The sequence below is a fragment of the Thamnophis elegans genome, chromosome 3 (genome assembly GCF_009769535.1).
Source record: "Thamnophis elegans isolate rThaEle1 chromosome 3, rThaEle1.pri, whole genome shotgun sequence".
Taxonomy (NCBI): Eukaryota; Metazoa; Chordata; class Lepidosauria; order Squamata; family Colubridae; genus Thamnophis; species Thamnophis elegans.
Genome location: NC_045543.1, coordinates 129,846,891 through 130,100,806, shown reverse-complemented (window position 1 = coordinate 130,100,806; position 253,916 = coordinate 129,846,891). Strand labels below are relative to the sequence as shown.

The 253,916-nt window shown below is 41.9% G+C and overlaps 6 protein-coding genes across 8 annotated transcripts; 3 read left to right on the top strand and 3 right to left on the bottom strand.

The window, feature by feature from the left end:
* The first annotated feature begins 8,213 nt into the window (after nt 1-8,213).
* TTC23L (tetratricopeptide repeat domain 23 like) lies at nt 8,214-39,944 on the top strand. Its single transcript, XM_032213896.1, is given in 12 exon segments — nt 8,214-8,324; nt 18,506-18,629; nt 21,437-21,599; nt 24,614-24,705; nt 24,708-24,738; nt 29,385-29,541; nt 29,591-29,611; nt 31,036-31,144; nt 33,326-33,453; nt 35,605-35,754; nt 36,706-36,785; nt 39,863-39,944. Coding segments are annotated over 12 exon segments (1,248 nt in total).
* A 2,304-nt stretch (nt 39,945-42,248) lies between these two features.
* On the bottom strand, nt 42,249-49,333 carry RAD1 (RAD1 checkpoint DNA exonuclease). The gene is given in 7 exon segments (XM_032213459.1): nt 42,249-42,764; nt 43,920-44,018; nt 45,596-45,854; nt 46,493-46,601; nt 47,131-47,242; nt 47,244-47,390; nt 49,251-49,333. Coding segments are annotated over 6 exon segments (843 nt in total). The 5' UTR covers nt 47,324-47,390; nt 49,251-49,333; the 3' UTR covers nt 42,249-42,580.
* Nucleotides 49,334-49,350: 17 nt separating this feature from the next.
* On the top strand, nt 49,351-59,933 carry BRIX1 (biogenesis of ribosomes BRX1). The gene is given in 12 exon segments (XM_032213460.1): nt 49,351-49,550; nt 53,535-53,594; nt 53,597-53,656; nt 54,105-54,148; nt 54,399-54,469; nt 54,855-54,904; nt 55,112-55,185; nt 55,280-55,330; nt 55,912-56,013; nt 57,442-57,570; nt 59,469-59,475; nt 59,478-59,933. Coding segments are annotated over 12 exon segments (1,068 nt in total). The 5' UTR covers nt 49,351-49,393; the 3' UTR covers nt 59,741-59,933.
* A 3,254-nt stretch (nt 59,934-63,187) lies between these two features.
* DNAJC21 (DnaJ heat shock protein family (Hsp40) member C21) lies at nt 63,188-89,031 on the top strand. Its single transcript, XM_032213458.1, is given in 13 exon segments — nt 63,188-63,410; nt 68,523-68,616; nt 69,978-70,101; nt 71,580-71,702; nt 74,620-74,626; nt 74,629-74,923; nt 77,315-77,472; nt 79,362-79,449; nt 80,494-80,649; nt 81,733-81,772; nt 84,532-84,713; nt 85,440-85,518; nt 88,561-89,031. Coding segments are annotated over 13 exon segments (1,608 nt in total). The 5' UTR covers nt 63,188-63,313; the 3' UTR covers nt 88,726-89,031.
* A 3,270-nt stretch (nt 89,032-92,301) lies between these two features.
* On the bottom strand, nt 92,302-133,960 carry AGXT2 (alanine--glyoxylate aminotransferase 2). The gene is made up of 14 exons (XM_032213445.1): nt 133,819-133,960; nt 129,752-129,837; nt 128,122-128,306; nt 124,674-124,797; nt 122,490-122,584; nt 117,288-117,381; nt 114,400-114,493; nt 112,513-112,613; nt 108,526-108,618; nt 105,802-105,934; nt 102,436-102,524; nt 99,715-99,864; nt 95,869-95,967; nt 92,302-92,490 (listed from the first exon to the last, which is right to left on the bottom strand). The coding sequence occupies exons 1-14, from the start codon at nt 133,907-133,909 to the stop codon at nt 92,380-92,382; spliced, it is 1,545 nt and encodes a 514-aa protein (XP_032069336.1). The 5' UTR covers nt 133,910-133,960; the 3' UTR covers nt 92,302-92,379.
* A 14,329-nt stretch (nt 133,961-148,289) lies between these two features.
* On the bottom strand, nt 148,290-248,362 carry PRLR (prolactin receptor). 3 transcript variants are annotated; one of them, XM_032214760.1, is made up of 17 exons: nt 248,226-248,362; nt 248,091-248,141; nt 206,628-206,712; nt 186,953-186,990; nt 182,744-182,893; nt 178,753-178,863; nt 171,143-171,275; nt 168,539-168,708; nt 167,627-167,784; nt 162,671-162,812; nt 161,590-161,719; nt 161,084-161,253; nt 156,607-156,773; nt 155,264-155,405; nt 153,791-153,890; nt 151,928-151,997; nt 148,290-149,444 (listed from the first exon to the last, which is right to left on the bottom strand). In XM_032214760.1, the coding sequence occupies exons 5-17, from the start codon at nt 182,820-182,822 to the stop codon at nt 148,425-148,427; spliced, it is 2,592 nt and encodes an 863-aa protein (XP_032070651.1). In that variant the 5' UTR covers nt 182,823-182,893; nt 186,953-186,990; nt 206,628-206,712; nt 248,091-248,141; nt 248,226-248,362; the 3' UTR covers nt 148,290-148,424. The 3 variants fall into 3 exon arrangements, with proteins under 3 accessions (XP_032070651.1, XP_032070650.1, XP_032070652.1); XM_032214759.1 differs by lacking the exon at nt 186,953-186,990; XM_032214761.1 differs by lacking the exon at nt 186,953-186,990 and having other exon boundaries at nt 248,091-248,362.
* Nucleotides 248,363-253,916: the final 5,554 nt, after the last annotated feature.

Here is a 253,916-nt window from a genome sequence, read left to right as displayed (position 1 = left end):
TCCAAGGAACAAACTGAGATATTAGGAGGATTTGCAAAGGCCCTGATCAATCCACAACTATGTTTCTGCTGCCAATACAACTGATAGGCCCCATAAGATTGTAGATTGTAGATTACTTTATTTGTATGCCGCCCTTTTCCCTGAGGGGACTCAGGGCGGCTCACAATTCAAGGGGAGGGAAGGACAAACAAATTACAACATGAAGACAATACAGCGTTAAAAAACGCAACAGTCATACTATTCGAGTGGGGTTGAAGTCTTTAGCCCCAGGCCTGTCGGGACAGCCAGGTTTTAAGGGTACGCGGAAGGTCTGGAGGTTGGTGAGGGTACGAATCTCCACGGGGAGTTCGTTCCAAAGGGTCGGAGCAGCCACCGAGAAGGCTCTCCTCCGAGTAGTTGCCAGTCGACATTGACCGGCTGATGGGATTCGGAGGAGGCCTAATCTATGGGATCTTATTGGCCTAGTGGAGGTAATTAGCAGTAGGCGGTCTCTCAAGTACCCAGATCCAATACCATGAAGGGCTTGAAGAGAATATAGTGTAGCTCAGGGTCGAACTGTAGAATCCTTGGTTGTTTTCTTGCACACATTTCATTAGGAGCCCTGGTGGCGCAGTGGTTAGAATGCAGTATTGCAGGCTAACTCTTTCCACAGAGCGAGAAGTTCAATCCTGACCACCTCAAGGTTGATTCAGCCTTCCATCCTAGGTTGAGGTTGGTAAAATGAGGACCCAGATGTTTGAGGGCAATATACTGACTCTCTAAACTGTTTAGAGAGGGCTGTAAAGCACTATGAAGTGGTATGTAAGTCTAAGTGCTATTGCCCAATTAAGTAATGTCAGCATTTGAGTGGGTTGCTACTTGTGTATACGCAAGAGACGCTTAAGGAGTGAAGCAGGAAAAAATACCCTAATTAAGGAACTATCAAAGAGGGGATAAAACCACACCTCCACTAACACTGGCAAGGCAAGAGACTATAAATAGGGCTTAGTTTGATTAGATAAAGATCAAATATTCTTTCAGTCAGTTTGGCTCCTGGTTATTTCATAGACACATCCATATATTTTTCTTGTCTGTGATGTAGAAGATCTCAGCTACTGATGCTCTCAGAATTTTATTATTATTATTTTTAATTAATTTTCCAGTCTAGCCCATGGAACTGGGATTCCTGTTCCATCCAACTGCAAACTAGATTCAATCCTGCTTGGCTTTCTGAGGTCTTGAACCTGGTATGGTTCCAAGTTCTTGGCATTGCCATCCTCATTCTACAATCCATCTGTGCTTATAATTACTTAAAATGGATCCCGGGGTTAAATTGGAATAAATTGCAGCTTTAGCTCAAAATATGATAAAATCAAAATATAAAACAATTGATCAAGCATCGCGATTTCCTATTACCTTGCAAATGGACTTAGGCTTTTATTCATAGTTTCCTAGACAAAGTACATGGATTTTTTCATCTGCAGTTGGAAACCTGGAAACTAATATTCATTCAGCAGATCATTCCAGTTTGGAAGGATCTAATTTTTCACATTAGCCGTACTAGTTTGGGGAACTTATAATTCGACTTTTCATTCTTCAGAAAGACCTGTCGTATGGATGAGATGGAGAGGGTGGGGATTGGGGTCATATACTGCTTTGGTACAAAAGCCAACTATTGAATGTAAAGAACCAATGAGCAGATGACAAAGAATGGTTTTTCTTAAACAGCGCCCTCCGAATCAGTGTTTCTCAACCTTGCTGGCTGGGGAATTCTTGAAGTGGAAGTGCGCACATCTTCAAATTGCCAATGTTGAGAAACATTGCTCCAGATGTTCTGGTTCTGCTCTTCCCAGAATCCACTGTATACATGAAGAATGCTGGAATGGGATAGCTGGAATCCCAGCAATAATCTACCCTGAGTTGTCCTCAACATTTAAGTCACTCAGATCAGAGGTAGCATTCAGCCAGTTGTGGAAATCGTGGCTCTATGCCATCCTATTTAGGCACGTTTTCAAGCCGTGCACAGGCTTGCAAGCCGTGGGTCCGATTAAAGTGCATGCGCGGAGGACTGAGGACGTGCGTGGACGGGATGCACTCACATTTGTGAATCAGTATGGAAAGTAAGTGAATACCACCCGACTCAGATGTTCACCCTCCAATTTTTACCTAATCCATGTGGGAATATTACATACACATGGGACTTGGAGATGGGCTATGCATACTTAACTAGTGCTAGGAGGGGAATAAAGATGCAACATTCTACCCTGGTCATAGGTGTTATTTGGTTGGAGCTCTGCTTGTGGCTGAAAAGGAGGAACTGCAGGAAGAATGTTCCTGTCACCAGGGCAGTAAGAACAACGCTTGTGACCATGGCTACTGGACTGCTTGGGGTGTGGCCTTTGCTTGATCAAAAGTGATCCACTCAGGTTTCTGAAGCATGGAAGGCTGGTGTCTTTTCCTAAGATTTAAACCTGGGGTTAATTATATGCCCAACAACAGGGTTGATTCCTGAAAGGAAGACACTGGTTCATGGACAAAATATAAAGGTAAGATGTGGTCCTAGGTAAACCACATATTGTATTATAAAACCCAAATCTAGTATTGCTTCAATCCTTCAAATGTAGTAATACAGGTAGTCCTCGATTTACAACAATTGAGCCCCAAATTTCTGTGGCTAAGTGAGACCATTGTTAAGTGAGTTTGGGCCCATTTTACAACTTTTCTTGCCACCATTCTTGAGTGAATCATTGTATAATTAAGTTAGTAATTATCCCTTACTGGGATTCGAACCTGTGCTGTGCCAATAAGGGTATGGCTAGCTGATGAGAGCTAAATAGCTTGAAATAGATCTATACTAGTCTCCCTTTATTTATTTATCAACACAAATGTAACAAAGGCAACAGTAAAAAATATTGGGTTTCTGTCGTGATGGACTCTTGTGACGAGCCGATAGACAGATAATGGAAGCAGTTAGCTTCCTCCCATAATTGGGGCATACCAGGGGTTGTGACACTAAATAAATAAATATATATATATATATATATATATATATATATATATATATATATATATATATATATATATATATATATATATATATATATATATATATGTTATATTTGTGCTGATAAATAAATAAATAAATAAATAAAGGGGATATATATTAACACTATCTGACTGCAAACTAAGAAAGGTGTGATGCTTTTTGTTTGCTTGTGTGTTTGTTTTTTGAGGCTAGCAATCTCTTGCCTATTCTGGGACATTTGTATGTGACTCTCTTTGATAAGATCATGTCCATACATGCAATAAATACTACTTGTTGAAATTCCTTTTAGAACTTCTGGGCACTGTAGCTGAACATGCATGTTAAATTCCCATTACTGGAGAAGCTACTCTTTGCTATGCAATAATCATTATTATTTGCATGATTTATGTGAGGAATCTAGATGGATGGCCTCCACCCAGCTACTTTTGAAACTGTTCCAGCTCATTTGCGCCAAGCTTGTGGTGTGTTTATACCTGCATGCAAAAGAACTTAAATCAACCCAGTGCTGTTCTGGATATATTTTTAATTGCTTCTATATTGCAGCCCTCCTTCCGTTTTTCTTTTGCTATGTACTAACACTGGTTTAAAGCTTGCAGGTACTAAACTCACCACCTGTTGAATATATAATGCAGAATCAAAACATTTTGCTCTCTGTCAAATACCAATTGCATCTCATTGCATTGGAAAGTTGGAGCTGTATATTTTGGACTTGAGCAATTGAATTGAACTACAGTATTGGATTTTCATGATGGGATGCAGTGGCTAAGATGCTGAGCTTGTCGATCAGAAAGGTCAGCAGTTCGGCGGTTCGAATCCCTAGCACCGCGTAACGGAGTGAGCTCCCGTTACTTGTCCCAGCTTCTGCCAACCTAGCAGTTCGAAAACATGTAAAAATGCATGTAGAAAAATAGGAACCACCTTTGGTGGGAAAGCAACAGTGTTCTGTGCGCCTTCAGCATTTAGTCATGCCGGCTATATGACCACGGAGACATCTTTGGACCGCACTGGCTCTTTGGCTTTAAAACAGAGATGAGCACCACCCCATAGAGTCAGGAATGACTAGCACATGTGCAAGGGGAACCTTTACCTTATTGGATCATTGCTTACTTTGTAATAGGTTTAATAGTTCTCAGGTGCAAACCTTTCTCAATTCCTTCCTTCCTTCCTTCCTTCCTTCCTTCCATTAAACACAAGCTGTGTGACACCGAAATTATCTTTACTCTAACTCTTCACTCAGAAAACGTAAGCCTTCTCTTAAGCAACATCCACAATTCAGATTTCTCATCATTAAGGAGGCGGCCCTGGCAGAATAGATAACTCAAGCTAGCAAGCCAAGTCACATGTTAAAGGAAAAGCAAAATGCTGCCAAAATCAGTGGTGAATTAGCTTTGATTAGAATTATCTTCTCTTAAAGAATGGAAGGAAAACAACTTCCATAGAAAAATGCTACCAACTTCTAGATGATCGCTGTAATACAAAAATAATATTTATTTAGTTCTTATAACAGGTAATTAAAAAGTATTTAGCTCTTCCGTGAAACATGAGACATTCTGGCACCGGGATGGCAAACCTATGGCATGCGTGACACAGGTGGCACGCGGAGCCATTTGTCAGGGCACGCGAGGTGTTGTCAGCTGGCCAGTGCGCATGCGCGTGCTGGCCAGCTGAGTTCAGCCTTTTTTAAAGCCATTTTTCGCCCTCCCCAGGCTCCAGAGGTTTCTCCGCCTCCCCTCGGAGGCCCTCCAGAGGCTTCAGGAGTTTCCCTGAAGCCTCCAGAGTGCAAAAAACTGGCCCTATGGGGCAAACTGGAAGTTCGGGAACGGACTTCCGGTTTGCTCGTAGGGCCTGTTTAAGCCCTCTGGAGGCTTCAGGGACCTTCGGGAGGCTTCCCTGAAGCCTCCGGAGGGCTTAAACCAACCCTACGAGCAAACCAGAAGTGACTTCCGGTTTGCTCATAGCGGGTTTTTTTTGCCCTCCTGAAGGTCCCTGAAGCCTCTGGAGGGCCACCGGGGGGCGGGGGGCTGTTTTCGCCCTCCCCAGGCTCTTATAAAGCCTCTGGAGCCTGGGGAGAGCAAAAAAAGCATGCAAAAAATGGGGGAGCACCTCTCATGCGTGCATGCGCATGGGGGGTCATGCGTTGCATTATGGGTGCGGCACACCCCTGCACGACCCCCCCCCCCGTGCTCTCCCCCTTATGGCACGTGAGCCAAAAAAGGTCTGCCATCACTGTTCTAGCAGCTTTTCCCTATGCATTTAAGTAGAATTAATAGTAGGTACATACTCTTGCTAGCATTTAGGGAGATACAGTTGTGTCCATCACTTCATGTCTCAACTGTCTAGGCTATTTGTTCCACCTGTTTGTCCCCCAATTCTTTCAGCTAAAACAGGTCCAGAAATAGTATACCGCAAGCAGAGCAATTGATCTTACTTAGACCTCAGAGGCATTTATTGAACATAAGCTAAGATACAGCCTTGTGTTTTCTTTAGATTGGAATGTATAATGAAGCTGTCAAAGTGGTAGGCAGCTTCTTAGAATCAATCATCAACAGAAAAACAAGCAGTCAAGAAATACACTACAGACATACACTTGGTAGAGTATCCATGAAAGCCATGGAAAGGATATTAAGAACTTGTGATGTGTCCAGATCTACAAAGATCAGAATAATGCAAACAGTGACACTCTACTAATACCACACTTAGAATACTGCATCCAGTTTTGGTCATCACTCTATGTTGAGACTCTAAAAAGACTGCATAGAGGAGCAACCAAGATGATTAGGGGACGGGAGGCTAAAATATACGATGAATGGTTGCAAGAACTGGGCATCACTAATCTAGTGAAGAGAAGGACCAGGAGTGATGTGATAGCAATGTCCCAATATTTAAGGAGCTGTCACAGAGAGAAGGAGGACAATCTATTTTCCAAAGCACCAGACAAGGCCAGACAAGGAATAGTGGATAGAAACTGATCAAGGAGAGATTCAACCTAGAAATAAGAAGAAATTTTCTGGCAGTGAGAACAATCAACCAATAGAACAGAAGTTACCTTCGGAAGTTGTGGGAGCCTCATCCCTGGAGGCTTTCAGGAAGAGATTGAACTGCCATTTGTCAGAACTGTTATAGGGTCTCCTGCTTGAGCAGGGGGTTGGACAAGATGACTTACAAATTCCCTTCCAACTCTGTTATTCTATTCTATCCTAAGTTGTTAGGAAGAATACTAACACTTGTCAGTGTTGATGTTGGAGAAGATTACTGAGAATACCACGGACAGCCAAGCAAAGCAACTGATGAATCATCGAACAAATCACTCCAGATTTCTCACTTGCCCAGATGGCTGGGTTCAAATTAACATACTTTAGATAACTTATCACACGTTGGATACTTATAAAGGCCCAGTTCTCTGAAAACTCTAATGCTGGGAGAGAGGACCAACAGCAAGATAGATAGTCAGTTACAATAATGATGAGTTGGGAGAGCATTAAAATTAGGTCAAGGACAGATCATAGGGAATATCTTTGTGGTTGCCAAGAGTTCGATGACACATAAGTGCATTCTTTGGAAGTATGCCCATTTGGTGGGAGAAGGGGAGGATAATCTGATATCACAGTGGATCCTGGAAAATTTGAGGATGCAGTAGGGGACCTATGCAGTGGTGGGATTCAAATAATTGAACAACCGGTTCTCTGCCCTAATGACCAGCTGGGTAGGCGGGGCTCGGTGGTCATGTGACTGTGTGGGCATGGCCAACTCAACATCACTCACGTCGATGGGCGCTTCGCCTTAGCTGTTTCAATTTAATCAGGGTTATCCGGAGAGGCAGTTTCTGTAAGCAGGGCAATAAAGATTAGGCTAGAAACACCAGAATAGTTTCCTTCCTGCTTTCCTTACAGGTAGCCCTGTAAAGTGGGAAAAAACAAAAGGAGGTTTCTTCCAACAACCAGTTCTCCGAACTGCTTAGAAAGTTAACAACTGGTTCTCCCGAATAGGTGCGAACTGGCTGAATCCCACCACTGGACCTATGTCTCTAGTTTGCCTTTTGGCAAGTGATGTGAAATAACTGCTCTGTCTCGGTGTACCTACAATCTCAAAATAGGTTGGGAACAACTCTCGTGTTTTCAGCTTCATAAATTGACTTTAAAGTCCCTGTTATCCAGCTGTTCTTTATTGGCAAATTATAAACATTGTCAGGGTTCCCAGTAACACCCACAACGAAAGAAGACTTTGAGGCTTGAGTTTCTTCAAAATTCCGTTTTATTAGAGATGTCATATTGGCACATCTGGGAAAACCTGAATGTGACATCTTCCAGGTTTTCCACACTCAAGTGAAAGTTCAAGTCCCTGCCCAGCATCCACATGTCCATCACATGGTCCAATCAGATACCATCCAAAACTGGAGATGCCTCCCAATCACCTCATCGTAGCTGCAGGGCAAGGTGGCCTTGACTCTCTGAGAAAAGAATGTTATTTTGATTATATATCACCCATACTCCATATAATCCCTCCTCCTATTTTCCCACAGCAGAAAATGTGGCAGGCCTGAAGTCAAATGTAAAACATGGCTTCCAGGCCTGACAAACATAATACTAGCATGAGGCACTTTTAATAAACACATACAGAAAAGAAAAGAAAACACTCAGCTATCAACAATTCATCCCCATCGATCTAATATTAGCCAAGGATTTTTTAAAATAATACTGATCTGCTTAAGCATCCAGTTTTATCAAAAGCTTTTTGGAGAAGCAAGGACATAACTGAAAGGCTAATGCTACCCCACCTTATTCCCCCAACTGGTTCCCTTTCATCCCAAATTGGCTCCAGGCAGAGCATCAATAATTGTCTACCACTGTTTTCCTATCATCAGGCTTTGGAGATAGGCCAGGTAAAGGGATATTGGAAGGGCACAGAAATGCCATTTTATTGTTGCAGAGTGTATTTTCAGAATCTTGGAATCCTGTCCAAATTTCTGTCCTGTTTTTATACCAAAGAAAATCAAGGTGGGGCTATTTTATGTTTCTCGTGCTTCTTTCTATCTCAAGACTTTGCAATTGCTTTTCTGAGTTCCTCCTTGATGCCTGCTCTCTTCCTTCCCCCATGAACAGCCCTCCCAGACCTTCCCCAGGGTCAGTTCCAAGGGCTTCATATTTACTGAAGGCTCAAAGGAAACATTGGATCTGGGCAAATGGATATAATGGATACCAATGGGGAAGACCAAGAAATGTGGGCCCAGCTGATGGCCCCTCCAGCAGCTCAGCTGATAGAAGCACAGAGAAGAGCAGAAAGGTTTGCTGAAGAAAAACAGGTATGTTGATGCATTTGCTTCCATAACTGTGTGCAGAGGAAAAGTAATGAATTGATATAAATGTAATAGTGGTACAAGAGAAACACCTTAAGGTATTACTTTCAATGTTTGCGCAGACTCTGCCAAGAAATGCAGATGTTGTCTATAATAGCAATAGCAATAGCAGTTAGACTTATATACCGCTTCATAGGGCTTTCAGCCCTTTCTAAGCGGTTTACAGAGTCAACATATTGCCCCCACAGTCTGGGTCCTCATTTCACCCACCTCGGAAGGATGGAAGGCTGAGTCAACCCTGAGCCGGTGAGATTTGAACAGCCGAACTGCAGAACTGCAGTCAGCTGAAGTAGCCTGCAGTGCTGCATTTAACCACTGCGCCACCTCGGCTCCTTAATAAATTCTTTAAAATATAGAACCTGGCCTTAAACCTCACTAGGACTTCTCCCTACTGAGTTCACCTGAGTTCAAATATCTTCTCGTTCAGAAGTGTTGCCAAGGTAATCCAAAAACTCAAGGTGGACGAACACCTTAATTATGGCTAACAGACAGTGGCTAAGATGCTGAGCTTGTCGATTAGAAGGTCGGCAGTTCAGCAGTTTGAATCCCTAGTGCCACATAACGGAGAGAGCTCCCCTTACTTGTCCCAGCTTCTGCCAACCTAGCAGTTCGAAAGCATATAAAAAATGCAAGTAGAAAAATAGGGACCACTTTGGTGGGAAGGAAACAGCACTCTGTGCACCTTTGGCGTTTGGTCATTCCGGTCACATGACCATGGAGATGTCTTCGGACAGCCCTGGCTCCTCGGCTTAGAAATAGAGATGAGCACCGCCCCTAGAGCCAGAAATGAGTGGCACACATGTACGGGGGAACCTTTACCTTTACCTTATACACACCTTACTTTTAAGTATAAGTATAATCTTTATTGTCATTGTACTTAAATGCAACGAAATTGGTTTTAACCTCACTGGTGCAAAATTATAACAGAAACGAAAAAAGAAAGAAAAAGGAAAAAAAACTAGTGTGTGCATGGAGTGATTGTGGTTGTATTTAAAAGTCTCACAGCCCAAGGATAGAAACTACCTTTAAACCTGTTTGTTTGGCTAGCTATGCTTTTTTTTTTTTTTTTTTAAACAGAACTTTTTTATTTTTCTTTAAAAAAAAACACAAATATGTCATCATTTGTCAATCATTAAGACATTGAAGTACAATTTTTTTTTGTTGTGTGTACCCCTCCCTCCCTCCACCCCCCCACCCCCCTCCTCCTTCCCCCCCCCCGACTTCCCAGAACCCGTACACGGTATGGATTTTTAACTAACACAGTCCAAAATCTATTGAGAAAAAAGAAATAAAGAAATTAATGACATTCTAGATTGACCTTAGCTTCTTCTTACTGAACTGACTTTTAACAGTTTAAATCATTTCTGATCTTAAGCATAGGCTAACTGGAATTTCTTAGTCCCGTATTTATTTTGTATATAGTCAATCCATTTTTTCCAGTCTCGTTTATATATCTCATTTGAATGATCTTTGAGATATGCCGATATTTTAGCCATTTCGGCTAAGTTTGTTACTTTCAATGTCCATTCTTGGATTGTAGGCAAGTCTTCCTTCTTCCAATATTGCGCCACCAACAGTCTTGCTGCAGTTATCAGGTGCAGAATCAAATTGGTCTCTACCACTGTAAAGTCAGTACACTTCCTGGGAGGAGCCTGCTGGTGGTGGCAGCAAAAAATCAGCTGCCTCCGAATTCCTGGCTACGTACCTGTTTAGAGGATCTTCCATCTGACGTCTTATCAGGTTTTCTTATCCTTCAGGCAAGAAGGAAAGAAGAAACTGTTTTGCTGGCAAATGCTCTTCGATTTTTGCAGCTTTGTGCTTGCAAGGAAAGGGGGGCTAGCCCAAGGCAGAACGGCTGTCCGTGCTGGGAACTTCAAACTGCCTTGTGCAGGACAAAGTAGGTCTCCCCCACTCTGCTCAAAGTTTTGTTTGATTTAATCTTATCACGAGCTGAATCCGTTTACTGCGTGGACAATAATTGTTTATCAACATTTTAGCGTCTTTTCTTTTTCTCCTCCGAAAAATTATTTACTTAGAGGCTTTTAAAATGGCGCCGAGCAGGCTGGTTTCTCCGGTAATAACGAACACTTTTTGCTAATCCTCACAAGAATTCAAAACAAAAGAGATTGCTTATCATATGTTTTGGTTTCACAATAGAAGAATTTTACTCCTTCATTAACCTTGCTTATCTGGAACTTAAATGGTGATGAATCTGCTGAACGGTCTCGTTACAATGTTTACTCACTGAAAGTTTTGCCAAGCCTTAAACTTCAAAATAAAAGCCTCTTTACTTAAAGCTGCATATTCAGGCAATAGAGTTTTATTAACTGCAGGCAGATAAATTTTGAAATGGCCTCAAAACCAAATATTAACTTGAAGTCGTCACCCTCTACTTCCAGGGGCACATCCTCAGTGCCTGGCACAAAGCTGCAGCCTCCGCTTCCTACGCCCCCTGCTGGGGATGTGTTAACGAAAGAATTTTTCCTGAGTAATCTAAGCGAGGCTCTTAATGCACAGACAATTAAAATGGAAGATAAATTTAGAGATAATAGAGAGGAGAGAAAAGAGGAAATAAAAGAAATGAAAGAAGAAATTAAAAGTGAAATAAAAGGACTTAAACAGGAGCTGTATGAGAAATTTGAGGCTAAGGTTGATAAAATTAGAGACGACATGCTGAGTCTTGTAACTGTATTAACAGAACATATTTCTGGAGTGGAAGATACTCTAGAGGTTCTTAATGATGCCAATGCTAACTTGACATTGAAAACAGAGGTGGTGGAACAAAAAGTGGAAAATGCTGAAAAAGAAATTATTATGATACAGTACCGACAAATGGAGTTCGCATTAAGAGTAAGGGGGCTGCGTGAGGAGAAACAGGAGAACCTGAAACAGATCCTATCGGAAGCTTTTGACCACCTGATGGGAAGACCAGGGACCAACCAAGACTGGCAAATTGACAAAGCTTACCGCGTTAACTCCTGGCTGGCAAAGCAGAAGCAGCTTCCTCGAGACATCGTTATATATTTTACTACAAGAGAGCTTAGAAATATGGTACTGCAAGCGTCTTATAACACTAAGCTTCAAATTGGCGGTCAAGACCTGGCTGTTTTGAAAGAGATACCACCTCAAATGTTAAGAGCCAGGAGAGACTACGCTTTTTTGGTCGAAGAACTCAGAAATCGTCAGATACAGTATAGATGGGATGCACCATTTGGCATCATATTTACATTTGATAAGCAAAGGTACCGCCTCAACTCTGTATGGAAAGCCCGAGATTTTTATTATAATATATTGAAGGCCGGACACCCTGCACCATCTGGACCTAGAGAAAGACCACAAGAAGGACAGAATAGACAGCAAACTACACAACCACCAGACAAGATGGAGCATCTCTCTTCTCTAGAAGTGCAAGGTGCTATGGAACCAAGACCTAGCCGCATGACTACTAGACGTATGGAGAAACAAGCTAAAAAGCAACAGCATCAACAATCATCGGCCATCGATCAAGGAACTACAATAACAAATCTGGAAGCAGTGGGAGGAGCTAGACCTAAGGTTAAACAGGCCGTGCAGGAAGCTCTAAAAATGCTTCAACCAACCAAAGATGACAACTAAGATTTTAACATGGAATGTCAACGGACTGAACTCTCCACAGAAGAGGAAGAAAATATTTCATTATCTCAAACAGTTTAAGAACGATGTAATTTGTTTGCAAGAAACTCATATCAAGTCAACTGATCAAAAATATTTGATCAACTCAAAACTTGGTCAACATTTTGCAGCTTCTGCTATGGAAAAGAAGAATGGTATAGTTGTATACTTAAGAAAAGATATGAAAGCTGAATTAATAGAAGCAGATCCCTTCGGAAGATATATTGCTTTAGACTTAATCTTAGAAGGGAAAAAGACATTACTTTTGGGAATTTATGCTCCAAATCAACAGCAAGATAGATTCTATAGAAATCTTCATGCTAAATTAGTACAGTGGGACTATAGTTCCTGTATACTATTGGGTGACTGGAATGGAGTGATAGACACTAAGAGAGATAAGAAGATTTCCCGCCTAAATACCAAGATGCGAGCAAAGTTACCCAAATCTTTCTTTGACATTATGGATGATTTTGAATTGAGAGATATTTGGCGAGAAAGAAATGCAGAGGAATATGACTTCACTTTCTTCTCGGACAGGCATCAATCCCTCTCAAGGATTGATTTATTCTAACCACTAATGATTTGCTTTCTAGGGTCAAGAAAACAAAGATTGCAGCTAGGGTCCTTTCGGACCATAACCCAGTTTGGATGGAGTTGGGAAGGGTAGTGCAGGCAAGAAGGTCTTGGAGATTGAATGAAAACTTATTTAGATATGAAAAGTATATTAATGATTGTAAAAAATTACTATCTGAATATTTTGTTTTGAATATGAATAAGGGTACATCTATGGAATTTGTATGGGACGCAAGCAAAGCGTATATGAGAGGAGTTTTGATGAATATAAATAAAACACATAGAAATAAGCAAGGGTTAAAACGAACAGAACTGGAAGAGGAAATTAAGAGAAAAGAGCTGGAGTTAACAATGAACCCAGACGATACAAAGGTTAAGGAAGCTATTAACATATTAAAATCTCAATTTGACATGTTGATCTCTGACCAGGTAGCTACTAATTTATTATATGCAAAACACAATACTTTTTGTAATGCAAACAAACCTGGCAGATGGTTAGCTTATCAGATTAGGAAAAAAAGGAAAACTCGAAATATATCTAAACTGATTTATAGAGGGAAGGAGGTGTTTCAACAGGAAGAGATTCAAAAGGCTTTCTGGGAATTTTTTACAGAACTGTATAAAGGGGATAAAATTAATGGTTTAGACATAGACAAATATTTAGACAAAGAGAAAATACCTTCAGTTAGAGAAGAACACAGGCAAAAATTGAATCAACCAATAACCTCGGGGGAAATCCTGCAGGTAATTAAGCAATTAAAGTCAGGGAAAGCACCAGGTACAGATGGCTTGACAGCGGTTTACTATAAAAACTTACAGTTAGAAATGGTAGAACCTCTTAGAGAATTATTTAATATGATTCAAACGGAAGGTAAAGTCCCTCCATCTTGGAAGACAGCGTTTATATCTTTGATACCCAAAGAAGATCAAGATACTACTCAACCCAAAAATTATAGACCTATTTCATTACTGAATGTAGATTATAAAATTTTTACTAAAATATTAGCAAATAGGTTAATGTTGGTCATTCAACAATTGATACATACGGACCAAACAGGTTTTATACAAGGGAGACAGATGAAAAGTAATGTTAGATTAATTATTAATGCATTAGAATATTTGGGAAAGAACAACCAGATCCCTGTGCGTTTATATTTTTGGATGCTGAGAAGGCCTTTGATCGAGTTAACTGGCAATTTCTGCTGAAGATACTGCAAAAAATGCAGATAGGAGATAATTTTTTACAGTCAATTAAAGCAATATACCAACAGCAAACAGCACAAATCATAGTCAATGGAAGTTTAACAGACTCTTTTCAAATTGGAAAAGGTACAAGACAGGGCTGTCCTTTGTCCCCATTATTGTTTATTATAACTTTGGAAGTATTGTTGAATAAAATACGGGGCTTGGATGGTTTAAAAGGGATCAAGATTAGGCAGCAAGAATATAGAGTCCGCGCTTTTGCGGATGATTTGGTCATAATATTGGAACAACCGCAGGAATCCAGTATGGTTTTAATGAATATGATTAATCAATATGGTCAAGTGTCGGGCTTTAAAATAAACTTAGGAAAAACCAAAATATTAGCTATAAATATGAATATTAAACAAAAGGAAGAATTAGGAGTGATGCTAGGATGTGAGGTAGTTAAAAAAGTCAAATATCTTGGAGTTAACATTTTAACTTCAAATGGGAAATTATATAAGCATAATTATGAACCACTTTGGCATAGCATACAGACAGAGATGAAAAAATGGGAGAAATTGCACTTATCTTTGCTGGGTAGGATAGCGGCAGTGAAAATGAACATTTTACCAAAATTTTTATTTCTTTTCCAAATGTTACCTATACTTAAAAAAGATGCGAACCTTTTAGAATGGCAGAAGGGTATCAACAAATTTGTGTGGGCAGGAAAGAAGCCGAGGGTAAAGATGAAAATAATGCAAGATGTACGTGAGAGAGGAGGATTGAAACTACCTAATTTAAAACTATATTATGATGCAGTGGCATTATCTGTAATTAGTGATTGGACTCATTTAACCAATGATAGAATATTGAATATTGAGGGACACGATCTGGTATTTGGTTGGCATGCTTACCTGTTATTCAACAAAAAATTGGATAAGAATTTTAAAAGTCATATTTTAAGAAATGCTTTATTGCGGGTTTGGAAGAAATACCAATATAAATTAAATGACAAGATACCCATGTGGGCAATTCCTAGACACGCAATTGAAAATATGAATACAGCACAAAAACAGGACAGAATTACTTACAGACAGCTTCTTACCTCGGAAAGGGGGGTATTACAATTAAAATCTTTAGAGGTATTAAAAGAGGAGAAGGTAGTTCAAACATGGTTCCAGTATGGGCAATTACAGGCTAGGTGGAAAATAGACCAAAAAATTGGTTTTATCCAAGTTGAGGATAATCTGTTTAAACAAATAAGAGATCAAAGCTTAATGCATATAAAGAGGATATATAATGTATTAATACAGATGGATTCGGAAACAGAATTAGTTAAAGATTGTATGATAAAATGGGCTCAAAATATTGAGGAACCAATAATGTTGGATACATGGGAAAGAATCTGGGTAAGAAATGTGAAATTTACACAAGCTCAAAATCTGAGAGAAAATTTTTACAAGATGTTCTATAGATGGCATTTAGATCCTAAAAAGTTGGCTTCTATGTATCTGAATGCACAGCCTAAATGTTGGAGGTGTGGTTCTCTCGATGCTACATATTATCATATATGGTGGACCTGCCAAAAGGTTAAGGCATTTTGGATAAAAATATGGTGGGTCATGCAAAATGTTTTTAAAAGAAGGATAAAGTTTATTCCTCAGTTATTTTGGCTAGCTATGCTTTGATGTCTTCTGCCTGATGGTAGAAGTGCAAAGAGACACTGACCAGGGTGTGAATCATCTCTGAGTATCTTCCTTACTCTGCTAAAGCATCTGGTGATGTCATCCAGTGGTGTCAGAGGGCAACCAATGGTTTCTTGTGCCGAATTGATCACTCTCTGTAGTGCCTTCCTGTCCCCAACTGTTAAACCAGAATACCATACTGTAATACAATATGTGAGGACACTTTCTATGGTGGACTGATAGAAAGAGGTCATCAGCCTCTTGCTCCTGTAACAGAATATCAATTGGAAGGGATGTTGGAGGTCTTCTAGTCCAATCCCCTGCTCAAGCAGAAAACTCTACCATTTCAGGTGAAGGTTGTCCAATCTCTTTCTAAAAACCTCCAGTGTTGGAGCACCCACAGCTTCTGGAGGCAAGTTGTTCCACTGATTAATTGTTCTAAGTATCAGGAAATTTCTCCTTAATTCTGGGTTGCTTCTCTCTCCTTGATTAGTTTCTATTCATTGCTCCTTGTCCTGCCCTCAGGTGCTTTGGAGAATAGTTTGACTTCCTCTTCTTTGTGGCAGCCTCTTAAATATTGGAACACTGCTATCATGTCTCCCCTAGTTCTTCTTTTCACTAAACTTGACATACCCAATTCCTGCAAACGTACTTTGTATGTTTTAGTCTCCAACCTATATTTTTAAAGCTTCTAGTTTTGAAGATCCTACTTGGTCATTTTCCCACTACTCATTTAAAGGACAAGCAAACCACTTCCCTTGTATCAGCAAAAGGGATGGCCTTCATCAATTTCTTCATCCAAGTCATAAGCTCCAACCTGATTCAGTAGTTATTTATGGTGGTTCAGTGGCAAGGTACTGGTGGCTGTGCTAAGGTACTGCCCAGTTCCCAGCCCCTCTGAAGTTGACTGCCTTCCCTTTTGTTACTGTCACCAAGTTACACCTTGGGTATAATCACATCTCTGGCAACACCCAGATGGTGGCTATCTAATCTACAATAAAAGGTAACAGTAAAGGTTCCCCTCGCACATATGTGCTAGCCTTTCCTGACTCTAGGGGGCAGTGCTCATCTCCGTTTCAAAGCCGAAGAGCCAGCACTGTCCGAAGACGTCTCCGTGGTCATGTGGCTGGCATGACTAAACACCAAAGGCGCACGGAACGCTGTTACCTTCCCCCCAAAGGTGGTTCCTATTTTTTCTACTTGCATTTTTACATGGTTCTGAACTGCTTGGTTGGCAGAAGCTGGGACAAGTAATGGGAGCTCACTCCGTTATGCAGTGCTAGGTGTTAAGACTGTCCCCGTTGTGCAGCAGAAGTTAGTAACGAATAAGTCGCTGAATAGTCACTCACAGTCACCGATGGTAAAACAAAGAATAGCTTTACTTGCGTAACAAAAATAGGATGAATAGTCTCTGAAACAGACTATAAGCAGTCGTGAAGTATACACAGTCCATTTACAACACATTGAAGTTACAGTTTCTCAACTCACAATTCACCATGTAGACAGGTAACTAACATACAGACTAGCCACCATCCAATACACGGTCTTCTCTCCAAATACTAAGCTCATACAGTAACAGTCAGGAACACTCAGGAACAATCAGTATCAGTGGACTCCATAATATTCCTTCCTCCTTTTATGGCTGCTTAAAGCAATTAGCATCCAAATACATCTTTCTAGCATTTGAAGTAACAGATATATTTGTTGCAATCATGGCTTATGCTCATATATATACATTGCCAAGCCAAGACTAGGGTTACATCCCTAACACTAGGGATTTGAACCGCTGAACTGCCGACCTTTCTGATCGACAAGCTCAGCGTCTTAGTCACTGAGCCACCCTACAGTATTTGCTGTAAAAAGTCTGCAAGGCAACATACATTTCACAATTTTATTGCTGTAGTGGAATATTGTCAGATTCCGCAATAAAAAGCACTTTTAACATGCACTTCAGTGTAGTGAAAGGAGACTGGACCAAGAGAAACCCAGCTTCTTATCATCAAGAAGGAACATCTGTATTCTCAGGGCATTTGAGGATAGGAGTTGGGGGTCTAATTTTTCAACCTTGGCAACTCTAAGATAAGTGGACTTCAAGTCTCAGAATTCCCCACCCCGCTCAGAATTTGCCATACTGGCTAAGGAATTGTGGGAGTTGAAGTCCACAGGGTTGAAAAACGCTGGTCTGGACTATGTATTACAATGAAGAGTCCCTTCCAAATGGATTTTTCTATATTTAAATGAGAGTGGAAAGAAGGCACACCAAAGATTTATATGCCATCCAGCCCTTACAGGGTTGACCATGGTGTATGAGGAAGCAGTCAAAGAAGTCAAAATCTTAGCCATCACAGCTTGTTCTAAACCCTGATCCTTTTACAGGAACAGACTGAAACTGACTCAAGCAAGCTGCAATCTTGGTTTCAGTAAAAGTGAGAAAGGAATGCAATTGTCGTATCATTTATGCCTTGAATTGGAATGTGTGTGTTTCAGCTCAGAACTGAGTATATCAGGGGTCGGCTGCTATGGGTTCTCCTGGGTTTGGGAGAACCTGTAGCAAACATTATGACTAGTTTGGAGAACCTCCAAAACCCACCCCTCTCTGGCCCCACCCACCCCATCCTGCTCCTCCCACCCCATCCCTCCTCTCCCGGTAGTCTCTATGTGGTCCATTTTGGATGCGAGGTAAGTGCATGGAGGCTCGGAGATGGGGAAAAATGGGCCTCCCCGAAATTCCGGAAAGCTGAAAACGGGTCCATTTCCGGTCTCCGGAGGGCCTCCAGAGCCCGGGGGAAACAATTTTCGCCCTCCTAGAGGCTTGAGGAAAGCCTGAAGAGCCTGGGGAAGGCATAAATTGTCCCCCCCACCGCCATAGTGCAGGAGGCTGACTAGGCGATGCCCATCATGGCCATGTGCACCCACCAACCTGTCAGAGAACACGTTGCTGAAATTTTTGAAGCCCATACCTGGATTATATGTGTGTCCAGCAGGTAGCTACAGTTGAAATAAGAAATTAACCACATAAATGTTCTTCCCCAGGTACATAAAAGCTGCAAGGAGTTGGTGCAATGCACAGTCCTCACTAGAATTATCTATGGAAACCAACATTGGAGGCTAGCAGAAGCTCTTGCCAATCTCGCTCACGGCTACCTTACCTTACAAAGTAAGACATTTTTTGCCATGATCCCTCCAGAAAATAAAGGGAACTAAAATGCTATGGATGCTCTATTTCTAAGTCCAGGACCTAGCAATGTGGTTTACGTGCTTTCATTTTCTTTCATTTTGTTGGGAATGACTGGAGTTGTAGTCTAACTTTTTAGAAGAGTTCCAAGATGAAGGGGACTGACCCCCCAAACCCATGAAGCTAAGGCAATTTCTCTTACTCACAGGAAGAGAGATGTGGTAGTTGTTACTGGCAATGGTAGCCCCTTTCCAGTGGTGGGATTCACTGACATCCTTGGTCTCCACCAATACTGGGTCAAGAGCCTCACAAAAAAGCTTATCCCCTTTAAATGGGGCCAAGGCGAGACTCCATTTCTACCGCATGTCCACCTGCCAATGGTGAAGCCAAGCCAGGTGCCTGGAAGTTTTTCTTCAGCCCAGTTGCCTCTTGAAAAAAGCACCTTTGGGACAACAATGACCTGGATGACTGAGAATCTCCATAGACATTTAAAATGACTTAATGGTACATAATCAACCAATCAATCAGGGAAATTAATTAATATCGAATGCCCATTAGCTATGAGACTTTAGTAGGCATGAGAATTAAGTATATTTGCTGAGGATCAATATTATAAACTAAATAACACACAAAAACAAATGCACATTACCACTCAGACAAATAGCAGATTTTCCTCTTACCAATAGCCAATGGCAGAAGACCTGCAGATTTACCCAGAATCTGAGTCGAATAAGAGTAGAGTAGAGTAGAGTAGAGTAGAATAGAATAGAATAGAATAGAATAGAATAGAATAACAGAGTTGAAAGGGACCTTGGAGGTCTTCTAGTCCAACCCCCTGCCTAGGCAGGAAACCCTACACCACTTCAGACAAATGGTTATCCAACATCGTCTTAAAAACTTCCAGTGTTGAAACTTTCACAACTTCTGGAGGCAAGCTGTTCCACTGATTAATTGTTCTAACTGTCAGGAAATTTATCCTTAGTTCTAAGTTGCTTGTCTCCTTCATTAGTTTCCACCCATTGCTTCTTGTTCTACTCTCAGGTGCTTTGGAGAATAGCTTGACTCCCTCATCTTTGTGGCAACCCCTGAGATATTGGAACACTGCTATCATGTCTCCCCTAGACCTTCTTTCCATCAGACTAGACATACCCAGTTCCTGCAACCATTCTTCATAGGTCCCCTAATCATCTTTGCCTCCAGTCCCCTAATCATCTTTGTTGCTCTTCACTGCATTCTTTTAACATCATGACTCTCCTCTCACCACCCTATAAGGAACTGTGGCATTTTGCAAGGATAGCAGTGGAAGAAAATAATAATCCCAGATGTTAAGAAAAGAAGTTTTTTTTAAAAATTAGCAAGCATCAAGAAATATGAGTCACCCTCGAGTGCAATGGAGGAGGAGGAGAAGAAAAAAGGTGCAGGCAACTCCAAGAATAGACATTGAGAAGGAAAAATAACAGGGAAGGGAAAATACTAGTCAGCAACCCAGATCCTGTAATCGAAATAACTGCACCTGAACCTAGAGAGAAAATTACTAGATTATGATTGGGGTACATGTTTCCACATGCCTAGCAGTGATCATTCCACTGTTTTACTATTGGAGTTGGAAATAAATACCTAGCTGTGAATCCTGCCATCTAGTGACTATTTTATAATTTCATCAAAGAGAAGAGTAGAGTAGAGTAGAGTAGAGTAGAGTAGAGTAGAGTAGAGTAGAGTAGAGTAGAATAGAATAGAATAGAATAGAATAGAATAGAATAGAATAGAATAGAATAGAATAGAATAGAATAGAATTCTTTATTAGCCAAGTGTGATTGGACACACAAGGAATTTGCCTTTGGTGCATAGTGTTCATAAAAAGAAACAGACATCTTTAAGTGTTGTATCTTATGATTCTTTTTTTCCCAACTCAAATATACTTTTATTAAGAATTTTACGTTCAAAAGTTTTATTTCTTTAAAACAAACATTTCATCATTCCTCAATCAATAAGACATCGAAGTACAATTTTTGTATGTCAAAATAATTCTAGTTTACCACCGTTTAGCCTAATGCATACCCCTCCCTCCCTCCCTCCACCCCCCCAGCCCCCCTCCTCCCCCCCCCCGACTTCCCAGAACCCGTACACGGTATGGATTTTTAACAAACACAGTCTGAAGTCTATTGAGAAAAAAGAAATAAAGAAATTAATGACATTCTACATTGACCTTAGCTTCTTCTTACTGAACTAACTTTTAACAGTTTAAATCATTTCTGATCTTAAGCATAGGCTAACTGGAATTTCTTGGTCCTGTATTTATTTTGTATATAGTCAATCCATTTTTTTCCAGTCTCGTTTATATCTCTCATTTGAGTGATCTTATGATTCTTGATGAATGTCAAGAATACAAGCAACAAGGTTATAGTCATAAGTGGGGGATAAGAGGTACTAGGAAGGATGAGAAGAAGAATTGTAATAAATACAGTCTTAATAAAGTGTTGTGGGAATCAGTTGTTTAGCAGAGTGATGGCATTCAGGGAAAATCTGTCCTTGTGTCTAGTTGTTCTGGTGTGCAAGGCCCTATAGCGTCATTTTGAGAGTAGAAGATGAAATAATTTATTTCCAGGATGTGAGGGGTCTGTAGTTATTTTCACAGCCCTCTTTTTGACTATACACTGGCATATAGTACTAAAATCCATTAAAAAGGCATACAGTACTAAAACCCAAGCCAATTCATTCAACGTTTTGATAGGACAAACTACTCTATGCTTCTTTCTATATTTGTTCAGTAATTTAATTAATTATTCCAGGTCTTCCGTGTCAAGCTATGCACCATGCAAATTCAGCGAAATATATCCTCTTTTCCCTAAGGGGTGATACTCCTCCGGCATCCTCAGAGGAGAAAGGAACTATTTGGAGCACCCTTGTGACAATCTACTACACCTTGGGCATGGCAAATCTGATGCAGAAAGAATATCCTTGCGAGTGGCCAAGAGCAAAGGAGTTGGGTATGGGAAGCACAAACAAATTCTTTTGCACAGCTGTGTCCTTCACCAAACAGCTCAGGGTCTTTCCATCAGTGGGGTAAAGCAATGCTGGGATATACAGTTGATGGTTTAGCAATATAAAAATATAAACAATTAACCAAATAAATACCTACTAGGTGGAATGTAGTCTGGATTCCCAGGAAGAGGGCGGGGCTGCATTCTAGAGCAGGGCTGTCAAACTCATGGCCCGCAGGCCAGATGCTGTTGTCATCTGCCAACGGAACTGGCAGCAGATTCGGACAGTGAGGAGGTTGGGGAGGAACGTAGGCCAGTCCTGGAATCTGAGGAAGGCTCTGATGAGGGCTCTGTGTCAGAGGCAGGTGGGGGGCAGAGCTGTATGCCAGTTATCAGCTGCCTTCAGAGTCAGACATCAGTGAGGCAGACGAACAGCTGGAGCCTGTTCCCAGTGTGTGCATATGCAGAGCTGCCAGACGAAGGGAACAGCTAAAGAACAGGGGTCGACTTGGGAGTAAAGCCACAGGTGGACGATGAATGGCCCCTCCCAGAGGAAATAAAAGAGGAGTGAAAGGGGAGTGGAGTTTTCGGAGACAATTAGTTCACTTAATTGGTTCGTCCCTCTCCAAGTTTTGCAGATATCAGCCTGGCAGCTCTCCAAGTCAGATAAGGTCTGTGACTGCAAATCCTCCCTTGAAAGACTTTGCTGGATGTGAATGAGCAGAATTCACAGTAAATTAATAAAGGGTTTTTTGTCGGGACAAGGAGTTTGCTTCATGCTCTTGGGCAGCCTAGGTCAGAACAGATGCGTCACGCCCTGGCCACACCCACGCCTGGTTTAGCAAAGGGTGGGGGGGAAGTTGCGATATGTCACATGATGATGCAAATTTGACATCCCTGTTCTAGAGAATCAAGAAGAGGCAGCTTGGTTGAGAAGAAGAGGGTCAAGCCGCTTCTCCCTAGGTGTTCTCACAGTATATCTTTAGCAATGCAAGTAGTTTGCTTAGTTTGGCAAGATTTCTGTCTATATGTGAGAAACAATCAAGTAAACTGCTAAGAAGATACTCAGCACATCTTTCTTGCTTTTTGGAGCCTGATACATAAATTGATTCAGGGTAGGGAAGCAGGGAAGTATCAACCAGGCCTTTCAGTATGTAAAAAAAAAAACACCTTTGGTTGGAGTCTGCTCCGAGAACTTCCCTTTGCATAGGAAGCCACAGTAAGTCTCAGCAAAAGATAGAAGCTGTTATATAGATTTAGCAACACTGGAGGGCACCAAAGAGATGCAGAAAGCATTTAACTCTTTGCTGCCACCTCCTGGTTTCTTAGATTTTTTGCAAGCCAGATCTGAGAGGCTTAGCATTACGCACACCTATCCTATTCCACATGAGGAAAGGTCTCAAGTCCTTCTGCTGCCATTCCTCTCTAAGGGATTGTGTGTGGTAGCTTTGGACATCGGAACAGGCCAGCTCCCTAATTGCTTCTTTGTTCAATTTATATTGTTCCTCCCCCTTGCCAGGGGACTCTAAATGTAACATGAAGGGTTTGTGTTGCTTTCTCATTTAGTTGTGTTGGATTCTGTGTGCCCCCCCACCCCAGCCACCTGACAATTATTGGCCAGGGTTGTCTTTCAGCATTGTTCTTGGAGCATGCATGTGACTTATCTGCAAACTCATTCTCTGCTCTGCTGTATTTAAATTGTGTAGAGTTTAAGACTTGGGTAACTGTTGTGGCCCAGCAGGAGCCGTTGGAGCTGCCACTAGACTCCAACAGCGAGGAGCCCTATGAGTCAGCTTTGGAGGATGTGGAGGACCCTGGACAGGGTTCCGACTCCAAGCAGGGCGCAGAGAGGCTGGTTGGCCACCAGGAGGCGCATGAGCCTTGGACCAGTGGGGAGGAGACAAGGGAGTATGATCCGGACATCAGCAGTGGGGAAGAGTCAAGGGAGTTGTTCCTAGATGCCCGGCACCAGAGAGCTAATAGGCATAAGGAACAATTATGCATTACAGGAGGTAATTGCACTCAGCTGGTGGTCATTAGGCTCCTCTCCAGACTATAAAAGACTGCTTGTGCACACGCCCCTTTTGCAGAAGTCAACGCAGGAACTAATGTCGGAGAACATTATTGTGAGCTTGGCAGGCTGGATTGCTGCCACGGCTTATCTGTGCTGGATTGCTGCCCAAGCTTGTCTGTGCTGGTTTGCTGCCAAAGACCTGTCTGTCTGTTAATTAAATGCTGTAACTTATCTTTAGCTCAGAGTGTGTGTTGGTGTGGGACGAGGGAGGTCAGAACAGATAACCAAAGGACTAATAATCCAGAAGGGCCCTGAATCTATAAAATAATGGGACAATTCTTATGCATAATATCAGAGTTTATGGAGGAATGTTGCTAGCCTGCATCTTCCTTTATTTCAGTAGGATTTGTACCAAGTTTCCTTATGGAAATTCAGGTACCAAACATCTGTTGCAGTGTCAAGAATAAATTAATTGTCAGTCACAAAACCCATCACCTTCTTTAATCACCCCATAATCCCTTGTGGGGTGGAGTCTGGCAACCGAATGGAGCTGAGTCTTTACTGGCCAGATGCTCTTTCCTGTTGCCAATGTGGAGTTTTGTTCAGCAGATATATTCTCATTGGGCCCAGAGAGAGAAATATTTGCCTCTACCTAGGATCGAACTCACAGCCTCCCAATTGTGAGGCAAGAGCGCCACCTCTAGGCCACTGCACCGCTCGTTGGAGTCACAAAGCTGCATCATTCAAAAGTTTTATTCTTTACACTGCTTCAGGATATACTGATTTGTATTCCCGTTAACTAGAGAGCAGGAATTGTCAAACCACACAAAGGAAGAAAAATAGTTTCAGATCTGCCATATAACGGGAGTCCAAATCAACAGCGTAAGTTCCTCCTCTTCTGTTTTTTTTTTTTTACTTGCTCGCCTGATTTAAATGTACTTCCATTATTGATTTCTCCTTGACTTTTCTACTGCCAAAGAATGTTACTGCAACCTGCAGAAGGCTAAAAAATGCCTGGAAGAACTGCAAGGGTTAGATTGGAAAGGAGCTGGCAAACCTAAAGTATGCACCAAGACATCATTGTGGCACTTGGCAGGTAAGCAAAAAATTATAGTTTAGAGTGGTTTGATAAACAAGGACATCCGCCATAAGGAGATATTTTTTTTCCCAAATTGAGATTGGACCAACTCAAACAAACATGCTTTGGGGCAGGTATAAGGGGATCCCTGCAAGTGAAAGAGTCTGTGTATGTGGGACGGGGGGGAGTCGAAACAATGTCCCACGTAATTTTTGATTGCCCCCTGTACTCAGATTTGAGGGAACACCAGTTGGGTAGTATCTAAAGAGCGCTTTTGCAACATTGCTTGTTAGGTACTAATTTGCAGTTGGTGAAATGGATTGCCAAATTTACTGCAAAGTGGATGGAAATAAGGACAAAGTTGGTGTAGCAGATCGTGGGAGATGGTAGGAAAGACCACTTGATGGGTAGATGTAGGGGTGACCATTGTAATATAATTTCAAGCATATTTAATTTGTATCTTAATTATTGCATTCTATTCTGATTATATTTTAAATTGTGTTTTATTCCATTTGCATTTTAGACTGTGGTTTATTTCAATCTCATTTTAAGTTGTAGTTTTTGTCTCTGGAACTTAGTATTTTGATATGCCCAAGGGCTAATCAATAAAGATTGATTGATTGATTGAAGTAAGGACACAGATGCATTATATCAGTGATGGCTAACCTTTTGTCATTGTGTGCCGAAAGCCAACGCACACGCACCCATAATGCAAAACACGCCCTCCACCCCACAGCCTGCTCAACCCCCCCCGCATGTATCCCGCCCCCTGTGAATGCACACACGACCTCCCCCGCATGTGTCCTGCCCCTCACACATACCCCCACGTATGCACATGACTCTCATGCATGCACACACAACCCCCATGCACCCTCCCCCCATGCATGGGTGTGCAAACCGCCCGCGCTCCCCCATGCATGCGCACAAGTCTCCCACATGCACTCCACCCCCCCCCCAATGTATGCGTAGCAGACAGCTGAAAAACAGCTGGCCAGAGGGAGGTGCACACATGTGCGGTGGAGCTGAGCTGGGGTGACAGCTTGTGTGCCCACAGAGGGGGCTCTGCATGCCACCTGTGCCACATATGCCATAGGGTCAGCATTATATGAACAGATTAAGGACAGAGGTGACCTTAATATGGGCAACATATACAGGTGTGTCCTTGACTTACAACAATTTATTTAGTGACCATTCGATCCGTAGTTTCCAACTGCTTTTTTTTGCACCAATTACAGCAATATTCTAATATTGTAACGCTGCCAAAAATTTAGCTACCTCCTACTAAAAAACCTGCAGTGCAACCATCATCTGTTGAGGAAAATCACAAGAAATAGCTGTCAGACTTAGACTAGGTTAGACTAATTAAATGATTTGGGGAAGAAAAATTGTCCACAAAAAATGCTTTATCAGAAAGCTGGAGAAAAGTCTGAAAAATTGAATCCGCTCCAATTTCACTGATGGAAATCTCGCCAACAACCCAGCACCCAACTCAGATTGATACCTTTGGCTTATTAAGTTTACATATCTAGAATAAACATGGTTAAAACAGTCAAGCTTAGACATAGACAGCTCTGAGACGGCAATGCAATTTAATGACCTTTCTAGGCAAGGCCATTATATGGTCACTGTCCACAAGTCTCACGCAATCCATAGATAAGAGTAACCAATAATTAAGATTGGTGTTGTCAGCTAACACATTTCCTTTTCAAGACCTGACTGGTTCAGCCTGCCATTAGATGTACCATATTTTTCGGAGTATAAGACGCACCTTTTTTCCTCAAAAAAGAGGCTGAAAATCTGAGTGAGTCTTATACATCGAATACAGCTCTTTTTTTGCCTTCTGAAGCCCGCCCCTTCACCAAAACGGCCATGCATAGCCTTATGGAGGCTTTCAGACAGCTCCTGGGGGCTGGGGAGAGCAGAAATGAGCAAAAAAAATGGGCCGCCCCCCCCAGCCCCCAGCAGTATTCTATAAGCCTCCATAAGGCTATGCATGCAATTTTTTAAACAAAAACAGCCCGTTTTCATGAAAAATGGGAGGCTTGCAGAGTGCAAAAACTTTTTTTCCCCTTTCGGAAAGCTGTTTAGTTAGAGTGGTTGATGACAATTACATTGATCAAGTGCTGTGCCAGCAGAAACAAAGTTTTAGGTGCTTACAGGATGTCAGCTATTTCCTTCTCCAGCACATGGATAAATACATCTGGAAACATCTACCCACCTACCTACCTACTCTCACTCACTCCCTACATACCTACTGTATTCTCTCCCTCCCTCTATCTACCTATATACCTACCTACCTACTTTCTCCCCCCTCTCTACCTATCTACTGTATTTCTCTCCATTTTTCTTTCTCTATCCCTCTACCTACCTACCAACCTACCTACTCTCTCTCTCTCTCCCTACCTATCTACTGTATTTCTCTATCTCTCTCTATTTCTCTCTCTATCCTCTACCTACCTACCTATCTACACTCTCTCTCTCCTCCCTCCCTCCTTACCTACTGTATTTCTCCTCTCCCTCTCCCTCTCTCTCTCTCTCTCCCTTTATCTACCTAGCTACCTACCTAACTACTCCCTCTCTTTCCCTACCTACATACTGTATTTCTCTCTCCTTCTATCCATCTCTATCCCTCTATCTACCTACCTACTTTTTTTTTAAAAAAAATTGCCTCTACAAAACCTGGGTGCATCTTATACTCCGGTGCGTCTTATACTCCGAAAAATATGGTAGTCTTCACAAGGCTATAATAGAATCTGGCAATTGCGGCCATAAGTTGTGATGGTTGTATAGTGGGTCACCATGTGACTGGACCTCTGGACCATCTTTTTGTGGTGGTTGTAACCAAACGTGGCAGTCATTAAGTGAAGCCATTGTTTACTATGGGCTGGGTTCTGTTGGAAATGGGAGGAAACATCGGTTTTCCAGTAAAAATGGCTTAAATTGCAGTCACGTGACTATGGGGCGCTCAATTATCTGTAAATTCAGGCTGATGGCTGAGTATCCAAAACGCGGACATGTGGCTACATGGGAAGAACTGACACAGTAACTTCAAAACTGGGGGATTTGGGGGGAATCCTTCATAACTTCAATCAATGGTGGGATCCTACTGGTTTAATCACCGGTTCGGTGATCACGCACTTCGCGGTTTTGAGAAAGCTTGCCTTCCTCATTACTGCTGGGGAGGAAAACAGCTGAGGGCGTGACAATCCACTCTGCCATGCAACTCAGCTGAGAAGATATAGTCAGTATAGTGCAGTGGGCAGGCAGGCGGGGTCCACTTGATTGTGGGAGTGAACCAGTTTACTCCCAGCTGATCGCCGGAGCTACTGGTTCTCCCGAACAGGTAGAATCCCACCCCTGCTTCAAATGGTTGCTAAGGGACTGGTTCAGAAATCAAGGACTAGCTGCATTTCAGAGTACATGATTGACTCAGTCATCTGCCTTGACCAATATCTCAGCTTTATTTTGTGAGAGATTTGTTTAATATTTAAAAACCTAGAATGACCAAATCAAAGTTTAGAGCAATTTTTCTACATTCCTTTCCATCCCCAGTGCCCATGCAGGGTAAATCTGTATTTGCAGCAGAGGGGGTTCCTACCAGTACGACCAGTTCGGCACAGTAGGTAGCAACTCGGCTGGCCACGCCCCTGAACTGATTCTATTGACGCCACCATAGGCGCCGCCAGTGGTGGGTTGCAGGCGGTACATCCTAGTATGGGCGTACCCATGCCTGCCAGGAATAATGGGTACCATTCCGCTACAGTGCTCTGGAGGGCCCACCCACCCACCTGAACTCCTTACCTGTATTTGAGCTCTTCAGTGCTTCTGCACACCATCATGGAGCATATGGTGCCTGTGTGATGCTCCGCTGAGCAGCTGGAGCATCTCAGATGCATCGCGGAGGTTAAGGCGTGTGTGTACGTGTGTGCGCATGTGCTGCGTGCATGCATGTGGGGGACGCAACCGGTACGGAACCCACCACTGGGCGCTGCCATCTTCTTTTTTGCTTCTGCGCATGCACAGAAGCAATTTTTCACTACTGCGCACATGCGCAAAGCGGATCCCTGAGCAACTGGCAGTAAAAGAAGCCAGAACCCATCCCTGATTTTCAGGATAAAAGTTAAAAACCAAGTAACCAAATTATGGGATGCACAAAATACCCCTATTTTTTGCAGGTTAGCTAGCAAAGGGAATTAACCCTATTTTAATCTGAACTTCTAGGTTTGCACTACATAAGTTGACTTGCTTAAGGTAAAACTCAAACATACCTGGGTGTCGTTTAGGTTAATTAGGAATTAAGCTGATCAGGAATGACTCCTTTCTGAGTTTTGAAATTCTATGTCATTAAAAAGATTCCGTTGATTGTGATGTGCCAATCCAAACGAAGTATTGTTAGAAGCATCTCTGAATCTTTTAAAAACATGTTTTCCTAGATTTATGTCCCATATTTCCTCCAGAGGCTGAAGGCCCCATAACTAGCATTTTTTTCCTTGCATTCTTCTCCCACAACTGCTCTGTTCAGTAATTTGGTTTGAGACTGGAGCAAAGGCAGAGAACTTCTCTGAGTGAAATTAGACTTGAACCAGATTCTCTCCAGTGAATGCAACGATTTGGCAACTGTGCCACAATCCAGCTGCTGTTTTTATTTTTATTTTTGTCCCTAGGGCAAGTCTGCAGAAAAACGAATTAGATTTGGCATCCAAGTATTTTGAGAAGGCCGTTGATGATCTCGTTTCAGCCGAAGGAGATGCGGCTCCAGAACTGATACCTCTTTATCAAGAAATAGCCAAAATCAAACGAATGAAAAAAATGTATGAAAAAGTATTTCATATGCATTACAGGTAAAGGATTTTTTTTTACACAATTGAAGAATATTGGGAAACTTCCACTGGTGCAAAAAGATAGTTATTGTGTTCCTCTAGATCAGGGGTGTCAAACTCAAAGCCTGTGGGCTGGATTCGGCCTGTTGGGAGTTTAGAACTGGCCTGCAGGGCTGCCCTGGAAACAGTGAAGGACTGGCCCACAGTGCTTCTGCCAGTGAAAACGGAGCACGGGAAGGCGTCACAGCTGAAAATAGAGCTCAGTAGCTCGTTTTCTCTGGCAGAATGCTGAGGCCCCCACAGGTATCCCAACACGAGAGACATTGAGCTGGCCATGTCCGCCCTGGACATGCCCACCCCCCCCCCCCAAAGTCAAACACAACCCTGATATGGCCTTCACTGAAATCTAGTTCGCTCCCCCCCTCTAGCTCTGGATCACACATTACGGGTCTGGTCCCCTAGCTGTATTGGTTGCCATTTTTTTCCTGGATCAATTCAAGGTGCTGGTTTTGACCTTTAAAAGTCCTCTATGAAATGGGATTATATGTATGAAATAAGGTTGGCCAATAACAAAGGACATTCTTGCATTTGATTTTTTCCCCCCATTGCTACTGATATTAAACTCCAACCCCCACACCCCTGAATATGTCCTGAGATAAAATCCTTTCCCAAAGCTGTGTGTCAGGCGTGCCTCCATCAATAATCAAGAAAAAAACCTCCCAACTCCATTATTTATGGAATTAAAATACTTTTACTGGTTATGAAAAGATAGCAACGAAAGTAAAGCAAGATCTGAACCAGAAAGGCGCGAACAAGTACATATCAAGCAATAACCCAGCCCCCTCCCTCAATGACCCCACCCCAGTGTCCAATCTGGAACTCCCTGAGGTGTCATGTGGATTGTATCTCCAAAAGGCATCATCACGTTGGTATGTAGGACGGTTGACCGTGACCAGGTCCAAACACCAGCCACCAGCATACACAAAAGATGGTGAGAAGAAAACTCCCTTTTCCATATCACCTCCTGTACCATTTATTCCCATCCCAAATACCATGCCCCCACCCTCCCCGTTTCTATGGTAGCCGATAGCAAGTAAGCGAAGCAGAGGCTGAGACTGTAATTCTGTGGGAAGGCTCCACATTGGGGATTAGACCAGGACTCTAGCTTTAGGGTGACGAAAAAGGTTTTGAGAGCCGTGATGGCACATTGGTTAGAAGGCAGTATTGCAGGCAAACTCTGCAGTCCACTGCCAGGAGTTCAATTCTGACCAGCTCAAGGGTTGATTCAGCCTTCCATCTTTCAGAAGTTGGTAAAATGAGGACCCGGATTGTAGAGGGGAATAGGCTGTCTCTGTAAACCGCTTAGAGAGGGCTGTAAAACACTATGAAGCGGTGTAGAAGTCTAAGTGCTATTGCTATTTGAGGGAATGGACTGCCAGAAATCATGTGATAGTTCTTGGTTTGTGACCTGGAAACATCCATCTCTTTCCTTTAGGCTCATTCTGTGTCATTAGCTCTCTACCAGAAATCCAGCACTGAAGTTGGATCCGCAGCATTATTCCTGGGAAAGGCTTATGCTGCTACAGGAGAAGAGAATCACACTGGTAATTATGGAGTCAAACCATCAGATAAATATTGATTCATAGTCCCTGTCTTTTTAAAAATAACTCAAGGTGACAAATGTATGATGGCAGCAGCAAAGCAGGATTCCTCTGGTTCATGTTTTCAGTAAGTAGGAGGTTCTTTGATTAATGTTTCTAGTAGATTAAGAAGAAAACAAACTATGAATGAGAAATACAGCCCAATAAGAACTGCTTTGAAACTGCCAAGGACACTGACTTCTACTTTGGTGACTTCCAAACTGTTATAATAGGAAAACCACACTTCTTGAATATTTCGATGAGCATTAACAAGATCGTACTAAGAAACTGGAATGTTCTGTATTACATGCTAAAGCTACTGGGCAATATACATCAGTGGTGGGATTCAATTATTTTTTTACTACCTGTTCTGTGGGCGTGGCTTGGTGGGCGTGGCAAGGGAAAGATGCAAAATCCCCATTCCCCACCACCCCATTAACCTGCTTTCCAGCTCCATTCTCCTGCTCAGGCCAACAAAAGAAGATCAGCTGGGAGGCGGCAGGGGTGGGAACAGCCTATTTGCTGGTTCTCTGAACTACTAAAAATTTCTGCTGCCGGTTCTCCAGAACCTGTCAGAACTGGCTGAATACCCGCTCCGATATACATAACACCAGAAATGTGTCAGAATGACTATTACCAATGAAGCTGACTCACTCCAAATCCAAAACGTTTGAACTGTATATAAAGTACCGTATTCTGAAGTATAAGATGCACTGGAGTATAAGACACATCAAGGTTTTGAAGAGGCAGATTTAAAAAAAAGGTTTTGCACTCTGCAAGCCTCTGAAAAACAGCCCATTTTTTGTGAAAACAGGCCCGTATTTTTTTCCCCAAAAAAGAGAGCATGAATAGCCTTAGGAGGCTTGTAGAGTGCTTGTGGGGGCGTGGGGTGGGGCAAAAACGAGCAAAAAATGGCCCTTTTTCACAAAAATGGGTGAGATTTTTGTCAAAAAGGGGGCATGAATAGCCTTTAGAAGGCTTATGGAGTGCTCTTGGGAGCGAGAGGGGGGCATTTTTTGCTCAGTTTTGCACGCACACACCCCACTCCCAGGAGCACTCTATAAGCCTTCTAAAGGCTATTCATGCCCTTTTTTCTGCCCTCCTCTGCCCCCAGGAGCTCTCTGAACGCCTCCTAAAGGCTCTGCACGGCCATTTTGATGAAGGGGACGGTGATTCCATTTTGGTGAAGATCGGCCATTTTGGTGAAGATGCACCCAGTTTTTCAGCCTCTTTTTTGAGGGAAAAAGGTGTGTCTTATACTCCGAAAAATATGGTAATTCTCCGTCTTCTTAAGATGCTCTTCTTTTGTCTCAGTGGTCAGTGAGGCACCCTCTCCACTTATGTACATAAATACAAAAAAAAACCCCACCAATTTTGATCTGGCTGGGACTCTGTTTGGACAAGTCACACTGGGCTAATGGACCGGCCAAGGCTTACAGCTAACAAACACTTAATATTCCTTTCTCCTCCTGTCTCCTGGCTGTGTGGAAGATTGCTTGGACAATGACTGGCTGCTATGTGTTTAATTTTTTAAAAATTTGTGTATTTTATTGTAAACTATCTAGAGGCAGTGATGGCAAACCTTTTCGGCATCAAGTGCCGAAAAGGAAGCGTGCACACACTTGTCTGGCCCGCAACATGGAAGAGGAGCTGCCCAGGGGGCATGCCCGCGCAAGAAAATGAACTTCCGGTTTCTGGCGCATGCAGGCACAGTGGCCAGGTAGTCTTCCAGTACCTGCTGCGCATGCGCACGTGATGATCAGCTGGCCGGGCGCATGCTCATGATGGAAAATGGAAGACCAGCTCTGCCAGTTTCTGCCACTGCTGCACACACGAAGTGCAGCTGAGTGTCACACGCACACGTGCACCAGAAACCCGAAGAGGAACGGGTGACGTCGCATGTGTCAGGTGACATGGCTCTGCGTGCCACTTCGGGCACGTGTGCCATAGGTTCGCCATCACAGATCTAGAGTCATGTAAAAGTGAAACAGGCAGTACATAAATCAAAGGAACGAATTGATAAATTTGTACTTCTTTTGGCATAACAAAAGAAGTGACATTAACTAATCCATGCAACTTCCTTACACGGATTTGTTTTGCAAGATAGATTTCATACAAAATACACCGCACTTGTTTTTTTTCTAGAGGCTGCTGAAAGGTATTTCAACGAGAGCTTGGCAGCCTACAATGAAGCATTAGGAATGGACCATCCTCAGACAATCAGGGCCCTCAAAGTTTTCAGCAAGTGGCTTGGACTTGCTGGAAAAAGAAAGGTAATCAGACATCTGCTGGGATACAGCTGTGTAACTTCTGGCCATGCAAAGGCTGCACGGAAGGACAGCCAACAATAATAATCAGCTTGGAAGGATAAGATGGTTCCCCCCAATTAGTTACAATTGGGATGGTGAGGGGGGGGGCTTGTACCAAGGAGCAAGATCACAGCTGGATTAGGAAAGTTATTCCCCTAGAGGAAAATATTCTAGGAAATATTAAAAATTCAGAATATTATACCTCCCTGGATGAGAAATGCTCTTGGAAAGCAGCCATAAAGACTGGTGCCAACCTATCTATAAGACAAGAGACTGGGCCATCTTATCTACAAAAGACCTTCAGCTCCAGGGTGATAAGATTAGCCCTCACTCAAGATCCAAACCAGGACAAAGCCCTTAAATAGGAATTGCCCAAAGCCCTTCATTACATCACCCAGCAAGATTCAACCAAGCCTGGAACTCAAGACAACCTACAAAGTTATCCCTGGATGGCCCCATGGGAGTCTGAGAACCAATCAGAATACATTTCTTACACAGGAATAGGAAGCTCCAATGCAGGGACCAAGAAGAGAGAGTGTGTGTGTATGTATGTATGTATGTATATGTACGTACGTACGTACATACATCATACATACATACATACATACATCATACATACATACATACATATATATATATATATATATATATATATATATATATATATATTTCTCTCCCTCTCCCTCCCTCCCATGTGCTTGATTGCCCAGGATCTCAAACCATGCAGTCCTGTCCACCATTAAAACATCTTTCTAAAGTGACCAGACGTCCCACTTTTGGCGGGACAATCCTGCTTTTTAAAAATTTGTCCCGCGTCCTGCAGCATTTTTAAAAAGTCCCAATTTTTCGGTCGGCCGCACACATGGCAAGAAAACACTGCGTGGCAGTTTGCAACTGCCGCGCAGTGATTTCTACTGTCACAGGCTCCGGAAGCTGGGGAGGTCCTTTGCAGGCGGCTAGAACTGGCCACCCGCAAAGGATCTCCCCGGACTTGTTTTGATGAGCGCGGGGCAAGTGATGGTAGTTTGCACCGGCTGTGCCCACCCATGGCAGCGGCGCCTCCCCCTACACTTGGAGGAGCTGGGCATTGTGTTACCCCTGCCGCTGCTGCCTTCTCCGCCATGCTTTTGAGAAGCCATGGGGCCTTTTTTTCCTGCTCCCGCCCCCTCCTTCCTACTGGCTCCCGTGGCCTCATGGCTCCTCAAAAGCAAGGCGGCGGAGGAGGAGGAGGCGGCAGGGGTAATGTGGTGCCCAACTCAGGTGCTCCGAGTGGAGGGGGAGGTGGCACCGCCACGGGCGGGGTGCCAGCAAGAGCTTTGGCAGCTTCACCTCAGCCACAGCACCGGCAGCAAATATGGTGGTTCTGTTGGAGGCGGAGGCGGCAGGGGTAACGCGGTGCCCAGCTCAGGTGCTCCAAGTGGAGGGGGAGGTGGTGCTGCCCCTGCCACAGGCGGGGCACTAGCAGGAGCTTTGGCAGCTTCACCTCAGCTGTAGCGCCAGGCGGCAAATGTGGTGGTTCTGTTGGAGACGGAGGCGGCAGGGGTAACGCGGTGCCCAGCTCAGGTGCTCCGAGCAGAGGGAGAGGTGGCACCGCCGCTGCCACGGGCGGGGCGCCAGTGGGAGCTTTGGCGGCTTCACCTCAGCCACAGCACCGGGCGGCAGATGTGGTGGTTTTGTTGGAGGAGGAGGCAGCATATAGACTAAATTTTTAATCAAGGACCTCCCCCCTCTTCCCGGTCAATGGTGTCCCGCTTTACCAATGTTAAAATCTGGTCACCTTTTTCTAAACCATCTCCATGTTTCCAGTGTTTTTCTCCCCACTTGGAACTGCACCCAGATGGGCATTTCTTCCAACATAAGATAAGAAGCCATAACCTATGAAACTCTAATTTTAGTAAGATCCAAGTAACAGGGCTAGAGCTTTAAATTGCTGAATAATCAGTTGTTCACTAGAGAGAAAACTAGCTATATTTCAAAAGACATGTGTGGATGAATGGATGGATGAAAAGTTATATAGTAAACCCAAAAGGATGAGCATAAATAAGCGAAGTATTTGTGTTGGCAAGGACAGGAGTTATAAAAAATATTCTTTTTTTTTTTTATGATTTCTTTCAGCAAGCCTATGAATTACTCAAAGGGTCCTTTAAAACTCAACAAAATCCCTGCAATGATTTTAATAAGCAGGCCGTTGAACGATTATATCTCATGGGCTGCATTTGCCTAGCAGAGGAGAAAATAGGGGAGGCCTATCAACTGCTCAGTAAGGTAATTATTAAATTAAGTTATACTATCAGCTTGAATAAAAAAAGACCATCTTGGTGGTTTGCAGAATGTTTTGAATTTGAAATATCTCATAGTTGCAGGAATATCGTTTTGAATTCATGATGTTTAGGAATTTAATTGTTATTAGAGCTGGTCTCATGTCACAAAATTGTTCCTAATTGTTTGCATTTCAATGTATTATTGCAAGTGCCCCCAAGTTCAGTCTATCAACAAAAACTTCATCCTGGTTGCTTCATCAACTACAGTAGGGAGAAGCATCCAGTCACCTAGCTGTCCATTGCAGCTAGAAATCTTAAATACGGCCAAGAATGAATGTTTCTCTTGTAGCCAGCCCAGACGCTAAATCGGCCCCCTGCAAACTTTCGTCTCTTGAGGAGCGCTCACTGAAGTGGTACATGAAACTTCGGCTGGGCTCTTCGAGATGAGCTTGCGGGGGCTGATCTAGTGTCGCCCCCCCCTCCCGCTGCAACAGCACCAGAGCGTGGTGAGTCCAGGTAGATTTTCCTCCCCTACTGTTAGTTCCGTCCAGTTCCATCTCGCATGGCTCACACTGCTCTACTCAAGGTGAGGTTTATATTCAGCCGAAGGGTGGGGCCAGCAGGTGAGTGGGGTGATGTGGGCGGCACAGACTTGTGTTCCCGCACGGACCAGATTGTTTTTTGGGGGGGCATATCTGGCCCGGGGGCCGTAGTTTGAGGAAATCTGATTTAGTGCAATATAAAAAATGCAAAAATGCAAAGATTTCTCTGTGGACCACCAAAACTTTCTCACGGACCACCAGTGGTCTGCGGACCACCAGTTGGTGACCGCTGCTCTAAAGCACAGACTTGGTCTCAAGATTATTTTTATATTTCAAAGTGGCTTTAAAAGACATTGGTATACATAAAACAACCACAAGGAATTAATGGTCTCTTGTATTTTGAACCCATGCAGTGTGTGCAGATTCAGAGTGTTATTTATGGGTCCCACCACAAGAAAACCAAAAAGATACAAGAGCTAGATATGATGAATAGGTAAGTTTTAATATTTTTAAAGAAATAGGATTGGAAAAAGGATATAATAGATATCCAGACTTTGTAGCAGCAAGGTTGGGAAGGCTGTTTGACTGGGAAACAATTCATGCATCACTCTATCAAGCAAACATTTTAACATTACTATTCTAAGATAGGGGGATGCAGTGGCTAAGACGCTGAGCTTGTGAATCAAAAAGGTCAGCAGTTCAACAGTTCAAATCCCTAGCACTCCGTAACGGAGTGAGCTTCCATTACTCGTCCCAGCTTCTGCCAATCTAGCAGTTGGAAAGCATGTAAAATGCAAGTAGAAAAATAGGAACCACCTTTGGTGGGAAGGTAACAATGTTCCATGCGCCTTCACCATTTAGTCATGCAGGCCACATGACCACAGAGACATCTTCAGACAGTGCTGGCTCTTCGACTTTGAAACAGAGATGAGCACTGCCCCCTAGAGTTGGGAACGACTAGCACATATGTGCGAGGGGAACCTTCACCTTTTAGTCTAAGATGCTGCACAGAACTTTATATATATACATATATATATATATATATATATATATATATATATATACACACACACACACACACACACACACACACACATATACATATACATATATCATTACATATACATATACATATACATATACATATACATATAATTATATATATAATATATATTATAATATATATACTTAAAGTCACAACCCCTGGTATGCCCAAGTATGGAGGAAGGTTACACTTCCACTCTCTGTCATTAGGCTCGTCACAAGAGTCCATCCAGACAGAAACCCAATATTTTTTTACTGTTGCCTTTTTGTTACATTTGTTATATTTATGCTGATAAATAAATAAAGGGAGACTAGTATAGATCTATTTCAAGCTATTTAGCTCTCATCAGCTAGCCATACCCAAGTTTTTTTTGGGAATCGAACCTGTGCTCTATTGCCTCCCAGGCAGGGAGTTAACTCCCAAAAAAACTTGGGTATGGCTAGCTGATGAGAGCTAAATAAGCCCCAATTATGGGAGGAAGCTAACTGCTTCCATTATCTGTCAATCGGCTCATCACAAGAGTCCATCACGACAGAAACCCAATATTTTTACTGTTGCCTTTGTTACAGCCGAGGTGGTGCAGTGGTTAGGGTGCAGTACTGCAGGCCACTTCAGCTGACTGTTATCTGCAGTTCAGCAGTTCTAATCTCACCGGCTCAAGGTTGACTCAGCCTTCCATCCTTCCGAGGTGGGTGAAATGGGGACCCGGATTGTTGGGGGCGATATGCTGTCTCTGTAAACCGCTTAGAGAAGCTGAAAGCCCTATGAAGCGGTATATAAGTCTAACTGCTATTGCTATTGCTATATTTTGTGTTTTTTATTTGTGCTGATAAATAAATAAAGGGAGACTAGTATAGATCTATTTCAAGCTATTTAGCTCTCATCAGCTAGCCATACCCTTACTGGATTCGAACCTGGGCTGTATTGCATCTTAGGCAAACATCTTAGCTATTAAGCCACAGGTCTCCTCCTTATCAGCTGAAGCCAAGGAATACTAAATATATACCTTCTTCCCTGGCTTCAGCTGATAAGGAGGAGACCTGTGGCTTAATGGCTAGACGTTTGCCTAAGATGCAATACAGCCCAGGTTCAAATCCCAGTAAGGGTATGGCTAGCTGATGAGAGCTAAATAGCTTGAAATAGATCTATACTAGTCTCCCTTTATTTATTTATCAGCACAAATAAAACACACACACACATATATATATGATTATAGATATATATATATATAGTTATATTTATGCTGATAAATAATAAAGGGAGACTAGTATAGATCTATTTCAAGCTATTTAGCTCTCATCAGCTAGCCATACCCATGCTTGGAATCGAACCTGGTATGGCTAGCTGATGAGAGCTAAATAGCTTGAAATAGATCTATACTAGTCTCCCTTTATTTATTTATCAGCATAAATATAACAAATGTAACAAAAGGCAACAGTAAAAAAATATTGGGTTTCTGTCTGGATGGTCTCTTGTGACCAGCCGAAGACAGAGAGTGGAAGTGTGACCTTCCTCCCATATTTGGGCATACCAGGGGTTGTGACTTTAATATATATATATATATATATATATATATATATATATACACACACACACACACACACACACAATTTTTTATTTTTCAACAAAGACAAGACATGTAACATAAAAGTATCTTCCATTACATACAGTGTGTCGATTGGTCACAGAACTTTCAATTTACATTTGTTTGTGTGCATAAGATACACACACGTGCATTGCACTTGCACTACGTTAACTACCATATTTAAATGTCACCTCTTTGTGCCCAGGTGTGTTTTTTGTTAGAAAAGCAGGGTTTCTTCAGGGCACCACTTTTAACTTCTATTTATAATGTGGATTGATGGTCTAAAGAGTTAGTCAGCATTACCAAAATTATTAAGTACCGTAGTACAAACCTGTAGCATTTCCTGCTTTGGAACATGGACCCTAAGGCTCCTAAACAACAATCCAAGGAAAAGATAGTGACTGAGTTCATGCTATCTTATGTCACTTTTCCAAAAGCTTTGTTGAAAACAAATTGTAATCCAACCTAGGGATAGGGTGGGTTGTTGCCAGTTTTACTACTGGTTCGCAACCTACCATGCGCTGTTCAATGTAAATTGTTCATCACGTATGCGCAGTACATTTACAGCGAACTGCACACTTAAAAGGAAAATGGCGGCAGCCGAGCAGCGGTGTGGGAACCGGTTTCAGGGGCGTGGCAGGCCTGGGTCGCTGCCGGTTCTGCAACCCAGCCCTGACTTCCCTACTGGTTCAGCCAAGCCAGGCCAAACTGGCAGCAACCCACCTCTTCCTAAAGAGCATCAATCTTCAAAGAAAAACCAGTTGCCTCTTGAAAAAGCACCTTTGGGACAAATGTTGACTGAGACTCTCCATAGATATTGTTAGCTTAATTCTACTTTTTAAATAGCAAATGAAACAGAGCAGTATAATCTGATGAACTGTTTCATTTATTGATGTGTGCCCTTTAATTGTAACCTTTTCTTTCTATTTTTTTCCTGCAGGCTTCCAACTGAACAGAAATCGACCAAGTGTCTAAAGCAGGATAAAAAGGCAACATTAATTTTCTCCATTCCAGATCTTTAGGCAACACAGGACTGGAATAAGAGACCAGGAATATTCAAGAGGAATTGGCATTTAAATTCTTGATTAAATTTCTGCAACACACTTTTAATTTCAGTTCCTTTTTAGAAAGATACCCATAAACTAGCAGTAGTGTTTGATGCAGTGGTGGATTCCGGATTCCGTTCCAACCGGTACGGTTGGAACAGCGCCGGAGTCACCCACATGCATCCGCGCGCGGCACGCGCATGTCTTGTAGCATCAATGACGCTTCTGCAAGCCTCCGTGATGCTCCAGCTGCTCAGCGGAGCGTCACGCAGGCGCCGTATGCCCCATGCGCATAAGCGCCAAAAGCTTAAAGCACAGGCAAGGAGCATGGGCGGGCCATCCGAGCACCGTACCGGAACGGATACCCAGTGCTCCGAGCAAGATCTGGTACGCCGTACTGGGGCGTACTACTTGCAACCCCCACTGGTTTGATGCTACAACATAGCCCAACTAGCTGCAAAATATGGTTTACTTTTACAAAGAAGGTGCAGGGAGTGATAGACTCGATTTCAACTCTTCCTTCATGACTTGGTTTATCCATTGTACTACATCAGGGTGTCAAATTCGATTTCATTGAGGGACCCATCAGGGTTGTGTTTGACCTCGGAGGGTGGGGTGGCTGGAGTGGTGTGGCCAGTTCAACATTACTCATGGGAGCGTCTGTGGCAGCCCCGAACGGAAACGGGCTCCCAAGCTCCGTTTTTGGCTGCAATGGCCTCCTGCAATCCTCTGCCAGCGAAAACGGAGTCGGGAGTGCCGCCCATGGCCCTCCCGAACTCCATTTTTTCTTGGCAAAGGGACCAAGGGCCGGTCCTTCGCTGTTTCCAAGGCAGCCCCACGAGTCCAATCTAAGCCCGCGGGGCTTGACGGGCCTTTTGCTACACCATAATGCAGGTCATTTAGTTTGGATTTAGTTATTGCAGAAGCTCAGCCTTAGGATACAACCGAGCATTTAAAAAGCCAAGCATGATCAGCACACTCACAACTTTACTATGAAAGGATACACACATCTTGATTTGTGGCTTCCCTATAAAAATGTTTCTCAACCTTGCTAACTTGAAGATATGTGGGTTTCAACTCACCAAATGTTTTTACTACATGCCAAGGTAAGGTAGATTCCTCATTTCGTCATTTCTTTGGCCAAAGTAGGCACATCAGCCTCTCTCTGTCCACTGAAATTCAGTCAACTAAGCTTGAGCTTTCAAAGGTAGTACGGATTTCCAGGGTGGTGGTGAGCAGATGAAAGGATGATTAATAGTTAAGGGCCGACGTGATATTCAGTCAGTTCTGACTGGTTCTGGCGAACCGGTAGCAGAAATTTTGAATTCGGAGAACCGGCAAATACCACCTCTGGTTGGCCCCGCCCCCATCTATTCGCTGCCTCCCGAGTCCCAGCTGATCATAGTCCCAGCTGATCAGTTGCCATGCACAAGAGAACGGAGCTGGAGAGCAAGTTAGTGGGTGGGGTGGGGTGGAAATGGAAATTTTGCAGTATCTTTCCTCCAGGAGTGGGGAAGAAATGGGGATTTTACAGTATAGGTAGTAAAAAAAAATGAATCCCACCACTGGTTAAGGGTGTGTGTGTGTTTGTCTACAATGTTTATTCTTGTAATAATACTTACCTAACTGAATTTTAGAATCACCTCTTTAAATTAGTTAATAGGTTTCCATGTTACTTTTTCTGCAGGAAAACAAGCATTTTCTCCCCAATACCATTTCTAGTCATCCGTACATTTCAATTGAGCCACCGCGAGAAAAGACAGAATGAGGGCCAGATGATATAAATTGCCCCCTTCATTTTTCATCCAACCCCCACCTCAAATCATTTCTTCAATCAGATTGATGATCTATTTTTTTAAATAAAATGTTGAGCGCTTCTTCTGTCCTCTAAAATGGTGGTACTGATTCCTTGCTTGTTTGCCTAGATAGAGGGGCAGCCTGAAAACAGGGAGGAGTCACTCTAGTTCAAAATAGGAAGGATGGAAAGGAGATTGCCTGTTACCTTGAGCAAAATAATAATAATAATTAAAAACTACATTTGAAAATGTATTTTGCGGTATATGAAATGGGAAACATATCCATTCAGAATCCGTGATACTTTCGAGATTCAAATGCAAAGTAGGTGATACAACATAGTTTTGCCAAATCTGACACCAGAAATGAGATAGTGGCTCATTTTGACATGCAACCAGTTCAGCTGTTTCAAAGGCTCATTTCTAGCTTCTGTATTGCGTATGTAAGCCCCACTGTTACAGATGTCCCTTGTAATTTTGATTTTCAGATAACTGAAAAAAATTCTTTTGGCTTTATCCTGCCCTCCTTTTGGAGGCAAAGCATAACCCTTGCCTGGAAAAAATAAAAAAGTGTATTCTTATTCTAGAACCTGACCCTCCATATCACACACATTCCTCCAGGGGTATTTGCAGCAGCTTTTTCAAAGCATATTGTCTCCATCTGCATTTTTCACCCCACGCCCCCCTAATGTTAAGGACACGAGGTATGGCTCAGGAATGTTCTGATCTCTGGCCTTTCAATTGGATTCCTCTTGTTCTGTTTCGTTCCCGAACTAAACAGTTTTCTCAGGTATTAATTCAGTCCCATTTTCATGACAGCTACAGTTCTGCTTCTGTCACATCCTCATCGGGACAGCAGTAATATTCCACAAAGCAGATCTCTCCGTCTTCGTTCCTTATCATATATTGCAATGAAAGAAAACCTCGGTTATCTGTCCGAATGGATACCTTGCAAGACAGAGCTAACGCTTTAATTGATGGCTTGAGTAATGATATCTTGTATCGTAAAAAGGAAAGGTATAATGTCAATATTACATAGGTGTAAGTGGCTGCCGTGAGACGCGGTGGCTCAATGGCTAAGACGCTGAGCTTGTCAAACAGAAAGGTCGGCAGCTCGGCGGTTCGAATCCCTAGCACCACGTAACGCAGTCAGTTCCCGTTACTCATCTCAACTTCTGCCAACCTAGCAGTTTGAAAGCATGTAAAAATGCAAGTAGAAAATAGGAACCACCTTTGGTGGGAAGGTAACAGCATTCTGTGCGCCTTCGGTGTTTAGTCATGCTGGCCATATGACCACAGAGACTTCTTCGGACAGCGCTGGCTCTTCGGCTTTGAAACGGAGATGAGCACCACCCCGTAGAGTCAGGAACAGCTAGCACGTATGTGCGAGGGGAACATTTACCTTTAGCTAAGTGGCTGCCACTGTCTGAGTTAAAAAAAAACACCCAATCCTGCACGAACAGTATTACTAGGAGCAAAAAGTGAAACGTCATCCTTTCTCCCCACGCTTTGTTGTCAATCCAAGTGCAATTTACCCAGCATTTAAAATGAGCCCAATGTGATTAGCACATTTACACAACTTCACCCTGGAAGGACACACCTATCTGATTTTGTGGCTTCCCTGTAACACAGTGTTTCTCAATCTTGAAGCTGTGTGGACTTCAACTCCCAGAATTCCCCAGCCAGCATGTGGAATGTATTCACACTTCCACCGAAAACCATGCTCCCAACCAAAACTGGCTGAAAAAGCTACTATATATAAACAGGGAGCAAACCCCACATCACTCATACATTACCCTAGTTGGGTAATGAAATGTTCAGAGCGTACCCAAGGACTCCATAGATCAATCCTGAAGTACATATATTCCATTTCTCTTTTCAAAAATATACAAAAATCACAGTACTGGACATACTTGCTAGATTTCTCAATATCATTTTGATTTGGGACTTTAAAAAAAATGTTTTGACTGTGCAGGATGGCATGCATGGCATTCAATACCAAAAACCGTTGCCAATCTTGCTACAAAAATTCCAATTAAGCGATATTGATCACCTTTCTGGCCATGGATATGCAGTCTAGGATAAATAAATATTAACAGCTGTATGATACAAATGGTCACCGTAATACTTTGAAGGTAAATGCATTGGTGTAGCTCACCTGTTTGTTTGTGTTTCATTACAATGAAACGCTTCAATAAGGTCAGAATCTTTGGGGTAATCCAGGTGAGTGCTTCCAGCATTCCCAAAAGTAGATAATCTTAAGAAGAAAAGATATACCAGACTGAATAACAAAAATAGCAATATCGCATATGCAAACACAGCATATGACAAAATTGAGCCAACCTAATTCAGAATGTGTCTAGATTTACTGGAAAATTATGCCTGGCATCGAAGTCTGAAAGTATTTTTGTCTAACTGTTGCAAAGAGATATTTAAGAGAAAGGAAGATGAATGGGATTAGTAGGATTGAAGGAGCAAAATGAATTTAAATCTTGCAGAGTCATGTGACATGCGTTATGCCCATTAAAAAATTAGCAAAGCGTTTAAAAAACCCTATTTTTTCCCTCTTTTTAAATAGCAAGAAGAGTTTGCAAATATTCAAGGAATCTTGTTCCTGAACCATCCTGGCCTACAATTTCATCAACCTTAGTAATTTCTGTTTCCCACTACTTCTTCTGCCATTATAATTTCCCCGAAAATAAGCCCTCCCCTAAAATATTTAAATGCATGCGCAGCCAGTCTCTGCCATTTCCTGGGGGGGAAGGGGCGAAGGAGGGGTGAACATGCCTCACATGCACCTGCCATCCACGCAAAAGGGCCACGCGGAGGCCGCTCCCACAAAACCTAGCTACCACGCCCCTTCTCTTAGTGGCGGCTGCATAAACAGTGATGCTGGGGCTGGCAAGAGTGTGCCAGAAATGGAGACAGAACTTCTGGCCCTTTTTGGATCAGCTGATCCGCGGACTGCGGGCCAAGGTTAAGGGGCCTCCTGAATCTCAAAAATAAGACCACCCCGAAAATAAGACCAAGCGCTTATTTAAGGGGTCAAAAGAAAATAAGACCCTTATATGTTTCTAGTAATTTCTCTTTATCACTAAAAAAAGTGTGTTAAATTTCTGGTTCCTCTCAATTACATTCCAAAATGGAAAACAGGTTCCTCCCTCTGCTCACATCACGAACCTCAGCACTACATCCTCAGAAGGCCTCAAAAGCATAAACATCTGCTAGAACAGCTGCAAAAAGGTTGCTCATGGCTGATCTACCCTGACTTGGCAACTCTACAAAATCTCATGCTGCAGTTTTACTACTGGCTAATTAGTGGTCCTTTTCCGCTACAATATTCCACATACATAATTTGGGGGGGGGGGGAGCCCTGGAATTCAATAGGACTTACTTTTAGATAACGGAAGGACTGTTGTGCTAGAGCATAATCAAGACTGAATTTTAAATATGCAAAAGTATATTCAGCTTTCCTTTCCATAGGCTCATTTTATGCCATGTTTTGCACTTTGCTCACAGTTCACAGTTACCCGATTTTGATATGTGATTATCAGACTACGAAAGGGGTCGGCAACTTTAAACACTCAAAAAGCCACAAAGGTCCTAACCAGAAGTCCCCCGTTCAATTCTGGAGCCAACCGGAAGTCCAGTTCTCCCACCATAGAGTCTCCTCCTAGCGCGGCATCCTTTTTCCTTTACCTGTCCTAATCAAAAGCCCTAACAATTGTGGAGCCAACCAGTGACAGGGAGCCATAGCAGAGGGATGAAAAAGCCACATGCAGCTCCAGAGCCACGGGTTGCTGACCCCTGGACTAGGACAATTATTTCGACTACCTGAAATAAGGTTTGTCTGGAGACATTGTAATCTGCAGCATTTCACTGGTCATATCCAGTTCGGAAAATGCCTCTCTGAGTCCCTCCGACTGTAGAATAATTTTATTTACAACATTAGTACTGCAGAAGTCAAAATCGAGAATCTCTTCAGGTTCCTGAGTGTTGATTTTACATTCAGTCACCACCCCTCCTTCCTCCAGGTAGAGGGTTAGAGGGTAGCCATATCCCCGATAACACATCCGAAGGGCTGTTTGAGTTCCTGAAATAGGAAAAGCAACACACACCCTATTATAATATTGCAACTATTCCTATTCACTAGAGCAGAGCTGGCAGCAGATTCAGACAGTGAGGAGGTAGGGAAGGAACATGGGCCAGTCCTGGAGTCTGGAGAAGGGGCAGAGCTGTATGTCAGTTATCAGCTGCCTTCAGAGTCAGACATCAGTGAGGCAGACGAACAGCTGGAGCCTCTTCCCAGTGTGTGCATGCGTAGAGTTGCCTGAGGGAACAGCTAAAGAACAGGGGTCGACTTGGGAGTAAGACCAGACAATGGCCCCTCCCAGAGGAAATAAAAGAGGAGCAAAAGGGGAGTGGAGTTTGCAGGGGACAATTGGTTCACTTAATTGGTTCGTGCCTCTCCGAGACTCCTTGCCAAGTTTTGCAGATATCGGCCTGGCAGCTCTCCAAGCCAGATAAGGTCTGTGACTGTAAATCCTCCCTTGAAAGACTTTGTTGGATGTGAATGAGAAGAATTCACATTCAATTAATAAAAGAGGTTTTTGTTGGGACAAGGAGTTTGCTTCATGCTCTTGGGAAGCCTGGGTCAGAATACATCTTTAATTCAATTCACAACTCAGGATATCATAAGGAACAAGTTGTCAACATAAATTCACGCAATACCTGGCAAAGAATTTGTTCCAAAGATGGTCAAACAGTCCAAAAGCACAGACAGATTGATTCTGAACATCACAGATTCTTCCTGCACTACAAATTCTTGGAAAATTCCGGCCTGTAAATTAACAAATTCAGAAACTATAAGGCCAAGTAATATAATGCAATCCGGTGGTTTTTAGCAAGAGATAGTTCAAGAAGAAAGTGTTTTACAAAACAGCACATGGATCTGATAATTTGCAATAACAGACACAAGGGAAAGGCTGGGATGATTTTAAAAAAGTCTAGTAGAAACCCTACTCTACACAGCAGGGCTGGAACAACAATTTCTTTATTTTCAAAATACCTTCTCTTCCATAAATACAAAATCTATTTTAAATTACAATATTTATTATTAAATGTGTATCAAGAAATACTTCTGGGATAACATTACACCAGACTAGATGACTCAACTATCACAAAGGGGCTTAAAGAGTTCCCTCTGCTGGAAATAAATATGCTGATATTACAGCACAATTGTTTTCATTTATTAGAACACATCATTTCTTTTGGAAGTCTTATATTGGCTGTCACACACATTCGCCTGATTTTTTTAGTCGAACTAAAATTCCTCATAAGGCGGCAGAAAAGACATCCTATGGTCTAACCTGAATAAAGGCATTGGCTTGCAAAGACTTTGCATTTTCCACCGTGACTTTGAGTCCATTTGATGTAGCGAAGGAAGTAGCGTGGTCTTTGAAATGAATGGCTTTCAAAATAGGAGAGGTTTCTGACATTATCAAGAGTTGCTACCAGAACATTCTGCTCTTTGCCTGTTTCAGGCTGGGTTGAGAAGGGCATGGCTTCAAGGCACCCTTAAAGCCCTCCTTAGAAAGCCAAAAAATCTGGAAATTCTGAAAGAAAAAACCTGTAAAAATCCAAACACAGTTAGCTGAAACAGACATGACTCCATACAGCACAACAGGTTTTAACCAGCAATTATACTAAGATCCTTTATAAGCCGCAATTATACTGTATTCTAAGACAGACAACGGATAATTAGAACTGCAGAAAAAGCAATTGCTACCAACCTGCCTTCCATTGAGGATCTGTATACTGCACGAGTTAAAAAGAGGGCTGTGAAAATATCTAGACCCCTCATATCCTGGACATAAATTGTTTCAACTCCTACCCTCAAAATTACGCTAGGGCACTGCACACCAGAACAACGAGACACAAGGACAGCTTTTCACCTGAATGCCATCACTCTGCTAAACAACTAATTGCCACAACACTGTCAAATTATTTACTAAGACGGTATTACTATTGTTCTTCTCATCCTTCCTAGTACCCATTTCTTCCCACTTATGACTATAAATACATTGATTGTATCTTTACAATTAATATTGTTTTATTTGTTTCCTAGTATGATTTGACTGTTTATTAGTAATCTATGACTATTACTAAGTGTTGTATCTTATGATTCGTGATGGATGTTTAATTTTCTTTTATGTACACTGAGAGCATAGGCACCGAAGACAAATTCCTTGTGTGTCCAATCACACTTGGACAATAAAGAATTCAATTCAAATTCTATTCTTGACTGCCCCTTAATAAACTTTCACTTTGTCTGAAGTGGCGATGAGCCACTGTTGGAAGAGTTCAAATCTTCCTTTGCTAGGTTTGAATTTCCCGCTGGGAAGCGCGAAAAATAATTGAAACGGAACCGCTACATGGAAGTCAAGCATTTTATTTTTTCAGGAAGGAGGTACAAGCAGCAAGGACATCGTTCCTGGTCTAGCTGCTAAACTGAGATTGACTAGATATTTTTATACTCTTGTTACCTTTGAAGTCTGATTTTTTAATAGCTTTGTGCTAATGATTCTGCTTTTGTGTAATTCCTATACTAATGGTTTCATTCCTGTTTTGCTCTACCAGCAAGGAGGTGCTTGCTAATTTGTGTTTGTAATCTTAATTTTATTTGCCCCAAGTAGGTTTTCCAAAACTGATACTGTTTTTATAACCTGTCTTTAGCACCTTTCTGTTTTGCTTCCGCCTTGTCATCTCCTCTGGTATCTCCATTTCCTGTTTTTTCCTCCACTATATCGAAATTTTAATTACTCTGGTTTTTCTTCTTGGGCTATCTGTTTCTATGGGGATTTTTAATGATTTTCTATTCTAATGTTTCCTGTTTTCCTAAAAGCTCCTAGTGGTGCCTTTGTTTCTGAATTTAGGATTTTATCCCTTTTTTCTTTTAGTAGTAATACTTTCTGAGTAAATTCCTCCCGTTTCCTTCCTACATCACTTTGCAAAGGTATTGGGTGTTTCTCCTTCAAATTCAGGGGCAAGAAATTTTCCAGCTCCGACGAACTCGGGTGCCTTAGTTTTTATGGACAACACTTACGGGAGGCTAGAAACGTTGCCAGTCCAAAAACCTGGTGCAGTTATTTTGTTTTTTGCTCCTTAATCCTGCAGAATGCATGCACAATGACACACCGCCTTCTTTTCCTCCGTTTTAATTCGATTCCCAGATTGTACAATACAGTTCTTTCCTCCCCTTCACTCTACAACTCTTTTTATACAACCGATTAGGTTTTTAAAAACGATAGTTTTCATATAATGCATGGTGATATTGCTATTTACATGCAGCACCAGAAGCAATTCGGTTTTTTTAAAAAAAAAGAAATATTAATTGCGATGCTTTTAAAGTTAAAAAAAATAAAGGTAACACGGGTTAAGCCATTTGTGACACTGAGTTTATTAAGGTAATCAATAAAGCACACGGTACCTTCTACCAAGTTCTTTACGGCGCAAGAAACCAAGCCGAACTTTCCCAATTCCTAGCGCGCCCGCGAGAAAACTCTATCGTTCTTTCAGCCGCCCCTGGAGATCCTAGAGCGGTCGAAAGGGAGGCCCTCTGGGAGAAGGCAAATGGCGGCGACCAAGAGGCGGCGTGGAGCTGGCAAGGCCACCGCAGCCGGGCCGAAGAAAAAACGCGCGAAGGGAGCTTCGGAAGGGAAGGAGAGCGTGGAGGCCGAGAGAGATCCGTTCTCCGTGCCGGGCCAGGATGAATTCCACATCCCTCCCCGGTCTCGCAGGTGTGGACGCCACGAGGGGGGTTTCTATGGAGGGAGGGTATGGATGCCCCTGAGCCCTTCGCTCCCTGAGGTTAGCATAGATAGAATAGGAATAGGAATCAGAACACTGCAGAGGAGAGGAAAGTAGAATAGAATAGGAATGGAATTGGGAATGGGAATAGGAATCAGAATACTGTGGAGTAGAATGGTATGGTATGGGGTATGGTATGGTGAATAGAATAGAATAGGAATCAGAATACTAGAGAGGACAGGAGAGTAAAGTAGAATGGAATAGGAATAGAATGGGAATAAGAATCAGAATACTGAAGAATAGAATAAGGAATAGAATAGAAATCGGAATACTGGAGAAGAGGGAGAAAGTAAAGTAGAATGGAATGGGAAGGGAATAGGAATGGGAATAGGAATCAGAATACTACAGAATAGAATAAGGAATAGAATAGAATAGGAATCAGAATACTAGAGAGGGGAGGAGAGTAAAGTAGAATGGAGTAGGAATAGAATGGGAAGGGAATGGGAATAGGAATCCGAATACTGAAGAATAGAATAGAATAAGGAATAGAATAGAATAACAGAATACTGGTGAGGAGAGTAAAGTAGAATGGAATAGGAATGGAATGGGAAGGGAATAGGGATCAGAATACTATAGAATAGAATAAGGAATAGAATAGAATAGGAATCAGAATACTGGAGAAGAAGTAGTGTAAAGTAGAACAGAATAGGAATGGAATGGGTATAGGAATCAGAATACTACAGAATAGAATAAGGAATAGAATAGAATAGGAATCAGAATACTAGAGAGGATAGGAGAGTAAAGTAGAATGGAGTAGGAATAGAATGGGAAGGGAATGGGAATAGGAATCCGAATACTGAAAAATAGAATAGAATAAGGAATAGAATAGAATAGGAATCAGAATACTGGTGAGGAGAGTAAAGTAGAATGGAATAGGAATGGAATGGGAAGGGAATAGGGATCAGAATACTATAGAATAGAATAAGGAATAGAATAGAATAGGAATCAGAATACTGGAGAAGAGAGTAGTGTAAAGTAGAACAGAATAGGAATGGAATGGGTATAGGAATCAGAATACTGCGGAATGGAATAGAATAAGGAATAGAATGGAATAGGATCAGAATACAGGAGAGGAGAGTAAAATAGAATAGAATTACAGAGTTGGAAGGGACCTTGGGGGTCTTCTAATCCAACCCCCTGCTTAGGCAGGAAACCCTATGAATTTTGATCATGTGACCATGGGGATATTGCAATGGTTGTAAGTGTGAAAAACAGTCCTAAGTCATTTTTTTCCAGTGCCATTGTAACTTTGAATGGTTACTAAACGAATTGTTCTAAGTTAAGGACTATCTGTATTGGACCTTACCTGCTTTGTATTATTTCTTCATCATGAAGAATGAAAAGAGTCTGGTTTTCAAAAAAATTGTGCAGATTGATGCTAAAGGCAAGATAGAATAATAGAGTTGAAAGGGACCTTGAAGGTCTTTAGTCAACCCCTGCTTAGGCAGGAAACCCTACAGACAAATAGCTATCCCACATCATCTTAAAAATTTCCAGTGTTGGAGCATTCACAACTTTTGGAGGCAAGTTGTTCCACTGATTAATTGTTCTCACTGTCAGGAAATTTATCCTTAGTTCTAAGTTGCTTCCCTCCTTGATAAGTTTCCACCCATTGCTTCTTGTCCTACCCTCTCAGGTGCTTTGGAGAATAGCTTGACTCCCTCTTCTTGTGGCAGCCCTGAGATATTGGAAGACTGCTATCATGTCTCCCCTAGTCCTTCTTTTCATTAAACTAGACATACCCAGCTCCTGCAACCGTTCTTCATATGTTTTAGCCTCCAGTTCCCTAATCATCTTTGTTGTTGTTCTTTGCACTTTTTCTAGAGTCTCCACATCTTTTTTACATTATGGTGACCAAAACTGGATGCAGTATTCCAAGTGTGGCCTTACCAAGGCATTATAATGTGGTATTAACCCTCAAGTGATCTTGATTCTATCCCTCTATTTATGCAGCCTAGAACTGTGTTGGCTTTTTTGGCAGCTGCTGCACACTGCTGGCTCATATTTAAATGGTTGTCCACCAGGACTCCCAAGATCTTTCTCACGTTACTATTGAGCAAGTTACCACCTATACTGTACCTGTGCATTTTGTTTTTCTTGCCTAAATGTAGAACCTTACTTTTTTTACCATTGAATTACATCAGGTTGAAGCAGCCAAATCTTTCTCAGCCATCTAATGCCACTGTACCTCTGAGCATGTGCAAAATGTTTCTGGGAACGTGGGCTGGTATAACAGGGTGCCTGCCTTTCCCTCTTCCAAAATATTTTAATAGAACAGAACAGAACCTTGGAGGTCTTCTAGTCCAGCCCTCTGGTCAAGCAGGAGAACCTATACCATTTTAGATAATGGACTGTCTAAAAACTCTTCTTAAAAACCAGTGATGAAGCAGCCACAATTTTTAAAGGCAAAACTCTTTCCACTGGTTAATTGTCCTCACTGTTAGGAAGTTCTCAATTTTAGGTTGCTTCCCTCCTTGGTTCCAACCATTGTTTTTTGTCCTGCTTTCTGGTGCTTTGGAGAAATATTTGACCCCTTCTTCTGCAAATTTGATGAGTTCCCCTTCTAGTCCCTCATCTAAATCATTTATGAAGCTATTGAAGAGTGGTGGGCCTAAGATGGAGTCTTCTGGTACCCCACTACTTACTTCTCTCCATGTATAGGTAGTACCATTAAGGACTACTCATTGAGTAGTAGCTTCTCTTGGATCTGTAACTTCTCTTTTATCAGAGAAGCTACAGATCCATTTGGTGGTGGTATCTAACATTTGTTGTTGAATAATAATGAGTTGAGCTTTGAATGAATTTTATCAAGGCTGTAACTTTGCAAGTGAGCTGAGGGCGCCTTGTAGGTGAGCTGTAACTTTCCCTGTGAGAAACTGAAAAGTTCTTTGAGTTAATAATTCAATTGGCTGTACAGGTAGTCCTTGACTTGCAACAGTTCATTTAGTGACGGTTCAGAATGCCATTTACAATAGCACTAAAAAAAAACGACTGACGACTGTTTTTCACACCTACAACCATTGCACCATCACCAGGGCCACATGCTCAAAATTCAGATGCTTGGCAAGTGGTTCATATTTATGACGGTTGCAGTATCCTGGGATCGTGTGATCAGCTTTTGCCGACAAGCAAAGTCAGTGGGGAATCCAGATTCACTTAGCAACCAGATTACTGACTCAACAACTTTTAGTGCTTCACCTAACAACTGTGGCAAGGAAAGTCATAAAATGGGGCAAATGTTAACAAATGTTTCACTTAGCAACATAAATTTTGGGCTCAATTGTCATAACTCGAGGAATGCCTGCATAGCGAAAGACTTTTAATGCTGATATATTACCTTTTGGGATGGTGTTTTTGACCAAGGTAGTTCTTTCCATAGTTCTGCCTTGGGAGACTGTGTGGAGGGATTGGTGATCCTCCTTTAGTAGAAAGATTAAATTTTCATGTGATTGGAGGCTTCCTTAAGGCAGTGGTCTCCAACCTTGGCAACTTTAAGAACCTGAGGAACTCTGGGAGTTGAAGTCCACAAGTCTTAAAGTTGCCAAGGTTGGAGACCACTGCTTTAAGGGGTCTTGGACTTTGGCTTTGAAAAGTATTTCTAAGGTTAGAGCAGTGTTTCTCAACCTTAAGTTAAGTGGATTTCAACTCCCAGAATTCCCCAGTCAGCATGAACTCCACTTGCCTTAAAAGTTGCCAAGGATTAGGGCCTGATCCTACTTAATTATTGGGTTTTTTTTTTAATCATAAAATTGGGGACCTCTGTTTGAGATTTTGAAGCTTCTGCCAGATACTTTGTCATATTGCACAGTTTCTTCACATGAAACAATTTACTGTTAGTGTATTTAACCACTGCTTGGTTAAATATTTAATTTAGTTTCTTCTTAACTAGGTCATGCTAATGTTTCTGTTTTCCAGGGTAAATGGAACAACAAAGAGAGGGTCCTCATTTTTTCTTCCAGAGGAATAAATTTAGGACAAGGCATCTAATGAAGGATTTGCGTACATTAATGCCTCATTCTAAAGCAGGTAGTTCTGATTTTACTTGTATTACTTCTCTGTCTTTTTAATTAGGTGCTTATTATTTCAATTTATGAAAGCCTGCACAAATGTGTACACTAGGAATTATTAGTTTCTGAAAAGATATTGGAGTTACAATAAAACCGAGTGAATCAGTAGTTATACAATTATACATATGTTGCCTCATCTTAAAGCCAGTTAGCTTATGATTTTTTCCTGTCCTTAACAAAAGTAAGTAGCATATGGTATGCAACATATGAATACAAAACAGGTTCCACTTTTGCAGATAGAGGTATTAGGAAAAAAACACATGGAAAAACTTGAAAGCATCACCTATAAACTAAATGTGTCAAAGCTGTCATTCTGAATATTAATTTTTGAGAGAATCTTCAGTATCTGTAAAATTCTATATTATTGAAGTTTATAACTTAACAGATGCTTTCTATTTGTGTTATAGATACCAAAATGGACAGGAAAGACAAGCTATTTATCATTAATGAGGTAAGTTGTATAAATTTTCTTTTTCCAAGTTACTAATTGATTGTCCTGGTGTGTGGGAATTTAATTCTACCTTTTCCTGTGTTTAAACTTTCCACTGTGCCGTATTATAAATTACAGACTTGAGGATTATCTAAAACAACATAAGCAAGCTTCATCTGCACTCATAAAATCCTTTTTTATTCTGAATATTAGATAAACACAATGAAATACTCTTCTTTGCTCTGAATATTGTTTTTCTTACTTTATGTAGGTCTGTGAAATGAAGAATTGCAATAAGTGCATATTTTTTGAAGCCAAAAAGAAGCAAGATCTTTACATTTGGTGAGGAAAACATCTGCCTATATATTCCAATTACTGATATCTAGACACTGTGTGACCTATGCACTTTAACTGCCATGCTAATTTTGGAATTCTGGAAATTGAAGCCCACAGTTTGAAAAGTTGCCTTAGTTTCCCACCCCTGCCTAGAGGTTTGGATGTTCCTACTCCAAAAATAAGCCAAAACATCACTGTTGTAGTGGCAATTTGAAAACAATGGCAAAACTTCAAAAGCTTTTAGTATATATTTGGGGCACTTTCAGGCATCTCTTGTCAAATATTGTCTATTTCATACATTCAAAACATTATACCGTGGGCCAATTACTAAAAATGCAATTACCAAAGAAATGCTAATATTGTTTCTGACCATCTTCCATAACTGTTTTAGGCTTTCAAATGTCCCCCATGGACCATCAGCCAAGTTTTTAGTCCAGAACAGTAAGTACAGCCACCTACTGTGTGAAATATTTTTTAATACATCATTTTAACTGCTTCCAAACAATCCACAAAATGCTTGTGGTAATTGTGTTGGGCATTTGCAAAAATTAGTATACTGATCAGCTGCTATACTGTTCTGTTCTTTTAAGCAACTTCTTCCCCACATAGCAGACAGTACATTCTTAATTGTACTTAATATCATTACAGTTCACACATTGGCTGAGTTGAAGATGACTGGAAACTGTTTGAGAGGTTCTCGACCCGTTCTTTCTTTCGATCCAGTAAGAATAAACTTAGTTATGGGACTACTATCCTTCATGGTCTATAATTCTCATGCTTTTTCACAATTCCTAAACTTTATTGTTTCTTTCATAGGTTTTTGACCAGAAACCACATTATGCTTTGCTGAAAGAGCTATTTATTCAGGTCTGTATATATTTAATTATTCCTAAGAGGCAGCCTTCTATTTGTAATGATGTGTTGCACCAGATTTGGAATCCTTTGATTGGGATTTGATGTACATATTTGAGGAACAAGGTTTTATTAGACTTGTAGTAAGCATAGGTTGCACTCCTACTTCAGTAGGAACTGCACATTACATATTTAGTCTTTGTAAAACTTTGTCCATAAGGAAATACAACAGTAAGACCTGAAGAATTAAGCTGAGATTTGATTTTCCGTATTCTACCTCCACTTCTGTGAACATGTGCTGTCATTTTTTCAGTGTCTCCATTATGTAAAGAAGTTGATATGCTCTGTAGAAACCAAGAATAGCCTGGACAGATGTTATGTTGACTTTGCCTTTAACAAATATTCAGAAAGTAGACAGTCTTTGTATTATGAAAACAGAAAAATAATTATAGCCTGACTTTGGGTGATAAACAATTTGTGTGCTCGAACTATTTTAATAGCAACAAATCGACCAGACAAATGGAATGTGACCTTTGTGATACCCATCTGGGATTATGATTGTATTGATCATCAGCGCTCTCATTTCTCTTGACTAGATCTTTAGTACTCCACAGTATCATCCCAGGAGTCAGCCTTTTGTAGACCATGTTTTCGCCTTCTCCATCGCAGATGAGAGGATCTGGTTTCGAAATTATCAGGTTAGTTCCCGTTTTATTTATGAGCACGAGTCAGCAATAGTGACAGGAACTCTCTGAGGTTTTGATCTCTGAAAAAGAACAGGACAATTGAGTTCCAACCCAGAAGAGGTTAAATGGTTTTTTTTCCAAGTTATTTTTCTTTCACTAGATTAGCTTTGATATGTGTGTGTGTTTGTCAAGGCACCTGGTATGCCCAAATATGGGAGGGAGCATACTGCTTCCCTTTTTGCCTTTCACTCCACTCTAGGAGCTTCCAGGCCAAAACTATTTTGTATTGCATTTTTTGCTGATAAATAAATGGAGACTAGTATAGCTCTATTTCAAGCTATTTAGCTCTCATCAGCTAGCCATACCCTTACTGGGATTTGAACTTGGGCTATTTTACATGTTAGACAGTTAAATTAACCTCTAAGCATAAGCTCTCCTCCCTTCAGCTGAGTCAAGGGAATAATTAAATGTTTTTGTCAAGCACCTGGTAAAAGGGAATCAGTATGCTCCCATATTTGGGCACACCAGGTGCCTTGACAAAACATCTAAGCATTCCCCTGGCTCAGCTGATGAGAGCTTGTGTATGTAAAATAGCCCAAGTTCAAATCCCAGTAAGGGTATGGCTAGCTGGTGAGAATTTGGTAGTGATATAAGTAACAATGGTGCATAGAGTTACAGTAATAATTGTAAAAACCATCCTAGGCAAACTCTGGTTTGCCTGCTTCACATTTTTTGTTTTGCACAGTTCCAACAGGACTGAAAGAATTGTTTTCCTTCAGATTAATTAACTGATTTTTTTTTCAAGTTTGTCATTCTGTACAGAGACAAATTGTAAATTTAATTGAAGTTTTATGAAAGAATTAAATAAGAATTCCTTGATTTCTTGTTTAAAGACACAGTAATAAACCAGAATCTGGAATTTATTTATTTTACAAATTTGTATGCTGTCAAATCTCTTTAAGATATAATGGAAAATGCATTTACACAAACGTAATTGTTGATGTGGCAGTATTCAAAGGGAAACACAAAATTTGAACTTAAAGCTTGCTCAAGCTGATTTGTATAATGATAGGCGTATACAGTATAATGGTTACATAGCCACTGAATCATATTTCAATTTCATGCTGCAAGCAATGGGTTCCTCTTCCAGTGATAATTTTTCCACTGACCTCCTTGTAGTTTCCAGTTTTCTTTCTGGGTCAAGGATTATTAAATCTCAGGTGTTCAGGTTATAAAAGCCCTTAAGCTCCTACATAATAAAACCAGGAGTTTGGGGTACACTGATGTTGAAGGTCCTGGAAAAGTAGGTGATAGAAAAGGGCATTGAAGCATCTACCTGGTGATTCAAAGTTCTAATCAGAATAAAATGTTAACACATTGGATCAAATGGTGCTAAGTTTGATTCCAAATGCCAAAATATCCTGTTCGGTTCTGTTGCAGATCATAGAAGAAGATGGAGCTCTTGTTGAAATTGGGCCTCGTTTTGTCCTGAACCTAATCAAGATCTTCCAGGGCAGCTTTGGAGGACAAACCCTGTATCAAAACCCTCATTACCAATCTCCAAATATGGTAATACTATATTCTTGTTTTCATTACCGGTTAGATAACTTTGGTCTTTTTTCTTACGTACTCAAAGTGGTTTATGGTGAAGGAGACGGAGCACAACTCCCTTCTCCAGCATAAAATGCTGTACTATATAGATAGGGTTGAGGGAGAGTAATTGTCCAGTATCTTCCAGCAAGCTTCCTTGGCTGATGCAGGACTTGAACTGGATCTTCACACCTAGCCTCACACTTACTGCAACTTGTAGTTACCCTGGTAGTTGCGTCTGCACCATCTCAAACCATTAATAAAAATTTCAGTATTTTGTTATTTCCCCCAATATTCTACTATGCTGAGTTGTCTCTTAATGACTGCTTCCCTTGAACAATAGTTCATCTTAGGTAGTTTCTTTGGTCTTTATTTAAAAGGCAGTGATTCCTTTGCATGCTATATATCAAAATACTTTCCATATATCTGGAAGCTGCTCCATCAACTTCAGTAGTCTTGTAAACTGCTGGCTGTTGGCTCACAGTTACTTTGAGTCAGTCGCAAGATACTTGAAACAAGAATTCGATGTCTGTTGATTATTGATCTTGTCAGATTAGCTTGTTACATTTTTCTTTATAAACACTTGATATTCTGTGCATTACAGTAATCTGCACGTTTGTGCAAATGTGCTTTGCATGTACCAGAAAAGTGTACATTTGTACAAATCTATTTGCAAAATTATAAATGATGGCTCTTATGCTAAAATTACAAAATAAGTTTAGATTGACCCCACTAGTAACTAGGAACAGTGCACGTCTTCAGTATCTTATTGTGTGATGTAATTTCGTGTCTAGACCCGTGATGGCAAAGCTATGACAGTGTGCCACCGGTGGCGCATGGAGCCATATTTTGCTGGCATAGTAGCCTTGATATTCACCCTTCCAGAGGCCGGAGGAGGCCATTTTCGCCCTCTTCAGGCTTTAGGAAAGCCTCTGGAGAAGCTGAAAACTCCTCCCTGTGCGGGCGCATGTATTGGGGGTCGTGCGCACAGGGGGGTCATGTGCGCAGGGGGTTGGGCACGTGTGAATTTTGGCCACACCTTTAGAAAAAGGTTAGCAATCACTGGTTTAGACCTTTGGTGGACATTCATGTTCATTATTTGATATAGCAGAGACAGCATAATACTAAGTTGTATAATATTTTGTTTTTAGGTAATATTGCCCGAAAGTAGTGTAATACAATCCCTTTTAGATATTAGAACTGGAGATCCAAGTTCAAATTTATCATCAACTATGGAACCATTGGGTAGCTTTGGAGCAGTCAATACATCTCTCAGCTCATCCTTGTCTCACACGATCATTACTATGTAGAAAACAAACTTACATAAACTAAGTTCCTGGACAAAAAGATGAACTATCAATCAATGCAAGTTAATAAAATTTCTGGAAACTGAAACTGGCAAGAGGGAGAAACTGATGGCAGATATTCTTTTGCGCATTGGGGGCTCTGGTTCTACCCAGGAAGCATTCTGGTTCAGTTGCACAAAACTATCTGAAGGGTTGTAGAGCTTTTTCAGTTGCCATAAAACCTCAAACTAGCTAGACTAGGAGGAGTCTAGCTTGATATATGCAGCTTTCTAATTTTTTTTTTATAATTTTATTTTTTATTACCTAAACACATCACATAACAATAGAAAAAAAACAGAGGGAAAAAAGAGAGAGAAAAAAAGGAAAAACAAAACAAAACCCCATCATCACATACAATGTGTCATTTGATCACAGGTGCATCCCTACTACGTTTCCCCCCATGTACACATCTCTCTGTTGTATATTTAATAGACACAATAACCTAGGGTTTAAAAAAATATATGCAGCTTTCTAATATTTTTCAATACCCTACAGTATGCATACTAATTTGCTTTTTTATTATTATTACAGCATCGTCGGGAATAAGACTGGCCCTAGTTGCTAAATTTAGAGAAAAGCAAAACATGAAGCAGTTACAGAAATTGAAGAGTAAGGAAGACCAAGCACTCATTCCTAAAGATCCCACCGAGGAAGTATTTGAAACGCCAGCTGAAGAAAAGCCAGTGGAGATAGAACTGGTGAGGCCAGAACCAAAAATGAGGTTGAAAAAGAAAAAGAAGAAAGTACACCAACGGCAGAGGAAGTGGAAGAGAAAGATTGGCAGAATTGGAGTTCAGAATTAGAACTTTGGAAAAAAAGATGGAGATTAACTGGACTTTATAATATGGGAGTCTTAATCATTTGCTATGCTACTTTTCTAATCAAGTTCTCTACTGTAGCATCATGTTGTAATCACTTATTGGCTGGTGTTAAATATTTTTACAAAAAATTTTTTGGCTTTTCTTGCTTTTTTACTTAAAAAGGAAGTTGGTGATAGGTATAACACAGAGAGCCAGTGCCTCTAGCAATATGTCTTAGGCCTTACTTTGAAAAGAAAAATAGCCCACTGGAACAAACCCGTTTAACCCATCACCCCACTCACAATTTCCAATAGTTTAATGACTGAAATGCCTTCTCAGTTTGAAGATAATACTTTATGGAACTGGTATGTTTTCCTGCATTTTTGCTGTAGATGTTCTACAGTAATTCCTACCTGAAGATTCATAATAACTGTATTATAGAGGCTGTTTACTTATCAGTGAGGCATAACTTTTTGTTACTATGTTTCCCCGAAAATAAGACATCTTATTTTCTTTTGACCCCCCCCCCCCAAATAAGCGCTTGTCCATATTTTTGGGGAGGACTTATTTTGAGGTGCAGGAGGCAGCGAGCGTGATCACCTCATGGCTGCTGCTGTGTTACAATATTTTCAGGGAGGGCTTATTTAGCGCATGTGCTCAAAAGCCCGATTGGGCTTATTATCCGGGGAGGTCTTATTTTGGGGAAACGGTATTTAGCTGGAAGTAAAATTCCACATGTATGTATACGCTCGACTAAGATTCTTGTCTCTCATTTTTTCTTGTATCCAAAGCATTTACACAGTTTTGGACATACTGCACCCCAATTGCTTTATCATTAAAAAAAGGAAAAGGACAAAAATTATAGGCTAGGTTTATACGTTGGGGTTGCCTTGCTTTAGAAGTCATTATGAAAATGCAGAGGAGCACAGCAGTTCAAAGCAGTTCTTTTTTTCTGCATGGGTCTAAAAAATGCAAATGTTTGAATGAGAATTGAGAAAATACAAACTTGCTTTAAAGAAATAATGTGCTCCCTTGCTTTTCAAATACCCCTTTCAAATAATTGAGCTATACACAATCCTGTAAAACTTTACTGCTTTGGAACAAATAACTATCCTTAATCTATATGTATTGGTGCAAATTTATCCTGTAAGGTTAAAAACAATAACAGTAAGTATAACAGAGCTTGAAGAGAGTTTCTAGTTCAGGGATATCAAACTGGCGGCCTGCAGGCTGGATGAGTCATGCACAGGCCAAGCCCACTCCAGCTCCGCGAAAAATGTTGGAAACATCACGTGATAGCAACATGCTGCTGCATGTTTGACACCTATGTTCTAGTCCAACCCCTGCTGAGGCAGGAGACCCTATACTATTCTGTATAAATAACTGTCCAATCTCTTAAACTCAAGTGATAGAACACCCATAATTTCTGGAGGAAATCCGTTTCACTGATTAATTGTGAAAAGGGTAGGTGGGAGGGAACATGAATGTGCAACTTTTAATATTTGTTTACATTATTTGTTGGTTCAATAGCCACTACTAAGTAATTTAACTTCAAGGATGCCAATTCCTGGTTTTACAACAGTTTTCTCGGCATTAGCATTGCTGAATTTTTGAAATATTAAATTGGAGAGACTAGATTTTTCTTAAGTGTCAAAGCCAAAGAATAAATAGTTCAGTAATTTCCAGGCTGCTAATAGTAACATTGTAATTCCTGTTAAAGTTGATTTATCAATTAACTGAATATTACAAAATAACACTAATAATCCATGTATCCTATAACAGGAACAGGTGCATATAACATTCATATTTCTTGCCCTTGTTCCAAAATGCATTGTAAAGGTGACAAAACTGCCCTGTTTCAATTTCTAACAGTCAAATAGGTGAGTCAGAAAGACAATTAGTGATTCAGTTTCTGCAGGAGGGGTTCATCTCCAGAATCTAAGAACAGATTTTTTGGGCGGTGGGGGATCACCCTTAGCTTTTATGTTTATGTTTTTGCCACTTGCTGCCAGATACATACATATTTACAGCTAGGAAGATGGCCTTGCTTTCAGTGAAATTAATTCTATGTGTTGGTATCCAGTCGGTCCTCTGTCCGCACTACAGAAATACAGGTAGTCCTTGACTTACCGAGCCCAAAATTTATGTTGCTAAGGAATTTGTTTAAGTGAATTTTGCCCTTGACAAACTTTCTTGCCAAAGTTAGTGAATCATTGTACTTGTTAAGTTAGTAACCTGGTGGTCAAGTGAATCTGCCTTTCCCATTGATTTTGCTTGTCAGGAGGAGGTCACATGACCTGGGGACAGCACAACCCCAATGAATATAAACAGCTGCCAACCATTCAAATTTGATCACCTCATCACAGGGAACGCTACCACGATCGTAAGTGTGAAAACGGTCCCAAGTCCCCCTTTTTCCCCCACTGCCATTGCAATTTTGGTCACTAAAGGAACGGTTGCACATCTGCATGGCATTCCAATCTGAGAATTGCCATGCAGATGTCTACTGTCGACCTCCACCCCATTCCTTCCCCCCCCCCCGCCAAAAAAATTGTATTTTTTTATTTTCTTACATACCATTTTAAGTATACATTCACATAATTGTTATTTTTCTTCACATTTGTCATTCTTATACATTTCTTATTTCATTTAATAGGTTATAATACAGTTTGGGTTGCTTTATTCCCTTCCGCCTGTTGTAACATCACCTTATTTTCCCTTTCTTTCTCCCTGCCTCCCTTCTCTACTGCCTTCCTTCCTCCTCTCTCCCTCCTCCCTTCCTTCTTTCCTTATCTCTCCTACTCTTCCTCTTCCTCCCTCCCTCCTTCTCTTCCTCTGCCTTCCACCCTCCTTTCCTTACCTCTTTCTCTCCCCCCCTCTTCCTCGTTTTCTCCTCTCTCCTTTCTTTTTCGGTTGTTATAGTCTCTTTCGACTCGCCGCATTCCTAAGAGGTCTGTAGGGCGTGCGCAAGCGTACCAAAGTGCCTAGCGTCCCTATCCTAATGTTCCCTTTTATTCGTACCCTATTCATGTAGTCAAAATCATGTTTATTATACTTATATCTATTAGCTAATACATGCTTGACGAAATAAATAAATATAAATACGTAAGTACATAAGTAAGTAATTAAAAAAAAAACAGGCAGGACCGCCCTCGTTCTGATCAGAGACAGAGGCGGCTCCGAATCAACCAACTTCCAACGCCGCCCCTCCCGGCAAAGAGACTCTGGAACGTTCGGTCCCGCAACGTTCCACGACATCAAAACCAGCTCGGCGGCCTCGGAACGTTCGCGTCCCCGACGTTCCACGCCATTGAAACCTCCGCCGCTCTTCCTCCTGCTGCGTTCCATCCTCCTCCCCCCCCGCCCTCCATAAGTCCTTCCCGGCCCTTCCGTCAGTTCCGCCTCCCAGCCCGGCAGCCAAGGAGGAGCTGGATCTCCGCTCTGCTCCTTCCGGTCCTTCCCCCCCGCCCCCCTTTCCTCCGCCGGCTGTTCGTCACCGCGGTCCTCACGTGTAGGTGCCGGCCGGGGAGGAAGGTGGTGGGCCGCTGGGCTGAAAGAGTCCCCGGGACGCCGAGCATGAAGTGTCACTACGAAGTGCTGGGGGTGAAACGCGACGCGTCCGATGAAGACCTCAAGCGAGCCTATCGGAAGCTGGCCCTCCGCTGGCATCCAGGTATCCCTCCCCAGCCCCGAAAGCGTTTTTCCCACGCCCCCCGAGGCCTTCTCCCACCTGCCCTTTCTCCGAAAGGGTGAAATAAAAACCATGGGCACCAGCCGGATGTTGGGCAGGATGGGAACTGTAGTCCAGCAGGGTGATGTCCAGTGATCCAGATGTTGGAGTGAGGGCAGTTCAAGCCACCATCACTTTATTTGTTCACTTTATTGAATCACTTTATTGGGGTTTCTTCCCCAAACCCCAAAACTTTAACCTTAGGCTGTCTACTGTCGACCTCACCACATTCCTAAGAGGTCTGTAAGGGGGCGTGCATAAGAGCACCAGCGTGCCTAGCTTCCCTGTCCTAATATTCCCTTGTATTGGTATTCATTTCATGTATTCATAATCACACTTAAACTTGTCTCTTGTCTAATTCATGCTTGATGAGATAAATAAATAAATTTAAAAAAATCAGCCATGGAAACCCCTTGGCTGTTCACTCTCTTCCTTAGCCCAGCCTACCTTACAATGGGGCCAGCCAGGAGTGGGATTTGGGTGTTTGCCAAACCGCACCGAATCTTTGCTAGAGGATCGCTCGAACCTGGGCGAACCAGGAGCAGCCCACGCCTGTTTATAGTATGTATTGGTTGCTAGCTGTATATTCTGCCTGTTGCTAGTGCCGCTCTTTAACCACTCACTACCTCCCACTGCGCTAAGCTTTTGAAATGAAATGTAAGTATATTATTTGGATTTTTCTATTATATTGACCAATGTAACAGAATATTATATCGTATGTGTATGTATATACAATATATGTATGTATGCATGCATACACATACAAATACGCATCCATATATATATACACATATATATACATATACATACATACATACATACATACGCCACAGTGGCACAGTGGTGGGAGTGCAGTACTGCAGGCTAATTCTGCTGGCTGCCAGCTGACTGCAGTTTGGCAGTTTGAATCCCACAGGCTCAGCCTTCCATCCTTCCGAGGTGGGTAAAATGAGGAGCCAGATTGTTGGGGGCAATAGACTGACTCTGTAAACCACTTAGAGAGGACTGTAAAATACTGTGAAGTGGTGTATAAGTCTAATTGCTATTGCTATAGCCACACACACACACACACACACACACACTCTTTATGATTCTAGGTGTATTCTGCCTTTAGTTACTTCTCAATCTAGCTTGATTCCTGATGTTCCTGTGGAGCTAGCCATATGCCATGCAATGAAGTAGCTTCCTATTAATATTTCTGCTAAGGGGTGGGGGTTTTTTTGTTTTGTTTTGCTTTCCAATTTAGCCCATGAATGAATAAATAAATAATAAATCTGGGATTTATTACTACATTAGTCTACAGAAGATAGTGTTATTCATCTCGAAGCAAATACAAATTCTGTTGGATGTAAGCTAGTAAATCAACAGCCTGACTGATTGTTTGTACTGGTACTCTTATTAATTAAATCCCAGGAGGATGTCCACACATAGTTTGGTAATGAATTGTTTTCATGAGGCCATCTTAGGTCTGTCTGGCTTCAAGGCTTTGTTAAGATGCTTCTTAAATATAATTTCAATGTAAGACCTGCCTGACCATAGAAAATCCTTCATATGATTATTCAAAAATAACTCCTGCTGACTCAGATAAGCAATCTTAGAATTGCAGCCTAAAGATAATGAAAATAATAAGGTTTGCAACAGCAGTTCAACTGCAGACCTTCCTTGCAACTCTTTATTGAACAATAAAGTGATTGTGTCATGCCTTAATGCCACATTATCTTCTACTGTTTTCTGTGTACGGTGTGGTGCATCATAATGTTATTTTGTTGTTGTTAGTTGCGAAGTCGTGTCCGACCCATTGCAACCCCATGGACAACGTTCCTCCAGGCCTTCCTGTCCCCTACCATCTCCTGGAGTCCACTTAAGCTCACACCGACAGCTTTCAGTGACTCCATCCAGCTACCACATTCTCTGTCGTCCCCTTCTTCTTTTGCCCTCAATCTTTCCCAGCATTAGGCTCTTCTCCAGTGAGTCCTCCTTCTCATTAGATGGCCAAAGTATTTGAGTTTCATCTTCAGGATCTGGTCTTCTAAAGAGCAGTCAGGGTTGATCTCCTCTAGGACTGACCGGTTTGATCACCTTGCAGTCCAAGGGACTTGTGCGAGTCTTCTCCAGCACCATAGTTCAAAGGCCTCAATTCTTTGGCGTTCAGCCTTTCTTAAGGTCCAACCTTCACAGCCATACATTGCAACTGGGAACACCATAGCCATGACTATACACACTTTTGTTGTTAGGGTAATGTCTCTGCTTTTTAGTATGCTGTCTAGATTTGCCATAGCTTTCCTCCCCAGGAGCAAGCGTCTTTTAATTTCTTGGCTGCAGCCCTCATCCACGGTGATTCTGTAGCCCAGGAAAATAAATCTGTCGCTACCTCCATTCTTCCCCATCTATTTGCCAGGAATTGAGAGGGCCGGATGCCATGATTTTAGTTTTCTTAATGTTGAATTTCAAGCCAACATTTGCACTCTCCTCCTTCATCCGCATCAAGAGGCTCTTTAGATCCTCTTCACTTTCTGCCATTAGAGTGGCATCATCTGCATATCTGAGGTTGTTGATGCTTCTCCCAGCAATCCCAATTTTTGATTCATCTAGCCCGCCTGTTCTGACCCCCTCCTCCATCCAGTAACGAAAGCCGAGACAAGCTTAACTAGAATGTACTTTAATAGCAAGAAGCCAAAATCTTGATGGCTGAAAGCCAAGCAAACAAACAGATAAGGACCTTGGCAGCAAGTCAGACAACCTTGGCAGCAATCCAGCCTGCCAAGTTAGTTACGTTCTCTTTAGTCAATGCGTTAACTTCTGCAAGAGGGGTGTGTCACAAGCAGTCTTTTTATAGTCTGGAGAAGAGCCTAATGACCACCAGCTGAGTACAATTACCTCCTGTAATTGCGTAATTGTTCCTGACACCGAGTAGCTCTTCGATGGTGTGCATCCAGGAACAACTCACTGCTGACTTCTGGATCCCTCTCCCTTGACTCCTCCCCACTGGTCCAAGGCTCAGGCGCCACCTGGTGGCCAACCAGTCTCTCTGTGCCCTGCTCGGAGTCGGAACCCTGTCCAGGGTCCTCCACATCCTCCAGAGCCGACTCATAGGGCCCCTTGCTGTTGGAGTCTGGTGGCAGTTCCAAAGGCTCCTGCTGGGCCACAACACCGCCTCTCTCATAATGTGCTCTGGATATGTTAAATAGGCAATGTTATTTAGCATGCATTAATCCAGAATGCATTGATTTTTAAATCTTCAAATAGCAATCAGGCCTAGACAATTGTCTTACTACTTTGGATGCCCCCTTTTTGTGTAGAATTGAATACATTACAGCAAATGAATGGCAAACCAATTAGTAAATGCATTAGGCTCCAACTAAATTTCAAAAAGATTTGAACATTTTTATTCACTTCATTCATTCATTCATTCATTCATTCATTCATTCATTTACTTATTTATTTGAGTATGACTCTGATGGCTCATCTCTGAATAAAGATCATGGTAATCTCTATATATTAATGGCAAACTCATTCAATGCATGTATAGCCTTCTGTTTGCCAAAGATGAACAAGATCCAAAACTCTCTTGAAGGAAAAAAAAAAAAGTCCAGTGAAAACAGAGCTTGGCCAGTAAGCAGGGAATATTGACTGGTTTGTTTAGAAACACAAACCTTAGCAGGAGACGAAGTGGAATATCCTGAAAAGAGCATGGCTGTCTAAACTCTTGATCAACAGATGATACAGTTGTTGCCCGCCAGTGGCCATCAAAGCTGGCAGAAGATTCGGACAGTGAGGAGGTTGGGGTGGAACATGGGCCAGTCCTGGAGTCTGGGGAAGGCTCTGATGAGGGCTCTGTATTGGAGGCAGAGAGGGGGCCAGAGTTGTATGCCAGTTATCAGCTGCCTTCAGAGTCAGACATCAGTGGGGCAGATGAACAACTGGAGCCTGTTCCCAGTGGGCATATGTGCAGAGTTGCCAGACGAAGGGAACAGCTAAAGAACAGGGGTCGACTTGGGAGTAAGGCCACAGGTGAACAATGAATGGCCCCTCCCAGAGGAAATAAAAGAGGAGCAAAGGGGAGTGGAGTTTGCAGGAGACAATTAGTTCGCTTAATTGGTTTGTGACTCTCCCACATTCCTTGCCAGGTTTTGCAGATATCGCCCTGTCAGCTCTCCAAGCCAGATAAGGTCTGTGACTGTAAATCCTCCCTTGAAAGACTTTGCTGGATGGGAATGAGCAAAATTCACATGGGTTTTTGTCGGGACAAGGAGTTTGCTTCATGCTCTTGGGAAGCCTAGGTCAGAACAGATACTGGAACATGTTTCAGATATTACAGTTATTGCGTCATTCTGATTTTTCTGTTTGGAACTGGATTCTATTAACAGACTTTATTTCCAAATAAATTTGATAGGAGCCCTCAAATGTGTTGATGTTTGATGTTTATTTCATTTATATGCCGCCCTTTCCCCCCGAAGGGGGACTCAGGGCGGCTTACAACTCAAACCAGGGAAGGGGGGATACAGACAAATTAAGAACAACACAAAAACAATACATGATTAAAAACACACAACAGTCATACCATTCGAAACGGGGGCAACGGTTCTTTAGCCCCAGGCCTGTCGGAACAGCCAGGTTTTAAGGGCTTTGCGGAAGGCCTGGAGGGTGGTGAGGGTGCGAATCTCCATGGGGAGTTCGTTCCAGAGGGTCGGAGCAGCCACAGAGAAGGCTCTCCTCCGGGTAGTCGCCAGTCGACACTGGCCGGCGGATGGAATTCAGAGGAGGCCTAGTCTGTGGGATCTAATCGGTCTGGTGGAGGGTAATTGGCAGCAGGCGGTCTCTCAAGTACCCAGGTCCAATACCATGAAGGGCTTTATAAGTGACGAAGTGTTGCTCAACTGAAGTCTAATGGGATGTGCTAGAGCCACGTAGGTTGCAAATGTGAGCCAGGAATTGTGTTTTTCTTTTGGCTTCTTAAGCTCTGATAATCACCAATGGCTTTCCCAAGGCTCGTGATGTTGAGGTTGTTTCTGTTTTGGGATGAATTGATTAGATTCTGCTTCATTGACATTGCAGATAAAAATCTAGACAATGCAGAGGAAGCAGCAGAACAGTTCAAGCTGATCCAGGCTGCATATGATGTGCTGAGCGATGCACAGGAGAGAGCGTGGTAAGTTTTGCCCTTGGATAAAAGCTTGACAATTCTTACATTGATTGAAGGTGCTACCACTGGGTGGCAGCACAGAGTTAACCAGATCTTTTTGGCCATAAATTTTAGTTAAGCTTCATTATAAAATAAAAATACAGGAAAATTAAAAAAAAAAACTGAAAGAAAGAGAAAAGTGTGATGAGGAAAAAAAGTGGTGACTTTGACTCCCCCCCCCCCAGTGCATTAAATACATAAGGAAGGAGGGAAGGAAAGAGGGAAGGTATGTGAGAAGGAGGGGGGGATGGAGAGAGGAAGGGGAGGGGGAAGGAAAGGAGAAAAGGAGAAAAGAAGGGAGGGAAGGAAGGAGGGAAGGAGGCAAGGGGGAGGGAAGAGAGGAGAGTGGAAAAGAAGAAACGAGGGAAGGAAAGAGGGAGGGAGGGAAGAAGATACCTAACCTTTGATGTCTATAATGATTTTGATATTATGGGAATATCTCGAAACGTAGTCAAATGTAAAGCAAACAGTGGTGGATGTTGTATTGTCTTTACAAGTTATTGATTGTTGTATTTTTCTTTTACTAATAAAAATAAAAAAATACATAAAGACAATCTTTGCTTTATGTTTCACAATATTCAAGTTATTTATTGGTTGAAGGTGCTGCCACAAGGTGGCAGCACAGAGTTAACCAGATCTTTTTGGCTATAAATTTTAGTTAAGCTTCATTATAAAATAAAAATACAGGAAAATTTAAAAAAAAAAGTGGTGACTTCGACTTTTTTTTCAGTGCATTAAAATACATAAAGACAACCTTTGCTTTATGTTTCACAATATTTTAAGTTACTTATTGGTTGGAGGTGCTGCCACAGGAATTTTTTTAAACACTAAAAGAAAGAGAAAAGTGCAAAGAGAAAAAAAGTGGTGAACCTGACTGTTTTTCAGTGCATTAAAATACACAAAGATAACTTTTGCTTTACGTCTCACAATATTTCAAGCTATTTCTATAGTAATAAAATCATTCTCATCACCAAAATCTAAAATCAAAGTTTCACTTTTTCCCAGTTTCGAGCAAAACATCCAGAAGCAGTTTCCAAGTCGAAACAAAACTAGAGATGTTCTTCCCTTTAATTTAAAGAGTTTAGGCATAGTTGCACCTGAATCCATCAGACTCCAAGTTGGCTGGGGTATCCTGGGAGTTGAAGTCCTCACACCTTAATATAGCTAGGATGGGAAATCCTGTTACAGCAGGACCTGAGAACAGCCCACCTTTTAGCTGCGATTCAGGAAACTAATTTGGTTTTCCTGCTAAGAGATACCACGCCTTGTTTATTCTGCGATAGAAATCTTCAAGGCCTCCGAGTTGGTTTGTTCTTTTTGTTTTGTAGGTACGACAATCACAGGGAAGCTCTTTTGAAAGGAGGCGTTGATGGAGGCTACCAAGATGACAGTCTGGATTTGGTCCTGTATTTCACCGTTACGTGTTATTCTGGCTACGAGGATGATAAAAAGGTCAGGCTTAAGCACTCACCTGCGCGAGTAACATTTACCTTTGGGTGACCCCTGAGACCAGCATAGCATCTTGCTACTGGTGGTGACCCAACAGGTTCCAGGCTGAGATGCAGTCACCCCCGAGGCTAACAATGCTGCCACCTTCTAAGCTGCCCTCCTCAGCCATTGATGCTGACTGCTTACAGAGGGCTGTAAAGCACTATGAAGTGATATAGATGAAGTAGTATAAGTGCTATGGCTACTTCCCTCCAGGTGTTCCTTGTGAGGAGGGGTGGGGGGTGACCTTCTCCCAAGTAACCTTCTCTGGGCTTGCCTACGCTCTACTTTGCTTGGATCGAGTGGAGTAGACAGCTGTTCCTCATCAGAGGAGATTGGCCGCCCATCAGCACCACTGCCTGTCCGCAGCCAATCCTCCCCTGTGTCTGTGCAGGCAGGCAGCTCTCTGTCTGGTCGACCTCCTCCCCCAATGCCTGAGGGTCCCAGGACAGCATTGTCCTCAGTCCTTGGCATGCCTTCCCTGTCCAACAGTCCCAGTTCCTCCTCCTCCTCCTCCTCCTCCTCCTGCTGCTGCTGCTGCAAACCGGGGTCTGAGGGGGCTGTGACAAGAACAATTAATCAGTGCAATGACTTGACTCCAGAAGTTGTGGATACTCCAACCCTGGAGTTTTTTCAGAAGAAGTTGGACATCCATTTGTCTGAAATGGCATAGGGGTGTGACAGGTGGCACGCAGAGCCCTCTGCAGGCATGTGAGCTGTCACCCCAGCTTAGCTCTGCTGCACATGCGCGCACGCCTCCTGCTAGCCAACTGCTTTTGAAGTCTCTGCCCAAAATGTGTGGGGGACAAGGTGCATGTGGGAGACACACACGCATGCGTGGGGGGGGGGGCAGGGAGTTGCATGCACATGCACAAGGGGAAGCACGGGGCTACATCCCTCCCGTGGCCTGTTTTTTATCCCATAAGGCTACAGCTAGGCCTGCTAGGCCCAAAATGGGGCACGGGGTGTGTGAGGGGGGAGCGTACACATGCGCAGGGGTGCAGGGTGCACAGGGGGGGGTGTATCATATGCACATTGCATTGTGGGTATGGGCTATTGAGCGCATGTGCTTTCAGCATGCAACGACAAAAAGGTTAGCCATCGCTGGGATAGGGTTTCCTGCCTGAGCAAGGGGTTGGACTAGAAGACCTCCAAGGTCCCTTCCAACTCAGTGATTCCGCTGATTCAGCTAGAGAGAAGTCATTTATTTGTGGAAGGAGATCCAACAATTTTATGGGATTACAAATATGAGGAGATGAAACCTTTAAGTCTGCCAGCTCTGTTTTCAAACATAAATGCCTGCCAGGAGAGCTCACTGTCAACAGTTCAGGAAACGAAAGCAGTTATTCCAGACGACATTATACCGAGGTCTTCGACTGTCCTCTGCAATCGATTGTCCTCAGCCTCGTTTTCTCCCTGAACGACCGTATTGTTTGTTTCAGGGGTTCTATGCAGTCTATCGGCACGTCTTCGAAATGATTGCAAAGGAAGAAGAGGAATCCATAGTCAGTGAAGATTTTGAAGGATTTCCAAACTTTGGAGACTCTCAGAGCGACTACGATACGGTAACAACTCTGAAATTCATAGGTGGCCAGAGTTGCCTTGTTAGAGTCGGCTCAGGTGACACCGACTAATCTATAAGCTTTTGAGGTCACCAGAACTTTTCCTTAGTTAAAAGAAAAAGAAAGCAAAAGAAAGAAAAACCAGCATTTCAGCCTGAGACTGAAGTTGCAAAATTCCTTCCACTTGTATCTGTTCTTGTTGAGTGCTGCACTTCCAGATTCTACCTGTTACTCCACTAGTCCCCTGTTTCTGAACCTAAGGAGCATTGAGGCTGCTCTCACATACCGAATTTTTCGAAGTATAAGACGCACCAGAGTATAAGACGCACCAAGATTTTCAAGAGGAAAACAAGAAAAAAAAAATAGTTTTTGGCCTCCATGGGTCCGGTTTTTGTCCTCCCCGGCCCCCAAGAGCACTCTGCAGGCCTCACAAACCCTCTGCACACATTGTTTTTGCGAAAAACAGGCCAGTTTTTGGCAAAAATGGGACATGCGGGGTGGGATTTCGGAGGCCAAAAATGGCTGTATTCAGTGTATAAGACGCACCGACATTTCCACCCTCTTTGGGGGGAAGGGAGGGAAGAGTGTGTCTTATACTCTGAAAAGTACAGTAGTTCTTATTTGGAGTGGAACATAAAAATTCCTATGTAACAGAGATATCGTGCTTTTAACAGTGGTTTGTTCTCCCAACTTGTTTCAATTTAGTTTCTGAACATTTAGTTATGAGGCTAGGTAACATAATCAGGATTTTCTTGTCCTCGCGATCCTTAGATGAGGAAATCCTGATGATGATGTTACCTAGCCCGGTAACGAAACGTTCAGAAAGTAAATTGAAACAAGCTAGGAGAGCAAACCACTGCCAAATCTAAAACCTGAGCCGCAAGTATTTTCTATTATTTCAAATATTATGTGTCTTATGGCAGCTAGGTAAAGGATACAGTTTTGCAGAATATGGGGCCAATGAACTCCCATAAAAAAATTCTTGTCTTACCAGGATTTATAAAGAGGATTATTTATATATCTAAATCACATACGTTGTTCCTTTGTAAACAATGATCTGTAGCAAACTCGTATAAAGGAGAAAAAAAAACAGTATAGGTTATTGACCAGAGGTGGGTTCCTACTGGTTCGGACCGGTTTGGCTGAGTAGGTAGTATCGCGAACTGCCACTCCCCCGAACTGGTTCTATCGGCGGCAGCACCATCTTGATTTTCAGTTCTGCGCATGCGCAGAACAAACTTGATTGCATAAATGCATTTTTCCCCGTTTTCTAACGTGCGCATGCGCAGACCTTTTAGGTGCAAATGCGGACGCGCGCGGAGCAGGCAGCAACCCACCCCTGTTCTTGAGGGGTCTGGATTAATTCTTTACATAGATGGAAGACCTGCAGAATTCAGGATCAGGGACCACTTTCTAACATTGTTCAGCAGGAAAACCCCCATTTCTTGTTCAGTGCATAAATCCAAATCTGAAGAAATGCAAAGCTTCTCCAATAGCCCCTGTGTGAACATATCGGCAAAGGAATATAGATTATCCTCAAATTACAACCATTCGTTTAACAACAGTTTCAAGTTACAGGCTTTGAGGGGGAAAATGACTTCCCTCAAAGTTATGACCGTCATACCATCCTGTGCGGTCAATGATTGCAATTAGGGTGCTTGGCAGCTGGCTACACATCAGGGTAGATTTAGTTTAAAACATGATTTAAATCACTAGTAAAAAGGCTTGATTTAAATCAACTCGATTGAATCATAATTTTTCAAGAGCGACTGTCATCTCTGTCCAGCAGCGGCTCCTCCTCTGACCCGCGATTGACCTCACCGACAGTCCCAATATTGCAGGATATACAGCCTCTCATGCTACATAACTAAGCTCCATTTCATTATTATTGTACCTTAAATAGAAAACTATCATTAGATAGATTTTTACTCCAAAAGCATTTTATTAAAATAAATTTGATAAAATTAAAAAAAAATCCTATTTAAATAAAAAAATCAGATTTAAATTTTAAAAAACTATTTAAATAAAACCATTTTTTAATTTTTTTTTAAAAAAATCATTGATTTTTATTCACCCTGCTACACGTTAAAGCAGCTGCATCTTTTTCATGCTTAGGAGGAAGCCCTAAAAAGATGTACCGTATTTTTTGGACTATAAGACGCACCAAGATTTTGAAGAGGCAAATTTTTTTAAAAAGGTTTTGCACTCTGCAGACCTCCCAAAAATGGCCCATTTTTTGCAAAAACGGGTCTGTTTTTCATTTAAAAACAGGCATGCATGGCCTTTAGGAGGCTTGTAGAGTGCTCCTGGAGGCTCGGGGGGCAAAAAACGAGGGAAAAAATGGCCCATTTTTTGTCAAAAAAAGAGCATGCATAGCCTTTAGGAGGCTTATAGAGTGCTCCTGGGGGCCAAAACAAGCTAAACACAGCTCATATTTTGCTCATTTTTGCCCTCCCCAGCCCCCAGGAGCACTCTGGAAGCCTCCTAAAGGCTATGCATGGCCATTTTTGCAAAGAGGGTGGGGTTTGGGGAGGCCAAAAATGCTGTATTCAGTGTATAAGATGCACCCAGATTTTCACCCTCTTTTTTGAGGGAAAAAGGTGCGTCTTATACTCTGAAAAAATACGGTAGTTTTTTTTGTAAAGAGCAGAGAAATGTTGCTCTTGTGTGACACCCAGAACCATTTTCTGAATCCTTTTCAAAGTGTAGGCATCCTTAGTGAAAATGCAATAATAATAATAATAAGCCATCCTCCTCCTTATGCAGCGTGGCACTCCAGTTTGGCCATTGCATCTACTTTTCAAAAATGTAAGTCAATACAGAAAATAATATACATAACAAAATCACTGCCTTGTGATGGGCCTCCACTAATTGTTTGCCAGTGTAAACATCTCTGTTTTCTCCCTCTTGTCCCAATTAGGTGGTCCATTGTTTTATGCCTACTGGCAAAGTTTCTGTACCCAGAAGAATTTTGCATGGAAGGAAGAATATGACACTCGGCAGGCGTCCAACCGCTGGGAAAAACGGGCCATGGAAAAGGAGAACAAGAAAACCCGAGACAAAGCAAGGAAGGAGAGGAACGAACTGGTCCGTGAACTGGTGGCCTTTGTGCGGAAAAGAGACAAGCGAGTTCAGGCCCACCGGAAGCTCTTGGAAGAGCAGAACGCAGAGAAAGCGAAGAAGTCGGAAGAGCTCCGGAGGCAGCAGAAACTGAAACAGGCCAAGTATGATGATTTAGACCAGCGATTCTCAGCCTTGGTGGCTTTCTAGAATTTCCAAAATTCTCCAGGCAGCATGCTGCATGGACACCATCTTTAAATGGTGCAGATCCAAATGGCAACATAGTCATTAAAAACAGGAACTAACACAAGCCGGGAGCTTTCCAGAATTTATACTGTGTTTCCCCGAAATAAGACAGGGTCTTCTTTTCTTTTGATCCCCGAAATAAGCATTTGGCCTTATTTTTGGAGAGGTCTTATTATTTTTGAGGTGCAGGAGGAGGCAAGTGTGGTCACCTCATGGCTGCTGATGTGTTGCAATATTTTCAGGGAGGGCTTATTTTAGCACATGCACTCAAAGGCTTGATTGGGCTTATTATCCAGGGATGTCTTATTTTCAGGGAAACAGGGTAGGTAGTGACCATGCATCTTAGGAATTGTTGTCCAACTGATGCTTCTATCTGATACTAAGCTCAAACACCACCTGGTGAAATCCAGTCTAGTTCAATTCCCTATTGCTTAGGCCTAATAGACAGAATCTTGCCAGATTAAAAGCTACAACCTTCTAACCTAATAGATACATCCTGAAAGATTCTAGGGTGTGGCTACCCTGAAGCTCTTCTTCCCGCCCCCCATCCAATTTGGGTCTGCAATTTGGTTGTTTTGGGCTTCTCTGGAATGTGCTGCCCCTTCCCTGGGAAACCACAGGGTTTCCACCGAGATTACCCCCTACTCCTTCTCCAAGTGCACATTACATCACAACTTCTATGCAGGGCCGGATTTAGATGAAAAGAGGCCCTAGGCTATTCCACTTATGAGGCCCTTTCACCTCCCATTTTTAAGTTTGTAAATTACATGAGAGACAATAAAATACATCATTACTGTGATATATATCAATATATATCAATATATATAGCTGGCCTCCCGACGGAGGGCGGCTCTGCTCAGCGGAAAAGGCAGCGAGGCCAGCCGCCTCCCCTGCTGCGCTCAGCTGCCCGACTCGGCCCCCTCGCCCTCACCTGTCTGGCCGCTGCTGGGCTCCGCGTCGAAGGGGCGGCTACTGGGAGCGGCCGCGCCTCTCGCCCGACCGCCGGTGCCGGGAACGTGGGTGGGCTCCCCAACTGCCGCAGCGCTGGAACAATCTTAACCAATACATTTTTATGTTTGTTTATTAGTCATATGCGTTAAAATTTCTTCTTATTTTCGGTTCAGTGTTTTAGTGTTCACTGTTTTTAGAATAGTGTAATTTTAATTTGCTAACAATTTGAATGTAGGCCCCTCTTGATCTTGAGGCCCTAGGCTGAAGCCTAGCTAGCCTATAGGAAAATCCGGCCCTGCTTCTATGCATGAAGGTTCATAAATGTTCTTCCTACATTGGTGTAGAAAGAGAAGTTTATGTTCTAAATTTCCATCTGCCCTCACGGCTGTTGCAGTACAGCCTCCAAAACTCATCCTAACAAGATAATCTTATAAATGTGTGAACTATGTCCTTGTAAAGGCTGGGCAACCAGAGATAAATATGAGAAGAACTCTTGGTACTCTCTGAGCTTAGTTGTTTCCTTGAGAATGTTTCATAACCCAGTAATATCACCAGCACACTGATTCTTCTTCCTTATTGATAAGAACGCTGTGTTGTAGCCGCCAGGAGAGCTGGCAGCAGAGTCAGACAGTGAGGAGGTTGGGGAAGAACATGGGTCAGTCCTGGAGGTTGGGGAAAGCTCGAAAAAGGGCTCTGCCCTTTTATGAAACAAATGTGAATTCCTCATTCACAGTCAGCAAAGGCTTGATGAACAGTCTTTCAAAGGTGAATTTATGACCACAGACCTTATCTAGCTTGGAAAGCTGCCATGTAAATATTTTCCAAATGCAGTTGTTGTGCAAGGAAAGATTTGGCACAGAGTCTCTGAGATTCACGGACAGATCTTCACACTCCTGAAACGAATGAATGAATGAATGGTTTCCTGCCAAAGCCCACTCCCCTTTTGCTCCTCTTTTATTTCCTATGGGAGGGCCATTCACAGTCCACCTGTGGCTTTACTCCCAAGTCGACCCCGATTTCTGAGCTGTTCTTTTCTTCTGGCATCTCTGCATATGCACACACTGAGAACAGGCTCCAGCTGTTCCTCTGCCTCACTGCTGTCTAGCTCCGAAGGCAGCCGAGAATGTCAGACGGCCTTGACCCCATCTCTGCTTCTGACCCAGAGCCCTCGCCCGAGCCTTCCCCAGCCTCTAGGACTGGCCCATGTTCCTCCCCAACCTCCTCACTGTCCGAATCTGCTGCCAGCTCCACGGGCTGCATCCAGCCCCGGGCCTTGAGTTTGACACGCCTGGTTTAGAGTATTTACACAAAGCCAGCCTATCAAATCCTCACCTTTTGTCTCCTGCTTCCTTTCAAAGGCTGGCGGAGCAATACAAGGAGCAGAGCTGGATTACCATGTCTGACCTGGAGCGCGAACTGCAGCAGATGGAAGCTCAGTATGAAAAGGAGTTTGGAGATGGGTCTAGCGAAGAAGAAGAGGAAGAAAAAGAAGAGAGGAAAGAGAACCAAGAAGAGGGTGAGGGTCAACTGGCAGTTAGTTGCTCCTTAAGAGCAAGTGCAAATTGCTTTTCAGGGAATAGCTTGCTAAGTCGCCTAATTCCCTTTATTGATTTCCAGAATAAGGACTTAATAACTATTAAGGAAATGTTCACACAACTTGCTGAGGGTTGATTCTCACTGTTGCAATTTGGTAGCTATTCCTCCCTTTTGCCAAGAGTTTGATTTTCCCAATCAGTACAGGCAGTCCTTGACTTATGACCACAATGGAGCCCCAGATTTGTGTCGTTAAGTGAGACATTTGTTCAGTGAGTTTTGTCCCATTTTACAACCTTTCTTGCCACAATTGTTAAGTGAATCCCTGCAGTTGGTAAATTAGCAGCCCGGTTGTTAAGTAGATCTGGTTTCCCCATTGACTTTGCTTGACAAGATCACAGAAGGCGATCATAGGATCTTGGCACACAGCCGTGGTCATAAATACGATCCAGTTGCCCAGCATCTGAATTTTGATCACGTGATTATGTGGATCCTGCAAAAAAAGTGGCCATAAGTCACTTTTTTCAGTGCCATTGTAACTTTGAACAGATGGTCACTAACGGTTATAAGTGTATTCTGTGATCCCTGGACAAGATCAGTCCTGAGAGGTACAGTTCTCTCCATTGATTCCTGGAGATTTTACTATTGCAGTTGTTGAAGATCCCTTCAACTTTGCTGATTTCTTCCTCTCCTGCATAGATGTACTATTTTGGTTACTTTACTGTAACACGCTTTACATGGGGCTGCCCCTGAAAAGTGTTTGGAGACTATAACTGGTCCAGAATGCAGCCGCGTGAGCGATACTGGGTGTACCTAGATACACCCATGTTACACCCATCCTCCGCGAGCTGCACTGGCTCCCCATCGGTCTCCGAACGTGCTTCAAGGTGCTGGTTATCACCTTTAAAGCCCTACATGGCTTAGGACTCGGATATCTACGAAACCGTCTTCTGCCACATACCTCCCAGGGTCCGATAAGATCACACAGGTTGGGCCTTCTCCAGGTGCTGTCGACTAGACAATGTCGTCTGGCGGCTCCTCGGGGAAGGGCCTTCTCTGTAGCTGCCCCAGCCCTATGGAACGATCTACCCCCAGAGATCCGGACCCTCCCCACTCTCTCGGCCTTCCGAAAGTCTACTAAGACCTGGCTATTCCGGCAGGCCTGGGGCGGTTGACCTCATGAATGAGGTTCAGCCCCACTAAGATTGAGTGCATGATGTGTCTTTTTAACCTGCTTTTTCTCTCTATTTTAAATTTTTTGTATTCTTTTTAGAGTTGTTTTTATGTAAGCCGCTTGGAGTCCTTCGGGATTGGGCGGCATATAAATTCATTAAACTTTGAACTTTGAACTTTACTTAAGCACTTAAATTCATAGCTGGATATCAACAATAGAATAGGGGTTTCAAACTGGATTTCTTTGACGGCCGGATCAGCATTGTGGTTCTTCACAGACCAACGAGGGTGAGATGGGATGGATGCCTCCTGCAGAATCCTGTCAGCCAAAATGTGGGGCAAGGAGGCTCTACGTGGCCTGTTTTCAGCCTCCATTGCCTTCTGCAGCGCTCTGCCGGCTGAAAATGAGCCATGTGGGGGTCTCACAGGGCCTCCGTGTGGCCCATTTTTGGCTGGCAGAGTGCTAAAGGAGGCCAAAAGCAGGCCACGGGGAGTGGGAGAATGCACGCAGCCCCCCTGCTGCCTATTTTGGCCAGCAGAAGCACCGCGGGCCGGTCCTTTGATATTTCCAGGCTGGCCCCACAGGCCAGATTTAAGCACCCTGAGGGCTGGATCCTTGAGTTTGACACCCCTGCAATAGAAGAAGAGTTGGTCAGACCATCAAGCATCTCACACAGAAATATATGTATGTATTTTCAGACAAATTATGTGAAGAACAGGATGCTGCCAATCTTTTTGATGAGCTCTACTGTCCCGCTTGTGATAAATCCTTCAAGACAGAGAAAGCGTAAGTTTTTCTTTATGTGCAGACTAAAAAGGTGTCAGGCCTGCAGTTTTCTTTTGGATCTTTGGCATGTCACACTTCCTATTATTCTTTTACGCCTTTTTCTATTGTGGGAAAATGGGAGGGGGGATTGTACAGAGTTATTTACTGTGTAGCCAAAACAAAAATTATTTCTAGAAAGCCAAGGTCATTCTTTGCCTCTGCACCCGACAGGAACAGGAGGGGTGGAACTGCCAGCATGGCAGTGGGAGATTGGATCATGTGATGGACTTGTGGGTGTGGGGGCAAGATCTTGAACTTTCAACTAGGTGGGGAAAACTGGAAGCTTTCAGATTCGGGTTTTCCCAGATGTGCCAACATGGCTGTCTTAATAAATTGGAACTTTGAGCAATACTTTGTCTTGGATTCTGATTTACTTTTGGATGCTATTTGGAACCCTGTTGTGGCTCAGTAGGAGCCTTTGGAGCTGCTATCAGTGAGTGGTTTCAGGATGCTCACAGGAGAAGATAACAAGCAGCTATGGCTTGTTAAGGATCTCCTCCTGCGGATAAAGGACTGATGGTGCCACACCTTAGTTGCAGAAATCAATGTTCGTTCATTCGTTCGTTCCGTTCCTGTTCTAGTTCGTGTTCATGAATCAAAGAAGCACTTGGATAAGTGATTTGCTTTATATAAACCTGGTTTGCTGTAAGAGTTTGTTTTTGCATTTGCTGTTTAACTTTTTGCCAGAGAATTTATCTATGTTTATTTTGGGCTCGCAGCCAGCAAAAGCCGGGACTGATAAAGACATTCCTTTGCAAGCTGTGTGTGGCTGTCGTTTCTGAATGAGCAAGGTGGGGGGGTCAGAACAGAACCCTGACAAAAGGACCAGCACATACTTCATCTGACATCCTGCCCTAGTTCATTCAAAACTCTCCTTTGTTCCCATCACACTTCTCTTCCCAAGCAAACGTCTGCTCCATTTTCCTTTTAATAAAAGGCAGCCATTCTTTCTGAACTCAAGTCTTGTTCTTCGCAGTAACATCCCTTTGATCTCTCTCTCTTCAGGATGAAGAACCATGAGAAGTCCAAGAAGCACCGGGAGATAGTGGCTTTGCTCCGGCAGCAGTTAGAAGAAGAGGAAGAAGCGTTTTCTGTCTCCACGGTGGATGAGAACGGGTGGAACAGCGAAGAGGAACCAGAAGAACCAGTGCCCAGGCAAAAGTACTTATGGAAAGCACATAGAAATTCAGACTGCCAAAGAGCATACATTATTTCTGGTCTCTAAAGCTTCATGAGGGAGCTGGGGAGAGACCCTATTTCAGGATGTGCCATTCCATGCTCCCTACCCCAGCCCTTGAGAGACAACTGAGCAATCTTATTTGTTTTGTATTCATTTCTTTCTCAGCTTCTTTTCGTTTAATCTTCATAGTTTCTCTGAGTTCGCTGATCTTTCCTTTCTCTGCCTGGATACACGGTTTCCCCTTCCTCTGTAAGAATCCATCAGGAGAGATTCAGGCTACCTACAGCAGGAATGCTTAGAAATAATCCGTTAACTGCTACTTGATGTGCAAAGCCACCAGTTGGTCAGGAGTAATCAGGGGTGGGATTGAAAATTTTTAGCAACTGGGTCTCTGCCCGGTTGCTAGGGGGCGTGGCCTCCTTGGCCTCCTCACGGCAGGGAGGCATTTTCACCCTCCCCAGGCTCCGGAGGCTTTCCCCAAGTCTCCGGGAGGGCGAAAACGGCCTCTCCTCCGGGCTCCAGAGGCCTTCCGGAAACAGGCCCGTTTCCGGACTTCTGGAACTTCCGGTAGGCCTGTTTCTCGCCCTCCCAGAGCCTTCGTGCAGGCCCTGTACTTATCTGGCATGATGAATGGGCTGCATGCAGATTCCTGGGAGGGGCAGGTTGAGATGGGCGAGGCCAGCCTGTCCTTCAAAGAACTGGTTCGGTGAACCAGATGTAAAATTAGCATCTGGTTCACCCAAACCAATGTGATCTGGCTGAATCCCACCCCTGGAGAAACTCCATATTTTCCCTGGGTATATACAGAAGGGGTTTCAAATTGTACCCGAGATTTCTCTGGGGCCATGTTTCTTAACCTTAGCAGCTTTAAGATGAGTGGACTGCAAGTCCCAGAATTCCACAGCCAGCTTTGCAGGCTGTGGAATTCTGGGAGTTGAAGTCCACCCATCTTAAAGCTGCTAAGGTTAAGAAACACTGTTTTAGGGCTTTAGAAGGGATTCAACAAGCAAAGGAGGTTGAACTAGGTTATTTTGACATTGCGGTTTTGTTTCTGTCCCTAACAGGCTGTCAAAGAAACAGCGAAGGAAGCAAAGGACAGCAGGCGTAAGTTTTTTGTTCTTTTTAAAGCCGATTTCCCTTTGCATGTTTTCCTGTTCTGAGCTGCCAAATCAATGGTATTTTGGAATTATTTCTGCCTCCGTTTGAAAGTGGCATTGATTGCTGTCTGAATAAATTTGCTGAAATGGTGTTTTATGATGAGAACTAGCTAATTCTTCAAGGCTAGTTGCAGCTTTGCCTCCCTGCACATAAGCTCCATTTTTGTGGAAATGGGGAGGGCAACCTTCTCCTTTGTAAAGCACCTTCACTCTTGTTCACATCTTTTCAAAAGGCAGAAGGCTTGAATATTTGTAACTCAGGATTGAATTATGGAGTCCTTGGTGCTCTCTGAGCTTTCTTTCTTTCTTTCTTTCTTTCTTTTTCTTTCTTTTTCTTTCTTTTTCTTTCTTTCTTTCTCTTTTTCTTTCTCTTTTTCTTTCTTTCTCTTTTTCTTTCTTTCTTTCTTTCTTTTTCTTTCTTTTTCTTTCTTTTTCTTTTTCTTTCTCTTTTTCTCTTTCTTTTTCTTTCTTTCTTTCTTTCTTTCTTTCTTTCTTTCTGTCTTTCTCTTTCTTTCTCTTTTTCTTTCTCTTTTTCTTTCTTTCTCTCTTTCTTTCTCTTTTTCTTTCTCTATTTATCTTTCTTTCTCTTTCTTTCTTTTTTCTTTCTTTCTCTTTATGTTTCTTTTTCTCTTTCTCTCTTTCTTTCTCTCTCTTTCTCTTTTTCTCTCTCTCTTTTTCTCTCTTTCTCTGTGTCTTTCTCTTTCTCTCTCCCTCCCTCTTTCTCTCTCTTTCTCTCTCTCTCTCTCTCTCTCTCTCTCTCTCTTTCTTTCTTTCTTTCTGTCATTTCATTACCAAACTAGGTAACATCATCAGTACTCTGATATTAGCTAGTTTGGTCATAAACATTTGCAAGCAAACAGCCAACCTCAGCACCAAGGATCCCACAACTAGACCAATGTCTGTGAAGTATTATAAAGGCTTACAGGAGGAGGATGCTGGATCCCCAACTTCAGAAGCTGGGGAAGTTTTCAGGTGGAGCAGATGCGTCCTCAGAAAGTTTGAACACAAAAAAACTTGTGTCCCATCCTACCACATAGCCTCTTCATGATTTCTGTGCTGGAGCTGAAGGCTTCTGTTGGGGCCCACCAGCGGCCAGTGGAGCTGGCAGCAGATTCGGACAGTGAGGAGGTTGGGGAGGAACATGGGTCAGTCCAGGAGTCTGGGGAAGGCTCTGATGAGGGCTCTGTGTCGGAGGCAGAGATGGGGCCAGGGCCGTCTGACAGTTATCAGCTGCCTTCAGAGTCAGACATCAGTGAGGCAGACGAACAGCTGGAGCCTGTTCACAGAGTGCACATGCACAGAGTTGCCAGACAAAGGGAACAGCTAAAGAACAGGGGTCGTCTACAGATAAGGCCACAGGTGGACAATGAATGGCCCCTCCTAGAGGAAATAAAAGAGGAGGGAAAGGGGAGGGGAGTTTGCAGGAGACAATTAGTTCGCTTAATTGGTTCGTGACTCTCCAAGATTCCTTGCCAAGTTTTGCAGATATCAGCCTGGCAGCTCTCCAAGCCAGGTAAGGTCTGTGACTGTAAATAGAATAGAATAGAATATACTTTATTTGTATGCCTCCCTTGAAAGACTTTTCTGGATGTGAATGAGCAGAATTCACAGCAAATTAATAAAAGAGGTTTTTTGTCGGGACAAGGAGTTTGCTTCATGTTCTTGGGAAGCCTCGATCAGAACAGCTTCCTTGAATGGGAACAGATTTAACAGTACCCACGTTGAAAATACATAAAGGTGTTCCCCAAGTGGTCAGGTTTTTTCCCAGTTGATGACTATTTTGTAGCACCTGGAGGGCATCAGGCTGGAGAAGATTAGTTTGCATGTCGGTGATGTTCTAGCATGATTTCCTTCCTCTTGCAAACAGACTTTGCAGATCTCGTTGTGATCGTGAAGGACGTACGGGCATAGTCCTCTGCTTACATTTCCTTTAGTGGCCATTCAAAGTTACCACGCCATTGAAAAATGTGACTCACGACCATTTATCAAAGTTATAATCTTTGTAGCATCCCTGATCACATGGTCAAAATTCAGATGATTGGCAACGGGTTCATATTTATGATCGTTGCTGTGTCCCAAGGTCATGTGAGCTGCGGTGGCGCAATGGTTAGCAGTCAGTACTGCTGGCTACTTCTGCTGACTGCTGGCTGACTGCAGTTTGGCAGCTCGAATCTCACCAGGCTCAAGGTTGACTCAGCCTTCCGTCCTTCCAAGGTGGGTAAAATGAGGACCCAAATTATTGGGGGCAATAGCTGACTCTGTGAACTGCTTAGAGAGGGCTGCAAAGCACTGTAAAGTAGTATATAAGTCAGTGTTTCTCAACCTTGGCGACTTTAATGCTGGCTGGGGGATTCTGGGAGTTGAAGTCCACAGGACTTAAAGTCGCCAAGGTTGAGAAACACTGATATAAGTCTTAAGTGTTATTGCTATTGCTATGTGATCTCCTTTTGCTACCTTCCGACAAGCAAAGTCAATGGGAAAAGCCACATTCGCTTAACAACTGGGTTCCTAACTTATCAACTGCAATGATTCACTTAACAACAGTGGCAAGGAAGGTTGTAAAATGGAGCAAAACTCACCAAATAAAAACGTCTCACTTAACCACAGAAATGTTGGTCTCAACTGTGGTCTTAAGTTGAGGACTACCTGTATCTAGGCCATTATCTCCCATTCTTTCTCTGAAGGCTCTCGTATTCTTCCCGACAGACCCAGGAGGATCCTCCCAAGGACAGCAGCCCTGAGCCGCAAGTCGAAGAGCCACAGCCCGTGAGCAGCAGTGACCCAGAGAGGGTATCTCCAGAATCAGAAAATGCCAGCAAAAGCTACAATTCAGAGAATGCTGGAGAAAATTCAGCGCCTGCAGTAGATTCCAAAACTGAAGTGAAAAGGTAAACCTGATACCGAAGGGAGTTGTTGCTAGTGAAACATAAAGGTTTAAGGTTTATTAACATTTGTATGCCGCCCACTCCCTAGGGACTCTGGGCGGCTTACAGACAAAACAAGGGACATATATAAAAATTAAAATAAGAATACAATTATTTAAACATCATGCATACTGCTTAGAGTGGGGCTGGATACTCATCAACAGCCCCAGGCCTGCCGGAACAGCCAGGTCTTAGTAGCTTTACGGAAGGCCGGAAGAGTAGTGAGGGTCCAGATCTCTACGGGGAGATCGTTCCATAGGGCCGGGGCAGCAACAGAGAAGGCCCTCCCCCGGGGATTCACCAACCGACATTGACCGGCCGATGGCACCCGGAGGAGGCCCAATCTGTGCGATCTTATCGGTCTTTGGGAGGTAAATGGCAGGAGGCGGTTTCTCAGGTAGCCAGGTCCTAAACCATGTAGGGCTTTAAAAGTAACGACTAGCACCTTGAAGCGTGTCCGGAGACCAATGGGGAGCCAGTGCAGCTCGCGGAGGATAGGTGTAACGTGGGTGTATCTAGGTACACCCACTTTCGCTCACGCGGCTGCATTCTGGACCAACTGCAGTCTTCGAACACTCCCCATGTAGAGCGCGTTACAGTAATCCAGTAAAAGGTTCTGACTTGTGAAAATGTTTTATATAGACTGTATTTCAGTCTGCTCGGAGACTAAGAATATCTTTATTATTTTAGCAATCCTAAAGGTAAAGGAAAGAAAGCAAAAGAGGCAAAGAAAACATCTGCAAAGGCTTCTTCAGAGGACCAGGTAAAGGTATGTAGAAGAGATGAACTCGGACAAAACAGGTTACTATTTTTGGCCTCAAGTCCTAACTGTATCTAAAGGCAATTCCCCCACCCCCTTTTTTTGTGTATGTGTTTAATGAAAACGAGGAACAGGGTGGCTCAGTGCTAAGACGTTGAGTTTGTCGATCAGAAAGGTCGGCAGTTTGGTGGTTCGAATCCCCAGACAAGATTACTTGTCCCCCTTCTGCCAACCTAGCAGTCTGAAAGCACGTAAAAAAATGCAAGTAGAAAAATAGGAACTACCTGTGTTGGGAAGGTAACAGCGTTCCGTGCACCTTCGGCGTTTAGTCATGCCGGCCACATGACCACGGAGATGTCTTCGGACAGCACTAGCTCTTCAGCTTTGAAACAGAGATGAGCACTACAGCGTGACATATCGGGATTTTTCCCCCCTTCGCTAAACTGGACATGGGCATGGCCAAGTGTGTGACACATCTGGCCCGTGGGAGTTTGACAGTCCTGATTTAGACAGTTAGGACAATTTATGAGTGGAACAACTTGATTACTGAAGCTGTGAATGCTCCAATACTGGAAGTTTTAAAGAAGATGTTGGATAGCCATTTGTCTGAAATGGTATAGGGTTTCCTGCCTAAGCAGGGGGTTGGAATAGAAGACCTCCAAGGTCCCTTCCAACTCTGCCATTGTATTGTATTGTATTGTAGTCTTCTTTTGAAACCTGTTTTAATTTCCCGTTTAGTTTACAGCCCTGGATTTCTCTAGTACAGGTAGTCCTCGGCTTACAACAGTTTTTTTGGTGACCATTCGAAGCTACAATGGCATTGAAAAAAGTGACTTATGAGTGCTTTTCACACCTGTAACCATTGGCGCAGTCCCAGGGTTACAAAATCAAAATGCAGAAACTAGGCAACTGATTCTTATGGCCATTGCTATGTCCTGGGGTCATGTGATTATCTTTTGTGCCCTTCTGACAACCAAAGTCATTGGGGTGGAGGAGGGTTTCAGGTTCCTTTAACAACACTGTTACTAACTTAACAACTGCAGTTATTCACTTAACCTTGGTCGTAAAATGGGGCAAAATTCACTTAACAAATGTCTCCTTTAACGACATAAATTTTGGGCTCAATTGTGGTCATACGTTGAGAACTACCTGTATTCCTCTAGTGCAGGCATGCCAAACTCAAGGCCCACAGGCTGGATCTGGCCCATGGGCTGCTTAGATCTGGTCCGCGGAGCCGTCCTGGCAGCAGCAAAGGACTGGCCCACGGTGCCTCTGCCAGCAAAGACGGAACTCGGGAGAGCCACGTGCAGCTCTCTCGAGCTTCATTTTTGCTGACAAAGGGTTGCACGAGGCCATCGCAGCTGGAAACGGAGCTAGGGAGCCTGTTTTCACTGACAGAGCGCTCGGGCCACCACAGGCGCCCCCGACGCAAGTGATGTCAAGCTGGCCACGCCCACCCTGCCTCCCTGACGTCAAACACAACGCTGATGCAGCCCTCATTGAAATTGCATTTGACACCCCTGCTCTAGTCGGATACCAACCAGGACTCTCCGTATGTAGCTTTTGAAGGCAACCAAGATTGGCCAAGTTCTGCCATCTTCTTGTGCTTTTTTTCTTTGTTTCTTCTTAACATGTTCCCCAAACTCTAAATGTGACTGCTTCAAAACTAGAACTCTGCCTACTTCACTTGTCCTCTTTTTAAAAAAACAACTAAGCAGTGTTAGATATGCTTATAACTTGGGTGAAAGATAGCCAAATTCTACAGCTGTGGAAAGGGAAAGTCCAGAAGGATCTTGGAAAAAGACAAGAGCAAACCACTTGTATATTGCTACCCAGAAAATTACATGGACATGTCTAAATCACCAAGATTTAGCGCCTTCTTATATATGCCCCATTGTTCTGTCTTAGCCAACTTTCAGCCTGGGAACAAACTTGTTGATCATTCATTTAAGGTCTGTAGCTGTCTAGAAAGGATGACCAGCTTTAAATCTTAAGTTTAGCAACAACTATTAGCCGGTAGAGCAATGACCCTCCCAGTTTAGAGACAATATAATTAGAATTTTTTATTGGCCGAGTGTGATTAGACACACAAGGAATTTGTCTCTGGTGCATAATCCATCAGTGTAGTAATTGCAATAGCACTTAGACTTATATACCGCTTTACAGTGCTTTGCAGCCCTCTCTAAGCGGTTAACATAGTCAGCCTATTGCTCCCATCAATCTGGTTCCTCATTTTACCTTGGAAGGATGAAAAGCTGAGTCAAGCCTGAGCCGGGTGAGATTTGAACTGCCAAATTGCAGGCACCTGGCAGTCAGCAGAAGTAGCCTGCGCTACTGCACTCTAACCACTGCACCACCATGTACATACAACAATAGTGATAGATCATTATATAGTTGAGAACCGGATGGTGATACTCAATGGAGTGGCTGTTTTCTTTTTCTGCCTGCTTGCAAGCTTGTAGAAATATGTTTTGAGGCCAATGTAGGTCTAACCAGGCCTTAGTCTACTCCAATCAAGTGATCCTTTTACTACATTTTTGCTGTCATCAAAGAAATGCCATATTAATGGTAAATGGCTATGGAGATTCTCATTTATATAGATATAAAATAAATAAAATAAAATGGCTCTGTGTGTGTGTTCCAGCATAACTCTGGAACGCCTCGAGCAATTTCAACCATACTTGGTACACAGATGACTTACTCTCTGGAAAGAATTATTGTGGGGGGATAAGACACACCTAAAACCCTGGGGTGTGTGTGATCTGTTAAGATACAGCCTGTTGTGCTTTAAAATGGCTTCTACTGTATTGCCGTAAAATGGCTTTTACTGTGCAGCACAGTGGAGTTGTCATGGTAACAGCTTCACAGTACTCCACAAGGGGGCTCCCTCCGGCAAGGGAGAAAAATCCAACATTAGAAATTACGTTTGGTCCGGACATTTTCCCCCTATAAAAAGATACCCGGGCAATGCTGAGTTATCGGCTAGTATATTATAAATTAATGGTAATAACGTTCTTCCTGTGTTTGTTTCTTCTGCTTTTCTCTTTACAGCCTGAGGGCCCCCTGCAGTGTGTTACCTGCAGCTGTGAATTTCAGTCGCGGAACAAATTGTTTGAACACCTGAAAACCACGGGGCATGCCAAAGCGTTAGCCACCTCCACTGCCAACACAGCCACCAGCAGCAGAAGCAAGAAAGAAAAGCGGAGAAACAGATAGGGTTTTCTGGAAAGCCTCGAGAACTGTGGGGTTATTGTCACATCCAAAGGCACCTTGTTGGCCCAAAAAGAGGCAGTCTTTTCCCGTGTGACTTAACCGGGATGAAGACTGCTGGGCCCAGCCATAAACAGAGCAGAAACACATTTGAACCTGTGCAGCACTTGATAACAGTATCTGTTCGTCTCTGTATTTTGTTTCATAAATTGGGCTAAAAGCCTCCAGATTGTTCATAAAGAGAGCCTTCCCGCTCCTTAGATTTGTAAAAACCTACCTGTACAGGCAAAGGAAATAAATTATTTTACTGTACATTTCTGTTTGTTTTGAAAAATTGCACTATTCACTTCATCTTGCGATGTCCCCTTTACAATTAAATGCACCTTTTTGCTACCAGCCTGCCTATATTCATTTAGCCCAAACCTGGGTTGGCTGTCAGCCAGAAGATCACTAGTGCCGCCCCTCACTCCGTGAAAAAGGGCTTGCTAACAACCATGATAGGAACAAACATTTTCTAGGCAAAAGCGTAACTTTAAAGATATTCTGTTATTGTATGGTTTAAGTTCCAATATGTTTTTCCCTTTGCTATATATACACACACACAGTTTTTATTGCTCTGTGCATGTGCACAGAGCATGCATCAAGCGCAGCACACCCATGAGCAAACCAGCAGTAGTGACTGCCGGAACCCACCCCGGATAGGTAGGTAGGTAGGTAGGTAGGTTAGGTAGGTTAGGTAGGTAGGTAGGTAGGTAGGTAGGTAGGTAGATAGATAGATATAGATGATAGATAGATAGATAGATAGATATAGATGATAGATAGATAGATGATAGATAGATAGATAGATAGATAGATAGATAGATAGATAGATAGATAGATAGATAGATATGATAGACAGATGATAGATAAATAGATAGATATAGATGATAGATGGATGGATGGATGGATAGATAGATAGATAGATAGATAGATAGATAGATAGATAGATAGATAGATAGATAGATAGATAGATAGATAGATAGATTGATAGATGATACGTTCATTTTAAAGTTTAATAAATTTATATGCTGCCCAATCCCGAAGGACTCCGGGCAGCTTACATAAAACAATTCTAAAAATAATACTACAAAATTTAAAATAGAGAGAAAACAAATTAAAAAGACACATCATGCAATCAACCTTAGTGGGGCTGGACCTCGTTCATGAGGTCAACAGCCCCAGGCCTGCCGGAACAGCCAGGTCTTAGTAGACTTTCAGAAGGCCGAGAGAGTGGGGAGGGTCCGGATCTCGGGGGGTAGATTGTTCCATAGGGCCGGGGCAGCTACAGAGAAGGCCCTCCACCAAGGAGCCACCAGACGACATCTAGTCGACGGCACCCAGAGAAGGCCCATCCTGTGTGATCTTATCGGACGCTGGGAGGTATGTGGCAGAAGACGGTCTCGTAGATATCCGGGTCCTAAGCCATGTAGGGGTTTAAAGGTGATAACCAGCACCTTGAAGCCCGTTCGGAGACCGATGGGGAGCCAGTGCAGCTCGCGGAGGATGGGTGTAACATGGGTGTATCTTGGTACACCCAGTGTCGCTCGCGCGGCTGCATTCTGGACCAATTGTAGTCTCCGAACACTCTTCAGGGGCAGCCCCATGTAGAGTTCACATGTAAGTGCTAGTCGTTTGCGTTCCTCTTGTGGCATATATTCAACAACTCAAAAGTGCTTTTTTAAGAGGCAACTGGACTTTCTTTGAAGATGTTTCACTTGTCATCCAAGAAGACGCTTGGGGAATGGAAGGATGTGTACTCCTTGCAGAGAGCTGGCCATTTGCATTCTTTTGACAAGTCATCAAGGCCACCTGGAGGTTTATCTATCCTCAGGGTCACCTGAGTAGTGCAAATTACCCACCATCCAGTCAGAGCTGGAGAAATCTTGGATGAGAAGCGAATCGTTTTCAAAGAAAAACCAGAAAGTCCAGTTGCCTCTTGAAGAAACACCTTTGGGACAACCATGACCAGGATGACTGAGATAATCTCCATAGACATTCAACCACTGATTGAAAAGCACTGCTGTAAAATATATTTAGGAAACTGTTGCTCTCTTGTTCTTGCTGTATTCTGTTCTTCAGCGAAAGAGACGGGTAAATTATCTAGTTGGGGGAAGTTCAGGATCTCCATATGATTCTTCTGTTCAGAGCCATCTGAGTTAGCCTGGACAGCAAGATTTGCACGTATCAATTCAGCTTTAGTTTCCTCATCCCTGATCCAAGAGCTAAGAGTTGAAATTCCTTTATCTTACTATATGCTAAGACTAGTAAAGCACTAATCAGCATTAAACCTTCATTCTGTTCTCGCTGGTGGGGAAGTGTTTGTTGCCCCTCAGAAATTTGTGGTAGGATTTGCAGGGGTGGGCTTCAAAAATTTTAACAAGGTGTTCTCTTCCATGGTTGCTGGGTGGATGTGGCCGTGGTGGGCATGGCCTAGTCAGCCCCCTGAACCGCAGTTGGGGGGGGGTCGTTTTTGCCCTCCCATGGCTCTGGAGGTTTTCCTCTAGCCTCCAGGAGGGTGAAAAACGGCCTCCCCAGGTTTTGGAGGCCCTCTGGAGGCTGGAAACAGGCCCATTTCCAGCGTTCCCGAACTTCTGATAGGCCCATTTTTTGCCCTTCCCGAGCCTCCATGCACGCCTTGTGCTTACCTGCATCTATGGGCCACGTGGAGACTCCTTGGAGGGGCAGAGTGTGGTGGGCAGGGCCAGCCAGGAGTGGGATTTGGGGGTTCTTCAAACTGCACAGAATCGTAGCTAGAGGTTCTCCTGAACACCTGCGACCCCCCCAGCAGCCCATCCATGAGTGTCTGGAAAAAGATGCAGCTGCTTTAACAGGTCAAAATGAGATACTTCACACGTGTCCACGTGTCATGAACATCTCATGAAGAATTATTTGTTCATCTGATCCTTATAACTCAAAATTGTTGGCATTTAATTCATATTCTATATCAGTTTACTGCCTTTTTATGTATGTCAGGGCTCTTTAAAATTCCAGATGCGACTGCTGGATACAGTTGTTATATGCAAAAATTGGTCCAACATACCGCAGTGTTTCCATGTTCCACTTTTTGCTTTATGAAATTAAAGGTAAAGGTTCTCCTCGCACATATGTGCTAGTCGTTCTCGACTTTACCTTTATGAAATTGTGTTTTGTCAAAACAGGGAAGGATTTGGGTATGTGCTTTCCCACCTGGAATTCAAAGCGAAATGGCAACAGAATTAGCTAATGCCCTTATGGCAGAGGATTGGAAAGAATTTATATTCTGCTGCTCAGCTGTCTTTTCAAACCTGTTTCCAGCAATTTCCCCCTCAGGAGCACTCAATCTTAAAATCCCTTTGTATAGAGAGGAAGAAAAGAAGGCTCCTGTGTGCTCAGCCAAAACATCTGCTGGGCTTTTGCAAATCAACTATGGACATATCGTCCAGCTGCTGCACAAATTATAAACAGCCAAATGGAGTTGCGGGCTAAGAAGCCTTCTGCTTTCTGCATGTAACCTTATCCAAATCTCAAAAAAAAATGACAATTATGACTCAGTGATTCAGGTAATGAGTTCTGGTTCATGGATTTATTCACAGTGAGTCCAACGCATCTTGGGTCCGTGTGTGTGTGTGTGTGTAAGTTCTCTTATTTTCCAGCTGTTCTTTCCACATGTCTTATTAATGCTTCCTGGAAGACGGCTACTGCAAAATCTGCATCTTCCTTAGTAATGCACATCGGAGGTTTAATTCTAAATGTCTTGGGGAAGGAAAAAAAAAAGAGGGAAAATATTATACAGAGAAGAAACTTATTTAGTAGTAGAGATGTTTTGGCAGTAGATATAGTCACAAAGGAACATACTGTGCAGTTGCCGCTTAAGGGGCAGTGGATGAGGATGGACCAAGCTAAAACAATTCCAGCCTACTACAAGCTAAATGTATTGGTCCATCTGTATGGTGCTGCTCTACAATATACTGTATTTTTCTGAGTATGAGATGCACCGGAATATAACAAGCACCAAGATTTTGAAGAGGTAAATTTAAAAAAAAGTTTTTGCACTCTGCAGACCTTCCAAACCCTCTGCACGCCTCATTTTTTGTGAAAAACGGGGAATGCAGAAAGTTTGAGAGGACTGCAAAGTGCTCCTGGGGGCCGGGAGGGCCAAAAGCGAGCAAACACTGGTCCGTTTTTCCCTCATTTTTGTCCTCCCCAACCCCTAGAAGCCCTTTGCAGGCCCCCCCAAACCCTCTGCACATCCATTTTTGTGAAGGGGACGTGGTTTCAGGAGGCCAAAAATGCTGTATTCAGTGTATAATACAGTGTATCACCCTCTTTTTTGGGGGGAAAGGTGTATCTTATACCCTGAAAAATACTGTATTTTGCAAGCCATTTTAAAAAAGGGGGGTAGATATGGCCAGCCCCATCCCTTCTCATACGATCATTTTATAGTGCTGGGCAACCTGCCCACATTTACAGTGACATGTGGCTACAAGGCTGATTCACAATATTTTTTGCCAGAAATGGGCATTTTTGGTTTCTGGCAAAAAAACCAACAACATTGTGACAATGGACCACTTAATAACCAGCATGACTTAACGACAGTAATCTGGGTTCAATTCAGGGGTGGGTTTCAACCGGTTTGCGGCGGTCCCTGCGAACCAGTTAGTCGGCGAACCCGGAAGTAAGTAACTTCCAGGAACGGCGAAGGGCCCACCCACCCACCCGCGGTCCTTACCCGGTTTTGATGAGTTCTGCGCTTCCACGCATGCACAGGACGCATATAGTGCCTGCGCGATCCTCCAGGAGCAGCTGGAGCATCGCACAGATGCTAGTACGCATGCGTACACCGCGCGCATGCACGAGGACGCCGCCAGCCCCGTTCCAACCGAACCGGTTGGAACAGGGCGAGAAACCCACCCCTAGTTCAATTATGATCGTAAGTTGAGAACTCCCTATGTTTTCATGCACAGGCTAATATACCTGGAACAAAGCAGGCTTGGAAACAAACCTCAGATACAATTTCATGCACAGACAGTTGTATGTGTTCCTTTTTTGACAAAAATGCCTTATTGATGCACTGATATGATATTATTTAAGGGACGTGGTGGCTCAGTGGCTAAGACGCTGAGCTTGTTTATCACAAAGGTTGGCAATTCAGTGGTTCGAATCCCTGGCGCCGTGTAACAGAGTGAGCTCCCGTTACTTGTCCCAGCTTCTGCCACCCTAGCAGTTCGAAAGATGTCAAAATGCAAGTAGAAAAATAGGGACCACCTTTGGTGGGAAGGTAACAGCGTTCCATACACCCTTGGCGTTTAGCCATGCTGGCCACATGACCACGGAGACGTCTTCGGACAGCGCTGGCTCTTCAGCTTTGAAATGGAGATGAGCACCGCCCCCTAGAGTCAGGAACGACTAGCATGCATGCGCGAGGGGAACCTTTACCTTTGCCTTCATGCTATTATTTATATTAGGGCTGGCTAATCTTTTTCCCCCTCTGGGCCATTTTCTTATTATTTTGAGGTCTGGATGAGTAATTAAGGATGGTAAAAAGCAATTTCAACTTCACCCCGGCTCCAGTGACATCACCATTGCAATGACAGGATGATGTCACAGGAGCTGGGATGAGATTGAAATCATTTTTTACCATCCTAAACTACTTGGAGTCAACCTGGTAAAGTTCCGTATTTTGAAATACATACAGAGGAATACTTATAGATAGTCCTTAACTTACGGCCACAATTGAGCCCAAAATATCCATGGCTAAGCAAAATAGCTGTTAAGTGAGTTTTGCCCCATTTTACGAACTTTCTTGCCACTGTTGTTAAGTGAATCACTGCAATTGTTAATTGTTCAGTGAATCTGGATGTCAGATCTATGTATCTGCCATTCTTCAGAGGAAGTGGGGAGAGGTATTATAACTTGCTACATTTACGTGATATTTTCCTATGTATCTTCTGCTTTGCATTGCATTCTTCTATAACCTTTCAGCTGATTTATAACTGGTGCCTGGCGCTGGCTATTTCTCACCTTTCTCGGGGAATGTAATACATGTAATACAATACAGCATGTAATACAATAGCACAGTTGGAAGGGACCTTGGAGATCTTCTAGTCCAACCCCCTGCCTAGGCAGAAAACCCTACACCGTTTCAGATAAATGGCTATCCAACATCTTCTTAAAGACTTCCAGTGTTGGGGCATTCACAACTTCTGGAGGCAAGCTGTTCCACTGATTAATTGTTCTAACTGTCAGGAAATTTCTCCTCAGTTCTAAGTTGCTTCTCTCCTTGATTAGTTTCCACCCATTGCTTCTTGTTCTACACTCAGGTGCCCTGGAGAATAATTTGACTCCCTCTTCTTTGTGGCAACCCTTGAGATATTGGAACACTGCTATCATGTCTCCCCTAGTCCTTCTTTTCATTAAACTGGACATACCCAGTTCCTGCAACCGTTCCTCATATGTTTTAGCCTCCAGTCCCCTAGTAAATGTATGTAAAGTGGGGGTGGGCCATGTGGACAGCAGAGTCGGAAGATGGCCCTGAGAACGCTCCCTTCTCTCTTTCTCAGAGCAGCCAGTGCAATAACATCTTCACACCTGCGGATTGGCTGAATCCACTCCGGACTGTTGGGAGGGGTGTCTAATTCCTTTATTCTTAATTGTACGGCCTGAGGGACTTCAGAGCCTGCTTTGAACCTGCCCTGCTATCACCCCTTTTCAATAAAAGGTTCCTTTTGAAAGGCCAAGTTTCAAGAGTCTTTACTTTCTTGAATAATGGTGAGAGGACGGGCCTTTACACCGGCTTCCCCATTGACTTTGTTGTCAGAAGGTCACAAAAGATAATTGCGTGACCCCAGGACACTGTAACTGTGATAAATGCATGCCAATTGTCAAGAGTCCAAATTTTGATCACATGAGCATGAGGATGCTGTAATGCTCATAAGTGAAAAAAACAGCCATAAATCACTTTTTTCAGTGTCATTGTAACTTTGAAAGGTTACTAAATGAATGGTTGTAATTTGAGGCCTATATTTTTTTAATATGCAAATCATTCGTTTTCCTTCAGCATGGGTCAGCCTTCTGTCTACTGAAGAACTGGCTATGGCCACAGCTTAATATGATTCTCAACATTTACAATACCTGTAATTGCATCCCTCCTTTGCCAATCAGTATTCCCATGTCCTTGCAGTCTTCCCAAATCTGGTCCATCTCTTCAGGTGGAAGTGGCTGGCGGCTTTCCTACAAAGGAAGTTTAAACTTCAGTTTCGCACCTTTTTTTATTGTTTAAAAAAAAACAGGAGGACATGAAAGAATCAAACAATACATAGCCATTAATCACAAGAAAGTGGATTTTTATGTTGTGAGTTTTTGTGCATGCGCAGGCAATTCAAAAGGTACTTTGAGTTGCTAATGGCAAAGCATTAATAAATAAAATACAATATGTTGGCTATGTTAACATTCAATTTCACAGGTTTTAGAATTGCAGGTTGACATACTCAGCATCACAGTACATCTTCTATTTTATTGATTAAATTAATACTCTGCCATTAAGAACTCAAAATAGCTTTTGAACGTTGTGCGCATGCACAAAGACTCACAAAAATGAAGCAGGTGCAAAATGATTTACTTTTTCAGTAATTGCCACAGTGAGTTAGTGGTGTTTGCAGGAAGACTCTACACTTAGTCCTTGACACATGAATAATGGAAGTTGTCTGTTATGATCATATGTTGTAAAATAGGTTGGTGGATTTTACTACCTTTTTTTTTTGTAGTGGTCATAAAATGGCCACCAAGGTCATTAAGTGAACTAATGGAAGTAAGTGCCAGTTTTCATCAAAACTATTGTAAAACATTGTCATGTGACTGCAGGACATGGCAAAGGGCCATAAATTCAGCCATGTTACTGAGCGCCCAAAGTTAGGTCATGTACAGTAGTGCAGAGTCATGTAACTCCAACAATCAGAAGTTTGAACCTGGGTTGTAGGCCCCTTGTGCAGGTCAGTCATAACTTTGAATGGTGGCTAAGCAACTGGTCATAAGTTGAAGAATATCTGTAATTTCAATAATGCTGGAACAAAGGTAGCACTACAATCAAGAGAGCCACAGTGGCGCAGTGGTTAGAGTGCAGTACTGCAGGCTACTTCTGCAGATCACCGACTGCCAGCAGTTTGGCAGATCGAATCTCACCAGGCTCAAGATTGACTCAGCCTTCCATCCTTCCGAGGTGGGTAAAATGACTGTAAACTGCTTACTGCCCCGAGCAATGAGGTTCTGCCATGTTTAGGAATCTTTTTTATACCACGTTTATTATCAGGCATCCTGAATAACAAAACTTACAGTTCAGTGTTAAGATTCTTCTGACTTTCCATGATTTGTCCCATCACATAGTGTAAAAAGATGATGATTTTATCCCCATGCTGAGTGGAAATGTAGAATGCTACTATTCCGGTTCACAAAGGCAATTAAACTGCCCGGCTATAAACTCTGCATGTGGGCAAGATGCCCCGGTGGCCAATCAGGAACAGTGATTTCAAGGTGCTAGTCGTAACTTATAAAGCCCTTCATGGTATTGGATCTGGGTACTGAGTCCTCCAGGAGAAGGGCGGCATACAAATAATAAAATTCTATTCTATTCTATTCTATGTGATCACATGTCATGGAACTACATTTCCCATAAGGCAGTCTCTGCCTGCATTTCCCATGAGGTAGTTTCTTAAAGGAGACAGTTCTTAATTCCTACACTAGCTATATACTGCTGGGACAGCACAAGCATTATGAAGTGAAATATAGTAAGTCTAAGTGCTATTGCTATCAAGCTTCAATGTGTAGTTCTCTGCTCATCTTATTATTATTTTTTTGAACCGTGGTTTTAGAACAACTATTAATATTCAGTTCTGATGCACCTATAGATTTTACTGACTATATTCAGCAGTAGGCATTGGTATCATGGTTGTTTAGTCACTTTAGCATTATATGTAATTTTATATAATAGTATACCAGTTACATAGATGTGTAGCACTGCATTCCTCATGGATTTAATAACCCTAATTGTATTTATAATCTTAATAGTGCTAATATTATGTTTTGTGCTAGCACCTTACGATGGAGTTATTTTTATAGTATGTACATTAGACTTGCAAAACAGGATGGTTTTAATGTTAGTGTTGAATTTAAATTTTGTTGATCATTGAGTAAAATAAATGGTGAAACTGATCCTTGTCTACTCAGCCCTGGTGAAACCACACCTGGAGTGTGGTCTCACCAGGGCTGGTGTTAGAGTTCCAGAAGTCTATTAGAGTTCCAGAAGTCTATTAATTAACAGATTTAATAGATTAACAGAGTTGGAAGGGACCTTGTAGGTCTTCTAGTCCAACAACCATTTCCGATCAATGGCAGTCCAGTATCTTCTTGAAACCTCCAGTGTTGAAGCTCCCAACTTCTGAAGGCAAGCTGTTCCATTGGTTGATTGTTCTCACTGTCAGAAAATGTCTCCCTATTTTTAGGTTGAATCTCTCCTTGATCAGTTTCCATCCATTATTCTTCTGGTGCCTTGGAAAATAGCTTGACCCCCCTCCACTCTGTGGCAGTCCCTCAAATACTGGAACACTGCTATCATGTCTCCCCTGGTCCTTCTCTTCACTGGACTAGCCATGCCGAGTACTTGCAACTGTTCATTTTAGCCTCCAGTCCCCTAATCATCTTGCTCTTCTTTGCACTCTTTCTAGAGTCTCAATATCTTTTTATAGTATGGTGACCAAAACTGGATTCAGTATTCTAGGTGTGGTCTTACTAAGGCTTTATAGAGTGGTATTAGTACCTCACTTGATCTTGATTGTATCCCTCTATTAATGCAATTTAGGATTGTATTGGCGTAATTGTTAGAGACAGTTCACAGGAGGCCAATAAAAATTATATAAGCCCTTCAGAGCATTTCCTATGAGGATAGAGAGAAAGAAGTTGGACTCTTCAGTTTCAAGGTGTGTTTCTCAACCTTGGCAACTCTAAGATGTGTGGATGTCAACTCCCAGAATTCCCAGACAGTCATGCTGTTTGGGAAATCTGGAAATTGAAGTCCACACATCATCATCATCATCACCATCACCATCATCATCCAACAACAACACTTAGACTTATATACCGCTTCATAGTGCTTTATAACCCTCTCTAAGTGGTTTACAGAGTCAGCCTATTGCCCCCAACAATCTGGGTCCTCATTTTACCCACCTCAGAAGGATGGAAGGCTTGAGCTGGTGAGATTCGATCTGCCAAACTATAGCCAGCAGAAGTAGCCTGCAGTACAGGGGTGAAATTCAGCAGGTAGCGGAAATTTTGAGTAGTTTGGAGAACTGGAAAATACCACCTCTGGCTGGCCCCAGAGTGGGGTGGGAATGGAGATTTTGTAGTATCCTTCCCCTGCCACACCCACCAAGCCACACCATGCCCACCAAGCCACGCCTACAGAACCAGTAGTAAAAAAATATTGAATTTCACCACTGCTGCAGTACTGCCCTCTAACCATTGCGCCACCCTGGCTCATGTCAGCTTAAAGTTGTCAAGATTGGAAACACTGGTCTAGAGCAAAGAAACTGAAGGGCAACATGATATGATAGCCATGGTGAGGTACGTAAAGGGAAGCTACAGAAAAGATAGTCAGAAATTATTTGACCTGGCCCAGAAACTAGCTGTAGAAATAACAACTACATGTTTAAAATCCATTAGAATATAAAGGAAAATCTTCCCATCAATAGCATGTGTACAACAATGAATAGTGAACAACAGTGAATGTTCCAGTTAGAATCCAAAGGTTATAGGTTTTTTTCTCTCTGCATTATTTTTTTTAAACATTAACCATCTTTCATTAGTGGCAAATTAGGTTTCCTGCACATTGTAATGGGTTGGACTAGATGACCCTTGTTGTCTTTTCCAGTTCAATGCAAATACCTTACAGGAAGTATAGCCCCCCTCCCCACCGAGTGCAGTCCATACCTTATTCTTGACCATCTCTATCCCAATCATAAGTCCTTTGCCACGAACATCTCCAACACTTTCAAACTTATCCCTCAGCTTTGCAAACTCTAAGAGCAAGTGAGTTCCGACCTCTTGGCAATTTTTCTGCAAGCCATCTTCCGCTATTGCCTAGACGCCCAAAAACCATAGAAAGAAACCATCAAGCATTGCTGGCACATTTAGTTCTATAAGGGTCCTTAAGAACTAGACGGAAATAACTTTGATAAGATCATGACCAGTCAAAAAGGATTAGAATGTCAATCAACTTCATTACGTGTCAACACATGGAAAAATTCGGGAGTACATTCCATCTAATAGAATACAGCTAGTCCTTGACTTACAACAGTCCATTTAGTGGCCGTTCAAAGTTACAACGGCACTGGAAAAAGTGACTTATGGCCGTTTTTCACAGTTACAACCTTTGCAGCAATCCCATGATCCTATGATCAAAATTCAGACGCCTGGCAACTGGTCCATACTTACGACTGCTGCAGGGTCCCAAAGTCACGCGATCAGTTTTTGCAACCTTCTGACAAGCAAAGTCAAGCAAAGCCAGATTCACTTAACAACCAGGTTTCTAACTTATCAACTGCAGTGATTCACTTAACAACGGTGGCAAGAAATGTTTTAAAATGGGGGAAAACTCACTGAACAAATTCTCACTTAACAACAGAGATTTGGGGGACAATTGTGGTTGTAAGTCGAGGACCACCTGTATTGAGGGGCTTTGGGGGGAGAAAGGGGGATCCAACATTAAAATAGTGGGTGCAGCTGAGGCGAAGTCCTGCCCCAGTATATTTTCAATATATTTGCAATGCTTGTGATCCACGCTAAAAAAGGGGGTAGAGCTTCAACCCCCCCCCCAAAGTACTGGCCCCAATATTTTGCAAATGTCCATGGCAATATGGAGAATGTGTAACTGTCTTGCTGTGAAGTACTGTGGAAATTATACAAGCATATTTTTTCTCCTGTTCCACTGTGTTCAATTCTTGGAAACTGGACAAATCCCTGCAGTTTTCTTGGCAAGGTTTTTCAAAGTGGTTGGCCTTTGTCTCTTTCCCAGGCTGAGAGAAAGAGACTAACCCAAGGTCTCCCAGCTGGCTTCACGCCTGAAGTGGTACTAGAACTCACCATCTCCCAGTTTCTGGACTGATGCCTTAATCATTACATCAGACTGCCTCTCTACAAATGTGCAACGTCCCATTAATTTCACTGAGATTTGCAATAGATGAATAATCTGCATTAATCTATCTACATGGAATCCTTAGTTTTAGTGCTTATTACCTGAATTGTCATGCCCCAGCATATAACTTTTATATACTGTTGTTGCTCTCTGGTCCCATCTAGTGGCCGGAGAGACAAATATGCCCTAAAATATGATCTTTATATACTGTTGTTGCTCTCTAGCCCCATCTAGTGGTCGGAAAGACAAATACCAAGTATGTTGTTTGAAGCTGATTTAAACCATTTGCTCATCAGCTCGCACTCTCAAACCAAATGCATGCTGGGAAGCCAGACTCCATTTCCTTTAGCATTTGGAGAAGGCAGAAGCACAAAGAGGGAATCCATCTTAATCTGTGGCACATGGTCATCCAAGGACAAACCCACATCCCAGACACAGAGCATCGCTGGTGAGATTTAAATTGCTTGTATTTATTAATTGTTATGTTCAGCGGTAATGTAATGCTGTCTATTTTGTATTTGGGTCTCCTTATATGTATCCCTATTTTCCCCAGTTTCACCATATCCTGTTCTTTCAATAAAGCATCCAGATCTACGCACAAAGTCTGTTTTATTGGAGGATAGGTGGGTTTAGTTGCACACGTGTAGTGGGGACAGAACATAAAGGGAAACCTTTAGCCTGCCTTTGCTTTCCCTGCATTTAAATAGAGAAGGAAGTTATGTTTGAAAATAAAAAGGATTCCAGATTGTTCTGCTACCATGTTTCCCCGAAATTATGACATGTCCTGATAATAAGGCCATGCCACATTTTTCTGGTGGGCAAAAATATAAGCCCTCCCTCGCAAATAAGCCCCCTGGACAACCCCCCACCTCCAGCCAGGCAGAGCGCCACTCACCAACCTAGCGGTATCCCAAAGGTGCCAAGCTGCGGGAACCGAGGGGGGAGGCAAAGGTGATTGCGTTGCTTAGCGCCTTCGGGATACCGCTAGGGTGGTGAGTGGCTCTGTGCCCAGCTGAAGAGGGGGGTTGCCGGGCGGCTGCTCTCTTGCAAGCAGGCTTCCAAAGAGCCGGGCATAGCCTCATGGGCGAATGGCTGTGTTGTGCTGTCGCAGCAGCGCAGCACAGCAGCCATGAAGCGACCACGCTCACGAGCAGCCACCCGGCAAACCCCTTTTCCAGCCAGGCACAGCGCCATTCACTGACCTAGGGGTATCGCCAAGTTGCGTGAGCGCCTGTTCGCCGCCACCCGGCTCCTATGGCTTGGCGCCTTTGAAATGACAGCCCAAACCATAGTTTGTGTGTAAAAAGAAAATAAGACCCTGTCTTATTTTCAGGAAAACACAGTAGAAACGAATAAAGAATCTCTAGCCAAGGTGACTAAATGTGCCAGCATTAAGGCACAGCAAGACATCCTTTTGGGAACCAAAAGCCCTTTAATTTAAGGGTGGAGGGAGAAGCAATTTTGTCCAAGCTCATAAATAATAATATAACTAAAAACCAATGAAAACATTTTCTTACATCCAGGACTGCAGATCCAACTGCACAAGCCATGGGATTGCCTCCAAACGTGTTGAAATGGAGGCTCTCTGTCAAACTGTGTGCAATTTCTAAAACCAAAACATATCAGTATTAATAAATGAAGCTGTAAGGTCATTCATTAAAGAGATCAGCAGCTGGGAGAAACATAAAAAGAGAGACCTCCATTTACAATGAAGATAGTCCTTGACTTACAACCGTTCGTGACTTACAAGAGATTCTCAGACTTACAAACACGGCAGCTTTCTCACAATCATGTGATCAAAATTTGGGTGTTTGGCAACTGGCATGTATTTATAGGTATTGCAAATGTTGAGATGCATATTAATGATCAGGCCTGTTGTGGCCTGTCGGCCGCCAGCCCCTCCACCAGCTGAATCAGAAGAAGAGGCCTGGGAGCCAGGGTCAGGATCAAGGTAATTGAGAGTTTTGAGGGGGAAGAAGGAATGGAGTTGGCAGAGAGAGAGACAGAGGCAGAGGCAGAGCCTGGGCCGTCCGTCGGCCCTCAGATGGAGAGTCAACAGCCCCCAGGTATGGAGGTGGCTGATGAGGAAGAGGAGGAATAGCTGGGTCCAGTGCCTGATGCGTGGATGCACAGAAGGCAGAGGAGAGGAGAGCAGTGGAAATCCATGGGCCGATCCTTGGGACAGAAGAATTATCGCTGCTAGTGAAGCCCCACCCTAGCTTTGGGGATAAAAGGCAGAAGGCGGAGATGAATAGATGTGGCAGACTACTAGTCATCTCCCTGCCGGACAGACTTGTTAGCTTGCTGTGAAAAAAAAAAAAACTTTTGGCCAGGGCTGCTGGCACTTCTAATAAAAAAGTCATTGCTTCAACTACAGAGGTTTGTCGTGTTTGGGAAGCCGGGTCAGAACAAGACAATAGTGTGATGGTTGCAATGTCCCGAGGTCATGTAATTGGCTGCAATCTTCCCAGCTTGCTTCCAACAAGCAAAGTCAACAGCAATAGCAATAGCAATAGTTAGACTTATATTCCGCTTCATAAGGCTTTCAGCCCTCTCTAAGCGGTTTACAGAGTCAGCATATCGCCCCCAACAACAATCCGGGTCCTCATTTTACCCACCTCGGAAGGATGGAAGGCTGAGTCAACCTTCAGCCTAGTGGGATTTGAACAGACGAACTGCTGAACTGCAGTCAGCTGAAGTAGCCTGCAGTGCTGCATTTAACCACTGCGCTTTGCTTAAAGACTGTATGATTCATTTAACACCTGCAGTGATCTGCTTAACAGCTGTGGCAAGAAAGGTGCCAATTACCTCCACCAGACCGATAAGATCCCATAGACTAGGCCTCCTCCGAATTCCATCCACCGGCCAGTGTCGACTGGCGACTACCCGGAGGAGGGCCTTCTCTGTGGCTGCTCCGACCCTCTGGAACGAACTCCCCGTGGAGATTCGCACCTTCACCACCCTCCAGGCCTTCCGCAAAGCCATTAAAACCTGGCTGTTCCGACAGGCCTGGGGCTAAAGAATCGTTGCCCCTATCTCGAATGGTATGATTGTTGCGCTTTTTAAATTATGTATTGTTTTGTGTTGTTGTTAAACTGTCTGTATCCCCTTTCCCTTGTTCAAGTTGTGAGCCGCCCTGAGTCCCCCTCAGGTGAAAAGGGCGGCATACAAATGAAATAAATGAAATGAAATGAAAAATGAAATGAAAACTGGATACAATTCGGTTAATAGCTGTAAGTTGAAGACTAACTGTATTTGGAACCTCAATGTTATCATAGTGACTCAGAAGATCTTTTGGGACCCTGTGCTCTCAATATTCAGTGGATCAGACTGAAAGTAGGTTAAAATGATTTTTATCTAAAGGTTTCTTTGGTTTATGCAAACACCAGAGCAGGGGCTGATAGTCTAATGCAAGTCATTAATTCATTGATTCATTGATTCATTGATTCATTCATTCATTCATTCATTCAATTCACCTGAATTAATAGGCTGAATTATGCATTTGAACTGGATTTGTTTACACTGCAAAACCAGAAGCAAGCCAGATTGTATTAAAAAGTAATTCATTTATTGTATCCCATCAAGGTATCCCTAAAAAACTACAATATCACATTATTATTTGACAATCACTGCAATTCTACCAGTTCATTTTCATACCACTGACTTGATGGAGCTGCAAAAAATGAAGGCAACTCAAGAATTCCATGGTGATCACAATAACCTCCTTCAACCATGTCTGTGGAGATTCTCAGTCATTCAACTATATTTCGCCTAATCTTTGTATTTTAAACTTATGATTGTAAAATTTATGACTGGCTGCTTCCTAGAAATATGTAAGTTTAATAGAATAGGGGCTCTGGGGTTTAGTTTCTGTTGATTGAGAGTGGAATAAAAACCGATAGCATCTTTGAAACATTTATTTTAATTTGAAACAGGCAGGTGGAGCATAATGGGAGAAAACTGTGTGATTATATTGTGGGCCACCTGCTGTTGGCTGGAGATTGCATCTGTTATGATAAAGTCATAGGGTAACCCTTAAAGAATAACACAATTATTTCATAAGCATACCTGAATCACAGTTCGGTTTATCCTATTAACAGAACTTTGTAGTGCCAGCATTTTTATAAGCCCCAGTTAGACAAGGGCAGGAAAGGGGAAAGGAATAAGAGAGAGACAGAGAGAATAAGAATTTGAGTCAGTGACCAACTACAGAGTCCATTCAGAGTGTTTGCTTGTGATTTTTCTCTATATTAGATCAAATTCTACTCATCCAGCAAAATTTATTCTCTCGTGCATGTTCGGAAATAATGAAGGTAAAGCTAAGGTCAAGGATAACATGCAACCAAAATTCTTTTTCATAGCCCTCCATATTGGTGGGTTCCTACCGGTTTGGCCCGGTTCGCCCAAACCGGTAGTAATTTGGCGGCCTGGGTCGCTGGAATCGGCAGCGTCCCAGGCCTGCCACGCCTCCGAACCGGTTCTTCCAGTGGTGCCGTAAGCGCAGCCATCTTGTTTTTTTGCTTCTGCGCATAGTCAGAGCAATTTTTATTGCTCTGTGCATGCATGTGCATGCTGCGCCCACAAGTGAACCAGCAGTAGTGACTGCCAGAACCCACCCCGGCCCTCCAGACCTCTGGGAACATGTTTGTTGAAAACTGTGGAATGGCATCCTGCCATTTTGAAGCAGGGAACATAACCTTAAGGGACGTATGACATTGTTGGGGAACAAAACCTCAAAATTCCTCTCCAATCCAGAAAAACAAGAGAGAATGATCTGACCTTTCTTTCATGTTGATGTGATTGCACCTCACCTGAACCCCAAAACGCTGTGCATGAAAAGGTTGTTCACCCTGAAACCCACCAACTGTGAAAGCAGTTCTCACCCATTGTAGTCACAACTGCTGCCATGGGAAAGCCGTTACCAATTCCTTTGGCCATGGTAACTATGTCTGGAACGACATCATGTCCTTGAAATCCCCAGAAATGACTGCCCGTTCGACCAAATCCAGTCTGAACCTTCAGGGGGCAAAAAAAAAGGAGCTTTAAAAAGGTTTAAACTTTAGAGCATGGCTGGCTGGGGAATTCCGGGAGTTGAAGTCCACAGATCTTAAAGTGGCCAACGTTGGACATACTGCTATAGAGGTTCTCTATATAAGTAGCATCTATATTTTAAGGAAAATGTTTCCTGATAGGAAAGGTGTAAGGTCAGGGTGGAGAGAGGGGTTTCTAATGCCTTATTTCTAACTGTATTGCCTGAGGGAATTCAGAGTCTGCTTTATGTAAGGTCCTGCCCAGTGGTGGGTTTCAAAAATTGTTCGAACCTACTCTGTGGGTGTGGCCTCCTTTGTGGGAGTGGCATGCTGCCCATGTGACCGGATGGGAGTGGCTTGCCGCCCATGTGACCAGATATGAAGATGCCGACGACACTTGTCAGAACCACCTTAAATTATCTCACACACAGCACTGGCATGCATAAGAATATGATGTAAACTTGTTTTTTAAAAGGCATCTTTGGTTTGCGTTAAAACAACTTCAACACACGCAATGTTCTGATTGCACCACAAAAGCAGTAGTCATCCTTACCTTTCACAGAGGCACTGAGTTTTATAAATATGAGCATGATAGTGTAGAATAATCATATCCAAGGACCAGTGGTGGGTTTCAAAAAAATTTGGAACCTCTTCTGTAGGTGTGGCCTGCTTTATGGGTCCACTGGTGGAACTTCTTCTAACCGGTTTGGTAGATTTGACGAACTGGTTCTACCGAATAGGTGCGAACTGGTAGGAACCCACCTCTGGTCCTGCCTCTCCTTCCCGCTCAAGAAAGTAACTCTTGAAACGAAGTATTTCAAAAGGAACCTTTTATTGAGCAGTAGTGATAGCAGAACAAAAGCAAAGCAGACTCTGAATTCCCTCACGCAATACAGTTAGAAATAAGGCATTAGAAACCCCTCCCGCCAGTCCGATGTGGATTCAGCCAATCCACAGACGTGGAGATGTTGCTGTAACGGCCTTCCTGGAGACTTAGATAAGACAGTGTTCCCAGGGTCATCTTCCTCCGCTTTCAGAGTGAAACAATCCACATGGCCCTCCCCCCTAATACATTCCCCAAAAGGTGAGAAAAACTCAAGATGTTGCGGCACCAGGATAAAGTTTATAAAATAGCAGTTGTCAAAGTTAATAGGAAAGAAGTACATTTGGGGGGAGGGGGGGTTCCACCTCAATCCCCACTTGTATGGCAGTATCATTTTAGGGATCTGACACTATGTTTACTGTCAGGTTCGATAGAGATTCTCAATCATCACGGAGGTTACGGTTATCCCAAAGGTGTATTTTTTCCCCCCAAAGGCAACTGGACCATATTGGGGATTTTTACCTTTGAAAATGTCTCGCTTCTCATTGAAGAAGCTTTTTCTTCTGAAGAAGATTTTTGGATGAGAAACAAAACATTTTCAAAGAACCCCCCCCCCCCCCCCCCCAAGAAAATCCAGTTGCCTTCTGAAAAAAGCACTTTTGGGTTTACTGTCAGATATCCTACATGCATGCCAGTATTTCATCAGCTGTTCTTATGCAGAAGTGACTTCCAAACTGAAATTTGTGTGTGGTAACGTCCTTTGAGAAGACACCAGCCACTTCCCCGAAGTTGAGGATTCAGTTTAAATTTTGTTCTGTGTTTGTTTTCCATTCATTTCTAAAAGATACACCAACTGCCTTGCTTTAGGTAGTTTCGGTAGTTCCCTCAGGCCCGGAGGTGGTATTCAGCCAGTTCTGACAGGTTCTGGATAACCGGTAGCGGAAATTTTGAGTAGTTCGGGGAACCAGCAAATAGGCTGGCCCCGCCCCCGCTGCTTTCCAGCCTCCCAGCTGATCTTCCTTTGTTGCCCTGAACAGGAGAACGGAGCTGGAAAGCAGGTTAGTGGAATGGGGAGGGAATGGGGATTTTGCAGTATCCTTTCCCTGCAACGCCCACCAAGCCACACCATGCCCACCAAGCCATGCCCACAGAACTGGTAGTAAAAAAATTTGAATCCCACCACTGCTCAGGCCAACTTGTTTTGCAAAGTCTTCAAATACCATATTTTTCGAACTATAAGACGCACCGGTGTATAAGACACACCAAGATTTCAAAGAGGTAAGTAAGAAAAAAAATGTTTGTCCTCCCTGGCCCCCAGGAGCACTCTGCAGGCTTCAGCAGGGCTGGGGGAAGGCAATTGTGAAAAATGGGCGGAAATGGGCCATTTTTCACAAAAACGGGGGCGTTTTTGCCTTTCGCCAGCCCTGCTGAAGCCTGCAGAGTGTTTCTGGGGGCTGGGAGAAGGCAAACATGCCTCTGTTTTTTCAAAAAATGGATCATTTTTGTGATGCAGGGGCAGGGTTTTGGGAGGCCAAAAATAGCTGTATTAGGTGTATATGAAGCACCAACATTTCCACACTCTTTTAGGACGGAAAAAGGTACGCCTTATACTCCGGAAAATACGGTACTTTGTAGAGTCCCAATCCCAGTGACCCAGCCAATCCAAGCCTTCTGCCAATGGTATCTCACTTAGCTGTCCTTGTATAAATGCTGCACATAGAATTTGGAGACGGGGGTCCCATTCGGATACTCACCTCGTCTGCAATGCAGAGACCTCCCCTTTCACGCACCAACTGATAAGCCTCCTTTAGGAACCCTTTGGGAAACTGAACAGCTCCATTTACGCCCTGGAGAAAGCAGACAGACAGGATCAAAGGAAATGGTGATCTTCCGTTTCATGGAAGAAAATTTCCACACAGACTCTTAGGGCTGGAAGGGATTTCGGAGGTTTTCTGGTCCAACTCGCTGCTCAAGACAAGAGTCTCATGCCACCCCAGTCAAATGGTCATCCAGTCTATTTTTGAAAACCTCCAGCGACGGAGCACCCGTAACTCAGGGCATTGATTCCATTGATTAATTAGTCCGTCAGAAATGTTATCCTTACTTCTACGTTAGATCTCTTTTTGACAAGTTCCCATGCATTATTTCTTGTCCTGATCTCGGGTCTGCTACCTTAAACACTCAAAGAGCCATTTGGACCCATTTCCCACACAAAAGAAAACACCAAGAGCCACAAAACCTGGATGGGCGTGGCCAACTCAACATCACTCCCACCCTGTCACATGACACCCACCACCACCACGCCTACCCAGATTTTGTGGGCCCCGGTGTTTTGTGTGGGAAATGGGTCTCTCTCTCTCTCTCTCTCTCTCTCTCTCTCTCTCTCTCCCTCTCTCCCTCCCTCTCTCCCCTCCCCTCCCATTTCTGTTTTCCTCTCCCTCTCCCTTGCTTTTTTTCTTTCTTTCTTTCTTTTTCTTTCTTTCTTTCTCTCTTTCTTTCTCTCCCTCTTCTCTTCCTCATTTGTTTCCCTCTCTTTTCCCTCTCTCTCATTCTCTCCCTCCAGCTCTCTCTCATTTCTCTCTCATCTCCCTCTCCTCCTTCTCTTTCTCTCAATTGCACGACTGGGTTGGCAGGGAGCTGCAGGAGAGGGGTCAAAGAGCCGCATGCAGCTCCGGAGCAACGGGTTGCCGGCACCCACTCTAAACAATAAGTCAATCCACTCTCAACAGCCCCTCAAGTACTGGGAGACAGCTATCAAGGCCCATCTAATCCTTCTCTTCGGTAGGCTAGACATACCTAGCTCCCTCAAGTGGTTATCATACAATTTAGCCTCCTGGCCTGTTATCATCCTTTTGCTCTTCTCTGTACCACTTTCAAAGTTCTGATTGTCTTTTTTGTATCTTTTTTGTATCATGATAGATTGAATTGGATGCAATATTGCAATTTCTCTACTCTCCTGGATCATCTGATCACCATTTACACCTTGGATAAATGCTGCAGTCCTAGTGATGCACTTCGATGCACATGACCAGGAGATGGCACTGTTGAATTTATTTTCCTTTTATCCCATTACCTGTTTTATCTTTTCTTGGCTACGGGGAGATCCGATGAGCCCTACCTCTTTCACATGCTGGAATTAGAATACTTGGTGAAGTGACACCCATGGAAAATAGGTGGTGGCAGCGGTAGAAAAGGAGGCATGAAACCTCCAACTTTCACCGTATGACTCAGCCATACTACATATTATATTCATCATGTAAGATTACAGGATGGCACTATGGGCCTGAACAAAAAGAGTCCATTAGAAGCAGGATATCTCAACCCAGGAGAAACAGTTTATCTGAAGGGTCCAGGGATTCAGCCAGTTCAGATTGGTTCGGCAAGCCAGATGTAAAATTACCATCCAGTACTTGCAAGGACTGACTACCACCCCCGCCGCCGCCGCCGCCACTGCCCCAACCCTCTCAGGAGTCTCTACACAGTCCGTTTTGGATGCCAGGTAAATGCAGGGCCCGTGCAGAGGCTCTAGGAGGGCAAAAAGGAAAGCCTCTGCAGCCTGGAGGGAGAAACTCTCCACCCGCTGTGGTTCAGGAGGCCGAGTAGGTCACACCCACCATGGCCACACCTACCCAGCAACCAGGCAGAGAACCAATTGCTAAAATTTTTGAATCCCACCCCTGGAAGGGTCCTTGGTGCTCTCTGAGTTTGCTTGGTTTTTTGCAGATGTTTCATTACCCAGACTAAGTAACATCATCAGTGCTAGTCCTCCTGATGATGTTACCTAGTTTGGGTAATGAGATGTCTGCAAAAGAGGTGGTATTCAGCAGGTTCTGACCAGTTCTGGAGAACCGGTAGCGGAAAATTTGACTAGTTTGGAGAACTGGTAAATACCACCTCTGGCTGGCCCCGCCCCCATCTATTCGCTGCCTCCCGAGTCCCAGCTGATTGGGAGGAAATGAGGATTTTGCAGTATCCTTCCCCTGGAGTGGGGAGGGAATGGTGATTTTATAGTATCCTTCCCCTGCCACACCCACCAAGCCACACCCTACCAAGTCATGCCACGCCCACCAAACCATGCCCACAGAACAGGTAATAAAAAATTTTGAATCCCACCACTGGTCTGCAAGAAAATAAGCAAGCTGAGAGAGCACCCAAAGACCCCTCATTTCAACCTAGAGCTACAGATATTCTCCTTTATTGGTAGATTATCTGGATAGGAGAACAGGAATGTGGACCGTGAGTGTATAATTGCCCTCGATGAATGGTCTCACACAGGTAGGAGAAACAGAAGGCTAAGACATCTCTATGCAGAGATCACATGGGGAAAAGTGTGTGTCAGGTGTGAAATAGAACTGGATTTGTATTCTGTAGCATCTCTCCTGCTTACTGAGAGAAAATCCTAATTCTTTTTTGTAACTGCCATTCTGTCATGCTGCCCGGAAGGCCACACAAAGTGTCTTTGGGCAATGCTGGCTCCCTCGGCTAAGAAACAGAGAAGAGCACTGCCCCCTAGAGTGAGGCACAACTGGATAAATCAGGGATGTCAAACTCACATAATCATGGTAGCGTCACATGATGTCGGGGGACTTTTTCTCCCCTTTGCTAAACCGGGCGTGGGCGTGGCCAGCGCATGATGTACAGCCCACAGACCAAGAGTTTGACAGCAGTGGGATAGGGGAAACCTTTATCTTTATCTCTTTAGCTGCCGATCTACTACGGCCATAAAGATTTAGTTCCTAGCTCATCCAAGACTTTTACAACATAGTTTATACCAGTACGGGGGAGAATTAAAAGTCCTCAGTTTAAATCCTGAAAGGAAATCCCTTCTAATCTCCTGCAGATCAAAGGAAAGAGTCGTGATGTCTAAGAAATCAGGATCTGGAACCAACCACCGGAGAAGTTGCATGGGGATCTCAAATATCTGATGTCTCATTGCTTGCTGCAATTTTTGATTAAACCGGTTGACAATGCCACCGAAATTTTCTTTTTCTTTTGTCCTGCCTCCTCCTCATCTTTTTGTCTTAATTATGACAAAATCTCAGCTTTATATAACTATTCTCCTAGTAATAATTTATAATACACAAACCTTCAAGGTGATGCTTTTTTTCAAATTAAAACAAAGTACATTTTACAGTGTGATTCCATGCATATCTAACGTCATCAATGAGACTGACTCCCTGGTTAAATGTATACAGGATAGCAACTATAATCTCAAATGGATCTACAGAAGAAGCGAGGTCCTCGGATTGCAACATGTTTAAGATGACATTATGTTTTATAACATAAGGAAAGTGTTATTTTAAGAATCATACATAAAGGTAAAGGTTTCCACTCTCCAGTCCTGTCAGACTCTAGTGGAGCTCATCTCTGTTTCTTAGCCAAGGGAACCATGATTGTCCAAAGACATTTTCGTAGTCATTTGACTGGCATGGCTACATGCCAAGGTGCACATGACCCTGTTACATTCCCACTGAAATGGTACCCATTTATCTACTCGCATTTGCATGCATTCAAACTGCTAGATGGGCAGGAGCTGGGGCAAGCAATGGGAGCTCACCTTGTCGGGAAGCACTTGGGTCGCGAACCAGGGCTGTCAGCGTTCCAGATGACAAGCTCAACATCTATAACCACTGCGCCGTTGTGCCCATTAAGAATCAAGCATAGTATGAACTAATCTGTGTCGGAAAGAGCACTGAAAAGTTTTAGGTCTTTGCAGCCAATTAAAAAAAAAACCCACTTACTTGAATTGGCTCGGCAATAAATGCAGCGACTTTGTTTGGAACACAAGTTTGGAGTGTGTCCTTGAATTGCGCAATGTACTGGTCTTTAGCGTGGCAGGATCCTGTATTGGGGGAGCAACATGTTTATTATTTTAAGGCTGTTATTTATGAAAGAAACATCATGGCCCTGTTTATCATCTAAAATGCCAAAAGGCATTTCCCCAATTGGCTCACTGTAGCATGCAGTTAACTTTGCTACATCCTTTTTTGGTCAAATCAAATGATGTTGCCTTCACCACTGCATGGTGGCACAGAGGTTAGAATGCAGGGTTCCACCACAAATGTGCGAACGACAAAAGCATGCCTGACTAAACCGCGGTGACAAAACCGCACCGACAAAACCACGCTGACGGATGAGCGCTGAAGCGCACCGACAACAGCATGCCGACAGAAGCGCGCTGTAACCTAACCCTAAACCTAACCCTAACCCTAACCCTAACCCTAACCCTAACCCTAACCCTAACCCTAACCCTAAACCTAAACCTAACCCTAAACCTTACCTTAACTTAAATCGCGCTTCTGTCGGCACGCTGTTGTCGGTGCGCTTTAGACATCGCGGTTTTAGCGCCGCAGTTTTGTCGGCGCGCTTTTGACGTTCGCGCATTTGTCGGGTCACGAGAATGCAGTACTGCAGGCTACTTCTGCTGATTGCTGGCTGGCTGCAATTTGGCAGTTCAATCCTGACCGGCTCAAGGTTGACTCAGCCATCCATCCTTCCGAAGTTGGTAAAAATGAGGACCCAGATTGTTGGGGGCAATAGGCTGGCTCTGTAAACTACTTAGAGAGGGCTGTAAAGCACTGTAAAGTGGTATATAAGTCTATGTGCTATTGCTATCTAGATAGGGATTGAGAACAGAGGCAGGAGAAGCAGGAGAGGGACCGATCCAGTGGTGGGATTCAAATTTCTTTACTACCGGTTCTGTGGACATGGTTTGGTGGGTGTGGCATGGCTTGGTGGGTGTGGTTTGGTGGATGTGGCAGAGGAAGGTTACTGCAAAATCCCAATTTCCTCCCAATCAGCTGGGACTCAGGAGGCAGAGAATAGATGGAGGCAGGGCCAGTCAGAGGTGGTATTTACCACTTCTCCGAATTACTTAAAATTTCCGCTACCGATTCTCTAGAACTGGTCAGAACCTGCTGAATACCACCTCTGGACCGATCATGGGGAAAATAAATTTAATCCTAGTGAATTTCTGCTGAATAAGGATGGGTAGATAGCACCAACTCAACATTAGGGGGGGATTCTATGATGGAGAGCTAATGAAATACATCCTGACACTTATAGTTAGTCCTCAAGTCATGACTGTAAATGGGTCTGGAATTAGAGTTGTAAGTTGTGTTGGTTGTCAAGTGGTTCAGCATGCGACCGTACCCAATTTTACAACCTTTGTTGTGTTGGTTGTAATGAGGTCGCTGCTAAGTGAATATTGTGGTTAAGGAAATCCACTGTCTGCAGTGGGCATTTTTTGCCAGAAACTAAATTAAATGTTTTTTCAAGCAAAAAAAAAATATTTTAAATCATCATGAGATCCTTCAAAGACAATGGTGGGATTCAAAATTTTTTACTACTGGTTCTGTGGGCATAGCTTGTTGGGCGTGGCGTGGCTTGGTGGGCGTGGCAGGGGAAGGATACTGCAAAATCCCCATTCCCTCCTGATCAGCTGGGACTCGGGAGGCAGAGAATAGATGGGGCGGGGCCAGCCAGAGGTGGTATTTACCAGTTCTCTGAACTACTCAAAATTTCCGCTACCGGTTCTCCAGAACTGGTCAGAACCTGCTAAATACCACCTCTGTGCAAAGAGCCATAAATGTGGAACTGTGAAAATCAAGAGGATTTTTCTTTCTAACCTGAGGAACAGGAGCACTTTCGAATTGTTTGCACCGGAGAATCACGACAGTGGCTTCCTCCCCAGGGACCACCGAAAACATCAGGCAACATTGTCTAAAGAAACAACAGATCCAACGATGTTCATTACTCCACCACGGCATCCTTGAGTGTGCTAGATTCTTAAGAAGTAAATTCACAGAGAAAAGACAGAACTAAAATAGCAAAGAGGGATGAAGATGAACCCTTACACTGGAGATGTCACCATTTATCCCTTGTTTATAAACCAAGTTTTCTCCGCATGAAAATCAAAGAGGCCCATTTGGCCAACTTCAGCCCTTGTGGGTGCAGCCAAATGCAAAACATCCATAAATCTATCAGAAGACAAACAAAATAAGGGATTTTACTACCTATCATTTCATTTTTATGGATGCTACAGAGCTCAGCAGGATAGTTGGAAATATAATTATGCTTCCACTTGATTCTTACCTTTGCAATATGCTAGATTATTTTTCTTTTTTCATTTATGGAATCTAGAGTGCAAAATTAGAGTAGAGAGTTTGGTGGATGCTAATAACATTATATAGCTCCCAGGCACCACATTGGAGACACAACTGCCATGATAAGAATTTTCAAATACTTTTTAAAAGTCTCAAAAGATTTTTTTTTTAATTGAATTCGCCCACCTATAATCCTGCCTATATCCACTTTTTTCTCCTGGGACTACTCATATTTTGCTTCTGACGTACTTCCTGAAAAATAGCAACCAACCGTGATGCACAGAACCTTAAAATGTGGATAGTTTACACAGGACATCTAATCATGTTGATGGACCATGAAATGAAGCAGTTGACAATGGTAGCTATTGTGGTTCATCCTCATTAGGGTTGGAGCCTTTAGACCAGTGTTAGCAAACCTTTTTGGCACCAAGTGCTGAAACGGGAGCGCACACCACCGTGGTAGATTCTAGATCCCGTTGCAACCAGTATGGTTACAATGGGGCCCGGCATCCTCCACATGAACGTGCGCACCATGTGCGCACACACGCCCAGCACAAGCATTCATCTCACCATCCAGCGATGCCTCCGCGAGCCTCCCCCAATGCTCCAGTACGTGCTGTGTACGTGTGCGTGTGCGTAAGCGCCAAAGAGTTTAAAGACAGGTAAGGAGCATGGGCGGGCGGGTGGGTCCTCCAGAGCACCGTACCGGAATGGTATCTGGTACGCCGGGCAGGCTCTGGTATACTCGTACCAGGGCGTACAGCTTGCAACCCACCACTGGCACAATGGGAAGATGATCTTCCAGTTTCTGGTGCGTGCGTGCACACTGGCCACCTGGTCTTTGTGCGTACGTGCATGCCAAAAACCAGAAGACCAGGTGGCTAGTGTGCATGCATGCGCCGGAATCCGGAGCCCGACATGTGCATGTACATTGGGCAGCTGCTTTTCCGGTTTCTGGTGCTTCTGTGTGCGTGAATACCAGCTGGCCGGTGTGCCGGAACCTGGACGAGCAACGAGCGATGGCTCGCGTGCCCGGAGAGATTGCTCTGCGTGCCACTTGTGGCACGCGTGCCATAGGTTCGCCATCAGAGCTTTAGACAAAACAACTTGGGATCACAAGAGAAGACTGACTGACTGGATGAGCAAAAAGGAAGGTCAGCCTGTAGTATCTCAAGAAAGAATACAAGTAAGGAAACTGAGGTTGATGAAGACCCCAGTATTTCATCCAGGTCAGTGAGAGAATTCTATGAAAGCACTTTCTTATAGCCCTTCTTCAAAGGTGCAAATTTTGATGTGGCTCATGAATCAACAAAACGGTTCCACCACAAAACCGCGGTAGACAATTGCGCGCTCGACAAAAGCGTGTACGTGACGTCATCACAGCGCAACGAAAACATCGCGCTGTGAGCGGTAAATTTAAAATTAAAGCGAAAACCTTTCCCCTAACCCCCCCAAACCTAACCCTAACCCTAAACCTAACCCTAAACCTAACCCTTAACCTAACGCTAAACCTAACGGTAACCCTTAACCTAACGCTAAACCTAACCCTAACGCTTAACGTAACCCTAAACCTAACCCTAACCCTTAACCTAACCCTAACCCTAAACCTAACCCTTACCTTTATGTGAATCGGCTTGCTTTAATTTTATTTTAATTTTAATTTTATTTATTTTTTAATTTTTTTCGTCGCGCTGCTGATGACGTCAGGTACGCGCTTTCGTCGAGCGCGGTTTTGTCAACCGCGGTTTTGACGGGTCACGCAACAAAACATTTGGCACAATTCATTTCAAACAGAGGTATGTTGCTCAAAGTGGCAATAGGAATAGGCCACCAGGGGACAAGACGACGCTTGCGTTTAGCATCAATCTGCACAACTTCTTGAAAACTAGACTCTCTTTTCATTCTTAATGAGGAAGAAGTAATCCCAATGCAGATAAGATCCAATACAGATAGTCCTTAACTTAGAACAGTTAGTTTAGTGACCATTTAAAGTCACAACGGCAGTGAAAAAAAAGTGACTTATGACTGTTTTTCACACTTCCAACCATTGCAACATCCCCATGGTCACATGATCAAAATTCAACTGGCTCATATTCATGATGGGTGCAGTGACCCCCGGGTCACGAGATCACCTCTTGCAACCTTCCCATGAATGAAGTCAACGGGGAAGCCAAATCCACTTAGCGTCTGTGTTACTAACTTAACATCTGCACTGATTCAGCTGTGGCAAGAAAAATTGTAAAATAGGGCAAAACTCACTTAACGGTCTTGCTTAGCAACTGAAATCTTGGGCTTAGTGGTGGTCGTAAACTGAGAATTATCTGTACCAGCAATATCAACACCAGTCAGGAATATGTCCAACATGTTCCAAAAACACGTCCTCCCCCCAAAAAACAAAGTAAGATACTGACCGAGTGGCAGTTGGCTCCGTTGGCAACATTATGCTTGTACCTTCCAATGGCTGTGATGCCCATGACGTAGGTACTACCTCCATGGTAGCCGCCTCTGCAGAAAGGAAGCCATCATATTTTCAACCTTAGCGTGATTGTTTTGTCTGCTAATCTTTTTATATATTTAGAATCACAGAAATTGTGTTAACTGCAGAGTAAAGAAAAACGACACATTTCTGAAAGCCGAAGAACTCTTGTTCAGTGGAATATCCTTTTGTCAATGTCCTTTTGTGACGGGCAGTCAGGGGAGGCAGGGGAGGCACAGCCTCACCACTCCCATCATGAAAAGAAAAAAAAATGTAAAAAGCTGAAGTCAGGCTGAGCTAGTTGCTGCCTTCACTGTGGATGACTGCTTAACTGTTTAAAAAAGCCTCTTAAAAAGCGCCCTCTATTATGAGGCAGGAGAACAGTGTGGCTCATCTAGTCTGACTTTAGGCGTTTTATGAGTATTTTTATGAAGGGTTAAAAAGCCTAAAAATTCCTGATGTAAGTGAGGCATGCCGTTCTCCTGCCTCATAGTAGAGGGCGCTCGTTTGGGCGGGGCTTCTTCAGAGGACCCGAGGCAAGAGCAGAGTTGAAATCCTCTCTGAAACAGCTGGAAAAGGTACATGTGGGTCGCAGGGAGGGGGAGGAATTCAAACTTCATCCTCCTGGGTGCGCGGCTTTGGGCAAAGGCTGGAGGGAAGGACCCTGGCTCGCTTGTGCTCTCCCTCCCCAAGTGTAGTTTGATTGCAGGCAAAGCCACGTTGCCTTTTCAAACCTGTAATCAGTGAAGCTGGGCTGGATCCTTCCGGGGCTGGGGGAAAGTATGTGTGCTCCATCAGTATGGCTCTATGACCGGCTTCCTGCCTCCTCCTGTAGTCTCCTCGCTGGTGCTCTCCCTCCAATCCAACTTTGTATGTGTTTGTGTCTTTGTTTGAGAGTGAGTGAGAGAGGGAAGGGGGTAGGAGAGATAGTCCAATCCAACTTGTGTGTGTGTGTGTGTTTGAGAGAGGGGGGAGGAAGGGAGAGAGGGAGGAAGGAGGGGAAGGGAGAAGAAAAAGAAAGAAGGAAACTTATTTCGCAAAGGAGAAAAACAAATGCTGTCGCTTTAAATCGGAACTGAGCATGCCTGGCTGTGGAATTCTGGGAGTTGAAGTCCACAAGTCTAAAAAAATTTGAAACCCACCACTGTGTTAGTGCCTCACCAGCCATAAACTCACTGCACGTCACTGGTCTATGGAGATTCTCAATCATTCAGGTCATGGTTGTCCCAAAGGTGCTTTTTCAAGAGGCAATTAGTTGATCCTCCATGAAAGAATTGACAGATGCTGGGGATCTTATGGAAAGTGAGCAATGCAACAAATGGTGCTTGGAAAGGCAAGTCCCGTTGACATCTTCCAATGTCCCACCCAACATAACCAACGGGAGATGCTTTGCTGTGGCACCTGCACAGCCTCCTCCTACTGTTCATCCCCAAAGGAGCACCTAGACCAGGCAAGCTGTTTGAAGATCATTAAGAAGACAGAAGAACACGAGGCAGCACTATTTGTGTGACCCCCACCCAAGAAATCAATCAACAACATTCAGTTACTGTTCAGTGTCTCGTGTGTTTGCATTTGGATAGCAATGGTGCTTTTCTATTTCCTAGATCAGAAGATCACTCTCAATCAGCAAAGAGCTGGCAATGAGCAGTTAGATCAGTAGTGGGATTAAAAAAAAAATACTGCTGGTTCAGTGGGCGTGGCATGGTGGGGGTAGCAGGAGAAGGATACTGTAAAATCTGCATTCCCTCCCCAGTCTAGGGGAAGGTTATTGCAAAATCCCCATTTCCTCCCGGTCAGCTGGGACTCGGGAGGCAGAGAATAGATATGGCCAGGGCCAGTCAGAGGTGGTATTTACCGGTTCTCTGAACTACTCAAAATTTCCGCTACCGGTTCTCCAGAACTGGTCAGAACCTACTGAATACCACATCTGAGTTAGATGTGGAATATGAGCATCCTGCATCCAGATGGGCTGCCCCTGGAGATTCTGATCCATCATCCCTAGTGGTTGAAAAGTTCTAACCATCCTCTGAGTCATCCATCATCTGGTTGCTCTGGAAGTCCCAGGGAACAAGACACAGCTGTTTAGCTATAGACTTTTCAAAGAAAAACCAAGGAAGTCCAGTTGGCTCTTGAAAAAGCACCTTTGAAATGTTTTTTTGTCAAGTTGCACGTTCTTGGCGGCTCTTCTTTATTAAAACATTCGCACCCGTCTTCTTGAGACTGTATAACAATAGCAATAGCACTTAGACTTATATGCTGCTTTACAGTGCTTTACAGCCCTCTCTAAGTGGTTTATAGAGCAGCATTGCCCTCAACAATCTGGGTCCTCATCTTACCTACCTCAGAAGGATGGAAGGCTGAGTCAACCTTGAGCCTGGTGAGATTTGAACTGCCAAATTGCAGTCAGCCGGCAGTCAGCAGAAGTATCTTGCAGTACTGCACTCTAACCACTGCGCCACCATGGACCATGTATCCAATGCAGTGGTGGGTTTCAAATTTTTTTAGAACTTCTTCTGTAGGTGTGGCCTGCTTTGTGGGAGTGGCTTGCCGGCCATGTGACCGGGTGGGAGTGGCTTGGCGGTCATGTGACTGGGTGGGCATGGCCAACTTGTAAAATGTGGTGAAACTCACTTAACAACGTTCTTGTTTAGCAACCAAAATGTTTGCTCAGAAATTCTGGCATTGAAATGTGCAAGTCTTAAAGCTGTCAAGATACAAGACCCTTGCACCCCTAACCCTTTAGAAAAAAACCCCAGGGGTGTTCAAACTTGACAGCTTTAAGACTTGTGGACTTCAACTCCCAGAATTCCTCCTGTCACTCTTCATCTTAATGATGTGCAGATGGGCAGGGGGAGGGAGCTGGAACCAGTTCTAAACAGCACTGTAGATTTGTGGAACTTCTTCTATGGAAGAGGTTAGAACTGGCAGGAACCCATCCCTGATCCAATGGTTTCCTTATGCCAGTGGACAGGTGCAATCGGCATATCAAATATGTGTCTCCAAATCAATCAAATGTGCTTTAGGAAGGCTAGGGAATCTTCTAGAAGTGTATTAGAAGGGGCTTTCAAAAGCAATATAAAGAAGGGAGATTAGTATTTTGGGGTAAAAGTTTGCATTCCTAATAGCGGGTTTAGTTCATGAAAATTTTCCTAATTCATTTTGAGTATCCAGTTTGAGGACCAGTTGATTCAATGAAACTTCACAGGATTTGTTCTGTGCATTACAGCCACTTTCTCAGTTTAGACAGTACACCTATATAGTGGCTTTGATATCTTTGATGGAGGACCAGATCATAATCAATTCTTTTTCAACATGAGTGGTCTAGCGCAGGAATTGCCAATTCAGCATTCACAGCTGTCAAGGTACCCATCTACGTTGGCACCAGCTTTCCAAAGCTGATATAAAATGACAGTTGCTAATAGTGCACTAGATTTTCTCTGATTTTTCATGAGAATGTTGATAGGTTATAAGGGTTACTGGTGGTATTGCTAAAATTGTACCAGAGTTATTGATCTCATATATTTTGGAGCAGGTCAGGTACGGTTGCATGCCTTTATTTCAACATCGGTCTTAGGAAAATATGAATATTTGAACAGATAAGGCTATTTCATATATTTCCTTATTATTAGCTTTCATTATTAGACTACATATTTTGAATTATTGAGAGGCGTGGTGATTCCATGGCTTAAAGACACTGGAAAAGATCTGTACTCTGGCAGTTTGAGTTCTAGCACCATGTAACTAGATGAGCTCCCGCCGCTTGCCTCAGCTCCCACCAACATAGCAGTTCAAAAGCATGTTACATGCAAGTAGATAAATAGTTACCACTTCGGTGGGAAAAAGAAGGCATTTCATGCAGAAATATGAATCCAATTGGTGCTGGACCTGCCCAATGAAATGCCTGAATGCGAGATGACATCAGTGGAGGGGAAAAGCCCCAGATGACACTGAAGTCGGCTGTTGCCATTTTGAGTGTGGAACTAGTTTATCTCCTGTGGTGCACTTCTGGATAGGGCGGGCGGGTGAACCAAACAGACTATCATAGATAGATAGATAGATAGATAGATAGATAGATAGATAGATAGATAGATAGATAGATAGATAGATAGATAGATAGATATAGACAGAGATAGAGATAGAGATAGACAGATAGATATAGAGATAGATAGATAGATAGATAGATAGATAGATAGATAGATAGATAGATAGATAGATAGATAGATAAAGATAGATAGAGACAGAGACAGAGACAGAGACAGATATAGATAGATAGATAGATAGAGATAGAGATAGAGATAGAGATAGAGAGAGATAGATATAGATATAGATATAGATATAGATATAGATATAGATATAGATATAGATATAGATATAGATATAGATATAGATATAGATATAGATATAGATATAGATATAGATAGATAAGATAGATAGATAGATATAGACAGAGATAGAGATAGAGATAGAGATAGACAGATAGATAGATAGATAGATAGATAGATAGATAGATAGATAGATAGATAGATAGATAGATAGATAAACAGATAAAGATAGATAGAGACAGAGACAGAGACAGAGACAGATATAGATATAGACAGACAGACAGACAGACAGACATAGAGATAGATAGATAGATAGATAGATAGATAGATAGATAGAGATATAGACAGACAGAGAGACAGATATAGATAGATAGATAGATAGATAGATATAGATATAGATATAGATATAGATATAGATAGATAAGATAGATAGATAGATAGATAGATAGAGAGAGAGAGAGAGAGAGAGAGAGAGGGAGGGAGAAAGAGAGAGAGAGATATATATACATACACACTATATAAACACTGTAGCCTCCTGGCTAATGTACCATTGCCTTACACTAAATGAATAAATTATTAACCAATGATCTGTCTAGTATAAGAAAGGCCAGCTAGTAGGAAAATAATGCAGAATCAAATAACATTTAATATTAATTACATTAAAAAGGGATTTATAGCAGCTCAGGAGAAGGTTTTGATCAGAAGAAGGTTGTGGGATAAAAAGTCTTTGGCATGAATATCTACAAGCCATCAGCGAATTCCTAGAGAGAACACAGAAGCCCGTGAAGGGAACAAAGCACAATGCACACAATTACCTCAAACAAATGACGTCAGTGTTGCGGGTGAAAATTCTTGCTATTAACATTGCCAGGTCATTGGCTTCAGTGCCACTGTTAGTCAGATAAGCTACCTGTGACAAAGATTGTGACGGAAATACATTGTTAAAAAAGAGACCGAAGCTGCCACATACTGTATCTAAATCCATGCACAATTACCAACCCAACCCAATGAAGTATAAAGTTATTGTACAGGTAGCCCTCAACTTATGACTACAAATTGAGCCTAAAACATCTGCTGCTAAACAAGTTGTTAAGTGAGTTTGTCCCATTTCATGACTTTTCTTGCCACATTTGTTAAGCTTTGGTAATGGGGTTGCAAAGCGGCTGTCAGGCTGGGAAGCCATCTTTTACCTTTTGGACTTCAGGCCTGCCACATTTTCTGCTGTGGGAAAATGCGAGGGGGGATTATATGGAGTGTGGGTGATATGTAGCCATAACAACATTCTTTTCTCAGAGAGTCAAGGCCACCTTGCCCTGCAGCTGCGATGAGGTGACTGGGAGGCATCTCTAGTTTTGGACGGTGCCTGATTGGACCATGTGATGTTCATGTGGGTGCTGGGCAAGGAGTTGAACTTTCATTTGGGTGGGGAAAACGTGGAAACTTTTAGATTCGGGTTTTCCCAGATGTGCCAACATGACATCTTTAATAAAATGGAACTTTGAGGAAACTCAAGCCTCGGAGTCTTCTTTTGTTGGGGGTGTTACTTGGAACCCTGACAGCGAAACTGGCTTTCCATTAACTTTGCTTTGTAGAATGATCACATGAGCCCAGGACACGGCAAATGTCTTTGACCAAACGTCTGAATTTTGATCAGATGACCCTGGGAGTGCTGCAATGATTATAAGTGTGAAAAGCAGTCATAAGTCACTTTTTCAGCATTATTGTAATTTTAAATGATTACTAAATGAATGGTTGTACAGTAAGTCAAGGATGACCTGAATCTACCTTTCAAAATATGTTTTGCATTGCTGATCATCATGGTTCGTTCTCCGGGCTTCCTATTTAGCTTCCGAATGTTTCGTCACCAGGCTGGATGACATCCTCAGCGGGACTTTGGTTGAAGTGCCTTGTTTCGGTTCTTTTCTGCTTTTATTAATCTCATGGGGTCATGGGGTTGGTAGGGCATGTGACCAGCTGGTCATGCCATGTGATATGCCATGTGACTGGCTGGTCATTATGTGTATCCACACCCATAATGCAATGTGTGCACAACCCCTCCCACTCGCCCTGCCTCCTGCGCATGTGCATATGACCCCTCCACACTTCCCCATCCCCCTGTACATGCATGTGCGACCCCTAGCGGCCCATATTGGGGCTAGCAGGCAACCCTGAAGCCTCCTGGGAACAAAAACGAGGCACGGGGGGGCATCCCCTGTCTCCCTGGTGCATGCACTTGCAACCCCCTGCCCCCCATGCATGCGCGGCAGAGACCCAAAAATCAGCTGCCCAGTGGGAGGCGCGCCCGCACGCGAGGTGGAGCTCAGCTGAGGCAATGGTTCATGTGCCCGCACAGAGGGCTCTGTGTGCCCCCTGTGGCACATATGCCATAGGTTTACCATCACGGTGATAGTGGATCAATCAACAAATATGTCGACTTGGAGTTAGCCTAAGGAGCCGTATCACTCAAGAGACCAACCAACGTCTACCTCTTCCCTTGGTGACCTTTACACATCATGACCAGCTAGTCACACAACCCACATGAGATGAATAAAAGCAGAGAAGAATTGAAATAAGATGCTTCAACCAATGTCCCACTATGGATATCACATAGCCTGGTGACGAAAGGTTTGGAAGCTAGACAGCAAGCTTGGAAAACAATCCAACACCACCACCTACCACTCAAATATTTTCTATCATTTCTAATATATTTTGTATTTTCCACGGCTCCAATTCTCTGATTGTCACCATAACTCCAATTGGATTCTGTGTTCTTGGATGGGCTGCACCAAGGGAGGCTCATTCAATTTCATTGTACATTGTGCATTGTTGTGCATTGACAATAAAGGTTTGATTGATTGATTGATAACTCATAAACTAAGTTATCTGATTCTGATATTAGGGCCCAGTTTCTTTTCCCGCTACATAAATAAACATTCACAACATGCACCCACCCCAAGCCCTCTGAAGCAGTCCTGATGATGATGCCCAACCTGACATACCTTTAAGGAGCCGGGAAGCAGCGAAGTCAGCTTCTTGGCATATTCTTGGATTCCTGGATGCAAGTAGATGTTACTTGTATGTCCCAGGCGGCCGAGCTGTTTCTGAGCTGCCGCTGTTACCTTCCTGGATTCATTGGGGGAAAAAAATGGTACTTCAATCTAATTGGTGGCAATGTTGGTCCTTAATTAAGAAGATAAGGCTTGAAGAAGCATCTCTCCTGGCATGTCTCTTCTTGAAAATTAAGGTCTGGGGCAGGGGTTGGCAACCTTAAACACTCAAAGAGCCACAAAGATCCTAACCGGGAGTCCGTCATTCAATTCTGGAGCCAACCGGAAGTCCAGTTCCCCCACCATAGAGTCTCCTCCTAGCATGGCATCCTTTTTCTTTTTACCAACTGGAAGTCCAGTTCCCCCACCATAGAGTCTCCTCCTAGCATGGCATCCTTTTTCTTTTTACCAACTGGAAGTCCAGTTCCCCCAACATAGAGTCTCCTTCTAGCATGGCATCCTTTTTCCTTTTACCAACCGGAAGTTCGGTTTCCCCACCATAGAGTCTCCTCCTAGCACGGCATCCTTTTTCCTTTTACCAACCGGAAGTATAGTTCGCCCCCACCATAGAGTCTCCTCCTAGCACGGTGTCCCTTTTTCTTTTTATTGATCGGCGACAGGGAGCCATAGCAGAGGGATGAAAGAGCCACATGTGGCTCGAGCCATGGGTTGCTGACCCCTGTGTTGGGGAACAGTGGGATTGTCCCATAGCTGGGGGGGGGGGAACCATTGGGGACTTTGTTGCGGTGGTCTGTCTTTGAACCCGCTTTTCCCAGAAGTCATGTTTGGTTACTTCCTGCAGTTCCTGCTTCTTGATGACTGATCTTCCATTCTCACACCTGGGACCTAAGCAGAGATGGGTTCCTACTGGTTTGGACCGGTTTGGTTGAGTAGGTAGTAACTTGGCCGGACACACCCCTGAACTAGTCCTCTGCGCATGCACAAAAGCAAAATTTTACTACTTTGCATGAACGCATAGCATGCATTAAACATGCGCATGCGCAAAGTGTGTCCCTGAATGAACTGGCAGTAACAGAAGCAGGAACCGACCCCTGGACCTAATATCTGAAAACTGTTTCCTCTTGATACCTAAAGTGACTATCTGTCCGTCTTATTATAAACACTGTGTGGCTGAACTGAAGGTGTAATCTGAATTCATAAAAGGCCTTATATGAATCAGTGTATGGTTGTGTAGAAAGGAAGGTTGGTTTCTCAGGCTGACAGATGTGGAAAGTTTTAGGAAATGATGCTCGGGTAAATGAAATTAAATTAAAGTTCCTTTTCTTTTTCCTCCTGTTTTTAATTTATTTTGCTTACTTCTCCTGGATCTCTTTCTATGCCTTGCATAATGTTGTTTACCCAAAAGGAAATGTTGGATAAATAAAAATGCATGTATGTCTATTACAATTTTTCTTTGTTTTTATCCTGAAATGTCACCAGTCACAAGATGTTTTTTAACTAGTGCGCAGGCTGTATTTAAAAACAGCAGCAGCAACAACTAAAATGTTGTATAATTTACAGAAATGGAAATAATCTTAGGTCACTAGAAAATGAAATGTTATAGGACCACTTTCAGAAGTACAATATCTTTAGATAAATAAAACATCACTGTGGATATTTCTCTGCTCTTAAGTCCAATTAAATAAGGATTATGCCTGTTCAAAGCAGCTGTGACGTCAGAGAAGTCTATGGAGATTCTCAATCATCTAAATCTTGGTTGTCCCAAAGGTGTTTTTTCCAAAATGCAACTGGACTTTTTTTTTTCTTTGAAAACCTTTCAAAGAAAAACTAGAGAAGCTTCCTGGATGAGAAGTGAAAAGTTTCCAAGGGGGAAAAAAACTGTTGCCTTTTGGGGAAAAAATCACCTTTGGGATGATGTCAGAAAAGGTAAGTCAATAGCAACACAAGAAAAAGAATATTATTAATGTAATAACAGCGGCTAGAATTACGTATGCCCAAAATTGGAAAAACGGAAGCATACCTACAGAGGAAATGGTAATAAAGAAAATATTAGAATGCACCGAAATAGAGAGGTTAACGATGCAAATTAAAGACAAAGGAGAAACAGAGTATTATTTAATATGGAACCTATGGTACAATTGGTTAGAGATGCAAAGGTTAGAAAATTAATAATGAAAGACGATCAACAAGCCAGAAATAAATACAGGTATAAAGCTGTATAGAAGAATATGTATTGTAAGCAATATTACTATCAGACTGTACAAAAGTGTAAATCAAAATATATAGAATGATAAAGGTATAGAGAACTATGTTAGAACCATGGAAAAAATACATACAAGTATGTCATATAATGTCAAGTTTCTATATATTTTCTCTTTTTTATTCTTTTCTTCTTCTTCTAAGGAGTATATTGTATGAATAAGAGAAAAATGGTTGTAATTAGGATGTATAACATCATGTATTTTTTAAAAAGTGCTGATACAACCAGTTCCAAAGTTGAAATTGTGATGTAAAATGAAGAAAAACATACAGTATGTATGTATGTATGTATGTATGTATGTATGTATGTATGTATGCATGTATAGAATAGAATAGAATAGAATAGAATAGAATAGAATAGAATAGAATAGAATAGAATAGCAGAGTTGGAAGGGACCTTGGAAGTCTTCTAGTCAACCCCCTGCCGTAGACTGGAAACCCTACACCACTTCAGACAAATGATTATCCATCTTCTTAAAGACTTCCAGTGTTGGAGCATTCACAATTTCTGGAGGCAAGTTGTTCCACTGATTGCCGTATTTTTCAGAGTATAAGATGGACCGGAGTATAAGACACACCCTGATTTTCAGCCTCTTTTTTGAGGGAAAAAGGTGCATCTTATACTCTGAAAAATACAGTAATTGTTCCAACTGTCAGGAAATTTCTCCTCAGTTCTAAGTTGCTTCTCTCCTTGATTAGTTTCCACCCATTGCTTCTTGTTTTACCCTCAGGAGCTTTGGAGAATAGTTTGACTCTCTCTTCTTTGAGGCAACCCCTGAAATATTGGAACACTGCTATCATGTCTCCCCCAGTCCTTCATTCTATTAAACTAGACATACCCAGTTCCTACAACCGTTCTTCATATGTTTTAGCGTCCACTCCTCTAATCATCTTTGTTGCTCTTCTCTGCACTCTTTCTAGAGTCGCCACATCTTTTTTACATCGTGGCAACGATGTAAACTATATAAATATATATAAATATAAATATATACTGTATATATAAAAGAATGTTTCCTGGGTCTTTGCAACTGGCACATGCTGCTAATGGAATTCAGCCATGCCAATCCTTGCATATCAACTTAGGTCAGTGTTTCTCAACCGTGGCAACTTGAAGATGTCCGGACATCTTCAAGTTGCCAAGGTTGAGAAACACTGACTTAGGTGTTAAAATCTTACTTACGGATGACAGTGACCAACACTGACGGTAACGATTCCACCAAAGAGATCAAGGTATCTTCGTCCTTCAAAGTCAAACAGCCACTGCATGTGTCCTTGATGAATCAGGAGTGGCCTCTTATAACAAGTATACAGGGATGGGAATATGTTCTCTTGGCGAATCTTCAGCATTTGTTCATAAGGGTAGGACTACAGGTTGCAGAACATTAAAGAAAGTATGTGTGAATCACAGCACAACATCAGATCACATAAAGACCAAGCAGCTACATTCAAACAACGTATTAGGATTGCTTAGTTTTAATCTTAGAATTTCTTTTTTTTCTTTTGTATTTGGTGGCTATGCCTGAGGTTGTGAACCCAGCCCATTTTGTATCCAGAAGAAGAGAAACTATTCTTCCTTTCCATTCTGAATCCGTCAGACACAGAATAGCAGTTAGACTTATATACCGCTTCATGGGGCTTTCAGCCCTCTCTAAGCGGTTTACAGAGTCAGCATATTGCCCCCAACAACAATCCGGGTCCTCATTTTATCCACCTCAGAAGGATGGAAGGCTGAGTCAACCCTGAGCCGGTGAGATTTGAACAGCCGAACTGCAGAACTGCAGTCAGCTGAAGTAGCCTGCAGTGCTGCATTTAACCACTGCGCCACTTCTGCTCTCTCAGAAGGTTTTGAGTTTTAGACTTCTGTTTTAGGACAGACATGGATAAATTAAAACACGTGCAAAAGAAAGTAGTTGGCTAGGGAATTCTGGGAGTTCAGGTCCACACGTCTTAAAGTTGCCAAGGTTAAGAAACATTGGTCTATATACAGATACAGATTAACAGAGTTGGAAGGGACCTTGTAGGTCATCTAGTCCAACCCCCCTCCCCACCTACCCAAGCAGGAGATCCCACACTATTTCTGACAAATGGCAGTCCAGTCTCTTCTTGAAAGCTTCCAGTGATGAAGCTCCCACAACTTCTGAAGGGAACTCCTATTCCATTGGTTGACTGTTCTCACTGTCACAAAATTTCTCCTCATTTCCAGGTTGAATCTCTCCTTGTTCAGTTTCCATCCATTATTTCTTATCGGGTGCCTTGGAAAATAGCTTGACCCCTTCCTCTCTGGGGCAGCCCAATTCAAATATTGGAACACTGCCTGAGGAACATTAAGTGGCAGTGATTGTTTAGAATTTCCTACAGAAATACTCCCATCTCTTCTGCAAGATGACACAGATAAGACCAACGATGTAATAGTTATCACACATGCCCAACTCCTGACAGATACAGTCTTATCCATGTTTCTGTATGATAATAGCAGTAGCAACAGCAATAACACATAGACTTCTATACTGCCCCGTAGTGTTTTAGAACACACTGAGCTGTTTACAATGTCAGTATATTGCCCCCCCCCCCCAAATCTGGGTTCTCATTCTACTGACTTCAGAAGGATGGAAAGCTGAGGCAATCTTGAGCCGGTCAGACTCAAACTCCTGACTTTGGGCAGAGTTAGCCTGCAATACTGCATTCTAACCACTCTGCCACCAGGGCTCAATCACAGTGGACATTTCCTTGGTTTGATCCATTGCATTTTGCTTCCCATTAGCACCAATGATACCAATCATCCACAATAACCAAGACTACCATATGCTTACATCATACTTCTCAGGCACAAAGGCACATGGAGGCATTCTGGGTTGGAGGCAGGAAGAGTTTTTCAGTTCTTGATACTGATGCACCTCTAACAAAAGGAAATGCAGATTAATACACTTATCAAAGCCCGTCGCAATAGCCATCTATCTGGAATGCCATTTAATTTCACAGCTGATCATTTTCATCTTTTATGACAAAGACATTGCCCGTAATGGATGAAATGTCATCTCGGATTTTGTGAATGGAGCTGAAATTGCACTTCATGGACCAGGAAAGGAAATTGAACAGAATTCTTAAACAAATCAGAGCTTTGGATTTTGTGGAATATAGTCAGAGGAAGTCCTGGGGTTAAGTCCACCTCCATCCTCCAGGAACAATTTTCGTATCATTTCCTTAATGGGGTTTCATTGGGCATCCTCTGCTCCACCCCCACACCTTCCAAATGTATAGGATTACAGTTCCCATCTTCCCCACTGGCATGAATAAATAGTAGTGTGTCTATCACATCTGGAGAGAATATTGAGAGAGGCAAATTGTATCTATTGACACAAAGGTGCTCACATTCTCCTTCATTAATGTCAGCCAGAATTCTTGATTCCCCTAACTCTATTTTTTTTTTAATTTGGCTGCTCTAACAAAGTAAACAAAAAACATTCTGGGAAAAAGCAAAGATCAACCAACATCACTGTGTAAACTGTAAAGAAAGCTACACCAGCCTGTCCGTATAAAATTTATAGATCATAGGAAGTTATCTTGCTCCAAGGGATCTTGATTTCACTTACAAGTTAGCTTAAAACAGGTCCTGGAAGAGAGAGAAAGAAGAGCAACTGCACCAGTTGGCTTTCCACACCTCTTCCCCTCTTTTCCAGCAGCCTGCACCCATAATGCAATGCGCATGCGTGCATAAGCCCCTGCCCCCCATGCAGGCGTGTACATCTCCCACATGCGCCCCATCTCCATGCACGCGCAACAGAGACCGGAAAACCAGCTGGCCAGCGGGAGGCGTGCGCGCATGCGTGTTGGAGCTGATCTGGGATGATGGCTTGCATGCCTGCAGAGAGGGCTCGGCATGCCACATGTGGCACACGTGTCGTAGATTCACCATCAGGCTTTCAAGGCTGGTGTCTTTGGGACAGTTTTGGTTTCAGGGCTTAATGCCCCAGGTGTAGAGAACAGATTTCCTGATATTTTAATGAGAGACACCAGCCTTCACCAACATGCACCAATCAGAATCCAGCTTGGGTAAAGATCAATCAGAAGTCAGGTCACCTGCCTCTAAAGACTGCTTCATTGCCTGTGATCTGCATAGCACAGTGATAGCTAACATTTTTGTCATTGCGTGTCAAAAGCACGCCCCCTCCCTGCACATGCACACATACCACCGTGCCCCATTTTATGCCTAGCAGACCTCAATGCAGCCTCCTGGGACCAAAAACAGGCCATGGGGGGAGAATGCGCCAGCTCCCTGCCCCCTGCACGTCTCCTGCATGCGCCCCCAGCCCCCCCCACGCACGCATGGCAGAGACCCAAAAATCAGGTGGCCAGCGGAAGGAGCACGTGCACGGATGGTGGAGCTGAGCTGGGGCGATGGTTTGTGTGCCCACAGAGCAGGGATGGGTTCCTGCCAGTTCTAACCTCTTCTATAGAAGAGGTTCCACAAATCTACCATGCCGTTTAGAACCAGTTCCAGCTCCCTCCCCCCACCCGCCGCTCACTGATTGGCTGGCTCACCAATCGCCCCGCCTGCGTCTAAGAGTCCTACCTAAACCTTAAAGTCTTAAAGCTGTCAAGTTTGAACACCCCTGGGTTTTTTTTTCCTAAAAGGTTAGGGGTGCAAGGGTCTTGTAACTTGGCAGCTTTAAGACTTGCGTGCTTCAAATGCCAGAATTTCTGAGCCAACATTTTGGTTGCTAAGCAAGAGCGTTGTTAAGTGAGTTTCACCACATTTTACAAGTTGGCCACGCCACCCAGCCACATGACTGTCAAGCCACTCCCACTCAGTCATGTGGCTGGCAAGCTACTCCCACTTGGTCACATGGCCGGCAAGCCACTCCCACAAAGCAGGCGACATCTACAGAAGAGGTTCTAAAAATTTTTGAAACCCACCACTGCCACAGAGAGGGCTCAGCGTGCCACCTGTAGCACACATAGCAATAGCAATAGCAGTTAGACTTATATACCGCCTCATAGGGCTTTCAGCCCTCTCTAAGCGGTTTACAGAGTCAGCATATTGCCCCCAACAACAATCTGGGTCCTCATTTTACCCACCTCGGAAGGATAGAAGGCTGAGTCAACCCTGAGCCGCTGAGATTTGAACAGCCGAACTGCAGAACTGCAGTCAGCTGAAGTAGCCTGCAGTGCTGCATTTAACCACTGCGCCACCTTGGCTCTTGCCATAGGTTTGCCATCACGGGCATCGCAGATCCATTTTTTCCTGAAGATGTTAATTGTTGGCAAAAACATCAGGAAAACTGTTTGCTAGACCTTGGTCACTAAACCCTGAAGTCCAAGGCTGCCCAACAAATTCCAGTGCTCATTCAAGTAAAACAAATGAATGGTTTAGGGCTGTTCTTCCTTTTCCAACCGCAGGTCAATGAGTTCAGGAGGCTCGCTTGGCTGACCTGAGTTCCACCCGTTTGGGGCTTGAAGTCCAAGGTGTAGCCCAAGGGAGGAGCACTGCAGACACCCACTGGGGACACCAATGGGGAAACCCCTGGGAGGGGAAGTTCAGCAAGAGTTCAGCAAAACATGGACCCTCTGCCTTTGCTGGGTTCTTGCTTGGGCATCGTCCCAGCTGGAGAGACCAGCTCTGGCTCCAAGGAAGGATGCAGGTGTGGCCCATGTCCCCTCTGAAAATGCGGGATGGTGGCTTAAAAGCAGGGGATGGACTTCAACTCCCAGAATTCCTCAGCCAGCATGACGTCCACCCATCTTTAAGTTGCCAAGTTCATAAAACATTTGACCTAAACGCACCGGGTTGCTTTAGGTCAGTGGCTTTCGAGTGAATCCACGGTCCTTGTAAGGGAGGGGGAAGATCCAAGCCACATCCACCCGCCAATTCTCGAGTCTCACCCCGTTCTGATATTTAGAAGGAAAACCCTGCATTTCCCCCTTACAACATCTACTCATGCAAAAGATCGAAGTCCCTGTATTGGGGGCAAACACTGAATTGCATCTTAACGTTGCTGATTTCCGAGTGAAGATAGGAAGGTCGGACACACGACCCCCATCTACAGCAGTGAGCTGATTCCGACGTGCCAATTAGGAAAGGCGCAACGCGAACAGGAGTTAATTTTGCCCGTGCTGGATTCCCCAAGCACGAGCGCAAACTCACGCGCGCGTTCTCGCCTTCCCACGACACTCTTGACCCGGACAGAACGCAGGAGGAAGGAGTGGATGTCCCCACCCTTCTCATTTCCCCCCAGCCTCCGCCATATCTTTCACTCCCTTTATATACTGTACTATATAGGTACTTACGGTATTATGTTAGTAATAGGGTATATGTATACACTGTATTGTATTTACATACTGTATATACTTAATACTTGTGGTTAATAGGAAGGAAGGAATGAGAGAAAGAAAGAAAGAGGGGGGGGAAGAGAGAGAGAGGGAAAGAAACAGAGAAAAAAGGAAGGAAGGAAGGAAGGAAGGAAGGAAGGAAGAGAGAAAAAGAGAGCCAGAAAGGAAGAAAAAGGAAAGGATGGAAGGAAGAAAGAAAGGGAAAGAGAAAGAGAGGGTGATAGAGAAAGAAAAAGGAAAGGAAGGAAGGAAGGAAAGAAAGAATAAGAAAGAATGAAAAAGAAAGTTGTCTAACAGGGACTGCGGTTTGGAGGTGCGACCGCCTTTTCACAAAACACTTTTGTGGCTTCTCCTATTTGAACGAAAGGGGAGTGGATCCAGACAACACCCGCCCCTCTGGGGCTGTGGAACAGCATGCTGCTCTTAGCAAATGCACTCTGGACGTGCTCAGAGGCCCGGCGGTCACCATCCTCGGGGAAACGCTGACACCGCCGAGCGAAGGCGCAAAAGAGCATCTCCGGAGGGCTCCTTCCCGGCTGCCTCCACTTACCTCTCCCCGGGAGGGCCCGCGCTGTGCCGGCCCTCTTCCCGGCCAAGAAGCGGGGCAAACGGGCGAGGGGGAGCCGCGCTGAGCCAACCATCTTTTCGCCGCTTCAGCAGCCCAGGCGAGCGGCATGGACTTTAAGACCGGCGCGGCCCACCAATGGCAACGGGGCTGCCGTCGCCGCCTCTTGGACCAGCCGCTCCTGGTCTCTCCTGCAAGCCCCGAGTTTAACCGAGAGGGCAACCGGGGCCGAGGAGCAGGGGAAGGAATGCGGTGCCTCTCGGTGGGCGAAGCCCGGGCATCCGAAACGGTCTCTGTGCATGTGCAAAGTGCATGCAAGTCTTCCTATCTCCCTCGTCCTTCCCTAAGGACGCCTTCATGGCCTTCTCGTCGCTTTCTCCTCCTCAACTCTTTCTCTGTCTTTCTCACCCGCAGCCTCTTTATCTCTTTCTGCTGGGCTCTCCCAAAGGTGCTTTTTTCTGTTTTTTTCTTTTTCTTTCGCTTCTCATCCAAGTAGCTTCATCAGCTCTGACTGAATGGTGGTGAATTTGCACTACTCAGGTGACCCCGATGATACAGACAAACCTCCAGGTGGCCTTAATAACTTGCCAAAAGAATGCAATTGACAAGCTGCCAATCTCTGTACCTATATTTTAATTTTGTCCATGCGTACATGGACATTTGAGCACACATCACATAAATATTGGTAATGTTGCTATGTTTGTGAAACACTGTTAACTGTTTAACTGTTTATTTCATTTGTATGCTGCCCCTTTCCCCCCAGGGGCACTCAGGGCGGCTCACAGCTCAAAACAAGGGAAGGGGGGATAAAAACAATTTGACAAACAACACAAAACAATACGTAATTTAAAAGCGCAACAATCATACCATTCGAGATAGGGGCACGGTACTTTAGCCCCAGGCCTGTCGGAACAGCCAGGTTTTAAGGGCTTTGCGGAAGGCCTGGAGGGTGGTGAGGGTGCGAATCTCCACGGGGAGTTCGTTCCAGAGGGTCGGAGCAGCCACAGAGAAGGCTCCCCTCCGGGTAGTCGCCAGTCGACACTGGCCAGCGGATGGAATTCGGAGGCCTAGTCTGTGGGATCTAATGGGTCTTTGGGAGGTAATTGGCAGCAGGCGGTCTCTCAAGTACCCAGGTCCAATACCATGAAGGGCTTTATAAGTGACGACTAGCGCCTTGAAGCGTATCCGGAGACCAATAGGCAGCCAGTGCAGCTCGCGGAGGATAGGTGTTATGTGGGTGAACCGAGGTGTACCCACGATCGCTCGCGCGGCTGCATTCTGGAGAAGCTGAAGTCGCCAAATGCTCTTCAAGGGCTGCCCCATGTAGAGCACGTTGCAGTAGTCCAGTCTAGAGGTCACAAGGGCGCGAGTGACTGTAGTCAAATATTTCTCTCCTTCCTCTCCCTCTTTCTCTTAAATATATAAATTAAAATAGCTTTTCTAAAAGTGAATAGGCTCATGATTTGCATGTATTATGAACATACTGATGACTATAAATTTACCTTTTCTCAGCTAAGACGTGTATGTGATTCAGAACATTGAATGAATTATTAGGGGAATCAAAGGAATTATTAGGAATGAATTATCTGACTAAGGGGGCTTACTCAGACATTTTCAGATAAAAAAAAATCTCAAGAGATTTTTGTGAATTACAAGATACTTAAAGAAATGTAAATCTTTAATATTCGAGTGTATTACAAAAATAAGAAAGAAAAAGCTGTAAACTTTTTGGTCATATCTCAAATGCGTATCACTGGTGTGAATATAAATTCTATAATATAAAATAAATATATAAAATATATAAATATATAATATATATATAAAATATAAAATCTAGAATATAAATTCTCAGTGAGGAAGCTTCTGGCAACCATAAAAATGCAAAATGTGTTTTGCAATGATGGAAACATTATGTTTTCCAAGGCAATTAATATTTTTCACTGTACTTAAACGTTTGTTTGCTTGTTTGGAAGACAGTTTTACTTTTTTGGCATCAGCTACGAAAAGTAACAGGGACGCGGTGTTTCAGGTGCTAAGACGCTGAGCTTGTCGATCAGAAAGGTCAGCAGTTCAGCGGTTTGAATCCCTGGTACCATATAACGGAGTGAGCTCCCGTTACTTGTCCCAACTTCTTCCAACCTAGCAGTTCGAAAGCATGTAAAAATGCAAGTAGAAAAATAGGAACCACCTTTGGTGGGAAGGTAACAGCTTTCCGTGTGCCTTCGGTACTTAGTCATGCTGGCCACATGATCACGGAGATGTCTTCGGACAGCGGTGGCTCTTTGACTTTGAAACGGAGATAAGCACCGCCCCCTAGAGTCGGGAACGACTAGCACATATGTGCGAGGGGAACCTTTATCTTTACAAAAAGTATAGTGAAAAACTGCAAAGAAACGCCAAAACTAAACAACACCCTACACCCGTGACGGCGAACCTATGGCACGCGTGCCACAGGTAGCACACAACCCCCCCGTCTGGGGGCACACGAACTGTCGCCTCAGCTCCACCATGTATATGTGTGCGCCTCCCGCTGGCCAGCTGATTTTTGGGTCTCCACCGTGCGGGGGGATGGGGGCACATGCACGAGATACACAGGAGGTCTCACGTGTATGTGCAGGGGCGGAGAGGCGGCGCATTCCACCCCAGCCTGTTTTTGGTCCCAGGAGGCTGCAGGAAGGTCTGCTAGACCCAAAACGTGGTGCAGGGATGTCTGCGCATGCACAAGAGGGGCGGGGCGTGCTTTTCACACGGAACAACAAAAAGGTATCACTGCCCTACACCTTAGGCCTACATATATATATAATTACTTTTTCCAGGTTCAGAGAGACTGGTTTTTCAATAGCTGGAATGTGCTAAAATAGGTTAGGAGACAAAAGACTTCAGTGGATAACCAGTCATGATTTTTTTTCAGCTAAATAAATCCGTATACTCCTCAAAACATCTTCTGTAAAAGGGCAGTCTTCGAAACAGCTTTCAGATTATGATTTTTGCAGGCCTGCAATAACAGTTCATGTTTATTTTAGATTTTTGTCTTCCTAACCTTATTTGAAAAGGCTTGTCCAGAGATTTTCTTTGACAATGTACTTGGCCTATCTACTGCATCTGTCTGTCTGTCTTCCTATATTCTGAAATTATATCTTATCTCTCCACAGGAGATTCGTGGTGTTGTCAGGAGAGATTAATTTAATTTTATTGCCACCCTGGAGAGGAGGACTCAGAATTGGAGTCCCAAAGCCACCTTGTGACATTAAGTGTTTTTCCAGTGGGACCGGTCTATCAGGGCAACCTGCTCTACCCAAATAAGGGACGGCACATATTCCTTCCGCTTTTGCCTTTCAGCCTCAATCCAGGAGCCTTCACAGGCAGTTGGTTCCACGGCAAACTATTTTGTGTTAAATTTCAGTTTACCTGTCGGTACTGTATTTTTCGGAGTATAAGATGCACTGGAGTATAAGATCCACCAAGATTTTGAAAAGGCAAATTTTTTAAAAAAGTTTTTGCACTCTGCAAACCTCCCCAAAACGGCTCATTTTTCGTGAAAACAGGCCTGGTTTTTTTGTTTTTTTTTAAAAAAGGCATGAATAGCCCTTAGGAGGCTTGTAGAGTGTTCGGGGGAGGGGGGACGAGCAAAAAACGGCCCTTTTTTGTGAAAACAGGCCTGGTTTTTTTTTTTTTTTTGTTAAGGGCATGAATAGCCCTTAGGAGTCTTGTAGAGTGTTCAGAGGGAAGGGGACGAGCAAAAAATGGTCCATTTTTTGTGAAAATAGGCCTGTTTTTTTTTCAAAAAAGGGCATGAATAGCCCTTAGAAGGCTTGTAGAGTGTTCCCAGGGCGGGGGGGGGGGGCAAAAATGAGCAAAAACCGGTCCATTTTTCACAAAAATGGGCCCATTTTTTGAAAAAGAAAAGGGCATTAGGAAGCTTATAGAATGCTCCTGGAGGCTGGGGGGCAAAATTCAGCAAAAAATTGGCCGTTTTTTGCTCATTTCTGCCCTCCCCAGCCCCCAAGAGCTCTCTGAAAGCTTCCTAGAGGCTATGCACAGCCATTTTGGTGAAGGGGGGGGGGGGTTGGGAGGCAAAAAATGCTGTATTCGATGTATAAGATGCACCCAGATTTTCAGCCTCTTTTTTGAGGGAAAAGGGTACGTCTTATATTCCAAAAAATGCGGTAATTTAAATTTAACACCTTGTGAGATTGATGATTGACACAGACATGGATGTAGGTCTCGACAATACAAGTTCAAAGTTTTAACCCATTAACGAGTTACGCTACACTGGTTCTTGATGGATGTTTTTCCACCGTTGAGCTGGTCTCTCCAGGTGTCCATGAAAATTACTTGGCATGAAACTGGTTGCTATCCCCAGTCACTGCCAAATCCAATTTCCCAACAAGGAAAGACTGGTGTAGTCTGAGAGAGAGGGTAAGATTGCCCTAGAATTCTGCTACTATTCAGAAGGAAATACTACTTTAAGTACAGTAAAGAATAATCTAGGCAGGGGTGGGCTTCAAAAATTTTAGCAAGGAGTCTCTGACCAGTTTTTGGGTGGGTGTGGCCATTTGGGCGTAGCCTAGTTGGCTTCCTGCACCATGGTGGGGGGGGCATTTTTGCCCTCCCCGGGCTCTGGAGGCTTTTCTCGAGCCTCTGGGAGGGCAAAAACATCCTCCTTAGGCTCCAGAGGCCCCCTGGAGCCCAAACTTCTGTTAGGCCCATTTTTCACCCTCCTTGAGCCTCCACACATGCCCTTTACTTACCTGCAATGGACCGCATGGGGACTCCGGGGAGGGGAGGGGAAGGGTGGGTGGGGCCAGCCCAGAAGTGGTGATTTAGGGGTTCTCCAAACTGCACAGACTCTTAACTAGCGGTTCTCCCGAACCCATGAGAACGCCCAGCAGCCCACCCCTGGATCTAGGCCTTTCTCACTCATAAGTGGGAACAAGATAAAGACAATGTTGTAGCACATTGAAAGATAAATGTCAAAAGAATATAACAAGAATATTATGAGCAAAGGATAGTTCCAATGGTCTATTATAGAGAGAACAGACTTAATCAGAAATATACAGGAGCCGTAAGGAAAAGGGCACACACGTTAAGTTCAAACAATGAGATTACATTTGGCAAATGTTTCTCTATTCATTGAATTGTTTAAAGGAAGAGGAAGTACAGCATAGCTAGAATTGCAAGCTTCTGTTTTTACTGTATAACCAAGCTCAATAAAAATGGATTTAGTTTTCTTGTGGAGTTGATTTCTTGTTCTGATTTATCTAGTGGGGCTGACCCCTATTAAGTTTAAACCGAGTCAATTCACCCAGCTACAGTAGCTTGCTAATTGAAGTTGATAACTTCTGTCTCATTTTTGCACTCTCAAAACAATATTAAAAGGAGGTGATTCAACAGGTCCCTGGTTAATTTTCAAGCATGGTGCATATGAGTGAGCAAAATTTGACTTTGTGGGTTAAAATTGTACAGGATATTTAAAATCAATATAAGGGTAATTATGTATAAGGTATAAGGATACCTAAATCAATATAAGCATAATTGTTCCCATATTATTCTGATTGGTATTGAACATGGTAAACATATTTTTGTGAGCTATCAGTTCAAGCTGCATCACCTTTCCTAAAAGTAAAATAATAAGAAACTATTATTTTATTTTTGATCATCAAAGGAACTAATTTCATGCAGAAAGGGCTCATTCATATTATTGATTACAAGATCTTTTCTCCAAACTTTTTGCAGAAAGTTTTTGATTCCTGAGTTTATAGCATGTTGCCTGTGGAATTTTTACAACCCCTGATCAGAAAGAGCCAATGATGAAATCCAGCAGAATTTCCTGCCATGGGCAAGAGTTCAGAGTGGACTAGAAAACCTCCAAAGTCCCTTCCAAACCTTTTATTCTATATTTTTTGTTCTAAAATCTGATGGATTGAACACAACACTCAAAGAGAAACCCTAAGAGATAAACCTGCTGAAAGTATAGGTAGAAGCAGCAAATTTTGAGGGACTAAGTGTGATATTTGTTACTATTTTACATCATTTGTTTGTTTATTACCGCTGGCCAGCCATAATTTAATACACAGAGTCTGATTATTTTAAATTAGTCAATCCTCAGTGGAGACATTCAAAGCTAATTTAGGCCCATTATGAAGTTTAAACAATTGCTTGATTTACGTGCACACTTACTTCCTAGTGGAATGGAGAAAAGATAGTGTCTGCATGTAAATAGCTATTGGCAAAAGGTTCTTTCAGGCCTCCAAGGGCTGAAGATTGCTCTTTAAAAAATAAACACAGTTCATCTTGGCACATAATGTGAACTATTTACAGCTCCCTTGACTTACATAATTACGCTTCTGAGAGTCAGAAAAATATCTAAGCAATTACGAAAGATTCAATTCGCTCTTTTTGAAATATTCAGCAGTTAGAAAATGCAATCTTTTTTCTTCTTGCATAAATCCTATGTACTACTAAATAAAGTAAATTCAATTCTTTTGTTTGGTTGGCTTTTAGAGGGACAGGAATGCAGGCGGTAGTATTTGTCCAGGAAAAAAAAGTGTTCTGTTATACCTGTGAAAATATTCACAATTTTATGGCTTTCCATCATTCATCTATCTAGCTGGCTTAGTTTATTTTGTATTTCCCAGAGAACGGTTATTATCTTCTTCAGTCAACAAAAAATTATCATGGCTATCAACATTTGCAAACAAGAAGTAAGTCCCACTGAGTTCTTAGGGGTTATTTAGAACTGGAGTTGAACAATTACAGTTATAACATATCCAAAATATTTTAGCGATCACCATAAGTCGATCAGCAAGGGTAAAATCACCGCAGAGTAAACATTTGATGTGTGTGGTTTAACAAAAACACTACCGGTTTGGCCAAACCAGTCTGAACCAGTAGGAACCCACCAATGGCATGAAGACTCCTGGGAGGGGAAGAGTGGGGTGGGTGGGCCACACAGGGGTGGGATTTGGAGGTTCTCCAAACCGGCCATAACATTAGCTACGGATTCTCCTGAACCCAGGCAATCTCGTAGCAGCCCATCCCTGAGTGGAACAGCTTGCTGTCAAAAGTTGTGGATACTTCATCACTGGAGGTTTTAAGAAGAAACTGGACAATCACTTGTCTGAAATGTTATACAGTTTCCTGCTTGAGCAAGGGGTTGGACTAGAAGACCTCGAAGGTCCTTTCCAGCTTTATTCTGATTGATTGAATTGAATTAAAAACATAAAAGAAGTTAACTGAAAGCAGGCATGTCAAAAAAGTAGAATTTTAGTCAAAAGTGAGATAATTATTTGATAAATAATAGTACAGAGCAATCCTACTCAATATGTAAATTATGTAAAATATTGAACAAAGTAACTTCTTTCATTATTACATTTTAAAGTCTTACATGTTATTTATCTATGTGTAGCAAATATAATGATTATCGGTTCAGCAGACTTTGGATACAACTGACATCAATTAAAAGTGACATAAATTTAGCTTTAGAGGATATACTGAACATACTTAACAGAATCTCATGTATTAAATAAAGTTTTCTTTGTACCTGAAAACATGCACAATCTTGTGAAAAGGCAAAACAAGATCAAATGCATATTTTTTATAAACTTTCTTAATATACATAATAGCTCATATTAATGCAAGAATTACAGCTGGATACAAATGACTTTTTGAAATTCTCCACTAAACACGTCAACAGAGAAGGTAGGTAGGTGATTTTTCTGAACATCTCCAAGGGAAGGAGGCATCCTTCAACAATTTCTTGATGGACAGGCTCGCTTTTAGCGGTGACATTATCAGTAAGCAGAAAACTCTAATGGTAGATGTTATTTTGGGATGTTGTATTTAGGCTTAATTAACTTATGGATAGCCAGGGAGGCTATGCAGGGAAGATTGTGCAATACAAGATAGCCACGGATGGGATTCAGCCGGTTCAGACCAGTTTGGGCAAACCGGTAGCTGTGAGGATCAGCTGTAGAGCGAACTGATTCACTCTGACAATCAGGTGGCCCCCCCACCCCACCCGCCCCTGTGCTTTACTTACCTAGATCCTCTTAGCTGATTCGTGCGGCAAAGCAGATTGCTGCACCTCAGCTGTGTTACTCCCCAGAAGTAATGTGGAAGGTAAGCTTTGTTAAAACTGAGCACAGGTGCAAAGCACGTGATCACCGAACCAGTTGTTAAACCGGCAGGATCCCACCACTGAAGATAGGATATCTCTGACCAAATGCAAGGCAAGCACACCATCTTCCAATTGGAATTAATGTCTAAAACCAAGTTTCTTTTGTCACACTGAATCAGAACTTGCAGGAAAAAAAGAGCACAGCAGGACTGGAACATCTGTAAATTGCATTTGGGCCTTGATACTCATGGCTAATTAACATACAGCAGTCTTCCCAAGCTGATACTTTCCAGAAACCTTGGACCAATAGCTTGGAGAGATGTAGCCTACACAAGCAACTGCCTGACCCCAGTTGGCTGGGAACTCAGAGAACTGCAATCCTGGTACACTGTATAAAGATAAAGGTTCCCCTCACACATATGTGCTAGTCGTTCCCAACTCTACGTTTCAAAGCCGAAGAGCCTGCGCTGTCCAAAGACGTATCCGTGATCATGTGACCGGCATGGCTAAATGCCGAAGGATCACAGAACACTGTTACCTTCCCACCAAAAGTGGTTCCTATTTTTCTACTTGCATTTTTACATGCTTTCGAACGGCTAGGTTGGCAGAAGTTGGGACAAGTAACGGGAGCTCACTCTGTTACGTGACGCTAGGGATTTGAACCGCTGAACTTCCGACCTTCTGATCGACAAGCTCAGCATCTTGGCCACTGAGTCACCGCGTCCCTATAGTACATTGTATACCAGGAGATAATGAGGGTGGGATCATCCCTTCCTTCTCTGCCAAGATCTGAGTCCTACCAGCATGCAGAATAAGATAAAAGAACAATGCTGGACTATACCAAAACCCCGCCTACTTCTGTCATCTCTGATGCATAAGTTTTCCTAACACTTTCTTCAGGCCAAAATGGTTAATAGAACTACAACATTACAAAAAAAAAAAATGCTGGCCTGTTTACAGCTGGAACTTTCACTCTTGAACTTATGACTTCCATGGAGAATACATCCTTCTTGGCACAAAGAGACCCTCACACGAGACACTGTTTATTTCCCTTCTTCAAGCTTGCATGCTTTCCATTCAAATGGCTTGAGAATTCAACACTGTCGTTGTCACTGGAAGCTTTTCCCACCCCGATAAAGCTGGGAATTGCTAGCCCACACCGGGAACAACAAAAGACAAAAGACCTCAGAAATATAACTGGGTAACAAATTCAACTCTATTCTAGCTGCCACCTTTTATTATTAAAAAATTGTAACGTCCCCTGTTTTTTTTTTTCCTGTTTTGTTTGCAGCGGTAAAAACATAATAGACAACAAAACTCGAGATAAACACATACAGCTCTGGGAAGTTAGAAAATAAATATTTAGAATAGAAAAATAATCTGCGAAAGTACACAGGGGCTATATTAAAGTAGCTTTTTTTATTATGTACAATAAGGCAGTATATGAAATTGAATTGAACTCTTAAGTTAGAGTGACACAAAAGTGGGCTAGTTTAAATCTCCTTTTCCCTCCATTGGTTGGAATTCAGAAATCATTTATTTTGTTAAGTATTCTCTGTACCAAGGGAGATTTCTTGCAATGAACTCAATCAAAAAGGAATTCAAGAACCTAGCACACCAAGGCCATACAAGAGGCACAATTCCCCCCGCCTCCCTATTTAGGTATATTTCCATAGCTTAGAATGAGGTAAGTTTTTAAACATTTATAAAAATAGGACTTTTTTTAAATAGGAAAAAAGCAGAGAAATAACAACACCCCTCTCCTTTTCTAAGCTTCTAAAATGTGTTAGCGTACATAGCAGCATGTGACTGATATGCAAATTTTCACTAGCAGCATATCATAGAAACCCACACGAGTAACAACAGAATATGCAGCGTGTGATGGGTGTCCATTTTCTTTTTCATGGAATTCAGAGATTTGCTTGGTTGTTAAGTGTCATATTTATTCTACTGAAGCAACCGGAAAGCATCTTGTTTTTGGCTGGCCAAAAAAATGACCCAACGTAGGCATCAACGACGAGTTCCTCGCGGAGGAGGAGGAGACAACATCACGACGAGACGATGTGCGATCTCAATGCTCTGAGATCGCCACCGACACTTTTGCTGCTGGGTGGTCCAAATGGACCTAAACCATCCCGCACAGACGGTGAATGGGAAGAATATGTCCTGCTGATCTCAGGGACACCACAAAGTCCAACACCACAAAGTCCAAGCCAGAGCAGCAGTGTTTGTCAGTTGGAGATAATGGCACAATTTCAACAGCAGAAAGAGACTTTAAGTTTGTAAAAGATAATATTTGAAATTCAGAAATTATTAAATACATCTGAGAGAATAGAAAAGAAGTGGGAAAACCTAGAGCATTTAACAGCAAAATATGATGAAGTTGGAGATGTTTATCAAGTGGAAAAAGTGGAGGTTAGAGTCCTAAACACTGAAGAGAAAAATGATCATGAAGAAATCAAATCTGTTGACATCGATGGCGAATGATTTATGTCTGGAAATGGAAAGAATGGAAAACAGAAACAGGAGTTAGATGGATGGGAACTCTACCACAGATGGCAAGACATAGGAGAAGAAAAAACAAAAGAATTTATGGATTTAAAGAGAGAAATGTTATCAGTAACATCATTGATAACACCACAGATAATTAAAGATAAGCTGATCAAGGAAACAGAAGAAGGATATCAAAATTATATGAGAGACTTAATAAGCAATGAGCTGCACAGAGGAATTCATGCAAATTTGATTAAGGAGATGATTAGAGGACTAATGCCACAAATGGCAGAAGACATGAGATTGTTTTGCTACTGGTAGGATACAGGTTGATAGATGAAAGTGCATAATCTAAAACTAGTTAAACCTAGTGAAATTTAGTGACAATAGATATAGTTAAATAAATAATTGATAATGATAATAATGTATACATATGTATTGCTATGATAAGGAATAATTGGATATGAATATTGAATGGTACCTTTGAAAGGAAGATTAGAAATTTTTTGGTTATATATAAAGGTTAATAAAAAGAACTAAGTTAAATTTAGTTAAGTCTTGATTATTAGAGAGAAAAATGTTATGATATAGTCAAAGAAAGGAGGGATAATGATAACAACGTATATATATGTATGGGTACAACATAAGGAAATTGGATGTAAATTGTAAACAGTGATTTAGAAAGGAGGATTAGAATTTTTTATTACTAAATATTATGGATGTTTAGCCAGAATAGGCCATAAGGATTTAGTGTTATTGGAGGATATTAGAAATAGCAAATGAAATGCCAGTGTGTGATTATGTTTTAAATCTTGGTATATTTTATGATGGACATTTAAACAAGTACAATCAAATGAAAATGGAGGTATGATGATGGTAATATGTATAAATATATCTGAGTTAAAATACTTGAATTAATATGAATTATGGTTGATGACTGTGGAAGAGATGCAGGAAACTCTTTTGTAACCAACTGATACACTTTCTACAGTATGTAAAGAAGGAGGATTCTTTGTGTTGTGTTTGTTTTGAAAAATAAAAATAAAAAAATAAAACAAAAAACGAGTTCCTTGCACAGTGCCACAGGCCTCCTATTATAGGTAGTCCTCGACTTATAACCATTCATTTAGGGACTGTTCAAACCAGAGGTGGTATTCAGCAGGTTCTGACCCGTATGGAGAACCAGTAGCGGAAATTTTGAGTAGTTCGGAGAACCGGTAAACACTACCTCTGACTGACCCCGCCCCATCTATTCTCTGCCTCCTGAGTCCCAGCTGATCGGGAAGGAATGGGGATTTTGCAGTAACCTTCCCCTGCCATGCCCACCAAGCCATGCCCACAGAACCGGTAGTAAAAAATTTGAATCCCACCACTGGTTCAAAGTTACAATGGCACTGAAAAAAGTGACTTATGACCATTTTTCACACTTATGACTGTTGCAGCATCCCCATGGTCACATGATCAACATTCAGCTGCTTGGCAGCTGGTTCGTATTTATGGCGATTGCTGCCAGGTGATCCCCTTTTGCGATTTTCCGACAAGCAAAGTCAATGGAGAATCCGGATTAACAACCATGTTGTGGTTAGGAAAAAGAAAAAGAAGCATTGACTTCCGACTTTCTCTGCTGCAGTAAAATAAGGCATTAACATCAAACCACAACTTTTGTTTTTTTATAATAATTAAATTAGTCATTTCTATAAGGATCTATCAATCTAATCGATAAAACCCAAAATCAAAGTTTCATTCTTTTCTACTTCAAGCAGAAAGTTCAAAAGTGGCCTCCAAAAGTACAATTTATTGTTTATTGTCAAAATAGTCAATTTTGCCATTTCTGGCAACGCCATCAGCTTCTGCTACCATTCATCCATGGTAGGAATCAAAGTGTCCTTCCATTTTTGTGCATATAATAATCTTGCTCCAGTCAACATATATCGTGTCAAAGTTCCTTTCCTCAATTCCCCTCCCCCACTGTTTTCCAATTTATTTTCATATTTGGTATCTTATTTTATCTTATAACTCAATAAAAATATTAAATTAAGAAAACATAATACATGTTGAACAACCGTGTTGCTACCTTAACAATTGCTCTGATTCACTTAAAAACAGTGGCAAGGAAAGTCGTAAAATGGGGCAAAACTCATTTTACAAACGTTTCACTCTGCAACATAAATTTTGGGCTCCATTGTGGTCATAGCTCAAGGACTACCTGTACTTACACCAGACGTGGTATTTAACCAGTTCGCCTGAACCGGTGGCAGAAAGTTTGCCCAGTTCAGTGAACCGGTAGCGATGGCTGGCTGGCCACATTCCTGAACCAGTCCCCCTGTTGTCGGTTGCTTACCCTGCCTGCCCGGTCACCGCTCGGTGACCGGTGGGCATGAGTGACGTCAAGTTGGCCACGCCCACTCAGTCACATGGCCCCACCTAGCCACGCCCACTGAAACGGTATCAATTTTTTTTGAATCCCACCATTGACTTAAACCATTCCTTCAGATGATTTAATGCTTCCACCAAGCACTATATTGGGCAATGAAATGTCCGCAAGAAAACAGAGAGAGCACCAAGGACTGTTTATATTTCCAATTGTGACCCAGATCTATGCTTTTATATTGCTCTGCTGAGCTACGGGCAAATATACCTATGGCACCCAGCCAAAGTTGCCGATACCTCAGCAGAGAAATTTATGCACAGATCTAGACCACTGTGGGAAATATAAATGGCGGAGTCATTGGTGCTTTCTGCATTTGGTTGTTTTCTTGCGGACATTTCAGCACCCAAACCAGGTAACATAATCAATGCTAGATGATGCTAAAAAGGAGAATATTTGTAGCTTATGGTTCAAATGAGGGGTCTTTGTTTTTTTCTGAAGTTGGTTGTTTTCTTGTGGACGTTTCATTATCCAAACTAGGTAACATCATCAGTGCTAGACTAACTCGTTTGGGTAATGAAACATCTGAAGAAAACCACCAAACTCGGAGAACACCAACAAACCGTCATTTCAACCCTGAGCTACAAATATTCTCCTTTTTAAGTATATATGGCATCTACTCAAGGTTCTTCACTCAGTGGTGGGATTCCAAATCTTTTCCTACTGGTTCTAGGAGAGGGAGCTTTGCGCACACGTGTCTAATGCACACTTTGCATCCATGTGCAGCACTCAAAGACCGCCCTCGGTGTCAGCCCTGGTGATTTGAACTGATTTTTTAGCTCAGCTGGGGTGCAGCAATCCACTCTGCTGTGTGAATCAGCTGAGGTAAAAAACAAGGGAATATAGGACAGGCTACGACGGGGGGCGGGATCAGCCAGAGGTGGTGTCTGCCGGTTCTCCGAACTACTCAAATTTTCCGCTACCTGTTCACCTGAACTGGTCCGAACCAGCTGAACACTACCTCTGCCTTTATTGTAATGTCATCAGTCTTTTGCATCTGGTAGGAATAAAGGAGACCAGGCAGGAAATACCTCTCTCTCAAATGGTGAGGAGGAGGGATGTGGGTAGAAAAGAGTCACCCGAAATTTGAGAGGGATACAGTTCTGTGGCCCTTGAAAAAGGAACCCTTTTAAATGCAGGCCCTATGCTCTTGTATATTTCTTCAAAGTGGTGTCAGATCTCATGGCTCAATAAATGAGAAGTAAAAATGGTGATTTGCATATGTAATGTAGCCCTCACCCCAGGATGCCCAATCACAGCTTAACCAGAAATTCTCAATACTTCATCATTTTTGATAAGACATATCAGACATAAGCGAAATAAGTGGTGGTTTGAAATAAAACCATGACACATACTTTCCCTAAAGTCAGACTTCACCAAAAACAATTCTCTTAATCGCAGACAGCAAGATGAATCTCCCCCCCCCCCGCCCCAGGTCTGTTCTTAATGACCAAATGCAAAACATAAACAGATGTGAGCTACAGCTGAGCAGTTTTGTGCCAAGAATGTTTATTTTCCTTGCGTCACACCTGGAGATTTCAATTTGTTTTATTAATGAAAGGCTGGCATAAAGTTGTTTGGATCCATGTAATCTAAACTGCCAATCTGTATTTTGCACGTGTTGGGAACGGGGAGGCAATAGATTGTGTTTTTCTCTGCCTGGCTTTCCGGATTGGACTCCTTTGGGGGTTCCTGAAAAGAAGGCGAGGCTTCCGTTTTAGTCTCTGGTAATAATACCAGAATATGATTGGCTACAACAGTTGAAACCTTGGAGTATTCCTTTGCATCTGTAGGCAGAGGAGCCTTTTCAGTTTTGACAACACTTTCTGCCTGCTTAGGGAGCACAGCCAACACTCCGTCGCTGGTGACTTTGTGAATCTCTACATAATCCATTGGCTTCGTAGACGTAAAAGGCAACTGCTCTGGAGAAGCTAACCAGAATGCCTCTTGATTACGCTGAGAGTTTAGAGTTAAATTGACTTCATCCTCCAGCTGGCCTGTTTTTATTTTACTGACTGTCTCAATGAGTTCCGGAGGTTGAGAACGATGCTTCCCTTCACTTCTCCCTAAAATGGGTGACCTTTTTACATTGGTGGCTTTGAGTACCCTTTTGCAGATCTCTGTGGCATCATAAGAGGAACACTTTGAAGTGTGAGAGTGCCCTGGCTGGTCTCCAGGCCATGTAGACGACTTTGGGTTCCTACTGGTCAACTGTGGGAGACACCTTTCAGGCTCTAATTCTAATGTTTCCGAGAGTTTTGTTCTATCAGTGTTCTTTTGAACTTCATCAGGATCTGGTACTTCTGCTGCAGGGGGCAGTTTTCTGGCTTCCTTGTATTTCTCTTGCAGTAGAGATGGACTCTCACAGCTTCCTCTTCCTGAATTGGAGTCTCTTTCCTGGTATGCTGGCCTCAAGTGTTTATTGGGGTGACTCTTTCCCTGGTTTGGCATTAGCTGCTGATCTTCGCTGTCGTCTATCTCCAAAAATTCAATCAGCAGATCATCGTAGTCTGAAGTTGGAGGGAAACCCTGGCAATCAAGAGCACTCAGCAATTCTTCACTTTTTCCTGCCTGGAGAAAGATAAAATGCACCTTGGATTACTATAAAAATGACATATTGCATAAAGATGAGCTGAACACATTTGGACATAAAGCAGATGAAATACAGATCTTAAAGCGGGTTGGATTTTATTAAGCAGGAAAGTGAACGGAATTGTTGAGCTATGATGAGGACTCCACTTCCAAATGTTTATGGAGATAGGATAAAGCTATATTTAATTTGATGTACAATTTTTGCATATAACTGTATCCAGCAGTCGCATCAGGAATTTTAAAGAGCCCTGAAGCTATATAGCTTTGCCTCCCTGATACATAAAAAGGCAGCAAACTGACATAGAATATGAATTAAATGCCAACATTGATGAGTTATAAGGATCAGAATGAAGAAATTATTTATTTGAAAGAGATGTTCACGACACGTGAGCACGTGTGAAGCATCTCATTTTGACCTGTTAAAGCAGCCACATCTTTTTCCAGAAACACGGGATGTTTCAAAAGTTGCTTCTAACTGTTGGCACAGCATGTGCCTTCATAGATGCTTCGTTTCCCTGGGGAAAATAGCTACCGTATATTTCAGAGTATAAGATGCTCCAGAGTATAAGACACACATTAGTTTTTAGAGAGCAAAACAAGAAAAAAAATTCTGCCTCTGCCTACGATCAGTATTCATCTGGCTAGCATCTTTGCAGCAAACAGCAAATAGCCTGGTCAGCTTCAGCACGTTATCACAGTCTGATTCAGCATGAGCCGCTGATTGGTGGTTGGATCAGCCTCCCAGAATACCACCAATCAGTTGTTCCAGGCTGCACGGATCGTCACAGCCCATTTACACGTCTCTTTTTTGGCCTCAGTGTGTCACATTTTCAGACTCCGCACACTCCATTTTAGACCTGTTCCAGGCTGCGGGGATCATCACAGTACATCTCTGCCAATCACCGCCTCCACACGTTGTGTTTTCGGCCTCCACACACTCCGTTTTTGGCCTTTGCGCATTGTATTTTCGCCAGTTCCAGGTAGTGGTGATTGCTGCCATTGATCCCCGTTCCCTGGAACTAACTGAAAATGCGATGCATGGAGGCCAAAAACATGAAGTGTGGAGACCGAAAACGGATGAAGGGTGAGGGCAGGTTGATGGTCAGGGCTTTGGCAACATACAGTATATAAGATGCACCACAATTTTCACCCACTTTGGGGGAGGGAGGAAGTGCATCTTATACTCTGAAAAGTACGGTAATTTTTCATTTAAAAAGGTGCTTGGAACACACTTCTGCATGTTTCAAGGCACCTCTTTTAAAATATTTGTACAGTCCTATAAAGCACATGTTATACGTTTGTCTCTTGAAAATGTACAGTGGTTCAATATTGTGATTACCAAAGAGACAAACTGTTGTACTGTGGCATGGTTATTACAAATATTGTATTGAAAATGAGATATGGTAGGCAGAATTTAGACTGCAATCCTAACAAAGGACAAGATAAAGCTCCCCATTCCTACTCCATGTTCCCAATTCAGAATTCCTTGGCTGACAGGATCCACAGCATGCTCCTTCTGCCAGAGCAAGTGGGCTTGGCCAATCCCACTGGGGTGAGAAGGTTCCTCAGTAGCCTGGTCCCAGAGCATTAAAGGGCTTTAAAAGTAATAAACAACCCCTTGAATTGGACCTGGAAGCAGATCAGCAACCAGTGCAGCTTGCACAACAGAGGTGTTACATGGGCTACTCTAGGATTCCCAAGAACTGTCTGTGCAGCTACATTCTGTGCCAGCTGTAACTTCCCAATACTTTTCAAGGGTAGACCTATGTAGCTTGCATTGCAATAGTCCAAACCAGTGGTGGGTGGCTTCTGGTTTGGCCCAGTTTGGCCGAACCGGTAGTAGCAGGGGCAGGAGGCATGCATCAGTGGTGGGTTCTGGGTCCCGTTGCAACCGGTACGGTTGCAATGGAGCCCGGTGTCCACCACATGAACGTGTGCAGCGTGCGCATGCGTCCTCACCTCTTGCAATGCCTCCACAACCCTCCAGCTGCTCGGTGGAGCGTCGCATATGTGCCATGCGCTCCATGCATGTGCGTGGAAGCGCCGAAGAGCTCAAATACAGGTAAGGAGCTCGGGTGGGCGGGCGGACCCTCCAGAGCACTGTACCGGAAGGGTAACTGGTGCTCCGGGCCAGCATTGGGCGTACTGCCTGCAACCCACCACTATCATGCATGCTTGTGCGAGCGTGCCCGAACCAGTAGTAAAAAATAGTTGCAACCCACCACTGGTCCAAACGCGAGATAATCAGGGCATGAGTGACTTGAGCATAGGGACTCACAATCCAGGAAAGGGCACAAGTGGCACACTCCATGAAGTTCTGCAAAGGTTCTCTTAGCAGAGAAGTTATCATAATAATAGCAGAATAATAACAGCTGAAAAGTTATCTATTTGGATGGCAACATGAACGTTGTGACCAAAGTAAAAGATTTTCACATTCTCCAAACTCTCCTTTAACAGCTCACCTGTAATAATTGAGCATCCAAGCCTTTTATTTTTGGACCTGGAACTGGTGGTAGAAGGCGAGCGAACATTCTGAAATGCAAAAGGAAGATAGAAAAAAAATTATCTTTCCTTCTTATGTTAAAATGACATTTCTGAAGGCGGCTACTGTAGTGGGAGTTAATTCCTTTTTCCAGTAGAAATGGACCTAAAAATAGCTCTGCTTGTTGGAACATTTTTAGTAGGCCTTTTCACAGGATATAGGTAGCACTTCAATGATTTGGTATTGATAGAGCCCAGGAAGAGACTCTAGACACAGGAAAAGAGTCGTTATTCTACTTCCATCATCATCCTTTGGATAAGACTTTTTGTTGCAAGCAGTTACCTGTATATGATGCTTTATACACCAGTGCTTTCCAACCTTGATAACTTTAAGATGGTTTGTTCCACTCTAACAACTCCCTAGCCATGCTGGAGTTGAGCTTCACACATCTTAAAATGATCAAAGTTGAGAAACTCTTCTCTAGACTTTCAAAAATAATAAGTTTCAGAGGGGATAAATATCTTCCCTCTTATCTTTTGGCTATTGGGCTCAAATAATAATAGCTTGATGGAAATACTAAATGATTAAAAACTCCTCTAGGCTACCATTCAGTGGTTAGTAAAGGTATAAGTTGCCTATGGAAGATCATCTTTCTATAAAATGATCTCTGGCACCAGAATGATTAAAATTCCTTCTGCTTCCTGCTCCTCAACTAATTGATTATTTCCTGTGAAATATAAACCATGGCAAAGAAGTTGCTGGAAGTGGGGTGGACACAGAGAAGTTTCAAAGCTTTCTTCCTATGCTACTGGTCTGTTATTAATCACATCAAGTTTGCTACTTGTGCCAAGTGGGAAGTTTATATTTTGTCTTTCCATTCCTGCTGTTTAAACTTTTATAAAAATGAGATAGCATGGATGTCTTTAAGGAAGATCTAGGTTGGCACTGGCATTCTAAAAGACACATCTCAGAGTTGCGGTGCAGGATTTTGATGCCCAAACCTGACAGTGAGTTTGTGCTTTGGGACAAAGGAGTTGACTCTACGAAACATTAAGTCATCATTTGTTTAGCCATGAATTACCGAATCAACACAATTAATTGGATTTGCACAACATGCTAAGCAGAGGTGATATTCAGCAGGTTCTGACCAGTTCTGGAGAACAGGTAGTGGAAATTTTCAGTAGTTTGGAGAACCAGTAAATACCACCTCGGACTGGCCCCGCCCCATCTATTCTCTGTTCCTGAGTCCCAGCTGATAGGGAGGCAATGGGGATTTTGCCATATCCTTCTCCTACCACGCCCACCATTCCATGCCCACTACGCCATGCCATACCCACCAAGCCATGCCCACAGAACCGGTAGTAAAAATTGTTTGAATCCCACTAATGATGCTAAGTCATAAACTGACATTTACAAGTCACAATATGGCAACTGCAAATCAAATCAATCATATCTTTATTCACCCCAATCTCAAATGCTGATAGTTTGGAAAGTATTTTTTAAGCTAGTGGTTCTCAACCTTTTCTTCACCATGCCCCTCCCCCCCTTTAAATACTTTTTATGGCCATGGACCATGGTAACAAACTCCCAAGACTTAACTCAACATTTAAATCATAACATATCTTCAAGCCTTCAGGGAGCCCTTGTGATGATATTGTGCCCTCTCCCCAGAGGTCCACCACCAATTTAAAAGTTGTCAACCACTGCTTTAAGAGAAAACCATGGTTTCAGACAGACAGTAGTCCATTAGAAAGGGACAGCAGCCCTTTCCCTTCATTGCTAATGTAGATTTTATAGGAGGTTTGTTTTTGCATATCTCACAACATCTAAAGTTATAGCTCACTTTGTTTTTTTCAAAGCCAGTATCCAGATCAAGATCAAACAAGCGACAATTGTTAAAAAACCCACAACGATCCAAACAACGACGTCCTTTACGCTGGTATCTGAGAGAGAAAACAAGGTGGTTTAAATTACATGTAGTTGCATAGAACTTCATTATTATTTTTTAACTTAAAGAAAAAAAATTATTTGCAGAGTTTTATTAAATCTCCACACTAAATTTGTGAAGATAAATTATGGTGCCAAAATGAATCCAGAATATGAAGTTGACTGAACCAAGCAGTGCCAACAAATCTGAAGAACAGTAGCCAACTACAGTGGCCTTGTAGAGGTCAACCTACATTAAAATATGAATGAATGGATGGATGAATTAACGAACGAACTGAACAGTATGTGCAAAATGCTATACAATAATCTTTATTTCGCCTGCTGGCAAAATAAGGCTTAGCATAACGCAATACAGATTAGTGCCCTGCATGGAAAAAGATATACCAAATGTTCAAGATGATTTTAAAAATGCTGAGGTATAGAAAATATAACTGCAACTGCCAAAACACAAGAAAGCCAAATATCAAAAAAGGAAGCCAGAATGTGCTTCATTAATCATAGAAAGATCTAGGAAGTTATGGAAAGTTCTTGGAAAATGAGAATTCCTGAACCTCTCATTGCCCTCATGAGAAACTTACCATAGTTTTCTGACTATAAGATGCACCTGTGTATAAGATGCACCAAGATGTCGAAGAGGTAAGTAAGAAAAAAAAGTTTTTGTCCTCCCCGGCCCCCAGGAGCACTCTGCAGTCTTCAGCAGGGCTGGGGGAAGGGAAAAACACCCCCATTTGGGTGAAAAACAGCCCATTTTTCACCGAAACGGGGGCATTTGTCCCTTCCCACAGCCCTGCTGCAGCCTGCAGAGTGCTTCTGGGGGCTCGGGGAAGGCAAAAACACATGTTTTGGTGGAAAATAGCCCGTTTTTCACCCATTTTCACACAAATTGGATACGAGGGCGGGCTTCAGGAGGCCAAAATTTGCTGTATTTGGTATATAAGATGCACCAACATTTCCACGCTTTTTTTGGGGGGGGGGAAAGGTGCATCTTATACTCCGAAAAATATGTATATACAGGTCAGGAAGTCACAATACAGACTGAACATAGTTAAACAGACTGGCTCCAGGTTGGCAAAAGAGTGAGACAAGGTTGTTATTTATTCAACTTATTTGCTGAAGAGACGAAGAAAAGAAACCCAAGAACGCCATCCATTCCTGTCCTCGTATGCCCTCTGAACAAAAAACAAGAATGGCACCCTACCCATGGCATGATAGAGAACGACACTTCTTATGCCAATAGAGTTTTCTGCCAGCTCAAGAAGTGGAAGATTGTATTTAATTTTGCTAAGGAGAAAGCTTTAAGGTAAACTGAACTTGTTCTTGCCTTCATAAGCCTAATGCCAACAGAAGGCCAGTCAAAGGTTTGTCTCACCTTTTTGGAGTTTGATATAACTTTTAGGGCTCCAGTCACTCCAGATACCATGATCTGATCTGCATCGAACCTGGGCAATGTATCTTTTTCCTGGATTCACACTGAACATCTTATAAGACGTCCTTTGCCCAACAAATATTTTCTGGGAATATAAGAATATACACGAAAACATAGAAAAAGCTTTTTTTGTTAAAAATCAGCCTTTTTTGAATGAGCACAATGGGGACAGGCAACTTGGCTGTTAAAGGAAGTGGTCACTAAGTGAAACCACAACACTATTACTTCAGCTTTCCTTCACTTTACAGACCTGCAAAAGTTGTAAATGCGCGGTCAAAAAGTTATTTTTTCATCAGCGGTGTGATTTACCACCTTGAATGGTAGTTAAACAAGGCAGTTGCTACATGTGGTCTATATCTGTATATTTTAGTTATTCTGACAAGCAAAATTAATGGGGAAGCTAGCGGGAGGCTGCAAACAGCGACCCTGTGACTCTGCACTTAATAATGGTATGGGGTCTGCTTAATGATGGCACTGGAAGTGTCAAAATATCTGTCGCTAAACTGTATGGCCATGTGATGTTGTGCTTTAATTCTTAGCTACAGGAATTCTGGCCCCAATTAGTATTGTTTGTTGGTTTGTTTATTAAATTTGTTTCCTGCCCATCTCGCTACAATTAAGTAAGGACTATCTATATTTTGTGAATGAGACTAGAGAAGTGTACAGTAAAAATATCCATACACATGCATCAGTGTGTACTATTTTAGGATATACTATGAACTGCAGCAAAAGCTTTATTTACATTACATATAAGGTAAAACTAAAAGTTCCCCTCGCACATATGTGCTAGTCGTTCCCGACTCTAGGGGGCGGCACTCATCTCCGTTTCAAAGCCGAAGAGCCAGCACTGTCCGAAGACGTCTCCGTGGTCATGTGGCCGGCATGACTAAATGCTGAAGGCACATGGAATGCTGTTACCCACCAAAGATGGTCCCTATTTTTCTACTTGCCTTTTTACATGCGTTGGCAGAAGCTGGGACAAGTAAAGGGAGCTCACTCCGTTATGTGGCACTAAGGATTCGAACCACCAAACTGCTGACCTTCTGATCAACAAGTTCAGTGCCTTAGCCACTGAGCTACCACATCCCTTTTACATTACAGATAAAACATATTAATAAACAAGGAAGTATTTTAAGTGTTTGTTCAGTCCTAAAGACACCATTTTTACGGTATATTATTCAATAATAGCATAAAGTATGGCAATTATTATTTGTGATATAGACTAGGAGTTTTTTGTGACCTAAAAACATGCAGAACATTTGGCCACCAAGAATTAAAACACTTACTTCCCATTCTTGTCCTTCTTCAGGCTTTATATGTAATTCATACTCCAGAGTTAGCCAACCCGATTTGACATCACCCAGAGAAGGTGGATTCCACGTCAATAACATATATTCTCCATATACTTTTTTCTCAAATTCTAGGGAAAGATTTTCTGGAGGATCTGGCTGAACTGAAAAAAAATGAAGGATCAGGGATTTACAATGTAAGGATGAACATGGAGGCATCCCTCAAACACTAAGAACCAGGCTTACAATATAATACAATACAATACAATAGCAGAGTTGGAAGGGACCTTGGACCTTCTAGTCCAACCCCCTGCCTTGGCAGGAAACCCTATACCGTTTCAGACAAATGGCTATCCCACATCTTCTTAAAGACTTCCAGTGTTGGGGCATTCACAACTTCTGGAGGCAAGCTGTTCCACTGATTAATTGTTCTAACTGTCAGGAAATTTCTCCTCAGTTCTAAGTTGCTTCTCTCCTTGATTAGTTTCCACCCATTGCTTCTTGTTCTACCCTCAGGTGCCTTGGAGAATAGTTTGACTCCCTCTTCTTTGTGGCAATCCCTGAGATATTGGAACACTGCTATCATGTCTCCCCTAATCCTTCTTTCTATTAAACTAGACATACCCAGTTCCTGCAACCATTCTTCATATGTTTTAGTCTCTAGTCCCCTAATCATCTTTGTTGCTCTTCTCTACACTCTTTCTAGAGTCTCCACATCTTTTCTACATTGTGGTGACCAAAACTGAATGAAGTATTCCAAGTGTGGCCTTACCAAGGCATTATAAAGTCGTATTAACACTTCATGTGATTTTGATTCTATCCCTCTGTTTAAGCAGCCTAGAACTGTGTTGGCTTTTTTGGCAGCTGCTGAACACTGCTGGCTCATATTTAAATGGTTGTCCACTAGCACTCCAAGATCCCTTTCACAGTTACTACTGTTGAGCAAGGTACCCCCTATACTGTACCTGTGCATTTTGTTTTTGTTGCCTAAATGTATAATCTTACACTTTTAACCATTGAATTTTATTTTTATTAGATAGTGCCCAATGTTCAAGTTTGTCAAGATCCTTCTGTATCTTAAGCCTATCTTCTGGAGTGTTGGCTATTCCTGCCAGCTTGGTGTCATTGGCAAATTTGATGAGTTCCCCATTTATTCCCTCATCCAAATCATTGATGAAGATGTTGAAGAGTACTGGGCCCAAAACAGAACCTTGGGGTACTCCACTGCATACTTCCCTCCATGAAGATGCAGTTCCATTGAGGACTACACGTTGAGTGCAGTTGGTCAGCCAGTTAAAAATCCATCTGGTGGTGAAGCTGTCTAACCCACATTCTTCTACTTTATCTAGTAGTAGGTTATGGTCTACCTTATGAAATACCTTACTGAAGTCCAAGTAAACTATATCGACGGCATTCCTCTGGTCCACTAATTTTGTCACATTCTCAAAGAATGCAATAAGAATAGTCTGGCATGATCTGTTTTTGACAAACCCATATTGGCTTTTGGCTATTACTTTGTTTGCTTCTAGGTGTTCGCTAATTTGTTGCTTGATTATCTTTTCCAGAATCTTTCCTGGTATTGGGTCAGGTTGATAGGTCTGTAGTTTCCTGGATCTGTTTTTTCCCCCCCTTTTTTGAAGATGGGAACCACATCAGCTCTTTTCCAGTCCTCTGGTAGTTCCCCGGTGCTCCAGAATCTCTGAAAAATATAGTTCAGTGGTTCTGAGATCTCGTCTGCCAGTTCCTTCAGAACCCTGGGGTGTAATCCATCCGGTCCTGGTGATTTGAACTCGTCTAGGATAGACAGGTGCTCACTTACCATTTTCTTTCCTATTTCAATTTGTGTTCCTAATCTGATTTTTGTGGTGCTGTTTTTGATAGGTTGGACTGTTTTATCCCTTTGTGTAAAGACAGATGCAAAACATGAGTTAAATAGTTCTGCTTTCTCCCTGTTGCTTGTCACCTTCTTACCACTTTCTCCCAGCAATGGACCAATTGTTTCCTTAACCTTTTTCTTGTTTTTAACATGTTGGAAGAAGCTTTTTTTGTTATTTTTTACTTTTGTGGCAAGCCTTTCTTCATTGTGAGCCTTAGCTTTTCTCACTTCATCTTTACATGCTCGGGCTATTTGCTGATATTCTGCCTTAGTTATGTCCCCCCCCCCCCTTTCCACTCTTTATACTTATGTTTTTTGTCTTTCAATTTGTCAGAGAGTTCTTTATGCAGCCATGCTGGTTTCTTTTGGGAGTGTTATTTTTCTTCATCATTGGTGGTGTGCTAGACTGGGCTTTTGTAATCTCATTTTTCAAAATTTCCCAAGCTTCTTGAGTTGTTTTCCCCTTGAAGATTCTCATTCATAGAATTTTCCCCAAGCTCTCTCTAAGTTTATTGAAATTAGCTCTCTTAAAATCCAAGACTCTAGTTTCACTTTCTTCTACTCCTTGTGTTTGCATAATGTTGAATTCCAATATTGCATGGTCACTTGCCCCCAGGGTTCCTGTGGCTTCAACACCTTCTATCATTTCCTCTCTGTTAGTGAGAATTAAGTCCAATATGGCTGATCCCCTTGTTTCCTTCTCTACTTTTTGGAAAACAAAGTTGTCTGCTAGGTTTGTTAGTTAGCTTCCTTCTCTTCTATCCTGTTGTGATGGAACATAGAGATAGACCTTTCTGGCTACTTGAATATTAAGATGTTAATCAAAAAGAGATGCTTCTTATTGTCCAATTGTCTCCTTTCTCTCTTCCTCTAGACTGGGGAAAGAAATCTCCTACAGATGATTCCCTGCTTTCATTTAAACAATCAGCAGAAGTAAGAAGATGACAGCGTCCATCAAGAGGCAGCAAAAGGAACTGTCTTCTGATCACTTCGTCTTTCCCCAAGTGAGGGATTTCACTTTTTGTCATTTTTTTTGTTGCTGATGGAACTCAGTTCCAGCTTGTGAACAATGGGTTCCCCAGCAGGAAGAAGTGAGAAGCTAAAGAAATGGCAACAATCCACTGATGAGCCAGGATGATGTGGTTGGTTGCAAATCCAGGCTTTCTTTTACACAGAGAATCTACTCCCTGAATAACCAGTCTGGATATTGTCTTTTTTTTTAGTTTTTAATTTAAAAAAAATTTTTTTTTAATGAAAATTTCAAATCAATGCGTGAACAGTGTGGTACCTGGGTACCATATATTCCAATCCAAATGAAAATAATCAGATTAAACATAATTATTACATTCAATCAACATATATTTCTAATGACAATACACATTTATATTAGGTTGCAATCAGAGGTGTGTTGCTGCCGGTTTGGGTGAACCTGTAGTAGCGGCAGCAGGAGGCTCCGCCTGGATGCTTCTGCACATATGCAGTAGCATCACGAATGCAGGGGAGCCCGCCTGAACCAGTAGTAAAAAAATTAGCAATCCACCTCTGGTTGCAATCTATCATTATTCAATTATTCCACATTTTCTCATGATTACTTTCATTTTATAAGATAAAAATGTATACATTAATATTCCTCTTATTTCTATCCCTTATTCTAGCTTTTAATCGTATCACTCTTTATTGAGAAACTTTTTCTTTCTTTCTTTCTAACTTCTAATCATGTCACCTGCCTAAAAAAAAGAGAGAGAAAGAAGAGAGAGAGAAAAGATGGTGGTGGGGGGGGGGGGAAGCAACTCAAAACAACAACAGAAAAGCGGAATCATCCACATCATCTTTTGCCCGCTTCATACTTTAATTGCTATGCTTTAAAAGAAAGAGAGGAAAAAGGAAAAGTGAATCAAAATAACAATAAACAATAAAATCAGCTAGTTATCGTCTCTCACCCACTTCAATACTTTAATTGCTATGCTTTTTTTTTTACTTGCCTCCCAAATTCCTCTCTTAAATCTCTGTCTATGTCTATTTCTTAGATGTCCAATCTAAGTATTCCTCCCACCTCTACACTCTTCCACTGCTTAATTTTTAAAATTTCTATCCAGGCCCCTGCCTCCATTTCAAACATAGCTTCCAATTTAATATGTTTCCCCCTGGTTTAATCCATTCAGCTGTCTGGATGTTGTCTTAACCCCATTTAATGTCTATGGACATTCTTCATCATGGTAATCCCAAAGATGCTTTTTCAAAAGGCAACTGGTCTTTGTTTTTTTCTTGAAGACGTTTTGCTTCTCATTCAAGAAGAGAAGAAGCTTCTTGGATGAAAAGTGAAACATCTTCAAGGAAAAACGAAGAAAGTCCAGTTGCTTTTTGAAAAAGCACCTTTGGGACAACCGTGACGGAGAATGTCCATAGACATTAAATGAGGTTAAGACAACATCCAGACATCACTTATTTTAATCTGTTAGGTGCTTAACAAAGCTACCATTGGCGGACTGCCATTTATAAATGGCAGGCAATATGGCACCCAATAAGACATGGGTGAATTCTCAGGATCTTTTGAACATTCTGCTCTCTTTCCTGTTCCGAAGAATTTGTACCGCATACCTATATTAGCTACGTCCACGTAATAAGGGTCTGCCACACTACTCCCCATCTCATTCATTGCCTTTAGAGTAAAATTATATGTCGTCCAAAGCGATGTGTGCTTTTTATCAAAGTAACAGGAGTTGGAACCCGCTGTTGTGTAGTCCGGGCATTCAAAATATTTTTTATCTCTGAAAAATGCAAGTAGGAAAAAAAAAGGGAAACACGTCAATAAGTTGTCCTAAGGGAAAGATAAGAGCCAACTTATGTAGAGATACAAAATTATATAACAATCCATTTAGAGCAGGGGTGGAGAATGATGGCCCTTTTATGACTTGTGGACTTCAACTCCCAGAATTCCTGAGTCAGCTATGCTATGCTGGCTCAGGAATTCTGGGAGTTGAAGTCCACAAGTCATAAAGGCACCATGGTTCCCCACCTCTGGGGAATTCTGGGAGTTGAAGTCAACAAGTCATAAAGGCACCATGGCTCCCCACCTGATTGAAAAGATGATTTATAACTTTTACCTTTCTCTGTTATAGAGCAGCGTATAGTTTTTTGGGAGACTTCCCTCAGAGCTCGCCTTCCACCAACAAGTAAAGGTTTCTTTCTCGGGAGAGCGACATCCTATAAAGACTGGCTTCCCCGGAGGCTGGTCTGTAAGGAAAGGACCCTTGTATTTAGTCACTGTGCCTCATTTAGGCAGCCTACAACTATTTGTTGAGCGATTGTTACGACACCACTGAAAAAAGTGGCTTATGACCAACCCTCACACTTACGACTGTTACAACATTCTCACAATAATGTGATCAAAATTTGGGCCTTCAGCAAGTGGTAGGTATGTATGAAGGCTGTGGATCCCAGGGTTGAGTGGTCACCATTTGCGAACTTCCCAGCCAGCTCCCAACAAGCAAAATCTGTCACGCTGGGGCTCAGGACTCCAAACAACACCCCGGAGTTCGGGGGAGCTGGTAGAGTTTTTAAGGAAGATTTAGGTTAATCTCAGAGTTTCAAGTAACACCCCTAATGAAAGACATCTCCGAGGCTTGAATTTCCTCAAAGTTCTATTTTATTACAGATGTCATATTGGCACATCTGGGAAAACTCGAATCTGAAGGTTTCCAGGTTCCCTCCCCCCTCAAGTGAAAGTTCAAGTCCCTGCCCAGCATCCATCACATGATCCAATCAGGCACCATCCAAAACTGGAGATGCCTCCCAGTCACACCATTGCGGCTGCAGGGCAAGGTGGCCTTGACTCTCTGAGAAAAGAATGTTATTTAGTCTACATATCTCCCATACGCCATATAATCCCCCCTCCCATTTTCCCACAGCAGAAATGTGTCAGGCCTGAAGGCCCAATGTAAAAGATGGCTTTCAGGCCTGACAAAATCAACGGGCGAAGCCAGATTTACTTAAACAACATGTGATTTAACAAGAGCAATGATTGTCTTAACAACTTTAATAAAACTAGGTTTTATTAAATATACTTGCATGCAATGCAGAAGTCTATCCTTAAATATTACTTCGGTGAATTTTCAGCTCTACGTTTTTGTCAAATACCAAGCTTTTGATTTTCCATGGCAGAAAAATTTCAAGAGACTGACTCACCACGATGGAAGTGGATGTATCGTTCTGGGCTCCAGAGACTCCTTTCACCACGATCTGTTATACACCGAACCTGAGCTGTGTATTTCATTCCTGGATGCAACTGAGATATTTTATACTGCAACTGCTGTCCCACAAAGTAATTCTGCAGAGGGGTAAAGATAATGGAAACTGTGAAAAATGTGGCATGTCCAAGTTTTAAAAAGTTGTGACCCAAATAATATGAGTACATCAAGAATATATGGGTAATTTGAACCTGTATTATCTAGTCTAGGTTGACCTTGAAATGGATTGGATTATAAATCTGATCAACTTATTCTAACATGGCCAATAACCTTATTAGTGTGTACAGTTTTATGGGGGAAAAAACAACAGTGGGAAGAGATCATCTATAGCTTTAAATATTCTTATCTTTTAGATCTGATTAAACAAATTCTTACAAATACACATATGAAACATTTCCAGATATAAAATATTTCCAGATATTTCCAGCACTTTCCTAAGAAAATGGGCTCATAACAAGAATCATATAATCAGTTACAGGTTTGTTTAGGTTTGATGCCAACAAAGACACAGACTCACTTGGAATCATTCCCACCCACTCATATCATAAATAAATACTCAAGATAAAACCTTTCCAGTACAGTCATAGTTAAAATATATACTTTTATGGCTGTAACAGTCATGGTTAATATACATATACATACACACACACATTTACATACACACATATATACATATCGTGTTTTCATGAAAATAAGACAGGGTCTTATTTTCTTTTGACCCTCGTAATAAGCAGTTGGCCTTATTTTCAGGGAGGTCTTATTATTTTTGATACATGTGTGTGTGTGTGTGTATACACACACACACAATATGACTGTTACCGACATGCATACATACACATCGTTTGTGTGTAAGTATGTCAGTAACAGTCATAGTTAAAATATATCTTTAACAAAATCAATTAAAATAAAGATTATAAAATTACCCAGCAATGCAAGCCAGTACAACAATTTAACCCTGAAATGGAAACAGACCTTAAAACTGGGCTCAAGAATAAAGAGGCAAGCAATGCAACTAAGCAGAAGTCATGAGTGCCACATTTGGAAACCTGGCTACAGTGGGCCATCTTCTTTCTTGCAAAGACGATGTTAGAATAGAATAGAATAGAATAACAGAGTTGGAAGGGACCTTGGAGGTCTTCTAGTCAAACCCCCTGCCTAGAGAGGAAACCCTATTCCATTTCAGACAAATGGCTATCCAACATCTTAAAAACTTCCAGTGTTGGAGCATTCACAACTTCTGGAGGCAAGTTGTTCCACTGATTAATTGTTCTAACTGTCAGGAAATTTCTCCTCAGTTCTAAATTGCTTCTCTCCTTGATTAGTTTCCACCCATTGCTTCTTGTTCTACCCTCAGGTGCCTTGGAGAATAGTTTGACTCCCTCTTCTTTGTGGCAACCCCTGAGATATTGGAACACTTCTATCATGTCTCCCCTAGTCCTTCTTTCTATTAAACTAGACATACCCAGTTCCTGCAACCGTTCTTCATGTTTTAGCCTCCAGTCCCCTAATAATCATTGTTGCTCTTTTCTGCACTCTTTCTATTTTTCTATGTTGGGGGCGGAAAACCCTGAGGTTGGTGTGGCAAGAGTTGGTAAATACCAATGACTTTCTGCCTAACTGAGCTGCTCTGACTGATGAAGCTGTTCGGATGAGCAGCGAAACGTCTCAAACCAACACAAATTTTTTTACTCCAGGTGCCGTGATTCAACTTTCAGACACTCTTGCAAAGACATTTCTGTGCTGGGTTAGGCAGGAGAAAAGCCAACGCTGACTGTTTTCTGACAACCATCCAATATTATTTCTGGGATAAATCATTGCATCTGTCTCATAGCTCACGCTGAATAATTCTTCTTCTTCTTTTTTTTTTGGGTCCTTGTTCAAGAAAAATGTTTCTCAATTTAATGCGCCTTCTGGTATTTTATTTGGAGAGACGTCTGTTTACTTGGGATTCTCGGAAACATTGTTCATCTGCTTATTTGTCGTCGAATGGGCTTATAATGTTAGGTGCTCACCAAGCAGGTAGATTCTACCCTTATATTGATTACTGCCTCTTGGAAATTTATAAAGAGAAGAATTGGAATTTTCTAACGCTATCTATTGCTATTTTTGATGAAGGGTGGGAGAAGTGATTGTGAGAGATTGCAGTCCTAGAACTGCATGTAGCCTTTTGTTAACCTTATATAGCCTTTAGTAGAATATAATATATTATAATATAATATAATTATAGTATAGTATAGTATAATAATAGAATAGAATAGAATAGAACAGTGTTTTTCAACCTTTTTTGTGCAAAGGCACACTTTTTTCATGAAAAAAAATCACGAGGCACACCACCATTAGAAAATGTTAAAAAAAATTAACTCTGTGCCTATATTGACTATACATAAAGTGTTTTTCCCACGGCACACCTTACACTATGTCACGGCACACTAGTGTGCCGCGGCACAGTGGTTGAAAAACACTGGAATAGAATAATATAATATAATACAATACAATACAATACAATATAATAAATATAATATAATATAATATAGTATAGTATAGCATAATATAATAATAGAAGAGAAGAGAAGAGAATGGAATGCAATAGAATAGAAGAGAAATATGGAATGGAACAGAATGGAACATAACAGAATAGAAATATGGAATGGAATGGAATAAAATAGAATTCTTTATTGGCCAATTGTGATTGGACACACAAGGAATTTGTCTTCGGTGCATCTGCTCTCAGTGTACATAAAGAAAAATAAAATAGAATACATTCATCAAGAATCATAAGTTATAACACTTAGTGATAGTCATAGGTTACTATTAAGCAATCAAATCATACTAGGAAACAAATACAATAATATAAATTGTAAAAATACAAGCAACATGGTCATAAGTGGGATGAGACAGGTAGTAGGAAGGATAAGAAAAATAATAGTAATACAGTCTTAGTAAATAATTTGACAGTGTTGTGGGAATTAGTTGTTTAGCAGAGTGATGGCATTTGGGAAAAATCTAACTTCAATAGCCTTCAGCAACAGATCATTTCATAAGACAAAGACCACCATATTCTACTGAACTTTACCAATAAATATTAGAAGAGAATATCTGTAGCTCTGTGTTGAACGGTGGACTCTGAGCTTGGTTGTTCATTTGCAGACATTTCATTACCACATTGGGTAATACCCTCAGTGCTAAAAGAGAGTGGGATTTCCTCTCTGTCTATATTCAATAGCTTGCCCTGGCAAAGGTGATACTGACAATTTGCTTTATCCTTGATAGTTCCTTGATTAGGCTTCGGATCATAAAAATACTGGACACAGTACTGGACAATATTGTGCTCTATTCAGAGGTGGAGTTTTACCGGTCCACACCGGTTCGGATGAACCGGTAGTGGTAATTTGGCCTGGGTCTCAGAACGGCAGTGACCCTGGCTGGCCATGCCCCTAAACTGGTTCCCCAGTCTCCATCGCCATTGCCGGCATGGAAGCACGCACGAAGCAAACCAGCACCGGTGCCGGTACGAACCTACCCCTGGCTCTATTCCCGAGCTTTCCAGCTGCATCATGGTCTGGAAACGAATGAAATCCATGTTTCACTGAGAAGAGTTAGACCACCCTAAAGACCAATTAATCCTCAGATGTCAGCGATGGAGATCAGTTCCTGGAAGGCTGTCTGACAGCAAGCCAGGTGACTTGTCCACCTAGCCCACTGGTGTCAAACTCGTTTTCATTGAGGGCCCATCAGGGCTGTGTTTGACCCATCCGAGGGCTGGGGTGGGCATAGCTGGGGTGGGCATGGCCAGATCGATATCATTCGTGTCATGGGCACCTGTGGTGGCCTGAGCACTCTACCAGCAAAAAACGGTTCCACCACAAAACCGCGTTCAACTAAAGCGCGCTCGACAAAACCGCGTAGCTGACGTCATCACAGTGCGACGAAAAAAGCACGCTGCGAACGCTAAAGCTAAAATTAACCCCTAAACCTAACCCCCCTAAACCTAATCCTAAACCTAACCCTAAACCTAACCCTTAACCTAACCCTAAACCTAACCCTAAACCTAACCCTTAACCTAACGCTAAACCTAACGCTAAGCCTTAACCTAACCCTAAACCTAACCCTAACGCTTAACCTAACCCTAACCCTAACCCTAACCCTTAACCTAACCCTAAACCTAACCCTAAACCTAACCCTTACCTTAACGTGAATCGGCTTGCTTTCAAAGCGCTATTTAAAGCGCCCTTTTTTCTCCGCGGTCGCTGTTGTCGCCCTGCTGATGACGTCAGCGACGCGGTTTAATCGGGCGCGCTTTAGTGGAGCACGGTTTTGTCATGCCACGCAAGAAACAGGCTCCCGAGCTCCATTTTCAGCTGTGGTAGCTTCCTACAACCCTCTGCCAGTGAAAAGTGACCTCTCAAGGGCCACCTGCAGCCTGCTCGAGCTCCATTTTCAATGGCAGAGGCACCGTGGGCTGGCCCGTCATTGTCTTCAGGACAGCACCATTGGCCAGATCTAAGCACCCCATTGGTCAGGATCTGGCCCCCAGACCTTGAGTTGGACAACCCTTACCTAGCCAATATTGCCGGTCTATTGACTACTGGGCTAGTCAGTTTCAGGTGAGGTACTCTGTTCCCTGATTCCATTACCTTAAGAAGCTGGTCTCTGAGTCTTCGGCATGCCAATTATGTATTCTGCCCTGCAGCCCAGTCCTTCCTACCTCCCTGAATTTTTCTTACATACAGGTGTTTGAATGTCAAGACATGTAAAGAGTCAAACATTACTGTGGTTTAAGCACACTCTCTGAGTTGAGGAAATTTATTTATTTATCAAATTTATGATGACAGCTGCCCTTTCTTTTTCTTTTTTCTTTGCTAACATCACTAGGAAAGCTATGCAACTTTCTTACCTCCCATTCTTTTCCTTCTGCAGACTTCAGTCGCAATTCATAATTGCATCGTGCTGAATCATTCACCCGTAGGGATGGTGACCATTTTGTCCACACATACATTATTCCATTTATCATTTTGATTTCCAAAGAGAGATTCGTGGGAGGGTTTGGCTTAACTAGGCAAAAGAAAATTCAGGTGTGAGTATTTTTACTGCTCTTGCCAAGAATTCCTCCTTTTACATTTCTGCATGTCAGCCTTTCTCCACGTCTGGGAATTGAGTCCTATCTGGAAGGTACCACAGTGACGTGATAAGAGCCATGGTGGCGCAGTGGTTAGAGTGCAGTACTGCAGGCTACTTCTGCTGATCACTGGCTGCCAGCAATTTGACAGATCAAATCTCACCAGGCTTAAGGTTGACTCAGCCTTCCATCCTTCCAAGGTCGATAAAATGAGGACCCAGATTATTGGGGGCAATAGGCTGACTCTGTAAACCGCTTAGAGAGAGCTGTAAAAGCACTATGAAGTGGTATATAAGTCTAAGTGCTATTGCTATCAAGCTCCAATAGTTCCAAAACAAAAGATGTCAGGTGCATAATGAGAAAGACTAGTAGTTTACCTAAGCCAATATTATCCATCTTTCCAGCATTTCATTTTAAGAATCTGGATACCCGACAACTCTTTTAACTAAGATATCACGAATCAAATCTGGGTCTTAAAGCCTAGGAAACTTTCATATGTGTCATAGATCTTGTGACTGAGATAATCTCAGTCCGCTATTATTTTTCTTCTTGATTTTCAACAGAACTGATGACATACTGCTAGCCTCTTCTGCCTACATTGAGATTAGCTTTGAGAAGACCTGCCATCTTCTCTCTTTCTAATTTTGGAACAAAATAAAAGCTTGAGTTTCACCTGGCTTCTGCTCTTACCCATTTCTTTTACGTCCACATAATGGGGGTCAGATAAATTACTTCCTGCGTCATTGGTAGCTTTTACACTGATGTTGTATGATTGCCACAGCCTGGTGATTCTTTGATTAAAGTAACAGGAATTGGGCCCAGCAGATAAGTAATCTGGACATTCATGGATCTCTTCTTCACTGAAATATAAGCATATAACACAGAAATGTTTATATTTATCATATATATTAATCTAAACATGTGTATTAATAGTAGAATTATATGGATTGAAGAACTGGCACGAATATGATTAGAAACACCCTCAATGTATAAATGATCGTGATTGATACTATAACTGTATAAGGAGATATTGAATAATGGAAGAATGAAGGATGGAACTTATGAAGGTGGAAAATACATCTTTGAATATTATAGCGAAATGAAAGGGGGAGAGTTAAAATAGGGGTAGAAAATAGTGGGGAAAAATAATAACTATATATTAATATGTTAAGATATACAAAAGGACAGAAAGATGGTTTAGAAATGAAGGGTGATAATAAAAGGCATGTATAAATAATATGAAATAACGGAAATGACATGTAATATTTAGGAATAATAAGACTATGTTTATGTGTACTGAAATGTATGTTACCCAGTTACCATACCATTCACACATTGATATGTGTAAAGAATATAAAAAATTAAAATTTGGTTGAAAAACAAAAGAAATGTTTATATTTGTCAAAAATAAATAAGCATATCCTTAAATTACTAAAAAGCAGTATAACATTAACATTACTGTTGTAAGCACACAACATGGTATAAAACTTAGCTGATATCCTTAGGAATGAATTAAGATAAGAGCTCTGCTGGTCACTTAAATACCATTCAAACATAGTAAATCAACAAATCTGGTAGTTTCCAGATCTGTTGGGAAGCTAACTGGAAATTCCAAGAACAACAATCTTAACATATAAAGAGGGACCAGGCCTATAGCTTTTGCAACTTCATTTACCACAGTTCATTTAGTAACTGTTCGAAATTACAATGGTTCGGGGGAAAGTAATTTATGACCATGTTTCACACTTATGACCATTGCAGCATTCCCACAGTCACGTGAACAAATTCAGATGCTTGGTAACTGACTCATATTTATGACGGTTGCATCGTCCTGGGGTCATGCAATTCCCTTTTGCGACCTTCTGGAAAGTCAACCCACTGGGAAATCCATATTCACTCAACAGCTGTGTTACTAAGTTAGCAACTACAATGATTCACTTAACACCCGTAGCAAGAAAAATCATAAAAGAGGGCACAATTCACTTAACAACTGTCTCATTTGGCAACACAAATTTGGGCTCAATTGTGGTCGTAAGTTGAAGACTATATGTACAACAGTCATTTGTCCCTCACCCTAACCTTGAGTCTACCACATCTGGATGGTAACAATCCACATGGTCAATTAGTTCTTTCAGTTGCCCTGTACATCTGAGTAGAAAACATTTGGATCCAATGAACATTATTTCACCTATAGGACTTATCAGTGCTTTGTTGAGTTTTTACAAGCTTATGCTTCAGTCTTCAGGGTTGGTATCTAGCCACTTTATCTTGTGTTGGCCTTTTGTTTCTAATTGCCTTCCATTTTTTTCAAGCCACACAGTGTTCTCTAACCACTCTTGCTTTTTCATTATGTTTCTAAAAGATTTAAACCAGCTTTATGAATAGTGCTTCAAAAGAGAAGTCTAGTATTAATTCACCTGTTATTGAATGACTTATTCTTCTAACGGTCTAAAGCAGTGATGGCTAACCTTTTCTGGAGCGAGTGCCCAAATCCAAATCCCCCAAATGCAATGTGTGTGCACTCCCCATATGCTCCCTGCTGCCCTGTGCACGTATGTATGACCCCATGCACATGTGCCCTGCACATGCGTGGCAGAGACCCAACGACAAGCTGGCCAGCAAGAGGTGCACATTCATGCGTGATGGAGCTGAACTAGGATGACATCTCGCATGCCCACAGAGAGGGCACTGTGTGCCAATTGTGGCATGTGTGCCATAGGCAAGGAGCCGAGGTGGCGCAGTGGTTAAATGCAGCACTGCAGGCTACTTCAGCTGACTGCAGTTCTGCAGTTCGGCTGTTCAAATCTCCCCGGCTCAGGGTTGACTCAGCCTTCCATCCTTCCGAGGTGGGTAAAATGAGGACCCGGATTGTTGTTGGGGGCAATATGCTGACTCTGTAAACCACTTAGAGAGGGCTGAAAGCCCTACGAAGCGGTCTATAAGTCTAACCATTGCTACCATTGCTATAGGTTCACCATCACAGATCTAAAGTATTGTAACAATTTTCCTCAAACATCACATCCAGGCATCCATTTTTCTTCCTTTCAGATGATCTATTATTTACAGCTATAAAAGTAGGAGCTATGCCCTTGTGTAAATTATGCCTGTGGTTATGTTCAAGTAATCATAGTTTAAAAAACTTAGAGGGGTGTTTACAGGCATTATATTACTTTATACATGATAATCTTATTCTTAAGGTGTATCTACCTCTATTGAACCTATGTGAAGAACAAAGTACATAAAAGTTATTATTCCCATATATTTTCTATATATTACTTTCTCATATATTCTTACCCAATGGTGTTGTAGAGCAGAGTATAATTTGTAGGAAGACCCCCATCTGAATTACGTTCCCATCGGCAAGTAAATGTTTCATTTCCTTGGGACAGGCAACTTACTATTCTAGGTTTCCCAGGAGGAGATTGTCCTGAAGAATTGGAATAATGAAATCAGTTATAGTTAGCAGAGTGATTACAAGCCTAGATTACGGGCTTGAATTTGCCTTGGTTGCCACCATGTTCATAATACAGGGCGGGGCATAACCTTTTCCTAGGGGGTCACAGCAACACTTGTAATAACAACACAAATAATTCATACACCATTCGAAAGCCCATCAAAAACTGAGTTTATTGACACGATTTAATAGTCAGTATGACCACCATTAGCCCTTCGAACAGCATTCAAACGAGGTGGATAAGAACACAACAAATCTTCAAACAGTTCCGTTCGATTTTCCAGATTTTTCAACACAGTTTCCAAATTCATTCTCAAAGTTTCAACCGAATATCGATTTTGACCTTGCTCCTGAATCATCAGAGCTTCCACTTCATCCTTAATTATGGCCCCAATGTTCTCTGCCGGATTGAGATCTGGCGAATTTCCCGGCCAGACGTCATTGCCCCAAAATTCGACATTGTTTTCCTTTAACAATTGCTGAGTCGCATTTGCACGCATGCAAGGAGCTTTGTCATGAAGAAAGACAGCCTCACCAACCACCAAGACATTGTCTGGATCACTGAGAAATGGAATGACATTCTCCAATAAAATTTTCTCACGGAAATAACTGCCATCCCAGGATTCCCCTTTATCCTTCAAAACCCAATGCAGTTTCTTGGCTGTGAAAATGACGAAAATCCCGATGCAAGTCGGATTGCGAACGATTTGTCGATATCGTTCATGTTTGGCGATGTCGTCGACGTCTTTAGCCCAAATTCGATCGTTCTGGAAATTCGGTTTTCGAATGGCATAAACGAAGAATTCGTCAGATGGCGCCAAATGAAGAAAATCTTCCTCGGTCCATTCAGACAACCAATCGCACAACCAAAGCCGATCTTGAACATGTGTTTGAGTTTTCAATGGTTTGCAAATGACGTGGAATGGCTTCAAACCTTCTCGTTCTCGATATCGGCTGATTGTCCTTTGATCAACTCGTTTTCCACGAATTTGAAGGATTTCTTGGGCCACTTTTCGGTTTCCTTTTCGTTGTTTGCGACTGCCAGTTGCAATGATGGCTTTGCTTTCTTGGGACAGTTGCAGAGGACGCCCTTCTCCAAATTTTGTGAAACATTCTTGGGCTGTTTTGTTCCAATTATCAGTAACCCAATCCGGATGACGTTTCAATTTGTTTGCAATCCATTTTCGATTGATAAACGTCGCTCCAGCATCGCGAGCCTCTCGAAAGGCAATGCATTTTATTCTGTCAATGATCCTTTGTTCTTCCGAATCGAATTTTCCAGCCATTCTTAAAGCAAATTTAACATTTAATAGCTCATTCAATTCAGTTTTTTATGGGCTTTAAAATGAGGTGTCGCGGAAGTTGTAAACTGCTGTCGATCTTGCTGTGACCCCCTAGGAAAAGGTTATGCCCCGCCCTGTAGTTTATTTCTACCCTGATTTTCTCTCCCCCAAAACCAATAACATCCTACAGAAATGAGTATCACACTGCTAAAATACAAATATAAACGAGTACTAAAGCTATAATAAAACTGGAGTCTCAAATTCAATATTTATGGAGGGGGAACATAATTAAAACCAAGACTTGGTAAAGATTAAATCAAGGAAGAAAGAGATCATCCTACATTTTAGCCAATGGTATGCATATATATTGCAAGTAATGAACAGTTATTACCATATAACACATTGCGATCAAACCGGTCAGTCCTAGAGGAGATCAACCCTGACTGTTCTTTAGAAGGCCAGATCCTGAAGATGAAACTCAAATATTTTGGCCATCAAATAAGAAGGAAGGACTCACTGGAGAAGAGCCTAATGTTGGGAAAGATTGAGGTCAAAAGAAGAAGGGGATGACAGAGAATGAGGTGGCTGGATGGAGTCACTGAAGCAGTAGGCATGATCTTAAATGGACTCCAGAGAATTGTAGAGGACAAGAAGGCCTGGAGGAATATTGTCCATGAGGTCATGCTGGGTCAGACATGACTTTGCAACTAACAACAACGCCTCAAATCTTATGGCTGTTAAAGAACCGGACTTTGTCATGGTCCAGGCCTCAGACTCTGACATTGAAGAAGCTACTCCAGCTGAACCAGTAGAATATTAGCCTCAGGAGATACCAAGGCAGAAATCACTTGAGACTGATCAAACTCTGAAGCAATCAGATAACATGATACAATCTCCAACACATGGCAAGTAGAGTGGAAACCAGAACAAAGATGCTCAATCTTTCTTCTTGCCAAGCAGGGGGAAACTCTTAATTAAAGACAGCTTTTTGCAGCCTGATTTAATGGCAGCCCCACCCAAGTTTCTCTGTTTGATCTCCTGGTGTGATGTATGATTTCTGTGAATCCTGCTTATGAAACTGGCTGTCTGAACATTGGACTGGATTTTGACTACACTTCTGTGTATTGCGATTGAAGGTGAATCTACCCAAGCACGTGACCCAACAAATGCGCGCATGACAATAGCGTGCTGACAAAACCGCGGTGAGAGAACCGCAATGTCATAAACGTGCCCACAACAACACGCCGACAAAACCGCGCCCACAAAAACACAATTTAAGTTAAGGTAAGGGTTAAGGTTAGGGTTAGGTTCAGGGTTAAGTTTAGGTTTAGGTTTAGGGTTATAAGGTTGTTATTAGTTGTTTATTGAAGGCGTGCTTTTGTCGGCGTGCTGTTGTCGGCGCGCTTCTGCATGCATTCGTTGGCGTGATTTTGACCTCGCAGTTTTCTTGCCGTGGTTTTGGCGGCGCGCTTTTGTTGAGCGCACATTTGTCGGTGAACCATCCAAGCAACCATCTTTGCCCAGACAAATGGTTGATTTACATTTCTTCCCTTGTTATCTGCTCAGCCTCGATCTGATCCAGGCTGAGAGCCTTCTCAAGTTAGCCTTTGAGAATATTCATATCTGAAGACAGAGCATCAGAAAAACAGACGTATGTATGTAGGAGAGCTTGGCTCTGTCAAGAAATAAAGAGATAAACGATTCTGCAGTATCCTGGTGAAAGAAGCCACTTCTCAACTTGGAAATATCACTGGAACAAAATCAGTTCATGAATGATAGTATGGCTTTTCTCTTAGAATTCCTACCCTGTTTCCCTGAAAATAAGACCTCCCCAAATAATAAACCCAATTGGGCTTTGGAGCGCATGCGCTAAAATAAGCCGTCCCCTGAAAATTAGTCCTCCCTGAAAATATTGCAACAGAGCAGCAGCCATGAGGTAACCACGCTCACTTGCCTCCTGCACCTCAAAAATAATAAGACCTTGGATTTTGGATTTTATTAGTATTTATAGGCCGCCCTTTTCCCTGAGGGGACTCAGGGCGGCTTACATAAAATAAGGAAGGGAGGGTACAGACAATAGACACAAACAATACATAGAAGTAAAATAGTAAGCAACATTCATTCATCATTCGGGTGGGGACAAATTAGCTTTATCCCCAGGCCTGACGGGCTAGCCAGGTCTTAAGGGCTGTGCGGAAGGTCTGGACGGTGGTGAGGGTACGAATCTCCAAAGGGTCGGAGCTACTACTGAAAAGGCTCTCCTCCGTGTAGTTGCCAGTCGGCACTGACTGGCAGATGGAACTCGGAGGAGGCCTAATCTATGCGATCTAATTGGTCGCAGGGAGGTAATTGGCAGGAGGCGGTCTCTCAAGTACGCAGATCCACTACCATGGAGGGCTTTATGAGTGACAAGTAGCACCTTGAAGCGCACCCGGAGATCAACAGGTAGCCAGCGCAGCTCGCGGAGGATAGGTGTTATGTGGGCGAACCGAGGTGCACCCACAATCACTCGCGCGGCCGCGTTCTGGACTAGCTGAAGTCGCCGGATGCTCTTCAAGGGCAGCCCCATGTAGAGCACATTGCAGTATTCCAGCCTAGAGGTCACAAGGGCCCGAGTGACTGTTGTGAGGGCCTCCCGGTTCAGGTAGGGTCGCAACTGGCGCACCAGGCGAACCTGGGCAAATGCCCCCCTGGTCACAGCCGTCAAATGGTGGTCGAAAGTCAGCTGTGGATCCAGGAGGACTCCCAAGAACATAAGACCAAGCGCTTAATTCAGAGGTCAAAAGAAAATAAGACACTGTCTTGTTTTGGGGAAAACATGGTAGCTGCAAAGACCATACATGGAATTGACTCATTTTATCTTCTGACTGTCTTTCTCTCCTTTTTGTACATTGCCTTCCGTGAGTCAACTTGGATTATTGGAATGTTGAGATAAATCTATTAGATTTACTATAACCTTAGCCCAGATAAGCTTTCCAGTCTGTGAGGCTAATGCAAAGACCCATGTCTTGTGAAACTTCAGATGAAATGGCTACCAAGACCAAAGTGTGCCAATCACCAAATGTTTTAAATCTATCCTGGCAAATATGGCATATATGACACAAACCAGTTTCAGCAATGCATATTTCAAGCTCTGGCAATAAAAGAGAAGGTGGCAGCACAACTTTGCTGTGACAAATTAGGAATAGTCAGTGTAAAAAAGCACAGCTGCTGCTTTCTCAGTGGACTAGACTGTTATGATATATAACAGATGGACCAGCAGACATTAGAACAACAATTGCCAAATTCTTATTGCAGTTGCCAAGGCTATTTTTCCAGCTGCCTGGCTTTTCCAGTTATACAACAACAGATAAAGAGTATTTTGTTGTCTTACTTTAGTATTTTGCCAGATTTCTTTTTTCTAAATTTTAAGTTTTTCCTAATCAGATGCTTTTCAGCTGTGCTGGACAATAAATCACCATCTCTCAACAGCGTGGCTTCCCAATCAAATGGGGAATTCATGCAAGTAGACTTTAGTTTTTGAACATATGCTAAATTTAGATAACATTCCTTTCTTTTACTCATAAAGTTTAATTTATGTGTTGTTTGTTAACTGTTATGCCAATAGTTGAATGGCACATATGTATGCATGTACAAAGTAAGCTAAAGATATGAAAGAAATTTACATTTAAACATTCTAAAAACGTTTAAAGGTAGTCCTGTTTTATTGTAGATAATTTTTGCTAACATTTCACGATAATAGCAATAGCACTTAGACTTAGGCTTTGCAGTGCTTTACAGCCCTCTCTAAGTGGTTTACAGAGTCAGCATATTGCCCCCAGCAATCTGGCTTCTCATCCATAATCCAGATTACTAGTAATAGTTTAAATTTCTCACTTTTTCCATGGGGCTCTATGTTAAAATGAGATCTATATCCAAACTCATCCTCTTGGGGCCTATAAATACCATTTCAGTTCCATGATTTTGAAAGAAAAGATAATTAAGATGATTCTATGACCCTGTTTCCCATCTTTTTATTGATGATACTGAAATGTTATTTTTCCCTCTAGTCTCAATCCATGTAGCTACCCAAAGGAAGGCGGGGGGGAAATATTTATTTAGTGTTTATTGTTGTTCCTTCTTGTCATAGTGCTATGCCCAAAGCAAACAATGTCTGAAAAAAGGAAAGCAGTACCATGTTTCCCCAAAAATAAGAAAAGGACTTATTTTCTTTTGACCCATTAAATAAGCACTCGGCCCTATTTTTGGGGAGGTCTTATTATTTTTGAGGTGCAGAGGTGGCGAGGGTGGTCACCTCATGGCTGCTGCTGCATTGCAATATTTTTGAGGAGGGCTTATTTTTGGGGAAGGGCTTATTTTAGCACATGCACTCAAAAGCCCAATTGGGCTTATTATCCGGGGAGGTCTTATTTTAGGGAAAACAGGGTAGAAGACCATTGCTTAAAACATGGACATTAGCAAGCATCTAATCGTAGCTAAGGGTGGTATGACCAAAAGTCAGAAATGATGGATGCCACAACCAACACCTGGTTGCCAACTTTCTAGACAATTTTTTTTTTTGTTAAAGCAACTTTAGTTTTTTGGTGCTTCGAAGCTATACAATAATATTAGAACAACATTGACAGCACAGCATGAAATATGGTAACAAATAAAAACACAATAAAAAAGCAATAAAAAAGCAGTAACAGGAAGAAGACTTTAAAAGGTTCTATGAAATACTTGCATTTAACATTGTACAGTCAATTAACTTATTAACATGTTAAAAATACCAGAATTAAAATGATTTGACATTACAAAAACTAATAATAATGCCAGGAATACCTTATTGGGATAGGATATTTCAGAAGTAAGGAGATGGCATGAAAAGATTGTCCAAAGTAAGTACTTATTGCATTTCTGCATAAGACAGTATCTATTTAGGTATTTATTAATATTTGTATGCCGCCCTTTTCCCTGGGGGGACTCAGGGCGGCTCACAGTTCAAGGGAAGGTGGGTGACAAACCAAGTTACATATAGGACAATACATCGTTAAAAGCACAACATTCATACTATTCGGGTACGGTGAAGGTCTTTAGCCCCAGGCCTGTCGGGACAGCCAGGTTTTAAGGGCTATGCGGAAGGTCTGGAGGGTGGTGAGGGTACGAATCTCCACGGGGAGTTCGTTCCATAGGGTCGGAGCTGCCACAGAGAAGGCTCTCCTCCGCGTAGTTGCCAGTCGACATTGACTGGCTGATGGAACTCGGAGGAGGCCTAATCTGTGGAATCTAATTGGTCGAGTGGAGGTAATTGGCAGAAGGCGGTCTCTCAAGTACCCAGATCCAATACCATGAAGGGCTTTGTAGGTGACAACGCGTGGTCTCTGAGATTATTTAGGACAAGGGTGTCAAACGGGATTTCTTTGAGGACCGGATCAGCATTGTGGTTCTCCTTCACAGGCCTGCAGGGATTGGGGTGGGGAGACAGGATGGATGTCTCCTGCAGCACCCTGCCGGCCAAAATGGGGCATGGGGAGAATGTCGTCCCGTTCCCCCCACCACCAATGTCTCATTTTCAGCCTCTATGGCCTTCTGCAGCACTCTGCTGGCTAAAAATATGCTGTGTGGAGGTCCGTTTTTGGCTGGAAGAGTGCTGCTACAGGCTGTGGAGGCTGAAAATGGGCTATGTGAGGGGCCTCCATGCAGCCTGTTTTTGGCCAGCAGAGAATTTCAGGAGGCCGTGGAGGCCAAAAATGGCCAGTCCTTTGATATTTGCAGGCCAGGCCCATGGTCCAGATTTAAGCAATCTATGGTCCGGATGCGGCCCGCGGGCTTTGAGTTTGACACCCCTGATTTAGGAAGTCTTTCTCAATCTTGGCAACCTTAAGATATGTGGACCTCAATTCCCAGAACTACCCAGTGTTGGTTGAGGAATTCTGGGAGTTGAAGTCCAACCATCGTGAAGCAACCAAGTTTGAGAAACAGGAGATTGGCAGTGTTGATGACTCAGTTACAGTTTCTATGGAACAGATTGAGCTTTCTTCAGTGGGGTAGCAGACTTTAAGGTGGAATGATACCAACTGAATGCTAGAAATAAAAGTTAAACATTAAGAACTATTAACAGTAGAGGCAGTTATCACGTATACTAAATTATTTCAAAATTGTAATAATAATGGGGAAGAAAGACTCACCATCAACAAGCCATACATTAAGATACGGTAACAGAACAAATGCTTCTAATATTGATTGCCACAGCTTCATGCCTGGGCCCACTTTCACCTCCAGGAAGAAATTGGAATTCACTGGGAAATGAGATAAGACATAATTGTTTATAACACATATCCAGAACAGAATAACAGAGTTGGAAGGGACCTTGGAGGTCTTCGAATCCATGTAAAATATTCAAGGGGTCATATTTTCAAAGAATTCTTTTATGATAATTTAAAGGATTGATTAAGCATTTGGCAAAGTTTTAAATGAGATTTCAATAGAAAACATGGCATGATATGGGCTGAACTATCTACCACTAGCTGGACACAGACCTGATTGAACAATTATACCCACTGAGTCCCCCCCCCACTAGTTTCATATCTCACTTTATGGAACTGTCAAGCAGTCACTATAAACTGCTGAACTTATTTATAAATAATTAATATATGGCGTTAGAAGATATGTTTATCAAATCTGTGTATTGTGGGGAAACAGACATTTTAGAGGCCACTATCAAGATACAGAAGGACATTGATAAGTTGGAGCAAAATAGAACAGAATAGAACAGAACAGGATAGATAGGATAGGATACTGCAGAATAGAGTAGAGTAGAATGGAATGGAATAGAATACTGCAGAGTAGAATAAAATAGAATATAATAGAATAAGACAGGGCAGGACATAGATAGGATTCTGCAGAGTAGAGTAGAATAGAATACTTGAGAGTAAAGTAGAGTAGAGTAGAGTAGAATAGAATAGAATAGAATAGCAGAGATGGAGGTCTTCTACAGTAGTCTTGGTTCAGGCAGGAAACCCTATAATCATTTCAGACAAATAGCTGTCCAATTGCTTCTTAAAAACTTGAATTCCAGCAGAAACAAATGCAGAATCCTTCATTTGAGTAGGGAAAAAACATTAAAGGTATGAGCATATAGGATGTGGGAGATGCCAAAAGCACATCTGCAAAGGATTCTAATTAGGGAAGGAATTAGAACAGAAATACATATGATGGAAAAAGCTTAGCGGACATCTGAAAGCAGCAAAAAGAGATATTTTTTGCAGTTCTCCATCACATTTGTGGTAGGGAATATGAAAGGCATTAGACACATACCTTCTAGGCCCAACATACATAGCAACAGAAAGCAATTCTTCTCCAGTTTCTGAAGATGGTAGACTTCAGAGATTTGTGTTTACTCCTAATCTTCTCTAGTTTAGCATACACATCTTTTTTCAAAAGATTCTCGCCTTTCTTTACACAGCAAAGATTGGAGTTCCTCAAAGCAGCTATAAAACTGGTTTGACTTCAATTGTTATATCAAATTACTGTATTATAGCAATGGGCAAACATACTGAATCTCTACACATGAATCTTGTAAACTAGGCTGTTTGGTTCTGGTGCAGGTTAATGCATGCAACAGCTTCATTTCAGCATTTTTTTTAATGGTGAGAACAAATAAAATCTTCTTGCAAGGAAACATTTTTCCATTTAAATTGTTTTAATTAGAAGGAGGCTAATCTGACAAGAGAAATAAACAGGAGCACAGAGTTCTGATGATTGAATGTATGTTTGAATGTTTATTTCATTTATATGCCGCTCTTTTCCCCCCGAAGGGGGATTCAGGGCGGCTCACAACTCAAACCAGGGAAGGGGGATACAGACAAATTAACAACAACACAAAACAATACATGATTTAAAAACACGCAACAATCATACCATTCGAGATAGGGGCAACGGTTCTTTAGCCCCAGGCCTGTCGGAACAGCCAGGTTTTAAGGGCTTTGCGGAAGGCCTGGAGGGTGGTGAGGGTGTGAATCTCCACGGGGAGTTCGTTCCAGAGGGATTATATTTATCTTCATATTAGGTTTTTCCAAACTTGATATTCACTCTGTAATTATTTTTTAAAAGTGCACTTTCCCAAATTGTTTTTCTTTTATCTGAGCAGAGACTTTAGTTTTCAGTTGCTAATTAGTTCTTTGCTTTCAAATTTGCATATCTGTTTCTGAACATTTTGTTAGACCTTTTCCAACATAGTTTCTGTCCCATCTTTCAGTGTTTTAAATAATAATTTTGTTTTTTAAATTGTGTCTCAATTCTTTTTAAATCACTTTCCTGGTTTAAAATAAATCCCATTTAAAAGGAATAACTTAAGTCCTCTATGCTTATACTTCCGGCTAATCCTTTTTTATTCCTTCCCCAAATTTGCCAGTTCTTTCCTATCATCGACCTGGATTAGACATTACATAAGCCATGAAATACTTAAATATAATCTGTTAAATAACCCAATGTTAGCTGGTCACACATTAGATTAAACCATTCAATAAAATGTTCATATTTTAATAGATCCATACCAGAGGTGGTATTCAGCAGATTCTGACCAGTTCTGGAGAACCAGTAGTGGAAATTTTGAAATGGTAAATACAACATCTGACTTGCCCCCCCGCCCCCATTTATTCTCTGCCTTCAGCTGATTGGGAGGAAATTGGGATTTTGGAGTATTCTTCCCCTGGAGTGGGGAGGGAATGGAGATTTTACAGTATCCTTCCCCTGCCACACCCACCAAGCCATGCCATGCCCACCAAGCCACACCCACAGAACCGGTAGTAAAAAAATTTGAATCCCACCACTGATCCATAGTGCACACTTAACTAAAAGTTGACACATCACAATGTATAAATCTACCCATTATGTCCCTTCACGTTTAAGTCATGACACATAAAAGGCCAGGATTTCAAACACATGGTTGTGGTGCCATCTTGACCTTTCTAACTCACCTTGAGGATACCTCTGGGTAGTGCAAGATTTGCCTCATCTTACTCAGTCACTAGAATATCATTGATTTCTGATGGCTCCTTTTGTTAAACTTTATTTGGATGTTTAGAATTCAGGCAAATAGAAAGTCTATTCATTTAGACCAGGGGTGTCAAACTCACGGCCCAGGGGCTGGATCTGGCCCGTGGGTTACTTAGATCTGGCCTGCAGAGCCACCCTGGAAACAGCGAAGGGCTGGCCCGTGGTGCCTCTACCAGTGAAAATGCAGCTCAGCTCAGGCTACCACAGCCACCCCCGACACAAGGGATGTTGAGCTGGTCATGCTCACCCTAGCCACGCCTCCCTGCCCGAGGTCAAACAGAACCCTGATGCGGCCCTCAATGAAATCAATTTTGACACCCCTGAGTTAGACTGAATGACTGATTTTGTGCCATCAAGTCATTGTTGACTGCTAGAGATCACATAGATATATTTTCTCTGTGACTACTGATCCTTCAGTTTCTCCTCTGGTGTCCCCATCATCATTATAACTGAGACCGTCCATCTTGCCATAGGTGATTGTCTTCTTCTCTTTCCTCCCACCTTTGCAGATTAGAACCTCTGCCAGAGAACTGTGTCTCTCTATAATGTGCTATATGATGAGCTTGGTCCTTTGTGTTTCAAATGAGAAGGGTTGATTTGTTTGATGATTCCTTTATTTGTTTTCTTGGCTGTCTGCGGCATTCTCACGAGAAAACACCAATTTTCAAGAGCTCTTTCAATACTTCCTATCTTACTTCAAAATCCAACTTTCCTTTCCATAAAGTCTCATATGAGATATCATTGATAGCATGATTCTGATATTTGTAGATGGGAACTCATCCTGACCTTTGAATAACTTTTCAAAAGTCTTCATGGCTGCTCTATCAATGCTAGTCTGCAGAATACTTTCTGAATGCTTGTTGATGGTTGATCCTAAAAGGAAGAAGCTATTAACTGCTATGACATCTTCATTGTCAGTAAATGTTTATTCAGGTAGAAGAAGTAATCACAATTGTTAATGATTGTCAATCTTTTTCTATGGAACAATGCAACTGTTTTGTAGTCTAGTGTTGGGAGAAAATGAAACTGGGGCCATCAAACTGGTAAAGCCTGCTTGGGTTGCTTCTTGTTTCCTTAATAAACAACACGTTTGATAAAATACATGCCAACCATTATGCTCACCGAAATAAATCTGATGCAGCTTCTCCAGTCTTTGTTCATTGGCAGGAAGCAGTGACAACTGGTAGGAAATTGGGCACATTTATCAGAGAAAGGACACACAAAACAGAAATATTGGCAAGAAGGCAACTGAGGAATCATGGCTTCTCATTCCTGAAAACAAAATGAATCAAAGTCAGTCAAATGTTTTGTAATCCAAGACATTAAGACATAGTCGAACCAAATGATCTTGGCTCTAGAATCAAAACACTTTGCAATCGCTTCTCTCTCTCTCTATGGGGCATTCATAATAAAGTAAAAACAAATCAATTGATTTACTCTCCTTTTGCTTTACCTACCGTAGTAACAGGGCTGTTCCAATCTAGCTTATAGCTCAGGAATTTCTTCCTGGATTTCCATAAATGTGCCATTAAGGACCTTGCTTAGATCTTTTTCAGACCAGCCAAATCAGCTACATGCTGCAAGAATTTTTCAAAATCATCTTCAGGCTGAACGTTAATATAATATTTATGTTTTTAAAAAGTGGGGGAGAAGAAGGGGACAGGTGGGCACTCATCCAATTTCAAAAATGTAAGTAACTTTAGCATTGAAAAATACACTTTAAATATGCAGGACAGTGGTAGATTAGTAGTCAGCCTTCAGATGTTGCCAGTTCTAGTCAACTTGGGTGTGTTTGTGTGAAAGAAAATGGAAGCTGCAGTCCAACATGTGGAAAAGTAAGTGGTGTCCAATTGTTCTGAAGATTTTCTTGTTGGAAGTGTGCTTGGGCTCTGCTAGGCAGTAGAAAATTATGCAAATGATGATAACATGAGACGTAATGAAAGCCAATGTCTTATAGCAATTAAAGTGCTGGAGAGTGGGGAACGTATAGGAAGTAATCCATCTTCAGGCCCAGAAGTTCATCTGTGGATTTGAGCTGCTCACTCTCCTAGTTCAACCTTCCACACTGGTTGTGGTTGATAGGAAAAAACAGGAGGGAGGACTATGTATGCGACGGTGAGCTCCTAAATAAAAGCTCCAATATAAACCTAATGAACCAGAGGTTGTATTCAGCAGGTTCTGATCAGTTCTGGAAAACCAGTAGTGGAAATTTTAAGTAGTTCGGAGAACGGGTAAATACCACCTCTGACTGGCTCAATCCCCATCTATTCTCTGCCTTCTCAAGTCCCAGTTGATCGGGAGGAAATGGGGATTTTGCAGTATCCTTCCCCTACCACGCCCACCAAGCCACGCCCACCAAGCCACACCCCAGTAGTAAAAAAATTGACTCCCACCACTGTAATGAACCAAAAACAATAAACTCACAAAGAACTAGAATAAAGATTCAGCCTACATTATGATGATTGAAAATATTTGTAGGAAAGAAGTCTATACGATTTCCTTCTGAGGACCAAAACACCTGGTTGCAATTCTATGGTTTTCTTAAGGAATTGTGCAGCCATCCAAAATATTTACTTGGAGTGTTTTCAAGTAAACTAGTTTCAGAAAGCGTTTGCCTTAGTCAAATAAAGAATGCTGCAGCAGACTCAACAATCACACGGCCAATTATTTTGCCACATGTTCTTTCATTTTCTGTAGTTTGTTTTCCTCTTCTGTCAAGATAAACGTAATTTCTCCTAAATGAGAATTGGATAAAATAAATACGATGCTTTACATGGAAATGATTCCATAATTTCCCTTATGTGAGGGTCAGATAAAATAGTTTTTATTGAAATGATTCAGCAGGGCTATTTTCTTTCAGAAAACCAGAAATTCGTGCTTAAGGGTAAACTTCACCTTCGTTGCATAAGCTTATTAGAATACCAAAAGTTACCATCGGGGTATATTTTGCCTTATGAAAATATTATCCGGTTTTGTTTGAAATAATATCCCCCAAGTTTTTTCATTTTGTTTTTCAGCAAAAATTGCTTTCAAACTCCCCTTTTTTTTTTGCTGTTCAATGTTCTAGCATCTTCAAATGGAATAAACATTTTATTCTACAACTGATAAATGATGATCCTCATGGGATTACCAAATCTGATCTGTAGGAATCCAGATGATCACTTGATGGAAACAAGAGACTTTCAGTATCGCTTTGCTGCAATCAATGACTGTCTAGATTTTTGGAAAACCCAAAGAGCTTCCAAATTTCACCTTGATAGATACTGCGCTGCGCTGTGCTATGAATTTTGGGGGCGATTCAATCAGGTTGCATAAGTCAATGTAACCCTGAATTGCATCAAGAGAGGGATAGTATCATGATCAAGATCAAAGGAAGTAATAGTGCTGCATTATACCGTATTGGTGAGGCCACATTTGGAAAAATGTGTCCAGTTCTGGTTACCACAATACAGAAAAGATGCTGAGGCCATAGAAAGAGTGCCGAGAAGAGCAACAGATTATAAGAGGTCTGGAGGCTAAATCCTATTAATAGCTAAAGGAACTAGATGTGTTTAGCTTAACAAAAAGAAGACTGTGAGGAGACATAATAGCAGTCTTTCAATATTTGAAAAACTGCCATAGGGAAGAAGGTGTCCATTTATTCTCCATAGCATCTGAGGATAGGACAAGAAGTAATCCATGGAAGTTCATCAAAGAGAGATCCAACCTGGAAATAAGGAGGGATTTCCTGGCAGAGGGAACTATTAACCAGTGGAACAGCTTGCCTCCCAGAGTTCTAGGTGCTCCATCACTGGAGGTCTATGGAGATTCTCAGTCATCCAGGTCATGGTTGTCCCAAAGGCGTTTTGCAAGAGGAAACTGGACTTTCTGGCTCTTCTTTGAAGATGTTTCACTTCTCATCCAAGAAGCTTCTTCAGCTCTGACTAGTTGGTGAGGAATGGAAGGATTTATACTCCTTGAAGACAACTGGTCATTTGCATTCTTTTAGAAGGTCATTAAAGTAATCTGGAGATTTATCTGTATCATCAGGATCACCTGAGTGGTGCAAATGGGCGTGGAGCATTCTTGAAACTGTTAAAAGGATTGTGTTGCAGATTAGAGATAGATGATGTTGCATCCCATCTCCTCTGTTGAGAGAGAGGGCTGTTCAATTTTGACACAGATGGGCTCTTTGACTCCTCTTTCAAACCAGAGGTCCTCTCTGTCCAAAATATGGACTTTGTCAAATGCAGATAGACTGCCGAATCTAATCCTGATGGGTTTGTTCTCCTATGTTGCATTCATAAACGCATGGCACAACCTAGGAGAACAAATCCATGAAGACTAGATTCAGCAGTCCATCAACATTTAAAAGACAAAGGCCATGCTTTTGAAGACAGCAAAGTCCACATTTTGGACAGAGAGGACCTCTGGTTTGAAAGAGGGGTCAAAGAGTCCATCACTGGAAGTTTTTTTTAAAAAAACTGGACAACTATTTGTCTGAGATGGTATGAGGATTCCTGCCTTGCGAAGGGGGTTAGAAGACCTCCAAGGTCCCTTGTACACAAATGAGTAAATGTTGTAAAACTGCACAGATGACTCTTGTTTAACATACATCATAGTCAAAAGCACCTACACAGAAGATATTCATAAGGAGTGAAGCAGTGGTGGGTTTCTATTTTTTTCACTACCGGTTCGCTCGTGCGTGTGTCCGTGACACTTCTGTGTCGGGCGGGTGGGTGGGTGGAGCCTCCTGCCACTGCCACTGCCACTAGCGGTTCACCTGATCCGGGCCGAACCAGGAGCAACCCACCTCTAGAGTGAAGGGCAAATCCAGGTTAGAAGATTTAATGATCTGCATTATAGGATACAGAATGAATTATTCTATATTTCAAGGTAGGCTTTTATTCAGAAAATTGCAGAAGTCTGTGGCCCAGGTCTCTGGCAATTACTTAGAACATTGTAATCCGTAAACTATGGTTAGAAGTTCAAGGTAAATTTCAAATAAAATGAATTGTGGTTTATGCACTGGTTCTACCATTCCTTCAGTACTCCCAGAAAAGGCTGAGGGTTTTTTTCCGTCCTGGAGTGACCTCAATAGGTTGCTGATGGTGTGTGTATGCATTTTGCATTAGAATGTCTGAATTCAGGCAAATAATAAATTCTTAGAACCTCATCCAATAACAATTCCCATAATTCTTTGTTAAGAAGCTATGAAATCAATAATAGTTTACAGGGTACATATGGCCTGAATCTCTCATTATTCTATTCATAGATAGAGGAGAAATTGGGTGAAAAACACTTAACATAATTATAGTACTTCAAACTACAATTGCAGTACTATATACTTACTAGGAAATAAGTTCTACTGAATCCAGTGAATCATATTTCTGTGTAAAGAATGGTAAAATTAAAATTAAGTTTTATTGGAATTTATTTATAAGTAGAGATGCCTAAAGCTTTACTTTAAGGATTTGTAGAGTAAGAGAAAGGCTTGGGAAGAAGAGGATTGAGTATAAACAAGCAAGGAACATTATCCAATTTTCTTAAAATGTCAATAAATTAAGGTTTAAAATACTTCTTGCTTGAATGCTGTTGTGTAATCTAAATGTAAAACTTATAACTTGCCAGGATGCAAAGTTAAAGCAGCGGAAATGCTTCTTTCTAGTACTATAACAGAAATGAATAAAAATCATCTATACAGTGAATGTGGCTTATAAAGATGATTAAATTTAATTTACAAAAATTGCACTTAAGACTGAAACATAAAACCACAGATTTGCATGATGCACTTCTTACTGCATTGATACCATTGTGACCAATTACAATTACCATTGTGATTTTGGAATGGTTAATTATAGCTACCAAATCGGGTAAAGTTCTTCATATAGTTTGTAAACAGACATAGAAAACATGGCTTCTACTGTACAGCACAGTGGAGTTGCCATAGTAATGGCTTCACAGTACTCCACAAGGGAGCTCTCTCTGGTATGGGGAAAATCCAACATTAGAAATTAAGTTTGGTCCAGACATTTTCTCTCTATAAATACATACCTGGGCACTGCCTGGTTATCGGCTAGTATTATATATTTTATGCAGCCCAAGACAATTCCTCTCCATTCAATGCAGCCCAGGCAAGACAAATGGTTGGACAACTAAGCTCTAAAGTAGGTGTGTCAAACTCAAGGTCCCTGGGCCGGATCTAGCCCGCGGGGTGTTTAGAACTGGCCCACAGTACTGCCCAGGAAACTGTGAAGGACTGACCCACAGTGCTTCTGTCAACAAAAATGGAGCTCGGGAGGACCGTGTGCAGATTGTTGGGGGGCAATAGGCTGACTCTGTAACTGCTTAGAGAGGACTGTCTGTAAAGCAGTGTGAAGTGGTATATAAGTCTAAATGCTATTGCTGTTGCTATTGTATGTAGCCTGTATTGTGAGATTTGCTTTTTAGTGGCAAGCAGCCACCAAGGACTTGATTCTCCAGTCATTCAAGCGCAGGCTTCATCCTGTTTGACAAATATATTTGTTATTTATTATCTGTGTACCCTGCTGCAATCAATTCACTTCTCAGCAGAAAACAAATTGAAAATAAACAAGGTTAGCTTAAATAAAGAAATTTCATAGAAGGGGTGTCCAACTCAATTTCATTGAGGGCCGCATGAGGGCTGTGGTTGACCTCAGGTGGTGGGGGGGCTGACTGGGTGGGTGTGGCCAACTGGGTAGGCGTGGCCAGCTTGACACCACTCCCCAAATTGCTGGCATATTTCCTCTTTGCATTGAGTAGAACAGGCCAAAGTGATGCAGGCCGGCCCCTTACATTTTCCAGGATGGCCACATGTGTCAAATCCAACCATATTGTAGACTGGATGCCGCCTGCAGGCCTTGAGTTTGACACCACTGTTCTACAGCTTTTGTACATTGGCACTGCCACCTGCTGTAGCTTAGTGGCTTAGTGTTTTTGCTGCTGCCACCTGTCTTTGACGGGCATCCCTTTCCCTAACCTAGATGGGTAAGAGACTGACTTCCCTTATTGGTGATTAAAACTTAAAGAGTAATGTTACTATTCATGATCAGTATTAATATTTATATTATTATTTATGACTATATTACTTTATTATTATTATTATGATTGGTTGCACAGTCATCTAATTTTAAACTAAAACTGGCATTTTTTATACATCTATCGAGTACTTGCCCAGGACCTGCAATAGATAGATGATGTGTAATCATGTTAATAAAAAAAAAAATTCTTTTCAACCAAAACAACAAATTTGCAGTGGGAATAAACCTCTTCCATGACATTTCCATTATGCACTTACTATAAGAGAGTAATTTACCACTAAAAGTTTTTCGTAGTTTTTTTACTAATGCACATTTTAAATTCTGTTATCAAATTGGGGTTTGTATCTTATGACAAGCATGAAACTTAATAAAGATGATCTTCCATGTATAGTCTTTCTGATAATGTGTTTTGCAATCAAAGAGGGAAGTGTGTGTGTGTGTGTGTCTGTGTGTGTGTGTCTGTGTTCCTCCCTCCCTCCTTCTTTCCCTGCAGAAGTATTTTCCTTGTCAAATAGATAGATGTGGTTTCCACTTAATTTTAACTTCATTTAATTTGATCAATGGCAAAGCAGTTCTAGAAGTTTTATTTCAAATACCTGCAGGGCACAAGGTTGCCTATTCTAAGAACACTTAAAGGGAAAATAGATAGTGGTAAACTGGAAGAATCATACAATGTAAGTTTGCTTTTATACGGAGATTCGATGGCTTACTTGGCCACCTTTCCAATAATTTTCCAAACAATAATTGTTTTTGTTATAGTACAAAATGATCTTGACTCACTCCATTTACTGCCTAGAACTTATTATTGGGACTTTGGCTCTTTGAACTTAAGTCTCAACAACACAAATATACCTAATGAACTTTGGGTGAGAGCATGTTTATTGAAGTCTTGCAAACTTTGCCATAGCAACCAATGAGGCCAGAGTTGAAGGAAAGTAGGGAAAAAAACTTTAGTGGAAATTTCTTGAATTATGGGATCCAGTAATTTTCAATAATTCAAGCAAAGGTCAGAATAAATTACCCTGTTTGCACTGGGACCCTTTAGCCGAGTTCTATCATTAAATCTTTGGATTGAGTTACTTTTCTCCAAAAGTAGCACATTGTTTGAGATGTTCACATGATGCTCAGTTACACTGAGTTTCCTACAGGTTTTTTGTTTTGCTATTTTTACAAAACAAGGGTGTATTCAGGAGAAGAGAACCTCTTCAATCCTTTTGGCTGCACCAAATGAATGGTACCTGCATTACTCTTCCTGGTTGAAAAAACCAGCTTTGAAAAACATTTTCCTTTCTTTTCATCTGGAGGCAGTAGATTGATTAGAGCAGCTTTGCTCAGCTTGATCCTTTTCTTAGTAATTGAAATGGCAACTCCCAGAGATCTAAGACAATGAAGTCTCTGATGGTCTAACATGACCAGTTTTGGAGCTAGTGAATAATTGAAACATGTTAGCTGGGAAATGCTGGGAGTTGAGGTCCACACATCTTAAAGTTGCTGAAAGTAAGAAACACTCATTTAAACCAAAAGTCTAACATAGGGGCTTTTTTAAAAAAAATCCATGGGATAGGGTCTAGTTTAGACTCAGAACCAGTCACATCAGTGGTGGGATTAATTTTTTTTTACTACCGGTTCTGTGGGCGTGGCTTGTGGGTGTGACATAGCTTGGTGTGCGTGGCAGGGGAAGGATACTGTAACATCTCCATTCCCTCCCGATCAGATGGGACTCGGGAGGCAGAGAATAGATGGGGATGGGGCCAGTCCAGGGATGGGTTCCTGCCAGTTGTAACCTCATCTATAGAAGAGGTTCCACAAATCTACAGTGCCATTTAGAACTGGTTCCAGCTCCCTCCCCGGCCGTCCGCACATCATCAAGATGAAGAGCGAGAGGAGGAATTCTGGAAGTTGAAGTCCACAAGTCTTAAAGCTGTCAAGTTTGAACACTCCTGGAGTTTTTTTCTAAAGGGTTAGGGGTGCAACGGTCTTGTAACTTGACAGCTTTAAGACTTGCACACTTCAATGCCAGAGTTCCTGACCCAACATGACTGGAGGAGGAATTCTGGGAGTTGAAGTCCACAAGTCTTAAAGCTGTCAAGTTTGAACACCCCTGGGGTTTCTTTTTCTAAAGGGTTAGGGGTGCAAAGGTCTTGTAATTTGACAGCTTTAAGACTTGCACACTTCAATGCCAGAGTTCCTGACCCAACATGACTGGAGGAGGAATTCTGGGAGTTGAAGTCCACAAGTCTTAAAGCTGTCAAGTTTGAACACCCCTGGGGTTTCTTTTTCTAAAGGGTTAGGGGTGCAAAGGTCTTGTAATTTGACAGCTTTAAGACTTGCATACTTCAACGCCAGAGTTCCTGAGCCAACATTTTGGTTGCTAAACAAGAGCGTTGTTAAGTGAGTTTCACCACATTTTACAAGTTGGCCACTCCCACCCAGTCACATGGCTGGCAAGCCATTCCCACCCAGTCACATGACTGGCAAGCCACACCCACAAAGCAGGCCACACCTACAGAAGAGGTTCTAAACATTTTTGAAACCCACCACTGGGCCAGTCAGAGGTGGTATTTCCGAATTACTCAAAATTTCCGCTACCGGTTCTCTAGTCAGAACCGGTATGGGAACCTGCTGAATCAGAACCTACTGAATGCCACCTCTTTGTCACATGTTATACATGTTAGAACATGTAGCCATTAAAGACAATCCTGCTAAATAAGGACATTGAAGCCAGGCAGATGTAGCCAGGCAACTAATTTCCAGGTGTGGATTTCAATTTTTATATAAGAATGACTTTTACACAGAATAAAAGGTCAACAATTTGTTCAAGCCTTGATTTTAAAAGCCTGTTTTCAGTGACAGTTTCCCTATGCTGCACTTTATATCCTTTATTATTTACTGAAATAACTAATTTGACATCTGTCTGAATGCAGGTTCCTTTATTTCTGTTTTAATAAATCATGATTTAGGTCTTAAACTGTGGCTAATCTACTTTTTAAAAAATATAAATGATACAAATTTATAGTTGTCTTCTATGCATAAACCAACCTAATATTAATCAGTTTTTCCAATTTCACATATACAACTATTGTTGGTCAATTAAAGATATAGTAGATGGACTTCCAAATCCCTTGTGATTATGCTGGAGCAGAAGGGGGAGAAGCACACAAATGAGAGATATCAACAATTCATAGTTGATTAGAACTGTATTAGATAGAGACTATGAACTGTATTAACAATTCAGAGTTTATTAGAAGTGGGAGAAAGAAAGAGAAAGGCATCATTTGCCCAATAAACTATGAATTTCTTCCACTTTATACCTGAAATAACTTTGTGTCAAATTTCTGATATTAGATTAGAAAGAAATAATTTGAAGAATACATAGACATGCATAAGAACTGTGAGCAAGCTTAGTTAAATCTTTTATAGCATTTATTATCTACTATCATTTCTGTGCAATGTTTTCCACTGGAATTTTTTTTTTCCAGATAAAGAAGGATCTTCGTGGTAGAAACTGCAAAAACTGGAACCTTCAAAGGTTCTCTGTGAATAATGTGCTCTTGTAGATTTTGCACACAACATTGCTCAGTATTTGATATGCTATAATCTTCACATAAGCTAATATGTACTACATGAAGGTAAAGTACAGTGTAGTTGTGTCCTTTAATTTAGCCAATTATTTGGGTTTTTTAAAAAAATAAAACAACGTAAGAACTGCAGAATATCTCAGTCCCGCATATTATTTTCCTGGGGCTGTCCTATTAAGTTTCCAAGATGGCTACAACATCCCTAGATATACTCTTTGAGCCAATTCTCTTATTATTTCTTTAGCAGTGTTACAATCAAACCAGATTTTATCTGGTATTGCTTTCAGTCATAGGAAAACAATGTTATAAAGTAGCTACAGTTCACAATAACTACATGTAAATTACTTGGCCCAACTTTTGATTAAACCATCTGTAATCTTGTTTAGGATAGGATACATGGAATCTCATTCTGTATCCAATGGCACTTTTTGAAGCAACATAAATACTTGATTCGGCATAGAAACGAGAGGAATTTCCTGATCAAATTACTGGCATTTTTCAGTGCATGGAAGATTTAGTGAATCTTTATTGAAACTAGAGTGCCAGTTTAAATTCCTCTTCCCTCACACCCATCCCAAATCATGTGCACTCAGCTATCAATGGAACTTTTCATTCCTCTTTAATTTTGTCCTGCTCTTTGCTGGAACATGAAGAACAAAAAAACAAGATTTTGTCTTCAGTTCTGCTGAAATACCTAAGCCTGATGCCACTTCCATTTCAACTACAGCAGGGGTGTCAGACTTAGGCTGTCACGTCATCATCAGGTGAAGTATCAGGACTCCACCACCCTCTGCTAGACTGAGTGTGGGTGTGGCCAGCTTGTGACGCACCCAGCCCACGGACCAGGAGTTTGACACCCCTGAACTACAGCTTCATGTTTTGACAATGCCAAAGTTCATGACATTTTAAATCAGGCTAGATAAATAAAGAACTTAACCTTCCCTTCTTAAACACTTTGGTCTCAATAAAAAAATAACTTCTTTATGATGGGTGTTATATTAAAAACATTCTAAAACTTGTGACTGCTTACTACACAGTAAAACACTTGATTTTCAAATGTCAAATTGGGTCTTTCGTTTAGAAAAACTACAGAAATTAAGACTGAGCTAATGCCTGTCCTGTAATATTATACTGTACACCAGGTGGACTAAAAATGTTTGAGGCTAAAGTACTAATTCACTTCTCTTACAGCTTCTAAATATGTGCTTAAAAGAATGCAAACTTACAAAGTTACCACAAATTGTTCAGTCAGATTTCTTAAGGGAGCCATTTCTGATGACACAATATGTTCCATACTCAGGCATTTATAACTGTCTTGTTTGGCTCTGCAACCCAACAAGACAGACACAGGCTTCAGAGGATAATTCGAACTGTAGAAAAAACAATTACTACCAACCTGCCTTCCATTGAGGACCTGTACACCGCACAAGTCAAAAAGAGGGCTGTGAAAATATTTACAGACCCCTCACATCCTGGATATAAATTGTTTCAACTTCTACCCTCAAAACGATGCTATATAGGGCACTGCACACCAGAACAACTAGACACAAGGACAGTTTCCGCCCCAAATGCCATCACTCTGCTAAGCAACTAATTCCCACAACACTGTCAAATTATTTACTAAGACTGTATTACTATTATTCTTCTCATCCTTCCTAGTACCTATCTCTTCCCTTCACTTATGACTATAACTTCGTACGTTGCTTGTATCTTTACAATTTATATTGTTTATTTGTTTCCTAATATGATTTGATTGCTTATTAGCAACCAATGACTATCACTAAGTGTTGTATCTTATGATTCTTGATGAATGTATTTAATGTTCTTTTATGTACACTGAGACCATATGCATCAAAGACAAATTCCTTGTGTGTCCAATCACACGGCTGATGAATAATTCTATTCTATTCTATTCTATTCTATTCTATTTAGGGCAAGGCTGGATTGGCATCAATTAAAATTCAAATGCAGATAGCATTTACTTGCTATTGGCTTAAATTAATTTTCAATCTAAGTGATTTGGTTGTTTTGCCTTTTTTCCCCTTCTTCATCCCTGACAAGTAATAATTAAAAATGTTCCACTCCTGCAACCTAAAATTCATTAAAATAAAGTCATGGCTGCTTCATTTTTAACAAAATTCTCCCTGCAGCCATTCTTCTTCTTCATCTTGAATATACATTAACATGTCTTTGATGTTGAGCGTTTATTTTTTAAGGAGGTCATCAGAGACTGTTTGCTTATTAGAAATCACAGGTAAAATTACACCTGCATCAATTTCAGTTTGTAGATAGCCCTCTTGGGGATGAAATTCTGAATAGCTTTGTATGAGGCAGATTTCCTACAAAATGTATAACAGACCTCCCCAACCTTTTAAATCTGTGTTGTACATGTACAATTCTATAGAGACATGGGTGAAAACTTGTCACATTATATAGGTTTAGGGAGAAAATACTATGTTAGGTGACATTTGGAAGATTTTAATATGCAATGAATATAAAACTAAGGCTGCTGTTAAATTCACAACTCACTGCCTTCATTCCTGAGCTATCAATATCTTTTTATTGCAGATTCCTCCCCCCGCCCCCTTGAAGGTTGTTAGAAATGAACATCTTGAAAAGGCGAAGGAAAAATATGGTGAGACTTAGTTATGAGCCAATCCTGTCTGTGAATTCCCTATGAAAAGAAAAAAATAATTGCTGTTTTTTCCCCTCAGAATATTTTACATGTGAATTAAATTGATTTTAAATACTGTCCTCATTAAGTATGACAATCATAGCCTTACAATACAAGAATAAAGATTTGTGGGGGAAGTGGCTGTTTTGAATATCTTTCAACAATTAATAAATATCTAAGTTCATTCAACATATTGGATGATGATGATCCTGAATCAATCTAAGGTAGGACGAAGGCCTCTCCATTGAAGTTTATGGACTGTAATCTACCACATTTATCCATTGTGGATTAATCTAGAGATTGTATGTCTTTTGACTTTCTGGTCTAGATTGAAAGAGAGGCACAAAGAATCAGAACCACATGTTAATTTCTAGTGAAGCTGATTTAGTGCTCACGCCTATACACAAGAATCTACTCAACTAATGGTCAAATTGGTATTATATAAGAGTTAACAGAATTCAAGAAAGATTGGATTTGTACTGCTTGTGAGAACGTAATGACTCACGGTTGATTCCTGTCTTCACTCTGTTCCCAGGCTTTGTCTGTTATTCTTGTAGACCCTTTACTGGTCCAAACTCACTCAATTGCCTTTCACGCCTAGAGGAATTGTCTCACTTCTAGTTCAGCACCTTAACCACTATAGTACATTATGCAGGCTCTGTCATAATAATTTACAAAAGTGATTTATTTTTTAAGTTAATCATAAGTTTTATATTAGTAGAATGGTACAGGTTTCATTTTTCTTCTTCCATTGGATCCTGAAATAAACACATTTGTTTTTATATATGTAGAGAATGAGAGATATGTCCTTAATCATTTTTTTTCCCCTTCCCTTTCCTGGGATGAAAGAAAAGACAAGAAAAGGGGGTGCTAAGGTACATATAAACCAAACATTTAATCTATTTCTCAGTCACATGGGACTGGATTGGAGCCATGTAGGAGAAGTGAAACAATAAAGACAATAAATGCCCTTAAGGCCAGTCACACGGAAGGGAAGCAGCGGGAGGGGGGCAGGGAAGCCTTTACGCAACTTAATAATTATGAAAAAATACTGAACCAATTTCTCCAGTTCTCTGGGTACTATGAGGACAGAATTATGACTCTTCTGTCCTACAGAGACTTACCCTTCTGATTTTCACAGCCAACATGTGCATTGAATTTTCATGCTTCTTTATTGATGGGATTAAAAGCAAACTAGGAACTTGCGCAACTGTTTTCAATACTTTTAAAAACCCAGAGGGCTGTTGGAAGAAACCTGCTAGATCACCTAGGTCTTCTTGGCCTTATATCAGGGGTGAAATTCAGCAGGTTCTGACAGGTTCGGGAGAAACAGTAGCAGAAATTTTGAGTAGTTCGGAGAACCAGCAAATGCCACCTCTGGCTGGCCCCAGAGTGGTGTGGGAATGTGGATTTTGCAGTATCCTTCTCCTGCCACAGTCAACAAGCCATGGCCACAGAACAGGGGTGGGTTCCAGCGTCTGTTACTGCTGGTTCATTCAGGGACGTGCTTTGAGTGTGTGCGAGCTTGATGCATGCTATGCGCGCATGTGCAGTCGTGAAAAATTTGTGCTGCCAATAGAACCGGGTCGTGGCCGGGCAAGTTACTTCTTACTCAGCAGAACTGGTCCTAACCAGTAGGAACCCATCTCTTCTACAGAACCGGTAGTAAAAAAATTGAATTTCACCACTGCCCCATATGTTTCTGTTTGTTATTTGTTTCTGATTTTCTGGATCAGCTTCTGCCTTCCAGTGACTTATTTACTTCTTTTATTTATTCAATTCACATGGCTACTTGTCTCAAGCATATAACTCTACTCAGCTAACTGAGCATTTAAAAAATTCTCTGACAGCTGCTTGCAATTCCCATCTGAGACTGCCTTCTCCTCTGGCTGTCTTAAAAAGCCACATCAATGTTGTCAGTTCTCACTGCTGTTGGTGGGTTTTTATTAAAGGAAAATAAACAATAGGAAAGTATTCATGTAGTGGCCTGAAGAAATGCATTTTGTGTTTGATGATTATTCCTCCTGAGAGTTATAGCACATAAACCAAAGACAAATTAGCCAAGTACAAGCTCATATTTTGATTAATGTCTTAGGTTTAACTCAGATTTGTTCACTGCTTGGGGGGGGGCGGGGAGGGGGGATAAAGTTAGAGGGATGAAGCCTCTAACTAAAAGCCATCAAGGTACAACCTAGAGAAACTGGTGGTGGGGCAAAAACAAACCCCCCCTTTTACTGGTAATTTCTTCAAACAATATGGGAATGTATGTACGTGTGTGTATGCGTTTGTGTTTGTACTAGAGACAATTTTAGGCTAATGACTCTATGTCTCCAGTAATACCTGCAACTCCAGAGTAGGATTCGTCCCATGAAAATACCTCCTCTTGCATGGCTTGTATTTCCAATTCAACTTAAATCATTAAATAGCGTTTGGAGAGGAAAGGCAACAGAAAGTACTAATGCTGTATCTATTTACCTGTAATAATTGCCACTTGAAATGTGTAAAACATCGTTCTGAGCAGGCATGCCCAGACGGAGACAGTTAATTATTTATATCAGGAGTAGGTCATACATTGCCCATTGCCCACTGACATCCTCTTGTCTACTTTAGGTCCACCTAATCTAAATCTTTTAATCGAATTGATTAAATGAAAAGCTGGTTATGCTGCAATGCAAACCCCTGGCTCAGGCTTCCCTGGACTTGTGCTACAGAGAGTCCTCGATTTACGACCATAACTGAGCCCAAACTTTCTGTTGCTAAGCGAGACATTTGCTAAGTGAGTTCTGTTTCATTTTACAACTTTTCTTGTGCCAGTGCTTTAGTGAATCCCTGCAGTTGTTAAGTGAAACTGGCTTCCCCACTGACTTTGCTTGTCAGTAAAAGATCTTTACATGATCCAGGGACATTTATACAACCGTCATAAATATGAACCCATTGCCGAGCATCCAGATTTGGGTCACATGGCAATGAGGATAGTGCAGTTGTCATGTGTGAACAATGGTCATAAGTCATTTTTTTTCAGTGATGTAACTTTGAACAGTCACTAAATGAACTGTCATAAGTCATGGACTGCCTAGACTTCTCTGTGGTGGCTATTCAGACATTCTGCTGTCAGTAATGTAAATATCCCAAAGGTGCTTTTTCAAGAGGCAACTGGACTTTCTAGTTTTTTCCTTGAAGATATTTTGCTTCTCATCCAAGAAGCTTCTTCAGCTCTGACTGGGAGTATAAAACCTTCCATTCCCCACTATCCAGTCAGAGCTGAAGAAGCTTCTTGGATGAGAAGCAAAAGGTCTTCAAAGAAAAACCGGAAAGTCCAGTTGCCTCTTGAAAAAGCACCTTTGGGACAACCATGACCTGGATGACTGAGAATCTCCATAGACAATGAAACCGCTGGGCGAGATCATTCGGAGGCACGGGATAAAATACCACCAATATGCGGACGATACGCAACTGTATCTGTCCGCCCCATGCCAACTCAATGAAGCGGTGGACGTGATGAACCAGGGTCTTGAGGCCGTTAAGAACTGGATGAGCGCTAACAAACTGGTACTCAACCCGGACAAGACCGAGTGGCTGTTGTGTTTCCCTCCCAAAAATTTGGCCAATGTTCCAACACTTAGGCTGGGGGGGTCAAATTTTATACCCCTCAGATAGGGTCCGCAACTTAGGAGTCCTCCTGGATCCACAGCTGACTTTTGACCACCAGTTGTCGGCTGTGACCAGGGGGGCATTTGCCCAGGTTCGCCTGGTCCGTCAGTTGCGGCCCTACCTAAACCGGGAGGCCCTCGCAACAGTCACTCGAGCCCTTGTGATCTCTAGGCTGGAATACTGCAATGGGCTCTACATGGGGTTGCCCTTAAAGTGCATCCGGCGATTGCAGTTAGTCCAGAATGCAGCCGCGCGAGTGATAGTGGGCGCACCGCGGTTCGCCCACGTTACACCCATCCTCCGCGAGCTGCACTGGCTACCTGTCGATCTCCGGGTGCGCTTCAGGGTATTGATGACCACCTTTAAAGCACTCCATGGTAGTGGATCTGGGTACTTGAGAGACCGCCTTCTGCCGATCACCTCCCTCCGACCGATTAGATCGCACAGACTGGGCCTCCTCCGCACTCCATCTGCCAGTCAATGTCGACTGGCGACTACACGGAGGAGAGCCTTTTCTGTTGCAGCTCCGACCCTGTGGAACGACCTCCCCATCGAGATCCGTACCCTCACCACCATCCAGACCTTCCGCACAGCCCTCAAGACCTGGCTCTCCCATCAGGTCTGGGGATAGGTTCCCAATTTACCTGCCCGAGTGTTGACTGTTGAATGCAAGTTGTGTTTTTATTATTTTCTTTCTTTTGTTCACATATTGTTTGTCTTTGATATTGCACCCCCTTCCCTTTGATTGTAAGCCGCCCTGAGTCCCCTCAGGGAAAAGGGCGGCCTATAAACCTTAATAAAATGACTAAAAAAATGACTAAAATGCATTGTAAAAAGACTGAATGCTTATTGTAATAATTATTGTAATATAACTTTTAAAGTCATATTCATTTTCACTTTTGGTATTTTCAACTGCTACTGGAAGTTGTCTTTCTTTCTTTCTTTCTTTCTTTCTTTCTTTCTTTCTTTCTTTCTTTCTTTCTTTCTTTCTTTCTTCTTTCTTTATAAAATTTATATGCTGCCCAATCCCGAAGGACTCTGGGAGAACTCAAAGTTGAAAGAGGTCAAATGAACATATTATACAGACGTTAGGCGTTATAGGTACCCAGATATCTTCTTTGCACTCTTCTCTTGGTCTATGATTAACTCATTTGTTTCCTTATTCAAGTCCTAAAACCAAGAAAAGTCTTTTTACTCTGGGAACAGATAGTCTCTTTAGCTCTTGTCCTAATGGTCTACTGAGAAGTAGGTGGAGAAAGGCTAACCAGTTCAGAACATGGGAGGGTCTATTGTACTCAGTGACCTTCATTTACATAACTGGAAGACTATACATTAACAGACCATCCCCCAAGCAAAGGTTTTCCCCAAAATGAAACATGAAAATTCTCCCTAGTTATCATGACAGCTGGAATGGAGCCGAGAGATTATCTAATCCAACTTTACTTAATGAGGTGCCCTATACAATACAGTTTGTACAGAAGTTAATCCTTGAACAGAAAACAATACCGAGTGTGTTCCAACTTGAACTTTCTAATGGACTAGAAGAAGGATTCAAGCTGTTCACGGCTAAAATATTTCCAGAAGATTTCAACATAACTTTGGAAGAGGTTTATGCAGACAATTGTTTCAAATTTCAGTTGGAGTTTGCCTTTCATTCATTCCCATTTTGGGTAGCAATTTATTCTTGCTATCAACCCTATACGTTGGTGAGCTTCTCTTGTGATTTATTAAAGAAATGTGTCAGGTAGTTTTAATTGTCATAAAGGTAAAGGTTCCTCTTGCACATATGTGCTAGTTCTTCCTGACTCTAGGGGGCGGTGCTCATCTCCATTTTAAAGCCAAAGAGCCAGCGCTGTCCAAGGACATTCTCCGTGGTCATTTGGCCGGCATGACTAAATGCCAAAGATGCACAGAACGCTGTTACCTTCCCACCAAAGGTGGTTCCTATTTTTCTACTTGCATTTTTACATGCTTCCGAACTGCTAGGTTGGCAGAAACTGGGACAAGCAACGGGAGCTCACTCCGTTATGCGGCGCTAGGGATTCGAACTGCCAAACTGCCGACCTTTCTGATCGACAAGCTCAGTGTCTTATCCACGGAGCCATCTTAATTGTCATAGGAGATGTTACAAAAGCTCAGAAAGATATTGTAGTATTAGAAGAGAACAAATTAAAACACCACCATTTGTGGTGGAATAGAGAACACTTTCATCTGCCATCTGGCCCTCCATTTCTAAGCAGTGCAGTGGCAGATTCAGGAATTCCCTATATACTAGAAAACAGTTTATTTTACTGCTATTACAGCTACTGTGGTAGCGTGGAATAACGTAAAGTAGTCCTCAGTGTATAACAGTTCATTTAGTGACCGTTTGAAGTTTCAACAGATTGAAAAAAGTAACCTATGACCATTTTTCACACTTACAACAGTTGGAGCATTCCCATGGTCATGATCAAAATCTAGACGCTTGGCAACTGACTCATATGGCAACTTTCTGACAAGCAACATCAACGGGGAAGCCAGATTCACTTAACATCCGTGTTAATCACTTAACCACTGCAGTGATTCACTTAACAACAACTGTGGCTAGGATTGTCGTAAAATGGGTCAAAATCCACTTATCAACTGCCTTGCTTAGTGTCAGAAATTTGGGGCAAAAATGTGGTTGTAAGTCGAGGATTACCTCTGTATATTAGTTATGGATCGATGGTGGATTCTATGGAATAGTTTATGGGAAAATCTGCTCTACAAAAGGACAACCATCCTATACTACGGGGATGGTGAACCTTTTTGACATCAACTGCTGAAAAAAGGTCATGCAGAAATGGCACACGTGCACGCGCGCTCTCATCGGGGCCACATTCCGGAAAAGCTGAACTGCTGGATTCTAGTGCGCATGCGTGCCCGATGATCAGCTGGCCAGTGGTGCATGTGCAGGCCAGTTTTTGGCATTGCCACGTGTGTGAAGGACAGCTGATCATCACGCATGCATGTGCGCCAGAAACCCGGAAGACAAACAGGCAAGGCCACGTGTGCCGGGCGACATGGCTTCTCATGCCACTTTGAGCATGCGTGCCACAGGGTCGCCATCACAGCTATAGTATTTCCTGTACGCCACTGCCAGAAACGCCCTCTCTCCAGGATAGACACAGTTGCAAGCTCCTGGCTGCTGCTTCTCTCAAAGTTAGTACCTTTTCTTTAATCACTTCCCGCTTCCAAAACAGTCTTTCTTTGCCTGGCCAGTATTCAGATGTTTCCGTCTGAGCCTTTGAGTCGATGCTGACTCCTGGACACTGCCTGGACCACTCCCTGAAATTTTCTTGGCGAGACTTCAGAAGTTGTTTGCCAGCCGGCATTACGGTCACATTTGAGAATCAAAGATTTCGTCTCAATTCTGTTTCGGAGGCTCGAGATTTCTACTATAAGACTTTGAAGGCGGGACTTCCTGACTCACTTGGAAAAGAGGAAAGACAAGCCGAAGGAGAAGGCAAGCAGCAGACCACAGGGTTGCAAGATGGAGGGGGTAGCTCTCCCTCTCTCGGAGAAGCAGAAGAGCGGAGATCGAGGATTTAGACATTCCAAAATATTCGCCAAAGTTGTGGATTGAATGGGGGTTTGCGATCTCTCTCCGGTAGAAAAAGCGGAATTGGATATTGGTGGTGTGATATTGGGACTGAATTATGTGGATGCTGAATGTATATTTCACGGGACTTGTATGTCTGAACTTTAATTTAAACTGTCCAGGACTCTAAAATGAAGAGAGTGGAGATGGTAACCTTACTGAACTTTAGTTTGGGAGGAGGGAGCCGGGTAACACGGGATAGGTGGAGGGGGAGCGAAAGCCTGATCAGAGTATTTCGAGTTAAAAGGTAAACTGACTTTTGTGTGAATTATTGTTTGAAAATAAGGTTAAGAAAGATTATTTGGAGGGACTATGGGAAATAGTGGTAAACATCAGAGAAGCAAGGGACGAGGGTAAAATGCATGCGGAATGATTTACGTTGTTTAAATCCTATTAGAAGGGAAAGCTTGATGAGATTATTTTAAGATAGAATGCAAACTGATTCTTGTGTAAAGTATTATTTGAATATGTGGAATGATTCACGCTGCTTAAATCTTACTAGAAGGGAAAGTTTGGTGAGATTATTCTGAGCTAGATTGTAAACTGATGTTTGCACAAATTTGTATAAATTTTTATTTGAATATAAGGTTATAACCTCTACAGGAGGTTGGGGTAAATAACAAAGAAGCAAGGGACGAGAATAAAATACATATAGAATGATTTATACTGTTTAAACATAAATGAAGATGGGGGGCTGAGCTTAATACAAAGAGTCTTTTTTTCTCTTTTTTTTCTTTTCTTTTCCTTTTTATAATTTGTAAATTCTTTTTATCTATTTTTTTATATTACTTTTATCTTTAATTCACACGATCATAAGATACTTTAGAAGGGGTTTGACAGAGGGCAGTGCCAGGTGTGGGCCCTGGGAAGTCGGGGGGACTAGGGATGGGGATCTACGGGGGGTGGGTGGGTGGGTGCTAATATAGTTTCAATAAGAAGAAGAATGCACTTGTATACGGTTGTTCTTTCTTTTTTTCTTTTCTTTCTTTATATTTTTTTCCTTGGTTTATTTTATTTTTTATTTTTTATTATATTATAGTTCAATATTAATAAATAAGAGTTGAATAAAGGAACACACCAAGGGGAGAGGTAGAGGGAAAGAGGAGGGAGGAGTAAGGAAGGAGTAAGGGGAATGTAAGGAGGGCGTAAGGGGAATGCTAGGAGGAAGGGGAGAAAGGAAGGTTTGAGGGGAAAGGGAAGTAGGGAAGGGGAGTGTTAGAGGGAGGAAAGGAAAGTTGGAGGTGGAAGATGGGGTGTATGGAGGATGGAAGTGTCAGGTGGGGTTGTGAATGATGATGAGTTGTGTTTTCTTTTTTATTTTATTTTATTTCTTTTCTTATAGCAAATATTCAGTATATAAGTGACTGTAAAATGGAATGTGAAAATGAATAAAATATATATATATATATAAAAAAAGAAGTTGTTTGCCATCGCTGCCTTCTTCCTAGGGCTGAGAGAGAGGGGGACTGGCCTATCTGTCAACAAGTACTTCAGCTTCAACTGCAATAATAATACATGGGCAAACAATCATTTCATTTCATTTCATTTCATTTTATTAAAATTTATAGGCCGCCCTTTTCCCTGAGGGGACTCAGGGCGGCTTACAATCAATCAAAGGGAAGGGGGTGCACTATCGAAGACAAACAATATGTGAACAAAAGAAAGAAAATAATAAAAACACAACTTGCATTCAACAGTCAACACTCGGGCGGGTAAATTGGGAACGTATCCCCAGACCTGATGGGAGAGCCAGGTCTTGAGGGCTGTGCGGAAGGTCTGGATGGTGGTGAGGGTGCGAATCTCGACGGGGAGGTCGTTCCACAGGGTCGGAGCTGCAACAGAAAAGGCTCTCCTCCGTGTAGTCGCCAGTCGATACAAACTCAAGATAAACCGCTTCATGATTGCAGAAAATACGACTTCAGCAACTGAGTGGTCAATGCCTGGAATGCTCTACCTGACTTGTTGTTACATCCTCAAACCTCCACAGCTTCAACCTTAAATTGTCTACCGTGAACCTCGCCCCGTTCCTAAGAGGTCTGTAAGGGAGGTACATAAGCGCACCAGTTTGCCTACCGCCCCTGTCCTACTGTCCCCATTTGTTTGTACTCATTTCCTTGTTCATGTCTATGTTTATACCTGTTAACTTGTACATGTTTGACAAAATAAATAAATAAAAATAAATAAATAAAGGTAACTGAGCTGGGTTTGTATCCAAGGCAAGACTAAAACTCCCGGTCTTCTTGTTTCCAGCTTATTGCCTTATTACCACTACACCATACTAGCTCTTGATTAAAAAGAGGGATTACTTAATTAAAATACCAGCTTTGAAGTCAAGCTCTAAATTGTATTGTAGCTGTATAACTGGATCTTATTGTGAATAAGCTTTAGGCATTATCAACTCAGCTTGCCAACACAGTCCTAAGTTAGAAACCGTGAATATATAACTAGTTTTGATATAGTTATAGGGCCAAATTATGCATGTTTCTATTATCTCTAGCTATGTGCCAATTAACAGTGCTTCTAATGAGGAAATAGAGTACTTCTATTCAGTCAAATACTGGATGCAGAAATCACAGCAGCCCAAATGACTGAATAATTGGGCAGTTCAATGCCCAAAATGGCTACAATGACTGTAAAGATATAGAATAGAATGGGCAGATATAACCTATTCAAAAATGCAAGTAGAGATTACAGTACCGTAGTTCTATTAAATCTGATATACTATGAGCAAACACACTTTTTAGTCATAAAACTCAGCATAGATACTTAAAAAAAAATAGACCCTGTACTGATTAGATAGAAATTTTTGAAATTCTGTTTCTGACAGTCAAAGTTTTAGGGGAGTAAGTATTATCACTCACCAAGCTTTAGCATACGCTAGACTAAAAGCAAATAGAATTAGTTATAGAGCTTACAGAATTAAATGACTCAATTAATTAAACAACCTGAAGTACTCAGATATTGCTGAGAAAGAAATCTCTTTCAAAAGAATTGTGCAAATAATCTGAACGTAGGTGGGTCATTCTAGAGACCTACTAGTCTAAAGTGGAATATCTTATTTATAGTATAGCAATCAAGATGAAACATGCAAAGAACTCGATAAATGCAAAAAAAAAATATCAAAGGAAATCTATTATGCTTAGCAAAGACCAACCTATGGCCAAAAATGTGTCTAGTTTAGTTAAAAACTAAAGGTGGCGCAGTGGTTAAATGCAGCACTGCAGGCTACTTCAGCTGACTGCAGTTCTGCAGTTCGGCGGTTCAAATCTCACCGGCTCAGGGTTGACTCAGCCTTCCATCCTTCCGAGGTGGGTAAAATGAGGACCCAGATTGTTGTTGGGGGCAATATGCTGACTCTGTAAACCGCTTAGAGAGTGCTGAAAGCCCTATGAAGTGGTATATAAGTCTAACTGCTATTGCTATAAAAATAAAATTAGACAATATCAGAAATTATATGCCAATAAAAAGTGGCAGAATTAAAACACGGGGAAAAAAACTGATTTAAAAAAAATCTATATTTCAAGGAAATTTATGGAAAGAATATTTGCCAGTGAACTCCTGTCTGAAAAGGGTAAAAAATTAGAGAAAAGCCAGCTGGATTTAAAAATGGTCCTGAATGCACTGATCAAATCTTTGTAATGCTATCTACTGGAATTGGGTTTTGAATTTGGTCAAAAAACAACCCTCTATACCATTTGTTGGTTTCAAAGGATCATTTCATAGTGTGGACAATGACAGGATTTGGCAATGCTTCGGGCAGACAAGATACCACATAAAGTACACCAAATCCCAAGCCCTTTGTCAGATTACAAGCTGTCAAAGTAGATCATACAGAGCAGGGTGGGTTCCTACCGACGTTGGTACTGGTTCGCTTTGTGTGTGCTGCGTACGTGTGTACCGTTCACTGTAAATTGTTCTGCGCATGCGCGAAGAATGTGAAAAACTACTAAAAAACATGCCGGCAACGGCAGCGGCGACCGAGGAACCAGTTAGAGAGTGTGGCCAGCCTGGATCGCTGCCGGTTCTGTGACCAAGGCCAAAATGACCGGTTCGCTTGAACCGGTACGAACCAGCAGCAACCCACCTCTGATAAAGATACTGGAATCAAGATTTCTCCATCTTACCTGATGTATGTCAAGGTGGCATTTGTCTTATCCCTTTTAATCAATATAGGCCTGGTTTGTATTTTGGGAAAAGTTACTGGCAATGTTACATAAAGATTTGGTTTAATACATGGATTTAACATTTATTAATGATGTGGCCGTCCTAATTGTCAGTCAGGAAGATCTGCAAGAAATGATTAGTCATATCACAATTAAAACTGACAAAATTCAGTTATGAGTAATTCCCAGTGAAACCAAGTATCATCTGATTCCACCTGACTTTCCAATGATGCCACAAAAATAGGAAACTAAATAACAGGACAAGTGATTATTTTACATACCTCAGAATTGAAGTAAGAAGAAGTAGTGTAGGACACAAGAAGTGACATCTTGCTTGAAGTGAGCATCCAATGTCCTTTTCTCTTTCTGGAAACAAAAAAGATACAAGATAGTATTATTGTAGTCTGAATAAACCATGCGACAGAATCAACTACGACTATGAAATGAGGCCAGGGAGATTGAAGACCATAAAAAAACTATATGCTTTTGATCATTGATATAAAATTTTAAATAATCTGAAAATGAAGATGTCTGCAGAAAAGTAACATAGTAGCCATTTCAGACAATAACAATCAGATGATGGTAATAGTTTGACCAAGTGTTGAGAATATTGACAACTGACCACCCAAGCTGACATCCACCAGTTTCAATAAATCCAGATAGAAACAGTCCTGTGGTGGGGTTTAGTATAATGAAAATACTCATTCTGTCATGGCCCAGGGCCCAGACTCAGACCCTAAAGAAGCTGCTCCAGCTGAACCAATGGAATGTCAGTCTTATGAGATACCAAGCCAGGAATCTCCTGAGGCCAATCAAACACAGGGACCATCAGAACAACTAGTGTAGTCAGATGATGACATAAGACCTCTAAGCCCTCAGACTCAATGTGTACTGTGGAGGGCAGGGCAAATATGCTCAGTGAGGCTCCTTGCCAAGGAAGGGAGTAACCCTCTTAATTAAAGACATGTGTTTCTGTTAGAAGCAGGTGTCTGATTTCCTGTTCCAGTGCATTATCCCTTGTGAAACAATGATATTGAACTGACTGATAAACCTGACTTGGCTCTCTGAATTTTGGACTGGATTTTGACTACTTTTCTGCATGTTCCTGTTGAAAGCAAAAAGTACTTAGGTAAACTTTATTCCCAAGAAACTCTGTTGATGTACATTTTTCCCCTTGTCTATTATCTGCTCAGCCTTGAAAAATTGTGATTCCTACTTAGTAGCTGAGTGGGTGTGAGTTTGAAATCTGAAATAAGCACATTTAAAAGAAGTAGAAGATATGGTATTGAAGCCTCTAAATTTTATTAGGAAAGAATAGAATAGAAGCTGGCACTGAAAAATGTGACTTATGACCATTTTTCACAGTTACGGCCTTTGCAGCATCTGCAGCATCATGTGATCAAAATTCAAACGGTTGGCAACTGGTTCATATTTATGACCGTTGCTGTGTCCCAAGGTCATGTGATCACCTTTTGCGGCCTTCCAACAAGCCGTCAATGGGGAAGACAGATTCACTTAACAACAGGATTACTAACTTAACAACTGCAGTGATTCACATAACAACCATGGCAGGAAAGGTAGTAACATGGGCAAAATTCACTTAACAAATACCTTAACAATAGAAGTTTGGGGTTAGTCGAGGACTCCCTATATGGAACGCATTTAGTTGTTTAAGAATCATATTATCAAATGGCTATGGTAGAATGAACCTTGGAGGTTTTCTAGTCCAACCTTTTGACCGAGGTAGGAGTCTTTATACCATCCCAGAGAAATGGTTCAATCTTTTCTTGAAAACCTCCAGTTTTGGAGCACCCACAACTCCAAGAGGGAAGTTGTTCCATTGATTGATCATTCCCATTGCCAGAAAATTCCTCGTTTCCAGTTGGATCTCCTCTTGTCCTGCCCTCAGATGGTATGAAGAATATTGGTTGACTGCTATCATATCTCCCTAAGCCTTTTCTTTGTTAGACTAAACATACCTAATTCCCTTAGCCTTTCATCATACAATTTAGCCTCCAGATATCTTATTATTTTTACTGCTTTTATTACTGTTTTTCTCTGCACACGTCTTATATAGCCTCAACATTTCCTTTTTGTATCTCGGAGATCAGAACTGTACACAATATTCCAAATATGGCCTCACTAGTGCAGTACAGAGCAGTGCTATCACCTCCTGTGATCTTCATACCGTCCCTCTGTTGATGCAACCTAGGACATGGTTGGCTTTTTTGGCAGCTGCAACCACACCGTTGACTCACACTTAAGCAGTGGTCCACTAGGACACTTAGTTCCTTCTTTACAGGCACTCCTGTTGTGCTAGCAACTGCCTGTCTTGATCTTGCACGTCTGGTTTTTCCTTCCTAAGTGCACAAGTTTACTTTCCTAACCACTGAAATGCATCTTGTTAGATAAACTGAGATATCTGCTGCTCCTCCAACTTTCCTCTGACTGCATTCTATGCCAAGGTTCATTTTTCTCTATTGAAATGTACAATCTAATAAACCGGACTGTGTAGAAGAAAACCAAAAATGCTAAAATAAGAACGACATTTAGTGTTATTTGCTATCTTCAGTGAGAACAACAATCCATGTGAACAATGCAAATAACTACACCATTTCATGGCATTCATTGGGAAATGCAAAGGGTTAGAAATTGCTCTTGGGAAATCACTAATAAGACGTTCTGTTATAAAGTCTTACACACATTAATTATCTGAAATACCATAATAGGGTGTTGTAGTAGTACATCTGAGGTAATGAGAAGATACTGTGAAGTGAAACCAACTTTGCAAAGAAACCTGGGAAGATAAGGTTGCTTTCTGAATGTTTGAAACTCTATGTGAATCGGGAAGTTTAAAAAAATACAATCCTAAATTGCATTTACTAGACAATAGTTATCCGAAAGTGAGAGAATTTTAAAGAGAATGTAGATATAAAGATAAGACGTCCCAGATGCATTAACTTGACAGGATAATTGTACTTAACATTCATTGAACTCAACAGCTATTTTGATAATAAAGTTTGAAAGACGGAAATGTAATAATTTGGGAAATAACATCTCTTATCTCCTCTTTATGATTACCTGTCAAAGATGAATTATTAAATAAATAGCAAAATGAGAAGACTAACTAGTCAGAGTCTAAAGGGGCATTTCCTTCTGCAAAGCAACATTTCAAGCCTTCTTGCCTTTCTGTCTCAGATTAATAATAAGTAAGAAATCGTTAGCACATTAGTGATTTGGACATTAACATATATTCCATTCTTTAGACAATTTTTGATTCTACCTAAAAGGTAAAAGGTAACGGTTCCCCTCGCACATGTATGCTAGTCGTTCCTGACTCTAGGCGGCAGTGTTCATCTCCGTTTCAAAGCCAAAGAGCCAGCGCTGTCCGAAGACATCTCCATGGGCATGTGGCTGGCATGACTAAATGCTGAAGGCGCACGGAACGCTGTTATCTTCCCACCAAAGGTGATCCCTATTTTCCTACTTGCATTTTTACATGCTTTCGAACTGCTCGGTTGGCAGAAGCTGGGACAAGTAACAGAAGCTCACTCCGTTCCGGATCGGCAGTTCGGTGGATTCGAACCACCGAACTGCCGACCTTGCTGATTCACAAGCTCAGCCTCTTATCCACTGAGCCACCACGATCCTACCTAGCCATCTCCAAATGTTCTGGGACTACAACATTCTGCCCAGCACATGAAAGATGCCAGCTTGGGGATGATTTCATCCTCTGACATACAGGTAGTCCTCAACTTTCAATAGTTCATTTAGTGACTGATTGAAGTTACATTGGCACTAAAATAAATTATTTGGTTGAAACAGTTTTCACTGAGCTCTGACAAACCATCTGCTTGAGTTTCGAATAATCCCCCAAGTACTTCATGCCATCACATGTTTCTCTTTTTTTTCTCCTCATGCGCAATTCCCAGATGTGCTCAGGGCCTCCCTTAAACATGAACTGGGAGGTGGAGGAATGGAACAGATGGCCTTCCAAAGGTAGGCAGAGTTCTTTAGTACAGTGGTCCCCAACCCCCGGTCCGCGGACCGGTGCCGGGCCGTGGAGTACCTGGCACCGGGCCGCGCAGCGGCCGGGGGCCATGATCGCTGCAGCGGCCGGGGGCCTAAGGGAAAGTCGCTAGGCCTACGGGACAACGTCGTCCAATCAGTAAGTAAAGTGGGATGAAGGAGGGGTGTTGGTTCAGTTCCTTTCCAGTTGCGCGAGGAAGCTTCGGTAGGTGGGCGGATGGGATGGATAAGCCAACCGAAGAAGGACAAGGGCAGGGGTAGCCAATGGACGTTAGCTTTTGGGGAGGGAGCTGTATTCTGGCTGGTCGGCGAGGGAGGGGAGGTAAGCTAAAGGGGCGTGAATTAAGGCCGGGCGTTCGGTTGCTGAGCAGCGCACGCAAATTGGTGGCTGGGGTGGCCGGGCGCGTGCCTGGGACGGTGTGCGGAGCGGGGCCACCGGACTGAGCCTCTCTCAGAGGCGGTTGGTGGGCGTGTGCCGTCGCGAGGTTTCGCCGCGAGGAATGTGAGAAGCCCAGGTGGTTGTTTCCTCCCCCCCTCTTCCCCGCGAGCTCTCGCCGGCGCCGGGCTTTCCCCTCGCTTGTCTGCGGCTGCCGTTTTTGTCTTCCGCCGTGGGAAAGGAGCGCTGCCTAAGGGGGCCATGTGGACGTGTGAAACATTTGAAATGCCCTTTTCTGTTTAGATTTCAAACTTTGAAATAGAGAAGTGTGCATGAAGGAAGAGAGACAGACAAGCACTCTTAATGCATATTGTATATTCTCTCTCTGCGTGTGTATTATATACTCTTAATATGCACTCAGTGTATATTGATTATGAAATATTTGCTGCTGCATGTGGTGAATGCATTTCATAACTGTTGCCATTTGGTTATTATGTAAATTATTAGGGAGACCACTAGCTCAGAGACTGTAACTTCAATTTGTACAATTGTATTCTTTAAAAGTTTAGCTACACTTTGTTGGCATACTTTGTTGTATTCTTCGCTATGTACGGTAGTAAGTGATTATAAGCTTTAGCAGTCTGTATATAAGATGCTATACAATGATGAAGGATTTCAGGCTCTTTTTATGTTAAACATTACTTTTTAAAATGTGGGCTAAAAAGCCATGATTGATTGTCACACAGTAAATTACAGCCAATTAGGATGTGTGCTTGATAAACACATAATGAACATTATGGTTTCTACCCTGGCTCCAGGGAAGAGACGCCCCCCCACCTCTGCGCGCGCTCAGCGGGCCACAGTAAAATTATCAAAGGCTGACTGGTCCGCGGCAATAAAAAGGTTGGGGACCACTGCTTTAGTAAACCTACACTGTTTTCAGCCTTCATTTTCCAACTGTTAGCAATATAACCTGTACCAGATATGTGTTGTAATACTTGGGTGAAGGTATACTTTAAGACTTTTGTTTTTAATATAGAGAGATACTTCTCAATATTGCTTCCAGGGCCTCATATATAAAAAAATATAAAAAATCCTTGGATACTGAAAGTGATAACCAAAATGAACAAACAGCTAGAGCAATTTCTCTGTGAAGAAACTGGATTGTCCACTTTTTTCTTGATTTCATGTACCTTTTGCTGGGATCAAATATCAGAAAATGTTACATGTTCCAGATTACTTATGAAAGAACTCCGTAGTCCCAATCTCGACTTAAAGTCTTGAAAGACAGTATTGCTTATTTCCCTGTTTTTAGTAAACAATTTTTTTCTCCTATACTTCACTTTTATTAACCTCAAAAAGATTTCTTTTCTTCTCCTAATTCTAAATAACCTCTGCACGGCAACTTTGTACCGGTTTAGAATCAGTTTGTAATATCTGTCAGTGGTTTTGATGGTGGTTTTTTTTTAATCCCCAGATTCATACTTTGTTTATTTGAAATTGTTTCAACAAATACATGTTTCAATAAAAGAAACTGGATGTTTTAAAATTATAACACCGTGGCACTTATAAGAGGTCCTGTTTTCTCATTCATAGAAAATTCTCCCTTATGCTGACCCCTGGCCTCAGAGCATCCAATATTCTTTCTCCATCCACTACAGTGGTGGGATACGACTGGTACACCCCGGTACAGGTGTACCGGTGCCTGCCTGGAGCACTAGGTACTGTTCCGTTCCAGTGCTCCGGAGGGTCCGCCCGCCCCCACTCCTTACTGGTAATTTGAAGTTTTTGGGGCTTCCATGCATGCGCACGGAGCATACGGCACTTGCGTAACGCTCTCCTAAGCAACTGAAGTGTTGCAGACGGTAAGTATGCATGTGTGTGCTGCGTGCGTGTCTGTGCGCACTGCATTCTTTCATGTGGTGGGCGCCTGGCCCCGTTGCACCATACCGGTTGAAATAAGATCCGGAACCCACCACTGATCCGCTCCAATGCCTTTTTTCTGTGGGGAGTGTCCAAAATGTATTTTCCTTCGAAACAGAATTCACACCAGAACTATTTCTCTTGGGAATTATAAACAAGAAATACAACAAGGGGGTTATCTTTTTAACAATACATATTATCACGACAGCAAGAATGGTCTTTGCCCAAAATTGGAAAAATAGGGAAACTCCACAAGAAGGGGAAATAATTAGGAAAATCTTGACCTGCGCTGAAATGGATAAATTGACGTGGAAATTGAAGAATAAAGATGAATCAGAATATTATAAGATCTGGGATAAATTTTATCGATGGTTGGAATATAAAAGGGAAAGCCCAAAATAGGCATGAGCCAAGATTCATAGAATGGAGACTAGAATTATGTATGAATTGATAAATGCGAGAATGTATAAATAAACACAAATCAACACAGCTGGAAATACCTTACTTTTTTCTTTTTTGTAAATACGATATGGATCAAATGTAAAAAAAACCAGGGTGGCTACAATGTATAATTTCATATCTTAGCATGTATGGCAAAGATTCTGCCCAGACTTTTTATACTGTGCCCAACATTTTAATTTATGTTTAATAAAAAAAAAGTTTTAAAAATGTACAGTATTTTCCTTCCACTTCAGCCACCAAAACAACATGCAATGAAATTTTATGCTACTGGAGAACATGCCAGCATATGTTAGTATGCGATCATTGCAATAGCATAGCTTGTAAGAAACTTTTAAATATTATACAGAAGTAGCGGTATAATTGCAGCCAAGAGGCTCCCGCTTTCTCTTGCCTTTTTTTTTTCTTCAAATTGCTAAATATGCAATATTCTCTGAACACAATGATGAGGATACCAAAGGTGCTTTTTCAACAGGCAACTTTTCGTTAAAGACGTTTCTCTTCTCATCCAAGAAGCTTCTTTAGTTGCCTCTTGAAAAAGCACTTTTGGGACAACCATGACCTGGATGACACCATAGACATGGGTGGGGGTAGGAATGAGGAAGTTAGCCTGTCTTCGTGGAAACGGAGGGGCGAGTTGTTACTTCAACAATAGCATCCACTGAGAGTAGATATGGATTGAAAGACATTATTAAAGATATTAACTTAAGGGTCAGCTGGAGAAAGCACTGACTGGTCATGATATGTTTTGTACAACCTTACGTGCTTTGAGATCTCCAGAAGCAAAAAATGATATCAGATTAGCTTCAAACTGCTTCGTGAGGGACTGGAAAGTGATTTAGGCAATGTGACGGTATCTAAAAATTGCTTTAGAACCTTTTAACATTACAGACTTTATTGTCAAGTTTTTTCAAAGTTCATGTTTATGTCTGCACATGTATTAATTTTAGCGAAGTGCTTTTTTGTAAACTGCCACTTCACTACTCTTAATTTTTACTACTATTAATATCGGATTAATTTGTTAGCAATTTTCAAACTCAACAGAATATATGATTACCTGTAAGTAAGTTGTACTGTGTTCAACTTATTTGCATTTATGTTTGTAACAGGATATTAATCTTCCTCTCCTACCAACACTGTTCTGTCCCCCCTTCACGGCTCTTAACAAACGGCAAGCAGACAAACTTAAAAGGAAGTCTTTTTATCAGTTCTTGGCTCCGACTGGCTTCGAGCTCAAAAATAACATATAGTCTCTGACCAGATAACGTAATGAAAAACAAAACAACTCTTACAAGCAATGCACTTCTCCAAATGTAGCCTTGCATCAGGGTTACAGGAAACACCAAAGCACTTATCCAAGTGTATCAAGCAATGTTGTACGCACGAAGGAACGTTGACTCCAGCAACTAGAGCGTGGCACCATCCGTTCTTTTATCACCCCAAGACCCACTGACGAGCCCCAGCTGCATCGTTAATCTTGCATTCCGAAAAGACTCACAGAAGACTGCTGCTGAGTCACAACACAACACTATATGATTAGTGCTAGTCTGAAGGCTAAATCCCCCAAAATGCAGCATTTACACACACACACACAGACACGCACACACAGAGGGTTTCAATATTCTTCACAATAAGTAGTTACATTTTAACCTTTGTCTCTAAATTTACATCATTTATTTTATTTATATTTTATTTAATATAAAATATATCTCATCCATCTCACTACTGACACAATTTTGGATTTCATAATTATAACCTTTCTATAAATCTAACCTGTGTAGTCATCAAAACCATAAATCACAAGTTCATTCCCCCCCCCCAATTTTTACGCAAAAATACATACAGTAAGAGGTTTCCAGTCACCAATACATGTAGATAGAGTCTTTTCTCTAATCAAAGAAGTTAGTTTGTCTATGTCAGCAAGATCTGTCAATTTCACCAATTATTCCTCCATAGTGGGTAGTGTTGATTCCAGATGCAGCTACAAATTGAATGGAGTCATGGGAACATTAACTTTTGCAAGACTTAATGGATATTTAATAAGGGACAGGATGGGTAATTTTGTACTCCCTTAATTGGGATTGCAGCACTGGAGCTATTGATACCATTGTGTGGAGCAAGAAAATTAGCATCTTACATGAGAAGAATTCTATTAAAGGTTGTTTACTCTGGATGTTTATGTGATGGCCAGTTCAGATAAGGTCTGTTCAAACTGGATGCCTGAGTTTACTTAAGACACACCCTTATTTTATATGGTCTTTTGGGCTTGATCTTACCAGCCTTCTCTTCCTGCAAAAGTCATTGTGTATGGACGGATGCCTGGGCAAGGTTCATTTTATATTATGCGGCTGTCATCACTACTCAGCTCAAGCTGAATAATATACATTACATGCAATGGATCCAGCCAAAGATTTTCATTTTAATAGAATGATTTGCAATGTGAAAAAGTTACTCTAGCCTTAGGCAGCTGATGAGCAGTGGGAAATGGGACTAATGATCTGCTGTCATAAAAGTAACCATAAGTGATTTAGAGCTATCAGCCAGTTGTCCTGGATGAGAACTGTGGAGTTAAACAAATAATCATCTCTCTTACATTGCAAGTGGTAGGATTTTAAAATGCTAAAATATAGTTAGACCGTATCCATTATTAACAGACATAAAGTATGGAGAAGATTAATATATACTGTAGCTATGGAACTTAAGAATGTATGTTTCAATAACTATTTTCTGTAGCCTGATTCTTTGGATATTTATTATGGAAAAATACCTTTTATAGTTAAGTACCATGGGGCTTAGGACAATAAGTTCACTGCTTTAATTTTGTTAAATTAGGGTTTGACAAAATAGTCCCCATGGCCAACAAACAGTTCTCAAAGATTTTGCAAAAGGCAATCTTGAGTTTATCTCGCAATAATTCCTTCCCTCCTTCCCTTCCATATAGCAAACATCTCACTTCTGACTACATTTATTATTTCAATTTATATCTTTCCATTCTACCCATCAGGGACTCAACACAAGTAACAATTAGAGCCGTGGTGGCGCAGTGGTTAAAATACAATACTACCAGCTACTTCTACTGACTGCCAGCAGTTCGGGTCCCACCAACTCAGCATTTACTCAGTCTTCCATCCTTCCAAGATTGGTAAAATGAGGACCCAGATTATTGGGGGCAATATGTGGACCACTTAAAGAGGGCTGCAAAGCACTGTGAAGCAATATATAAGCCTAAACACTATTGCCATAAGTTCAATAAAAATAACTAGCAATATATTGATGATTTCTGGTGAGGACATGGTGAGTTAGATATCCCTGAAGGATTAGGGACAGCTTTACAGTGGGGTTTGGCAGTCAGAGGGTGAATCCTGACTAATGAAATCTCTCCACAAAAAGGAGAGATTGTGAGATCACCCATATGTACCATCCATACAGCTGCTCCTTGCCAGTAGACTGCAGGAAACAAGGTTTTTGCAGTCAACTGATAAGCTGAATTAAAGGGAATCAAGAGATTGACCATTGGCTTACCTGATGGGTCCTTTTCTGGGTGCTGCTCTGGAGAATCCAAGCATGGTTAAATACAGCCAATCTGCCCAGGACTGAATTGAAACTTTAATCCACGCCTCTGGTGCCAGCTATTCTTCAGATTTTTTTCAATTCAGCTAAGCCCAGTGGATGTGCTTTAATCTCAGTCATAATGTAGCATATAGAGACATAGAGTTTGGCTGAGCCTCATTTCTTAATCCTTCTTAGAAGTACTTTTTCCTGATTTTCAAAACTTAAAAACCTTTGGAACAGCAAGTTTTATGGAATTCACTGGATGAGTTTTCTTCAGTTCTCAGTGAAAGAAGCCTTAAGTACTTCTTTAAGTACTTAAAGAATTTAGAACTTAAAGAGCATTTGATGTTTAAGGACTTAGAAAATTTTTGTTTAAGTGGAATAAACACAAATGGTGATTAAAATGTTTTTTTTAAGTTTTGGAAAGTCACAAAGATCCAGATGGATTTGAAGACTTCAAAATAAATTTATGATATGATATGATATGATGGGTCTTTGAAGGTTAGATGCTACAGAGAACCAGAATGAACTATATATTATAATTGAAGAAGAAAACTTATATTTAATTTGCTAACACAGAATGGAGTAAAATATTTTAATATTAGATGCATTGAAGGTTATTTGTGAAAAATGGGCTCAGAAGTTAATTTTAAGTATGTCTGCCATGGTAGATAGACTGTATGCAAATGATGTTATGGAAGAAGAACAGATTCTACTGTACAAGACTGGAAATTGATCTGAATGTGGATTTGAAAATGCTAGGGTACAAGAATATTTAGAAAAAGATATACTGGATATACAAATGAATGATGCCATACCAGTTAAAAGGGACATCAAAATAACTTGGATCACAAGGAAAAAGGAAAAGAAATTAAGTTCTAGGACATTATTTGAAGGAATTAAAGACCAATGCTAATTTTTGTTAGAATAACCCTGAGACCAAATTGCATGTATTTATCTGCTACGCTTTCCACACCAATTTATGTGCAGACATAACTTTACCTGCCTCCAATAAAAATAAAATCTGATATAAAATAAAAACAGCATGTTTCTTTCGGTCACTAACATAATCAAATATCTGCAATGATTTCCATAAAATTTCCTCCTCCCAAATCTTGAGATATTTTTATTATTATTATTATTATAACTGGACATTTCAAAATGTATCACAAATATCAATGACTGGCTCTGATAGTTGATATGGGTTGCTTCCAGCATCCTAGTTATCGACCAAATATCGTCTTAAAATGTACCATATTTTTCAGAGTATAAGACGCATCTTTTTCCCTCAAAAAAGAAGCTGAAAATCTGGGTGCATCTTATACACTGAATACAGAATTGTTGGCCTCCCGAAACCCTGCCCCCTTCACAAAATGGCCGTGCATAGCCTTTAGGAGGCTTTCAGAGTGCTCCTGGGGACTGGGGAGGACAGAAATGAGCAAAAAATAGACCATGTTTTGCTCAATTTTGCCCCCCGCAGCCCCCAGGAGCACTCTATAAGTCTCCTAAAGGCTATACATGCCTTTTTTTGACAAAAAACAGGCCACTTTTTGTGAAAAATGGGGCCGTTTTTGGGAGGTCTGCAGAGTGCAAAAACGTATTTTTTAATTTGCCTCTTCAAAATCTTAGTGTGTCTTATACTCTAAAAATACGGTATGTTGTTCCGAGTAGCATAATCTTTTGCAGTTCTACTGGTGTTATTACTGGAAGCTGCAATTTCTTGATGTACTTTGTAAAATTCTTGGACATGGTGCCAAGTGCCGCAATGACAATGGATATTACTGTGACATGTTTCATCCATAATCACATAGTTTCAATGGCCAGGTTGTGATATTTCATGAAAAAAACCCGCCAACCCATACAGTATGGTGAAAGAAATGAATAAAAATTCTATACCGCATCGGTCGTCGCATGGGTTAATAAGGGCCGCGGCGGATGTTGAGGTCCCTGGGCATTCGTTGACAAGTGGGCTACAAGTGGACCAGCCAACAAAACGACAAAAATATAGTGCAGATGAAAACCGTGCCATAATGGCCTGTTATTACAACTCAGAGCCAGAAAAAAGAGGATATTTAAAGCGAATGTATGAACTATGGAAACAACAATATCCAGATTCAAATGTTAGTGAACAATGACTAGCAGTTCAAAGGCGATTTATTATATGGAATAAAGTGTTTAGTGAAGTTGAACTTAAGGAAATTCAGGAAATTTGCAAAAATAAAACAACAACATCACAAGTGGAAACAACCAATACAAGTGGAAACAATACACAATTAAAGACATTGTAGTAGAACTCCCAGAAGATGTCAGGGAGGAAATAACAACACTACCACCAGAACCAGATATCATTGAACCAACTGATGAACTAACTCAAAAACAAAAAGAATTGAAGGACAAGATCATGGAGCATTTTCTTTCTAATGAGGAAAGGCAACGTTTACCATCATTAAAAACTGTGCCTAAGAAAATTTTGACCCCTATTATGAAAATGGTTAATGCAGTGATTTCAACAATCAAACCGGGATCCATCTTGGAAACGAATCAGTTAATGTACAGTGCAGCTGTAATAGTCACTAAAGAACTAGGCATTAAAATCAAAGCACCTAGTCACACAATGGAAAAAGGATCAAAGCCAAAGTGGAAAATCCAATTAGAACAAAAAGTCAAAAAATTAAGGGCAGATGCTAGCAACTTAAAGAATATGCGTGAGCAATGGCTTAAAAACAGCAAAATCATAGATCAGCTAACCAGAAGATATAGATTGGATACAAGAAACATCATTGAAGCTGTAGAGATTGTAAAACAGCAAATAACAGCAACAGCTAGAAAAATTGAAAGATATGAGGCACGAATCATCCAATATAAACAAAATCAGCAATTTTGATCAGACCAACGGCGTTTTTATCAAAATCTTAATGTGAATGGTGACACCAAAAGTGAAAAACCAGAAAAGCAAGCCACGGTTGAATTCTGGAAAGAACTGTGGGAAAATGCAAAGGACTACAATAAGGAAGCAAAGTGGATACATGACTTTGAGAAAAGCATTGGCAACAAGCAAATGCAAGTGTTAGAAATAACAACTGAGATGGTCAAAAATCGAGTAAAAAAAGTAAAGAATTGGACATCACCTGGAAGTGACCAATTGTATGGTTTCTGGCTCAAATATCTGATCGGTTTACATGCAATATTGGCCAGGCAACTGAATGAAATTTTACAAAATGGTCAAATTGATGAATGGTTGACAACTGGAAAAACATACTTGATTCAGAAGGATGCAACTAAAGGAACAATACCTGAAAACTACAGACCAATAACATGCTTGCCAACAACCTTCAAATTACTCACAGGCATTACTGAAGATAACATTATGGATTATTTGGAAACAAATAACATCTTGCCAGTAGAGCAAAAAGGGGGGAAAAAGAAGGAGCAGGGGCACAAAAGATCAGCTCCTAATTGATAAAATGATATTAGAAAATTGTAAGAACAGAAAAATGAACTTGAATATGGTCTGGATTGATTACAAAAAGGCATTCGATTCATTGCCACATAGTTGGATCATAAAATGCTTAGAAACAACTGGCATTAGCAAAAATATTACATCCTTTACTGAAAAGGCGATGAAACAGTGGAGAACTGAGTTGGCAGTAGGGAATGAGAACTACGGAATGGTTAATATCAAGCGAGGAATTTTCCAGGGTGATTCACTTTCACCTCTTCTCTTCATCATCGCGATAATCCCACTATCAGTAATCTTAAAAAAAATGAAATTAGGCTACCAAACAGCCAAAGAAGCTGAAAAAATTTCACTTCTATTATATATGGATGATTTGAAACTCTATGGAAAGTCAGAAATAGAAATCCAATCACTGACAAACACAGTCCGAGTATTCAGCACCGATATTTCAATGCAGTTTGGCATGGAAAAATGCGCCACTGTATCCATAAAAAGGGGCAAAATCACTACATGTGAGGAAATTGAAATGCCCAATGGCCAACTAATTAAATGCAATGAAGATGAAGCCTACAAATATTTAGGCATTCTGCAGTTGGATATCATCAAGCATGGAGAAGTAAAACCTATTGTCAGGGGAGAGTACACCAACAGAGTTAGGAAAATTTTGAAATCTAAATTGAATGGTGGAAATACAATCAAGGCCATAAATACCTGGGCAATACCAGTTATAAGATACACAGCTAGTATAGTTAACTGGACACAAGCTGATTTGGACATTTTGGACCGAAAAACCAGGAAACTAATGACAATGCACTACAGTTTACATCCACGTGGTGATACAGGTAGACTATACCTGCCACGAAAATCAGGTGGCAGAAGATTATTACAAGTGAAGCAAATAGTTGAAGAAGAAAAACATGCACTGGCTGATTATTTAAAAGAAAGTCAAGAACATCTATTAATTGAAGTAAAGAACAAAAATCTATTGAAGGTCCAACAGACGAAACAAGAATACAGAAAAGATGTGATAAAATCAAGAATGGAGAGTTGGCAGACAAAGCATTGCATGGCCAATTTCTGAAAAAATAAAAGATAAAGTGGACAGTGAAAAAACTTGGTTATGGTTAACAGCAGGTACATTAAAGAAAGAAACAGAATCACTAATCCTGGCTCTCAACAATTCTAGATGGCTCCCAACATTCAAGGAAATTACAATAAATATAATAAAAGTTAGAAATAAAAGGTAACAAATGTGATAAACAAGGTGCATCTCCTAGTAAATTGCTTTACATAGCAATTAAACAGCACTGAATGCAAAGTAGAACTCTGTAGTCCCCGTGCTGGCTGGGGAATTTCTGGGAATTGAAGTCCGCACATCTTAAAGTTTCCAATGTTGAGAAACACTGTCCTAAAGACATATTTTGGACACCATTGGACAGGAGAGAGTGAACCACTGCAAGTATTAACTCAAGACCCACCTATACACTAATAGGCAGTCCAGATGAATATCACAAACATTGAAATAAATCCAAGAAAAGTAGCAGAGTTGTAGCTCCCCTTCCCACTAGACCAGGGCTGTCAAACTCCTGGCCCGTGGGCTGGATACATCACGTGTTGGGCACCTTCACGCCCAGTTTAATGAAAGGGAAAAGTCCCGATACGTCATGTGATGCTTCCGTGATGACGTGAGTTTGACACCCTTGCACTAGACCAATGTTTCTCAACCTTGGCAACTTGAAGATGTCCGGACTTCAACTCCCAGAATTCCCCAGCCAGCGAATGCTGGCTGGGGAATTCTGGGAGTTGAAGTCCGGACATCTTCAAGTTGCCAAGGTTGAGAAACACTGCACTAGACCATCTACCATGGTGACTCTGGATTTCCTGCTTTATTAGGTCATGTTGGGATATTACAGGTTTTTTTTTTAATTTTTCCATTTGATTAACTTTAATTTTGATTTATTATATCAAGCCGTTCTAACCTTGTGAGCCACTTCTCCTACGGAACAGGAAGTGAAAACTGAAGAGCAATATAAGAGCTGCATTATGAAAATCAAAACCACAATTGTTTTGAAAGACACCCTAACCTTTTGTGATAATGTTTTACTTGGAATGCTCATGCGGCTTCTCTTTCGGGGTTAATGTTTTTATTATGGATTACCGTTGCTTTAAATGTTGGCTTAAGCAGAAGTAGGGATGGTGGTTTTTTTCCCCTTGATATTTATTTACCTCAAGACCTTACAAATCAGGAGACCAGCAAAAGCAAAATTGTGGAATGGAGGCACACAACAAGAACACCTTTCCATGTGCATTTATTTTCTGAAGAGAAAAAAGACTCATAATGCAAAGGCAGAGCATGATTTCTCAGAATGAAAAGCACTCCCACTCTGCACCAGTGCAAGGCAGTTTTATTTACCATCAAAGCAAGGATATCACCTCAAGCTGTTGGGTATACTATTGATGTCTTAATTAAAACAGTGAGTCTTTCAATTAGTACTGAAATATATGGTAGATATTATTTTGCTGAAGATTAGTACATTGGAATGTTTATCACCATAGTGCCTGCAGCGCAATTCTATGCATGTTTACCCAGAAATAAGTCCCAATGCATTCACTAGTGCTAGTTTACTCCTGGGTAAATGGTTTGTTAATTTAAGATAATTGTTTGCACATAAATATGAAGGATTGATTTCTCAGTTTTCTTGGGCCAAAGCTGTCAGCATAACAGGTTATGTGGAACCAACCTCCATTTGACATATATCACATATCCCCAAATGTATGCCTTGTATGCATGGACAATGGTTTTCAGAATTTTATTTGACCATGCTAAATTAAGATATTTCTTAATAGGGGTGGAAGAAACAGCAGGGCAAAAGGTCATTTTTCTTGTTCTTGATTAAGAATATATGTGTTAGAAGACATTTTTATTGTAAGCCATCCAGCATCACTTAGGAGAGATGGGCAGTATAGAAATGTGACAAACAAACAAATAACAAATATATATCTTGTTGAACCATACTTCAAAGATGATCAGCAGCCTACTGAAGAACATCTATGTAACAATACATACGTATATCCTTAGCTGGTCTCATTATTCTGTCCAAGTCAGTTTTGCCCTAGTGAAAACACCAGCTTTAAAAAGCATTTAAAATTGAATGCATGATTCCAGGTAGATGCTATCTAGCTATTCATCTTTATAGCACTTCAAGACATTTAAACATACTAAACTCCCTGCACAGGTAGCATTTTAATATGGGAGACAGTGTGTACTTTGCACATAAGCCACTGTTAAGCCTAAGGCACTTGTTTGCCAGGTGAATTGGTTGATTGGTTTGTCAAGATGGTTGCCTCAGACAAGACGTCTTTGAACAAAAACTTCAAAGCACACAGAATAGAAGGACTGCCTCCTGAAGTTTAGCTGAAGGTCTGAGAGAAACCTATCGGGTTGATTTGATTTGATTTGATTACATTTATATGCCGCCCTTTTCCCCAAAGGGACTCAGGGTGGCTCACAATTCAAATCAGGGGAGGGGGGTACAGACAAGAAATAAAAAAGACGGAACATAACAATACATAATTTAAAAAACACACAGCAGTCATACCATTCGAGGCGGGGGGCAACAGCTCTTTAGCCCCAGGCCTGTCGAAACAGCCAGGTTTTAAGGGCTTTGCGGAAGGCGTGGAGGGTGGTGAGGGTTCGAATCTCCACGGGGAGCTCGTTCCAGAGGGTCGGAGCAGCCACAGAGAAGGCTCTCCTCCGGGTAGTCGCCAGTCGGCATTGGCCGGCGGATGGAATTCGGAGGAGGCCTAATCTGTGGGATCTAATCGGTCTATTGGAGGTAATTGGCAGCAGGCGGTCTCTCAAGTACCCAGGTCCAATACCATGAAGGGCTTTATAAGTGACGACTAGCGCCTTGAAGCATATCCGAAGACCAATAGGCAGCCAGTGCAGCTCGCAGAGGATAGGTGTTACGTGGGTGAACCGAGGTGCACCCATGATCGCTTGCGCGGCTGCATTCTGGACAAACTGAAGTCTCCGAATGCTCTTCAAGGGCTGCCCCATGTAGAGCACGTTGCAGTAGTCCAGTCTAGAGGTCACAAGGGCACGAGTGACTGTTGTGAGGGCCTCCTGGTTCAGGTAGGGACGCAACTTGTGCACCAGGCGAACCTGGGCAAATGCCCCCCTGGTCACAGCCGACAAATGGTGTTCGAAAGTCAGCTGTGGATCCAGGAGGACTCCCAAATTGCGAACCCTGTCTGAGGGGCGTACTGTTTGACCCCCCAGCCTGAGAGATGGAAAACTTGGCCAACTTGGGTTCATTGTGTAGAAATGAATGCAACGCTTTTTACTTTTTTTTTTTTAAATTCTGTAACAAATTCCAATCTGTTAGTGTATTAACAAAGCGAGCATGCAAGACAATATTGTTAAAACTAATGACCCACATAAAGAGAACACCAAAAAGCAATTAAATAAAGTTAAAAGAACAATGGAATAGACTGGTGTAACTGCTTTATGGAACACCAAGAGAGCATTGCACTTTTTTTTTTAAGTCAGCCACTATGCAGAAATCTTGCCCTCTAGCTCAGAATCTGGGTATGTTTAATCTACCGAAAAGACAACTAAAAGGAGATACAATAGCAGTCCTAAACTATCTGAAGGACAGTCACATAAAAGAGGGAGTTAACTATTCCCAACTGAGGACAGGACCAGTACAAGAACTAATGAATTAAAGTTACAAGGAAAGAAATTCAGGTTTGATATATGGAGGAACCTCCTGACTGTAAGAGTGATCAGACCGTGGAACAGAAGACCACCGGTCTGATGATTTCTTCTTCACTGGAGATCTTCAGTGGCTTTGATAGCAATTTGTTAGAGCAGGAGTGGGCAACTTTACGACCTGTGGACTTCAACTTCCAAAATTCCTGAGCTAGACATGCTGGCTCAGGATTTTTGGGAGTTGAAGTTCACAGGTAATAAAGTCGCGGTAGTTGCCCACCCCTGTGTTAGAGATTTTCAAAAAGATCCTGCACTGAGCAGAGAGCTGAACTAGATGGCATCTATGATCCCTTCCAACTATGATTATAGCAGGATCCAATTCGGGTCCATCACTGGGACCCGAGGTTTTGTCTTCTGAGCTTTCGGAACTTGAGCTGGAGCCCATCTTCAGAGAACTTGAGAGACCGCCTGCTGCCAATTACCTCCCAAAGACCCATTAGATCACACAGATTAGGCCTCCTCCGGGTTCCGTCTACTAGCCAATGTCATCTGGCCACTACCTGGGGGAGGGCCTTCTCTGTGGCGGCTCCGGCCCTTTGGAACGAGCTCCCCGCAGAGATTCGGACCCTCACCTCTCTCCAGGCCTTCCGAAAAGCCGTTAAAACCTGGCTGTGTCGGCAGGTCTGGGGTCGATGAGTTCCCTTCCCCTCTCGAATCGTGTGGCTGTTGGTTGTTTTAAATGCCCTGTATTTTTTGTAGTTTTTGTGTTTTCCCCTCCCCCCTCCTTGGGTTTGTGCGCCGCCCTGAGTCCCGCTGGGAATAGGGCGACATATAAATAAAATGAACCTCGAACCTCGAGAACTTCTCTCTAGTAGAGCATGTTCTGTTCTCTATGTGCTATTTATAGTGCCTGCTGTATGTAGGATTTTAGGTGTTGATTGGTTTGTGTTGATGGATGACTTTTAAGTCATTGGTAGCCTCATGCTGCAATGAACAAGGACAAACATTCAATTTTGCAACTATCAAGATTGTTGGATGAGCAGGCACAAAAACAGCCAGGGAAGTGATTGAAGCCTGGGAAACAGGCCCCTCATCAGTCGTTTGCTTGTGCTGCCCAGCCCTCACTTTCATAGTACTTTAGGCTGGTGGTAAATCAACAGTCCTGTTGACTGATGAGGGGCCTGTTTCCCAGGCTTCAATCACTTCCCTGGCTGTTTTTGTGCCTGCTCATCCAACAATCTTGATAGTTGCAAAATTGAATGTTTGTCCTTGTTCATTGCAGCATGAGGCTACCAATGAGTTTGAGTCTCCTCATCTGACCACTCACTTGTATTCTTGCAATCTGGTGGTTAGCTTCCTCCCCGTCTGTTCTACATAAGCACAGAAGCAATCCATGCAGGAGAAGCTGTGCTCTACAGTTTGATATATGGCAGAGTGTGCCGTCTAGTTGTTCTTGTATTTTGTTTCTTACTTCCTCTCTGCATCCTGTTGCACGGGCGTCTTGTTACAAATGATTACGGGTATCCATTCTGCTTGAATTGTTCACATAGATGAATTGTTCTATGATTATATTTACATTTTAGCTTCATTGCTTGTGCTTCCAGAGAGCAGTCTTGAATTATCTGCTTTCTGGTGGTTCAAGGTACTGTCAACAGTTCTTCCTTACACAATTCAAAAGGTATCAATTTCATTTCATTCAGCCTTTCTGCTCGTCCTGCTTTCAAAACCAAATACTTTATAACAATGGAAAACATTTTGGTCTTTGCAATATATACTTTTATTGTCAGTTGATATCTCTGTATTTTAATGTTTTATCCAGATCATAGACTTTCTTCATAGTAGCTGACATCCTGAAGAATTTTTGAGCCTAGGAAATTGCAATAAAATCTGTCCTTACTTCAACTGCTTTTCCTCCTATCTGCTTGGTTGGCACTGTCACATTATCTTCACATTATCTTATTTATAAATTCAGTTTTTGCAACAATGAGCAGCAGATTGGCTTTAATGTTTATTTCACTTTTAGCATAAGACAGTTTCAGCCTTATTAAATGCCAGCCATCAAAGTGGTATCATTAGCATCTCTACGGTTGCTGTGGTTTCAATTCCAATTACATTTTAATTTTCATTTTTCCCCACTTTAATTGCAATTTCTTCATCCTAGACCAGTATTTCTCATGATATATTCTGCTTATAAGTTAAACAGTGGATTTTCAAAGCCGGATTGCAAAATCTCAAAGTATTATCTTACTAGCATGCAAGATCAGTATGTCTGTTTTACAATTTTCACTGCCCACTTTTGGCATTGGGATTAAATTGATATTTTCCAGTCCCCTGGCCACTAAACGGTTTTCCATACTTGTTTACATACTCTGGTAGGATTTTAAACAGTTTTGCTGGTATGTCATTGACAAAATATTCTAGGCCCCATTTAACTTTGCTTTCCACTTTGTTGGTTACAAAATGCATGAGAACAGCCTTATCAGCTCAATTCTAGTATTTTCTTACAGTGGTCGGTCAGATGCTTTGTGAGGTAGAAATAAACTTTTTCTCACACAGTTTCTCTCAGCAGCTGGTATTTGCGGATATTTAGCTCTCAACCTAGAGCTAACGTTGAATCTTGAAGACAGTAGAACCAAACAAGTTATTTGCAAGATTACCTTCTTCAGGTTGGGATGACTCTTTCAGGGTCTGAATGGGAATGTGGAAAGTGTTCCTTACCTGAAATTTTATTTTTATTTATGTTATTTATTTAGTTTGACTTACATGTACAAGATAACAGGTATAAGTATGAACATGGACATGAATGAAGGAAATGAATACAAATAAATGGGGACAGTAGGACAGGGACGGTAGGCACGCTGGTGCGCTTATGCACGCCCCCTTTACAGACCTCTTAGGAATGGGGTGAAGTCCACAGGAGACAGTTTAAGGTTGAAGCTGTAAGGGTTAGAGGATGTAACAATGGACTCAAGTAGAGCATTCCAGGCATTGACCACTTTGCTGCTGAAGTCGTATTTTCTGCAATCAAGTTTGGAGCGGTTTACCTTGAGTTTGTATCGATTGTTGGCCTATGTATTATTGTGGTTGAAGCTGAAGAAGTCGTTGACAGGTAAGATGTTGTAGTAGACTATTTTGTGTACTATCCTTAGATCAGACCGCAGGTGACACAGCTCCAGTTTATCCAAGCCCAAAGTTTCAAGGCGGGTAGCATAAGGGATTCTATTGTGAGTAGAGGAGCGGAGGACTTTTCTCGTGTAATACCTCTGGACCTGCTCAATTGTATTAATGTCTGATATACAGTGTAGATTCCAGGCAGACGAGCTGTATTCGAGAATTGGTCTGGCAAAGGTTTTGAATGCCCTATTTTGCAGTACAATGTTACCGGAGAAGAAGCTTTGTAAAATTAAGTTAACAACTCTTAATGCCTTTTTGGCAATGCAGTTACAGTGAGCTCTGGGACTTAGGTCATTTGAGATGAGTACTCCCAGGTCCTTGACAGAGTGAGGGTCATCTACGAGGTCATTTCCATCCAACTTGTATTTGGTGTTCTGATTTTTATTGCCAATGTGTAGGAAAGAGCATGCAGGTGGAGGCTGGAATGTGTTGTTTTTCTGGCTATTGCCCTGTTCATTAACATTCAGAAACCCAAATGGTAACAGGTTCTTGAATGCCATGGCAATCAAGCTGAGCAATTCATCAAAATTGTTGAGGAATGAAGGGAGTTACTTAGTGCGTGCTGGTATTTTCTTTTTTGGGAGGGACCTATTTTGAGGTTCTTGCAAATCACCAGGAATCATTATGAACTTTAAGCAAGCAAGCGGCAAAATAAATGATATATTTTATTTATAAAATATATAAGTCACCCTTCTTACCACAATGTTAATTCTGGGCAGGCTGTTGAATTACATTAAATTAAGAAAGTCTCAGCTGACCAAGGAACGGATCTAACAATGTAGTTCAAGTTAATGATGAACTATATCTCATCAATGCTTGCTATTTTCTGCCCTTGGCCATATTAAAATTGTGATGTAAATAAATGCTGGTATGTAGCTCTTCCACTACCGTATTTTTTGGAGTATAAGACACACCTTTCCCCCCCCCCAAAAAAAGAGGGTGAAAATCTGGGTGTGTCTTATACACTGAATACAGCATTTTTGGCCTCCCAAAACCCTGCCCCTTCACAAAAATGGAAGTACAGAGGGTTTGGGAGGCCTGCAAAGTGCTCCTGGGGGCTGGGGAGGGCAAAAATGAGCAAAAAAACGCCCTGTTTGTTGCTCATTTTTGCCCACCCCAGTCCCCAGGAGTAAATTTAAAAAATTACCTCTTCAAAATCTTGGTGCGTCTTATACTCCGGTGCATCACATAGTCCAGAAAATATGGTACTTCCGTTTTAACCACAAAGCATTAAGCTAATGGAACATTTCTTTCTAAGCCTCTAAATAATTCTTAATTCAGGGTGCATGATTTCTTTTCTTTTCTTCCTCACCTTCCTTCTACATGCTTCCTCACGATGGAAAGGAAAAACACGTACCAGATTTACACTTGATGTATTTTTTTACCTCGTTTTGGAAATAGGGAAACAAGAGGGCTTTGGAGAGACCAAATTAAAGCCAGTCAAATGCCAAAATGTTTCCTTCCCACTGCGAGAACATTGGTGGCAAGAAATGACGATGGCTCTTCTCGTTATAGGGTGGCATTCACAGAGACATTTGCATCTCTGGCTGGATATCTGAAACATCCTTCAAGGGACTACACAGTAGTGCGCAAAACAAAAGAACAGGAATTTACATCCTTTGAATATGATTCAGAAAGGTTTGAGACCTCACAAAAACAACTCCCAGGGGCGTCTGCCGGAGTTTACTACTTTCATCAAAAGAATGATGAAATAACAGACAAAAGGATTGGGGCTAGCATGATGCCATGATGTTGGTGTGTCTCAAATCTCAAGGCCAAATTATTTGCCGGAGTATGTTGAAAAAGAACATAATATTAGCACTCCTTCCAGCAATTGGGAGTAAGCAGTAGTGGCAGCAAATGCACCAAGGTTAATTTTTAAAACGGTAGAGACATAAAACCCACGGAAACAAAAGCTTTTTTGAGGCGCACTTTTTAAAAGGGGAGAGAGTTCTGAGAAGAAAAAGTTCAAGGAACATTGCTTTAGGAATTTTCTGAGCCGCCTTGCCTCACCTTGGGAGATGACTGACATCTCTGGTATTAGATAAAATAGAATCCACTTTAATAAAGGATTCTGCATTGACTTTAGGAAGTTAAAGAATCTCTTCAAAGAACAGCATTTTTTAATGAAAAAATGATAATAATACAGCTTCCCTAATGAATAGCAAAAAGGGACTGTGATTGTCTGAAACATACAGCACTTCTGAATAATATTTAAGTAAAGGTTCGCCTTGCACATATGTGCTAGTCGTTCCTGACTCTAGGGAGCAGTGCTCATCTCTGTTTAAAAGCCGAAGAGCCAGCGCTGTCTGAAGACCTCTCCATGATCAGGTGGCATGACTAAATGTTAAATACAATACAACACAATAGCAGAGTTGGAAGGGACCTTGGAGGTCTTCTAGTCCAACCCCCTGCCTAGGCAGGAAACCCTATACCGTTTCAGACAAATGGCTATCCAACATCTTCTTAAAGACTTCCAGTATTGGGGCATTCACAACTTCTGGAGGCAAGCTGTTCCACTGATTAATTGTTCCAACTGTCAGGAAATTTCTCCTCAGTTCTAAGTTGCTTCTCTCCTTCATTGGTTTCCACCCATTGCTTCTTGTTCTACCCTCAGGTGCCTTGGAAAATAGTTTGACTCCCTCTTTTTTGTGGCAACCCCTGAGATATTGGAACACTGCTATCATGTCTCCCCTAGTCTATTAAACTAGACATACCCAGTTCCTGCAACCGTTCTTCATATGTTTTAGTCTCTAGTCCCCTAATCATCTTTGTTGCTCTTCTCTGCACACTTTCTAGATTCTCCACATCTTTTCTACATCGTGGTGACCAAAACTGAATGCAGTATTCCAAGTGTGGCCTTACCAAGGCATTATAAAGTGGAATTAACACTTCATGTGATCTTGATTCTAGCCCTCTGTTTATGGAGCCTAGAACTGTGTTGGCTTTTTTGGCAGTTGCTGCACACTGCTGGCTCATATTTAAACAGTTGTCCACTAGGACTCCAAGATCCCTTTCACAGTTACTACTGTTGAGCAAGGTACCACCTATACTGTACCTGTGCATTTCGTTTTTGTTGCCTAAATGTAGAAACATACTCTTTTCACCACTGAATTTCATTTTATTAGATAGTGCCCAATGTTCAAGTTTGTCAAGATCCTTCTGTATCTTTAGCCTATTTTCTGGAGTGTTGGCTATTCCTGCCAGCTTGGTGTGATCTGCAAATTTGATGAGTTCCCCATGTATTCTCTCATCCAAATCACTGATGAAGATGTTGAAGAGTACTGGGCCCAAAACAACCATGTTGGGTTTTGGCTATTACTTTGTTTGCTTCTAGGTGCTAATTCGTTGCTTGATTATCTTTTCCAGAATCTTTCCTGGTATTGAGGTCAGGCTGATAGGTCTGTAGTTTCCTGGATCTGTTTTTTTCCCTTTTTTGAAGATGGGAACCACATCAGCTCTTTTCCACTCCTCTGGTAGCTCCCCGGTGCTCCTCTGGTAGCTCCCCGGTGCTATATCTGAAAGATATAGTTCAGTGGTTCTGAGATCTTGTCTGCCAGTTCCTTCAGAACCCTGGGGTGTAATCCGTCCGGTCCTGGTGATTTGAACTCGTCTAAGGTAGACAGGTTCTCACTTACCATTTTCTTCCCTATTTCAATTTGTGGTCCTAATCTGATTTTTGTGGTGCTGTTTTTGATAGGTTGGACTGTTTTATCCCTTTGTGTAAAGACAGATGCAAAACCTGAGTTAAATAGTTCTGCTTTCTCCCTGTTGCTTGTCAACTTTTTGCCACTTTCTCCTAGCAATGGACCAATTGTTTCCTTAACTTTTTTCTTGTTTTTAACATGTTGGAAGAAGCTTTTTTTGTTATTTTTTACTTTTGTGGCAAGACTTTCTTCGTCGTGAGCCTTAGCTTTCCTCACTTCATCTTTACATGCTCGGGCTATTTGCTGATATTCTGCCTTAGTTATGTCCCCCCGTTTCCACTTTTTATACTTTTATACTGAAGACACATGGAATGCTGTTACCTTCCCACCAAAGGTGATTCCTATTTTTCTACTTACATTTTTACATGCTTTCAAACTGCTAGATTGTCAGAAGCTGGGACAACTCCCTCGGTTACGTGGCACTAGGGATTCAAACTGCCAAACTGCCAACCTTTCTGATGGACAAGCTCAGTGTCTTAGCCACTGAGCCACGGCGTCCCGAATAATATTTTGACCCTTCCATAAAAGAAAGAGATCAGATAGGCTAATGGTATTTGTCCGGGGGGGGGGGGGGAGGGAAATGAATCATATTCATTTCTGCATAAGTTTATGATACAGAGACAATTTCTTACTTCAGTTTGTAATGTAGATCAAAGAAAGTTTGTGGGTTAACCATTCGGAAAAAAAAAAGCTGATTACATTTGGTATGGCTCTTAATGCAATATTTATGTTCAGGTAAACTAGAACTTTGAACACACTGGTTTTTGAATACCTGGGCACTCCCTGATTGCTGTCATACATGTTTACTATTCTGTCACATGTCCCAGCAATATAGTTTGGTATTTTATTGTCTTGCACAGGACCGGTAACAAACAGTCCTTAACTGTCAGATAACAAAGGTTTCCAACTCTGTAAAGATTTTTTTATTGCTTCCTTCAGATGCATGTATATTATATATTTTTTCTTATCAATAAAGGAAAAGATAGTGACCCTGGCCATAAAACAAGAAGGAAAACATTTTTTGTAGTTATACTCTGCTCAGCTGTAGGCTTTGGAAGTGAAGTACTAAAGTGATTTTTTTTTCTGGCTCAGGGAAAGTTTAATTAGTTTCCAATTTTGCTTGGAGATGATGGTGGGGAGTCTATGCTGGTTAATAGGTATGTTAACCTTTGTCAGAAATGTAATTACAGTAGGTTTTTTCCTCCCCCGCTGCCTAATATTGGTAGGGAATTGCACTGCTATAATTTAGTCACCCCATTAGTTTCTTACTGTTTCAAAAATGGTGCTTCAGAGAGATGCACATGGCACGGGGCCATAGATAAATCTCATCAGCTCTGAAATTGGATCAAAGAATCCTCTTGCATCATTTCTAGAAAGATTATAGCATTATAGATATTCTGCCTTAGTTATGCCCCCCTCCCCTCCACTTTTTATACTTATCTTTTTTTTCTTTCAATTTGTCAGAGAGTTCTTTATGCATCCATGCTGGTTTCTTTTGGGAGCTGTTATTTTTCTTCTTCATTGGTATTGTGCTAGACTGGGTTTTGGTAGTCTCATTTTTCAAAATTTCCCAAGCTTCTTGAGTTGTTTTGCCCTTGAGGATTCTCATCCATGGAATTTTTCCCAAGCTCCTTCTAAGTTTATTGAAATTAGCTCTCTTAAAGTCCAAGACTCTAGTTTCACTTTGTTCTACTACTTGTGTTTGCATAATGTTGAATTCCAATATTGCATGGTCACTTGCCCCCAGGGTTCCTGTGACTTCAACACCTTCTAACATTTCCTCTCTGTTAGTGAGAATTAAGTCCAATATGGCTGATCCCCTTGTTTTCCTTCTCTACTTTTTGGGAAACAAAATTGTCTGCTAGGTTTGTTAGGAACCTGTTGGATCTTCCACTTGGTGCAGAGTTTGTTTCCCAGTTGATGTTAGGTAGTTAAAAAACCCCACTATTAATTGTGGTTTGCTTCCTACATACCTTAGTTAGCTGACTAGTGAAAAGTTCATCTACTTCCTCTGCTTAGTTGGGTGGCCTGTAGTATAGACTTATGGCAATGTCATTCCCCCCCCCCCCCAACCTTTAATATCGACCCAAATGCATTCAAGATAGTTCTCATCATTGTTGTGCTCTATTTCTGTAGAGAGGTAATTATTTCTTATATATAGTGCAACTCCACCTCCTCTTTTATTTGGTCTATTTCTTTTAAATAATTTAAATCCTTCTAGCTGTATGTTCCATTTATCGGTTTCATTCCACCAAGTTTCTGTAATGGCAACAATATCGTATCTGCACCCTTTTACTTGAATTTCTAATTTGCCCTGTTTATTCCTAATACTGTGTGCATTGGTGTAGAAACATTCGAGTCCATTTTGATTGACCCTGTGTTTACTGTCTACATAACCTGTATTATACCTGACTGCCCCTATTTTCTTGCTACTTGTATGATTCATGCACATGGTATGGCACTATTAAATGCTTGGTTTTGCTTGATAGCGGGAGTGATAATCTTCCCCATACAAACATCTGTGTTATATGCACTGATAACCCTATGAATTTTTGATTGCTGGGGCAGAAATGTTCTGTATCAATTAATTCTCTGTCCCCACTGTTCAGTTTAAATATGTATCCAGAAAACCTGTGAATTTAATGCCTAATAACTCAGCCCCTTTCTTGGCATTCTTGGCATATAATGGCATTCAATTAATCTGCTATGATTAACAATTTTGTTTTTGAGGTTAGGAGGAATGTCTGCTCTTTTTCATTTCCATTGGATCAAGAAGCAGAAGCAAACACAGCTTCATTAATAAATGTAGCTTAATCCTTATTTATCCCTAATGTAGTTTGTTTAATTGCCAGTTGGGTCTAGTTGTTAAGGCGACTGGGAGTTTTAGCCCCACCTTAGACATGAAAGCCGGCTTGGTGACTTTGGGTGAATCACTCCCCATCAGCCCAACCCACCTTGTAGGGTTGTTGTGGGAAACATAAGAGAAAGAAATAGTAGGATAGGATAGGATAAGATAGGATAGGATAGGATAGGATGGAATTCTTTATTGGCCGAGTGTGATTGGACACACAAGGAATTTGTTTTTGGTGCAAATGCTCTCACTGTATATAAAAGAAAAGATACAGGAATCAGGAATCATAAGGTACAACACTTAATGGTAGTCATAGGGTCCAAATAAGCAATCAAATCATATTAGGAAACAATCAATATAAATCATAAGAATACAAGTAATAAAGTTACAGTCCTGCAGTCATAAGTGGGAGGAAATGGGTGATAGGAACGATGAGAAGACTAATAGTAATAGTAATGCAATCTTAGTGAATGGTTTGACAGTATTGAGGGAATTATTCGTTTAGCTGAATGATGGCATTCGGGAAAAAACTGTTCTGGTGTCTAGTTGTTCTGGTGTGCAGTGCTCTATAGCATCGTTTTGAGGGTTAGGGATAGTATTCAGTATATTCATCACCTTGAGTTATTTATAAAAATAATAAAGGTGGAAAATAAATAAAAATAAATATAGCAGGATGGACAAACCCCATCTAATATGATTTAATAGCATATGTAAATTAGGTCCTATTGGCTTCTTTAAAACATGGTTTGAAAAACTGGGTAAAAATGATGTGTGCATAAATGTGTGCATTTCCCCCCTCATCCACTAGGTACAGTACAGAAAATAGCAACATATTCCTCCCAACAATCTGGGCCCTCATTTTACCGACCTCGGAAGGTTGGAAAGCCGAGTTAACATTGAACCATTGAGAATTGAACTGTTGAACTGATATCTTTCATGCAGATAATTTTTGTCAACAGCTGAAATCCAAAGTATTACTCAAAGATCAGAAATTCTAATACTTAAACTGGACAAAAAAATCGATATAGGTAGCCCTCAATTTACGACCTCAATTGAGCCCAAAATTTCTGTTGCTAAGTGAAACATTCATTAAATGAGTTTTGCCCAATTGTATGACCTGTTTTGCTACAGCTGTTAAGTGAATCATTGCAGTTGTTGATACAATTAGGGCCAACACTAATTAGTAACATGTTTGTTAAGTGAATCTGACTTCCCCTTTGACTTTGCTTGTCAGAAGATCGCAAAAGGTAACCACATGACCAGGATACCGCAACCGTCATAAATATGAGTCCATTGCCAAGTATCTGAATTTTGAACAGGTGATCATGGGAATGCTGCAAGTTATAAATGTGAAAAATAGCCACAAGTCATTTTTTTCAATGATGTAATTTGGAATGGTCACTAAATAAACTGTTGTAAATCAAGGACTACCTGTATTAATATGAACTAATGCAACTAATGCAAAAGAGAAAATGTGATGCAAACAAAAGCTTTTAAAAATAGATTCAAAATGTGAAGCGCGAAGGGCATGTAGATGTGAATGAATCACAGCAGCCTTAATCTAGAGCAGTGGTTCTCAACCTATGAGTTGCAATCCCTTTGGGAGTCGAACGACCTTTTCACAGGGGCCGCTAAGATTATCAGAACTCTAAACTTTAGACTCCCCCTCATGTTCCTCGAAATCCCCTGCGGATGGGCTCCGGAGTCATTGCTGGACGTGCAGAGCGTCGCCACAGCTCCACGCCATGGAAAACATAGGTGCGCATGCACAACCCGTACAATTAAAGCCTTGGACACTTCATAATGGCGGGAAATTCTTTTCAGTCACCCGGGCTTCTGCAGAAGTTGCTCTCCGAGGCTTTCCAAAGCTCTCCGAAGGCAAGAAGCGGCAAGAAGCGGCAAGAAGCAGCTGCCAGTGAAGCTTTCAGCGATGGCAAGAGTCCCGCTGCCGCACCGGATTCAACAAAGTGGCTCAAGCAGAAATGGAACATACTTGGGGAAGGGAGAGCCGGAACTGACTGCCCGGTGCTGTTTCTGCGCCACTGTAAAAATGTCTGTTTTCCAGCCACAGGAGGGAAGGAAAGAAGCCAGTCTTTGGAAAGAACCTCCCTCCCCCTCCAGAGACCCTATGCCGAAAGATAGGAAGGGGTGGGCTGGTTTGAATGCGGGCGAGCAGGCGGTTTAGTGGCGTGTGAGAGAGCCCCCCCCACTGCCCAAACGAGGCAAAGAATGAAAGGAGATCGCGTTGGGCAGCGGGCGGAGCCTTGGTCCCTTTAATGCTGGAGCTGCTTTTGCTGACTCCAGCATGGCGGTGGGACTCTTGCCATTGGTTTAGTGGCCCACCTTCTTTGCTAGTTTGGGCAGGTGGAGAAAGGAGGCATGCAATAGTTGAGGGCGAAGATGCTCCCCTTCACCCTTGGTGCAGGGGTGCTTTATCACAAGCCTCCTTTCTTCGTCCACCCACCTGAGCAAAGAAAGCGGGCCACTACACCGATGACAAGAGTCCCACCGCCATGCTGGAGTCAGCAAAAGCAGCTCCCCTCCATTGGTAACTGTCAGAAGAGGGCAGCGCACACCACGTGGGCTTGTGCAGCAGCCGAAGAACAGGAGGTGAGGTGACCACAGTATGTTTGTGTGTGTGAATGAGTGAGAGACAGACAGACAGACAGACAGACAGACAGACAGACAGACAGAGGCACAGAGAGACAGAGAGACAGAGATGGGGGAGGGAGGAGAGAGACAGAGAGACATACAGAGAGACAGAGAGAGAGGAAGGGAGGGGAGAGACAGAGAAATACAGAGAGAGAATTACAGAGAGACACAGAGAGGGAGGAACAGAGGGGAGAGACAAAGAGCCACACACAGAGAGAGACACAGACAGACAGACACAGAGAGAGACAGAGAGAGAAAGAGAAAGAAAGGAAGAATTGGTGGCTGTTTTGTTTTTTCTTTCCTTTTTTTCTTTTTAAAAGAAAGGCACTCTTTCCACTTAGAGCCGGGAGGCTGCTCTTAAACTTCCCAGACAAAATTTCATTTATTTGTAATTAGAAATAAATATTTCACAATATGTAATTACATATTGTTTTTGTGATTAATCACTATGCTTTAATTATTTTCAATTTATAACAATAAAAATACATCCTGCATATCAGATATTTTACATTACAATTCATAACAATAGCAAAATTACAGTTATAGAGTAGCAACAAAAATAATTTTATGGTTGGGGGTCACCACATCATGAGGAACTGTATTAAAGGGTCGCGGCATTAGGAAGGTTGAGAACCACTGATCTAGAGCTTTACCTCGTAATGACCATTGATTTTCAACATGGCCAATTGCAGTCAATTAAATACTATCAAGTAATTTTTGGCATATTCTAAGCCGTTTGTGCCTACACATTCACTCTGTGCTCAGGGCCATTAAACTGTTAAGACTGTCTTTTTTACTGATTATAGCAGAGAACTTCCTTTATCTGAAAAATTATACCTTATCTTACCTATTGAAAGTCCACTATTATACAAATAAGAGGGAAGCGGAAAATCAAATTCTGAAAGAAACATATGCCTTGGGACAATAGCGATATCATCTGTAGTTGGAGGAATACTGTACAGGCAGTCTTCAATTTACGTTTGTGGTGGAGCCTACCATTATAATTGTAAGTCATGACAGTCAATAATGGATTAAGGCTCACTGGTGCTCTAAGCACTGACAAATCTTGGTGCCCCCCCCTCTCCTTTGTACATACTGTAAAAATCTTTCATTGGGTTTTTTTCTTTCTCAACTTGGTGGTGTCCCCTTTGGGCCTGGTGCCCTAAGCATATGCTTAGTCTGCTTAATGGTTAATATACCACTGACGACAGTCTTAAAGCAGGTCATTACATGACTGCTGTGATTTTACAATCATAAGTAAATCACTAGTTATTAAGTATATCACAAGTTGCTAAGCAAATCTGCAGTCCTTAAGCATGATGGAATGCATTTCTGTATAACATTTTCAGTGTGTTTTTACCATATTTTCAACCTACTTGTGCATTATTTCACTTCTGAAGTACACAACTAATACTTCTTTCTCCCCTTACTAATAGCATAAAAGGTGTTCCTGATACAAAGCAAAAAAACAGCTGTAAATTTTAAAAACTCACAAAACATTCAATTAAGCAAATGTTCAAAATATTTTTATAGCAGGGATAATTTGATGGATCATGGATTATTCTTGAAATTAGACTTCATTTGATTGGAAATTGGGATTATCTACTGCTTCCTCATCTTTAACCCCGTACTTGTCTGGAAAGTCATCATCTGTCTGTCTATAAGATGCTTTTTAAAATGGGGCGAAGGACCGGTCTCCACCTAAACTTCACAACACTAGAATAGATCTGGAGGTACTTCACAAGAAGAGTACTTCACTTCTCTACTCACAACAGAATTCCCTATGCCACCAGACTTGAAATTTTGGGCTTGGACAATCTGAAACTGTGCCGTCTGCGGCACAGTACACAAAATTGCCTGCTACAAAATCTTATGTAACTTGATATCAATATGGAATATCTTCCATATCAATATGGAAGATTATCTTCTTGTTTTGAATCCTAGATTAGCAATCATTTAAAAAAAAAAACAGCCATTCCTTAGATGAGCAATCATTTCAGTTAATATACAATCTGATGGCGTGATCAGCAATGACGACGACAGGTGAAGCAGAAACAGCAATTTGGCTCATTCAATATGCTGGACTTTTTCCAGCAGAAACTTTCTCTGGTAATAAGAAAGTACATGTTTGTCCTTTTGTGAACAATCAACATATACTGTATGTTGCTCTGATTAAAAAGAAGGGATTGTATTCTGGAAAACCCAAATAGCTGGACACAAGAAGCCGATGTGCTTCTTGTGCCATTAAGGCAAATGAACACCTTAACACAGGGGTCTCCAACCTCTGGCCTGCAACCCACTAGTGGGCCAAGAGATGTTTACAACCAGGCTGCAGAAATGGTGGGCAAGCACTCTATTTGCATGAATGGTGGAAGAGGTGGCGCAGTGGTTAAATGCAGCACTGCAGGCTACTTCAGCTGACTGCAGTTCTGCAGTTTGGCTGTTCAAATCTCACCGGCTCAGGGTTGACTCAGCCTTCCATCCTTCCAAGGTGGGTAAAATGAGAACCCGGATTGTTGTTGGGGGCAATATGCTGACTCTGTAAACCGTTTAGAGAGGCCTGAGGACCAGACAATTCCTTGGATGCCATCTCTAAGACCCCTTAATAAGTGTGTTCCACTGCCAACCCGGTGTCGAAAGGGCACAATGGGTTGCCTTCCCTTAGTTGATCTGCGGCCAGCTATCTGTAAACTGTCGCTGTTCTAACTGCGATAAGCTAAGCCTTGTGGTTCCACAAAATGGCCACCCCTGTTTGCTAAAATTCAAATGGCCCCTTGGCTCAAGTAACGGCTGCCCGTTCCTTAGAAATGGCGGGCAGCTAACGGTCCTGAGGCGGCGGAATGCTACTGAAGGGAGGACTTGCAGGGAGTCCCCTACAAGTCTAGCACCACCATGACAATTGGCGTCCCAGGAACCTTTTTGCGGTTGAAGAGTGGCTGCGGACTCGCTGAAAGGGAAGGAAAGGGTCTAATCAGAAGATTGTCGTTTAAAATGAAACCATGGGTTTTCCCAATCACAGGGCTACAGCCGCATGAGCCCTCCACAAGTTAATGCGCCAGGCACTTTCTTACCTCCATGCGTGCAATGGAGCATTCAATTTGAAAATTGCCGGATCAAGCCAATAACGATGTGGCAATGCGCGAGGTGGCGACCAGCCAGACGCCCCCCTTGCACCCACAGCAATAAAGATCAATTTAGGTGAAATTTACGTTTTGAATAACCAATTAACCTGTACTAATTCAATCGAATGAAAATAGCTATACTAGCTATCAAAATGTCAGCCTATTTGAACTGTAGACTGAGAGGAACTGGGCAGGAGGAGTAGAGGCATGTCTGCAACATTTTCTCTCAGTCTATGGACCAATCAGGACTGACTATAGGCTATTGGTAGCACCTCCCGCTCTTCATCATTGAGAAGCAGGGAAGACAGAATGCTTGGCAACTGAGAAGAGGTGCTGTAGATAAGATTCTGCTAAGGGTTATAAGGAAGAACCCTTAATACTAGTACTACTGAGGTGGCGCAGTGGTTAGAATGCAGTACTGCAGGCGACTTCTGCTGCCTGCCTACAATTTGGCAGTTTGAATCTCACCAGCTCAAGGTTGACTTAGCCTTCCATCCTTCCGAGGTGGGTAAAATGAGGAACCAGATTGATGGGGGCCATATGCTTAAAAACTGCTTAGGGAGGGCTGTAAAAGCACTATGAAGCCGTATATAAGTCAAAGTGCTATTGCTATTGCTACTACAATCTTGTTTCTTATGTCTCTCTTCTGTCATGGGCAATAATAAGTTGATTTCCAGTGGAAGAGTCACTCACACCAATGTTGGCATTTTTGTGGTCGTTCAAACAATGTTTTCATAGAGCCTATTCTATCTTTACATCTGCTAGAACAGACGCCAGACAGGTTCTCAGGCGAGCATATATTAAATGAAAAGTATCTGCTATATCATCTTCTCAGCCCCCAAATATGGAAAATCACTATCAGTCATTAGTCTATTCAACCTTCTGGTTCACCTTGTTTTTCAGCAACTCTGCACTCTTAATTGCAGATTCTAGAATTGCTAATTCTCAGCTGAACTCATTTTCAGTGGGTGTATTCAACCACAAATGGGACGCCCATGGCACAATTAGATATCAGTTTGAGGAGACAGAGCCAACATTAAATATGTGGAGGGGATGGCATTCATTACAAGTTCAGATGTAAGCTATTATTCACTGCTTAGGTTTGTTTGTGTGGTAAAGGCAATCCAACATTTCTCTTAGAGTCAACCAGTGTCTTTCCATTAATCAGATTCAGTAAGCACATAATTCAAAACACAGCTATGAAACCTTACGTTTTGTAATGAGCATTTTTCATATAAACAGTAAATGAGAACCTGGAGATACAAATCCACTTCACTAAAATGAAGTATGTAATCACATGGGTTTATCTTACTTAACTCAGTGTTTCGGAAGCACATTTAGGCAGCTGTTGAGCTGGAAGGCTACATAACTTACCGGTAGGACAGGAGTAGAGAATCCAGCAAAAGCAAAGGGAGAGGTTCAAACTTTTATGTGAACAAAAGCTGGAGTATCAATATAAAGACTGCAGACAGCCACTGCTCCGTGGATCTGGAGTATATGACTCTTAAATGTAGACCCACATATCTTCCACGGGAGTTCAGCGTGGTTTTTTTTTAACATTAAATGTTTTTATTTTCCATTTTTCATTTTCGTACAGTCACATATATACTGTGCATAACCGGGGCCATACAACATTAAACAATAATCACAGCAATTCCTCTTGTCAACAATACCCCCAGGAATATAAATAAAATAAAACTCAAACTCAAATAGAAACCCAATATACCTCTTCCACTCTCCATACACCTCTTTCTTCCGCCCCCCTCCAACTTACTATCTTCCCTCCATCTTTCCCCTCTACCCTACTTCTCCTCCCCCTCTACCACTCTCTCCCAGTCCACTCCCTCCCTTCCTTCTTTTGATTACTGCAGTCTGATGCCAATATTACCATAGATTTGGGATTCTTGTACAACACTGTTAGTAATCAACAGAATAAGGATCCTGATGCTGTCCATATTATAGTGGGGGACTTTAATCAGGCTGATTTAAAAGCAGTGCTCCCCAAATTCTACCAGCATGTTAAGTATAGAGGAGCAAATATATTGGACAAAGTATATACCAACATTAAACATGGCTATACGGTTATACAATTACCACATTTGGGGCAATCAGATCCTATGTTTTAGCACCAGCATGCATCCCTCTTAAGAGATGGGCTCTGCCTATAATAAAGACAGAGAAATCTTGGCCAGAAGATACTTCCCAACAACTTCAGGATTGTTTTGAGAATACAAATTGGAACCTCCTTTACTACCCTGACCTAGAGGAGCACATTGCAACTGTTCTGTGCGATATCAAACATTGCACAGATACTATCACAGTGGAGAAATGTATTAGGTTCTATCCCAATCAGAAGCCCTGGATGACCAAGGAAGTTCAGTGCCTCTTGTGTGACAGAACTAAGGCCTTTAGGTCTGGTGATGGGGCAAAAGACAGTGTTGTCACAGCCAGTCTGAAGAAAGGTATTCGGAAGGCCAAGACTGAATATAAGAGAAGATTGAGGATAATTTGTATAGTAATTACATGAGGCAGGTGGGGCAAGGGATTCAACAAATTACCAACCATCAACCAACCAATGTCATCCCTGTTGAGGGTGATGCTTCATTGGCAGAAGAGCTCAATCATTTCTTTGCTTGCTTTGAAGTGGAGACATCAGAGACAGCTTAAATACAGCCACCAGCCCATTGTAGCCCCCAACCCATTGTGGAGGAAGAGGAGGTGAGGAGCATTCTGAGGGCTATGGACCCTAGAAAGGCTGACGGTATCTCTGGCCGAGTGCTTAAAGACTGTGCTGATCAGTTGGCTGGAGTCTTTACCAGAATCTTCAATCGGTTTTTATTCCAGTCCACTATTCCATCTTGCTTGAAGGCTTCCACCACTGTTCCACTGCCAAAGAAGGATAACCTCAATGATTGCAGACCAGTAGCACTCACTCCTATCATCATGAAATGCTTTGAGAAATTGGTCTGCTGGAATGTCATTTCTGGTCTTCCGCATACATTTGATAAACACCAGTTTGCATACAGAAGAAATAGATCTATAGAGGATGCTATAGCCATCACTCTTCACACTGCTCTGACTAATTTGAAACAGCGGGGGGAGGGGCTATGTGAGGATGCTTTTTGTAAATATTAGCTCGGCATTTAACACAATAATTCCACATAGACAAGTGTCTAAACTTATGAATCTTAGGCTTTCTTATTCAATCTGTCCTTGGATTGTGGATTTCCTGTCCGGCTGCTCTCAGAGGGTCGGATTAGGTAATCAAATCTCTTCAGCCCTTATTCTTAATACTGGTACATCACAGGGTTGCGCGTTGAGTCCCTTACTCTATAGTCTTTATGTGCATGACTGCAATTCCACTCACGCTAGTAATACTATTACTAAATTTCCAGATGGTACAACCTTGGTGGGACTAATCTCCGGGGGGGAATGAGTCTGCCTATCAAGATGAGGTGGACCAGTTGCTTTCATGGCGTGGAGACAATAACTTGGTCCTTAACACCAATAAGACCAAGGAGCTTATAGTGGACTATAGAAAGAATGGATCAGACATCCAGCCCTTGCTTATCAATGGAGACCGAGTGGAGCAAGTGGTCAGTTTTAAGTTTGGGGAGTTGATAGGGAAGCTGTAAGATTTATTTTAGAAAAATAAAAATACGTTTTTCAGATGCAAACAATCTGTGTATGGACAAGTCCGGTGATTCTCAAACCTCTGCTGGAAGATTATCAGCTATCTTCTGCAGCTGCCTTACTCTCACAGGCCAGAGCCTGGGGCCCGCTTCACCCTTTTCCCTGCCATGCTGACAATCAGATGATAAGACTGGTGTTTTTGCCTCAGCTTCAGGCCCTGTGCACACCCATGGCCAGCTGGCATCAGCCTGATCCCTTTCCTTAGCCCCACCGCGGAACCGCCCTGCTGATCAGTTGATTCATGATGATAGATCACTGGTGGAAAACTGGTTCATTGAAGCATGCAATTAATAATGCAAGTTGCAACGCGAGTATGCTCCCCTCTACTTTTCCTTAAATAAAACAGCCGAACAGTAATTAATGGGGTTTTGAAAGTGAGACTGCAGACTGCTCTACTCACATCCACAGTTTCTATGCCATCTGAAAAGATTCACTTACACTCGCATAAGGCTCAAGTCTCAAAACAAGTGGACTCTGTTGATTCTGGTGCGATAGGATGGCATCAGTTTCCCCATGTGTCTTTCCATGCATTAGGCCAAGGGCAGATAACAATAGCCCAGTAGGGACTTTAATACACATGAACAATAATCAACATGAATTTAGTAATAAGTGTGAGAAAGATCTTAAGATCCTAGTGGACAAAATAAATATGAGCCAATGGCATGTTGCAGCTGCCAAAAAATCCAATGCAGTCTTAGGCTGCATTAACAGAGGGATAGAATCAAGATCACATGAAGTGTTAATACCACTTTATAATGCCTTGGTAAAGCCACACTTGGAATACGGTATTCAGTTTTGGTTGCCACGATGGAAAAAAGATGTTGAGATCTATAAAGAGTGCAGGGAAGAGCGATAAAGATGATAAGGAGAGTGGAGGTTAAAACATGAAGAATGCTTTCAGGAATTGGGTACGTCTAGTTTAATGAAAAGAAGGACTAGGGGGTAACATGATAGCAATTTTCCAATATCTAATGGGCTGCCCCAGAGAGGAGAGAGACAACCTATTCGCCAAAGCACCTGAAGGAAGGCAAGAAGCAATGGATGGAAATTAATCAAGGAGAGAATCTAGAACTAAGGAGAAATTTCCTGGAAGCTAGAACAAATTGATCAGTGGAACAACTTGCCCCCAGAACTTGTGGTTGCTCCAACACTTTTAAGAAGAGATTGGACAACCATTTGTCTGAAATGGTATAGGGTTTCCTGCTTGAGCAGGGAGTTAGAATAAGTTTATTGTCGCTTCAAATGTACACTAATTGTCATGCATTAAAATGAAATTCCGTTGCATACAAAGAGTTACCACCTCCAATATACACTACATAAACATCACAAAATACATAAATAAATTGGTTGGACTAGAAGACTCCAAGGTCCCTTCCAACTCAGTTGTAAGAAATTGACAAAGCCCCAAATACCTGGAAGTAACCCCATTGCCTATTAGCCCTGCAAAGTAGTCAGGGCAAAAAGTACAATCAAAATAGTAGTTCCATATTTATTGTAAAGTTAAACTAACAGAAACTTGCAAGACTGAAAGTATCTTTCCCCCTCCTTTCAGTTCACTCTCTGGAGAACTAGGGAGAGTCCCACCTGAAATGATTCCCACACACCTGTCTTCCTTCTGTGAGCAGAGAGGTCTTTTACATCTAATTGTCCAGTCTGCAGCTCTCCCATCTGTCTCCCAAAGTGATTCCCACATACCATTACAATGCCTCTTTTTACTTCATCCAGTATGTTATGCAATGCAATTGCTTCTCCCTTACCAATTAAGGTAAGGGTCACACATGTTAAATACCTGTTTGCCAGGATCAAACTTCCTAAATTGTAAGGGAGGAAATAATGGAAAGGGAGAAGCAACAGGTAAAGAGAGCTGCATTGAACATTTTTTCCATAGTTAGGTGTCCCCTCTCCTCAAATGTTTTCTCCCACAGCATGGCACACAGACTTTTGGGAACTGTTCCTAGGTAAGGCACAGTTAGTATTATACTAGTACAGTAACAATCTGTTCCAAGGCATTTTTCTTCCGGGGATGGCATAACCAGACCGTATATACCCAGTATTAAACAGTGCAAGAAAAATTAAAGGCACTACAGAAAAATTGTGGCAAAAATCTTGGAACTATTGCACTGCAACTGCAACAGTCAATGTATCATCAGAGTACAAAATCTGGTGTGATACCATGTTAATTTAACGAGCAAAAACCATTTTACAATATAAATAGGCTGCTTTTTATTATTGGCCAAATGTAATGGGGATCGGACAGATAAGAGACAGCCATAGTCAGCAGCTGTATAGTGGGTGGGGCAACAGGCTCAGAAGAGACTATCCCTACCTTCTTAGGTGGTAAATGAGGGAGTGGGAGAATTATACTTTCACACCTGCCAGTATAGCTTTACAATAAAGTAGAATTAATTTATCTAGTTGTGTTTCCTGTCTGGTCTACTGAGTATGAACAACATTAATTGTGGAAATTTGAAGGTACCGTACAATTCTCCTTTCTTTTCCTTTACAACCTGACAAACTAGGGAGGGTCCCTTCTGAGCCTCTTGCTCCACCCACTATTCCACTGTGGGCTATATTATCTCCAGTGGTGGGATCCTGCCGGTTTAACAACTGGTTCTCTGCTGTAATAATCAGCTGAGAGGATATAGGTAAGTAAGTATATAGGCGGGCAGGCCAACTTGATTGTCGGAGCTACAGGTTCACTTGAACCAGTCCGAACTGGCTGAATCCCACCCCGTCTATCTTGTATTTTACTGTTCCCTTGGTAACATCCTTGGCCCAGTCTTCCAAAATCTTTCTCACATACTAGTATGGGAGACATCATACTTTAAAGTAACACGAAGTAAGCTACAAGCCCATCTATTTAATTTATTTTACACCATTTCTGCAAGTTTCTCTACCTCAGAGGTCCTCGTAGCAGTTCAAACCATATTAAGAGTTCAATGAAATATGAAGATTTTTAACAACAGCTAATAACTTCAAATAGAAAATCATTCCATCTAGAAAAATAGCAGGAAGGAAGATGTTTCATGAATATTTAATGGCAACATCTTTTAAAATCTTAAATATAATTCACTGAAGTCTTGTAATTCAGAACATACATTTTAGGAACCATATTCTGATTTTAAGTGAATGCCATAGAACAGGGTTAACCATTCATTGTAATAATAATAACATGCTTCACGAGATAATTTGGAGTTGTGATATTACAAGCGATAATGAAAAAATAGCAGAGTGAAAATTCAAAAGGGACACAACAGAATGAAACCTGTTTTTTCTCCTATACACCTGCACATACCAATTTGGGCAAAAACACATAGGAAGCCACCTTAAGGCAGAAAGAGGTATGAGGAATGTATGTTCTGCTTCGGTTCAGTAACACGGTTCAGTAACACGTAAGATAAGAAACTTGCAAATTATCACAAATGTTGAGAGAATGAAATGAGACTTGGAAACATCTCATAGAAATTCCATAGATTCTTAATTTGTGCTTTCCCAGCAGAGATTCTTGCATACATATTATCATTAAAACCTATTTACAAGTATGATAAAGATTAAATATGAAAAGTATAGATTGTAGGTCTGCCTAATAATAATTTCCATTAACCAGAATGCAATATATGATAGCTTATAGTAATTTAACTAAATTATTATAAGATAAAAATTGAGAAGCACCTCTCCCTCGCCCCCCCCCCCCCCCAAATTCTATAGGAAAAGTAACCACATATTTGGAATTAGTTCATAATGCATTCTTAAATGCTAAGGTATATCTAAAAAAAAGTCTAGGTGATCAGGGGATGAATGACAACACATGTGTTACATCTAAATGTAACACCATACATTTGACACCATCTAAACTAAGATCATGTTAAAAATATGTGCAACACATGATTGACTTAGGGGTCTTTTAAACTCTTCAGCAGAAGGTGACAATCCCATATCTCCTTGGTCTTCTGATTTGACACTGACCTGATGGTCGTAAAGAGAGCTAAGACAGACATGCAATCTCTTGTCTCAAGTAAGAAAGACGGTACTTACTCTTGATTGGTAAGAAAGTCTCTCGGCGTTCATGTCAGCTTGGAAGGCTTCCTGGGTGACAAAAAAATATAAAACCTGTGTTGATCAGATTATTTCAGATCCCTTGAGTAAATCCAGAGGGAAAGTGTGACTGACCCACAGGAAGGCTCCAGGCAGGAAGGAAACGACCCCAGGCAGGAAGGAAAATCCATATGCTTCGGAGGGGCTTGGGAGTTATAAGCCTGAGACCGACAGCACAAGTCAGCTCTGTGGGAATCACAACAACTCTATGAACTGGTATGCTTTTTTTTCACTGAAGGTGGAGCCAGAATTGCAAAATCCATGTTCCTTGCTGCAGGCAAAAAAAAAAAAAAAAAAATCTTCAGTATGCAAAATGTCCAGAGCCTGACAGCTTTACAAGGTTACAAAGGTACAGATCATAAAGATGTAGCCATGAAAATATATCTATATATATTTAAGCTGTGGGTTTACATTCTTAAGCGCATGTGTTTACCTTCAAGCACAGAAGAGAGATTTGGGTGTGTTTTTTAAAGTAAACTCGGCATTCTATTTCCATACAAAAGGGCTTACACAGATCTTGCTATGAAGTGTAGAAATCCAAATCCTTTTCTTTCTTTCTTTTCCTTTTCATGACAGCGATTTTTAGAGTGCCAGTCATAACAATGAGAAACCAAGAAGGAACAAGATGGTTTCTGATCGACTTCATCAAATTTGGTTAGGAAAAAAAAAAGGCCCAGTGCTAAGTGTTGAAGCTGCCTGTTTACATTTATTTACTATGACATTTCAGTTTCTACGGCTACCAGATCTGGGTTGCATAAATTCAGATGGCAACTAATACTTTGCTGTCGTCTGCTGGATGTTTGCAGCTCAGATCTGATAGCTCAAGATACTGCTCTGTAAGAGAGCTTGGACTGAGTATCCAATTATTAGCTACAATAAAGATAAAGGCTTCCCTTGCACATATGTGCTAGTCGTTCCTGACTCTAGGGGGCGGTGCTCAGCCGTTTCCAAGCTGAAGAGCCAGCACTGTCTGAAGATGTCTCCGTGGTCATGTGCCCGGCATAACTAAACGCCGAAGGGGCATGGAACACTGTTACCTTCCCACCAAAGGTGGTTCCTATTTTTCTACTTGCATTTTTACATGCTTTCAAACTGCTAGGTTGGCGGAAACTGGGACAAGTAACGGGAGCTCACTCCGTTAAGTGACGCTAGGGATTCAAACTGCCGAACTGCCAACCTTTCTGATCAACAAGCTCAGCTTCTTAGCCATGAGCCACCATTATAAGCTACTATACAATTGTCTTAAACTTAGAACCATGCATTTAGCAACAGCACTGAAAAAAGTGACTTACAACCAGTCCTCACCCTTATGACCATTGCAACATCCCTATGGTCACATAATCAGAATTCAGGCTCTTGGCAACCAGCCTGATTTTTAGGATTGTAGCATCCCAGGGTTATGTGATTATCATATCCAACCCTCCCAGATGGAGTCTAACAAACAAAGACAATGGGGAAAGTTGGGTTCAATTAATGACTGCATGATCCACTTAACAGCTGCAATGATTCATTAAATAACCATGACAAAAATGTGTGTGACTCATTTGCCTTGCTTAGCAATGGAAAGTCTGGCTCTAATTGTGGTTGTAAGTCAAGGACTATTTATACAGTGCTATTCTAGCTCTTATTTCCATATTCTTCCCATAACCCAGTGATGGCTAACTTTTTGTCATTGCATACTCAAAGTACGTGCGGGCATGACAGCGCGCATGTGTGCGTGCCCGCACCCATAATGCAATGTACATGCGGCACACATACACATCTGCCCGCATGTGGATGTGACTCCCCCCACTGTTTTGGGCCTCGCAGGCCTCCCTGCAGCCTCCTGGGAGCAAAAATGGCCATGGGGGGCGCATCCCCCATATCCATGCATTTACGTGTTGTCTCCTGAGGCCCACCTCCCACGCATGCGTGGCAGAGACCCAAAAATCAGCTGGCTGGCAGGAGACTCCATGAGGCTCGCGTACCTGCAGAGAGGACTCTGTGTGCCACCTGTGGCCATCATATGTTTTTTAATCAACATATACCCAAATTGTTCAGTAACACTGTCACATCTGATAATAATGATCGTTTTGAAGAGGTCTCTCTTGCTATCCATTAAAATCAGAGGATCTAAAGCCTCATGCATTCTTCCTTCAGTTGTACCTTCATCTCCATTCCTGTAATGTGTTTTTGGCAGGGCGGGATGGAAAGTTAAGAAGAACTCTTAACACTTATTGGGATCAAGTTTAATACCACCACTGCCATCAGAACAATATGGTGAATGAAAACAAGATATGGTAGAAGCAGATCAGACGTAACAACTACACACAGGGATAGTTTCTTCCTCATACCATCACTCTAGCTGAACACCTAATTCTTACAGTGCTGTCTAATATCTATGCAAAATTATCCACGTAGTGCGGTTACAGTATTATTATTGATCCTTATTATCTTCTTTACTCTCCTGTTTTCTTGGTATTATTGTTATGGTGTGTCGCATAGTCAGCCAGATGTTCATACTGGATTTGGCATTTTTGTCTACCTATTGAATCTTTTCCAAGGACCTGGGATAGGCAGATCTGGATATTTTATGGTATTACAGATATTCTTGCAGGTTGAAAGCTGTTCCAAATAAAGCTGCCTTTTGTAACTGACTGATGGTGAACGTGTCATGGCTGACGGTGTTCAAATGGTGCTCCAAATGTTTTGGGATTGCATTACAAAGCTCCTATTACTGTTGCTATTACTTTTGCTTGCTCTTGCCACAGTCATTTTATTTCTATTTGTAAGTCTTCATATTTTGTTATCTTCTCTGTTTCTATCTCTTCTCTTCTGCTGTCTCCAGGCACTGCCACGTCCACAATCCAGAGGTTTTTTTTCCGGTCTTTCTTATAAAAAATGATTAAGTCTGGGGTGTTGTGCGGCAGGTGCTTGTCTGTTTGACTTCTAAAGTCCTAGAGCAATTTAGCTTCTTCATTTTCTATGGCTTTCTCTATTTTATGGTCCTACCAGTTTTTGCTTGCAGGCAAATGATATTTTTGCAGATCAATGATGATGATGATGATGATACTTTGCATGTAAAGGATTTATTTAGGATTTATTTCATTTATATGTCGCCCTTTTCCCTGAAGGGGACTCAGGGCTTCTGTACCAGAGACAAATTCCTTGTGTGTTGAATCACACTTGGCCAAATAAAGTTCAATTCAACTCAATTCAAAAAAATTGGACCTTCAGTTCGAAAGCTTCTCGGTTCCCTAGACATCTCTCTCTCTCTCTTTCTCTCTCTCGTCTCTCTTCTTTCTCTCTCTCTCACACACACACACACAAACACAGGCAATCAGTCTGTGGTGGTTTCATTTCTGTTTTATAAGGAATGACAACCATTCAGGCATCAACACTTATGATGGATGGCATTATTTCTCCTGGGCAAGTGTGAGGAAAAATTCAGCCAACCAGATGGGCAAGTTGCCCTGCATGGTAGTTCTCCATTTACTCCACAAAGGTATGGATTTATGGAGACAGGATGCTAGAAATAGGTTGGTTGCTTCTTCCCTTTTTTTTTTTAAGAGGACTGGTTTAATAACAGTTGGATGTTGATACCTTGCATAATTCTGGAACAATAGTTAAGCAATCATTGGTGAGCTTGAGAAAAGAATGTGTTGTCTGGCAGGATGGCTTTCTCGAGGACATGTCTCATGCCAAACTAACTTGACCTCCTTTTTTGATAGTGATTAGTTTCATTGGCTCAAGGAATGGGATGAACATAATGTACTTTGATTTCAGCAAAGCATTTGACAAAGTCTGCCATGAGATCCTAGTGCAGGAAGTAGCAAAGTAGCAAAACATGACTAGTCTGTGCTACCATAGAGTTGATAGAAGAAAATCACAACCGATAATGTATGATACCCACATATTTGGGGCTCCATTCTAGCTTCCAGGCTGTTGAACACATTTATAACCAGTTGGTTGAATTATTACAAAATATGGTTATGAAATTTGCAGATGAAACAAAGGGCAAGTGGGAAATGTCCTAGACCTAGAAGATACATCAGGATTCACAAGGATCATTGCAAGCTGAAACAATGCATTTAAAACACGTAAAATGCTTAGGAAAATGTTTGGGAAAATGAAAGAAATGAGCATAGGCCTGGAGAGATCGTACTGGGTAGCAGCACATTAGGGAGCTGGAGGATAAAACCTAATGAAGGACCAGTTGCAGGATTGGATATGTCTAGTCTAGTAAAAAGGAAGGAGTGACATGATAGCAATGTTCCAATATTTGAGGTGCTGCCAGGAAGAAGAGGGTGTCAACCTAATTTCCAAGCACTAAAAGACAAGACAAGAAACAATGGGTGGAAATTAATCAAGGAGAGAATCAACCTGAACTAGGGAGAAATTTCCTAACAGGGAGAACAATTAACCAGTGGAAACAGGTTGCTTCATAAATTGTGGGTGCTAACTAGATAGTTACAATCTTCTGCTTGAGCAGGAGGTCGGGACTGGATTTTCTCCAAGATCCTTCCAACTCTGTTTACTTTGTTCAGGTGTAGTTAAGTCATTTTCAGAATCACTTTTGAACAGCTGGAATGTGCCTAAGTTAGAGAATGCCAGACTACAGAAGTAGGTAAGACAAATGGAAATCCATGATCTCCAGAAGGGCTAGGGTTAGATCAAGAGGGACTCAGTACAGATGGAGTTCAAGGCTATTGCCAACAATCAGAGCCATCTGAGCAAATCTCACAAACCCTGGCTTCCCAGGACAAGGGAAAAGATACTTGGACCCTTATGGGTCAAGGAAACTTAAGAACTCCTTTGAGAAGAAGGAATTGTGATGCTGGATGATTTGAGGATTTGAGGTTACAGCATGCAGACTTGTGAATGAACACACCTCCTTCACAGCCACTACTTCTATTTGGCTGCAAACTGCCATGCATGTTCAGAATCAGAATCAGAATAGAGCTGGAAGGCACCTTTGAGGTTTTTTAGTCCTGCTGCCAGTTTAAGCAGGAGATCCTCTTCTTAAAAATCTCCAGTGATGAAGCACCCACAACCTCTGGAGGCAAAGCTGTTCACTGGTTAATTGTCCTCCCTGTTAGGAAGTTTCTTCTCAATTCCAGGATGCTTCTCTCCGTGATTAGTTTCCAACATTGTTTCTTGTCTTGCCTTCTGGTGCTTTGGAAAATAAATTGACCTTGTGTGGCAGCCTCTCAAATACTGGAATATTGCTATCATGTCCCAACCTAGTCCTTCTTCTCTCTAGACTAGCAAGTTTGAGACCACCACTGCCATCAGAACAATATGGTGGATCCTGCAACCGTTCTTCATATGTTTTAGCTTCCTGGCCTTTAATCACCTTAGTTGCTCTTCTTTGCACTTTTTCCAAAATCTCAATATCTTTTTGTAATATGGTGACCAAAACTGGATGCAGTATTCCAGATGTCATCTTACTAAGGTTTTATAAAGCAGTACTAATAATTCCATGTGATTTTGATTCTATGCCTCTGTTTATACAACCAAGGATTTTATTAGCTTTTCTGGCTGCTGCCCCACACTGTTGAGTCTTGTTTAAGTGACCACCCACCAGGAGCCAAGATCCCTCTCAAAGTTACTGTTTTTGACTTACTACAGTTTAAATCTAGTTCCCATCTTTGCTTTTCCATCCAGAATTCAAAAAACTGAATTCCATGGAGGATGGAGGAGTGCTTGCAATGGTAACTCTTAAACAGCATTAGTCATAAAAAAAAATCCAGTAGCTTTATTGAGCCACAGCTTCAGTGTGTTACA

Coding starts and splice junctions, on each gene's coding strand:
- AGXT2 (XM_032213445.1), bottom strand. CDS start 133,909: ATGGTTGGCTCAGCGCGGCTCCCCCTCGCCCGTTTGCCCCGCTTCTTG. Junction 114,494..117,287: donor ACGGAGCCAACTGCCACTCG/GTCAGTATCTTA, acceptor TTGTTTCTTTAG/ACAATGTTGCCTGATGTTTT. Junction 95,968..99,714: donor TAGAGATGGTCAAGAATAAG/GTATGGACTGCA, acceptor CTTCCTTTGTAG/GAAAGCCGCCAGCCACTTCC.
- PRLR (XM_032214761.1), bottom strand. CDS start 182,822: ATGTGCCCAATTTCCTACCAGTTGTCACTGCTTCCTGCCAATGAACAA. Junction 167,785..168,538: donor TGTGGACGTAAAAGAAATGG/GTAAGAGCAGAA, acceptor TCTTTTGCCTAG/TTAAGCCAAACCCTCCCACG. Junction 153,891..155,263: donor TTATATCAAACTCCAAAAAG/GTGAGACAAACC, acceptor TTTCTCTCTCAG/ATACCAGCGTAAAGGACGTC.